Here is a 243,793-nt window from a genome sequence, read left to right as displayed (position 1 = left end):
TTGTCAAATTCGAGCGTACCTTTCTGCAAGACAGCAGCAAACCAGAGATTTCTTCTCACTGTTATAAAAGTATGAAGTTATTGACTAGGAAATGTTTCTGTCCAGCTATCTACCATTGTGATGTCTTGTCTTCCAAAAACTCTGAAGTTGCTTTGCCACCTGCCTTCAACAATCCTAAAAATATCAGCCTGGGAGAGGGCAGGGGTGGCTCTGCGGTGGGCTCTAGTATGTAAAGAACCAGCAGTAAGAAAAATACCTCTGGGTACAAGAGTGGAAGGAAGAAAATAAAACTCATTATGCATCTCCAAGTTTAAACATTTAATAGTGCACTTATTGAGTATATTCTGTACAGACATCTATAGCAAGTTAAACATTTTCCTTTCTCTTGCGTAGATCATACTCATGTAAAGCACATTTACAATAGAAAACATACTTGAGGTACAAAAACCCAAAAAGAATATCTGAGGTATAAATACAGGTATATTTTAAATAATCTTTATCATGCTTAATCTATGTTTAACAGTACACTGTGGGCAAGTATACATGTTTACAATAGAATGGTATGTACAACATACAATTTTACAAATTCAGAAGTGTTTGATGTAGAAGAATATACAAGATTTTCCTACTCATGAGGAACATTGTTACTGGAAGTACTACATTATTTGCCATTATAAAAAAAATCTTCATCAAAAAGCTTAAAATAATACTGACAATGGTAAAAAAGTCTCAGTCAAGATTCCATCTTGCAACGCATTCATACCCTAGCCACAAAATACATTTATCACTTAATACTGCACCTTGAAAGAAAATCTTTACCTTTACAGTAAAACCTACAGAAAGACACCTTTCCAGAGGACCTCAGGACTTCCTACAGTTCATACAAGTTGATTCTCAAGAAGGGGAAAATATCCTGAAGGGTTTAAAACACAACAAAACCCAAGACAAAACTGCACCCTCCTTTCTGCCCCCAAATATAACCCTCCAAACTGCTCACATGCAGGTTCTGTTCATGGTAACATGCAGCTTTTAGAAAAACAGGCAAAAGAGGGAGAGAAAGGGAAAGAACTTCTGTGACTCTCCCTAGCCAAGTCACCCCAGCTGCTACTGCAGGAGTCCTGCCACCTCCTGGCACCACAACTCCAGTGTTGACTTTTTCCTCTTGAGCTGTTAGAATACAATAAAATATATAAAAGCTTTTTATAACACCTACAGATAACACAGGTGGGAGTAAAAGCAATGGACATTTTTGGTTTTTTTAACAACTGATGTTATTGGGTCTCCCCACCATTGCATAGACATTTAATTTCTAAGCTGCTATGCTGCTCAAAAGTATATTTATTTAAATTTGCTATAGAATTGCTCATCACTCCTCAAAGATCATCTGAGTAAGGAGTGGACAGTGGCTGAAGCAAGCCTCTTGTAACATCTGCTTAGGGTTTTCAACAAGGTTAGAGCTGAGGAAAATGCAGAATGAGCACATTTGAAGGATGGCTACTCCTGGTCCGCAGGGGAGTCCCATTCTAGGTTGAACTGCATCCAGCATACTAAAATCCATTCTGGTTTCCTATCAGTGTACCAGACACATTTCAAATTCGACTTCTTCTATCCTTTCAACCATTAACACACTCATTCACACTTTAATCTCTGTGCAAACCTTTCTCTGCTTATCTCAGTGAGAACACATTGAAGAGTACCAACTATTCCAGTGGATACACCAGTCCCTCAATGCACTACAAATAAAATGAGTATGTACATAAAGCTAAGTATTTCACATGGGAATGATGAGCCTTCACCGTGTTTCATAATATATTTTGCATTTAAAGAAATTTGCTTCTCAGAAGCAATTCAAACCATCTAATAGTATTTTTTTTTTTAATTTTTTATTTTTGCACAGTTCTCCTATGTATTCCAGTCAAGGCCTACACTATAGACCTTACACAGACAGGAAGCAGCTTTAAAGTGTATGGTATGGCCACAGTCCTATAGTAATGCTCACAGTCAAGTTCTCACGCTGTCAACCCTTCACGACACGACTTGCAGATGGAACACAGGCCCGGTCTGCAGCGCGCCAGTCTCAGTTTTGGGTAATGTCTACGTTGCTGAGGTGTGGAGCACGTGGCTGTTCCTCTTCAGTAGTCACCTGGATTTCACCTCCTTGCCCTCAGGACTCTGCTGACTGAAAGAGTCTCGTATCTTAACAACTTCTGATGCACACAAGTGTCCGAAAGACTTGGTGTACCAGTCTGGCATGTGGCCCCTGTTGTGTGGAGGACAAAGCAATGACAAGAAAGGTATCAGTAACTTTGTTTTCTTAGTCACAGCCAAAGAGATATCTAGCTGATTAAATGCCTGATTAGGAAATCTCCTTAGTATGGCTTACTGCACAGTTCAACCTTACTAATGTATAGATTTGCTCAAAAACAAGTTTGCCGTAGTGCAGAAAAGTTACGAAAAGTTTTGTGACAACGTGGTCCTCTTTACTAGCCTTATATTAGAATTAACATATCCTTGCGTCCAAATATGACTGTCAGAGGAAGGGATGGGATTGCATACCAACAGTGATGGTGGAGCCCATACTGGAGGCTTCTAATGCAGCAAAGGACACCTGCTGCCAGATGTGCCCTGAAGCCAACTTTCTGTGACACCTCAGAGACCTGTGTGCTTGCCCTTGAGAAGGATATACTACTGACCAAGCTGAAGTCTGTTGAACTATCTAAGTTTTCCACTGGCCACACTGAAACTACACATGAAAATTTACCATCTCCAAAGGACAAAGTAGAATTTCCTACCTTAAATCAATTCGGCACATGTAGGTAAGCTTCGATTTTCCTGACCCGCAGGGCTCAATCAGATACCTCGAGAGGAGCACATTGACCCTCACACCTGCCACCGGAGCCCGGTCGTGATCCACTGAGGTTGCTAGAAGCACGCAAGCTCCTTTGGGGAAGTTTGTCCTCCACGTTCTAAGAAAAAAAAAGGAAACCAAAAACCTTTTATTTGACAAACACTAATTGAAACATCTAGTAAGAATTCAAATTAGGCACAAAAAGATATTTACCAACATAGCTGATGTTATAAAGAAATAGGCAAGGCTGCCATATGTATAGGTTATAAATATAATTGTGTATGAAAGTCTTACCTTAAGACTACGAAATCCCTGGCTGGATGAGGTGCCATGCTGTTCTGGACATACTGGTATATATCAGTCTGGCTATCCAAAGGCTCAATTACTTTTGACTCTATAAGATCTTCATCCCAAAGATGCTGCTCTTTAAGTAAACGATTTAAAACATCCTCTGGTGTAGCTGAGATTTCAATGGTAGTTTTCCATAATCGGAGTGGGGGACCTTCACACACCTGGGGAAAATTAGCAGAGCCTTCAGTTTTGCTCTTCCTTACACTTTCTTTTTCAAATTTATTTTTTAAAAATGATATTGAAACATCTCCATCTGCTAGTCCTGAGCTGTGCAAGATCAGGGCTGAAAAACTTCTTCCCTGCTGCCCGCATAGTGACTCAGCTTGTTAAGGCTTTGCATGCGTGAGTGAAGGCATGTAAATTCAATACAGTGAACATTCCTGGGCTGGATAAACAGAACAGAAATCAGTGCATGTTAGCAGACTACTGCTGAAAGACATGCTGTTTTTATATGGTGTGCAACTGCATCAAAGGATTAAGTGTTTTTTCTAATATCTATCTGCAAAGTAAAGATGTGTACTGAAGCTTCTGCAATATCCTATGTCACAAGTGGAGCTAAAAACCAGAGCTGTGGTGTGAGTGACAGAGTGCATACCTTCTTGTATGCCAGCTCTGCTTGCTCTGAGGTGGAGCAGCTGACCCAGCCTTTAAACTTCTCCTTCATCTCCTTGAGCAAGTCATCCACGCAGTCCTGGAGGTAGCAGTGGTAGTCAGAGGGCTCAGTGTTGCTGCTGCTGCCCCGGAGCTCCTCCAGGCTGAGGGGACGCAGGTCCTGCTCTGTGTACGAGTTCCGACCCCTGCTCATTTCTTCAGGTATCTGGGGGGTGACAAGGGTGAAATCATTCTTTTGCAGCTCTCTCCCTAGATCAATGAGTTAGTCTAACAGCTCAACAGCCACAGGGAGATGTGTATGTTAGTTTTGTAAGTGATGGGATGTGTATGTGTCAGGTTAAGCACTCAATATGAAGAAATGCCAAAATTAAGTTTGTGACTTTGATTTAACTCAAATTAAGTCTCTCTTTTATGGAATGTCTTTTATTCTGTGGAGTATCTATTGCCCTTTACTACACAACTAAATTCATTCCCACAGCACAGTTTATCCTGCAAACTGAAGGAAGAAGGGAACAGTTGTCAGCTGCAAGAAAAGAGACAGGCACGTCTTCAGTTGAGGGCTCTGAAAAGATTTGATGACAGTGAGGAAAACCAGGACTCGACTTGTCTGGTTCTCCATTGCAGGCCCTAGAGGGAGCATGCTTTAGTTCCTCCAGACCCTTCAACTTATGGTTTGACAGTGCTACATTCCAGGATGCTTTTGTGGCCTGTCTTGCTAACTCTCGGGAATTTAAATATAAAATGGACACTGAAATTCCTGGAAATAGCTTCTCGCTTTGTAATTAGAGCTGAGGTTCACAGACCCTTATGGCTGCACAATAGAAGTTAGAAAATGTATTTATTATGCAGCTTGGATGCAACAAAAATGTGCCAAACCCCACAACTGCCTGCTGACTTTAGAGCAAAGTGCCAACACAACAACTCTCTTTTCTGGCACCACTTCTAATTTGTGTATGCACACAGATCAGGATGCAAAGTTTTTTAAAAAGCTATTTATCATGTGTTAAACTTCATTAAAATAAAGAGACATTCCTAGCTTTCCATTATGAAGCAGATCTAAGACATATTGATCAATATTCCACCCATCAGTTTTGTAAACAGGTGTTTTACCTGAAAGAGTTTCTTGCATTCAGCAATCATATGAGCCAGTCCTTGGGTTGCAGCCAGATTTTCATTTAGGTCCTTTTGATCAGGTTTTCCCAGGCTTGGTTTTCTTTGCATCACCCTTCACAAGGGAAAAGAGCACACACATACACAAATCCAGTTATTTGTTGCAGAACAAGGGACATGTTTGGGAACAGAACAGCAGGATTCCCAAATCTGCTGCTGATTTAGAGCAGTGCTGCCTGGGACCAAATAGTGGCATGGTGTTGCCAGCTTCTTTTCCTACTCCTAAACCTTTTCTTCGGCATCCCCTCCCTCCACCCTCATTTTTTCCCTTCTTAGGAGCTTGTTTACATTTCAACAAATCTCCAGCAAAAGGTATGATCCCAAAACCGTTCTACAGCCAGTGCTCTCTGAGGTGTCTGAGGTGATCCCAGCCAGCAGGGTCAATCCTAAACCATGCCAGTCACACATTGCCACCAGCTGTGCTATGGGACCAGCAGCAGTGAGCCCTGCTCCCAGAAACGTACCTTGGGGAAGAATTCTCTCTTTTGAGAGTGTTCAAGTGGAAGAGGGAAGGTGCTAAGCAGACGGCCAGGTTTGTTGGTGTCATCTGGTTTTCCTTCACTGCAGCTGTGACATCACTCAGGAAATAGAGAAGAATCTGGAGGACCTCCCTGTTCTCATCAGGTAAAAGCATAATGGCAGCCTTGATAGCCTGGAGACGCTGATCCTTTGGCACATCTGCATAATATTAGTAATTCTCTCATCAGCCCATTGGTTTTCCACACACACAGCATGAATACATCCCAAAGCAAACTCCAGCTTCAAATATTTGACTCGAGTTTGAAGTGATTTCCTTCAGGATGCATACCATTTGTAGGAAACATGAAGGAATTTTTTTTTAACCCACTAGTTTAACTACCCTCAGCTATTTCCTGCCTCACAAGAAATGCAAGCAAGAAGCTGTGCCTAGGCCAGAGTTAATTTTAGATTTAGCTTTAACAGCTACATGCTCCCGCAGATGCACTAAAAGGACAGAAGCCTGGAGTCAGGCACAGAACAAGCAAACAGAGTCCAGCCAATTTAGAACTTCTTTGGCTTGCAAAGCAATATAAAACACGAATGCATTTTAGAATAGGTAAATTAATTAAATAAATTAGCTAGCAAACCTTTTCAACAGTGATAACTATTCATAAAACAGCCAAAAACTGCTTTGCTGAACACAGAGGGTTACTTTATTGAGCAGATCATTCAAAGTCATGCGGTGGAAAAAGAAAGTCAACGCTGTGAAGCCCCATACCATTAAACAGCTCCTTGGTTACGAACAACAAACAGCCATTGGAAAATTTTGATGTGTCTTTATATAAAGCTTTCTCCTCCAAACTAGAAAGGAACAAAAAATGAAATAACCCAGACCAGATCTGCTTCTTATAAAGGGATTTCCAATAAGCCACCTCTGAAGACAACATCAGAGTCTGAGTCCTGGAGCATTTATATCATCATTAGCAGCCCACCACCCTCACTGCATGTCTCATAATACACATGGTGCTACCCAGATATTTAACTGGTATTTGCTTTGGGCTTCAGCAACTCTGTAAGGCTAGCAGGTGAGTTTAGAAAGCAGTTTGATGCAAAAATCCACTGCTTTCCATGCTCTCCCCTCAGGCAGGTCAAAGCACATTTAAGCCACGTGCATTCCAGTGTGCAGCCTGGCACATAGCACCAAAGCAAAGGGAAATTTTGCCCTTTGCAGGGAAGCAAAATTTAGAGCTGCTTTAAGGCTCTTTGCTTTACAGAGAGATAATACTTCCCGACCAACTCTGGGGATTCCTCAGACCTACCGCCTGCAAAAAGAGAGGAACAGATACTCCTGCAATGCTCTGTCAAACCTTTTTGGCTCTAAACCCACAGAGATGCTGCTTAATATGCATAGAACTGGAGAGTCTGATTAATTTTCTCCATAAATGTGCCTGGGAATCCAAACACACATAAAAAACTGCATGCACTGAAGAAATGGTCTGTATGTTTTAATTTTAAAACATCATCTCCACCCATGGAGCTCTGAAGGGAATTCCTGTGACCTTTATGTAATTATTTCTTTTCACAGGCATTGATAAACTCCATTTTTATGTGATTACTTTAAACACTTATGTTTATGGTACTTATCTGTAAAGTAGCTACAAGTCAGTAACAGAAAAGCTTACCACTTAGAGGTTGTTTCTAAACAGTTGAGGTGAAGGATAGCAGAAAATTAATTATGAGGAAATAAAAATTTTTGGTAGCCTTGCCAATCCCCTCAAAATCCCCAAACTCTGTTCATGTAGTGTTTGCTTTGCTTGTCTACTTAGCCACATTAGATGCGGCTTGTTTTCAAACCATAATATCAAGTATGCTCAAAGAAGAGAGGAAAATTTACAGCAAGTGATGGAGGATTTATATTTGTTCCTGAACTAAAGAGAAAGGTGAAATGAAAAGAACTTGTACTATAATTTGTTATAGAACTACAATATGAAAAATCCATTCCTTATGAGGCAGCCTGAACTGTAACAGTTGCTGGAGAAAGGCAAAGACCAACATAGGAAACACGTGTAGTACCCAGAGCAGCATGGTTACCAACTTCCACCCTTGCTACACAAATGACCATTTGCTGTCTGCTGCAAAAATCTCACTGCTTACATTGGTATATCTGTAAGAAGGTCTCGGAGAGTTTGTTGGTCATGAGAGGCTCAGGGAGATCACGGAAGAATTGCTTTAACATGTCTGCTACATCATAGGCAGACTGGCCTTCGTAGTTGACACTGTCTGTGGAACTCTCATTCATTTGACGCAAAGCCTGAATTCTTGATTTGACTCCAGATTTCCTAAACAGTCCAACCTAAATAAATGCATAAAGGTCAATACATTTATAATGAATCCAGAAAATCGGAAATGTAAGCATGCTCTTTAGCTCCTTAAGTATGGGTTCTAATTTTGTGGAAAGCTTTCCATGCATTAATTATCTATTTTGTCCTGCTTTGAGCCTACTTTTGTCAGTCTGACCCAGGATCAATAAAAACTAGTGGGAAGCTGGGCTTTGGGTGCTGCATGCATGTGGAACAAGAGTAAAGCAAAATGCACCTGATCCAGGCAGTGGTTGCGGAGGTACCTCATGGCTTGCTGGATGCTCTGCGGAAGAGGCTGCCCTGTGCGCTGCACGTTCACTTGCAGTGGTACTCCAAAGACATTTCGGTCTTTATAATCTGGCACCTTTATTCTTTTCATAAATTTTGGTACTGCCCTAGTTAAGCAAAGGGAATGACACAATTAAATTAAACTACTGTTGACCATTTATCTTCTGTATTTCCAGTAATTCAGAAAGTGAGTGAAAATAAATGAAACACTTTTCGTAACATGAACAATAGTGACAGTATAAATTAGCTAATCCACTCAGGGCTGAAAAGGGTGAGAGGACAGAAAACAAGAGTTTCTCTAAGAGAAAGGCTTGACATTTGGGGCAGTATGCTGCCTCTAAGTATTAATGTGGTGCTACTCCATCAATATGAGCAGGACGAAAGCTACAGGGTAAAACTGCAGGGGCCAGATTGAATTGCAAAAGAGTCAAAACAAATCTTGCGGTCAGTGACCCCTTATAACACTGCTTCTTTAGGTTTCAGGGAAGATGGGCATTTGAACAATGAGCTTTTGTATGTCAACTACTTGTTCTGCAAAGTCCTCAAACTGGGTCCACCACCCACCAGTGTGCAGAACAGCAGGAAACTGATGTAATACATTTGAGTTTGTCAGCTAAAAACTTCAGCTCTATAAACAACCCCTTTGAGGGACCCCCCTCCTTGTCAGCCGGTGACTTTTGTTACCCCCACCTCCCACTCCAGTTTCATTGAGAGGCCTTTCCATCTGCTTATGACTCCAAGGAAAATGTTACTAAACACAAAAGCATGATTTACCCCTGGTTCCCCCAGAGTATTGGTTTCATAAAGGGGAAAAAAAAAGCACTAAAATGTGAAAATATTGAGGTCATTTTCCTAAACAGGGAGGCAAGCTAATGTCCAGTGTAATAACTAATAGGACACAGCAGCACTGAAAACAGGGAAACCTATTTAGCATTTCAACATACAATACAGCTATACAAACAGTGCATTGGATTTACAGCTGACTAATCTGTTACATAGTGAAACAGAACCAATTTGTATTGCTGTATAGTTAAGTTTAGGGCATTATTGATACATGTATGAATAATACTTGCTTTGTCAAAAAACATGCCAATGGAATGTGAAAAAACACATTGCGATCTCCACCGAGAATCTGAAGCATGCAGGGATAACTGGTCAATACTTATTTCTGTCTTTCAGAACAAACAACTTCTGTATTTAGAAAGACTGACATAATAACAGCCTTTGAACAGGAGGTACTTTGATGCTGAAGCTAAATACTCTCTATGACTCCTGGGGAAGGGAGGAGGCTGGCCTGTGGTAGGGACAAGAAAAATTTTATTTGCGTCCTTTGCATCCTGAAGGTTACACAGGCTGTACTGCAGATACAATAATAATTTCATTCTTCTGACAAAAAATATTCAACCGGGTCACAAACACCTGGCCACAGAAGAAATTGCTAAATACAAAAAACTCCATGGCTCTCCTGACCTTTCTTCTTCTATTTCTTTTGCAAGCTAACTGGTTTATAGTGCCTTAAAAAGGGAAAACAAAATTTTGGTTAGTGAGTTACTAGAATTAAGAAAAATTTACATTATTTAATTACATAATTACATAAAGGAAGCAATGGAAATATTTAAGAATAAGTGAAGAAAAGTGAGCCTATTAAGATTGCCTGCAATTCGTGCCACTGCTTGCTAACTGCCTCACTAAACAAGCGGTCCTTCTTTTGCTATAGATACTGGACATCTTCCTGTTCAGAAAGCTGGTGCGTACTTCGTAGCTTTTGTTCCCTCACACGGCCCCATAAACATATCTCTCAAGCGTAATAGGATTACACTGACGTAAAAGGTTAGTGATTTTAGCCCTGTCTTAGGAAACCACAAATCACTGTCGGCACGCGCTGGAGGAAGAAGTGCAAATATGGAAAAAGAGGGATTGCAGGGATTCATTGCATCTTTCCGAAAGTTGCTTGCGACAAGCAACTGTATGAGCATGACAGTTGGGCTCTCTGTCCACAGCGCTGTGTCCTTACCAGCTGAAACCATGCTTGTTGGAAGGCGTGTACTTCTCCAGGAGAGCAGTCAGCTTCAGGAGAGAATACTTCTGCAGCAAGTTCATCTGTGCCACGGACTGGCAGTTGATCTGCAGTGATGCCGAGCTGAGGCTGGGCCGGTGGGAGCTCTGGAAGCTGTGCCACCTTAGCTTGTGCCTGTGGAGATGGGAGGCAGAGCAAGGACAGGTTATTGAAATGTCTCTGCAAGACACATCCGGGAATTACCACAAATGTACTGCTGAGCTCCCTGCCCTTGGTGGCCACATTCTTCTGTGATTTCACAGGCATCAGCCAGCAGCATCTCTGCCTCACCCAGTGTGATGCACCATGGGCAGGTGCTTCAGATGGGAATGTGCACTCTGAGGTGACCCACAGCTCAGTGCTAGCTACACAGCCTTGCCCTATCAGATATCCTCCAAGGGCTCCAACACCCTTCTCCCAAAGTCCTTTCAGTATTATGGCAGTGGGAATCAAAAAATTCCATGATGACAAAATGTATGAAAAATGTATGAATTCAATGGATGAATTTTTAAGACACATCTAATAAGAACTGCACTTCTAAAAGTCCCGTTAAGTTTATACAAGCAGCAGTAGATGACTAAATAATTTTAAAAGGAAAACTGGAAACAAAGCTAGAAAGAATTAAAATGCTTGCTCTACTCACAATACAAAATACAGTCATCGTCCAATGGTAAAACTCCCATCACAATCTGGAGGTCATTGAAACTCCCCCAGTCTCCCACTGAGCTACAGTGATCAAGAGAAAGTAAACAAGCCTCATTTCCCCCACAGATTTAGTGCCCTAGCATGCTATTAGAAACAGCCTGCTACTGAAAAATGCAGTTTTTTGAAACAGTCTAAAAGTCAAGGCTTTACTGCACACTGACACAAACCAGACCATACTTATTCTTGGTTCTCCTAGCCAACTTAAAAAGTTATTAATCCTATTTGATGGCTCTCCCCTCCCATGCACCATTTTAATTTGAAGAAATATTGTGCCCCAAACTGCCTTAACATTGCATTTTCAGTGACGACTCAGGCTGAACATACAAACATACAGCTATGAAGTACAGCAACCAAAAAGTCTTGCACAAATTCTTCCCTTGCCCATAATTGTTTTGGGAAGCAATGGAACACCACCTGTGCTTGAATGGCTACAGCTTCCACTGCACCTTAACTGAGTGTGGTGCAACTACTATAGAGCTGCTCGGGCTGGAGGGGACATCCCCAGGCCACCCCAAGTCCCAGCGCTCGTGATCTCACCTGCTGGACCGTGTCAGTGATGCACCCACTCCAGAGTCTCTCCTGTCCTGGATCCCTGTGGGCTCTTCCGTTTCATTCAGCGAATTCCCTGTACTGTCAAGGTCACTTGGTGTTCTTCGATCATTATCTACATCAAGGTGAATCTGCTTTGGAGAGGAAGGACATGGGGAGATGGAGTCGAGGGCTGAGTCAGAGTCCCCTTCATCTGAGAACTTCTCTGACCACTGGTTCACTATTCTTTGCATCCCTTTGACATGGTATAGGATGTCATCTAGCTCTGGGAATATGTCTTCATTTTCGAGGTCGGCCAGGTCACTTGTGCTGGAATACAGGATGGAACCTGGCACATTGTCATAGATACTCAGGCGGCTGCTCACTGAACTGGAGGAGTTGCGCCTTTTTCCCATGCCAAGTTCTTTGGAGCTGTCACCACTGTTCTCCCTCCGGAGGGTGAGGTGGCCATGTCCATGGAAACTCCCTGTCCTCCAGTTCACAGAGGTGTTGCTTTCTGTCGGGGAGAAGTTGCCATTGGAGAGTGCTTTGGGAAAAGTGCCTGGCTTGTGATCCTCAGGGATAAAAAACACGGTGTCTTCTGCAAAACTGCCCCGGTTCTTGAAGTTCTGCTCCATCACATCACTGAACGTTGACTGGTTGAAGGGGTCAAAGCCTTCCAGGTACATGCCCACCCTTTTATTGTAGGCGCTGAGGCTCCGTGTTCGTGTGACAGGACTGGGTGTGCTGACAGCACTGCTTGTCTCAGACTGACTACTGCTGCTGCTGGTCTGGGTGGAATTGGAGACGCTCCTCTTTCGTACCATAGGGAAGTTGATGTGATTGCCATTGAGGGCAGAAATCTCCACACAGTTAAGTTGTTTCAGTTTATCTTCATCCATGCCCTCCTGCAGGATTGGCCCGCTAATAATCAGGCCAAGCTTTGAAGGAGCTTTGCTCTTGCCATGGTGAGAACTCTTGATTTTAAGACTCTCCATTCTCTTGAGCAGGCTCTTTGTTTTGGACTTGGCGTTCTTCTCATTGGCTTTTGTGTTGAAGCTGAAGCTATTCAGCTCCCTGGGTGAGGGCAGGCTGCTGAATGAGTCATCATTGGCTACAAAATTGCTCGAAGAACAAACACTCACTACCGAGTTTGTCCTGGTGGTAGAGGCCTCGCTCTGCAGGGTTGGTTGGTGGCTGCTGGTGCTGCTGATGCTCAGGATAGAAGCCACCTCCTGGCGCTCGCTGAGGTCGGTGAGCACGCTCTCCCGGCTTGCTGCGTTCGTAAGGTGAGGAGCTTCTGGGGAGGGGATAGTCAAGTCTGGTTTTGGAGGGAACACATCACATTCTTCAAGCCTTGACCACCTCTTGCTGTCCCTCTGAAAAGTCCATTTGCCACTTATTGCACAAGGTTCATCTTCATCTGAATCTTCACTCTGCAAAGAAGAACCATGAGAGTGATGCTTGCAAACTGCTCAGACAGCAAAGGCTGTTGCATTTAAGTACAATGTCCACTAAACTGCTTTAAGCATGACTTTGTTCTCACTGAATTTAAAGTGAAAACAGTCTTTTACTTCAGGGGAAGGAAGATTAGGTCATAAAGCCTATCACGGGAAAAGATAACATGGTACCCACAATATATTTTAACAGTTTTTAAATACAAAAGATACACCCTTCATAAAAAGAAACAAACAATACAATCTACTTTAAATTGTTCTTTTTAAAAACCCTAGTATCCATAGACTTTTAATTAATTTGTCACAGTGGATAGCCCTCACATCAGTGGAAATTCCTGGCATGCATAAAATTTTACACTGGAGTCAGTCAGGGGTTGGGGTCCCTCTGGACTCTCTCCAAAGCTACACTTTGTTGATAGTGGCTACATGTTTATACTCCTCTTTGCAATTACGAGATGTTTCTCATACATTCTGAATTTTAGTGGCTTAATTCCTTACCCATTTGGGAACTCTGAACAGCCTCCTCACTGTGACTAATGAGACAGCAAAAGAAGCCCTTGCACTGCAAGAGTGTGATGGCTCCAGGCTCTTACCTGGTCCACTCTTCCTCCCACAGGCTAGCAGCTAACATTTTAAGAATGTTCTGTGAATTCTCTACTTCAGTCTTGCTTCAGGCAAACTTTAACACTCGTAGATAGTGAGCAGCAGGAGCTCACTGACAGTGTAGCACGTAAGTAAATTGTAAATAACATGTTTGATGTATGAGTAATGCTTAGGGTACAATTACACATACATCAATTACGCCTACAATCTTTTCATCTAAATACTGAAATGGAATGATCCTGACATATTTGGTCTTCCAAATATATGGAAAGTTTCGTGTTGGAAGAATAAAACCAATGAAGATATTTGAATATGACACCATGAAACCACAAAATAACCTTCGGTGTTTAGAGTGAGAAACACTAATTACCACCCAGCTCCATGAATTTCACTTCATTTGTTTAATTTCCTTAAATTTAAAAACAAACACATAAGCATACCCCAAACTGTAACTATTTGTGTGCCAAGAAGACAGACATTTATTCTCTGAAAAACAAGTAAATTATTCATATTTCAAGTACATGTATGTTTACTTCAGATCCTGATCACCTTCTAGTTTTTGGTTTTACTTTTCTTTTTTAAACAGGACATTTCATCAGCTCAAGGAAATAAGAGAAATACTGTATTTATTTCTTATGACCAAATACACATGAGACACAGAGCAAGCATACATAATTTTCTTTGTTTCCCACCTACTGCAAACTACTTATGTACATGACTCAGATGAAAACCCAAGAATTCTGGCTTGCTTATTTAAAATTTTCAAGAGGACAAAAATAATTTGAAACTGCCAGTGGATAATAATGTTGGCTTGCTGGTGAATGAGATTTCATTGGGAAAAAAAAAGGAGCTGTAAAGTGATTTTAATTTCTAAAGAAGTCAGTGGAAACATAAAGAAACATATGTTTCAGTCTGCACAGTTTTTCCCCAGTGTTAAAAAGCTTTAAAGGTTTTTAAAAATATTGATTTTATTGATGGCAACAAGAAAAGGGAATAGGCTCCAAGTCCATCTGCCAGGACATGGATGGTGAATGAAATTCAGGAAGGACTGAAACAAAAGGTAACATCCATTCTGGAAGATCTGAGGTTTGGCCCTGAAGTCAGGCCTGGTCTGACCTCTAACACCAGCACTGATCATTCCAGTGTTAACAAGGTTCAGGAACAAGGATGAGAAATCTTCTGGTGGTCATAAATGGCAATCCAGCTGTCTACCCCTACTTTTAAGGACCTCCTACATATGCTGCCTCAGTGTTATCTTCTGGAGGTTGGATGCTCTTTCCAACATACCTCAAACAGATAGGGAAAGAGGGGATTAATTCCTGGTAAACAACCTCAGAGCATTTGTATGCATTCTTGTTAAGGGTAGGGCAGCATTGTATTGCCTTAACTCAGTCATCTTTATCTGCAGTTGTCATATCCCAGGGGACAGTATCAATTACTGATCCCTCCTAGGACACACACATAGTTTTAAGACAGCTATTGAGTGGTACCTTATTAGCAAGTCAGTACTAACTTACTGAAATTACAGTAGATGCTCTCTTATTTCTCACCACGCTCCACAGGGATCCTGAAGATTCAGGAAACCTTTTAATTCCTGCTGAGCTCCCTGGAAACATGCAAACTTTCTGAAAAGGTAGCTGTTGTATTCTGTAAATATATTGTAAAGGAAACAACAAGCCCAGTCCTTTCCTTTGCAGGGCAAGCACAATCTAACTGATCCTGTCTACATCATAATAAAATAGTAATTCTAACATGATGGCAGAGAACCAAAACTGAAGATAATGTCAAAGACGATATTCTGACATTGTCAGCTCACTGTGGCCATCAAGCCTACTCTATACAATCCAAACCAAGTGCAGGCAATAGACTACACCACCAACAACCCCACTGGCAGGCAGAGAAGTCCAGTGCCTTTCACACTGGAAGCAACATCCCGGGGAAAAGTTCGCTAGACAACCTTTACCCACTGCCAAGCCTTTCAGTTTTCTCTCAGTGAGAACACAAAAAGAAATGTAAGCAGATTTTTTACTGTGTGTCCTTGCCAGGTTCTATTCAGGTGTAATCCTAAACTGCAGCTAAACAATCTTCTAGATGGGGTATATTCAGTTTTATTAACACACAATGCTGTACCAGAAGACATTAAATGAACTTACCCTTTTCCTGTGGGGACTAATTTCTAGCTTCATCACTGCACATTTGTTTAAAGTATTTAAGCGCCTGCAAAGAGCAAAGGAAACCATGTTAAGAGAATACTCCAGTGTTTTGACACAGGCTATTCCAGTTCAAAGCTTTTGTGAAGGCTGTCCCCAAACTGCTCTGCATACAAATAGCCACAAGCTGAGTTTCAATTAGAGCCCTAATTATACTTAACTATTAACCCATTACATTTAGCTGTACTCTAACTTCAGAGGGAGGGATGGACAACTATTTGTCACAATTACCTGAACCAAAGTAAAGAGAAGTTAATGGAAACTTGGACTAAGTTGAGAAGTCACCTCCAATGAATTGTAATAACTATATTTGTTCTAAATAGCAGACATCTGAACCCTGAAACAATCAACCTTGACAGACTGAAAATAACAGAAGAGTCCCCCTATTTGACACTGTAAACATGTGACTATATTAAAAAAGCATGCTGATTTAAAATTGTACTTTATAAGCTGAAACTTCACAGAGAAAAACTTATTTTCCACTTATTAGATGACTATTTTGTGTTTGAACAATGATTATTTTCAATACAGTCCTGGGACAAGACAACTCATTAGTTAAAAAAAACAGAACAAACCAACCAGAACACAGACCCAATTTCTACTTCCTAAACTGAAAGTTTCTTTCATACATAAAACTATTTTTTCTGAAGGACTAAAATTTAAACAAAAGTAAATTTCTGCAGCAGCAATTGCTAAGCAGCCTCCTTGTGAAATGTGACAGCAGTCTGGATGTGTATCTTGAAATACTGTATGAATATATATGAGCATTGCTCTGTTCCTCAAAGAGCTAATGACCTGGTAGGTAGCCCTAAAACAATCAAAAATTATCTGCCTTTTTCCCTCTTCCCCAGACACTCAGTGTGCAGGGCTGAGCACATGCAGCTTAAAACATAACTAAACTCGGTGCTGTTCATGACACAGCTCCAAGGCAGGCTAAGCACAGCTAAATGCAGGCTGCCATGGTCCCCTGCCCTTCTCCATGTCCTTGCCCCCCCCAGAAAGTGCTCCAAGGACATGGTTCAGCTAAAATCTGTACTTCTAAAGTGTGGCTAGAGAACTGCTGGTGTTATGGCAAGGCAAAGGGAGGAAACAAGCTGGGCACGATGCAGAAGGCAGAAAAACAGAAGCAGCAGGTTCCTGGAAGTGATAATTTAGTCCTTTGCCAATACTTCCACTCATGAGGCTGTACTGTGGGTTGGATGAGAAGACTAACTGAGCCGAAAACGAATCTTTCAATATTTCTTGAATTTCCCCCAGGTCAGTTCCCTGAGCTGCGTGAAGAGTCCTGTGTGCAGTGAGGAAGCACAGGAGCAGGGCCACCCACCCCTTCCCTTCAGCTGGACCACAGCCCAAATTCAACAGAAGCAAAGCTGAGCTTGAAAAAGCCTAATTAATTCCAAAGGAAATTACGTAATTTTCACATAATTATTCATTTGATCAAAGTGCAAAGAAGAGCCTATATCTGCAGTTTTGAAAAACTAAAAAATAAAAGAAACGCTGACTTGCCCTATTGCTCCAAATGAATTTTCTCAGATTCATGAAACTTGTACTTGAATGTAGAAAATGTGTGCACAGGGAGAATTATTAGTTTCTTCTCTTTTCCCTTGCCTTTTATGCACAGGATTGGTTGCAGATGGTATTTACACAGGGCTTGATCCTGAAGCCATCAAAGAAAATGGGAAAGCTGCTAGTGATGCTTTTGCTGCAAGCCATGAAGTAAAAAAGAAAAGGCAGTTTGATCTATAATTAGACCCAGCCACAACACAGCAGAGAAGAAGAGAAACAGGAAGAATTGCCATGGGTCAAATAGTAGGGCAGTGGCAGGTTAGAAAAGTTATCCAGATCTCTCATTTTTATCCAGATTTCATTTTGCTCTGAATTTAGAAGGCAAAAGGCTCAGTCAGTCCTGCTGGCTGCAGCTGGTGGGTACATGCACAAGTCCAGTGAATTCAGAGGAATACTATTTACGGAGCGGGTGAAGGGTGAATGTCTCATCTACATGCTACACACAAAACTGTTTGGTTTTTTTTCAAGAGGCCACACAGGCATCAGAAAGCTGCCTCCCTCTCTTTGCTATAAACACATTATCCTCTCAAAGTCCTGGACCTCAAGACTAGGAAAGATTAAACTGGTTTCAGTTCTATATTGTGTAATAATTTACAAATTTCACAGTGTTGCAACCTTTGACTTATGCAGAGAGAAGTTACCACTGAATCCCTGGCTCAGGCTTTATCTAGCTCCAGCCTGTCTGACCACTAATAAAGACAATCTCTGACTTCACAAAGATTACATCCTCAGACTTCTACTCAACTAAAACCCCTGATATAGGTGGAAAAGTGTAGAGCAAAGACCTCTATTTTCACAGAGGGTATTTAAAAAAAAACCTCCTGGCACAAAGATCACAAAAATTAGTATGAAGGCAAGATAAGGTAACCCTCAATGAGTGAGGTTAAATACAATAGCACTGAGCAAAATAAAGTCTCTGTTACACATTTGACATAGATTCATCTCAAAACCAGTTTCCCTTTTAAAATCTAAATGCTCTGCAGCAATTGCCTCAGGTCTGCAACTTCCATTATATACATAACACATACTGATTCAACTTCCGCTCAAATTCAGGAGTGCTCAGGTCCTTGAACTACACATCACTGAAAACAGTGCAATATGCAAAGCTTCCTTCCAAACACATTAGCCAGTTGGCAAAGCTAAACGTACAAGGTTTAGGCTTTGTCGGGATGAGATTTACCTACACAACTGTCATTAACCTTCATATATGCTTTCCAATACTTTTTGGGCATATAAGCACACATTCATTTTCTACACATCTTCTCAACAAACTGATGCTTGTTTATGAATTGCAATTTTCTTTCTTGGGTCTGGACCTTCTCCTTTGTTAATTCCATTCCCAGGCATAAGTTCACTTATCATTTCTTACTGACAGCCAGCAGACCTGCCTCATTCTTTAGCTCTGTCTTATTCTGCCCAAACCTGTCTCAGTGACACCTTCCTGAAGAGAAGATGGGAGATGGAGGGACAGGGCAAGATTGCTGCAGACAGCAGTTACAGCCACTTCCACCGTCTGGCTGTCTCAGTCTCAATTTCGACTATGCCTCCTACCCTGGCCACTCTCTAGATGGCTGTCTGGATGACAAGATCATATTCTTTCCCATCATTGAGACAAATGTCTTTGAGTCAGACCTCTCCATACATCTTCACATCCAGATGGTATCTTACTTCCATGGAGCATTCTATCTCCAAGACATCACATTTCCTCACTCTCCAAGGATTCTGACCTCAGCTCTCACTGTCCTTGACCCTGGTTCTGCAAACCCCTTCCTCCTGAGGGTGACTGATGCAGCAGGACTTGCCTCTCTGTCTGAGACCCCAAGTCAGCCCATATCAGCCCCGACTGGAAATTACACTGAAAGCCTGAACCTGCTGCACCCAAAACATGAGGCACTGGAGCTTCTCTCAGAAATGAGCAAATGATGCATTTGCTCTAGTCTTCTCCTCGGAAATGGCCGGACTAGTTTAGCCTGAACTTCTTTTAAGAGAGGCAGCCTGAATGAGACATTCACTATGAAAAACAGTAGTGTGAACAGCTAACTTGTAAATTAAAATGTGGGTTCACGACATTAAGTCTTGTTTAAACTAGGTACTAGTCAGTTCTCTTTTGGGTATAACCCCAGGTAATTAATTTTGTTCTCATTAATGAAAGTTCTCACCGAATGCACCCAAATAAAGTGATAGCAATGCAGAATACTGGATTTATGCATTTTAAATTAAAATTCTGAATTTGAGGAACTGTGTGATCTAGCTTTAAACTGTAAAATATTTTCTTCATGGATTTAAATTCATGATTACACTTAGAGAGCAAATTCCAGCTCCATTATACCTGTAACTAACTGATCATACCAGGGCCCTCTTGCCTCAGTGAACAGCCTCTACTTTGGCTCCTGGGGTTCATCTGCATGTTCTATCCTGCAAAGGAGGCCAGCTCTCCACAAACCAAATGATACAAACAGTGAATACATTACAAGCAATTTCTTGGATGAGAAGTCTCGATGATAAAAGATTTAAGAAACCCCTTGCATATAGAGTGTAACTATTTTCTAGCTTTGCACAAGCAGATTTAAAAGGATTTCCATTATGGCTTGCTATGTATTTTGTACTTAGCAACAACCTCTAGGATAAGCATGTTTCAGTACTTAGTTTCATCAGCACGTGATGCAGCCAGTTATCCGCTGGAGATAAATTCCCAGTCATTAATCTACATAATGTCTTATGAAACTAAGGCCAGCACTGGTTTGCACAGTCACTACAGAAAGCATACAAGAAAATTAAAATAGGGTCATCACTTTTAGAGTTTTAACCCTACATTTCATGGTAAGATCAGTAAATGACATTTCTTAACCACCATCTGTTACTAAGAGCCATATGCTATCTCTGTTCAAGTCTCAACCCACTTTTCACTTGAAAACTTTCCATAAAAAAATGGGGTGGGTTAAATTTACCTTAATTTTCCTGCTTAAGACTATTAAATTATAATTAACAATACTGTTCAGATGTAAACTATAATTTAAAATGCTTCACACTTTAAAAAGAAATCCCTGTCACTGTGATCTCTACAGTCCTGTTCTAAAACAATTTTTTTGCATGCAGTTATGAGAACAAGGTAATTAGAACTGGGAAACACTGGCTGTTACACAGAAAAGCAGATTCCCAGCACAGACCACTTACTATTTTGTTACCATCCACTGTGTAGTGTTCACTTACCTCTGTGCTGGAAGTGCAAATAACTCCCTAAGTATTCTGATTTTTAGTCAAGAAACAGTGATAGACTAACAGTTGTGAAATTGTTGTAAGTCTTTTACTGAGTAAACCCCTTTACTGTTTACACACTGACAGTGGCATGAGTCAAAATAAACCCAGGCTGCAGGCAGAAAGGCAGCATTCCAAACTATGTGCTTCTCCACGGTTTTTAATAAGCTTTGCAAAAATAAACAAGGAGGTGTGGAAAAAAAATCTAAAGGTGGAAATGTTATGGTAATGTACTGCTTTTGTCTAACACACATGATAAAAGGCCAAATTCAGATATCTGAGATGGTTAACTGAATTACTTCAATTTTATTTTGAGGTGGGATCTGAATGTTTCTGGAGATACTTCAGTGTAAGTTTTAAAGTTATTTTGTAAAAGGTAACTCTCATATATAAGCCACAGGCTTCCAAATGATACAGTTCAACCATGAAAATCTTTGTCTCAAGCTACAGTAAGACCATTGGATTCTTACACAGAAATATCACACATGCATATTACACAGAAAATTTGAACATGAAAAGCTGTTATTTTACAATCAGCAGCATTATTAGAGGCTTCCTGTGTTCACAAAACAACTATATACATACATAATTTTGGTTTTCTCACCTTTATTAGAAAATTTACAATGCAGACTTCCATTGGAGAGACATCTTTTTCCTCTACTTGATGTTCAGAAAAAGTGCTGGTTTTATGGATCACACTAACAGCAAATCTCATAGAGACATGGAGGGCACATTGCTGTTCTCATCAGTGAGAAACAATCTGCTACCTTTTTTTCCCTGTATAATTTATTAATTCCAGGTTTTAAAGTATTCTTGGAGGCAAGCACAAAATACAAAATATGCTGGCTTGAGTGTATTTCGTTTTCCTGGCGAGGGAAGACCGTGCTTCTGGAAATCAGCATTTATTCACATTGCTGTACTTTCTGTTCAATGACTTCACAAGTTCCAGAGCACACAAAAAAGTAGACCAATGCATTGTATTTAAATGTCGATGGAATAGGTGTCCCACACTTGAGTAAGGCACATCTTGCACAAATTTAACATTAATGACATTTTTCCCTTCCTAATAACTGGACAAAAAATCTGTTTTCTTAGTTTGAAAATCTTGTAAATATTTCTGAAGAACTTTAAATTCCAATCCCTCTCTTTCCCTTCCAAGTATGGCAGTGATGGCATGAGAACACTATAAACTTAAAGTTGTTCTTAAAAGGGTTTTGTAATTCATTAGGATTACTGACATTTAAAGTTGCAGACACCATGCATACAGTATCCAAAAGCATTCATTTTGCAGGCAGTTTGGAAAGCTGCCATACTGAAGGACAGAACCATAAAACTACACTTATCTCTAGGTAATAGGAGATATGAAAAGTTAAAACTTTTTTCTTTTGCCATTTAAGATTGCAGACTCACACTAGAGGAGGTAACTGATGGATGGATTAATGTGTGATGATATCAGATGGGGCCATTGTGATTGCTTTTATGACCAAACTGGTAATGCTGAAGCTGTAGTTCTGTAAAAAACAATCTGCCACACACCAGCAAGTCTTGCTCCCTCTTTTTCTCTACTTATCCCTTCTCCTGCTTCTGCAGCTGGCTGTGGGGTCCTGCCCCATCCTTCACACCTAGTGTGAATTTCATTATGCTTTTTCACTGATTTAATTTACCAACTCGGAAAAGGATTATCATGACTCTTTTTGTGGGGTGAGCCAGTTGAACTGGTTTGTGGACGGAGCCCACAAACAACAAAGATTAGTTAATGGAGCACATGGCTGAAGGCAGGCCTGTCTTCAGAGGAGTGACAAACTATTGGATTCCCTTACTTTATCCCTTTCAGCCTTAACCACGTTGCGCAGGGTGATGCACTGAGGCCAGCATGAGGGTTGGTAAGCAGAGCACTTTGTATACACAGCAGTTTGTTTGTATACACAGCTGTTCACCAAGGTAAGAAAGGAGACTGATGGGAGTGCATCAGCATCTCTTTGCTAATACTGCTTCCAAAACCCAGTTCCTGTGTGGGAATTGGTGCTGCAGCTGTATACGTGGCTACAGCCAGCACAGTTCTGCTTCCACATGCCTAACTAATTTGGGAATTAGTAAAGAAAGCAAATGAAGAAGAATAAAAAATTTGCCTATGGCTTTTCACAAAGACTCCTGCCACTCTCCTCCCAACTTTCTTTAAATAAGACCCCCAAACATTACTTAGCCCAATATAGTATTCCAATGAAAACCACATACTTTTGCGTACATTTTTTTTTTTCTTTTTCCAGGCACTATTACACAGGAAAGGTTTTGTTTTAAAATGCATTGTGATTTTTATTCACCTACCTGCATAACGCCTCAATAGCATCTCTGTCCAGAAAGTCATGCTCTCGCTTGACTACAGCAATGTCAATTGGAAAAAGGAGATCTGTAGGAAAAGAAACAGATGGAATCAAAGCGATGCTTATTCCCAATGATGCGCTATTTCAAACATCCAGCTGCCTCCAGCTGAGCTTATCAAGATGCCATTGACTGGTACTTCTTACATGGTATCACCTCAAATGCCAGAGGTGATTCCTTCACATCTACAAATTTTTGATGTGTGGCTTTGGTAACTGAAAGTTCACACACAGAATAGAAGAAAAATTATTAAAGCAGAGATAAAAGAACAGGAGAGGGAAAAAGGCAAATGCAAGTTTCCCTATGAGACATCAGAAGTGTAAACTAATTCAGGCCAGCTTTATTTAAAATAAATATGCAATCTCCATCAAAGTACTAATATCTCCCATTAAAGAAAGAAGGTCAGTAAATGCCAGAACTCTGTGAAAAAAACAAAAAGAAAGCCCCGAATCTCCTTAGCTGTTAATCAAGCTATTTAGAAGCTTGACATTGTTACTTTAACAAGATATGGCTTGAAATGAAAGCAAGCCAAGCTGTGTGGAGACCATACTGCCTCCTTTTCTTAGGAGATTATTTAGGTAAACAGCTGGGAGAGTGAGGGGGAGGAAGCAATGTTGGCAGAGAGCTGAAAATTTACTACAGCTCTGAAGCAGCAAACACATATATATTATTTACTGTACTCCACAGATTCCTGACTGTCATACAGGTCCTGATCTGGCATTCCTTGCGCAACTAAAACTCCCACCCAAAGCTGCTGGTTGTTCAGGGCACATAGAAATACAAGGTCTATCTATGAATATAGTGCTGCAGTTGAACACAATTTTCCTGATCCAAGTAATTGTATATGAATTTTTTAATTTCTAGAGACTGAGGAGAATGAGATGAAATGATGAAAAGAATTAAGATGGTTATTCATTTCTAGAAACCTATTTTCTACACCAACAGGAAATGAACTCTATGAACTCCATGAAATTAATTAATTTTCTGTAACAACAGAAATGAACTCTATGTCCTCACTTTCATAGCATCATAGAATGGTTTGGGTTGGAAGGACTTTAAAGTTCATCTAGTTCCACTAGACCAGTTGCTCTAAGACCTATACAAGCTAGCCTTGAACAATTCCAGAGACGGAGTATCCACAGCTCCCACAATTGCCTCAGGAATAAATGAAGACATATTCTGCAAAATGCTAGGAATTCCCTATTTTCTACAGAAAACTGTGGTTTTAGCAAAGCAACTGGCAAAGGTTCACTGAATAGTCTCCCATATTAAATGTGCGCTGCGTTGGAACACTCCATATTATAGGCAATTTCTCAGAATTCTTGTACTATACCCAATTGATTCATAGGCCTCCCCTTCAGTATTTTAAGTGGAAAGTGCAAGTAAAGAGGGTGAGCACATTCAACTGGTATTTTTCAGCAGTGCTGATGTAAGTTTTTCCACTGAGAAAGTCAGTATCTTAGATTGCCCACAAGAGAACATGGGAGAACTTAAGTGAGAGAGGTGACTTGAAAGAAGCTCATAGTCTGCCTAAGTCCATTTTTAAATGCCTAATGTATGCTGTTGCTGGCTTTGTTGTTGCTGCTGCTGCCAGGAGGGCTTGCAAAGGGTGATGGTATATTGTTTTTCAATCAGGACAGCTGTCCTTTCAATGGGCATGGCTGGAAGCTTGCTTTCACTGCTTCTCTCTCACCTCTGTGGTCCTTTTGAAGTTAGACAGGACATGGTGTTACATGTTATAAACTTCATGTAAGTTTAGAATCTCGAGGTAGGGCAATGGTAACCACAGGTAAGACGTGTTTTCTGAATGCAACTAATTTGTTAGGGGATTTACAACTCAGCATAATAAGAAACCCACAAACCCACACATTAATCTGAGAGTTTTGTCTCAGTTGTAACAAAGACTGGAAGCACAGCTCCAGCTCCATATCCCAAGAAAATTTTTGCATCTCCATTATCACAAAAGAAAAAAAAAAGGAAAAAATATATAAGAGGAAATTTAATTTCTGAACAGGACAAAGAAAGTTTTGCCAAGTGCTGCTTTTGAAAGTGCTATTATCATCTCATATTGCCAATGCAGCTGCAAATCAAAGCTCAACAAGATCATTTTTCAAGAAGGTCAGCTCAGCATTTGCTGTAATTTTTAGCAGTTATTCACTGTAAATAATGAACTTTTTATGTTCGTTCTTACAAGCAGCAGCTGGAGTTTGCTTTGCAAAAATGAAGAGCCAGCTAAGAGTGCATAATAATTTCACTACAATGAAAGTAATTTTAGTGGTATGGGTGCAAATTCTGAACAATAATATAGATATATAGAAAGGATGTCACACTTTGAAACAAACTTCTGTATGCTACGCTGCATCAGAGTATAAGAACTGTATGTCAAACCCACAAGTTTCTAGTAGGCTGGAGAGGCAATGAAGACAACAGTTCTAATTGAGAAAAACCTTGTAAAAACAGACATGCAAAGTGAATTCATCCCACAGAAGAACAAGTGACTGCAGGAGGCAGCCACTCCTGAGGAACAACAGCTTGTATATTCTTTTTCCCTTCATAGTAAGCCTGTGTCTAACTCCAACCCAAACTGTTTTGAAAAAGCACAGAGGACTTGGGAATCATGAGGCATAGAGATGCACCCATGCATATGCAGAATTTCCTACTACTGTTCCATTAGGAGAGTTGGTCAGTGGAGCTGGACACAGCCTTTGTATTTCTCGAAGACTGGGCTTTAGCAGTGGATGACTATGTTCCTTTCTGTTTAAAAAAAAGGGAATGTATCACAGGGCTAACATTAACATTTGTTCTATGATAATGCTTGGAAGACTCAGACTAAAACAGAAACATGGAACAAATTTAAAACTCCTGAGTGCTTCAGAGTGTCATTGGGTTAGGTACACCTATGTGTGTGGTGGGTAGCAGAGGGCAGCCCAGTCCCTAAAAATCATCTTATTTACTAGAACTTCAGTTGTGCCCCTGAATGTCATTTATTGGTGAATATTCCATCTTATTGTCCAAAAGTTGCTGAGGGAGGATGGAGCTCAGGTGCCTACCTTCATAAAGCTGCGCATATTGCGGGAACCCAGCAGCTCGCAGCCAGTCACAAGCTTCCTTGGCCTCGATTTCTGAAAGAGGACAGAAACAAGTCACCCTCTGATTAGTGATCTGCAGAGAAAAAGCTTCTTCTCCACCACTTTTACCATCCTCATTGCAAAATAAGCACAAAGGTTTCCAGAAACTTTGAACTGAGACGCACGTTTGCTTATCCCAGTTTGCTTTCCTTCTCATGATCAAACATATCTTAGATTCTGGAAAGCCACTAGTGCTCAGCTGCTATTTATCAACAGCTCATCATTTTAATACTTAGGCACAAATGGAAGCTGCACAGGTTTTGTTAACACTAGGAAAGACAGCACTGCAATCAACATGAGCAGCGTTTATTCAGCAAGTCTTATGGTCCTCTTGGCACAACTGTTTTGTCTTGACAGAAAAGCCTAGCAGAGCTCGCATTACTGTGCACTTTAACACCTTGTAGATAGTACTGACAGACTCAAGCCCAAGAACAACTGACACACTGTACTGCAGCTCACTCCAGCACATATTTACTACCCAACAAGAGCCTAGTTTTACTGGAAGTCTACAAGGCATTTATGAGTTACTTGGTATATTACAGGATGCTTCCCCTCAGACTGCCCCAAACAGCATGCCACAGAATGAAATTATTCACACATGTATACATTACACTGCAAGAAAGGAATATTAGTCTCTGAATAAATTACATATAAATTCATTTGTTAATTAATAGAAATAAAAATAAAGAATATGTTATCCTATTAGCTCAAACTAGGAAAATGTAAAAGGTATTTAGGGGATTCTCCACGTGTTGAAGAAATAGATTGGGCTAATTATGTTCTTCAAAAAATTCAATAAAGTGCTTCAGAGAATTTAGCTCCCTGCTTAGAACTGATCAAACAAACAATGAGAAATCAGAAACTATTAAAGTTTGTCTGGCTTTGATTATATTCACTGTTCTTGATGGACCAGGAAACAAAAGCTCCATTATGCACAACTCAGTACACAATTTTGCCACCTACTTAGAGAGGATACTATGGTTACCTGCTGCAGAAACCATGCACAAAGGGGCTTGCTCAGAATTGCTCCAAATACAGGTTACTGCATACAGGGTATTGAAGAGCCAAACACAACAGTAGTAAAATATCACAAGATTTTTTCATGCTATGAAATATTCCCAGTGAGGTACAGGTACACAAAATTGGATTAAATGGCAGGCACCTTTTAGCATCTGCAAAATGACAGCAAGACCCCCCTCTAATTTTCCAAATTGCTACAATAGTGTTAAAATATTTGTGCTTTGCCAGACCACTTTGCTGAGACATATATCCAAACCAAGGGGTTAAGGTGAGCCAAAACACAACATTTTAGATAAACAAACATCTAAAAATCCACTCCTGTTGAAGTCAGGACAAGCAGGCATTTGTGCAATTTGTGTTTGCTTCACCTTTGGGTTATGGCACCACATGAGAACAAGCACGTACAGACATATTGACTTAGCTACTGATTAAGAAAAGGCATTCTTTAATTCCAATTGCAAGCTATTGCAAAGTTTTGCTTGAAGTAGTATTTTAATTTTGGTATGCTAAGGAAATATGTGGGAAATTTAATAAAGAAGAAAAAAAAGAATCTGAAATATATCTGAAACTTGTTCTGCTAAAGGAAGAACAAACAACATGATAGATTAATATTTCAGAAGCAATTAAAGTAGCAAAGCAAAAAAATCTGCAACTAATTTTTAAGAGTACTTAAAATAAAATGCAGCATCTTAGAGGTCATATTCTGCCAAAGTGTCTGGATTGAATAAGAATTTTACTTTATTTAAAACTAGAAAAAAAAATCATCCTAGAAAACAAACATTTACCAAAAAGTGCAGGGAGATGCTTGCAGTGCAATTGAAAAAAGTGTTAGATTCCTCATTACTACAGGCGCTCTTCAATGTGTTTAAATATTTGTTCACAGGTCCTTTACTGAGCACTCCAGATGTAAGACCTGTACATTATCTCTAGAGCTAGAAAATTATGAATATGCATTCATCAGATTTTTTTTACCATTCTCCATAAAGGCTTTGTGTATCTTTTCTGCAACTATATATGCCAGTTATGTGGAAGTTATATTTTAGGGGCACCCAGTTGCCTTTGGGATTTTCAGGGCATATTTGCTTTCAAAATACCTTTGAGAATCCCCCAAGAAGTCTACCTAGGCAATAAAACACCCAAGTTTTTTCTATTTGGTCACAAGAATTGCAGAGAATAATAAAACACAAGTGCACCTGTCCATCGATTAGGCTGTGTAAATGCTTAGGCTTGGGTACAAGACAATGCTAAGCATTTAAAAGCCATATTTGCCCCATTTTCATAGGGCAAGTTGCACGTCCCGTTGCAAGTCCTTGGAAGGGTGAAGGATTTGGAGTGCTGTCTTGAAGAAGGTGCCAGGGAGTGCCCTGAAGCCAGGGCTCTCTCCATGTCATCTCTACCCACATGAAGCATGCGTAACAGAGGGATGTGATGGGTTCAGGTGACAGAGTGGAGATGGGACCTAAAAGAGCAGCTCCTTTTGTTCAACTCCAGTTGGCCAAACTCAGGATTCCTCCTAGACTGTACCTATGTGCTGTGACCAGTCAAATGGAAAGGTAGTTTTTCAACCCAGCTTCCCTATCACAACCTTGTTGGCTACTGATGAGCCAGAGTATGAACAAAACTGTGTATGTACCTGAAATTCAGGCAGATCAAAATATAGCCAGAGGGAGAATCCAGCCCAAGGAGCACTGAATAAACTGCACAGAAAGTCCAGTACACTGAACAAGCTTCCTCACATAAGAGATATACAAATTTAAACAGCTGACAGCTTGTCTAGGTAAAAAGTTCATTACCACAGCTTGACTGGAATCTGTGAGAATAAAATACATTGGTTAAAGCTGAGGTTCTGGCCAAATCATTTAAACTACCCTAGAGGAAGAAGCTCATTCCCACAATTTCCACATTCTGGCTTCCATCTCAGCAGCATTAGCCCTGGGACTCTTGGTTTGCTAGCTGCCAGTTTCATACCCAAAGGGACATAAGAATATTTATATGCAAGTCCTTGTCATCCTGATCAGTGGCAATCAAGATAATAAGAGACAAAAGAGAGAACAGATCTTTCAAGATCAGATTTTTCCAACTACTTCTGAAAAGATTTAGAAGGGACAGAGCATTCAATAGCCTTTGTTCAGTATCCCAGGGGACATGGGTTACAGATAATTATCTGAGCTATGAACTCACGTCAAGCACAGCATTTGCTTGGCTGGGGCCAACTGATAGCCACAGGGAGGAGAGGAAGCTTGCAGAGGAACTCTATGCTGCTTTCCAACCTATTTTAGGAAAGCCCTACTTCAACCACAATTTGCAAAGCAATTTCTGATGAAGACCTGGCAGCTGAACTGATAAGTTGCTGAAGGCAAAGGGCTGGTTTCACTCCCTCCTTCCCACTCCATCCCTGCAGTGCCACTTCCTTTCTGAATCAAACATCCTTGCCAGTTAAAACCTTTACAATAAACTACCATTCAGCATACATTCCAAGCAAGAAATGTATGTGCAGCTTTTCAGACGTGCATCCTGTGCCCTCCCCCCGCAGCAGGAGGTTCTTGTACGAAAAACCGCTGGCAAGAGAGAAATTGTGCTATTATTTCTAAATGTCCTGGTACAAAAAAAACCCCCAAAACCCAAACCTCTTAGAAAGTAAAACAAAACAAATTTAAAACCCCCCACCCAAATCCCAAAAAACCCAAAAAGTACAATGAAGTCTTTATTCTTGGTGTCGTGTAAGCAAACAGCAGGCAAATGTGTTAAAGAGGAAACAGGAAATTTTTATTGGAAACAGCTTTATTTGTTAGTCTGTTTTACAAAGCAGGCCTCCATGCTCAAATCAAGGGTAGGAGTTCCTTTTGTATATAGTTGGGAACCATTAGTCCTTATTTACCCACTTCCAGGGGGATTAGGAGGACTCAATTCTTTCCCAGACTAGTAAATGAAAATGGGAACATCTAAATTACTTTTTGTTAAACTTTGGTTAATCTTGGCTCCTGGCCTTGTAAGTTCACAAATTTAGACCTTCAGTGCAAAAATATCTCAATTCACACCTTGTTTGATACTGCAGTTGTAGAAGGGAGAATTGTAAGATGTCTATAATCTTTTGCTTGATGATACCTTCTCTCACATGGAAAATAAAAACCATACAGTGATGCTGCAATAATGTTCTATCAGAAAAATATCATCATAGCAGTCCAGTTAAGACAACAAGATTATTTACTTTCATTCTTCTTTTTTTGCTTCTGTGAAATAACATGCAATTTAAGCACTAGCTCTATCAGGGTCTTCAGAACAAGGTGCAAAGCAGATGTATCTTTGTACAGTCATGCATTGACTCAATTTTCACCTAAGTGCTAAACATCTTATGAACAGTTTTTCCAAGCAGATGGTTTCCTCTTGCCTCAACTCAGACACCTTTACAATCATATTAGCACCTCCACACATCAGTTCTACTCATCTCACCTTTTGGCTCTGTTAAGAGAGCAGCTCGTAAAAATCTGTAGTGAGACTGGTAAAATCAGCACTGTCAAAATCAAATTAAAAAAAAAATGGGTTTCACTGCTGAAGGTTCACCTCAATGTCATACATAACATGGTTTTTGAGCTTCTTAATTTCATCTTGGTCTTAATTTTTAACTAAGTTATTCTAGTTGAAATTCACAATTTGACTTTCTTTCAGAAGAAAAAAAAACTTGTAGAAATTGAAAATACAAAAATTATCTTCCTGAATTAGCCTGCAGGAGAATCTCTCCCATGCAGTTGAGAGAATATGATTTCAGATTTTCATGAAAGCTGAAGATGAGCACACTAGCTCCTTACTTTAATGCCTAAAACTCCATAAACTATCTGCATGCTTTCTAAGGCACAGATGAGCACATGGAGCACATAGAGCACAAAGACTTCTCCATCCAGGACTGACAGTCCAGTTTAATGGCTACAAATGGCTTGCATGCTATTTTTCTGTCTATATCAGAAATTACCTCTCCCTACATGTCATGTCCCTCAGAAACTTCTGATGCTTTGCAAAATTTTTGTTCAACTCAAAAACACTGTCCTGAGTTATTAAGAAACTTGAGATCATCCGGGATCATATTTTTTAAGGTTACATGAAGAATATGTGAGAAATACTCTTCTTTGGATAGAATTCCACTGTCCACCTAGAAGCAATCATTATTCCTAGTGCTTTAATTGCATCCCTGACATCTAAATTGTGGTCCCAACATTTCTGATCACACTATCCAACCACACAGTCTACAGATACATGAACACAGATGTGAAATCTGAGACAAACCGGGGAAATAACTGCACTATGGCAGCTGTCTACAAATGAGCAGGCCAGGCACTGAAAATGATAAATCAGTTCTGTGTAATGTCATATGCCTGCAGCCCTTTAAAGTTGGGACAGTATGACTGACTTCCTAAGAGCAAGCCTGTTATGTGTCCATGGCCTCACATGGTTTTCACTTTGAAGATATGCGACTGTTGCTTGAAAATAATTAAATTCCTTTTCATAAGTCTGGTTTTTCTCAAACTTATATTGTTAAATATTCCTTGGGCAGTATCATTAACTTAGTGCTCCACACCTTTCAAGAAAGCAGCTCAAAGCAAGGACTAAAGAAAGCAAAAATGTAATTAGCGAAGCACAGCATTTTATAAAGATAATGCCTTCAAACACAAACATGGGAAGCTTGTCAATAAATGTTCAGCCACTAAAAACTAGAGAATTCTGAAAATACCATTAAAAGCTCTTGCCAAATTTCTAACACACTTGGAATTTCTTCTAATTCTAAGAGAACAATCTAATCTTATACGACTGTTCTAGAATAATAGTCTGACACATTCTAATCTTATACAACTGTTCTAGAATAATAGTCTGACACATTCAGCCCATGAAGGATGCATTTCTAGAAGAACCAGAGAGAAAAGAATATAAAGCATAGCTTTTGAACTGATTATGAGCTTGCAGGTTTTGAAGTGAAACCAAACGGCCTTACCCAAGAAGAGTCACTTTTCTCATTTCACCTTCAAAGTGAAATGTACATTTTGCAATAGCAGCTGCTTTTTTTTTTTTGGTGTGCTCCTGTATTTCACTGTGCTTTAATTTACCTTCTACAGCCAAATGATACATGCTGTACCTCCCCTTACTGCTGCCTGCCTCAACAATCAATTTCACGCAGTATGGATGCATGTGCAATCTTAAGAAAATATCTCTTTTTAAAAACTTTCAGAGGGGTGGGGAGAGGGGAACTCACAAATTCTTGAGGGAAACCATATATGACACCAAATACATTTACTGCTTTCTAGTCATAAAACCCCTAGAAATGGTGATGAATGTTACTCAGATATTCCACAACTATATGAGGATGACTAAAAAAATACTCTCGTTGTGTTCCTGCTGGCTTTGGGTTAAACATGGGACTGACTGGCTTTTTCAAGTTACAGAGCCTTGAAGCAAGACAGTAACTATGCAGCTGATGTTATGTATAAACCACAGGACACTGGGAGAAGAAACAGAGTATGTTTGGAATTTGTGTGGGAACAGATGAAGAAGTAAGGAAACAGATGTTTAAGATCATATATTGAAGTTTTCTCTGAAAAAAAAAAAGCAGGAAGCTTGAACACCCTTTTTTTTTTGGGTCAGCAGAACTTTTGAAAAAAAGCAAATGGTTTGCTCCCACTGATAGGATTTAAGTTTGTTTATTTCCTTATTGATGAAAGCTAAATAAAAATAAAAAATAAAATTAAAAAAAAAGAAAAAATATATCTACATAGGTGTATGTTGGCTGTATGTAATTTCCCTCCTTCCCAACTACACCAGATTACAGAATATAGGACTTTCAATTGCTCAGCAACACTCTTGCTAGCACAGCAAACACAATAAAGCTTTTGTGGACCAAAATCTAATTAATAAACTTGAACCTCCTTTCCACAGTCCTCAGCATATAAAAATCACTTCGAAAGTTTTTCAGTTCAAAACTTAAAAAGGGAAACAACATTTGTTGATAATATTTCAAACTTTTAGGGATTGAGCCAACACTTGTTAAAATCAATGGGAGCCTCCATAAGATTCAGAGGACTTAAGTAGGACTTTCCCAGTGTGGATCCATGGGTCTCTAAAATCCAACAAAACTCTTTTGCAGGAATAAATGGGGTCAGTCTCACAGTTCTCACTACTTTTAGCATGGGGAGAAACCCAGGTTTTCATCAGAGCACAAGGAAGGACAGTGCCTGATGGCAGGAGGGCAGAGAGGGCACAACCACCACTCTAGAGCATGCCCTGGCTGGCAAGAGGTCCTTCCCTCCGGCAAGAGGACCTGGCACAGCTGATGTGCTCTGAAAAGCACTAAATCAACACCACTTTGGGATCTAATAAAGGGCTACTGAAATAAAGGGTATCCCCCATGTATCTGTCAAGCCCTTTCCCTATACACTCTGTAGAAGATTGCAATCACTGCTTATTTTCACACCATTAAATATGTTTCTAACTTCCCAAAGTTAGCTGCATTACTTCCTAACTTGTTGAAGACTTTGGGAAAGCATGTTCTAGGACACCAAAGAATCATCACATCTCCTGGTTTACACAGTAAACCAAGTTAATAATTTATTCCTAAATAGTTTTTTTATTTTTCTTTTTGAGCATATACAGGAGAATTAGGGAAGAAATTTAAAAACCAGTGTGATCTGAAGGCAAAAACTAACTTTGCTTAATTAGAAAACTATAGCTTGATGTGACAGTTTTCCTGTCAAAAGCAACTCTTTTTATAGGTTAAAGATGGTCTTCTCCCATTTGTTTTTAAGAAGGTTCAGAGATGAAAAGGAACAAGATGTCAAGTGACTTAAAAAAACCTCAAGAAATAATTGGGCACGTGGGTTATTTATCTGGCCTGCTTAACAGAGGGTGGTCTTGGAGGAGGATTATTTGGGGCAGAGAAAGCAGTTAGTCAAATCCTCTGATGGAGGTCATGTTGACAGATTCCACAGTGAGAAACGAATCCTCCTCCAAAGAGTGGGAAACAGAAGATGACTTTAACCTTCTCTTCTCTCAGAAATTACTTGGTTAGCATGACCTTTGAGAGCATACTGAAGGGCAAACATTAACCATTGCTACTCCCAAGCCCAGCATTAATATCCTCCAATTCCCCCATCTGCAAGCTCGTGGTGTGCATGCTTGCACAGTGTGCAAAGCTCAACCCAAAGGCTCATTCAGCTCCAGAGGAAGGCAAAAGTGAGTGGAAGGCCCAGCATGACAGATACTTCATCTAAAACGGCACAAAATGTGCAGATCTAGGAAATAACAATGGTATAAGAACTGATCTGAAGTGGCCCAATGGTTCATACGAAAGAAAATAGATTTTCTGAACAATTACTTCTTTGAGCCTGTTAAACCTCAACCTCAAAACCATCCGTGGATGTAGGAAGAACTGTATGGAAGACTGACTGCCTCTTATCATAACCATTTCCAGCCAACCTCATTGATGACCCAGTCCCAAACTACATCCTGTGTGGATGATACAACACTAGATACAAAATACCAGTGGCAGTGAACAGCTCAGCATAGAACTAATTGTGTCACAGACAAATGCCTTCTTCCCTGATGCAGAATTAATGAAATAAACATGGATTTTTCCAAAGCAAACATTATTTTGAACTTCCTGTTTCCAGGTATTAGACACAGTTACAGTATTCTGTCTGTGATACTGTATATTTGAAAACGTTTCTCTCAGTACAAGGTCTAATGGTCACATCTTGCATGCATGGAAGAAGAGAAATTAGAACAGATCATGAAGCTTTACACTGGAAAGTTACTTGTATCTTATGTGCACAGGAAATCTGTTCTTAGAAACACTCATGGAGAACAGAGGGAAGGGTTGCCAGCAGAGCATCCAATTCTGTAGGTCCACAGGGTCACAGAGAGAACACCCCCAAAATGCAAAAACATGAGGAGGGGGGCATGTGTATTTCTCTTAATCCTGAAACTTCAGCAAATTACAAGAACAGGTCTGGGAAGGTCAAACTGTGCTCACCACTGGCTTCTGCAAATGTCTTTCATGCATCTCCTCAGGAATCATTCTTAGCGTTAAGCTACTGCATTTGAATAGAATGATTTAGAAAAATTTAAAAGAAATATATTTAAACCCAAATCTAAGGAACTCTGCACCCTTTCAGACTTTAAAAAATACCTCACCAGAAATAAGTGAGCCATCATATTGTGTCTTCATTAGAAGAGAGACTAGATAATACTTTTTCCTGATCCTGTCTCACCTAGCACAGTCCTTCCCAAGGGAAACAAATACTAGACAACATTTGAAAGAATATTCATCCTAAGAAACAAAAATGCTTATCATACCCTTCTAAGGACATTGAAATAGTTCAGAATGGTCTGTAATATTACTCATAACCTTCAGATAACCAAACTCAGTAAATTACAGCTAGCTGGTTAAGTCATTCTTGAATCTCTTTTGATTCTGCCAGTTTTGCCAGTGATATACTGTACTAGTACACCTACTGATTTCAAAGATATGCTGGGTGGGATAGGGTAGCACTGTCAGCAAGAATGGCAGAATAAGTGTCCAGTGAAAAGAACCAGAAAGCTCCAATCACAGCCCAGTCCTGCACCCCTTTCATGAAACAGAATTGAAGACAGAATTTGTTTTTTCCTTCAAACAGGAGAAGGGGGCAAAGTAGGAGAGAAAATGAGAAATAAAAAAAAAAAAAGAAAAAACTTGACAAAAATGCTTTGGAAATCAAAAACAGGCAAGACAATCCCGATGACCTGCACCATGTAGAATTACTGACTGATTAGGTACAAGCAAGAAATATGCCTGGAATTGCTGTATATGCACACTCACTACATTACTGGAGAGAATACAGCATTTTGTAATTAATTCACCTTGAAACACTGAGATTCAAACTGTAAGCAGAACAATATGATACCCAAAGAATACATATAAACTACACAGGGCATAACCTCTTTATTTAGTGCAGATCAAACCAGCAAATTTTCTGTGAACTGCAGATCATTTGATTGCTGTAATTCTATAGCATGCACAAGAAGGAAGGGGAAACATCTGAAGTTATTTTTATTTCCCCATGTCTTCTGGCTATACTGCATGAATGCTAGGGTGGGTCTGGCATTGTCTGAAATGTGTCAGGGTCCTTTTGCATAGCCTCATTTCCTTCTTCCTGTCGCTAGGAAGGATAGTTAAGCATGAAAAGTGCTTGTTTACAGTACAGGACCATCCTGTTAAGCACTGAGTTCTCTTCCTCTGTCTCCTTTTAACCAGCCAAGGGTGCATTGTGTTTATGCTCAAGCCAGTAGCACAACTCCAACCAGAGGAGAACTGGAAGAGAAGTTTGAATCTCTCAAACATAACATACTGTGGTATTCTGCCTAGAAAAAAACTTTGTAGTGCAAACTGCATCTCTAAATATTTGCGGAACTCATAAATTCACATGCCTCAAACAAACCACTGCCTAGAATGTAATGAATTAGAAGACCCAGAAAAGTAAAACCAAGCCACCTCATCTCCCTTTTCTAGGAATCTTAATATAAACATTCGAGATTAGTGCGTAAGTACAACTACAGCATCTTTCTCCTACCCCTACCAGAGGCACTGGGCACTCTTGAGTTTCCATGAGTAGCATCAATCTTCCTCTCTGGCCCAGCAAGGGCAGCTGCAGAAGTGGCTGGGAAGACTCAAGAATTAAAAATCCTAGACTGAATCTATGCTACTGAGAAATAAAATCCAAATAAAACCACCAGATACATTCTCGCTTTTAAACACCACTTAGAAACAAAATTTAATGACCCTTAAGCCCTATGGTGTTTAAAACAATGTATCAGCACTTCCTTTTGATTAAAATGAGTAACAATTAACAACCCAAGTTATTTTAAAAGAAGATGAGATCAAGAAGTCATAGAGGCCACGAAAGGTAGCTCCAATGCTCTGATTTTTATGAACTTGTAGATGAAAGGAATCTTGTCAAAACAATACTTAGATCTTCTCTTGCATATACTGTATTCTATAATCAAAGAGTCTCTGCCCTAATGATGATCCCACCAGCAAACTGAAGTAGTAACTCAAAACCATTTATTTGAGAGACATTTACCCCTCTTCCTGGCCATCACAGCCTTTCTCTTTTGTTTTTGTTGCTTCTACTGGAGATGCAGAGCAGGATGCCTAGAGGACAGCAGTAATAATACCTGGCAAGACAAAATAGCAGGCTACAGCTGTGGAATCAACAGACACACCTAATACCAACTCCATGTGCTGTCAGCCAGCAATGGCCTGGTTGGCAGGCAGATGCTGAATCAGTCTGGCATGGAGCTGTTGACAGATTCATACTCAGAGGCTCATAAGAAATCTGCTTATTATCTTCCTTAAGCTCACTACAAACAGCCTTAAAACATAACCTGACTCAGAGAATTGTTACTGAATTGCTGCTAGGATTTTCTTGATTAATGCAGGGCAACTCAAACAGATCACACTTACTCCTGAAATAAAAGATCTATAATTGATGGCTAAGATAAAATTCCATTCCTCAGTCTTCCAAATCAGATGTGTAAAGCACTATGCCATACCAGGCAGAACCTTCTGACTTAATTAAATACATTGTTTAAATGTAGTTATTTCTTCAAGTTTTCCTAAAGAGAATACGAGGGAGGAAAAAAATCTGAAAAAAAATTGTTGTACCAATAGTAAGTGCCTTGACTGGCAACAGAGCTCATTAGGTTGATGGCAACACACCGCTCAACAGCTTCACAGCTACGGTGGAACTAAGTCATTGCTGGGGCTGTGCAAAGAAAGGGAGGGTGACACGGAACGTAAAACTGACCGACTGGAAAACGGCATCGGCTTTCTGTTTTCCGCGAGGAGGGAAAAGGGAAGAGGGGGGTAGGGGTGAGCCCGTCTGGCAGGAGGTGCTGCTCCTCCACCGGGATCAAAGCCTCCGGGGGTGACATCAGGGCTGCCCACCGCCGCACGGGGGGAGCCACCGGGCTCCTGGAGGCCATCGGGCTAATTACGGAGAACTTCAAAAGAAACTCGACGGTTCCCGTCTCGCAAGGGCTCCCAGAAAAAAAAAAAAAAACAAAAAACAAAAAACAAACAAAAAAAAAAAACCCAAACGAAAACAAACAAAAAACAAAAAAGAAAAAAAAAAACAAAACCAAAAAATCCCCCAAACCACCCAAAACAGAGAGAGACAAAAATTATGGGGGAATAAAAAGGAAACGGAAAAAAACCCAAAAACCAAACCAACCCAAAACCCAAAGATGCGCCGCGGTGATCAGAGAGCGGCCGCATCCCGATCGCCGCTCCGCGCCCGCGGTACCGCCGCGCCTCAGTGCCGCGGTGTTAGCCCTTTCGGCCGCCCTGCCCGGCGCAGCCGCCGCGGGCGCTTCCCAGACGCAGAAGCAATGCCGGGCTCCCGCTGCGCTCCCGCAGCGCTCCCGCAGCGCTGCCGTCTCACCTGGGGCTGCTCCCGCCCCGCCGACACTCCTCACCGCCGCGCACCCGCCCGGGCCGGCGGGGCCGGGACACCGAGGCTGGGGACGCACCGCTCCGCGGGACGGGACGGGGCAGCCGCACCCCAGCCAGAGCCGCTTCCCGGGTGCTGCGGGATAACACAAGCGGGACCCCGACCCCCTCTGCTCCCCAAAACACTTTCCGGCAACGCCGGCCGCGATGCGCGGACCCTGCGCCCCCCGGCGCGCAGCCGCCACCCCCCAGAACCGGGGTGGGGATCCCCGAGCTTACGTGTGAGGATCATGGTCTCCGCCGGCCGCGGTGGCTCCGCGGGACTGCCTGCGGGGCCGGCTGGCTGCGTCCCTGCCTGCCTGCCCGCCTGCCTGCGCGGCGGCGGCTCGCGAGTGACACCGGCCGCGGAGCCGCGGAGCGCCCGCCCGGCCCCTTCACCGCCCCCGCCCCCGGGCCGCCCCGCCCCCGGCCCGCTCCGCGCCCCCGCCGCGCCCCGAGGGACCCCCGAGCGCGGGCACGCGGCACCAGCCAGCCGGACCCTGCCTGGGCACGGCCCCGGGCACGGCGGGACAGTGACACGCGTGGACGCACACGTGCGCACACATCGCACATGCACACGCACTCAGGCACATACGCATGCACACATGAACATTCACACACGCTCACCCTCTCCCCTGTCCCTCCATTGCACGTCTGGGGAGACCACGGTAATCACACAAACCAAAGGTAATGCGGTCAAAGACGACCTAAAGGCTTCTATGCCTTTTGTTTCTTGGTTTTTAAAGAGTGGCAGCTCTTGCGGTGGGCCCGGTTTATAAAAAGCAGTCAGCGAAGCTCTCAATACTTTTTCCCAGGAAATGTAGAGAAGAGAGTCAACTGAGAAGGCAGCATGGCTCCTTGGTGTTGTAAATTGGAGAGGTTTGGGTTGGCCTGAGCAGCCCAAGGCATGGGGGATGCTGAGCCTTCAGCCAGAAGCAAACTATGAAGGGTTGCCAGAGGATGCCAGTGCCTCCCTCTCCAGGCAGCTTGCTGAAGAGTGCTGTGAAATTTTAGAATTCTTGAGCACCATCAAAGTCTCAGTCTGAACCTGGATGGAACACAAACATTTTTCCTATGGGGACCACAATACAGCTGCAGACAAGTCTTGGAGATAGTGAAGCAAAGTTTGGCTTCACAGCTCTGTGTCTGAGAATTGCTCCCTACGCCACTTATTCCCCTTTACATTTTGCAAAGGTTTTTGGAATACATATTGCTTGGTTGACACCCACATTTGGGACACCCACATTGTGCTTCAAAACATCACAAAACAGGTACTTTTGAGCTGTTGCCAAACTATAAGCATGGAAAAAAGTATTGTAAAAATTTGAAAATATCTGGACCCTGTCAAAGATAATGATTGGTTCATTCTCTTCCAAGCCAACATCATATATTATACTCAATGATGTTATTCTAACGTTCCGTTTTCATTTTTGCACAATGAATACAGATATAAAGTATACATAACGTGATGCTTGAGCTGGCAATTTCCTGAAGAATAAACATTTCCCCCTTCTAGAGGCTGCAAACTGTGGCCAGTTGGCCATTGTAGTGTTGTTTCTGGAAACCCCTACACAGCTCTAGGTCATTAATTTACTTTAATAGCCCAGAAGAAGATGGAAATGCACTATATCTTCAAGCTTAACTTTACATAAGTTACCTGCTAATCAATTACCTCTTCATATCTAACGTAGCTCATGCTCTTTTTGGCACAGCCACATTTACCTTCGTTTTTGAATGTTTCTTGTAAGGTCAGGATATATGTTTACTAGATAGGTCAGGCCTGTAAACTGTTAATTCCTAACTCTAGCATGGGGAAGACAGACATGTGCTATGCCCCAGATGTTGAACAGCTAAAGTAATCCCAATCTAATTGTCTTTCTGTCTGTATTGTCTTTAGTTTTAGGCAGTTTTAGTGTCAGAGTAGTCCTGACAAGATGAAATATACTGGTTGCATAAGTATCCTCAAAAGGAAGGGGGAAAAAAAGAGAAAAAAAAACCAAAACAGCAAAACCCCCCACGCCCAGAACACGTAGGAAAACATGTTGGCCCGAAGGCATTTCTATCACAATAATAATGCTGCAACCAGAAGACCACCAAGTGTCAAGTTAATACCCTCTGTAAAAATCAGGGTTTGTTCCTGTACACACAGACTGCCCAGGCTGCTTCCTGGACCGAGCCTGCATCTTGTATAGGAAGCTTTTGTATAGAACTCACAGGAAGCTTTTGAAGGAGGAGAGAATGGACTTAGCAGAAAAAATGGGAAAGGTTTGGAGGACTTTGCATTGTGAAAGGGAACTCAAAAAATCTAAAAATGAGAGGAGACATGTAGAATAGTGAAGTAAAATCCAAACTGAGTGGATTGTGCAGTAGTTACAAAACAAGAATTTGAAGTCAGAGTTTTATTTGAGTATTCTGAGAGGGGTGAGTGATAAGATTGTTGAATACTTGAAAAATGTGTCCCAGACACAGAAGATGGGAAACTCTCAGTAATTAAATCAATGGTTATCATTCTCCCCTCTACCACTGTTAAACAGCAAATGAATGAGGATGTTGCTGATGTGACACTATGTTTGTGCTTTAGTTCAGCACTCCAGCTCAGCTTGCAAAGCTAATTAGCTTCTATAGTAAAGGAGGAATTGCCATCCTCATTCAGTCTCTGCAGCCATGTCAGAAAAAGTGACTTTTGTGATGGAGCAGTCTGTCTGTTGGGATCATTGCTAAACAGATGCCGGAGGATTATCACTGACCTGGATTAGATTCTTGCTGGTAATCTAAAAGAGAAAGGCTTTGATTCTAGTTTGTTATCAACCGCCAAAGACACACAGTCACTCTGGCTTGCATTTTAACTTGGAATTCTATAGAGCTGCTCAAGCAGGCGTATTTTTGGAGCTGAAGCAAGGCACCAGTCTCACATTCGCTGTAAAACGTGCTCAGAGGAGCATTCCACCTGAGGCATGGGTGTTTAACAGGCTACAACCGCCCTAATCAGTCATCCGGCTTTAAAGAGTGTTGTGAAATCAGTAGAGCTTTGGCCTTTAATATTTTTATTTCTTTATCTCTCTGGCTATTCAAAGAGCAGGCAGCTGCCTGACAGACACAGGATTTTGGAAGTAGCCTGCCTAAGAGGATTGTTTCTGTGGAGTACTGTTATCCTTAATGCAATCAATGAGCTCTCACTGGATGGTAAAGTAGTTGCAAAGGGTTGCCCGACAGGCACAATTACTCAGTTTAAAAGGTGAATTCTCCTTCTGTTGTAACTGCAAAAGGGAGTGATTCCGCAGGAAGGAATCTAATAATAAGGACTTGATTGTCCTCTGCTTTCCCTCCCAGGCCCAAATGCCTTAATGGTTAACTGTACCCCTGTCATCCTTTTTCTTCTAAATAGTGCAGTACACAGAGAAGTCCCAATTCGCAATTAGTCAACTGACCTGCTGGTACAAACACAGGATTGTCAGACACATTACTGCAATTCTAAATGCTAGTATTAATATCCTCTTACCAACAGCATGATAGATTATGGAGCAGTTTCAAACTGAGTTTCCAGGCCTCTGGTTCTGGGCTTGGATTCCTTGTCAGCTGGGGTATATTTGTATGTCCAGAGTCCAAAAGACTTTCATGTTCCAGAGTCCAAAAGATTTGCATGTTCCAGCCATTGTCAGTGAAATAATTAAGTCTGAATTTTCTAGTACTCAACTTTACTAAAAGTAATTACTGAAAGAAGTCTGTAATTGTTTAGGTCTCTTGACAAAGAGTGTTTGCACTATCACTTTGCAGAGATAAGTGATACTAACAGTGTCTTGCAGAGAAGGAAAGACGTGGTTTCACCTACTCAAGAATCACAAAATGGAAGAAAGCATCTTCCCAACATACTTTTTAAGAAAATAAAGTCACTATTTTGCACAAACATAGGTGCTGCTCTACAGCTTGTAATTTATGGGCTCTCTGCTCTAGAAATCTTATAGAAATGAACACTATCAGAACACTATCAGCTTGTCATGTATAATAGACTCTTGTAGCTGATCCCAGGCAACATTCATTTGGGCTCCTCCCCCCTTTTTTTAAACCATAAAATCTGTAAAGAAAATAACCTTGCCTTATTCTTTGCGGTCCATATAAGCTATTTTAAAACAGGAGGTAAGAGCTCTGTGCTTTTGCCCACTTTTGAATGCCATCAAGCAAACACTGTGAGTTCAACAGCTCAGGCTGGAAATGAAATCACCAAGTTCACACTATTTAGGAAAGACTCTGTTCTATGAATGCACAAAAGAATAAGAAATAAAAATAGATGAAATAGTTTGACAAAGATAGAATTTGCTAAAATATGAACAGGGATAAATGAAATAGGAGGAGGAGAGAAAATAAGTATTTTCATTCAGTTTTAAACACAGAGGATAAGCTCTCTAGCTTACATGAAATAGCATTGATTTATAGAAATTGGTGGAGATGTAGGGTATCTTTCCCATATTGTGGTTAAGATGCTGTCACAGTGGAAGTTTATTTTCTGAACATTGCAGAACTTTCTACTGTTAATGGGTCTGCCTTTCCTTCAATTAAAAGCTACATTTTTATCTTAAAAAAGGTGTTTCGCCTTTGGAAAAATAACAAGAAAGTAGGAAACCTAAACCTTATCTAGAAGTTCTTAGAGAAGCATAGTTAGAATTTCAAACCTGTGGTGAAAGCTCAGAGATGATCCAGAATAAGTGTATGCCTTGTGACACATAGAAGTCTTTCTTATATAAAAAAAAATAAAAATCTGAATAACTGTACTAGCACTGATAAAGACAACATTCAAAATTGATCACTGCTTCAAAAAAGGGAATCTGAACCTGAAATTATCAGGAATAAAACCTCTGCACATATGTGGTAAAAATGGTTGTGTGAGATCTAATGAATATGCAGGTTAAGCAGACTGACTCTACACTACATTAGAGAAAGCTGTAATGAAGGTTTGTCTCGGCCAAGGCACCATCCCTAGGTGTAGGGGTGGTAATTGCCTCGGTGGCTGTGTGGCAGCAGAGCTCCAGGGCACCAGGAGTCATCTCTGAGTCCTCTCCTTTTTTTGTGGGTCATTTAGAAGGCAATATCGATGCCCAAGTTCTCACCCCAGCTCTCTTCCTCTGTGCTTACAAATCCCAGTGTGCAATGAAGTGTGTGAGGAACACAGCACCTAGGATGCTTTTACTCAAAATATGTATTACAAAATCATCAAAAGAAGAGCAACTTGATGATGGTGCAAAATGGAGGCAGGAAATATAGCTCAACTTTTTATTGCCTGGGAATTTTTTTTTTTTCAGAACAATGCTCTTGCTTTCACTCTGTGTTCTTGTGACAGCAGCTATATCATTACTAAATCAGCCTGCTCTTCACTCTTCATTTTTAATGCAAATAGATTTTTACCTTCCACCTTTAAAACCACCGGTTTCCAAGGCATTATAATGGTAAGATGCATTTTTTTAGACCTCATTCTGTGTTCACACATGACCTCCAGTCTGATGAAGAAAAAAGGTCAGCTTTTACAGAGAGACAGCAGTAACCTTTCATTAAAACAAGATGTAAGATGTAAGTTGCCCACTAAAGTAGGTGAAAACTGAAAGACTGATGCCTTAAATATGTCAAAACAGTGGTTAAAATTTGGTTTGTGGAGCAGCTGTGTTGTTATATTACACATGAGATGCTAGATTTTCAGCATGAGACCTTGGGACAGACTATGTCAGCCATGCAGTGCCCAGCTGGAGTTAAAAGGAGTAAATGGGAAGGAAATAATGGTTTTGGGTTGTGGTTTTTTTTTTTTTTTTCTGCTTGATTGGGGGTATTTTTAATAATATTGGGTAAAAAAAATTATGAACAATGAAAAAATTATTTTCAAAAGCAAATACTTTCTTACTTCCATCTTGTGAGATCCAAGGCTTTTTAGTTAAATTAACTCTATATTCATTAAACTTATTTCCTTTCTCAAGAGAGGAAATAAGCACATGCATCCACCTGGACCAGTTGACCCATTATGTGAGAGACTGTTGCTGTTTTAGCCCTGGGGAAATCTCCAGGACTCAGGAAATAATTTTAAACCCATGACTCCATAAAGCACGATAACCATGGCAACTGGAACACATATATCATGATGGCTAATTTCACATCAGCATTCATCAGGGGAGGTACTAGCTTGGTTCTGCAGCATGGAGAGTAGCTATTGTGCATGGCTTGTCAAGCTACAGAGATAGGGAAAAAGGAAAACTCATGTTAATAAGCCCAGTGAGCAAAGCGAGGTCTGGTGTAAGTCATAACAGATTCACAGTCCTTGGTCATGTTCTTGACAGCACAGGAGACTGAGACCCAAAATACCTATCTGCAGTCTTGTTTTAACTCATCAGGCAGCCTTGGTCTGTTTATTCCCCTTCTCATATTTCATTTTTCCTTAGATAAATTAGGGAGAATAGTACATGCTTCTTTTGCAAAATGTTTGAGATGTACTGTGGAAAGTACAGTATGAGATTATTATTATTTATGTCTAATAAAAATACTCTTGCAGATTGCCAATTTGACAACTCCTTGCATTGTCCATGACCATGCTCTTGCTTATTGTAACTGAAAACCAGCTTATAGCAGCAATTACCTCACCTTTCACTGAGAGATGTGTACATGCAGACAGTTCCTTAAGAGCACCTTAAGTAACTTGCTAGAGTGTCAACACCCATAATGATGTCTGAGGAAAGACAAGAGAAGTGGAGGGGGAAGCTAGCTGTCGTGCCTGCAAGAACAAACTGAGTTGGAGAAGATTTATTAGGTGTATATTGCTCAGATAAATGTGATCCTGACTTGAATGAGAGCCAGCAATAGCAAGGGGAGGGGATCAGGCAGAAAGAAGTGGCTGTTTGGACTTTGTCAACAGATTCAAGACCTGATGGGGATTAGGAGGAGTAACAGAATTGTTGGGATGCTCATTCATCACTTTAAAATTTAGGATTATGAATTCTAAATGGATGGTCAGTTTAGCTGAAAAATTCTTCCTCCTCCTTCTTGCTACATTTCTCTTTTTATGCCAGTGTGCTACAGAGTGAAAGCATTTCATGGTATTACTTGTGAACATGATACAATGCGTAGAAGTGACTGACACATTAATAGGAGCTTGTGTGTTTTAAAAACAAAGTCTCATATTCTGTTACATGACCACAAGAAAAAGAAACATGGAAAGTAGTTAGTTTGCTTTCATATTTCAGCACTGTCGCATTAGGAAGGGCTACCTTTTTTACTCTCCTTGTTTCTGAGGTTTTACTTTTGTCTTCATATCATTTTACAAAGAGACATGGTAAATTAGTTAATTCTTGAGAGAGGTAAAGCTCTTATATCTAATCTTAGCCCAGAGCAATTTTTAAATATCTATGTTCTGAAATAAAAAACCCCAAACCCCTATTTCTTGCAAGTGGGAATATATGAAAAAGCCTTGTTTTTGCTAAAGAAAAAAAAACCCATCAGGGTTCTCTCATATTCTGAAATGTCTCTTTTTTTTTTTTTCATTTCTTTGCATTCAATTTCAAAATGCAAAGACAGATAGCTGTGATTGGAGAATGCTTTAATTGAAATCTCTTTCCCCAGTACACCTGATAAACTGAGTTTACCTGGCTGTTATATTAAACATTACAACAGTTCTGTCACTAGAGCAACAGAATAATCCCTATACTTGCTTTCTATTATTTTAAATCAAACATGCAATGAGACAGATTATAGTTATAACTCTCCTGTTACTGTTGGTCTTTTTTACAGTCTGTGGTTGCACAGTAATTTGCAAGAGCTAAGCATCTACTGGTGTTACTGCTAGATGCAAGAAATTGATAACAAAGTTTATCTTGTTTCCTTCTATAGCAAATGGTTCACATTTCTGCACGATACCTTCAGTATAGTTGCAAATGTACTCTGAAGAGCCCCTTTCTTTTCCCATCACCTCCCAGTGGCCAGCTGCACCAGTAATATGATGTGCTCTGTAGGCATCTAAAGTTACATACGTGGAACAAATACTCTGATGTTTTCAAAATATTTTTGCCATTGGATTCTTTGGGTCTTTTGTTTCTGGTGGTTTTACTGAAGATTCATTAGTATACATGGTGGGTGGTACTAAACAATAAGCCTTAAGTAGATAAAGAACCTGATTATTTCTTCATGGACCCCAGTTAAAACTCTGAACAACATTATTTATAGGATGCAGTGCTAACAAGGGTATGGAAAATTTCTTGTCTTGTACTTTAAAATGAGAAGGATCCATTTTGGCAAAAGTAATATGGGGAAAAAATTGATTGAACTAACCTGCAGTTTGTTTGATCACAACTTCAGAGAGTTCAAGGCAGCCAGGGACATACCTGTGCTAGGATCAATGGGGCAAGTGATTAACGGTGATGGGACATCCTGAACCTTTCATGCTCAAACCAGAACTTTCCCTCCTTTGAAACACGAGCCTTTACATCACTCAGTAGAATTGTATTTCTCATGAGCAGCACTAGAGTACAGAAATACTCTCAATTTTCTTTGCTGAGAAATCTTTACTTTTTCCAAATACAGATCTCAAGATGAACACTGCTCCTGGCCTCTGATTTCTAGTCAGGAAGTATAAACAATGACTTGAAAGGTGTATATGCAGAACTTTCCATCTGATTTACCAGTAGATTTTTAGAATTTGTCATGCATGTCATATTGACCTTACAAACTTAATTACCTAACTTCTAAAAAACTAAGCTTGCCTTTCTGCTCCTTAATGTAAATCAGTGATAGCACTAAGAAAAGTGTCTAAAAAATATCCTGAAAACTTAGATGCCAACAGGTTAGAACATGGAATTTCTGATCTGATGAAGTATTTGGGGAAATATTTGGAAATAAAAGCCACATATCACTCGGCCTAGGGTGCAAGAATGTCACATGTCAAAAAATTATGGGTCAGATATCCCAAAATCACATAGTGTTTTGAATGTGGTTTTATATCAAATACAAGAAGATTATGTGATTTCAAATATGTAGAAAATGAACCAAATCCCGAAATTGGTGTTCACCTCTATGTCAGACAGGTATCTGAAGCATTCAGTAACTTATTTCCTTTGCTATTTCTGTTGCATTTCACAAAGTTAGCTGATTTCATGATGAGATTTGAGCCATGAGGGAAACTTCCTGGCTAGCATACAGAATGAGAACAGGGACAGTTCATCCTTAGATTTCCTTCTGAGGTCATGAGTTAATGTGCACCAAGGCAACTGTTTAGCTAATCTTGGATTCCTGAGTGCTCCTTCTGTTTATAAAGGGCAAAATATCTTCCTGCATTGCCTTATGATAACACCCTTTCCCCCACTAAGCCATATAAAAAGCTTTGTACCTTGAATAAGAATTTCTCATCTTCATGTCTGTAGAACCTATACTGGGTATTTATTTCACCTACTGCTAGTTTTTCCACCTCTTCTTCCACCATTTTCTTTCCTTCCATTTCTGTCTTTGTCTTCTTTTCCCTTTTGTAGCTAGCTCCTACTAATAGTAATTGCAAAGGGTAGAAGTGCCTTTCTTAGATCTTTTCCTCATCTTCTCTTCCTTTGGCCAATGCAAGTAAAGAACAGCAGAACATTATATCCAGAGCTGTTGGACAGTGATCCCCAATGAGGGAAAAGCATACAGACCAAAAGAACGAACTAAGAGGTGAGTTTCTAGATCCTCTAATAGGAACTGAGAATCTAGAATTCAAAATTAAAATATTAGAAGACTGAGAGATGAGATGAGATCACTGCCATGAATTGTGACCAAGTAAGCTGTATCTGCAATTGTACAGCTAATAAATCTAGCAATTAATTTAGTGCTTCCATGGAGCCAGGTGATATCCAGTGCTCAGAACCTTGGATATGAACAAATGTATTAAATGAAACAGCAAAGAGAATGGTCTCCAAGTATCCTGATGAATTTCTGCTAGGATTGCTTTATACAGCAATTAGTTTTGTTAGGACAGACATCAGAGCACACAGATAATCTAATCTGAGAGCTACCTAACACTTTATACCCACTCTATAATATATTGCAGAGCATTATGGAAAGTCCAGACTACTGTGATGGGTTGCTGTGTTTGACATGAAATAGTATTTGTCAGCTTACAAGATCTCCTTCCTTGGCTAGACAGGACTTTGTTTATTTCAGGATGGAAAGGAATTTAAACCTCATTCATACAAATTCATGTATGCAATTCTATAAGGGTATATTGAAGCTGGAGTGCATAAATGCTTGCAGGATCATGTGCTTCGATTTTGGTGATGGATTTGCAGGCTGTTTCATGCACCATTTCTATGTTCTCAACCACACTTCATCTGAAACTCCTAAACTCATTCCATTAAGCATATCTCCTTAAGAATGAAAGGCTGATGCTTTATCCTCTGGCCACTTGTACCCACTATTTCTGATCTGGCTGATAATGCCAGAAATCAAAGTACAGATTATCAGAACAGCAAGGCTTTTCATAATGGTCTCTCTGCATGAAAAGTCCATGTGTCAGCTAAGAAAATGAATTTTTAATAATACTTGGCACTGAATGAGTGGTTTGTCTCAGCGGAGAGCATCAAGCACTGCTTATCTGATCTTTGTAACTCTGAAACTGCTTTCACCTATTTAAAGGATCTTTTTCTTAGCCATCTGTATATCAAGAAGCTTATTCAGGATATGATATCCTCAAAATCAACAAGGGATTTATTTTTTTTTAATAAGAAAATAAAAACACAGTAGGGATATTTACGCTGGTGTGTTCAACAGCATTTCTCTGTTGGACAGGGAACAAAATTTTCTGTGCCTGTTTAAAATTTTGGATAAAATTATGCTACTTTTTTAAGACAGGCAGGAATTATGAAGTTTATGCATGAGTTTAATTTATCTTTTAAAGATGCTGTCTATAAGCATGATGTCCTTTTCATTCTATACTTAATTGCTACGTATCATTTTGAGAACAGAGAACATGTTACAATGCAAACTCTATGTGATGTCACAGAATGTGGCTCTGCAATTTGCAGTCAGATTTCTCTGCAGCACTTTGACATAGATTGTGTATGCACACACTGTAAAATACCAAATATGCTTTCTAAGACTGATTTAGAGACAAATGCTTCTTCTTTGCTTTAGATTTGAAATAGTAATCTGAAAAACAAATATATACATAAAAAGGCAAGCTAGTTATTCGTGGTTCATACAGCAGCAGCTTTAAAAGACAAGCATTCCCTCATAGACTAAAGATGAATCAAAGTTCTCTGATTCCTGTAAAAATATGTGTATCTACAGTCATAGTTTGTTCTGGATCAATTCCAGTGCATTGTGATGATAGGAACTAGAAAGGAAAACTCAAGAGGGTATTTTTAATCACTTTTACCTCTATTAACAATGTGATGCTATTTCCATTGTTCCTGTTATAAAAATAAGAAGCTGACATGTTCCCCAGAATTGATTATTGTGTTTTAGACAACAGATCAGCCATCAAGACATTTCAGCCTATCAGGAAAGGGAGTGGGAAGGAGCTGACAGAGAAACCTCAAAGGAAGGACAAGACACTGTGTCTTTTGTCCTTTGTTCCAAGATGGAAATAAACTGTCTCCACTTTTGATAAGCTTTTCTTTTGATCTTTGTTTGTAATAATTAGTGTTAGACACTAAGTTATTTTATGAACCCTTTCAGGTTTAGCCCCCTCTTAGTTAATATGAATATGAGTTATTTGACCTCAGCAAACAACCACATTTATTAAGTTTTTATTATTTGCTTTAATTTCTGGAGATTTTGCCTAATGTGGAAAGGAACTAGATATTGATAGATTTGGGGAAGATGAAAAGCATTTTTTTCTGCAGATTTAGTTTTACTTCATATTTTATAAAGTGAGAATATAAAATACAAAAGATATAAAGATCTATTTTCTGTCTGTGTCTATTGTATAAATACATATATAATTATATATATATATATATATATATATATATATAGTATGCATATATATATATAACATATATATATATAATTTCTACAAATTTAAGAATATTTACCACACTGTGCTCCCCTGTGGTTTTGATGATTTGGAAAATCTGCACTCTATATAAAGCTGTAGATTCGTGCTCTCATTTCTGGGTATTGGTAAATATCATGTCAGGCTGCAGGGAGAAGCAGGTTTTTACTCTAATTCATCCTGAAACACAAATTGGATCCAGGCACCAAAGGAAATGTTGGGAAATAAGAATTTGGGATTCAGCTAGACTAAGAAGTGTAATTGGAGTGTTACCTGCTTCTGGTGCAAACATAACAAGAAATTGAGGTGTTGTTTTAAGAACAAATGTGGTTTTCTTTGTTTGCAAAGCTAAACTTTGTCCTAGGCAAAAAAACCCCAACAACCCAAACCCAGACCAACACAACCAACCAACCAACCAACCAACCAACCAAAACCAGCAAACTCCAAAACCAAAAACCATCCTCACAAGAAAGTAAAATAAATTAATCTGAGGAGTTAGATAGATTGTAAATCTAGGCAGTTTTCACATATATACCAGAATCCAGGATACTACAGAGTAAAACAAACATAATAGTCAAAGAATGTAGGCAGCATAATTTCAGAAAACAGTCCAGAATTAAAATGTGTGTATATTTTTACACCACTGATCATAGATATTAAAGATATTGTAACAACATGAACCACAAGTCTTGCTTAGGTTTCCTGCTCGAAGTTGAATCTCTGGCATTTTAAAATGCTTCCCTTAGGAATTCACCTTGATTTTAAGATTTCAAATGACAACTTCAAAGTTTAAAACATGATTAATTACTTCAGAATTTAAAACGTGTGTCTTACTCCAGATTTTTATTGTCTTAGAACCAGTATCTAGTCTTTCACCAGTATTCTTTTTTAGTGTCCTTGAGATCACAATCAAGCTGTAAGACTGCATTGAGAACTAAATGATGCAAAGATATAACATCCCTCCTACTGTCACGGACAAAAAAATATTATGTGTGCTTTGCTAAGACACATCATTGCATTAGTATACTGTTTCATATCTGCAGATTTAAAAAATGCAAAAATTTTCAATAGCTTCCTGAAATGTAGTATAGTCATTTACTGGAAAATACGGAGTGCTCCTTAAGGGATCTAAATTGCTGAATCTCTATCTCTCTAGTGGGATAGTCTACTCTTATCAGCTGAATAAGTGATACAGTCTAAACAAAGGGTAATAATGTTCTACTGGAATTCCAGGAAAGGAAGCTTAATGCGAACTTCCTGATTTAATCTTACAAAAATAGAAAGGTTGATAGGATAAATGAATCACTCAGAAGAGCAGATTTTGCTTCATTTAATTAAAACAGACCATAAAAATGTCAAAGTACTCCTTTGTAACATTAAACTGCAAAATGCACATGTAAAGCTATTTAGAGTATCATTTTCATGCATGAGACTGAGAAAAATCTCTTCAAAGAAACAGCTCAATTTTCTGAAAATTTCTTCTCATTTTCCAGCTTGGGAAACATGATGACAACTACACGGACATTTCTTATACCATTTCCTGTATCTTCTGCTTTTGGTGGGCCAGGAAGAGTCTTCTCAGAAGTAAATTTGGAACTTCTGCTTCTGGGAGATAATCAGCAAGTCAGAGATGCGTGGAAATTAGAGAAAAACAAAAGACCTATTCTGAGCCTTAAGAAGAGGTTTTCTTAGGTTCAGTTTGTGTTCACTTTGACTTCCTGACAATGCTAGTCAGTCAAATGTGGAATAAACTCACAAAAAAAGTGGAATGAATAGTTTTTGAACAAGATGCCTGGTAAATTGCTGGGAAATCAACAAGAGAGATGGTCCTGCATTGCTGGTAGAATGGAAATGCAATGTAGTAGGCCCTTTCAATCTCTAAATTTTGCAAATTTGTCACCGTTCAACACTTTTATGTGCAGGCAATATGAAAATATCTAAAATGTATGTCAGGCAAGTTACAAGTTGTGATTACAACTGTCTTCTTGCTCCCTACAAACCTGCAAGAAGATGTGTAAAGACTGTGTATGTACTGCCATGACCCTCTCAACAAAAACAAGCAGGATATCCATGGGACTGCCAGAGGCCATCCATATCAGAGGAACATTCAACCCATTTCCTCAGTCTTGCATATGTTCCACTCACAATCAATCCTTGCCTTGGGTGGAAAGTGTTTACTTCACACTTGGGCATGAAAATGTTGTCTTCTTAGAAATAGCTTTTTTTCCCAATAATTTGCAGTTTCTAGACTCTTCCAGAATGGAGTTCTGTTTAATGGCTAGCTGATGGATGGGAATCTCTTTGTGCTCTTAGGCAGAATCTTGCCACAGATGTTTTTTCCCCTGATGAGTGTTTGATCACAGGTTGGTTTCTTTTTTGTTTGTTTGTTACCAGTTTTTACTGCCTTCCAGTTTGTTACTTTCTTCTATTTTGTTTTGTGGTTGTAAGTTTTTTCCTTACTAACATACAAATTTGCTCAGAATGGAATATCAGAGAGACGCTTCATGTGAGAGTGCTGCTGTGTGCATTTATGGCTGAGTGCTGCCAGAAAGAAACAAGAACAGCCAGATGTGGTGAAACATCACATCTGTGCATGTAAAAGATCTTCAGAAACATGCTAAGGGTAGATATGGATGACTGATAGCATCTGCAGTTCGAAGAGGTGAAGCTCCAAGTCAATACTGAATTCTATTTTATTAGATGACACTGACATCTATTTTATTCATTTCTGATCCCTCAGACAATTCAAGGACAGGATTAACCAAATCTGATCTAACTTTGGTTTTTTGGTTGGATTTTTTTTTTTCAAGATTTAAAGAATATGAGGAAAAATTTCTACATAAAATCACAGGGCGAGAGGAAGAAGGAAGAGGCAAAAGAATGACACAAAAATCCTAAACCCCGCAGACTCCCTTGCCTAGAGACTGACTCCACAGTGAAAATTAGGGATTATCTCCTACTAGAGATTTAAAATGGGAAAATCCCAAACAGTGCTGGAAATCAGGTCAGTGTTATATGAAGGTGGAAAACAGATAACAAAAAAACCCCAAATTCATACTGACCAGCAAACAATGCAATCTCCTCACTCCCTGTTGTGCCTGAGCTATCTGGGTGTTTCAGGCACCCATCTGTGATGAGCTAAGGATGGGATGTGAGCCTTGGAGTCTACTTTTCACCAAAATATACTTTACAGGCGGGTGTGCTTTGACTGCCAACTATCTGTTTTCTTTTGGCACTGGAAATAACAATCTTGGATAACCTCCCTTTGGAGGTTTAGTTCCAGTTACTGATATTACAGAAGATTCCTCAGTTTCAGAGAAAAAAATAATGAAAATTAGAAGGAACATGCTCATCATTTGCCAGACTTGCAAGACATTTTTTTTCCTACATATTTAGTGGTTTGGGTAATTATTTTCTTAATTAGGAGACTTGTCAAAACACATTATGGTGACTGATTTTACATCACCACTCTTTTTCCTAGCAGTTTTTGATTACTGATTATATGTTACAGAAAAACATTAGTTTATAATTACTGCCAGTAACTTCTTAGAGATCATTAACCACCAAACTGCTATTGCCTACCCAAGTATTCTACAGATTCCTTAGGGAAAAGAAAATTAAAAACCAAATAGATTTTTTTTTGTTTTGTTTACAGTTAAAAATTGAGTTCAGAAAATGGATTTGTTCTGTGTTTAATTGTACATTAGGAACTTACAGGCAAAAGATGATGAAAATGTCCATGTCTATCTGTGCTATTCCTGGATGACAGTGCTGACAATACTAAATGAAAAAATACACATTTGCACTACTGTGACACTTTCAAATGAGGTTTGCAAAGCATGCTGCAAAAATATTTTAGTCTCAAAGTAATTTTAATGCATAAGCTCTTATTTTACAGTTAGAGAGACTGAAGCACACAAAAAGGTATGATTTTCCACAGTCGTATTCTGAACTGGCCGAGAAAGTTGTGAACAAAGTCTGCCAGTCTTTTCCCCTTTTCTGGACTTTACTTTTGGGCACCACTCACAGAATCCCATACACTCCAGGACATGACTGGCTTGTGTGGTAAGATAGGAAAAGGCTGTGGGCAGCCTAAACCTAAATAAGTTACAACTGTGCCCCTAAATAAGAGAGGTAAACACCTTTGTTAGAGAATGAAGCAGAGAATGCTGATGTGTAGGACTAATTAGAATAGGCACTTGTGGATAGTTTACTAACCAACGGTAATGTAATAAGTATCACCTGTTATGCATGTGCAGAAAGAGTATAAAAAGATGTAACTGGTCAATAAATTGCTGGTGCTTACCACCATTTCTCAGCTTCTAGCAATTCTGAGATGGGAAAAGAAGGGAACATCTTCTTTACCTCAGAGAGGAGAGCTCGCATGGATCACTGCACAGTGCTCCTAATGCAAGTCAGCGTCTTGAGGGTGCCATTAAATAGAATGGTTTTATAGAGGATGTTGTGAAAGAATTCAAGTTCTGTGTTGTTTTAGAGAAGGAGAAAATACAGACTGAATTTGATGTACGGACTGATATTTGGTGCAAGGTAAGTATTTAAGTATGCATCTCACCCTGTTTTCTTTTACCTTATCAATAACATTTATCATTTTCTTGTCTAGGAATAACCTTAGTGTTTACTTTGTTATTTGGAATCCTTGATGCAAGACAGAATCTTCTTGGTGTAGCTATTCTGTACCAGTTTACCAAAGTAACTTTAAATGTCCAAGGATATCTATTTCTTGGTCATTTTAATACCACAGTTATCTGCAGCTTCCATTCTCTGTTAACAGATGTTTGGTTACTAAGTGTTCAATATTATGCAATAAGACAGTGAGTCCCCAGAACTCCCTGTCAGGAACACAAAGTACTCTAAGATAGATCGCTTTCATATTTTCTGGCATTCAGTGGTGGGTAAATCTCCAAATGGTTTGTACATCCATTTAGTTTAAACCTAACATCCAGAACTTAGATTCCTAGAGCTAAGTTTCCTCAAACTCAAAACCAGACTAATGAGCTGCATCCTTTTTTGATACCTATATTCAGCCTCTGGTGCCAAGGACTGGTTTTGAAATAAAATAAGGATTGTCTGGGGCATTCAAATTTACCTTGATTACAATATTTGCCAGGAAGTTAACTGAACAGAATTAACTACATTTGAGGCATGGCTGAAGAAGACTTTAAAGTGTTGGAAACCTTCCTGTTATATACTAGTCACTCATTTCAACTGAGATGAGCACAGGCTGCAAAAGTAGATTTTTTAGTTACAACTTCAGTGATATCAAGTGTTGGGAAAACATGAATTGTACCATTTTGAAAGAGTAGGACAGCAAAACAATGTCATATGTTTTGATTGTTTTTATCTCATTTGCACACAGTATAGTATATTTTTCTAATGATTAAGCATAGATAAATCAGTTCTTCAGCATAGATCTAAAAATGTATAATTGACTTTTTGACACTTCCACAAAAAAATAAAAACCTTACTGAGGCAATCACATTTGAAATACTATGTAGCAGTTTTTTTTCTTCTAATGGAAGATAATTAAACATAATTCAATTACAATTTCTTCATGATTTTGCAATCATGACATTTAAAGTCTATGTCATTTGTTTTTTGCAGCTGTTATTTTGTTCAAGGAGTCAGTCAGTGTATGACTTGACTTTTCTGTAAGATTTCCAAGTGGAACCACTTTTACTTCCTTTAATATTACAGTATTTGGTTGGGTTGGTCTTAAGTGAATAAATGAGCGAAGAAATTGCAAAAAATTTCACTGAAGTGCAAATAATTAGCTTTTTCTCAGAGCTGAGCTTATTCAAAAAAGCATCAAGCACCATGGGGTAACAGATTCAATTAGCTTTTTGATACAGTACCAAAACAGACCAAACTGAGCTACTGCTGCAGAAACTGTAGGGTGCAAGAGGGGGTAACAAAAATGATGAAAACAAGAGAGAGAATTTTCGATGATGGCTTCAATGATGTGAGGAAGTACACTGAAAGCATTTCCCGTAGCACAAGCAGAGGAAAAGGCTTTCACAAGTCACTGCCTGTGGAGACTTTGTATGAGGGTCATCCATGGCAGCAGGCACACACATTGCCTGCATAACATTTTCTGGGGATGGACACGTGCACTGAGCAGATGTAGGAGGCACACAGAAGAAAAGACCAGTGGGGAGTTACCAAGGTTGTTTTCTCTTGTCACTGCTGTATGTACTCTAAACAAACCCTAGCACAATTTCAGGCAAACCAGAGTTTCCTGCTAACCCTTTCACCCTTTACCTTTGAATTATGCAGGGAACAACAAGCTCTACCATGGACTTCAGAACCTGGCTTTTGATTTGTACCAAACTCAAGTGGCTCTCCTCCAGGCCCTGCTTCCCAGCCATGTTTGCTGTCATGATTGCATAGAGTCTTCTCGCAGCCTAATTGCTGGAAAAATCTTCTCCGTTTCTGGACTTCTCTGTTGTCAGAAGGGAAGTGGCTTATTCATACTCTGCTTTGTTTTCCAAGTGGATTTTGTTGACAGCCTGCAATTCCCCCAGAGCCCCAGCGGGAGCCTGCAGTTTTGCCCAGGGTCCTCTGACCCACAGAACTGGCTGAGAGCTCTGGGCGCTACTTCAGCCAGAAGACTTGCATAGAAAGGAGGGAGGGAGGCATATTGCACAGCAGACTGATTTACTGATCTTGGACCTTGGATTTGTACCTCCAGCCTTCACTCTCCACCCTCCCAGATCTTGGATTGCAAGAGGAATGCCTTTCTCCCTTACTGTGTATGTGCTCAGGGTTATATTGGAGACACGCAATTTCCATGAAGTCAGCTCATGGCACCTAGCTAAATGTTTTTTAGAATGTTGCCTTCTGCGTGAGAAGAAAATTAGGAGTCTCTGCTGGGGCTGGTGCACAGCTAACACATAAAAATCAATGCAAATATGTCTGTTCCCCAGCTGGATGTAACAGCATAGGGCATATACATAAGAGTGGGAAAAAGCAGAGTAAATAAAATATATGCAGGTATTATTCTTCTGTTCAGGACAACATGCTGCTTTCAACACCTGAATCATCTATTCCACACCCAAAACAATTTGGATTAGCAGTGAGACTTTTTTAGGTACAGGACACAGTCATCAAACCCTTGCCACAGGCCACAGGTTAGAAACTGAATGGTAATAGGTCAGGGAAAGAGAAGAAATATGTTTTTTAAGTTCCTGAATCACAGTGATGTGATCACTCACAACAAAATAGTGAGTACGTGGGCTTACTAATAAATGTAATAATCTAATAAAGTCCAGAAGTAAGGAATTATTTATACTCCTTATTATGTCCCACTGGCTTGGGAGAGTATCTAACTTATGTTGTTTGTCACATCTCAAAAACAATGAACTGAATACACTTGCTAATAGGAAAGGTTGACTTAACATTATTCTCTAGCTTATGCTCAGTTTTTGCAAGGGCAAACCAAAATGTTCAGCAAGAACAGATGAATGAACAAAAAAAACCATTTCTCTGGAATAATGATCCTAGAAAAGCAACAAGGAAGCTGTTTAAATTAAATCTGAGATGCAAAATACTTCAGTATGAATCCTTTTTCCTCAGCTCTCTGCTCTTATCATATGAAAGAGACAGCTGGAAAAAGTGAACAGAAAATGACTTATTGAAGAGTTGTGCCAGCCCATTCCTTGCTGATAAATCAGTTAAGTGCTTTAGAGGAAGCAGAATCTGATTCTCCTACATTTCCAGAAAAGTCAGGAACTCACTCCTTTTAAATGTTGGCAAAAATATGGAGGCCATGAGTATTTTCTCTGACAAGCTTTAGTCATGAATGCATATAATTTAGAGAAGCTGAAAACAGTATATTTGCAAGCACATATGCAAGATGTCCGTATACCCTCTGGAAAATCTGCTGCAGCTGGCTGATAGTCTTACAATGTTATTAAATGTGGGGTTATTATTTCACCATGTTTAGGTCACTTTTGGATACAATATAAGGAGAGGGAAGTATTGGCCCTGTTGTATTAGACAATGAGCTTTCCATATGCTGGAAACAGCATCATGAAAAGAAGGTGCCCAGAGGAAAAACAACTTGGTATCAATGAGAGGGAGTACTCAGTACATCACCAATGATCCCATCCACCAGATATTCTCAGACTCTGCATGTAACCACGCTGTCTGATCTCAAAAAAGGAGAGGGATGTTATTTGTCTTAAAAAAAAAAGGAAAAATAGTTAAACCATCCATCAACTAAAACCAAGACAAGTGTTCTGTTCTCACTGTTGAAATGGGATATTATTATTCTCATGGGGATTAATAAGCCTAGCTGGAGGAGTCTGGCCCTTCAGGAGGTCAATAGAAGAATGCTTATGATTAATGTTTTGGTCCATGGTCTATCTCTATGCTAAGTTATTAAAGCTACGTTGTCTTTTACCATCCCCTATTAACACAACATTCAATTTCTGCTAGCATTGATGTTGCAGACTGCCCTTGGCTTCATGATGTAAAATAATACTTTGTGGAAAAGATTTTACTGTACAAATAAGCAGATTTAACATCCCAGTTTTTCCCAGCTCTCAGATGTCAGCATTGCCTGTAATTAGTTGTGAGCTGGAATGTGGGTTGCCATGCAGTAACTACACCAAGCATCTTCTCTCACATCTTGATTTCCCAATTCAAATATCCCTGTTGAGTCTGGAAAAAGAGTTGTGGAAGCAAAGGAGAGGAGACCCAGAATGAGCATTTGAGGTGAACCTAATGTAGAATCAGCCTATTAAACACTTTTTGGTTTGTTTCTCAATTTACTAATCTTCACAAAAGATATGAAATATTGTAGGAAAGCATTGCTTGAACAAGTAGAAGCCTTGAATAAAAGAATCACAGATATTCAGTCAAAAATATATTTCAAAGGGCAATTTCCACTATGAAGTTCAAAACTCTCAAAAAGAATGACTGGAGATAACAGTGACATATTTCCAGGTGCTTTTATTTTGTGTAATCAGATTAAGGGTGAAAGGTGAATGCTTGCAAGTTCTGCACAGTCTTGTTTCTTCACCTGACAGATCTGTGAAGGCCATTTAAATCTTCCCAGAAAACCTAGTCCTAATCAGTTGCTATCATGAGGCTGCTAGAAAAGCTTCTCCTATTTAAAGTAAATGCAGTTTTCAGGCTGCCCTCGTTCTTCTGGCTTTCACTGAAGTGCTCCATATTTGCAGTGCAACTCTAGAGCAGACCCAGCCTCCCTTGGGTGCTGTGAAACTGGCAACAGAAATGTCAGCTATGGCTGTCAGTGGAGGTGAGGGAGCTGCTGATTAATTTCCCAGTTTTATTCTGCCACTTGCCAAGACTAGGCAAATACATGCTTTTGTTGCCTACACACAAATGTAAACAACTTTGTGATATAGAGTTTTGTTACTTCATTACCTGTTTTTTTTTCCAAATATATTGCAGAATATACCACGAACTTCAGCTAGTCCAGGGAATGGCTCTCTGGCTTCCACCATAATTCTCTGTGCAGCTGGATGTACTGATTGAAGTCTTGAGGTTTTAATTGTAGTGACACTGGATATCCCAAACATTAGCACTTCTGATAGATACAACTGCTACTTTTAGAAATAATTAAGGCAGTGACACAAGTAGCAGTTGTATTTAACCATGAGGGATTTAGCTGTAGGAAAAGCTTTCTGTAAAGGCATCTTTTCTTTGATTACTGTTTGCTTTGAGGTGTCTTATAAGGCCTATGGGTTCTTCCAAACTTCATGAAGAAAGGGGGGAAGGGGACAGAAGGCAGATATTGTGTCTGAACTCTTTTTTTTGGCATACCAATGTGCTCCTCAGATTACTAAAAAGGCACATTTTTATTAAACAAAAATAATTTGTAAAGTAAAACCCTTACTATCTCTATGTCCTATAATACACATCATTTGGGTAAGAAAAGGTAAACCGGGAACTACCAGCAAGATGAAAAATGTGGTGATACTGACAATAAACAGGGTAACCGAGGCCATGTTAAATACTAAATTGAGCATGGACAACCTCCAGTAAAAATGGCAACAATGTTCAAAATGTGCTGGAAAAGGCATGTGTTTTCCAAACCCAGTTAAGAGTTGCAGGCCAAGCATTCAGCAACTTTCTCAGGAAAAATGGCCATCTGAGGGGCTGCTGCTTTTGCAATCACAATAAACCTCCCAACACACAGGCACTGTTAGCAGTGGAGTGACTAAACTCGGGATGTAAATCATTCTCCAGCTTTCGTACAGAGCATTGCTAATCTCTCTGGAATATCATGTTAAAGCCATATTTTGCATTTCCATGAAGATTGTGCTGTCTGACAGCAACGGCTTGTCCCAAAGCAGCGATGGAGCTGGGTTAGCCCTGTGTTAGGGGGTTGGAGTGAGGCCAGCATTTCTCCTCAGCTTCTCAGAGAATGAGTCAACACACCTGCTCTAAAAATCTGGATGCAGTCAGCAGCCAGCGATGTAATCTTTGGCACAGTCACCAGAACTCCATCTGAATTATGTTCTTTAATTCAGGTTTTAACGCTTTTAATACAAGACACTATTGGAACTTTTCAGGACCTCAAGTTTTTCCCTGAAAAACTTGCAACGAGAAAGTAAAACCACTGCTTGCTTTAGCTAAAACTTTAATATTTCTTGTAAAGACTATAAAAAAGTTTACTTTTGAAATACAAATAAACTCTTTGTTTTTTGGCAAGAAATAGTCTTTTTTTTTTTTAATTAGCCATATTTTCTCAACGGTAGTAGGACCGAATTCTGCAAAACAAGCATTCCTATGAGTAATTTCATAAAGTTAAGGAATTAACTCATATGAATAATGGCTTGCAGGGCTAGACCCACATTTTTGGATAATTCTTGAATATATGAAGCAGAAAGAGAATTTTAACTGAGGAATTTATTTTAACTCCGCAACAAAGAAGAATCAAGATGTCCATTAAATCATCTTGGTTATCTGGCCTTAAAATATTGTCTGCCAATCTCTACAGAAGCAAAATGGTGCAAATTATGGTGTAGTAACACAAGCCAAGTTAGCATCCAGGTAATGTAAATTCCACTGAAAACACTGCTAGGGTGTGTAGATTTGGTAGCATTATGTATGGTCAAATAAGCACAGCCCATTCCACTGCCCAGATCTGGCTATTGCCAGCAGATAGTTTCATTTTCAGTGAGATTTGAAAATGCTGAGCTACCTGTTCCTCCACAGCCAGCCGTGAATAGAAGCAGCCACTAAACTTTTCTTTGTTTATTGGCATATGGTTGCCAAGTTTTGCAACTTTCTCCTTGTGCAGGAGGAGGTGTTGCCAAATGAGCTCTGCCCAATGTATGGAGGAAACTGCTCAAGTAACCTCTGTATCTTCCCACTGTTTTGTCTTCCCATTTGATTTGTCACAGTGGGGATGAGACCAATATGCTGATGGAGCTCTCCATGTTTCAAAGTCAGTGGGGGATCTGGAGCTCTTAATGAATGTGTCCTATTATCTAATGTTGCAAAACAGAATTAAATAAAAAGCAGAGCAATTAATATCACAAGGGCAGAAAGGAATCCCCTACTTATTCAAAATAATTCAATGCTACTGCTTTGAAAATAAAAATTAAGCTTTAGTTTGTATTTTTTTAGAAAAACAAACAACAGCTTCTACAGGGTTTCCTTAGATGCAGAGTTTCCTTAGAGCCATGTTACTTGGATCCATGTCCTTAGATCTTCTGCAGGGTTTCCTGAGATCCATGTTACTTCCTAGGAAATATTTCAACCAAAGTGGTAGAGATATCTAATTCTCTAAGATTACTGTGAATGTTACCTACCCAATGTTCTCCCATAATCTTCAAAAGATTGTGCTGAAAAATTATACCCTTATGCTTCCATTGGCAACCAAAGCCTTCTGCCCAAACAATGTTGGTTAAATCTTACTGCTGCAGATGCTGCTATGACTATTGGACAATTCACATTCATTTCTATATCTGGCCAGACTAACTAGTTTCATTTAAGTATATTTTATAAAAGTAGCATGTAGGAGAAAGCTTGAAAACATTTCGTGATTGCTATTATTGGTGGAAAGGGAAGTTGTTTGGTATTTAAATCCATGTAATTGAGACAAAACCTTTAAAAATTTCTCGTCAGATTTTTAAGCCACACAATAAACTAGCCAATATATTGAACATAAAACCCAACCACCTGTCTTTTCTGTATTTAGTACATATTAGCAGCTTGCTTGGGCTTTTGTCATGACTGTGGGAATGAGTTAATATGTTTAAGACAAGCATTTCCACAGCTGACTTGCAGTTCAAGTTGTCTTCCATAATTCAACAGCCACACCAACAAAACAAATGCAAGGAAAACAGCATTAGAAAATGCATTGCTCTCAAGCTGCTGGAGCAGGGAGTCTTCAGGTCAAGGGTCCTATGAGAAAAGTGGGACAACTTAACAGTGCTTCCAAGTGGATCATTCCACAAGCCAACTGTGTGCATCACTGAACAGAAAATGAAGTTTTTCTGTGCAAAAGAAAGCCTCAAATATAGTACTTTCCTTGGTTCACAAAGAGTTGTATCATCATGGTTCAACAGGAGTTAAAACAGAAAGAAAAGAGTGTTAAATAAAATAAACTGAAGTTGTTTAAAAATTTCAAGCTTTCCTCCACACCTTCAAAATTCTGCCATCTACTCAGGTATCAAATTCTCAATTTCCTTAATTGATTTTTGATCAGTCATTTTAGCATTTGCTGTTTTGGATGGGACACAACATGACTTTTGCATCTAGGAGTAGCATGGAGATGTCAGCATTGTGCACTGTCATCAGCTGCTCATGCTGGCTGGGAGATTGATATAATGAGTGAGGGTTATGGCAGATTATGGATGATTAGAAACAGGAAAATGCACTCTTAAACTGGGGCAAACTGGAATGCAGAAAAGTTGACTCTGCTGCCAAGAGGCTTATGGAAATGCTGATGGGGCTATGAAAAAGAATTGAAATAGCCAAAAATATTCAATGTGTAATTAATTTGTGTTGTGTTTATTGCCTATGAAGATGAACTGAGAATGGTGCCAAATTTCTGTTTTATTTTTCTCTCAATAGATTTTTCTTCTTTTAAATAAAAAAAATTATTTTCTTCCTTTTTTCAGCCTGCATTTTGTTTTTTAGTTCTGGCACTTTTAGATTTTACTAATGACTGAACATACTAAATAGGAGTTGACCTTTTGCTAGAAAAACACTCACAACAAAGAATAAGCAAGCTGTAGTTATTTTTTTCCATTAAAAAGCAGTCTTACAGTCGTTACTAACTTGTGCCCCAGTGCTGGAACCCTTAGTCCTTCATCTAGTTGCACAATGTCTGCATACTCACCCCACTTTACTCTTTACCAAGGTAACTGCCCTTTTCAGACTTGAAGGTTTCATTCTTCCTGTCCTGACTGGACTTGGCAGCAAATCCACACTGAGTATCATGAGCAGCAACACTGGGATCAAGGAGAGTTTTGTATGGTTAAGACTGCTGGGTTGGGTACTAGCTCTTTCTCCCATTGTATGAACCCAACCTTTCAACAGCAAAAGCTCGTGGGGTTAGTCAATACACCAGCAAGAGAAGCAGATGGACAGTGCATCTAGCATTCAGACTTTGAGCAGTACATGACTCCAGGATGTCAAAATTCTGCAGCTTTGACTCATTTTGTACACTTTCCTTCTCTTTTTTTAATGCATAGTTGTAATGAAGAAGTTCCTACAGAAACTAACATGATGCAGAGCTCATTGCTGAATGACTGGTCTATTAATTAGTCATCTTTAGATAAAAGGCTGTTCTATGCTCAACAGTTTAAATGGAGCCCTTGAGATATTTGAAGTTTGTTTTGTCACTATCAGATAAACACAACAGAACATGCCAACCTGCAGAGGTTCATGACTAAACTGTTTGCAAGGTTAAAAAGAAAGGGAGAGGAAAAGCCTTGTTAATCTTCTCCATTTCTAATTTTAAAAAAAGTAAATATTTTTTTAAAAACATTTCAAAGGCTTCCACTTTCAGCTATGTGGCAGGTCGAGATTAGGGAAAACCCAAGCACCTCCTGAGGTTAAACACACTATTTGTCTCCGTCTTTCAAACTACATCTGAGTACATTTTATAGATAAGTTTGGAAAGGTTAAAGCTCAAAATTCTTTCCTTTGACTTTTTACCTAGAAATATATAGCTAAGTTCAGAGCAATATTTTCCTCTAGTTACAGATAGTCTACTGAGTTCCTAGAACTAATAAAAAAATTATTATATGAAAGATACAATGATTTGAAGCTGCTATTACATTACAGATGAATATGAGAAAAATAAAATTTCTGGTAAATGGCATTTTAGGTACCTGGAAAGCTTTTAGAGGGCTATTAGATATGCTTTGTTTACCACATGCAGTCACTCAGATTATTAACTTATTATGTCTCACAGAAGACTGGAATAGTTAATTTCTGGTAGATAATTTGCCTACTGCAGTTTTATAATGAGGTAGGCAAACTACTATGAAGATTTATAGAAATTAAGGAATTTACATTATATTATAGAAATTAAAGTTTGATTTTGAACATGAAATTGGATTGGAAGCAAATGCATTTTTAAAAAGACCAAAGTAACTGTTTTCATTTCACTAAGTCTTGTGCTTGGATGGTTCCCCCTGATGTGGGAGAAGTGGTAATGGAATTAAATTTAATTTTCATTAATTGCATTAAAGTTATCTATTGTGAAGGAAAAGTCCCAAACTCTACATAGAAAAGGTAGTATTTACAACTTTTACAGAGAAAGCTCTTCCAACCCACACAGGACAAATGCCCAGCAACTCCTTTCTCAGGCTCAGGCTTAATAATATATTAAAATATCCAGAATAATTTTATATTTTATTTATATTTGTTTCTATTTTAAAATTTTAGCTTGGGAATAGACTGTGTAAACATTTCTATCTGTCTTGAGTAGTAGGCACAGATCTTAGCTGCTGTGAAGTGGCAAAGTGCCAGCATCATAAAAGAAAGCACATTTATTTATAATGAGTGACTTTCTGAGCCAGGAAATCTCTTTGATTTCCTTCAGTGGCAAGAGAGACTTAAGTACAGGTGAGGGTAGACAGACAGGCAGATTGAAAAATATTCCTTACAGCAGTACTGAGGGATTTGCTGGGGGCAGGAGGACCCCAGAGAAGGCTTCTTCCGTGTAGTCACGGGGCTGATGCCCAGCTGCCTCCTCTTGCTGTGGGCCCTGAGAGCCACCCAGCCAGGGACACTGCCTGTGTGGTTACCCCTAAAACCACACCAAAGTGGGGTTCACACCACAAAAAGGAAAACAACAAAAGCTACAAAGGCCATATTTTCCCGTGGTGGGAAGGGTAGAATTAACTCATCCAACCTCCCAGCTAGAGGAAGCCCAGCAGCAGCAACAGCAGCAGCAGCAGCTGCAGCAGCAGCACTCCCTTCCTTCCACAAGGCACATCCCGTTCATGGACCTCAGGAGATGATCTGGCCATGTATCCTAGGAATGTGGGTAGCAGATGTTGGGGAGCCCAGTGCCCTACAGATGGCTCACACATGGTTTTCCCTTCCACGCCCCAGTGCTGTATTGTGGCTGTCTCAGCACTGCATTGTCTCAGCAAATTAAATGGGTGGGGGTTTAAAAGAAGAAACAAAGAAGGAAATTTGGCACTCTACAGGTGCAAACCCTCCAGCAAGGGCAAGATTTTAGGGGATTACTGTAGAAATCGTGTCAGTTAGTTCAGACACGGTATATGCTGCCACTGAGACCATTTTCTTCAAGGCTTGTTGGCTGGCCCTGCAATCAATCCATGGTTTGAGAAAGAAATTTTTTCCCTTGAACATTTATCCTGTGAAATGTTCCCACTGACAGTATCTTAGCCTGGAGTTTTCTTGTGAAGGAAATATTTGATTTTACTAGCTTCTGACTAAGACAGTTATGTCTTACTCCCAACCTTCCTGTAAATCTTCATTTTTATTCCTTTTTGCTTTATACTCATAGATGGAAATGTCACATAGATTTGGAAGATCAGTTGATCCCTGCTATAGAAGGAAGCAATGTCCACGGTCTGGTTTTAGGAAAGCCGTCCTTAAGAATAGCTCTTGTCTGAAGCATTTGGTAAAATGTTATGTTTAGTTACCTACAGATACCACACGTGGTTTATAACTCATAGGCTGTAGTTAGTTTTATCCTGCCACAGTGTGGTCAGGAAAGATGCCTGTTCCTTTCATCCAAAAGTTTAAAATTAAAAGCTATTTGTCACCAACATGACAGCTGCATTTCTTTCTGAATGGAAAATAAAAGTTGAGTCTGCATTTTTTTCAAGTTTCATATAAATCTATATGAACCCCTGGCAGGGAAAATAATCCTGTGTGTGTCAGCATTCCACAGCAGGGTTTTAACAAAGATCACATGTCACACATTCAAAAACCAAAGCATCGAATCACTGCAGTTAAAAACAAAACCCCTGCATATGTGAATAACCCAGCCTCAAAACTATTAATCTGAACAGCTGCCCTGTGCATGATAGGCAATAAAGGACTAATTCACTCAAACAAAGCACAAAAAAACCCCCCCAAACAGAAACCAAACCAAACCAAACCAAACTTCTACAAAATTATGCTTAAAAAAACCAATTTTTTTTTTTTTTTTTGCAAACAATATACTATTCTTTAATTACATTAACCATATTCTTCCATAACTTTTCCTATCTTGTTTTCTTATGGTCTGGCTGTAGAAAAATTTTAGCACAGTGCACACTTAATGCTCAACATAAGAATTAATTGGTAAAGAAAATGGGAAATAAAAAGCAAAATTAGCTGTTGTAATTGAGCTTTGAAGGATTTCAGCCTAGTCATTATTTGATTCAGATGCATGCTTTCCAGAGCATGTAGTTATGTGATATGCTCTCATATTACATGAGTAAGAAATTGTGTTATTGATTTGTGATCCTTAGAAAATTTCCTGTTGCAAAGACAGGACTATGTTTTATTGTGATGCACAGAGAGAAGTGGTTAAAATAATGGTTATTTGATTTGTTTTATCAGTTGTGAAATTTACTGAGAGCTTTAGTATTTGAGTTTCTGTATTTGTTGACAGGAGAGGAAAAGCAGAGGCAGTGGCTATACAAGTTTGTCCAAAATGCCCTCCAAATAGTCTTTTACCCTGTTTTGATGTGCTTTGGCAGTAATTCAATTTACGGATCCATACACTTCAGCCAATTAGTGCCTGTTCTAGCAGAAGGTAGATGTCGCAATGTGCATACTGAAGTGTTAGGATGGAAAATGACAGCACAGATATTAAGAAAGAGAAAATTTGCTGTTATGATCTAAATATAATTAATTCCATATTATTGTTTTTGATTATCACACGTTTGCTTGTAAAACACAGAAAGCTGAAAAATGGTGAAAATACTTATTCTCTGCCCTTTTCATGATGAGATACAAATTTGCTCATACACTGAATAGTCTGGCAAAACAAGTGACCCACATACTAGGATCTGGCACGTTTATCCCTTGCAGCAGCAAATTTCAAGTTAGTCAAAAGCTCTTGGCTTCAATTTCATGGCTTTTAGGAGATAGCTTATAGTTTGTGAATTTGCTGGTGCAATGCTATATGAAAGTATCAGATTAAAAAGCCTAATTAAAAATTATTCTTTTATGTACGGAGATGGTTAAATTCTGAAAGCTTTACTCATTGCTTAGCCTTGATTAATTAAGAGCAAGCTCTGACAATAGAATCTGTGTAAGGATTTTTGGATTTAGGTTCTGAGTGCTTTCCCACAAGTTTCTCTGAATATTTTTTATTCATGTTTGGATACTCAGTGAACATCTGTGTTTGGAGGTTTGTTTTGGTCAAAAGAAAAAGATTTTTTAAAGTACATTTAAACGTAAGTAATTTTGAGATAAATAGCTTCCTGCTCAGCTAAAATATTCTTCTATTACTTTGGTACGTGACTTGGCCCAGGGCTGATTATTATTCTCCCTGCATCACAGAAGTGTGTAGCACATATTTTATGGTTGCTTAGAACTGGGAAAAAAGGCAAAGGGTGGGGAAGGAAAGACAAAAACATCTTTTGGTGACTTGGCCCTTGAGGGTTTGTCCAGAGGATGAAGACAACTTGGAAGTCCTTTGAAGGGATCCACACACTTATGTTCATATGGTTAAACCCTCTGGTGGTTAATCATTTAGCAGAGTTATAGCCACCAATAATGTGTGGGCACTCAAAGGAACAGGGGCTTTGTTAGGAGCTAAATTTGGGATGAGACTTTCTTTAAACAGCTTTTGAAAAAGGGAAATAAATGAGTAGATGATCAAGCTCAGCTCAAAATTAGATAATACATTTGCCTGTTTTCAGTCTCAAATTGAACTTAGAGTTTGGTACTTGCCACTTGCCTGATACCCATTTTCAAAGGAAAAATAGTCAGCCTTAACATAGAATAGGAAAGTCAAGTCAGTCCCGCATGGAATTTTATTAGTTAGTCAGTGATATTAAATTGACATGCCAGGTATTACACCCATACTACAGCACACTGTTGCGGGCGCTGGAGGCCAGATGAAGTACATACTCCTCACACACAGCCCCAGACAGCCAAATTAAATACCATGTCTGCAGCTGCTGCAAATTCCCTGAATCCCTGCAGATTCAATGAAGTGCAGTTGGGAAGTGGTGCAGAGGTGTGAGCTGTGCTGTCCTGAGCCACTATGACAACACGGTGCAGTGCTAGAAGCTGTACACATGTCTTTATCATCTTAGATAAATACCCTAACTGCTGGGCTGATGATTAAAAGCACTCAGGAGTAATGTCACCACTGCCTCCTCTTCTGTTTCATTCTTGTGATTCATGCTTCATATGAAACTTTTACAAGCATGGTTAGAAACGTCTATGGTAGAAACAAACCATTTCCTGATTCAAAGGGAGGGAAGTCTTTCTGTTTTAGCATAAACCAGGCATTTCTCTCCAAATTGTTATTTTGTTTTATTCAAAATCCATCCTCCTGCTGCTTTGCTTTGATGGTTAAAATCCATACTAGTCCACAAGATTGTGGGAAAGCCTGAAAAGCATGGTGGGGGATGATTTTGGGCCAGGCATGAGAAGAGTGTTGTGGGGAGAAAGGCTTCACAATGGCTTATGCCACTGTTTAGAAAGAGTTAGCAGTTGTTTGGGGGTAGAAGTAAATATTTCAATGGAAACAGGATGAATTCCCCCTTGGTGTCATTTCCTTACTTGGAAGAAATTAAATTGAGAAATTAGGATTATAATATCTTTTCTATCCCTCTGAGTCAGAACTTAATTTCTAGCCAGAGAATGCAGCTGAAATTCTCATCTGAAATAAATTTATACTCCTGAACGTTAACTAGTAACCAGTGAGCAAAACCAAATGCTGACATTTTGTTTTAGCTAATCTTTTCAGGTGGCTCAGACCTCAGTGTAGCAGCACATATTATAACAGGATATTTGTTTAATTAAACTTCTCCTATTAAAGAAAAAAAAAGGAGTTTAAACATTTGTTATTGACTTCTCTTGGAAATACATGGAAATAAATGGGAAACAGCTGAAGCAAGTTTGTTAATAAAAAACCATGGTTCTGTTTTTAGGCAGCTAAAAGAGTCTTAAAGAATACAGGGACACTTCAAGCTAAATGCAACCAATTCCCCTTTTCCTGAAATAGGCAGTGCAGCCCTGTGGCTTGGTTGTATACTTTAGCCAAAAATATCTGGATAGAGTATCTATACATGGGGCAATAGGGTTATGAATACATATTCAACAGGCCTACAAAACCAGAAATTGTCATTAATGAGTCTTTTATACTTCAGCTTCTGCAATAAATCCTGTTTCTTAGTTTCATTATTTGCTTCATTGAGCTTTAAAGGATATATTCACCTTAAATGAGATCCTAAGTCATCCTCTTTATAGTAATTTTCCTACTTCATGCCTGACTATTACTTCCTAGCCACACAGTGAAGTGTGGCTGTGAAGTAATTTCTTCACAGAGAACAGAAGATATGAAGAAAAATTCTCTCCTGACTTCAAAGTATTCAGTGATGGTTTTGAAGGCTACAAACCTGGCCAGATTTTTTTTTCCTACCAAACTTGGATCTTGACTACATTTGCCTAAGATCTCTTCAGAGCAGGGAAACAAAGCAGGCATTCATGCCCAGAAAGCCTTTTGTCCGAGTCCCAGGAAAAGACAGACAACCCATACAGATGAATGATGGAGGAGAGATTTGAGCTTGCATGACAGTGGCAAAACAGCCAAAGTTTAGCAGGAAAACAGAAGCCTGCAGAAGGAAAATGGTTTGCACCAGTCTTAACAGTAATTAGTAGAAGTCCCTTGCTACTCCTCTTGTGAGGTCAGATGATTTCTCCTGGTACTTCTGTGCCCACCTAGTGCATCAAGGGAGCCATCAATTGCACAGAAGTTGAATTTGACCACAAAAATTCAAGCCATGGTTGCCAGGAGGGGAACACAAACACAAGCACACATTACTGTCTTTGGACCCTTTTTTCCCTGGCATGGAATCTGGCTTACAGCTTTCTCCAAACAGGACTTACTACCACTTCCAGTGACCCAATCATTTTAAGCTGAATCTGTCCCAGAGAAAATGCCTGTAGCACATTCATCTGCAGGAGATGAGGAGAATAAATTGTTTCAGAGGGAGCCTCTGTGGTCTTGGTGGAGGGGCTGATAAACAAATCCTGTTCCATTCAGCAGCCTGGTGTACAGACATACTTTGTGCATGCCTTGGGCTATGGGATGCATTGTTAATAATCACTTCAAAGTGCTCCATCGGCATTTAAAGTTGCTCTCTGTTTGCAGCAGTTTCTTTGGTCTTTTGGACACTTTTGAAGTTGTGGCCAGTGGTATGCCAGTGCTGCCAGCAATACAAACTGCGCTCTTGTTGCATGGTGCTGCCGCCTTGTCTCAAATACTCCAGGCCTCCTGTCTTGGCATATCAAGTGTGTTTTTGTGTGTGCATGTTTACTAAAATTGAAGAGCCTTGTACTATTTGGTGCACATTGGAAGAACTTTGGCAATATATTCTCTAATACAAGCACAATGTGCTTGTGTAGCACAGAACTGATTAACGACCACTTTTGGGAGCAGGAATTGCAATGATGAATATCTTATTTTATATCTGCTTACATCACCCTTTTTGCCTGGCAAATTATCTTAAAAATGGCTTATGAATAATCTCAAAAGAAAAGGAATTATTTGTTTTTTTATTTGATTTAGAACATTATAAACAGAGGTTATACAAAAAAGCCCCAGCCTTAGGCTCACATGTCAGGGGCTCACAGCTGCCTGATGGTAGGTCACATATATTGCATTACATCACAAAATCCATTTCAAGGATGTTTGCAACAGGACTAGCAACATCTACTTTAAATATTGTGGCTGCAAGGCAGGGTAACCCTGACTCCTCTTGCAGCATAGATTTTATCCTGTATAATGGTTGTTTTAAGTAATGCATCTATATGGATTACAGGAAGAATGAAGAGGATGACCTGGGGTACAGGGGATCCTGACTTTTGGTAACAAATGTTGCTACTGATCTTTTGGTAGTGGTGAGGCCAGGGGTGGGAGGGATTACTTATTTTGCACTTCTGACAAATGCAGCATTTCATCAGTGGTGCTCATGTCCTGGACCTTTTTTACCTCTGTAAAGGCCTTTGTGGTTTCACAGTCATTTAAAGCTGATAAAAATGAGAGCTAGAATTAAAATGTTGCCTCCTTCCTGTGGTTTCCATCCCCACCTATGCACTCCAATTCCTGCCTTTGTTCTACCGCAAAAGTTCACAAGGCCACACAATGACTTGGATCAGGAATTACCATGGCTAAAAACTAACCTGACAGCAAACAAACAAACAAAGAAAACAAATCAACTGCATCTCCAACCCCCCTCTCCTTATTTTGAACTAACTCAGTTTCCTACTTCAGCTCAGCACCTGACAACACTAACATTTGCAACAGTGCAAAGCCAGGGACAGGAAGGACTAAATTTCCAAGTCAATAGACTCTGAAGAAGCACAGCATACAAAGTCTGGGGTGAATTATAGGCCATTTCTTCATTTTTCTCCTCTGGCCAACATCAGCCAAGAAAGTACTTGACTTTGTAACACTGACAGCAGAATCACTCTATATTATATTTTTCAGTTAAACCCTTCTTTAATGTCTTCGACATATCTGTTACCTGGTAAGATGATCTATGTATCCCTCCACTGCTGTCTTAGATTTTAGGTTGTTTCAGAAATATATCTTTCCTAATTCAATTATTAAAGGCTCCTTTATAAGACCCTCCTTCTTTCTCTGTCCTTCCCCAAGCCAGGAATGACTAACATCTCTTCCTGTTGCAAAAGCTGCCCCCATATTTTCTGCAGTTGGACATTATGATATATCAAAAGATTATGTCATTCTGCTCCCTTTTTTCTTCATTAAACATTCTTGATTAATATTTTCAATTTATTTTTGTATGTTTCTGATTCCCTAGTTTCTTTTACACCCTCCCATAGAAGTGGTCATTAAACTGCATCATCTTTGTTATCTCAAAACCCTGTAATTTCAGCAAGATGGTGACTTTCCTTCACAAAAACATACGTTCACAAGTGTGCCATGTTCACCTGCCAGTTCTGGCCTCATCAGAACAGTTTGCTCAGCAGAAATAACAACTTACAATAGGAAGGTGGATACATACCCTGGTCACCTCTTAAAGAGAAGATTGAATAAACATTTGGCAAAACTGATCATTCTGACTAGTAGGTTGAAACGGTGTTTATTAAAGAAAATGTCTTAAAGGAAAAGACACAGTCTGGCTATGTTAAACAAAACAAAAGCAGCAATAATAATGCCAATAATAATCATATAGGTAAAATGCTCCATGAGAGACCCAGTCTGCTAGATTACACTTGAGGCACACATTTGACAACTTGATGGATTTTTTAGGACTCTTTGGGCTGAAATATCCTAATTCTCCCTGGAATTATGAGGTATAATTCAACTGACAATAATAGCATGATGGTAGAATATAGAAGGAGATATAAAGAAAAGAGTTATTTTCTTGATACCAGAAATTATGCAACACTGAGGAAAACATTTAAGCAAGATAGCCAGAGTTGTGATAAGAAAAGGTCTTGAAAAAGAAAGTAGGAGGAATAGGTGGGCCTGAGAAATGGCATTTGGTAAACCAGAGGTATTACCAGGATTAAAGAAACACTAGACTGAAAGTTTTGACCTCCTATTCCCTCTCTTTGTATGAAGATAATCGATCCATATACAGTTGTACAGTTGTACCTTAGCAATTTTTAGGCACTTACAAAATCAGAAAAAATATCTCAGTACTATTGCAAATAATTTTTTGAGGTTTCATATTTTTTCACCTCTTTTGCCCCATAATACTGATACATGAATGGCATCCTCATACTTTAAATAGGGTATGTGCAGTTCAGTATGAACATTGCATGCATGCATTCAGGACCAGCCTTTGATTGATTATATTACTGGCTTTCATGCACAGCACTATCTGCTAGTACTTCACAAGCAGATCATCAGGGCTGGGATGTGTGAGAAGGCAGCTGCTGACTGACAGGCAAGTGACTGCAAGGAAGGTGTGTTGGGAGTGTCAGCAAGAGGGAAACTGAGTGATGAAACACAGAAACAAGGAAAGGTGATAGCTGATTGCTATGTGAACCTAACAGAGAACTTTATATTGGGCTGGAAACATCACAGGGGAAAGTGTAGAGATTGTTTTTGTTTTTTTCTTTTTTCTGTTCTGCTTATGTAGCATTCTAACAGTAGAAGATATTTCAAAACAGGTTAAACTTTCAGTAGCCTCACTGTGGGGGACATAAAGAAGGTCCCTTAAAACAATGATGTCTAGAAAGACATTTGTTCTTGAAACATTTACTTTCAGTGATACATGTGATATGACTCAGAACTCCAGTTCCAGATACCTACATAGACTGGTACCTTGAGTCTCCATTCTGTTCTTTTAGAGCTATTAGTAAGTCACCATACAGAAATAATTTTATTATTTACATAAGAATCTAAAGTATTGAAAATTATGTGATACACTTGATAGTTTCAATATCAAATGTTGATACTGAATATTTACTAAATCTTTGATCCTCATTATGTAGACTATGGAAATTGTTTAACATTTCTGATTATTTCAGGCTGTTTCAGACTACATCTGTTCTTTATTATATAGTAAAACAGGGAGAAAATGGAAAGATTTCCTATTAAATGTTGAGACTGTCTAGAGAAACCAGCCCTGCTAAGTAGATGCTCTTCATACAGTGTAATCAAGACACAATTATCTTTTTTTTTTACTTTAAATTTCTATGATCTGATGAGGTATTGTTTTTGGAGAGGCTTTAGTTGGTGAGAGCTCTGAATTATTTGATGCATGAAAACTACTTTATGATTATGAAGTCATACCATCCAAAGAGTCCAAAGAAAAAAAAAATACTATCCAGAAATTAGGTCCACTAAAACGTAATTCTTACACAAATAAATTTTATAGAGTAGAGATAAAGAAGCTAGAAGAGTTTTTGACTTAGGAGATATGAAGCTAACTAAATAAATCAGTTTGTCTCCCCATGGTTGGGCTTTTGTATCTCAATCTACTTCTTGTGTTCAGAAAAAAAATCCATGAATGAGTCATTACAATTCTAAGTGTATGAAATATTTTTTTCTTGTTAGGGATTGTAACATTCTTTGCAAAGTAGGAACAAATGGTGCAGATACATCTGCTTAATAAGCGTTGGCAATCTGAAGAGTGTCGGAGAATGCCTTGAGTGCCAGTGCATTTTAGAAATATACTTTTGGGGCGATGTGAGGCATGATTGCCCTGTGTTTTGATGTGGAATATTGGTAGTACGATGGCAACATGATGTGGTCTAGGTTAGCACTGTACTTGGAATTTTTTCGTTTGCTTTCCGCATTCCCTTGCTTCCTTCCTCAGTGAAGCTATTTCCTTCCAAACTGTTTAAATTGGTATAGACTAGCCAGAGCAGAGTCTGGGCTGGTTATCAGCAGGCCTCACAACTGGAACGAGTGTCTCTAGATTTCCTTATCCACCTCCCCAGCAGTTACTGTCATCAAAGCAATTGGATGGGACACAGATGAATAGCTGCTCTTAGAATAGAAATCTGCAGCAAGGTCAATGGCGTTCAAAACAATCTGACCAGCAGCAGGAAATTCCCTCCAAGATTACTAAACCTTGTTTACAAAAGATGTCGTTCTGCAGGATACAGCCTACCCAGTGCTGTGCTGGGGATATCACGTGATGTAGCACATTTCCATGGGTAGCCTCAAAAAGCAGATAGGATGAAATCCTGGCAGGGTTCCCATTTCCTTCAATGCAACCGGGTTTAAAATGAAATGTTTCATTACAGAAAGAGTAGAAATTTTTGGCATCTAAAATCAGTGCTGTCAGGCAATGTCTAGACTGGTACATTTGTGGAAGTAGATGACATACGGAGGTTCCCTTGCTGAGAATTCGTTACAGCTAAACCACACTGATAGATAAAAAATAAATCCTGAATTAGGCTACCTTGGAATAATATTTCCTGGAGAAGACAGAGGACTGGGAGTCTGTTCTCTTAAGACCCTAAGAAAAAGAAAATCTCTAAGAGAGAACTACCCAAGTTGTGTTTTAAGTTCCACTCTGGGAACACAAGCTACTTTCTAGAAATATCCTAATGCTACACCAAAAAGCTTCATGTTTTCTTTCTCACTTGTTACTACATTGCTATCTAGGACAGATTTCGAATCTGTTATGGAGGTTAACCTAAACTGGGTAAAAACCAATTACATAAAAAGCCTCGTGAAAATAATGTCTTGCTATATGTTAGTCTGCTATAAGAATAACTATTCATTAGCACCATCACCTAGGTATAAATAAGAGTGGTCAGTTCTGAAAAGAAAAAGTAGATTACAAGGTCTTTATGGATTTAAATTAACACTCATGATATAGCTGAAAAGAAATGCTCTTTACTGGATAATACAGATTGTTAAATGTGCACTTTCAACACACCAATAATCAGTTTACTGACTCATACTTTTAGGTTCTGGCTTAATTCTGCTGACTAATTAAATGCACTCTTTGTGAGAAATTTGATACATGTAGGGCATATTTAAATTTTTTGTAGGGTAAGCTTTGTGCTTGTAAGACACTACCATCCATGTTTTTCACTTTTTAAACATCACCTCCTAAGGCACAGGAGCAGGCAATTCCCAAGTGTCTCAAGTGAAGCATACAAGTCAGAAAGCTGGCTTGGCTGAATAGGGATGTTTTCTTGGAAACAAGAATAAAAAGAAAGATGTACGCTCAGTGGAAACAAGGTCAGGTGACATGGGCAGAATAAGAGATGCTGCTTGCGACTGTAGAGAGAAAATTCATGTGGCCTAATCTCAATTGGAGGTGAAGCCAACCAGAAGTGTGGGTGACAATAAAGAGTTTTTATCAAATATATGAATGGCAAAAGGCCACACAGAAATACCATTGGTTCATTACGAGATGTGGATGGTCACCTCACAAACAGGGACAGGGACAAGGCAGAGGTGTTTAATGAATTTTTTGCCCTCTGTCTTCAACACGGATGAAGGACCAAGAGGGTCTCAGTGCCCTGAGCTGGAAGACCATGGCTGCAAGAATTATGAGCTTCTAGTTGACCCTTAACTTGTGCAAGCTGCTCCAGCTGGATCCTTATAAATCAGTGGGGCCTGATGGGATTCATCCAGGAATCCTCAAGGAGCTAGCTGATGTCATTGCAAAAGCTCTGCTGATGATTTTTGAGTGGTCTCGGGAATCTGGAGAGGCCCCAGCTGACTGGAAGGTGGTGAATGTTGCCCAAGCTTTCAAGAAGGGCAAGAAGGAGGATTCTGAAAACTAAAGGCCTGTCAGTCTCACTTCAGTGCCCAGTAATCATGGAAAAGATTATTCTGGGACCTATTGAACAACTGGAGGACAACACAGTATTCAATCACAACCAGCACAGCTTCATGAGGGGAAGGTCCTGCTTGTCCTACCTGATTTCCTTCTATGACAGGGTAACTGACCTAGGTGATCTAGGAAAGCCAGTAGATGTAACCTTTTCTGGACTTCAGTAAGGCTTTTAATACTGTCTCTCACAGGATCCTTCTAGACAAAATATCCAGCACTCAGCTGGATTAACACATCATGTGGTGGGTGAGCAAGAGGCTCACGGGTTGGGCACAAAGTTGTAATGAATGGGGTGACATCAGACTGGCATCTGGTCACTGGTGGGTCCCACAGGGCTCCATCTTCAGCCCTGTGCTCATCAACATCTTCATAAATGAGTTGGGCACAGGACTTGAAGGAATGCTAAGAATACTAAGTAAATTTGCTCATGGTGCTAAACTGGGAGCAGCTGTTGACTCCCTGGAGGGCAGAGAGGCCCTGCAGAGAGATCTTGGCAAATCAGAGAGATGGGCAGGGTAGATATCAGCAAAAGGTTCTTCACCCAGGAGGTGGCTGGGAGCTAGGACAGGCTCCCCAGAGAAGTGGTCACAGCACCAAGCCTGACAGAATTCAAGAAGTGTTTGGACAACGTTTTCAGGCATGTGGTGTGATTCTTGGGGTGTCCTGTGCAGGGCCAGGAGTTAGACTCAATTATCTTGATAGGTCCCTTCCAACGCAACATATTCTGTGATTCTACTCTAAATTCTATATTCAGATTCACACAGCCCAGAGACTGCTGGACACATTAAAATGAAGTGCAATTAGAATGACTACTTGCAAAATTTAAGATTACATGCCTGTTATCTTCACTACTTGGTTCATAGTGTGAAGAACAAATTTTGTAAGAGCTCAGTTTTCCATTAGGATAGTCCTTGGCTGTAATTTCCATCTTTAGGGGGGCATAATTCAGTTTTATATAAACACATTTATTCTGCTATCTAAGGTTAGTAAGAATCAAACCACTATATAGTTTTAAACAAATACCAAGTGATCTGGGAACAAAGGAAACCTAAATAAACAAACAAATAAATGTTCTTCATGCATCCATTTCCTTGAACCCTTTAATAAATGTTTCTGCTATTTCTAGTTTGTACTTAAGAGCATATGAAATGTAACACTTGCTATTGGTCTAAAACCCTGGTGAACTTGTCTTGTTGACTTTGTAAGTGAATTGGATGACCTACCCTTCATAAATAAGAATGAATAAGGATATCACTCAAAAAAGGATAGGGTGGAGAGCACTTTGGGGAGTGATATGAACAAGAGGAAACAAGGAGACCTATTTAAAGTCACTGCTTGTCTCCTTTTGCTGAAGAAATATGTTAGGTTACAAATAGAAACACTAGAATAAAAATTATCTGTTTTCCTTCCTGAGTAGAGAGAAGGGTTTCTGGACATATTTTACACAAGATTTGTTTTTTTCAAATTGTTCAGATTTTTCCTGGATTCTAACAAGTAAACAGGAGGGTTTGGTTTCTTTTGCTGTGGTGGCTTTTTTTTTTTTTTTTTGTGAGTACTGCAGTCACTCAGGAATAAATACCCTGGTCATGAAGTCCTGGACTGGATTAACTGAGTGATTGGCAGTATTCATCATCCTGTAAATACTGTTTCACCTATCTGCCAGAGCAGGCGGAAGAAGTCAACGTCACTCCAGTGGACATTGGGTCACATCAACACCAGGGACTGAGCACTGCCTTTAATCACACATGTGCAGTACCATGCAAAAATATGTGGCATTTTTCATTTTATTTGATCAATTTCTTCAACTTTGCATGCCAGATAGGAGGAGAGGGAACAATTTAAAGGACTCCTGTTACTATCCTCTCAGAGAAAATTTTGTAAAATACATTACTAGACTGGCTTTTCCTTCACTTCTGTTTTGTCCCTGTTCATTATAATTACTGTTCATCATAATTACTGTTCATCACAATCAGATTAATGTTTTAAAATTCCAGTGGGCTGCTTGGCCACATATATATATATGATCACTTTCAGTACTAAGACATTTGTCCACAAAGTGGCTTCCAGTACATTTTTCAATTACCAGTCTAGTACCATGTGGTAGTCTGTGCTTATGGAATATAGGTGCTATTCTACAAGAATGATCTACTGCAAAATCTTTTGTGGAAAAATATACAAAAGAGCATAAGGATGGTGTTGGGTAGACACTATGTTAATTTAATAGTGTTAAGTTTTTTCTTTACGATTTCTATCTCTTTTTCAAAAGCAAGAGCATGGCTACTGATAGAATAGCAGATCCAGTCCTGAGCTTGTTTGTAGCTGGATATAGATGCAAAAAATACCAGCAGTTGGTGTTATTTTGAAGGAAACTTAACTCCAGCAAAGTGCCATCTAATCTTTTTATTTACATGAGCCAGATGATGAGCATCACAGCTCTTCTAAGACCGTAGCTAAAGTTAGACAGAGCTTATATCAATCAGACCCATAACTTCATGTTAAAATGCTTAAGTATTTATAGAAAAAGATGGGCTGAAAACTGAAGTCAGCATATATTAGAAAAACAGTAATAGCAAAAAGCTTTGTTGTTGTCAACCAGCAAGCTTAACCACATATTTGATCTAACAGAAACAGATGTGCTGCCACTACTGAAGGAAGTGGGGCACCTTTGATCTGCTGGCTTCTGCTGCTCACTTACAAAGGACAGTTGATTCCATTAATGAGGCTTTTCTGGTTTATTGGGTTCACTGATTTTATGCACCCAGAGCAGAGGGGAAATTGCCCTACTCTCTAAGAAACCACTTTGATATCTTGTAAATACAGAGCTATAAAGCACTCGTGTCACTTACAGCCGTAAGTGGGATAACTTTGTAAACAGCTGCTATGAGTTCTTGATGATATTTAAAGAGTGTGAATGGTGAGGACAGAGGTAATGCCCTGTTAGATGAGCTGATATTTGCTTATCTGTAAGGAATGAACTCAGGTGGGAGAAGAAAGAAATAATTCTTCAAAATGAGTCAGAATTATTCAGAATAGTTTTTGCAGAAAACTAAAGCAAATGTAATTTCTGGCATACTAGGAAATACGTAATCAAATCAGAAGAGATGGCTGATTAAACCAATGATGCCTTATTTGCATTAGTCAAGGGGGTCGCATTTACTCCTATTACACTTATCAGTATAGTATATTGCATGTAGTTAGCTCACCTAGTTACAGGATTTAATGAGACCTGTAAGACCACACACAGTGTCTCAAATTTGTGACAGTCCTGACATACATAGAAAATACTTTTTGAAGACAGAGTCTGCTGATTTTAAAGTTCAGAATTTTAGAGTCTTGCAGAGCCTCAAAGGTCATTCTCTCAGGAGTGCTATTTACTGTAGCAGCTGCTAAGAAACTGTGAACAGTCAAGCCAAAGACAGATAAAATGAGATTCATCCATGTTGCTATTTGTCTAGTTTACTAGCTGTTGCTGAAATAGATGGATTATTTAGGTTCTTGGTTTTATTGCTGTTTCAGAAGGTTTTACTTAAAACAATAAGTCAAATAGTGAGCTCCTTTCATTCTCCTCCAGTGAATGTCAATGCTGGATAATTTTAGTTTGTGTCTTGTGCTCTTGTGCATGTCATTTTGAGCTTTGCTCTTGAATTTCTCCTTTCACCCTTAACTAACAAAACTGCCTAATAGGTATGTCTCAGCACATTTTATTCATTTTTTTTAACCTATACTGACATTCCAATTTACTACAATTTATTTAACAGTACAGTAATATTTAAAATATGTTTTGAGTTAAAATTAAGGCACAAGTGGAAAATGTACAGAAAATTTCAGAAAACAGACCCTGATTATTCTGGAAATCTATTTTGCTGCCATATAGTGAAATTATATTTTTACTATAAAATTTGATTTTGAATACTGATGTATTTTTTTAGAGCGAGACTACTTCCCACCTTTAAGTTCTCATACGCAGTGAAGTGTGGATGCATTCATTTGCTTCTGAGAAATTCAGTGGTAAACCCATCAGTTTACCCTGAGTTTGTGGGGGAAAAAGCAGAAACCCCACCTTCATGCTTGCCTGCTTGTAGGCCAAGAGATCAGCATTTCATTAGTCTGGCCCCACAGGGGGAAGACTAAGATAAGATTGAGGCATAGTCGCTGCCAGCTGAGCACGTCTGTGACTGGCTGTAAAAATTCAGCAGTTTTATTCTCTTCCTAAAAGGAGTGACTCTGCCTAAAAAGCTGCAGTTCCAGCCACTGCCACCACTACTCATCCTCACCTTGAGCAACGAGAAGGATGATTTCTAAAGCTGCATGGAGTTTCACTGCTACTTCTATCACCATGTTGAATTTAAAGGGTCTTCAAAGGAGCAGAGTATTAAGCACTGTTAAGAGGGCTCAAGTAAGTAAGAATATAGTTTGAATCCTTTTACCATCATGCACACAAAAATGCTTCTGAATTAATTTGTGTAACAGACAGTTACTAAAGGATGGAGCTGTAGAAAAGCATTACAAAATTTCCTCTGCCCCCATGTGAGAAGATGAGCTCTCTGGAACTGTGGCAGTACTCATAACCTGCACACCTCCACTGGGAGCTGACTGAGCCAGGGGAATTTTTATGGGATGATGCCACTACATGTGTATGTTGCAGGGAAAGCATTAAGAAAGGAGGTCCTACATGAACAGCAAGGAATTTGCAAGTAACACTCTTCTGGAAAGGGTGATCTTATGTTAGCTTTAGGAGGTCAAAACTGCTGAATGTGCAGATTTTTCTTCTTTGTCTTTCCTTGGATACCTGCCTTTCAACTGTGGCAGTACTCATAACCTGCACACCTCCACTGGGAGCTGACTGAGCCAGGGGAATTTTTATGGGATGATGCCACTACATGTGTATGTTGCAGGGAAAGCATTAAGAAAGGAGGTCCTACATGAACAGCAAGGAATTTGCAAGTAACACTCTTCTGGAAAGGGTGATCTTATGTTAGCTTTAGGAGGTCAAAACTGCTGAATGTGCAGATTTTTCTTCTTTGTCTTTCCTTGGATACCTGCCTTTCAAGATTGGAAGTGTTATTTCTGTGTATATATGTAGAGTACTGGAATGGCAGCAGAACTATACATGGGGCCTCCAGCATGAAAGGACTTTCTGTACTGATTCTGGACAAGAGATGAGGAAAACTTGCTTATGTATTGTGGGTCTCTTCTAGCTCTGTTGTCACTTTGCTATTGAATATTTGTTGTATTACCATTAAAATTAACAATCCTTGATAAGATAACCAGTTCAGTCACAGCAGGGTGCATAGCATACTTCACATTGAGTCTGTGAGAAAGGGAAAAATATTTTGGAGTAGGACTTCTCTGCAATATTGAACACAACATATCAGATCATTTGATTTTCCCAACCTCAGTTAAGCAGTGAATTATATTAACAATTACTTAATGGCGAAGAAAATTCAAAATGCTTGAAATGAATGTTTTGCTAATGAAAAGACAAAGGTTATTACTTGCTTAACGCAGTTCACCAGTTCCAAGTACTAATTATTCTGTAGCCATAAAATAAGTACTTTTATGTAATGTATTGGGCTTTTCAGTAGAAAAATTTCATCTAGTAAACAAATTAAAAATCAGGCGAGGGAGAAGTGTGATTTTTTTCTCATTATAAGTTAGTTCTGGTATACTGATTTATTTGCGCTAGTCCTAAGTACAAGAAGTGTTTTCAAGATGATGGCACAAATTCCTCTGAGACTAGTTTTTTGGACAGGCTGCAGATGTTTCATGAGAAATTTTTGAAAAGTGTTAGGCAAATGGGAGAGTATGTCTCAGGCAGATAAAATTCAGTCTCAGTATAGGAATTTAATTTTCATTTCTTTTTTTTTTAATGAGTTATCAGTCTTATGTTGTTCTAGCCTTCTTCAAAATGCTGTGCGTGGGCAGCTTTCTCCTAAAAGCACCATATTTTTTGCCACATTCCAGGAGGAGTCAGATGGCTGATGGCAATTAAGAACCTGAAGTCAAATCCAGGTTTATGGGATTACCCATTAGAGTGATGATGACCCTATTTGTTTTCTGCTTTAAGAACAAGTGCCTATTTTGGTCTTACCTTTAATTTCATTATATGCCAGCATTCACACAAATGTGAAGAAACAGAACAAAACCGTGTGGAGCCCTTAGTTTTGCTATATTACTATATGTGCAGGAAAAGGTGTTTTCGCCCCCACCGCTCTCATGGTGATTTAGAAACATGCAAATAGTTGAAACAAAAGATAAGAAGTCCACAGTTGGTGGGCATAAAATGCAGTCTGCTTTTTAAGAACAACTATAGATTAATTTTGGTCCCATGAAACTATTCCTGGTTTTTATATATTCCTTTTATACTTCTGAATAATATTTTACTATTTCCATGCTTTCTAGTAAGCAGTAATGGTAAAACAAGCAGGTGTGTAATCTAACCTTATCTGCTTTGAGAATACAGGAAAATATCAGTGGAGGTTTTGGTGTACTCCTGTGTATAGCTAAACATCTGTGCTGCTCCTCGTTTCCACTTATATCATTTTAATTTAATGAGTTATGACAAGCAAAACAAGTAACAACAAATTAATAAAGAAATATAAGATGTACAGAACAGCAGATTAGAGTAGTATTTTAAATTTGACACCATTTTTGTAATAAAGGTAATTGCATACATTTTTAAGCAATAAGACCCCATACTATGGTCATCTGTGTGGGGTTTTTTATGCCTTTTGTAGTACTGGACTTAACATTTTTTACTGAACTGTCTTTGAAATATAAAAAAATAATAGTTTCTAATGTTTTTAGTTAGATGATTCCTTGAAATACTCTTATTAAAAATAAATTTTCCTGGTGGTCTAATTCAGATCTCTTTCTTGCAACACATTATGCATTATGTATTTCTGCCATTCAGAAAAAAAAACCTCAGGTTTTCTCATTTCTGTGAATCCTCTGTTCTCAAGCAAAATTTCATCTACTGCACTGTCACTCTATGGAAAGATGTCTAAATTAGAGTGTGCCCAGCACCTGTTCCAGGCATTGCATGAACATATGGTGTTGTCTGTCCTTGTCACAAACAATTTTGTGCTTCATATTGTGAACTGGCCCCTGGCAGAAAACTGAAATGGTGGGAATTAAATGGTTTGATACACTGAAGACAAAGGAAGAACCAGAGTGAATAATCTTAAGTGGGCAGAGAAGAGTTAAATCCCTGTGAACATTTCCCCAGGTGGTAAATACTGAAACCTGATGTTTGAAATTACATCTTGCTGTGGTAGCTCCAAAGAAATAGAACCAGATGTGCTCATCATTACCCATCAGGCCACCATGGCAAGTTAATTTTGCCAAATAGCCCAAATATACACAGAGCTGTAATGACCTTTAATTCCTAACAGCTTCAGTAGATCTTATTAAAAGCAGTGGTGGGCTCAGGGATCAGAAACTACTGGTTTCAGCTTTCAAACAGGCTGTGTGAGGATGTTAACCCCAATGACATTACAATATAAGATGTCTTATGAGCAAAAGAAGGATTCTAAATAGTACTAATTAAAACATGGAAGAAGAAGATGAATTTTTGAAAGAAGTAAAACAAGTTTCTTAGCTATCATTTTTACTTTTTGCAGTCTGAGAAAAAAAAACAAAGAGAGGAGACTGTCATTATTTCTGTTCTTAAACACATAGATCTGTTGGATGATAGAGCAATATAGGAATTCAGATACTGGGATATTGGGAAAGGAGTTGGATTTTATTGTAAACTATAAATGTTGCAATGGCAGTAAAGTGTAAGGGTACAAGTTACAAGCATTTCTACTTAGGTTTGCTAAATAATTTCTATTTCTCATGGTAGTTGTAAAGATTGAGAAATGTGGACTATCTTTTTATTGATTTTTGACATCTCATCAAAATACATATCTTCAATTCACTCATCATCTTCTGTTGGACTACATTCTTTCTTCAGTGAAGTTATTTTTGCTTTCTCAACAGCAAAATTCATTACTCCTAGTAAAAAGCTATTTAAAATTCTCTGAAAGGAAAAGTATTTCAATTTGAGATCATGTAATTTTATTGCTTCACAGCCAAGAGCCCATGACAAGATACTTAAGGAAATTCTTGATTTAAGTTCATTAGCAATATCTAGCATTTGATCAACAAATCGAGATGTTTCATTTCTAATCCAATATCTCATTTTTCCCACTTTCACTGAGTGTCCATTGTTTTAACTGTTCTGCATATACAGTTAAAGTATAAAATCTCCAGAGGATTATACCTTAGATACACACTGGTCAGCTTCAGTAAGGTTAACATACCATGGAACATAACCTTGCATATACTTCACTGCACTACTACATTTCTAAGGGGTACAGAAGTAGGAATTTGTATAATTTCTTTTGAAACTATACAAAGTGAATTTATGTAATATTTTACTATGTCAGGTTGCAGGCCAAACCCTTAAAGCCTATAGATGACAATATATGCCCATTAGAAATGGAACAGATTCTATCAAATACTTTCAAAGAATTGTCTCAAAATGAAAAGTGGCTTCAAGTTATCTTAAAAGCTGCCATGGCTGGGAAATAGGCCAAGGAATCCGTGTTTCTATAATACGTGTGCTCATGCCAGTGATAAATATTTGTGCAGTCATTTTCCTTCCCACTTGAAGTATCTGAGTGCTTGTTTGAGGGTCCTAACAGATCACAGATAATTTTCATCTTCCAGTGAACAAAAGACTCAAAATAAAATTATGGTTACTACTAGAGTACAAAAATTAAGAAAATATATATCTGAACTCATAAAATTAAATATATAGAATTCTCAAATACTCTGCAAGTTACTGCGTGAGATTTTATGTGATTTATGATATAGAAAGGTAAAGCTGCTGATCATAATATTCTTTTTGGCCTCAGAAAAGGAGCTGTGGCTATTCTATATGATCTGAGATGCAAAAAGTTGAATTCACAGTCAACTAGCAAAAAGCTGTCAGGGAGCTCCGGATTGACCTCAAAATTAGATTTGAAGGCAAGTCACAATCTTAGTACAGAATCTTAAAAACTCTGAGTATGAAATTATTTTTGCTTGAGGATTCTTCCTATCTCATTGACTTCACTCTCTTGTACAAATTCAGAAGACTAATCGACATAGCAAGAAGCATATATATATATGCATGTATGTATACACTGTATGTATTAGTATCTAATAGATTGAAAAAATCACATGGAAACATCATATTCCTTTGTTGATACAACTGTGAAAAACACACTCTAATTCTGGCTGAAAGACTGAATGTCAGGATTTTATCAATACTGTAAGCATCCTTAGGTTCTCAGGCTTCTAAAATATGTGCAGAAGAATATGGTCAGCACTTTGGTATTAGAAGTTGGAGTTGTGAATATGTCCACTCAGCAAATTCTTGCAGCAGAAAAACAAACAAATTAATCAACATAAATGTCTGATTGCAATCCTGTTTGTCTTGGTTCTGCACAATGAGAGATTTTTAGGCAGCACCTTCTCATGTTAGGAAAAAGATAAGAGCTTTTCTTCTTCAGATGTCTTACATGAAATTCTGTCACCATGTCATCAGTTAAAAGCAGAAGGAAACAAAATCAGTGTTCTGCTTGATTTCTGCAACTGTCCCCATAATTAATACCCAAGGTTTGTTAACTTTTTGAAACCTACCAAACTTTCATTTTAATCTGTATTATTTTACAGCAAGATCACTCAAATTTATATATCCCCCAAATTATTGAGTGCTCTTTAACATAGTGATTAAAAATAAAGCAAACCCTCTCTTAATCATGTTGCTCAGTCAAGTTGCTTTCATATGCATTGAAAAACTTTATGTTTTTTGTCTCTGTGTGGGGTTCAAAAAATATTTGCTGAACTACTGGTCAGCAGAAACATCACAGCTCCCCTCAATTCTGAACACTGACTGCAAGGACTTGCAAATGATATTGCAAAGCACAAGATGTTATACAAAAATCATAGGTGGAAGTAAACTGCTTACTTAGCCTTTCGAAATCACACTTTCTTTTATAAATGTCACAGATAGTTGCCTGGAAGACTATCAGATAAATGAACAAAGTAAAAGCAAAAAAGAACATATTTTACATTAAATTTTATATAAAGTATACATGAGACAACACAAATGTCTATTTTCTTCAGCCTTATGGACCAATACCAGTTTAATGCCTTGAGATTTTTTGCTGTGACTGGCAGTGACAGGCAGTTACATGCCAAACCCTTCTTGTCCATGGCTAACCAGGGCAGGCCAGTTGTTCCTTCAGCTCACATGGCAGATACTCTGTTCCTGCAGGATGGCTGCTAAAATAGAGCTTCATCATCAAGTAGCTCTTGCAGAAACTCTGAAAGAGTGCTGTGAAATTTGAATATAATACTGATAGAGACTAAGAGACTTTTGGAGCATCAACAAAAAGATAATCTAAAGTTTAACAGCCTTGTATTGGTTCTGTTTATCTCTCTGCCAGATTAAATTATATTAGTACATAAGAGAGACCTCAAAATGTGAAAGAAGAGGAGAAAAGCAGAATGCAGATTTCTTTTGTCCTTATGCATTTTTAGCAGTTTCTATTAGTTCAGATCCCTCTGAAAAATGTGCCAAACTCTCATCCCTATTTGCAAGAAACTGCAAAACATAAACCCCTCTATATTATATTATAATCCAAAAACTACAGTCATGGATGAACTCTATTCTAATTTCACATAAGAGAACATGAGAAATTAAAGATACATCTAAAGTCAAATCACAAGAGAGATGGGTGTGAAGTAGGGTGAAGTAAAAAACCTCTTACTTTGTAACATCTTTGTGCATCTGGTCACAACTTTTTAATAGATTACGTTGCAAATTTCTCCTCAGATCTTATTGCCCACTGCGCTATTCTTGTATTTTTTTCTGCTGCCCAACTAACTGACTGACTGGCTAGCTGTTATCAATTCCTTTTGCTCATTCTTTTTTCTGTGTGTTTAATTTACCACTTGGAAGTAGAATCTGCCTAAACCTTCCTGTCCTATTATTTTTATTAGCTGCCTCTGTATATGCAATATGTGCACCCTCAGACCAACACATCCAGGACTCCACAAATAAACTATACTGCTAATTGACCTTCTCCCAGTCTGGAAATACTGGTATCAATGAGCAAAGTCCAGTACGGGGAGATACTTCCTGCACTGGGATAATTTGGCCCATTTTTTGTATTCCCACATTCCTGAAAGCTGGTAAACATGGCAGTGCAGGAAGCAGCCCAGTGGATTGATAAATTCTCTGCCTGTGCTCATCTGAGTGGGTGCTGTATTTTTTTGGGTACATAACATAAATTTATATGGATTCTGAATTTACCTCCTCCCACTGAGCACTGATAGTGATTGTTTAACAGATTATAATCTCCTCAAAACTGGATTTTCTTGATCTCAATTTCTTTCACGGTGCTAAGGATGTTGCAATATTTAGTGAATATGGGTATTGATCAGTCAGGCAATCAATGTGCTGTGATGTTTCTCTCTCTTTCATCCACCTCAAAAAATTTAATTGCATGGCTACATAAAATGCAAATGCAAGTTTGGTCAGTTTTTGAAAATTCACTTCGTCTTCTTCATGGGATGTACATTGCCAGGAAAGTTCTTCTGCCAGCACTAGTTCTATTTTCGGTGGGAAAAAGCTGAAGGAACAAGTCTTTGGAAATGGTTGAAATTCTTGTAAAAGCAATTCTATCATATAAAATTAACAAATATATAAGACATTTATTGCTACAGCTCCTTGGTTATGTTGGGGGTTTTCTTCTGGTTTTTTTCTTTCTTTTTTTTTTTTTTAACTCTTGCCAAAGAATTATTCAGTGAGTTCCTAATGTGGAGCCTACAATATAAATAGGCTCCATCCCATGTCTGCTCCAATAGTGGCATGCCCTCAGAGTAATAAATATTCTCTATATGGCAATTAGGTTTAGGCATGATTGTAAATGCAAAGTTCATGAGGTTGCCATTAATATTATCTTACATCCTCGTTTCCTGTTGTCTTCATAGCTTAACATATTTACTCTTAAATTAGAACATAATTAGTAAATCATATAGCTCATTTTTACTGAAAATAGCAGCTTGGTGAAATGGTTCTTATCATCTGGGGCTGACCTTTCCACAGACTGCATATCCTGGAACAGAGTATTGTAATAAGAGAAATCAGTTGTTTTGGATCTAGGCCAAAGACTAATATAATTTTTCTGGCTGCCCCCCTCTTTTCCAGCGTTTCTCCCTGCTCTCCCCGGTGACACTCACATATGTGAGTTGGAGTTAAGAAGTTGCAGTTGGTAAACAAAACAAAGACAAAACTGCTAAGAAGTTAATGAAAACATCAGTAAGTCATAGCATCTGGATCTCATCATCCACCTCTGACGTAAGGAAGATGTCCAGATGTTAGCAGAACTGTAGCAGTTGAAATATTTTGTGAGCAAGATTCCTTCCAAACAATCAGATGCAAAGCAGTTCAGCACTTTCAGCAGTTTTAAGGAATGTTTCAGTGGTCTTTTAGATGTGCAAAATGCCTGCTCAGTGCAGAAAGAATACGCAATCTGGGAGCTGGGTCTGGGGATTGTGAGCCCCTGCTTTTGGTAAGCGCACATGAATGTTCAAAGAGCAGGAGAAGAGGAGGCCTCCTGGTTGTCTCTCATTAGGATAGACTTCTAGCAGAGATACAATGCTGCTTATCTTGTGGTATCCAGTGCTTAAGACTAGAGTTTAAGAACATCCGCAATGATGAATTACAAAACTGGGCCTGGAGAGAGCAGACCATAATTTTCATCTTTCTCACTCATTTTTAATCCCCATTTGACAACGTGTACTTGCATACAAGCTTTGCATGCTGAAAAGTATAAATGATGAGGCTGGTTTCCTAACAGGTGGTTGCCAGGTGTATTGCATTTTTCCTTCCACTCCTGTCCAAGCTGCCTGATGGAACAGTGCTATTTTTCTCATTTGGGTACTCATTCTCCATTTGCAGAGTGACACAATTCCTCAGTTCTTCTTGGATATGATTTGTGGATGGCTCCGGGTGTGATCTCCCTCCTTGACCCTTGCTAATAAAGAATCAGTTTGGAGTCCCCATGAAACAGTGAAGTTATTTCTAAAAATTCCTAATTGCTGAAGTGTCCAGAGACTGGATTCTTCTTCTGCACATCCCTAAAATCTCAGGTAGGACAGGACATGGGCTTGCTGGCTGATTGCTGCACTCCTAGAATTGGCTACAATGACTGTGGAAAAACCAGAACACTGAAAAAAGGGTGTATTTCCATAATCCTCTCCAGCTGTTGTTATTTGAAAGCATGAGGATTTTGTAGTAACCAATTTTATAATATGCTTAGTATACTGTGCTCTTATCGTAAACTTGGACAAAACAGTGCCATTGTTGTAGCCTGATTAGAGACATGAGGGTGGAGCTCCATGAGATAAATGTTTAAAATTCCACTAATGGAGGAAAATGGGAAAGTCATACATAAAACTTGCCAACTGTCCAGTCCCCCAACACTGCAATTCAGCTCTGTTTTATGGAAATGTCTATTACAGAGAGGCAAGGTGACAGAGTATGCACACTTTCTCCTCTTTTTGAGAGCTCCAACCTCCGTTGGTAGCAGACTTCAAATTAGAAGCATGAGAGTGCTGGAAAGAAAACATTCCAGCAGATGAAAATAAATGACACCAGTTTCATACTACAGACACCTAAGATCTTTCTGGCACTTCTCTACATTTTCATGTGGAGAGTAAGAAATTCAGAAACAGAATATGGAATAAGAGCCCAATGATGCATTTAATTCCAAATGCCATTTTGAGTGAGTATTTTGACTGAAAGACTTTGCCTTAAATGAATTACAGTCATTCCATGATAAAAGCACCAGTGCTAAAAAAGGCGTGCAATGCTCTGTACAACTTATCGGAATTTAGTGCGGCAATACTTCCAATAATTAGACAGGCATATGCTATTTATGAAATGTATCATTTTTGATTGCATTTGATGTCTGAATTTGAAAGATGTGAAGAATAATAAACTGCAAGAATGAAACTGATATTTTCTTAAAAAAACATACTTACCCTATAAGCTTGTTTAGTAATTACATGGATAACAGCAAAGCTCATGAGCACTCTCAAAGGGAGAAAGCTTTATCTGATAATGATATTGAACCATTCTATCAAAATAAATTATTCATTTGTTTTGCACTGGATATGCTACACTTGCTTTGTTATACATACAGCTCCTTTAGTTATCAGAAAACTGTTCACTGTTTTTCCATTTATTTTCCATAAATTACAGTCTATTTCCAAATATGTATCAAATCAATACCTGATCATGCTCTACATCATGGCAGGTGGCTATTTTTAATAGTTGTATAATAGCCTGAGTAAAGCACCAAACCTGTGGGAGATTGTCTCCAGATTGGGAGTCAGTAACTTCCTAAAAATGCTGATAGGGCCAAACAGTGATTTGTCTGAAGCTATGTATCAAGTGGTCTTGGGTTCTGCAACATATCCATTTTCTAAGACTTTATTTCATCTAAATACACTGTAAATCTTTCTCCAATCTCAGAACAAAGAAAACACTTAAAGAAGTAATTTCTATTCTTCATGAGCATAAATTTTGGGGACAGCCGAAATGTAATGCAAAATTCTTCACCTTAGCTTGGGGCTTAAAAACATTTCAAAGGATAAAAATTTCTTTCCTTCCTTCACTTGCCATAGATAGTTATAGATGTGCTTTGAAGTACAAGCAATATCTGGAAAATGTTTAAGTATGAGTAAATATGTATATATATACACACACAGATTTCACAATCTGTAAATGGGCATGTTTTAAGGCATCAGAGGTAAGAGGAAAGTATAAGAGCAAACAGCAATTATAAATCCACTGGAGGTACAGGGATGTTGATAATAGAGAACAAATTAGGCATCAACAAGAACAGAGAGTGTGTCACAGATGCTCACAGAGTTCCTAGACAAGTCCTGCAAATTGATAATGGCCAGTAGACATAAAACCTTAAATAATGGTATAATTCTAGCTAATCATCAGAAATTAAAGAATAAAAGGTCCCAAAGGGTCCTGCAAAGAAACTTTTCATAAGAAGACTCAAAAATAACCCAGCCTGTACTAAAACCATGAAAACTAGATGAAAGTTGACTGATAGTCTTCTAAAAGGAATCTAAATGGAAATGAATTTTTTGATGGAATTACTTTTACTGCAACCCCAGAGTTCCCTCTCTGGCTACATCTTTAAAAATAACTTGCAAGGACATATAGAATCTTTTCAGATTATTCAAGTACTAGCAAAGTAGGCATAATGAGAATTGGTCTGTAACAGATCTCAGCAATTGAGTAATTTGCATTTCTTTTGCAATTTACAGAAAACAAAACCAAGAAAAACAAGGGTGACAAAAGCCCACTTTATTTTTAGTAGGATAAAAGGTACAATTAAATTTATTTCTGGGGTAAATAAAATATTGAGATGTTTTAGTGAACTTTAAATTAGAAAAAAATTACAATTGAAAATGAGAAATGGCAAGTAGGTAAATAAACAATATAATCTGGAATAAAATAACTGGAAGTTTATTTTTAAAATACCAGATAAGTAATGCTTTACCTCAGACATTCAATGACTAAGCTACTGCAACAAAAATGTCAGTAATTCACCAACCTCAGACTACCTACACATTCTTTTATTTTTGTCTATAATACCAGAAGACAATTTAAGTTTTGTACCATAAAAAAAACCCTTAACTTAAAAGACAGGCAAATCAATAGTCAGTTGTACTCAGTATCTGATCATGCATTCAAAAAAATGCTGGTGAAAATGAAAAACCCAGGCTCTTTAGTTATGTTGTATGGTGCACATAAAGCACAATGCAGATGAATGCTACATTGGATCATGTAAATTCAGAAAACAATGAAGGCACTAGGAGAAATCTGTCTACAATGTTTTGAGGGTTCTTCCCTCAATGCTCTTCCTTTCCCATCTGAGGGTGTGGTCTGACATCAGTAAGGAGAATTAACTTGGAACTCCAAAGGAAATATATATATTTTTTGTGAATGTAGTAACAGGAAAAGTTACAGTTTTCATACTGCCTTTTTAGGAGCTCTGTCAATTTAAGTCTTATTCTCTTCTTTGTTCTTATTTTTTGCTGCTCATTCTATTGGTTCTCACCTCTACTGGGCATTTTAGATGCCTCAGAAATTGAAAATGTTTAATGATTTATCTAGTGAATAATTTCCCACATTTTAAGATCACCAGATATGACTATAAACATGCATTTAGATTTTCTTTTTATACCAATTGGAAACCAAGAAGGAGGAAAAAAGGCAGAGCGGAAAACCATGATGTGTGCTGCCATGAAGTGACTATGCTGAGCAGCAGCTCATATATATATACCACATTTTATGCAATACCAAATTTTTACAACGGTAACCATATACCATAATACGGTATAACAACATACCATATTTATACAAGTGTGCTCCACTGCAGCAGGCTGAACCACAGGCTGTTCTGCCACACGATCAGACAGCACAGGCAGTAACTCAGGCCTGGTGTTGGGGTTTGAAAGGAATGTGAGGATGCTGCTCTGTGGTGCCCAGTGCAGGAGAGCACACAGAGGGGATCTGAGAGGGCTGCCCACATTCATTGACATCCCTTTACTGCACCCACCCAAAATCAAAGCGTTTTTAGCTACAGTCGTTTAATTCTATACAATTTTAACAGCAGCTCAAATACTTTTGATACCTATTGTACAGGACTATTGCTCCCTTTCTTTGGTGCCAGTATGACTACATGATCATAAAGTCCTAGAATGATAGAGTGCTAGCTTGGAAGGGACCTTAAAGATCATATAGTTCCAACCCCACTGCCATGGGCAGGGACACCTTGGCCTAGACCAGGCTGCTCAAAGCCCCATCCAGCCCTGTCTCAAACACCTTCAGGGATGGGGAGTCCACAGCCTCTCTGGGCAACCTCTGCCAGTGTCTCAGTACCCTTATAGTACAGAATTTCCTTCTAATATCTAGTGTAAAGCTATTGTCTTTCAGCTTAAGTCCATAATCCCTTGTCCTTTCACTACATGCCCTTAAGAAAATTTCCGCTCCAGCTTTCTTTTAAGCCCCATTAGGTACTGGAAGGTCTCCTCAAAGTCTTCTCCAGCCATTCTTATCCAATAGAAAAGATGTTTTCCATGGTCTATTACCTACCTAGGAAGTAGATAGTACTCTCTGTTTGATGATTTGATCAAATTTTATTTCATGAAGTGCTATTTCTGTGTGCAGGCTAGAAGGTTTTTTAAAGGCTAAATATTTTTTTGTTTACTTTGTTTTGAATATGCCATGAAGAATGCATATTTCATATTTTCTTCTTTCTTTTGCAAATAATGTGTTTTTTAAAAGGCGTGTCCTGATAACACAAGTTGCTGATCTAACAGGATTCCTTCTTTCAGTGTCATGACCCTTCTTGACCATTTTCAGGTAGTCAGCAGTTTAAACTGCTGATATCCCAGAGAATAAACAGAACAGCAACACAACTTGCTGTTTTATTTCTCTTCCTGACTCTCTGTTAATAATGAAGTATTTTCTGGAATACACTCTGATATCTCCTCCAATTATCTACAAACCCTATGGGGGGTTCAGCCTGATGATTTTTAGACTTTCTGAATAACAGTGGCCCAAATATACTAGTGGACTGACAAGTCTACATCACCAGCAGAGCCTGGAAAATGGAACTGTCACTGTTTTCAAGGGTCCTCTAACATCTAAGCCTTGTATTGATAAAAACTGTGATGGCTCATAACTAGCTGCCAAGTAGAATAAAAACATGCCGACTCTTATCAGTGCAGCTAAAGGGGCTAAAGGGTTCACATTCACTCCTTGTTTCTAGGAATGTGACAGAGTCTCTAGAAATATAATTAGAAGTTGTTTAGCCTCCAAATATTTGATAATCATATGCAAGGTTAAATATATACATTTATCAAGGTCTCTTTGTATCCTGATAAAATCTGCATACTTTCATACGTAGGTCACATTCTGAAGGTATAAGTTACATATTATTGTATGCTTTCTTATGTCAGCTGATGAGAGGAAAACAATTTTATAGAAGACAGTTGGTAGCAGTTGCACATGGACACAGGCCAGAGGTACGTGGAGTCTGTTGGTGTAAATGCCATTCTGAACTTAATGATAAATTAAAAAGCTTACTTCAAAGTATTCACATAAACATCTCTAGCAGGTAGAATGCCAGGGTAAGCATGTGTCCAGCTGAGCAGGCAACACGCAGATTAAGCAAAGGCTGACTTGGACCCACTAGCTTCCCTTTTATAGATTTGTGTAACATCCATGACTTTTCACTCAGAATTTCTTTCCTCTCAGTGCTTCTTCCAGTGGAGTTTCAGCAATATCCTGAACATCAGGACCTGTGTTATGACTGCTGCCCCATGCCCTGCAGCAGTAAAGGCTTCCAAAGAAGCCCAGTTTTACAACACACTTTTGAGAGATGAAGTGGACTGTCTGCCCAGTTCAGCTTGCTGTGGAGAGAGGTTAATGTCCAGTGCTTTTATGACACTGCCATATTTGTGACCATCTACTAAGCACTAAAGTAAATGTGATGCCCCCATCTCCTGTGACCATGAGGTTTTTCTGTAAAAGAGAGGTAAAGCTGAGCTCCTTTGCCTAGGAAACTCACTGTCCTTTGCCATCTATGGGAACAGAGAATTAATTCAGTCATTAACACAAGTCAGCAGAACAAGGTTTCAATAAGTAGGTCTAATTCAGAGAAGGTTTTTGTGCATCTGTTTCTCTACAGGCCATGGCCATTCACTGCCTGATTACCCAATGTAATCAGTTTTGGAATCAGTGCTCAACCAAATGTCTGTTATGCACTTAGCTACTCTTATTTCTCCAAAACATAAATGCAGGAGAGTGATGTAAAAGTTCAGTTTACATTAGCGAGCCATACAGTCTGCCTCTTGGTCATCTCATCCTTGATGTTATCATTATTCCCATTTCTCCTCCCTCCTTCCCTCCCCCTGGGATAAACCACCCCCACTATAAGTGTACAAACAAACCAAAATGATCCCTCTGGCAGTCACACCCATTGTGCATTTCTGCTGCCTTTTTTGAAACCTCTAAATGCTGCAAAATAAAAGTAACAACCCCAGCAGTGTGAATGAGAAACATTTATCCAACAGACAATAACAGAAGAGAAAAATAAAGTGAGTTAAATTATCTTATTCTCCAGCCCGCTCTTATGGTTTGCCTGGAGTTTTTGAGCATTTGCAAGTCAAAAAAAAAAAGTGGACTGAAACTATATAGTTGGCAGGTAATTTATATCTCAGAAGCCTAGCTCTGGCATACCTGACACTCACTTGGAGCTCACAGCACTGAAATCCTTGCCAGAGGAAATACCAGTAATTGCTCAGTGCACAGCCCAAATATTCCAACTGACACACTCCCTGGCTACAAAACTCCCTGTAACGCAGCTCACTGAAGCACATCACAGCAGTAAAGCACAGGGTCTGACCTAACAGCAAAATAAAATGCTTCAGCAATCTTCAGTCTGAGGAGTTTCTGCCATAATACTGGACCAAAATTCACTGCTGCTTCTCTTTTAAGCGAAGTTTGTCTCATCTAGTTAGAGGAGCATGCAGCGTTCCACCCTAGGCATAGCACAGACGTCGCTGACACACAAACAAAAGGCTGGAGAAATACTTAGAGGCGACATCGATACATATGCAAATGACACCACTAACTACTGTTATTGATTTTGATGCCTTATGAATTTTAAAATACATTTATGTAATGTCCTTCTCACCTGCCAGTCGTCTGTCTCTCGTGTTTTTCCAGATAACATCCAAGGCTCTAGCAGTGGAATCCCTGATATGATCACTAAATGATCTTCTCAGAGGGGCTTTCACCGGGTGATGCATAATGCAGATCGATCACACATCCAGGTCAAACGGCTGTAGCTTAGCCCCAGGAAAAAGGGCATTCTCTGCCCGGGGATCTGTGGATTTCTCTTTGCCAGGCAGGCAGGTTGTTACTTTATATAATTTGTCATCAGCCTTGTGGAGCTTTTCCTTGAAGAGTCAGGCATTGCAGTTCTCACTGCGGATGCAGGAAAGCTCAGACTGCAGCCAGCCTACTGGAAAGCTGCCAAAATCTTACATCTGGAACAGTTTACAAATGAGCTAACGATACAGTCATTTAGATTTGGGGCTTTATTTGTGGATATCTATAGGATTCTAGCTTCCTGTTTAATCAAATAACTTACCAGACACATACTTGCATGCTCATTTATTAGGATAATATTTCCCTGTTTAGCTGATATTTCAGGTAATCTTTCATGCTTAGATATGAAAAAGGTAAGAAATAGAGGACAGATAAAGTAATTTTAAGTATCTAGAGTTAAGGTACTTTATTTTGTTACCATTTTTTTTTCATTTTACCCTAAGGCACAGAGTAGAGCCCCATTCTGAGTTCCCTATATTTAGTACTTCATGACAATGCACTAATGGAAGGATGAAAATACAAAAATGAGATGAAGAGGGGAGATAAAAAGGAGAGGGAACTAAGCCTCCACATCTTTTCTGAGTGGAAAGATAAGTTCCCATATGAAAAATGTTTAGGAATGTAACTGAGATTAATAGTCACAGTAAATGAAGCCATTTGACCTTGCTTATTTTGACCTTTTTAATTGATTACTATGTCCTGTGGCTTCCCTGAGGGAGAAAGGAAGGAATAAAGGATGCTGGAGGCTCTCTTTCCCTTTTTAATATTATGTATGGTAATGTGTGAGGAGATGAAAGATGCCAGTTTAAAAACCCAATCCCCATTGTTTTCTGGGAAACCAAAAAGAGTCAAATAAAGTTGTCTTCATGTTCATTCTAGGGATAATCCTTTTTTTTTTTTTTTCTTACAGCAACTGCAGCTGTTAATATTAGATATTATTATTTTCTTTACAAGTATTATCACTAAAATTGATTGATTAAGTTCTCACAAGGTTAGCATACAGAGAACAACAGAATGGTGGGTTTTAACCTGTGGATTTTTGCTCCCTTTGAATTCCTTCCTAGAACAAAATAGTTTTTCCTTTCAATTATTACATAATTTCTTTCACTCATTCTTATTTTTACTTTTTTTTTCTGGTGCCTTCTCAGTTTCCTTCATTTTCACTGGTCCTCATTTCCTTTAAGACAAATCATTATCTCATTCTGACAATGAAATTTATGAGATTTGCAATAGTGTAACTGAGGGAATAACTGTCTCACCATCTATTTAATGCAGATCATAATTTCTTCCCATCTAAGACTTAGTCTTTTATCTTTATAGAGCATCTGCAAACATTAATGTCCTGTGTATGTCTTTGAACAAAACAGCAGCGAGGGATCACTATAGTTCCCAGTTGCTTTCCTGATTACACCCCTCCTTCTTTTTGAGACTGGATGGAGAAAGAAGCAGCCAACTCTTTAGAAAAATTCAATATGATTTCACACTCTTGCATGGTTGTGGTTTTTTCTGTTTTGTTTTCTTTTGTTTTGTGGTTTGTTTTTTTTTTAAACTATTATTCTCGCAAAACTTCCTGGCAGAGCAAGTGACAAAGCTTGCATAGGCAAATACTGACGTAGGCTTACATAGGCAAATGCTGACACGATGACCAGAGCACAGAATATCAGTTTTGAAACATGTACACTCTGTTCAGATGAGATCTGCTGTTGTTTCTATTAGTGAACAGCTCAGAAGAGCATTATTCATTTTTAAAAGAGGATGAAGTAAGGGATAACTTAATCAGGGGCTGAATTTCCCTATTTTAGAAGGCAAGGGAGAAGACAGTCTCAGCAGAGTTTTAATTACAGTGGCTCTGTCTACATTACCAACAACATGGCCCAGAAAGAATGGATTTATACAGCAAAATAAATGGTACCCAAGTTTTGACGCATCTCAAGCTGAAAATAGTTTGAACGAGGTCTACCCGCACCTTGTGAACTGAATGAATCCTCAGGGTTTCATGAACTGGTTGGAGATCACTGGCACACTCCCAGGGAGAATCTTTTGGCTTAGTTTCATCTGAAAACCATCCAGTTCACATGCTCCAAGATTGCTTGGAGAGATGAACCAAAGAGTGGTGTTGGGGGAACCTTTGTGAAAGCAAGTGCCTAGTCCAGGCTACAATGCCAATAAAAACATGCAGACCATTATGCCTTTTAGAAGCTAAAACAACTTTTAAGAATTTAAAAATAAAACCAGCAACATATATATATTTCTGGTAAGGGCTTGATTCTTTGAGAGTTACTGCAAAATGTTAAACCACCAACCAGTGCCTAGGTAAAATTTATGATGCAGCTCTATCTCTTAGCTTCACTGTGTCTGGAAACTTAAGAATGACCACCATCAGACACAGGTTTTTGTATTTGAATAATTTTGGTGTTGATCAAGTCATAGTGCAGTCAATACTCCAGCTATCTTCCAGAATTATTTCATTTTATTCAGTTTTTTCTGTTTACTGGCTGAGATGAAAAAAATCTTAAACAAGTAAATTCTTAAAAACTGTATGGGTCAACAAAGATGTGTGCTGAACCAAAAAAAATGTGAGGGGAATCTGAAGGAGAGGTGTCTGTTGCTGACAAGAGGGGAATGCAGTAGCTGGTGTTTGGGGAGTGAAGTGACAGTACACCCTCAGGAGAGAGGCAGCTGCCCACTCTATGCATGAGGAGCAGCATGCATGCTCAGGAAGAGTCTTTGTGTAATTCCAGAAGCAAATATTTATAGGGAGCAGACCCTACCTTCCCTGCCCTGCCAACCCTCCCACCCGCTGAGAGCAGCTCCACCATTGCCCCTCCTAGGGATGAACATTTCCTGTCCCCCAGGCCTGGCCTGCCTCAGGACTGCAACCACTGACTTCTCCCACTTCTTGTTTTGGAAATATTTTTAGAAACCTCTTGTTAACATAAGCAAAGCTGTGCCTCTCCAATCTTCCTGTCAAGGCTGAATCTACTTGTGAAGAGCTGCTCATCATTCTTAAACACATAATTCTCAAACCAGCCAAGGGCAGGAGGCAGAGGCTAATTCCCTATAACCTTACCCTTGCTCAACACTTCCAGCTAAAGGACCTACACTTGCCAAACCTGTCTGTTTTCTGTCCTTCAGTGGTTCCATCCATGCTTTGGTCTGCAAAGATAATACCAAAAATCCTTTTTGCTCTTTAAGACAAAGAGCAGACAAAATGCATTGGGTACTAGGATAGACAGGAATGGTGATGTTTTTAGTTCTGGTGACTAAGTCCAACTCCCAGGAAGTAAACAAACAGTTGTGCAAGCCTCATGCTCCTCAAGCTTGCTTAAAAGACATCAACTTCCCCTCTGAGTGTTCATGAATGTGTAAATTCTTATGTGTATCCCTGGGTCATCTGTGTAATTCTGGCCCCTTGGGTCTGGAAGGATGTATGCATCCAAAATATGCACATGCAGTCAGAGATACATAATTTTTTAAACATGATGCCAGCTTGAGCTTTGCTGTGACTTGTCTACAGGCTGCAAGAAATGGTGTGACAAATCCAGAGCATCTCTGCTGAGTGGTCTATGCAGCCTGCCTGATCTGATGAATGCAGCCATCTCTCCCCTTCATAGGGAAGCAAAAAAAGCAATGCCATAATTCTCCAAAAGTATCTAAAAACAAAAGAATGATTCAGAATCTGAGTTTTATATTTAATTAAAAAAGGCTGCTGGCCAAATGGCATGTGTCATTTTTTCATGTCTCAGCAGGTGTCTCCAAATACTATCTAGGAGACCAGGCTGGGAAAGAAACATTTTGAATTTTGAATTTGACATGCTGCTTTCCAAAAGAAAATCTGGAACTGCAATATGTGCATTATCTGAGAAATCTGACATGTATCAGGTCTTTAGACAAGAAGTAGCCACCAATCAGAGCAGACTGGAAAGATTTAGAGAAATTCCTATGGAAAGCCAGGGAAACAAAGCTTATTTTGTTGAAACATAAAAGTTTCAATGGAAGCTTGACAAATCTTAACGAAATTCTTGCTATTACAAAGCCACATTTTGATTCATTTGGATTTGTTTAACAAAAATCTCTGTTTTGCAGTCAGGTACAGTAAAAATATTCAGAAGTTTCATCAAGCACATAGGTGTCCTTTTGTAGCTGTGCAGATATCTGGACAATTTGTCTGTCCATGGACTCCACCCTCTGTGTCCTACCATATTTTGCCTTCAGAAAAGTGCCCATTTGGCATGTGTCAACATCCTGGAGTTAACCTTTGAACAGCCTAGGGTTTAAATGGATGTAGTCTGGAGAAGAGATAGTAGACCAAGAGAGAGTAAACCAACAGAGAAATTTTTCTGAGTTTTCTCCATGATGGGAAGGGTGCTCTGTGTGGCATTTCTGCACTCTCTGCTTCCCCATAGTAGGAGAGGTGTGGAGAAGCCCCAGTCAGAAGTCATCCTCTCTTCAGGTGACTGCAATTGCCTCTGTACACACTGCTTCTGCAAGATGTGAAGGCTTTTTACCCTCATGCCATGGCCCAGACCTGTACTTTCAAACAAAAAGTGTGTACAATTTTAAGAAAGAAAATGCACAAAATCCACACACACTAGCAGCAGTCTGTGATGCAAATTACATCTGTTGTTTCTTTCATGAACTTTTCAATGTCAAAACTGAAGCCTTCTGGTGGAACGCTGAGAAGCGCTTGTCAAAATATCTACCTTAATTACCTTTTATTGTGAGATAAATATATACTGATGGGTTTATATAAATCGAGTCGAGTAGCTTTCTAATATACATTTACGAGTCTCAAATTGAACATGACCTCAAATAAATATTAACAATCTTCATGGTGTGATTATGGCTCTGCTTTGTAAACAGCCCCATAGCTTAATTAGAGTTCTGTGCACTTCAAAGTGCAAGCTTATCTGGCTGTTTCTGAACTGCTGTCTCACTATCACTGTGTGCTCCAAGAATAATAAATAAACCAACACAGGAACGCAGAAAGCATTTCTAATCACAGCCATAAATACAAAATAATAAGTAACTGAATAACATGAAAGAAGATGTGCTTCCAGTTTCAGATGCACATTGTTCCATTTTAACCTGTTTTTGATGTAACCAGTTATAAACCATTCTTACAATATTAAAAAAACCACACAAGTCTTGCCCCTGCTGCCAAATGTTTTCTGAAATACTGCACAGTAAAGAAAAAAAAAAGAGACATTAGTGCTGGTGCAATAGTTTAAAATTCAAATGAGAAAGGAAGTGTTAAAGCTTCATTCTGTTTAGCCATATGGGAGGCACCTGCTTAGAAAAGTTTATGGGAGTATTAATCTATGGGAGTGTCCAAACACTTCCAAATATCTAAACTTGAGCCACAGAATTTTCTTGGCTATATATCTTTCATATAAAATAGTTGATGGCAATAAGCTGTAAACTGAGATTAATTTTGAGCATTAGCCATGGGTTCTGCTTCACCACAGCAAAAGAGTATTAAACAGTATTGTTTCTCCTTCTTTCAGTGGCAGGCAAATTGCCCATACATAGCTTTTTGTCAGCTGAGTAAAACATTACAACTTGACTGGTCCCATCACTGGAATTAGGGCAGGATAATTAAAATTTCATAGAATAACAGGCATGGCAGCAGGTACTTCTTTCTTTCAAGTAGAAATGCAAATCAGGCTGTATTTGAAATTTTAGTAGTAGAAAAGTGCAGAACACACAAGAAAACCCCCAAAACCCAAAGCAAAACAAACAGCTCAACACTTTCAAAAAACTCCCCAACTTCTTATTGTTACTCCCTATTCAAAATCTTCTCTACAATCTTCTTTCATAACTGGAAATTTCCCTTCCCTCTGTTTTTTTCTCTTTTCCATGCTCTCTGTCCCTCTCTCCTGGTCATACTAAGGTGGTGTTCACCCAGTCATATACCAAGATGGGGAGTTCCTTGAATTACAGGTCTTCCTTTTCAGACATCCCTCATACAAAATGGTACAATATTAATAAGATATTAAAGAAACAAAGCCTTTGAGCTTGTCTGCAGGGACCAACATGAGCAGTGATTGTGATTGAAACATATTAGATTCAATGAGTTAAATATAATCTGCTGGTGGCAGGCTAGTGTCTGTGTACAGAGCAGTGAGCAGAATGGGAGCAAGGGGAGTGTTTTGTGACCTGGATTCATCGAAGTCAGGGGGTGAGGCAGGGAGGCAATTCTGAGATCATTCTGCCCAGACAGATCAAAGAGAGGCAAGAAATTTTAAATCAAAGAAAAAGGTCCCAGTGCTTCTAGGGAAAGATAGAAAATGCTTATTCCTGAGAAGATTTAGTGAGATTTAGGGGGTCTCATGTAAGTAATCTTCAATTAGCTCTGCCCTATGTAATGTGTGTTTTATTAAGTGATGCAAAGAGGCAGAGCTGTCTTCATCCCTTCTCATCCCTGCTGCTGCCACTGCAGCACTGTGAAACACAATCTCTGCAGAAGGTCTGTTACAGTGAAGACTAGTAGGATGTAATAACCACCCCTGAATTGCTCGTTTGTGGCCTCATTGGCAGAGAAAACAGCAGAAAAACTGGAATTTTCATGGGGACCAACATCATCAAAAGTAGGATCCAAACTGAATTGAGACTTTTGAATAGGTGCTGGAAAAAACCTTCAACAGATTTTAAGATTTCACTAATTAAGGCACTACTGGACAGTTTGTGAATGGTAACTTGTGTCATTTTTGTGCAAATGTTCATTTGCATAGTTAAACTGGGGATTTATTTTTAACGCTGCCTAACTTCCTCAGACTCAGGAAGTTTCAGGTATTTCTGTTTCAGGTATTCACCATGCTTTAACTCTTTGTCCTGGAGCTGTCTGTGACATAACTTTGAGGTGCTTTATTTGTGTATTCATTTTAAAACCAGTTCTTTGGGAAATGAGTGAAAGGATATGTAATTTTCCTGATATTGACAAATTCTAGGAAGTTATACCTACATACTTAATAGTGACTTGGTAAGGCAATTTGCTCTTTTGTGGATATATTGAAGTTTCATCTTTCTGAAAGTTCATTTGTTATAGCCATTGGAAAGCCTCCAAAAATTCTATTTCACAGCAGTTCTGCAGCATTGGATATTAGCGACCAAGAGCTCAGAAGATATTTCCTCACCTAGGTTATGTACAGCCTGGGAAGTATTTGCAAGTACAGCTCCAGGCTGCTGCCAGCCCTGCGAGATGAACGGGAGAATCTGTCTCTCCTGGGCTTTTTCTGACCCCACCTTCATTTCACAGAAGGGTGGAAAAGGGTTGGTCCCTCATGAAATGTTAATACAGAATGAGAAAGTTGTGCTGCTGTCAAGAGGGAGATGGTTATACACTGCTTTGTGAAGTAGAGAAAAGAAGAGAGGGAAAGAGAGGGGAGGAAAGTTCAAGTGTATCTGTCATTTACTGTAGTTTTAATTGCATGCTTTCATTTGGGGATTAAAATTCAGCCACTACATAGCTAGTGAGAACTTTCCTTGAGTTCTGGTCTGATGGAACTGAATAAACACAATTTCAAACAATTGTCTTCTCTGCACTTAACAGATTTTTTTTTCAGAACATTGGCCACAATTAGATTACTTTTTCTAAAAAACAAAAAACTGAAAAGCAAACCCATGATTTTTTCAAGTGTTGCATGCAATTTTGTAGGATGTCTTTCTGCTGGGGGTTGTTATTTGAACTGAAATTTTGCTTATTACAAGTTCTAATGCCTAATCTTTAAAAGATAAAGAATCTAATATTTTGCTTTACGTTTTGTAAGTTTAATGTATCACAGATGCAAGTTGAAGCTTTATGGGGACTATGTCAAATATAATTATCTGGAAGACTAAAGCAGTCATCACCTCAACTAAAATATACATTCTGTTACCCTAGTAAATTCTTTGTGAATAATGAATGTGCACAGCATACCTTAAACACTTACAAAAGAAATCTAAAGCTCTAGCTAAAGTTATTATTAGATATTAATGTTTCATATTTACTCCATGAAGTTAGCAACACCATTAAATGAGGTTTTAATAAGACACTCTGGTTTGCTATTCTAGGAATTTGATTTCTCCATATCTTCACGTAATTTATTTCACAGCTTATCATCCAAAATTGCTTCTGCATGACATTTGCTGTTCCTGCTGGCATGTGATTTCAGCCGTGACAGATCTGCCCTCTGGAGTCCCACTACAGTGTGTGGAAAATCTTCACTTAGACTTCAGGTTATGACACTTGTACTGAGGGCTGGCTGTGGAAAAATAGTGAGCTTGGATTAAATGGTTTAGGGACCAGGAGGCTGATATGATACAGCAGTATTTAGCCCAAATTTTATGTCCCGAGACTAGTTACTGGCTGTCAAGTTCCCCTAAATTATTTTAGTAGGTAATTTTAGTAGTATTTGCTTAGCAATACTAAACTGTACACTTTACAGTCTCAAAAGCAAGGTGAAAATGTAAACCTTGTGTTTGTAGGGCTGGCAACCTGATCTGTATTTTGCTATAGCTCTATATCTGACCTAATATTTTTCTACTGTCAAGTAATTCTGAAAATAGACATATATAGTGGCATCCTCATATGAGTGGGGTCTGAAATTAAAATTATCTGCTCTGCTCTTCTTCTGTCCAAAAATACTGTTGTCATTTGTTGTTGAAAAGATACTTAGATGAGGTGGGTTACATAAGAGAACCTAAGATTCTATTTATTTTTCTGCGAACCTAAAGTTTTCAGAGACATCATTACAATAGTGAATTTATACAGTTCTTAAATAAAATATGAAATATGAGTCTTGTACTCAGGTTCAATGCAAGATATTAATGGCTCTGAAATTATCCAAATTAGGCCTTGGAAAAATGTGAATATCTAAAATAGCAGCTGCAACACATACATGGAAAAGCTACTTACAAATCTTGATGTGCACTAGAATCAAGTAAGTACAAGTGTTTCTTTAAGTGGTTCATAGCAGGAGGGGTGAGGGAAGCAATTAAAGAGCTGGTGAAATACAGAAGAAGTTATTTCATATTTATGAGTAGATGATGTAGAAATTCCTTGGAAAATGTGATACTTGGAAGAAGGGAATAAAACACTCCCAAAGAAGTTGAGGAAGAAAACAAAAAAGAAAACAAAGAAGAAAACAAAGCTCACACCTGAGACTGATAGGTTAAAGTAATATTTTAAAGGCATATTTATTAAAAATAAAGTATTGCAGTAATGGTAAAAGGATAATGTCAAATGTTTGACTGAGAAGTGCGGTTAAATATATGTAATTTCTTCTTTATTATTTCTGAAGTTTTCATCACAATTTTTTTTGTGCATCTATATTATAAAAAGTAACTATTATTTACTTTCTCAGTATTTTCATAAAAAACAACTAGACATATTCTGTTTGGCACAAAGAATCCCTTCTCAAATGCAGCATGTAGTTTTTACCTCTCCAGTACCAGGAAGACATCAACAAGTTTTGAAGAGATTCAGATAACAGCAACAAAAATTATTAAGGGGCTATAGAGTTTGATTTACAAGAAGAGATGAAAACCTCTTCTGCTGAGCCAAATGACAGCTAATAATGCAAAGGAAGAGCAATGATAAGAGCCTACAAGTATTTAAAACATGAGCACATCAAGAGAAATGTGGGAATGCTTTAAGGGGGTACAAGGTTTCAAAACGCTGATTGGTGTTGGGGAGAGTATTGTGTTTGTGTATGTTTTTTCCTCCAAACTAGGGCTAATTAATCTGTGGAGCTTATGTAAGGACAAAATAAAATATGTGTGCACAAAACCAAGGAAAAAACCTGTGCAAATGTAAAACAGGACACATATATCAGCTGTGGTGCGAGCCCTCGATACAGTATATATTTAAGCATAAGAGTTAGCAAGATCAAAATTGAAAAAGCAAAATCTATTATGAAAAAGTAGCAGAATATAATATTAGAAGAATCATATATCAGCACCACAGTACATAACTTCTTTAGAAAGGACCTCTCCTTATAGTGCGTTTGCTTTGCTCAGAAAGATTTTTAGTACCTTGATAACCTGCCACCCTTCCCCATGAAAAAGACCTGCTATTCAGACATAAAATTTGCTGTATAAAAACTTCACTCATACTGAAAGTTTAATTGAAGAATCTTTGGATGCTTTTTTAATGGTTTAAATCAGTTGAGCCCTGTTTGCTGATACTGACAGCTTTCTGAAGGCATATAGAATAAGTGTACCTTTAGGAGATATTTGAAAGATATCCAGGAGATTTTTTTTAATGCCACTGGTGGTCTATAACACTTTATGCATAAGGAGGCAAAATGAGGAGAAACATTAAAATTTGTTAGAATATGCAATGAAAGAATGGCAAGTGTAAATGTCAAAACGTAGATGTTGCTAAATTTTTTTCAATCTAAATCTACTACCCTTTAGTCAAGTACTAGAAAAGATTACATATGGGGGTGTAAAATATTTCTCTACATTCAATGACTACTTCCACAATATGTTGTAGGAGAAAATGTACTCTTGTACAACAAGCAAGTATACCCTTCTTAATCTTGGTGTACTTTTCTTAAAAGATTGGTTCTAGACTGTTTGAAATTTGGAGTGAGCAGCTGTCAGTGTACTGATAACAAATTTGAGCTTGGCTAACTGGCTATGAAAGTCAGGAATAAAACAGAAATATATTTCAAAAGGTCAAAACTTAAAGCTAAACTGTATATGAAATTGTATAAGAAAACCAGTGTGGCAACTAAACCCCAGGTTTTAATAGAAGTCCTTCAATATTAAACAAACTTTGAAAAGTTCTGTCCCCATCAAGTCATGACAGCTCTGAATTTCGATTAATAGGATTAGATTCAGTAACTAATTAACCTCATTCCAACCTAATTAACCTAGTTATTTGATGCTGAAAACCTCCTCCTCTCTGTTCTATCTAAGAACTGTAAGATTTCAGCATCTGGATGATAAAATTGCTAGAAAATAAATGCTAGCAGCTAGGAGTAAGAATAATGTGTCATTTTAAACACTTTTTCAAAAAAGCTCTCAAATTCATCCTTGACAGATCTTGAAAATTATATTAGATTAAAGATACATTAGATCCTGGATTTTCTCCTTCAAAGTTTAAAGATCTTTTATTAGTCTTCATCTATGGGAATGATGCCATTTTAAAGCTTACCATGTCTTGGAGAGGAGAAGACTGCAGAAAAAGTGTTTTCATTCTAATTTCAACTGAAGACCTTCCTATGTGCCTTACCCATCTGTGCTCATGCTTTTTGTACAAGGTTTTCAGGAAAGTACTACTGATCATAAGCTATTGATCCTCAGTATATAGTTGTCATAGCTACCCATGAAGTATTAAACATGTATATCTGATCAAAACCCACTGCATACTTTGGTCCTCAGTAAGATACGCTTTTTCTCTTTAAGAGGCAATACAAAGTAAATGTTAATATATCCAAATGAAATAATTTCTATTTTATCAAGGAAGTCTAGACTATATAATTTTTTAAAATATTGTAATTTCTTCCATAAATGCCCTGTTCACTTGTCAAGTCTAACTTCTTGCTAGTTGCAAAACTTCATAATCTGTTGAAGGTTAGATGTTTCCATACACTTTAATGGAAAAACGGACTTTTCCACACTGTTGTGCATGGTTTGTACAGACATGAATGAATGTGTGGAACTCAAAAAAGGTCATGCAAACCTTTGCAATGAGTATATTTATTTTATCAATGACAACTCCATGAAAGGAGCTCTCAGAAAAATAAGGGGAGACTAGCTGCCAAGTCCTAACATCTACCAAGCAAGGAAGCTCAAAAAAAGGCTGGGTCAGTGTGGGGCTGAAGGTTGAAACAAAGAACTGAACTGTGCATTAACAGCAAGCACATGCTGACCTTAGGTCCACTCTGCAGCTCATGGCCTGAGAACAAATGTGTTGGATTCCTGTTGGGCAAAAAGTGCTGACTTATTCTGAAAGAGTGTCTAATGTTACTGCAAACACACACTGCTTTTACAGTTCCCAGCAGAGCACTCTCTGCAGTGAGGTTACATGATCTTTATACTCCTGGCAGGAATTAAAAGATATTAATGATGGGGATCTCTGTTAGGAACAGTAGCCCTTAGCAAGGAGAGGAAGGACTAGAGCATGGTGATATATCAACAGTTGATGTAAAGACATGGTTTGATCATGAATGTGTGATATAATTTTGGAAATGCTAAAAGATTGACAGAAAAATCAATGCAGCCAGAACAGATGAGGGGACCAGTGCAATGGGCACTGCAGAGCTTGGAGACTCACAAAAGGTGGTGGAACAGAGGCAAGTTGCATGTACTGAGAGTCCAGATGAGGATGGTTGTGCAGCTCATACATGCCAGCACAGCAAACACAAGGGTAGAAGGAATGATATTTAGTCTGCAAAAGACAGTCTGTAACAAATTTCTAAAAATTCTCAAATTTCTGAAGGGACTTCATAGTTTCTATTAATAACAGAGTCTGTTGTAGTATCATCTGAGTGGCTGTGTAGCCACATAGTCCTAATTCTTGATCATTTAGAACTGCATATTTTAGTATTTAAGTACATTTTCTATGCCAAATTCTTTATGACCCTCTAAGTCTTGTGCAGCCTCTTTAAGGCATTTTTTTCCTAGGACACTAGCAGCAGAAGGCTGCTACAAGAAATATTTCATTCTTCAAAGTCTTTGCCTGCATCCCTTATTGCACCAAACTGTCCTCTCATTTGGTACTGGGGCAACTGTTTGCACTATATGCTGAAACTCAGCTCATTAAAACAACATAGGGTAAAAAATAGACCGAATATGAATAATTTCAATGATCCAGTTTACAGCAAATGGTTGAATTCTTGAACTTAGAAGGCAGTTAAGTAAAGTTGGGGATGCAACATTGTGACTCACCTTCAAAACAAAGCTCTCTTTCAGGCAGTTATAACTTTCAATCTATTTGTGCTGAGGTGAATCACAGTCTGGCCCACTGACTACCTGAAGAAGGATATATATTTTGCAAACATAGCAGATTCATTCATAATGAAACCCAGGAATTATTGCCTGAACTGTAAGCCAGACTAAAAATTACATTTAAAAATTGACAGCATGTATTTGAACACAAATCGACATTGAGACACATAGCGAAACAATTAGTACAACTTTTAGGGATTCACATGCCTCTCTCAATATTTCAGATTGATAGACTTCCTAGAAGTGACTGAACATACTACAGCTGATTGCTGTAACACCAAGAGATGAAAAATGAAGTGTAGACACAGTAAGAATTCGGTGAAAATTATTCAGCTCCCATTGAAGATCTGCATATTCTCCAATTGGTAAGCCATTCCTATGAAATATGAGATATTTAATCATGCTCACCTGATTACATGTTGAATGAACACTTTAAAAGAATGAAAATAGGTAGACAAGGGATACAAGACATACACTTTGTGAGAATCAGTAGACTCTATTGGCTGCTATGTGTGCCAACAGAGGAATGTGCTTGTGAGACTTTGTAGGTGCTACTGGATGAGGAAGTTTCATTCCAGGCTCTGGTTCAGACTCTAAGTATGCTTCCTGGTCAGCTCTTGCTGGATAAAGAGTTTATGACATTTAGCCCCAGGGGAACTAGATTTCTTTCCCAGTTCTGAGGAAAAGGCTTGAAGGAATGGAAACTTATCAAAGAGAAACTATGAATGAAATGAATTGTTGAATAGGTGTCAAGAAAACTTTAGCAGATCGTAGAGACAAACTTAGTTTGACAGTTTATCATAGACTGAGTCATTGCTTTCTGATGATTGTGCTAGTGAGTATGAAAATGCTCTGAAAAATGAGCTGGAAAGACTACCCTATTCAAGTGACACAACATGACCTACAGTAAGATCCTAAGCTATTCAAGATGACTGGAGTTAAGCCAGAAGTATATATGACAAAAACAAGGAAACTTATTCAAGAAAAAGTATTCTGGGTTTGTTATTTTTGTTTCTGTGGAAGTTAGCTAAAAAGAATGTTATTAAAAAATACCTGATGCACTATGCAAAACTGGCTGGTTCACTCAAAAACTTTATCTACCCTAGAAGAATTAACTGGTCCTTAGAATGAAGACATGAGTTCACAGTCAGAGGTCTGACAAGCCAGTTGGGGTCAGTTCTGGAGGTCTGAAAAAACACAGGCCTTCTTTGGGAAAACTCATCAGGAGATGTTTGGGAGACAGAATGGCTTGGATAGGAGCATAGATTTGAAGGGCCAGGGGACTGGAGTCCAGCTCAATACTGATGGTTGAAAGTGGGAATGAAGCCCCTATTTTTAAAGAAATTTGTATGGGTATTAAATCCAAAATGTCCCAAAATTTCCAGTATAAATTAGAAGGATGCATAAGAAATGTAACCAAGTCTCAATAAAAATAAGTGACCTATGAGGTTTAGCATGTTCCCTCATGAATTAATACTGCTCTCAACATGAAGCACTACAGCTTAAGCTATAGAAGAGTGTGTGTCCTTTCAGGGTTAGATGTGGAGGGATTTACTGATTTTTGGCACTGTGTTTCTCTCAATAGATCCAGAGCGGGCAAACTAGGAAAGAAAAAATATTGTATTGCACTTTTAAAATCAGTTAACTATAATCAGATATTACAGAAATTATGATAGTTTAATCATAATGGTATACCTATTTGCTAACACCACTGAAGAGCAGAAATATGCTCCTTTGATTTTCTTGCCCTAATCTATTTGGATAGTCTTCAGGAATAACCCTTTATTTAAATTTTGGCAGCTTTAAATTTCGGTATGGTGATAAGCACTCCTCTGAAATTATTTTATCTCTCAGTTACAGGTATATAGGGTCAGCTGACATATGTTCTCTGTGTTAATGTAAGGATATTTTTTAATGTCTGGGAATATGAATTAGCCCTTTCTTGATCAAGGAAACTTGCTCCAAATTTTTTACTATTTATAGCACAAACCAGGGAACACAGCACACTTTTCTTGTTTCAATAGGGACTATTCTATCAATGGGCGAGTGTCTAATTGCTGCAGGCTCAGGAAAGTAATATGCTTTTGAGTTCACTTGACAGTCACTTGACTGAATCAATGAAATCTCCTGCTTCTTATCAGTGAGATCTGCTGATCAAAGGTCCATTAGGAATAAAAGCCAACTCCATCCTGACTCCTGCTGTGTGAGGATATTGGTAAGGCCATGCTTGCTCAGTGTTGATAGGGTTGGGATGTTAAAAGGGGGCTGGTTTTCTACTGAATTAATGTCCCTGAGCTTCTTTATTCTCTGTCACACACATGTAAGGCTTTCTCAAGTTTCATCAATTTGTTGTTAGGTTGCTGATAGAGTGAGCATTCATGCAGATAACAATTTGCATGCAGGCTATAATTATGGCTACAGTGACTTCCACTTACCCCTACTAATAACTCAGCATGGCTTGGGAGTGATAGATGAGTAGCAAGTGCTGAGCACGGCTCAGCATGACTCTGCCCAATCCACAGGTTTGTCTCAGGGGAGGGGGAGTGTTGGAGCAGCAATCTCTGGTACAAAAAGCTGCTCTACAGGGAGCATAAACTAATGCTGGGCAGCACACTGCCAGCCACTCCTTTCTCTAAGGTTATGCCAGGGATTACCTTGCCCTGCCATTTAGGGAAGCAGCTGGAAGTCATTTGTGCCCCACTTTGCATGTACTTGTGACAACAGCAGTGCAACCAATTTTCTGGCTCACTGTTTTTTCTTTTTTCCCCTCCTGAAGTAGTACCTGTTGCATTATAGGTACTAAATTAAAAGGCAAAAGTGCAGTCATTAGATCCACTTTTCTGTAAATAAAAAAATTAATTTCCAAAGTCTCCTTTGCAGTAAAAGTTCAAATATAGAAGCCTTGAAGACAGTTTGTTGGAGGAAGGAAAGTGAAGAGGTAGGTGAAAGCAATGGTTCAAATTCTAATGCTAGAATCTCACTGATGTGTATTTTCCATGTATTAAAAGAAATATTGCCCTTCCTGACCCTTATCTGGGAAGCAAGAGGCTAAAGATCTTTCCACTGAGAGAAGGATTCACTCATAAATTCTTATTTGAATCCTCTAAGCAAGGACTAAACCTGGAGAAGTCTGTGGTAGACAAAGGATGTCAGAATGAATTGATCTCTTTGATCTTTTTGACCAAGACCACTCAATGGCAGTAAGTGTGAATCTCCTACTGCTGCTGGTTTCAAACATTTCCTGGCCCCTCTTGTCTTCCAAGCATTCATGGGTCTTTTCTAGAAAACTACCAGATGACATGGGCCGAAATAGAGCAGGAAGCATAATAACTAAAGAACTGGGATAACTCTATGCCAGTACTGGAGCCCTTGTCCTGTTTAATTCATTTTTCAGATGCTGTTGTGTGACTGCTCTTGAAATAGGTGCCCTTTAAACCTTGGCAACTGATTGCTGGATGTGTGCACTCCAAATTTCTTTGCTATTTAGCCCATACCTTTTTCTGACAATACATATGAAACAAACTTTTGTGACTCAGCCCACAGCTCCTTTAAGAGAGAAAAATCCTAGTTTTAGAAGTACTTTGATTGTGCTACTTCATTTCATTCTTGCGTGAACGTCACCTATATGTCATTATACATCATCATTACATTTCTAAATGTATCTCCTGGATTCCTAAATAGAGAGGAAGAGTACTTGTAAGCAATTGTGTAGCACTCTGTAGGAAACAACCAGAAGAGAATATAGGAGCCAATTATTTTCTGTTTGTCTGCACTGTGTGCTTTTGTCCAACACTTATTTCAGATTATTAGCAGTGCTGCTTGTTAATGGTTCATGGCAGATGGGCGATTTTGGTGCTGGAGTGCATCTAAACTTGCCTCTATTTGCTAAAGAGAGCTAGAAGTCTACAATAACAAAACATTTACTTCTCTGTTATCTTTGAAAATTACAACTTTTGATCTCACTTCAATCAATTAAAATAATTGTCCCTGCTGCATCATGCTACAAAGATGCTTGGTCTTCTTTTTTATTTTTTTTTAAGGTGCTTTATTTTTGAGGATTTATTTTACTTTGTTTAAGGAAAACAGGTAAGGAAGCTTAAATAACATATTTCAGGAAATAAAATTATCACTATATCTTTAGATGAATTGAAACGCACTTAAGAAAACAAGGGAGAGGTTTAAGTTAGAGTCATGGGAACTGGTGAACAAAGCACCAAAAAGCATGAAACCCCAACACAAATGCAGCAAAGATTTTCCAGATGTGGAATTTTTTTCTATGGATCAGTAGAGTTAGCTTAACTTACTTAGACTATAATGATTATTTTGAGGGGGAAAAAAAAAGTATTGCTCATTTCTTATCTCTCAGTCTTTTAATATAAATAAATGCAATTTACTTTGCTGAAGATTTTTATCTAGATTTGCTTTATGAAAAGATGTCTGTTTCTTATTCCTCTTAGCTTGTCTAGTGTGGCACACCTTGCCTCTCTGGAAATGCCTTTCAAATACACTGCAATAATTAATATATGTAGCAACTTCTTAGATTGGAACCTTTCTTTGTTAGCTTTCCAATTTCCATTTCCTCATTAAAGACAAAATGATGCCAAATTTTGATTATAACTGTAATATGTGTATCTCTTCACAGTTTTTAGTATGTTCTTTGGTTATGTTTGTGTTTTTGTGTTCTTACAAGATATGCTTGTATTTTTTCTCTTTGCTATTTGTTAAGATGAAGAATTGCATTGACTTACTGTATTCTGATCATTGATTGGTTTTCTGCAAATTTTAAGATCCTTCTAACTTTTGATAGAATGTTTCCTAACATATAGATGTCTTTTGCTGTTGTAAGTTATATAGGATTCTTAATTTGATGGTGGATAGTTGGTACTGTTTCCTGGGGGAAAACCATGCCTCTTACAAAACAAAAGAAACACCCATGTAATAAAAGTATATTCAGTGTACATTTAAGTACTGAATATTCAGTATACTTTTACTACAAAATATCATTTTTGACCCATTAAAATCAAGCTCAATATTTAGATGATGTATTGAATTACTAATTTGACATTGTAGGCAAGTTTTGATTCGTGTATAGAGGGTTATGATTTGGGTAAGTCCTACAAATGTCAGTGGTAAGAACTGTTATTAATTTTATTGATGAAAGGGTTATAAGAACCAATTCCTCCGTTACTAGTTTGTCTAGTCTTTTTCTAAAGTTGTATACAACTTTAGCATCTGCAATCTACTGAAGTGAGGAGCTCCATATCTCAGTTCTAGATTGCCTCCCCTTGTTTGCTTTGAATCTGACACCTCTATTTGATGTCCTCTCTTTTCTTTTACAGGAACACACAAGCAATTGCACATAAAAGTCAAATGTTCATCAACACAGAGTGTTCAAACATGGACAGCTATTTCACTGGGAGGCAAAAAAAGATGAGGGGCAAAAACTTTAACTGATGAAAGGAATGGCATTAAGTCTGTGACTGGAAAAGCCAGTACCACTTCCAAACTAGGAGATGAAAATCCTACTCTAACTAGTTTGCCAGAAACAGTGTCTTCTGCATCATCCATTGTTATTGTCTAATCCTGCAACAGCTCATTGAATGGCTGCTAAAACACATTTTTCCTATAAATGCTAGGCTGGAGCCGTGGTTCAAAAGACAGGGTCAGACTTAAATTCTAAGGGCAATCTGCATAAAAAACACTAGTTTGAGATCTTCTAAAAGGGGGAAAAATTTTTAGGAAAACTGTATCATTTTCATTTTCCAGTCACAGATTTACCATCAATGATGAATTTATACCTGGTAAAATTCATTGACCTGATACATATGTTAAAGCTGTACCAGACCAGATATATCAGTTATGAATGTGCAACAGAGCCTTGCTGAAGGTACATTTGTGCTGACACAAAAAATGTTGTTCCACTTGAAGAGTTAGTGGGAGCTATACCACCAAAACAAAGCCTTGGCATTCTCTGAGCAGTCTGGGGTTTCTTCCTTGTTTTGACAGCCTCCCATAATAACCACATGAGAAAAATCTTTCTAGTGTACAGATGGGCTGTTTTGTAAATGGTGTTCTAGGTTAGTCAATTGATAGATAAATTCTTGACAAAAGTCTCAATCTTTTTCTTCCTTGCAATATGAAAACACATTCCAGGTTGACATGGTGAATTAGACACCTGCCTGGATGGAGTAATGGTTTATTTTATTCCTTTCCTTGCCTTTAAAAAGATATTTCAACTGCTCTTCTCTAATTTCAAGCCTGTGCTTTGATATGTATTAAAATCCATTATTTTCTCTTTGCCTTGCAATTCTGCTCATAGGCAGTTACTGAGATATGATGTTCCTGGCTAACACTCTGAAATTGGTTACCAAATATTTCCTCTTCTTTTAGGCCAAGTACAGCAGCAGGTGCAATTCAATCCAGTGCAGACTGGGATTTAAATTAACGATCTACCAATTGAATTAAAGAGAATATTCACAAAGAGAAACTTTCAGAGAAATCATTTCAGGCTGGGATTTAGCAAATTTCTGCTTCTAAGCTTAGACCAAACTCATGGGACTAGATCTGATGTGATCTGATAATCTGAATCTTCACCACAGATCCTTCACAAATCCTTGCAGCTTTATAGTCTATAGACAATTTGGCAGTTTTATTTATCAATAAACTTTCTTTTTTCAGTTATTTCTCTATTTGTAATACTTATAAACTAAACAACCATTTCATGCAGTTATCTGATTCTTTCCTAAAATGTCATTGAGGGGAAATTCACTAATAGTCAAAATTAACACAAAGGTAGATTGATAAAGGTGATAGAGCATGAGGCAGGTGACTGACTTTGCATATAAGAATTGTATACTGGTGCATTTTTAAGACCAATGGCATCTACCACACATAAGAGAATCAGCATTTGATTTGATTGCCATTTCCTGATATGTGTAAAAGCAATCTAATTTTACGAGAGTAGTTGCAGAGAAGATCTGAGAAAGTGGTTAAACCTGACCACAGGCTGTTTAAAATCTTCAGAATAATGAAAACCACTTTTTGATACTTGGTAGATTTCTGTATATGGACAATAAAATGCCTAGTTGCTCAGGCTGAACATGCTATAGCAGAAGATGGTCACAGCACTGGTTAACAATTCCAACAAGGAAAAAAAACCCTGGTCTGAGCAACCTGTGACACTGCAGTTACATCCAGCCCTATCATTGTGCTTTCAAGGATGGTTCCACATCAGGAAGACACTTTGCCTCCACCTGTGTCTAATCCAAAGTATGCTTTTGGGTGTCTCTCACCTGGGTTTTCAGCCTGTTCCTAGAGAAATGTAAATAATCATGTCTTCTCATCAAAGACCCCTCTCTTTTCCCTAAGAATTTTTGAATAGCAACTTTTTATTCTAGTAAAGTGAGCATGTAAGTACCTCAAGTGTATAAGCAACAAAAAACAAGCTCTTGATCCAGTGATTTGCAACTGAAACCATTTCTTACCCTTCTGTTTTAACAGATGCAAAAAGAGAAGTCTTCTCATGCTTCTTTAAGTGCTCTAAGCTCTTGATATGAAACAGATTTAAAAATTGTTCAGGTGTTTTTTGGTTCATCTTCCACAACCCTGAAACAACTTAGCAGTTCAAGTCCTATTTTCAAATATGAACACAGGAGCATAATGTATTATAGATGTTTTGACTGTTGTCTAGGAACCCAAAGAAGTAAAAAAGAGCATATTAAATTTTTCAGAAATGACTAGATATCATCATAATTTTGTGCCATGTGCAGGCTCCAGAAGTAACCTTGACTGAGAACTGGTGCACAATTAGCAGGTGTCATGACAGAGAGCTTGTTTTTCATCTTCAGGTACCTAAACAACTATGAAAATGTAGTCAAAAGTTAATTTTAAAATTTGGCTCTAGCTTTTCAGAAGCTGCCTGTACTTCTGAACACTGAAAAAGAAAGACCATCTCCTGACTTCCAAATCAACAATCACATCACTGCTTTGGAAACCATGACCTAATGACTGCCTGTCAGTATCAATTAGGACCGAGTGAATTAGTTTCTATTTCATTTGAATCAGCACAGGTTTTTGCCATGAACAAAATTAGCCTAGAAATAACTTGATTAATTGTTTATCACCATTTTCTGTTACTCTTGTCATAGCCAAAAGAGGAAAGGAAGAACAACTTCATCATGTTTACTTGATTTAAAACTATTTTTGGTCAGGGATTACCTCTTTCAGAATGTTTCTAGTGTCCAATTCAAAAAGAGATCACAATGTAGGCTGGGTAATATAAATGCTACTGAGTCACAGAGTAACTGATATGTAACTTTATACTGAGAAGCAACTTGATTAATGATATAATACTAGTCAGAATATACTGAATACCAGTTTACAGTCTGTTTGTTGGTGTTCTAAAATCTGAACACATTATAATTACTTATAATGTAATACAAAATTGAATTGGCTGAAAAGTAACGAATTCTTGGATCTCCTGCTGTATTTTCTGTTTTGACAGCAAAGAGCACAATTTCCACAATATTTTTGTTCGTAAATTGGAATTTTACAGTCAGTTAGGGTGGATAAATAAATGATAAAAAACTGGCTGGAGTAGCTCTATGGAAAGGCCCTGGGGTGCTGGCAGACTGAGCTGCACATGAGCCAGCAACGTGCCCTGGCAATCAAATGAGCTGGCAGCAGCCTGGGATGTATCAATGAAAGCATGGCCTGTAGATGGAGGGAAGGGATTATCTCTCTCTAGGCAGTGCTTGTGGGACCACATCTGCAGCAGTGAGTCCAGTTTCAGGATCCTCCTGGTACAAGAAAGACACTGATAAAAGGGAAAAAGCGCCGTGGATGGTTACTAAGCTGGTTGGGGTCTGGGTCACTTGGCCTGTGAGCAGAGGCTGCTGGACCTGTTCAGCCTGCAGAGAGGGCTTTTGGGGTCCTAGCAGCAGCTCCCCAGGATTTCACAGTAGGGCAACAAGCAGATGGAGCTGGGCTCTTTGTATTGTGCATGTGGGGATGACAACAGAAGGGACAACAGGCATAAGCTGAAACCAGAAAGGATCAGGTTGGGTATATGGAAAGTGTCCCCTCCACTGAAAAGCAGTGGAGCACGTTGCCTAAAGAGCTTACACAGGCTGTTTTTGGAAGTTTTCAAGACTGGACTGGACAAACACTTGAGCAACCTTGTCTGAACTCAGGGCTTGTGTGCTTGAACAAAAGCTCAGAGAAAGAACCTCCAAAGGCCTCCTTGAGGAGAGTTGTTCTTTAACTGTATTTCATTAATAGGTGATGAAGTCTGTTATAAACTACATTCTTACAATTTATCAATCTGTGATGAAATATTTAATAATAACATAATTTCTGTGATAAAACCAACTTGCCTTAAATAGGAAAGCGCTTGTTGCCTTAAAAACACATTAGATTGAAAGATTTAGCATGATGGCTAGCAGCAGTAATCACTCAGCTGGTATTATATAACACTTTATTCCTATCAGGGAAATATCTTGATTTTAGTAAGATAATTCTATGACTTAAGAAAAGACATTAAGCCAGCAGAGAAATCAGAATTTGATTTCTCACCGCAGGAATATAAGGCACTGAGGCACAGCCTGTCTGCTCTAAAATGACAAATGACATTTGAATATCTGCCAAAGGAATATTTAAAGTTGTTTGCACAATTGACAAAATCATCAAAGAGTCTAGAAAGATGTGATAGCTAAAAAAACTTAAAGTGTATGATGAAGTATATCTACGTATACTACAATGTAAAAATAATGGCCTATCCTTGTTATTAACCTGAAATAATTCAGTTAAGCTTCTTTATCTAAGCATTTAAGGATGTGAATAAATGAAATTGTATTAAAGATATGAACAAAATTAAATGTCTTTGAAGTTAACAACAGCATATTTTGATTTTAGAAGCTCTTCTGAAAAATATAAAAGCAGGTCCTTACTGATGGCCCATACTAATGCAGGTGGAGAAAGAAAAGAGAAGCTGGATAAGGAATTTTATACAAAACAGGTTCTGCTAGTTCCCAGATACTGCAGATGTACTTAATAATTATAAAAAATTTAACAGAAATTGTTTTAGCTTTCCACAAAACACCTGCTTTCCTGTCCAGGCTTTTGTACTTTTTGAACTTTTGTATCCTTCTGCCATGATACACAACCTGCTTGACTGCTGGCTCCCTTCAGAGCTCATTCATGCTAGCTGGCCCTGCCCTTCACTCTTTAACAAAAGTAATACACTAGAGGCATCTGTGAGGAGTTTTAGGCATCATCCTGCTTCTAGTGCATCTAGCATGGTTTAAAGGGGACTTTCATAGGAAAGCTGCAGTCCCAGGACCTACTCTTTCCTCAAAAACGTAAAGAAAATGGCCACAACACCTTTGGCTTCACACAGTGCTATGTGGATTTTAAAGTTTATGTGTTTATGTTTGCATGCATACAGTGAATATGGCGTGACTTTTAAAAGTGAAGTAATTTATTCAGAAGAACAGCTACACTAGTGTGTGGTTAAGAAGCCACTAAAAATCAAATAACAAAAATCCTGACATCAGCTATTTTACTGCATTTAGAAAAAAAAAAGAAAACTAAACAACTAAAAATGTATAGGAATCTTAGCATGAAACTCCAGCTTTCGGTATCTATTGGCATCATCATTTTTTCTAATAATGAAATAAATAACAGTGGAATAAAAAGATATCTATTAGCATCTATTAGTGTTTGGCAGCCATCCATGCATTTTCTGGCAGAGCTTCTAAAACTGCTTTTCAGTACGACAGATTGAAGTGTGAGTGCTCACCTGACATTTCTGTTTAGAAAGCAAACATCAAATTTTATAACTGTTGCAATATTAACAGTAAAAGAAGGATTACCTAACTAGAAACTGGTACTTCATACTAAGGTCTCACAAAAAGCCTAGTTAGATTGCTCCACTAAAACCAAACATTTGCTAAATGGAACAATTAATAATTCATTTTGCCTCACTTATTCTACTGTACTGGCTAGAGTAATTGTAAGGCAGCCAGAAAACTAGTACCAGTGCCAATTACCTTGTATTTCTCTCCAGTGGAAACTGATATCCTGTAGCAAGTCAAATTGAATTTTTTAATGTTTTCTCTTGGCTCAAAACAACTTATATATGGATGAGCCCTTAATGACTTTATGAAAACAGAACATCTAGGGAACACTTTTCATAGAAAGAATTGATTTCTCTGGATCTAGAATATGTTTGTAAAATCTAGTGAAGATTTTTCTTTCTCCTTTTAGAGTAGAGCTGCAGTTAAATTCAATGAAATAAAAAGACCTCTACCTAATGTACCAAGAAGTTGGTCTTTTATGTGCCTTTTTATATCACAGTGAACCTGTCACTACTGGATTATCCAGGTCCCCCTGCTGTGAGTTCTCGCAGACAGACTGACCTGCCTTGTCCTCACTCCATCACCTCCTGCTCTGCTGCTCATCTCACCATGGGGCTGAGCACCAAGTGTCCCCTGCTGCCTGACACTGACAACTAGAGCCTGTGGGAGGAAAAACCCTGCCATTAAGGTCCCTTTAATCATCTGTGTATTTGACTGCCTTCTAAATCAAAAGACAAACATGAAAATTGACATCAAAGGAGGATAGAACATCTACTTTATTAAATAGCATCTTTACCAGAAATCTAGATTAGAAAAAAAAATTTGTTCACTGCCAGGCCCATATTGTAATACTAACACTGGGGAGCTTTCAAACACTGTCCTCTAGCCAGAGATCCAATGAGGCTGTTATTTTTTACTGGGCTTCATGTTTTGTCCTCTTGTTGGCTTGCTGAGCATCCAAACACAGATTAGAAATGGGCTATCAAATCTCTTCTCCTACATATGAAGGTCTGGCACTTTTATTTATACTGAAGTAGATCTCTCTAAAATACTAGTTAGAGACAATACTGAGATTTACCCAAAGAAGTTGTGCACTTTTCCACAGTATATTTTTAAAGCAAGAGGCAGTATTTTGGTAGAATCATGAAAACTCAAAAGTCCAATTGCTATTCTCACTTAAAAGAACTTTTATAACTTTTAGAGCAGCAGCTATTCTAAATGTGCACTGAACAAAAAAATACCACAGGGCAGTTTTATGTGCAGGAAAAAAATATTTATTATAATGCTGAACATTATGGACCAACGGTGTTAATATGTATTTAATATTTGTTTAGGGCTAGACTAAACCTCCTGCCCTGTTTATTGACAGCACATAGTTCCATCACCTCAAGAGAAATAAGCTGTGCTAGTCTGTGACCAGATGTGGATATTTGCCTTACATCTCCCACTGGCTCTGTTGTAGCAATGTTTCTAAGTCACAGAGTTCACTATTCCCTACAAATATTTGAAGATAAATTGGGAAAGCATGAAGAGAGACTTAGGCAATACTTCTAATATTGGCTTAAAGTCATGTCACCTTTGTTTTGGGTACACTGCTCCAGAAACAGAAGTTAGCCCTGAATTAGGAAGCTCACAGTGGATTCATTGTAGTGAATATCTGTATCAGGTATCTGTGTTAGGAGCTGTCCTGAGTCCACAGTTAGTGGGGAGTTAACCAGCACCATTCATGAAGTCTCATGTGTGATTCACATCAGTAAAACAGATGCTGATATGCAGCCATGTTCACATGCTGATTATTTTTAGACTATAAATGAAGTCAACACTACTAACCCTGACACAGACACCTCCATTATTGACAGGTGTGATAAATTCTTCATCCCTCAAATTTCTGCATAGTTTTTAGCTAGAATTTGAGAATATAAATCACAACAGTCAGAGAGGTAAGTAAAGGCATGCAAATACGTAATTTACTCAAAAGAAAAACAGATGAATATGAAAAAATAGTGTTTTGAATCTGGCTTCTGGCTTGCATTGTTAATTTAGGTGCCAACATTACTAGTCCTGAGTCATCTCTTGGATTGAGCCATCATTTTCTCTGACTGTGCATACTGCTTGATCTTAACTTCTACCTCAAAATGTTATTTTGAAAGATTTATTTTTTTCAACATTGCCAGAAATGTCAACAATATTGACACTTCTTAAAAAAACATTACTCAGAAATAGCTGATGCCACAGAGCATCATTTGCAATGCCCTAATTCACACAAGTAGAAGCAATCATGCACATGTCTAGGCATGACCAATGCTCTGCCCAATGTACTGATCATTTATAGATTTTTGCCAAAGGAACTTTGCAATTGCATGTTTTACTGCACTTTCCACTGCGAAAAAAAATTAATTTGTTATGCAACTCCTGAGTTATTAATTCACAAAAGCAACAATGTTTTCAGATGTTTGGCTTTGTTCCAAATTTAAAAATAGTATGTGTGTGTTTTGTTTTTTTCTTTTTTTTTTAATAAGTACTCCATCTTACTGATTTTGTATTTGATGTCAAAATTTACTGAATGTTGGAAAATATATAAAATTGAGAAAATATTTAATTTCAAGGATTAAAAAATGCTATAAACATAATCAGTAATGTGTGAACTTCAAAGCTGCTTAGGCAGCTTAATCCATTTAAGAATCTACATGTTTGGTTGCCTATGGGAGAAATACTTGAAAATATCAAAGTATCTGGAGTCTACAGAATAAAAAGTCTTGTAAAAACAGGGTTTTATGTCTGCATACAAAATTTGTAAACCAGAAACATTGGAATAACAGCCTTTCTACTTTCTTGTATTTCTTATTCCAGTCACAGATGGAACCAAATAGGAGTAAGTAGAAAAGAGTGACTTACAAGAGAATGTTAGTTCAGATTCTCAAAATGAGAAAAGATGTTTCACTAGAATTTTGAGTACATTTTAATCCAGTTGTAATACAATGCCATTCAGTTTCTTTACCTACGATGTTATTAACTTTGCCAGTAATAAAATAAACAACTACTTCTTTTTGTTCTGTAATATTTTGCGATATATTTTAGGTTACTCATAATAATATAAACTAGAAAGAGTTAGATTGTTGATATTTCCAAATAAATATTAATATTAATATTAACATTAACATTAACATTAACATTAACATTAACATTAATTTCTTTTGTTCTCTTACAGCAGACAAAAAAATATGTTATATTCTTTTTTGAAGGCTTTCCCACCTTACTGATGGTTTTTTCATTCATGATTATCGGTAATGTCATTCTGGTGAAGTGAAAGCAGCGATGATTAAACACCAACAAGTTACATTGTAAAGCATGGGACCTGAATGTCTGAATCAAGATCCAATTGCATTTTACTAAAATAGCACTTACTACCCCTAGAACCAAGTGACAAGGCCTGATATTAACAATCACCTTCCTCACACATGCTTAATATTGCAAATAACGCATCCTAATCTCACCAGCTCCTTAGCTGTAGAGTTAAACAAAAGCCAAAACCAATTAAAAAGGCAAGCACATACTCATTCTCAGTCTAGCTTGTGCTCATCTGCATGAAAATGTCAGCAAACTGACTTCATGTGGCATGAAGTTCCACTTAATATTTGTAATAGTAAATATAATACTGTCCACAAAAAAAACATAGCACAGAAGTCTGACTAGAAAGAAGAAAAAGAGAGAGAGAGTCATATGCATCTGTACAGGTTATAAAGTGTATGTTAAAAATACATTCTTTTATATCATTACCAACACTGACATGATAGGTAGCTTTGACACCAAATAATTAAGCATAGATCTTTGAGTTTTATTTGAAATTAGCTGTAAATAGTAAGGCCAGTTGTAACCAATTTGCACGTTTTGACATAATTTAGAAGATGTGGCCAAATATGAACTGCCCCAGAAAAAGAAACACCAAATAATTCTGCCTGTGAAATCTATTAAGAAAAATCTTATTAAATATGGGTCACAGTTTGGGAATTATTTCTGAACTTCAACAGCTAAAGTAGCAACATCCTGAGCAGACAGCTCCACAGCTTTTACAGTACCGATTGTTACTGTGGATTTTCCCCTCAAACACTTTTTTTACCTATCCCTCTCCTTTAATAAGCAAAAGAAAAGAAATAATCTGGACCAGGATAACGCAAGAAAACATCACTAATAAAAATCAGACATAAATCTGAATGCCAGGTAGCATTTGGATATTTTGAGGTATTTTTCAAACTGTATTCAAAGTACAGTAGCAAACAATCAATTAAAATAAATGACAAGCAACCAACAGAGATTCTCAAGAGCCTTAGCACCATGATGAGTTTTCCCTAGTGTTTATCACAAGAATACACCCATTTGACAGTGTCTGGCAAGTAATCAGTAGTGGATTTCACATACCAACACCAAAGCGTATATAGTGTTCAGGGGACACACGGAACAGAATGAAAAAACAATCTTTCAATATTCTAGAAGTACTCAGCCAAAACAAATATTATTATCTCCAGTGAAACACTCCAGGTAACTGAAATTTCTTGCCAGATTTAAAGACAGACAGTAAAATTTACACTAAGTCAAAAGTCAAGACGTTCTAACTTGAGAAAGCCCATTTGCACCCATGTTAATTGAGACATCTAATAAATCATAATAGGTGTTAACACCAAACAACAAATTAGTAACTACAGGAATACTGACATGTAAGGAGCAGCTGCAATTCAAATTTGTAGGACAATTTCAAACATCCTTATTAACATGACACAGAAAACTGGATTTCTTTTTAGAAAGAGAAATTATCCTATTCAGGAAACAACGTATAACCTTTATACAGACCTTGGCCAGATCTGTAATTCTACACGTTTGAAAGCCCACAGTTGAAGCCTGTCTTTTATCACTTAGTTAAGTAACAGGGTATTCCAAAAACAAATACAACAAGGAAATGAAGAAATGAGTAAATATTTACTCACCAGCCTTCTCCTTCTCTGAAATAACTGGCATAGCCTGAAAGACAAAAAAAAAAAAAAAATACCACTATTAAAAAAACAGTAATATTAGAGAAACATTATGAAATCTTGAGGTAAATCTTGCGAGTGTCTAGAAGGTCTAAAAAGAACTGAGGTCTCACCATGTTAAGCACTCTGAAGAGAAACATACAGTTCCCATTTGAGTGTCTTCTAATCTATTGTGAAACTAATTACTGTTAGAAAGGACTAGGAGAGAAGGGAGGAGATGGAGTTAATAAGATATGATCACATTTTGAAATAATCATCTAGAGTACATGATCCCAAAATTCCACTGGGAAATTACTTAATAATTTTGAGGGAGGAAGACAAAATCTGTGTGGCTGAAGATTAGCCTGAAATGCCTAATCTTTCTTCTGCAGTCTCAAATAAATGTTGTTCTGTAATATACCAGTTTCTTACTTTTTATATAAATTCTCAGACATAAATAATAGATTTGTTTTCAAAACAGCTGTAATTGTTTCTTGACTTGGGAAATTGTGTGAGAGATTTTTTTTTTTCAATGGATGTAAAATTTTTTTCATATTATGCTTTTCTTTCAGACTAACTTACAAGAATTTTCTGAGAGTATTTTTCCTAATAAAATGAGGTTATAGATTGAATGAACACTAAAGTGAAATTTATATGTCACACATATAAAAAGAACTTTAAAAAGTGCATATATGATCAAGGCAAGAAAGGCTGGATGAGAAATCAGATTGGGTAGGCAATGTATGCAGAACTGTCATATAAGTTAAGGTACCAATTTTACATCCTTTTCACTTATATTAGTCTAGCCTTTATTCAGCAGATTTTTCTATTGCAGATTCAAGGAAAAAGGGGAGAGATAGACAAATATAACAAACCAACCAGCTTCAGATTTGCTGTAGAACTCCCAAAACAAACTTTGAAAATTTAATTTCAGGATTTGATTTGTCCTGCTATATACAATAGGGTTTCATAGCATTTTCTGGATAAAATTTCAACAAAATTTCAATTAGAAAATGCCTTAGATGATATACATTGATATATGCCTTTTGTGATTCTTATTGTTTCACCTGTACTATGATTGGCTAGATTTGTGTTGTTTGATTTTGGCATTCAAAATATTATACAATCATACTAATACTATTCAAACCAACAATAGCTTCTTGCTTGAAAAGCAAGTTCCTTGCATTTTATAAACATATATTTGTTCAGAAGAATGACCAGTAATGCAACAAAGTCATTAACTTCCACAGACTGAAGAAAATTAACACACCAAAGAAACAATGAAATCAGAGAGTAAATCAAGGTCTCAGTTTCAAAGAAAGAAAAAGTGTATAATGTATAAATTTTTATAAAAAGTTGATAAAATTTTGAAAATTACTATGTATTTTTCTTCTCTTTCCCAGACTTAAATGCTTACACTGGCTAAGATAAGTAAGAAAATAAGAAAGAAAACCCCAGATGCACTATTCACATTGCTCCAAGAAGGAATTTTGTAAAGACAGAATTTTTTGAAGAGGAGAAGGTGAGAAAGAAGCAAACAAACAGGGAAAAAAAACCCTTAATGGTACAAGAAAGAATGAAGGAACATTAATATGAATAAAATGGGAGGATCAGGACAAAAGAAGGAAGGATGGGGACAGGTTAATATCCCACTTTAATGGTGAGATTTGTTAGCTAGAGAAGATATGATTCTTCCTTTAAGGAAAGCTTAGAGGACAACATTGAGATGGATAAAGGTGTGACAACCAAGAGTGTCTGCACTGAAATCATAAGCTGTGCCATGGAAAAGAGATGACAGTTTGATGGGGACAGCCTTCGGAAGGTCTAAAATGCAAAGCCAAGATGAACAGCTTGGGGTAAAGAGTTACAAGAATCAATGGGAATATAACTACAACAAGTAGAGAAGATAATTTTCTGGTGGCTTTCTGACAGGCTTAAATGGGCTTTGATCATGTTTATAATTGCACTGCTAGTCACTGGCAGTGCCTTTAGCTTGAATGAACTCTTCTGAAACAGCTATCATCATCATTCACGTCAACACGTAGATTTTAGTTCATGTTGGCATATCAGATTTAAATATTGTTAATAATGCCATTGGTCACATCAGTTTATTTCCTGGAAGTATAAAATATTTCTAATTGATGATCACTAAAATATGTTGATTTACAATGAAACATATATTTTAGTGAATTTGTTAGATGGCAGTCTTAAAGGTTGCCAGGGTTTAGTGGGTTTAACCCAGGTAAAAAGCTGTGGTTCGAGATGCATAAAATGATCAAGCCTCAGGGAAGATGTGAAAGTCACAACATTTCTACTTCTGTTAAGGAGGATGAAGAAGCAATTTAAGTTCCAGAAAATTTAAAGGTACAGTGAGGTAGAGTGCTTTCAAGTATCTGTTTTCTAAACAGAGTGCAGTGCTTCTGAGTTAAGATATCAAATAAGCTAAAAGTTCCATCAGAACTTTTGCTGCTCAAAAGCTACAAAAAAGAAGGCTAAATGGATATAGCATCTCTTGAAAATTTAACATAAAGTAAACCATGAGCAAATCCTGTTCAACAAGATCTCAGACAGTCCTCCTATTGTTTAGATTTTTGTTAATACAGCTACACATGCTGCTTACATGCTACCCAGTGGGAAAACATGATTGTTACTTATGAGAAATTCTCTCATCTTCAGTACAGTTTTGAATTCACTGGAGACCTTCCAATGAGTTCCATATGTTCCAAATGAATTGCATTCCCAGGAAGTGATTTAACATTTCTGGCAATGGAGCAATTAAACCGGATTTTCCTGCTTGACCAGATGGGTTCACTGTAACTTCACATTATTTCTCACTCTCCTCAAAGAATTGCAAAACTAGACAAACAATTTCTGCATGATCAGATCATATGTGTTTTAGAAAAAAGCAGACAACATGCCCTTCAAAGTTTTCAACAAACATCTCCCAATGCCAGGCTCCTCTCTATATTTCTAATAGTATGTGGTCTCAGCAGCACCAAGAACAAAATGGAAATAAAAAAGGAGAGAAAAAGAGGAAGAAAAACCTATCAGACCACTGCTGAAATATATTCAGCTTTTTCTTTCAAATTAGAGGATGGAATTTTTAAATTGTGAAAATCTTATTTGAAATGTTACATTGCAATTTTTTGTGTGCGTCCTTGCTGTATTGCAACTGTGTCACTGGAAATATTGTGTATGCAAATATGACTGTAAAGTATATGTAAAACGCTATGCAATTATAGAATCATAGAATAGTTTGGGCTAGGAGGGGCTTAGAGGTCACCTCTCTGCAATGAGCAGGGTTATTTTCAACTAGATCAGGTAGCTTAGAGCCAGTCCAGCCTGACCTTGAATGTTTCCAGGGATGAGATATCCACCACCTCTCTGGCCAACCTGCTCCAGTGTTTCACCATCCTCATTGTAAAAAAATTCTTCCTCATATCTCATCTAAACCAACTCTTTTTTCAGTTTAATACCATTGCCCTGCCAAAAAGTATGCTCTTATCCTTTTTATAAGCCCCCTTTAGGTACTGGAAGCCCCCAGTATTTAATCTCCAATCTTGGATAAAAAAAGATTTCCTTTTTTTCCCATAGCTTTCCAGATTAGAAGCAGTGTAGTGAATAAATGTGTGCAGTGTCCTGGTGGTGAAAGCAAGAGGCATCATCTGCAAAGAAGACAAATCATGTTTGGGAGCACTGGTGAGGGTATGCTGAGCTGCAAGATAGCCACTGTAAAAGGCTGAGCATGACCTGAACACAGCTTGTCTGTCCCTTAACTGTAGGCAAAGCTACATTATTTGTATACTGACTCCAAACCTACAGAGAAAGCCATTATGAATAAAATTAAACAAACTTTTTTTTTGGTGCCTTGCACTCACGTAACATAAACAGCTCTATCATGACTGACTCGTCTGCAAAGGGCTGCACTAGATGGCCAATATTTGTATAAACTGGCAAGTTATTGAAGAGGAGCATGTATCACACTATTTCTGAAATAACTATCTGGTTACATCTATTTATTGTTATAGTATCTCATAAATACATTGGAATGTCTCTATATTTCAATTTTACAAGAAAGGATAGAGCATCTCTGTTTAAAAGTTAATAAATTCACTTTTTGTTTTTTTTATTACAGAAGATTAAGTGCATTTGGCATTATGTGAAACACATTTTTAACAGTGCCATCCAACCAACAATGGATATTCTTAGATGTCCTTCCATCATAAAGATCTGTCAGCTATTCAGCTTTTTTTCAGGTGTTTGAGTAAAAATGCTGGGAACTTCCCTTGCTAATGATTCAATATATCTCAATTTTCAAGCATTTCTCTGCAATTTTGCATGTGGAGATAATATCTGTTACTGTCCAGGGTGAAGGGAAAACTCCAGGGCAAAGATTAACATATGGAGATTTGACTAGAAAGGGAATATCCAGACTTCACAGGTGACTCACAATTGCTGAGCTCAAGCTGTTATAAATCCCCTATCCTATTTTTTTAATCACTTTTATGTTATTCACCTCTTATTCCTGCAATAAAAATATCATGGTCTAAATTCTCACCTTAGTGGATGTTTCTGTTATGAAAAATATAGTAAAAACTGTGGATTTCACTGAAATTATTTGCTTCAAGACAAAATCCATCTTCTTATTCTGTAAAACTAGGAGCTTTATATTGCAACAGAAGCAGAAAAGAGACCAACATCCAATGATTGCAAACACTGAAAATAATGTTATATTTATATTTTAGAGAAGATCTTTGACTTTAAGACCAGAAACAATTATATAGATTTAAATATACCTCTGTTGTCTTCTTTCTATTAAACTGATCAAAACAAAAATCTAAAATCCTCTAAATATGGGTGATATATGGGTGATGTATGGGTGATGAGATTCTTAACAAGAAAGAAAGGAGGTAATATCAACACCACATACAATTACCAAGGAAGGATAATGAACCAAATGACAGAGAACTCTCTTCCAGTAAACAAGAGGAAGTTTGTACCTGAAAACTGGGGTCAACAATGCTCAAACATATAACAAATTTTAAGCATTATTAAGTTTATCATTAAACAGCATATGTCCTGTATAACCTGGAGTCCTTAAATAGACTTTTTGTTTTTTTTTATTTAGAAGGCATGATGCAGTTTTCTTAATTTGGATAAGTAGTGGTTAAAAATTAACTAGGCTGTTTTACAAAATTAAAAAATCCATAATCATTCAGATGGTTTGAAATTAGGGAAATACTGCAGTCCACAAGCAGATTTTTCCTCAGTAATATCCCCATTACACTAAAATACTGAACAAGTATCTCTACTGGAAAATTCTAACCTTTTGAAACCAAAGTCCTTCATGCTAATAATCAGATTAAAACAATAAGCATGTAGAAGACCCTTTCTAAAATTCTAATTAATTTAAAGTGTCATAATATTTCCATATTTGCATTGAATAGAAAACATAACAATAATATAGAAGAAAACCCAAGAACGATTAGTTTCTCATTCATATTTAATTACAAACATTATTTTATTAAATGTGCAGTTTTTAAAATTCTGTTTTCAGTTTCCCACAATCTGGATGAGGAAAGACAAAAAATAGAACCATCAACTTTCAGGACAGACCAGCTTTAGACAGGGAATTTAGCAAAGTCTTTCTTCTTTGTGGTCTTTAATTTTACTGAAGAGTAGAATGGAAGGCAATTAAAATCCACCCAACAATAAAGCTGCATCAATTATCTCATTTTTAAAAAGAAATTATTGTCACATTCAGATGTTTCTGGCTAAGGTTATGACAACACTATGAATTTAATTCTAGTGGAAGTACAAAGCTGTATGCTTGCCTGCATGTGCTCTCCTCCAGTCAGTTGCATGCCTCTCCACACTTTGTTTTCTGACTAGATATTCTGTTTGCTTGAGCCTCTTTATGCCACTCAGGTCATGCACAAAGAGCTCTTCTAGTTAGTGCTGGATAGTTGGCAGCTCTCCTTCAATGAGGCAATTGCCAAGAGGCTGCATTTGGGGTGGTCTGATAATTTCCTCTGTCTTCATCATTCGGCTGGCAGAGTGTGACCCTTGTTATAATGGAAGTACAAAACAAAGATGCAGGATAACTGTCTTGTGCTCTGCCTGCTGTTATCATGGACTGTCCATAGATCAGGATAAGCTCCCAATGCTCTGAAATCTGTGAGGATCACATGAAGCTGGTTCATATGACAGATAGTACAAAAGCCTGTCTGCAGCTTGTCCAGACCATTAAGCAGAGTTTGGCCATAATAACAAACTAATTTCTTTCTCTACAGGGATACTAAAGTCTTCACAGCAGCATCTGCTGGTTCCTAAATACCCCAAGAGTTACTGTCACACATTTTGTGAAAAATAATTATGATTTTTTTTCAATATAGCTATTGCTAGACCTCATCTTATTTGTATATAAGGATTCAGCTTGAAATAAAAGCAAATGTTTAAACTTATTTTTGATACTTCCCAGGATTTCATGAAATAAGGAATTTGATTTCCACTTAAACTGCCTTCTAATTTCTGGGATGGAGATACAGTACTTGAAAATGGGGTCAGTTAAATTTTAGCTCAATGTTGAGGGACATTTATATGGCTTCTTGGTAATAACAAAAATCTGTGCTTCCTCCTATTCCCCCAAACACATGTATCTCTTCCCTAAAGAAAACATAACTTGAATGTTAACACCAAAGCTGAGATGTGACACACTACATCTAGAACTGGAGCAGCCCCAAGAGTGCTCATGCTTTTCATCAATCACCAGCTGTTTGATCAGGATTCATTTACACAGAGAGCTTTTTCCCAAGCTCACAAGTAATTTTTTTGGCTAATATTTATCTTATAAAACCTTTTACAATAACAAACATATCAATAAACCCTGCAACACTGGCAAAACGGAACTATTTGGGAACCAGAAGGCACGCAGCTCTATAAGGCAACAGTAAATATAATTAGAATCTCATGTTTTGCATTTGTTCCAATATCATGTAATGTCTACAAATGTGATTTTGCCTTAAAGCTCTGAAGTCTGAGGAATGTTTCTACGTGGCTGACAGGGATCCCAGGTGATTTCAGTTTTTACTCATCTCTTTTTATATAAAATTTACAACCTTAAAACATGTTTCATGTAAATAAAAAATTCATTGTATCGTGATGATAGAAACTAAAATCTGTTACATGATGAGTCCAAGTTACAAAGCTCCTGTGAGAGCCTACTTGCAAAATAAAAAGGAAATTTAAACCCAAGAAAATCATGCCATGCTTGTCTCTCCTTAGCCACCTCAAAGAAAACAAAGGAGTTCTTTGCCCTTCATCCTGAGAAAAGCAAGTCACTCTTACTAATTTTGAAGGGTGGGGATATGAAAGTGAGGAAGCTCACTTCATGGCTGCAAGTGCCAGAAACTATCATAACACCAATGCTGCATCTTCATGAGCTAAATGAAAGTAACTTAGCTATAGAAATCATCAGATATGTAAGTGAGCAATCTGATTGTAATGATCTTTCTGATACTCAGCCCAAATCCAGAGGTTGATTGTTATCTACATATTTGTATCCCACTAGTGTTATTCTCCTGGATTCAGATATCACTGAGGTTAGCAGCTATAACTCTGCAATAGTTTCTGGAATATTATAAATGAGGGATCAGTATTTATGCTAGTCAAAGAGACCTCACTGTGTTCAGCTTTATGTTCTGCAAAAGAAAGTCAGGTGTAGAGCATTGCAGCAACTAACACCTACTGGGAGAGTAGCAGCTATTGACACTTACTAAAACTAATCCTGTGTGAGTTTGCTCTCTTGAATCTCTGCAGATAATCCCAGCTGCAGAGCCTCTTCCCACTGTTAGCTACAGCAGGCTGTTACAACTGTTCCGAGTTCTCTAACTAAATAAATAAAATAGTAAACCCCAAGAAGCTAGTTTTTAAAACATGGTTTGCATGTTTTGGAATGAATATTTATGCTTACAGTCTCATGTGAATTCAGTCACTGTGATATTACTTTTGTTAGACCAGCTGGGAAAGGATCTAAAGCAGATTCTCCAGGAGGTTCTTGATTTTGAGCTTTATTACAGGCATAAAAGAATAAATTACTACAAAAGTTACATTTCTTTTATGATGATGAAACCTTTACTTTCTGCAGAACCTCATAGTTCTTTGCTCAGGAAGCTGCAGAGTCACAAAATAGTGATGCTAATCATGAGATGATGGAGACAGGAGAGGAGTAGCATGCCAGACAGAAACAGTGATGGATTTGGGAGCATCAGGGGGATGTTTGATTGTGCAAAAAAAGTACATCTAACTTTTCAAGGTAGCAGGGCTGAGCATAAGAGAGTAAGTGTCAAACTAATGCATTTCAATAAGTTATCACCAACCCTGATAAGTTGACAATTATAATATTTCTTTTTGGTTTACTTAAAGATGGAGAAACATAGATTAACATAAACCACCCTATTTTCTTTCACAATGAAAAGAAAAATGGCAAGCTGTAGAAGCACAAAAGGTGACAGTGGTTTTATCTCAGGCAGGAGGTGGAGGTAAAAAGAAGAAGAGTAAAAATTAAAATATGCTACCTGGATCATATTTGCTTATTTGACCATATTCTTAGAATCTCAGTTTGCTCATGCTTCAACATGCACATGTAGTGACCATGAGCTTAAAAACCACCACACACAAGACTGTGTCTTTACTGAGTCAGTACCTCTCTAGGTCTTTCAAGAGAAAAAGAGATGAAATGAAATGAGTTCTTTTGCTCTCTGCATACCTAGTGTGTTAACCTTTAAACATTTCTCAAAGTTATGGGTGACAGATGCAATACATCAAAACCACAGTTTGTGGGTGAAAAAGTAGAAAATAGGCATTTTAGTTAATTCAGTAATTTCTGTTTCTTTCAATAGATTTAAGTTCCAGAAAATTTGAAAAGATATTGCATGTCTGAAAACAACCCAAAGACAGAGAAAAGAAAAAAAAATGTATTAAGGAAAAGTGAGAACTTTCCTTTTCTGAAAAGGAATGGGATGTTTGACTCCTAAAAGGGCCTACGGAAATGATGCAAAACAGGTTTTGTAATCCAGCTACAACAATGAAAGCTCTAAAAACCATCCCAAGCTCTTGAAAAACCTCTTTGGAAAACAAAAGATTTATCTGCACAGCTGTTGTATGCTAAATGCCTGTAACCTAATCTCCTTTCTTTAGTTTGAGAAAAAAAAAATCCAATTATAGCCATTTCTATTTTAATATCTAAACTCTGGTCAAACTGAGTATCAAATTTCCTCTGCTCAAAACCTCCAAAACCTGGTTCTTCTGGTACAGTTAATAAACCAGAGAAATATATGTTTCGTCTGCCATACAATTTCCTCAGCTGGAAGTACTAGCAATAAGATCACTGCTCAAGGTCTGTGATATGATCAACTCCTATTACATGTCTTCAGGGTTTTTAACACCTTGTTTAACTGAGTAATGCCTGAACTGACATTTCTTAGTCTATGCCTTCATGGAGACACACCAGCACAGACAACACACTCGTTACAGGTCTTCCATCTCACCAGTAATTCCATTTAATTCTCAGGTACTATCTGCCAAGCTGGGATCTCTATGCCATAAAACCCCAGAAACCAAGAGAAATACATTTGTGAAGTTTTGCTCATGCTGCTGACATATTTAAAAGCCTGGGAGGAAGGAGGAGTGTTCTGCAGTTGACTGCAGGGGATTCTGGGTTCCATTCAACACCTTAATAACCAGCTATGTAGGTTGCAGGTTAAAGTTAGTATGAGTTTACTCATGGGTAAGATGGCAGACTAGTTGTTCCTTTTCTTAGAGTAAGACTGCTGGGGATAGTCATGGTCTGCTGCTAAAATATTAATAGTAGTCAGACAATCTTTTTACTACTTACAAATCTTACAAACATCTGTTTTTTCTCATATTTAAAATGCAAATAATAATGCTATTCCATTGAAAGGAATGTTTGGGGGCTTTCAAGTGCCTAAAAAAATTTCTGCAAATATTCTGATTGTCGTGATAGACTTTTCTATGCATCATGCATAAAAGTGTAGTGTTTTGCAAGAATAACACATTAAAAAAAATATTACTTTTGAACACATACACTTTTTTTCTTATAATTACTAAATGCTTTTCTACTCTAAATGATCGAGCATGCTGTGTATTTCTGTACCTTTCATTCTGATACCAAAACGTTTTCCAGTAAGAAGTTCCATATTTTAGTTCAGTTGTTTATAAGATTTTGATTGTTAGAATCAGTGAGAATTAGAGTAGACATAGAGTAGACATACATCACAAAAATGATAACACAATTTTTATCTTTATTAACAGGTATAATAATTTTGAATTCAAACACTAGCCAACCACAGCTGATGAAGGATATACTCTGAAAAATCTCCATTTTGTAAACTCTTTTTATGGGGCACTTAAAAGTTGGAGATATTCAAAACTGCCATTCATTTATCTAACATAAATTCCAAATATTTTTGTTTTCTATGGATGATACATTTCTAATTCATGAGAAAAAAGAAATTGTTACTGATACAGAATCCAATTCAGAGCTGTAGTAAGATCTTTGCCAATTACTTTAGTAAATGAAGCCTCAAGCTGAGGCTACTTGGCTCGTAATCTTCCTGTCTGTGTTGCATCCATTTCTCTTTTAAAGACACAGTTCTGTGTAGGCATCTATGGATAGGCACAAGAGGTAATAAAATCTACTTTTAAAACACAGGATTTCTATCAAACCTTTTATTAATTGCTACACTTACCATGAAGAGAGCCCTTTTAAATCCTTCCATTTTCAAAAGTTCTAAAATTGTTCTTCTTTCAGGATCACTTTATTTATTTTGTTCTGAATTTTATTTTTGGTTTCTGAGCAAAGAAGTATCTCATCGATGTCTGTGTTCCCACGCTATTCCCATGAAAATCTCACTCAGGCTTGCAGACAGATGCACTGCAGATCCTGAGAGTGCTAAGAGGGTCCAATCCTGTGAAGTGCTGAGCATTTCCTGTATTTCCCCAGGATCATGTCTTACTAGTACATTTTCATCCTGAATTGTTCCAACTTTCCCAAACTTTGTGTGGCATATTGCAAAAATATAGTTCACAGTTTCTAAGCTTTCAAAACTTTCCAGAGGGAACAGCACACAAGAGTCCAAGTCACATTTTGGCTTTCATACCAATACCAGTTCCCTGAGGAGAGTTTGAATAATTCTGTATTTTAGTTAAGAGGGACTATTACAAGTATGAAACATTTTTTGCAAATGCCTTTTTGACTGAATCTTATGTTCACACTCAACTCTTCTACAAGCAACTTCTCGCAAGCATTAAAAAATATTTCTGACCACTGCAATGGTGCAAAAACCTCTAAAAGGCCACAAATCCTGTGTCATCAAATGAAAAGAAGAGGTTCTTTTTAAAAAGCAGTTAGTCTGCTGACTGGAACAGTAGATTTATGACAAAATATCTGTATTTCATATGAAAAAGATTTTGTGAAAAGGTTTATATGAGTAAGCTAAATATAAAATTTTCCACCCACCAATGTGAATCCCTAGTTTTGTATGTAAATTAAAATTATGGGCTGGCCACAGGAAGGGTAGATGTCTCTTTTTAAAAAAACTATTTCTTTCTTGTGTCTTGGCACCAAAGTAAGCAGAAATAAGGCTCAATGAAAATAAACCAGCCAACCAACAAACAAAACAACACCACTGTACTAATCCTTGTATCAGTGGCTGTTTTTCATTGGAAAGAGGAGGAGAATGCAATATCCTTAACCACCCATGTACTTTAGACCTTCAAACTCAGTGTTTGCATTCTGAACTTAGTTCAGGAAAGAATGGGTTGTACATGTAGAAAGTTGCAAAACAGCAGTCTCTCAAAACAGCAGTATAGGATGAAGTTTTATTTATATTTGCCTCTTTTTTAAGTGATGCGGTGACAGCAGTGAGAAGCTAACCTACGGATAAATTAAATCAAGATTTTTCAGTCTGCCTTTTTAATGCCTTTTTCTCCATTGTTTTGTATTTCTAGTCTAGTCAGAATTTTCTTGATAACTCTGATCACTTTTAATGGCCAAATCCTACTCCCTGACATCTGGGCTTAACATGATTTAGAAAGAGGAACATCCAGATGTGAGGACCCAACAGGCTAGGGACTGTTTAGAAAAACTGAATGTATTCTAACCTGTGAGACTAAAGGAAATCTACCCAGGCATGCTGAAAGAAAATGATGTGATTTCAGAGCCACTTACATCAGTGAAAATCATGACAGCTGTGGGGTGTTCCTGATGGCTTTGAAAGATTTACACCTGTATTCAAAGGAGGCAAAGAAGTGATGAGCTCTAAGCTTGTGAGCTCATCCCAGACCAGGGAAAGATCATGGGGGAGACTTTGGAATCCATTACCAAAGACATGAGTGACAGGAAGGCAATTGGGAGCAATCAACATCAATTTACTAAGAACAAATAATTCTTGATCAAACTGATTTTTCTTTCAAGATGTAATCACTGGCTATGTGGCCAAGAGGAGAACAGAGAATATCATATACCTTAACTTGCATAAGATTTTCTAGAGTGTCTCTTTCTGCAGTCTCATTTGAAAGCTGGAAGTATAAGCTGGAAGAGCAGACAGTGAAATGGGTTGAAAACTGTCTGGCCTGACATACTTTAAAATTGCCAAGCCATTAAAACAGATCTCTGTAGCTGAAGCATCTAGTTCAAAACCTGCTTCTCTCTTAAGGTTTTGAGAATAAGAAGAACAAGACTGAACTAATTTGTTCTGAGTTCCTAATGGCATCTGGATGCCCCTTACAGATGCAGAACAAAAAGGCTGAGAAGATAATGCCAAACACTGCTGAACACAGAAGAGCAGTTCTGCACTCAGTCTGAAGAAAAGATGAAATTCCTTGAAAACTAGAATCAGTGAGATTTCAGTGAGTTCCCGAAAAAGCAAAGGATTGGGAACTTTTGGAAACCGATATATCTCCTTTTGTGTGCACTGAGTACTACAAAGTGTAAGAATTTATTGTGAAGATATCAAAGAAATGCATAAATGCAAGCTTGAAGTCCAAGGAGGAAAAAGATGTTGGCTCAAAGTACACCCTTACAGTTGCTGCAAATGTGACAGATTGTCTTGGAGTTTTTTCCACAGACATCAACAAAACAAATAATGGCAGCAGAAGGAGATGGTGTTGCCATAAGTAGTAACAAGAAATTTCCATGGGTTTCCAAGTGGTCTGAGGAAACTCAATTTATGTTTGTGAGAATGTGACAGCATTTACAAGTGTACATATGTTCATTGTCTGTCTTTCTTTTCTCTCTTCTCTCTTCTCTCTTCTCTCTTCTCTCTTTTTCCCTTTCCCTTTCCCTTCCCTTCCCTTCCCTTTCCCTTTCCCTTTCCCTTTCCCTTTCCCTTCCCTTCCCTTTCCCTTTCCCTTTCCCTTTCCCTTTCCCTTTCCCTTTCCCTTTCCCTTTCCCTTTCCCTTTCCCTTTCCCTTTCCCTTCCCTTCCCTTCCCTCTCCATTTTCTTTTTTTCTTTTCTTTTCTCAATTTTACATCTGAATATCTTAAGTTTTATGAGCCTGATTACAATATCACAAAAATTGTATGAAACAAAGCAGAGGAGAGCAGCTAGTCTGATCTCCATATCTTATAGGCATTTATCTACCACCCATTTCAAAGAAGTAGTCTTCAGGAGACTAAAATGTTCAGGACATATTCAGGTTATAGGTCACAAGTGTTTGGCAGTAAATTAATTTAGTAAATTAATTTAAATAAGCCAGACATTAAAAAAAAGAAAGAAATTTTTTTTGGTAGGACATTAAGATGAAGGGAAAGAAAAATAAATCAGTATTTTTACTAGTTGTGTCTAGAGAGTCCTCTTGAAGATTTTTTTAATAATGAGATTAGATGCTAAACAGAAGAGAGCCTTAATACTATTCCTGGGCTTCTCTGGCCTGTATCTTCTTTCTATTTGTGAAGAATGCTTCAGAGAAAAGTATAGCCAGTCTTTTGTCCCTTGAAAACCCCAACTAGCCAGGGATAATCATTCTGTTCCAATGCCTAGAGGTGTTGAAATATAGTTGAGCTTTTATTAGTTCTTATTTTGCTGAAAAACTAAAGCAAGGAAGTTGCAGACATACTGATTCACAAACAAATCTTGATATTTTCATAATCTAAGAAAGAAATTACTGTGGATGGCAACAGCTGGAACAAGAGAGACTTCTGAAACCATGTCACATCTTTCCAAAGACAAGCAAGAAGGATGGATCCAATCTTGTTTCCTAGGAAGTAACCTAACTTGTTTTAAAGAGATGATTCCAATCTGCAACTTTCCTTTGTAAGTGGTTCAATGATTAATTGTCCTTTTGCCATGAAAGTAATACAAGGCTTAACTTTTAATTGCATTCTGTAGCAAATGAATCAATCTTCTTACACCTTTGCTGGCAAGACTTAAAAGCCAGGCACACTTTTCCACATTCCCACATACAGTTATCAAACACTTGCTGTACTTTGGGCTGGTTCCCAAGTGCTTGCCAGGAATTAAAGATATGATATACTATAAAAGTATTTATTTCTGAAGTGACAAAATTGACTTCCATTCAATCTCTGAGTGTTTATCTAATTTGAATTACCTGCAGATGAATGCACTTTTCCAGTAGTAATCACTGGGCATGATCCCATGTAAAACCCTGATGACAGCTCTACCACAGTAATTTTCTTAATTAAACTTAAGAGAAAGCAGTAGAAAGCCTTCCTTGACTTTGGCAAGCACTGAATAATTTCCTAGATCACTGAAGACTATCTTCCCTGATCTTTTCTGGCTTCAAATGCTAAGGAAGTTCATGTTTCTTTGGTCAATTCAATCTCACTTTCATCAGGTGCTTTATTTGAACTGTCAGATTTACAAGCTGCTACTGAAATAAAGTTTGACAACCAACTTTGGTGCCTGGGAACCAATTGCATGTACCCCATCAAAAAAGGGTCATGACATGTCTCTGTGATGTTGTACCTCATGTGGGAAGGATGAGAACTGTTGAGCTGCCTTATGCTCAGAAAGCCTTCTGTCACCTAAGTCACAAATCCAACAAGACAAAGTCCATTTCCTACCACCAGCCAGAAGTCATAAAACAATTAATTAGCCTTTATAGTGCTTAGATAGAGGAGCCAAGTAAAAAACAATCTAGAACCTCTTTTTAAAATGCCTAGTAACATAATACAGCTCCTGATAGTAAAACTACCTGAAAGGAGACTGTAGCAAGGTGGGGACAAACCTCTTCTCCCATCTCCAAGCAACGGGATGGGAGGAAATGGCCTCAAGTTGCACCAGGGGAGGTTTAGATTGAATATTAAGAAAAATCTTCCACACTTAAAGTGTGGTGAAGTATTGGAACAGGATGCTCAGGGAAGTGGTGGAGTCACCACTCCTGTTGGTGTTCAGAAAACATATAGATGTGGTGTTCAGGGACCTGGTTTAGTGGGGGAACTTGCAGTATTTGGTTCATGGTTGGATCTTAGATCAGCCTTAATGATTCTATTATTCTACTCAAAATTAATTTTCTCAAAGTAATTTAAGATCCTATTACATGGAATTATTTTGTATGTGTTATATAAACTTTGGTATGAATAACTTACCAATTACCTATAAATGAAATCACCAAAACCTTTTAAAATTTAGTCTAAAATAAAGTAGGCAGTGGAGCAGGAATCCTAAAATGTCTTTCTCATTTGGATGGATTCCTCCTGCAGGTGAGGAACCCAGCTCTCTAGCACAATGGGATCAGTATGGTTTTAATGAACAGCTAATGGGGCCAAGATCTGGGAGAGTCACAGGCAGAACTGGTAAAATTTTCCTCATGTGCTGCCTTTAGTGGAAGGACAGCAGCACTATTTGGGAAAAATCTTGTTTAGCTGAGGGAGAGTCAATTCCAGTATCTAGAAACTGACAGAGCAGATCTGTTTGATGAAGAGGTGGAAATGAAATGCTTGGTAAACACCAGAGCTTCTAGAGCTGAACTTTACAGCCAACCTGCAGCAATGCTTGCAGGAGTGGGAACCTCGTACATGCACACACACAGCCCACGAGACAAAAACCCAGCAACTGCACAATTACTGCTTTGATTCTAGCTGTTAGAATTCAGTGAAAATGGTAAGGAGAGATTTAATAGCTCGTACAGCTTCTGTGGGAACCTCAGATAGCCACACAGACCTCAACAGGAATTAAGAAAGAATTTCCCATGCATTTTATGGAACTTGCATGTTCCATGTGGATTCACACAGGAAGGTGATTTACTGGTTGGAAGAACTGAGTCAATCTCTCATTTTAAAAGGTGGGAGTTATGGCATTTTTGGGGTAAAATTTGTTGATAATACTGTAAGATCACCAGACAGCAGGAAATGCAAAGTTGTGCCCTTTTTTTTTTACCAGTCTTAAAGACTATCTGCTAGAAGATGGCAGTGATGTGATCTCAGAGGATAAGAAGGTACAAAGGTATAATTTATTCACATAGATTAATGATAAAATCTACTCTCTAATAACTAGGAGAAAAAAATCTTGAAGAATCCCATCCAAACTAGGAGAAATTGTGTGCATTATGTGCAAAAAGTATGGTTTTTTTTCTTTTTCATTAATTCCTCAATCCATTCTGTATCAAAAAAAATAGTCTTGCATTTAAACTTTCTACTTAATTCTTCATATACACTGTCCCATCACAGTCACATATTGCATGTTTCTCAAATGATACTTTTACATATAATTTATTTATGCCATTTCCATAATGTTAAATATAAATTATTTATTGTATTTGCTGTCTAAAACTGTTTTGATTTTCATTTGTACAGATAGTCAACACTCATCAACTTGAGATGGAAATTATTAGTCATCATCTTCATATTTCACCTAACACAGTCAAAATCAGTACCTTCATTGAGGTTCTTTCATTCCTTGTTTCTGATCTGCACTCTCACAAAGATTGTGATCCTGCTGGTTTGTTTTTTTCTCACAGTATGCCCTCTTTCCTGGATCAAAAGCATACTCATACATGCCTTGTTGAGTGGGTTATTCATGCCAAATACAGTCAATTATTGCATTCAGCTATTATTTCCCAGAAGATTTGTAAATGTCCCTTCTCATATCAGATGTAACCCCTAGCCCACTCTTATTTGAAGACAAGGTAATGAGTGCTTTTAAAAATGTTTTACTCATTAATTTACTAATTAATTTACTCATTAATAATTCTGTGCTATTTTTTGTCTGTCTCCTAATGTGAACTGCCTTACCTTGGTCTTTAGATTGAAATCTTCTTGAAATAGGACTGTTGCTGAAGTTAAACAGCATACTTGCAAAAATTGAAAAAAATAAGAATGATGTTGATATCCGTAGCCTGCTAGTATTTTTGCTTTAGTTCTCATCAAGATCAGATATGCTTATGCTTCACAAACCTATTTTAAATAGTGACAACATTATTTGTATTGCTGAAGCAGTCAAAAGCCGCAGACTTGGACCACAACCTCATTGTGCAAGATCCTGTACAAACAGGGCAGAAGAATTACCCATACACCAGAAGGAATGTAACCAGTATAAAGCCACAATCCTCATGCAGACTGATGTGGGAGTACGAGGAAAATGATAATTTTTGTCATATAAATAACGTTCTAATTAGTCTGGGAACATTGGGATCTTGACTGATGTCAAACAATTTCAGATACCCCAGCAAAAGAGTACAGTACTGAAAGCACTTGGAAGAGTTAATGAGACAGCTTTGCTGATGTGTGTGGGGATGGTCCTTATGAGGAAAAGTGTGAAGATTCCGGCCTCCTATGTTTTGGCTTTTCCCACAATTGTGAATCTTACCCACAAGTATTTTTCTGAAGCATCTCAGCTCTCATAATTCTAAACATGAAAAAATATAGAATGCTTTTGATCTAGAATATTTTGGTTTTTTGTCTTCGTGAACTTTCATATTTTCATTTTTAGTGAAATGTGAACTGTTGTTATCCTTTCCTTTTCCCCATTTCCACTTTCCTCTCAAAGAGGATCATCCATTTCTGAAGTTTCCCAAACACTCAGCCCTTTCAGCACACTGCTTCTCCAGGCGTCAATATGCCCTTATGACTCTCTTCTCTTTTCCTGCTTTCATATGTAAAAGGATTATAAGAAACACTCACAATTCTGGAGTTCTGGAGCTCTTGAAGAATTCTCAAAACTTTTTTATGTTCTGGATGGACTATACTGAAATGTCTTTAACTTGCAGGAATGAGATATTTTCTAAAGTTCTATCACTGTCATAAAGATTATATTTGTAAAAATTTGTGAACTGTCCAAATGTATATTACAGCTCATAAAAACATGCATTAAAGATTTTACTATATCATGAATGGTGTCATTGCTACATAAATTAATACTCATTAGTAGCTACTACTCAGTATCTTGTTACAGCCCAAGAGACTGAAGCATATTTTTGGTCAGTGCATATTTACATGCTGAATTTGTTGCAAGATTAGGGTGTGAAGTGCCAGTTGTTTCTCTACAATCTTTCACAAAATTATGCAGCAGTCTAACACACTCATTGTAACGCAGTTATTGAAGGTAATACTAATAATCAAAAGAGACCTAACAGGAAAAGGGCATTTCTCAACAATGTTATCACTATGACTTAACAGAAAACGATTTAAAACTTAAACTGTATATGTACATGCTTACATTAATATCAATCCATGACAAAACACAGTACCAAAAGCATACAAGGTATGCTAACTGGAAGGAATCTTTTGCCTGTGTTGTGACTAACTCCACCTACACCATTTGCAAGAGATTAAGGAAGTTTAGAATTAGAAAACACATGTGTTACGGAAGGATGGTGGCCCAAAAAAGCATTCTCACAGGCAGACACCAATGAAATGCTGCCCTGGAATTCGTGCATCCCAGCTTTCACTCCACCCTACCGGTAGCCTGGGAGGAGCAGCGGGAGATCTGATGGAGCTCACGTTCTGCAGAGCCCTGCAGCAGAACCACTGATGACCCCCAGTGATTAAGGGTCAACAAACTTTAGCCTGAAGCAACTGTTCTATGAACTTTGGCACATTCTGAGTTGGCTCCTGCTGGGTTGTTGGCTTTGGCCCTTATCTTGCAGTTTAGCAAGGATTGTGAAATTCTGAATAAAGTTACAAGACATATCGGTCCTGTGTCAGAGACTCAAGGTCTTGCTCTTCAAATATTCTTGGTCTTCAAAATTCCTTTGGCAAATAATCTCATCTATCAGCTAAACATTTTCCAATAGGTGTGTCAAAGGACCCGTCAGAAAAAAAAAAGAAGAAAAGGAAAAAAAGAGAAAAATTTGTACAAATATATTAAAAGCAGGTATGAATATTGTGGGGGACAGGGAAACATTATCAGAGATTCTCTGTGGTAGCACTCTGAAAGAACTAACTGTATTCTATGTATGCACAAACTTCAACCCATAACCTAAAAAAATTATGTTTGGAATTTAGTATTGTGTGTTGTGTTCAGATGGATTAAGGGAACAACTACTTCAGAAAAGTGAAAATATCTTTGAAACATGAAAAGGAAAAGAGAAAAAGAGCAACATACATTTGGAAGTACTTATAAGTGTAATCCCATTGACTCCCAGATATTTATGTTGCTTACAGAAGAGAAATTTTAACATAAATCAACTAGACTTTTGCAAATTTTGTTATGCTTTCAAGGCATAACTCCTTGGAAGAAATTATAAATTTTTCCTTATTAACAGTGCAAGGAAGAGAACATATAAATCCCCAGACTCCTTTTTTTCTTGACAATATTTGACAGTAATTGACAATCACATGTCTTCCTGAAGTACAAAATGGCTTCTAGGTAGATTGAAATTAGGAAAAAAAAGTAGAATTAGAAAAAAAATTTCTCTCTTAATATAGAATCCACACGCTCTGATTTTCCTCTGCAATTTCTGTATTTCCAAGACATTATCCACAGGATGTGCTAAACTATGTGAGAAACCTGTTAAAGATTTTTTCCTTTCCTAAGAATACAGAGGTTTTAAAATACCCTGAAATCCCTAAGCATGTTGAAACATCACTCAGTCCTGGCAACAGCAAAACTAGATCTTGGATTGCTTTTTTATTGGCAAAGCAGCAAAAGAAGAATTAGACAAATTGCATGTGACTGTATAACAAAGCTCCACAATGAGCCAACACGTTCATTTTTAAAAGCTTTGGTTTGAAAGCTAGATATTAAATTGGCTCTGTCACTTTCTGTCATCTTTTCTGCCTTCTACCTTAAAACTATAACCCCATGGATTCTCCAATGAGATACTGAATTGTTAAACTTAATAGCAGCAAATTCAGAATTTTAAATATAAATATTTTAAATGTTAAGTATTTTAAATTTAAAATATTTCTATCTGAAAATTCCATCAGGCTTCCAAGGACACCAGTCTCAGTCAATATTTTGAGGTGTTTTGAAACTCATTGCATTTCAAAAAAACAGTATATTTAATCCCACATAATCTTGCATTTACTCATTGATAACTGTAAGCTGTGTTGCATACTCCTAGGGCTATAGCACTGCAGTTAAAATATGCTGGACTGAGAGTGATGGCTTTGTAAAGAAAGTGCATTCGGAAGGATCACAGACCTCTGAGTGATTAATTTAATTATCTACTCCTCTCACTTCTATGAAATTAAACCCTACTTTGTTTTCACATTGCAGTCTTCAGACTCAATGGCCTATAATTCCTCACCAGATGCCTCCCATTTGAAGTTTTTTTGTCACTTGTGAAACTACAGTGGGAGCATAAACTTCCCAGTCTAGTGCCATTCACATACAGACAGTATTGTCTTCTCAGAGTGGGAACCCAAAACTTCAGAATAACTTGGGAAGGTCAAAGGATCTCCTAATTTTCCATCTCATGCAGTACCCTGTTTGCCTTTCTGTATTCCTCATGTCAGTACATTACTATTATTTTCTATGTAATGTGTGCAGTGTTATTGAAAATACAGTAATCATATTTCACTATTTATTGGGTGGTAGGATATGGGGAATATCAAGTACCATTATAGGTTTTTGGATATTACTTCTCTTTTAAAATAGGGATAAGTACAAAAATATTGTAAAGACAGTTTGGTAAGAAAGGGTAAATAGAACAAAATTTCAGAGTACAAGTTATGTGTTAGGGAATAAAACCAGACAAACTAAAACCTTTGCTAATCTCTATGTAACACAGAAAGGTTCTTTAGTTAGTTTGAAGAAAATAAAAAGTGGCAACACACTGGAATGTACAGTTTCTATTTATAGAAAGCCCCACTAACTAGAAGCCCATGCCATTCAATTAACAATTTACAACACCTTCATTGTATAGTGCAGTGCAGAATGTGGAAGGTTGTTTGATTTCTGTATTTCCAGACGCGTGTCATTTCCAACCCCATATTTAATAGTGTGTAACTGCCTGAAGGGGAGAGATCAGAATGTGTGGCATGTCTCACTGAGAGGAATTTTGTGCATTAAAAAACCCCAAACCACGCTCTTTCAACTATTAAACAGAGAGCTAACCAAATTCCTTGCTTCCACCCTTTTTGACTTTGAAGTCCAAAAAAAAAAAAAAAGGGGAAAGAGAAGAAAAGGAAAAAAAGAAAAGGGAAATAAGAAAGCAAGCAAGTAAGCAAGGAAGCAAGAAGTGAGACATGGAAGAGAGTGAGAGACAGAGAGACAGAAAGTGCGAGAGCTCAGGAGGAATAAAATTCCTTACAAGAGAGGTACATGTAAAGGACAAAAAGAAATGGTTTTCCATGATGTCACTCACAGCATGTCTGTGTCTGGAAAAGTACTTGAAGAGGCAGACATGGATTTATTCCATTTCAGCAATGCAAACTATTCATGCCACGTTTTCAAGCCATGTTCCAGGAGTAAAGCATACTGTGTACAAGGCATAAAAGAAGATAATTATTTTTTCACTGCCAACAAACTGATTTGACCAAGCTGATAATTTAGGAATTGTCATTTCCTCTTTGCTTTTCAGAATCCATTTTTTTTACAATTTCCTCCTGGTTTACAATCTGTTCCCTCCTCCACCCAACTTCTTGCTTTTTTATTCTTTCATCTCTCCCTCCCTTAAAAAAGCTGATGCAAGGTTTTTCCTTCTTTCTTTATGTGCATGCTTCTACTTTCCTGTGCTCTCCATCTACTGGCAGAAAGATTGAACTGTTGTCACTGTTTTTCTAACTCAAATTCTGTCTTAAGTCTCTTGTTCTGTGCTCCTTTATTTGTCTTGGACTCAAGCCTGAAATTCTTTCTTAGATAAAACACAGGAAATTCTCACCAAAAGGCATATTTACATATTACATTGTTTCTTTCCTTTTTAATACAGTTTTTCTTTCTTGAGCTAAATATTCTTTCTTCAGCTAAATGCACGTTATTCCCCTCCCCCTCTCCTCCCCTCAAATCACACTTAAAATAACCATGACTGCAAGCAGAGACTTGAATTTATGGAGTCTGAATTCAATACTAGCAAGACTGACAGCATAAACAATTATTAGTGATGTACTCATCCCCCAGGGGCACTGGTCTTCAGTTCATGGCTGGGAAAACATCAAATACCTACGTTTGCCCTAAGTGCCAATATTCTACCTTGTTCAATTCACAGGTAGGCTTGCCATCCAGCTGCCTATTAGAAGAGAAGAAATTAAAATCTTGTAGAAATGAGCAAGACTGTGGCTGCACAATCATTCCAGTGATCCAACTGAGACTGATCTGGTGAAAGACAGCCATGGAATATGCAGAAGGCAAAGTGTACATTGGAGCAGGGTGGGTACAGTTTGGTGTAAGTAACTATAGTGACTTTAGGCAAGTTGCAGAGCCAAAGTCAGAAAGGTGGAAAATGCAAAGAAAATAGAAGGGAAAGAGGAGAAAAATAAAAAAAATAAAAAGAGAAAGAAGAAGAAAAAATTAAAAAAAAAGAAAAACAAACAAGAAGAAACAGGGAAAAGGACCATGTGAATGATTCAAGAACACAGTTAAGTTTATGTAAATAATAATTTAAAATTAATTCTGATCTTTCCTGTTTTGATATATACAATTATGCCAAAAGGGGTTTAAATTTCATAACATCTCATCACGGGCCAAAGTCCCATCAAGCACCAAACTTTTTGGATACAAATAATAGAAGATTACTTGAAAACAGTTTTACAGTAACATTACTTTATAATAAATAGAACAATTCGGATCTTGTCTAGCCAATTTTTTAAATATTAGTTTAAATGGTCACTAATAGTTATTACCACTTTGGAGATTAGCACAGCAGATACTCAAAGCAGTTGGTTTCTCAGTTATTTTATGGCAGCTCAGATATGATTGCTGTACCTGCAATCGTTGTGCATCTCACCTGCTTTACATGGCACTACTGCATGGGAGAGCTGGGTGGTTTGAATCCCCTCCTTGAATCACACACAGGAGGAGACAGAAAGCAACTTCACCCCTAAACCTAAGCATTACCTTACAAATGAACTCCTGAAATGACACTATTTTTTCCATCTTCAAAACTCTCTGATCTTTCTCTTCTCCTGAATTGCTGAGGGATAAGGTAAGGGCTCTCAGTCACAAGATGATCTTCAATCTGTGCTATTTAGTTTGTTTGCTTCACTCCCAGTGATCTAAGTCCTCAGAGATGTAATAAGCACTAGCAGAATCTGATAGAGATACAATGGATTTCTTCGTAGAGCTATCCAAAACTAAAAATGAAGGTGTCCTTGGCAAATTACGAGTTAACGAACAATTCCGCTTCTAACAGTTTGTCCTAGCTGAAAGTCTTGTGCAACACTGTTGGGCTGTATAAAGTTGCAGCCTTTTGTCACCTATTGGTATACTAGCAAAATGTTCAAGTTTTTTTAAGCTTTAAAGCCCTTTATCCCCAGTTCCCATTAAATCTGCAATCTCGTTTTCTGCAGCAAGTCTCTAAGCTGTCTTCCTTTCCATCCCTTCGTACTGTCCAGCAAGGTGACCTACTGACCCTTTCCAAAAGTCTGCTCCCGGTGACTTCGAAAGTATCTTGAATTATTACTGAACAGGATGGAAACACTCACAAATGTATGGATACTTCTTTTTCTATGATTTTTTTTAAAGGCTTTCACACAGAATTTTTTTTCTCATTTCAGCACAGATCTTCAACACTCTTTTAAGGAATTACACCATTAAAATCCTTATGCTAGTTTGCATGTGGTGTAATTAATCCCCCACCATATCTTCCCATTCTTTTCTTTCAAAGAGTGAGGCAGAATTCCAAAATTGGTGAGATGTACAGATGCAATAACTGATGCAATATATCTCAGTACAATCTTAACAGGAAAATTCAGATTCCTTCTATTCAACAGTTTCCCAGAAATGTTTGGCATTTATTACATGCTATGAGAGGCTCTTTGAGGCATGAAACACAGAAGACATATGCACTAGGAGAACTTATATTGAGATAAAATTCAGTGCAAGAGAAACAGCTTCCATGTAAGAGAAATAGCCCATGTAAGGGCTTCCATGTGCAGCTGTCAGTGGTCCAGAGCATGTCTGTAGCCTGATTAGGTCCATCTAGACTGCTTCCCTCTCCCCAGACCTGCAGTAGATTAGAAGATGTGTATAAAAATGTGGAAATCCCAATGACAAACTGTGATTCATGAGTAACATGCAGATCCTGCATTGGGACAGCATTGCATGACTGACAGTAAGACTGTGATGATAACATGCTCAAACTTCCATCTGCTGTTTTGATGGGTTATAAACATTTTCCCAGAAAAATGCCTAAGCATTTTGTTGCCTAAGTTTTGAGACCAATTTACTTTATACTTCCAAAATATCAGTAATTTTCACAGATTTAATCTTTAAAAAAGATTGTACCTTGCTTTTAGGAAGTAGTGATTACTTCCTGTGTACCTCACCTTTCCAGTCACCATCTCCTGCAGTGATCACTTTTGCAAGTGTTGGCTGATACCAAAAATGATGCAATTTCTTTCAGATATCTACCCCTCTGAATTGTAGCAATTTAATCAAAACCAAAAATTATTAATAAAACTTTCCAGTGCTTAGTGGTTTTGTTTTTCTTCAGAGAAATAAATTCTTAATGTCATTGACATTAAGAAGGAGTTTACATATGTTGCAGCAATTTTATACTCACAGGCTTCTAATTGAAAATGATTTAACAATTTTGCCCATTTTTGCACACGCATGCAACAAGAATACTATACTCCATCTCAGAACTGAAATTCTTCAATGCAGAGCTGCACTATATAGATTACATTCTAACAGGGAAAATTTGCAAAGTATTTTTTTGAAAAAACCTCAGTGATATAAATGTCATGTAAGTTTTTCTTGGCAGGTGCTGAAAAATAGTTAAAATTTCATACTGACATACAGTTAAACATATTTAAACAACTTCAGGAAAAGAAGGGAAACTTGGTAGGGATTCAACTCAATCCATATGGAAGAGCACAGAAGACAGGCTTGAACTAAACTTATCAGGCAGTACAACTGGACAACAAATGGGAACGTTTCATGTAGCGTCTGACATTCAGAACACATTGTCATGGAAAATAAAGTCCAGAAAACTCTCAAAAATTTAGACATGACCAACTTGTTATCAGAGTTGTTTAACTAAAAAAATGCTGATATCCTGACATTCTATCAAACCTACCATGTCTAGAGAAACTGAGCCTTCTACTGTTGATGTCACAGGAGAAGATTTATTGATGAATAATAATATTTAAATTTTTTTTAAAGTGCAAATACACCTGAGTTTACACACTGTAAAATTTTGCTTTCTTCCTTCCCAGGTTTATATCTAATATAGTAGGCTGAATTCCTGTCCTCAACACTGCTAGTCTGCAAGATCAGACTATATATGATAAAACAGAGTATTCAACAGAGTGTTAATGCAGGCCCATCTAAAATTTGCTATTTGTTATGCTTTTAAAGTTCTTTAGGCCCTTTGTCTTAAACTAAGGGAATATCAATGTCCACCCACTGTTAACATCACCATAATATTTAAGCTAACCTTTTAACCTAACGGTTGCAAATAACTTTTAGAAGTCATTTGCTTATAATTTTCACCTGAGCGACTCCAGTAAATGAGACAGTATAGGCATATCCACAAATCCATGGAAGGAGAAAAAGCTGCCAAGAGACTGATCTGGCAGTAAGTGTGTCATCATGTAAAGTATCTACTTGCTTGAAAGGGGTGCAAATAAATAAACAGGTTATTTTATCCATACATAGTAGATAAAACAACCTTTTTCCCCGCTTGCAAATGGATGTCTGCATATTTATTTCCTTTTCCAATATAAACATTGCTTTGGGAACAACTTCTAAGTCAATAAGTGACTTAGAAATTTTCCCTTACAGTTTTTTCTTCAGTCAAAACATTTTGTTATCAGAGTTACAATGTGTCATTTCTAAATATAAACTAAAAATAGACTATAAACTAATTAAAATTGATTTGTTTGTGCATATAAATGTTTTTATTAGATATTATATAGATCAGTCAAACACAAGTTAGTAATCTCTCACATACATCTTCATTAATATCAGTTTTCAAATAAAAAGGAGTGAACTATGTTATTTAGAATAAGGAAGAGTGGTCACAACTTCTTTTTGCAATATTTAAATAATATTATTGATTTAATTTTTTACATCAAAAGGTATATTTCTTGTTAAAAATAGTGGTAAGTTCACCTCAAAGTAATAATTAAACTTTAGAATTTTACCTAAAAGTTTATACTATTTTCTAGCTTGTTCCTAAAACAAGCTTCAGCTATTCCCTAGGTGATCCTGGGATGCATAGCAGTAAATCAGAGGAAGAATTAGAAATTGCTGAGGTGAGGTTTTTCAGCTTTAAAAGTCATTAGTTTTAAAAAACTACTGAAATCCAAAAGAATAGTTCTAAGTAATTAATTCTGTACTATGTATGTGTTTTTCCAGAACATCTCTATTCCTAAGCTAAATACAAAATGTGCTTTTATTCCTCCCAGATTCACAATAATTTAGAGCATGAGCCTGAACTCTTGCATTTTACATTCTAGCTATTATGATGCTCCTGTGTACCAGAGACCTTTGCTGAAATTCAACCCATGATCATTTTAATGCAGACACTTGGCATGCTTTTTTAGACCACAGTACCTGGCAGGACTAAAGTTAGGATGCTATCTCACTGGGACATTGTGGCAGTCAAATAACTAACAGACAGAATGGATACTCTTGACTTTTTAAAGATGAAGCCCTTGCAATTTGTCTGAGCATCACACAGTTATTTCAAACTGTGACTCTGCTAACATCATGAACCTGAATGCAAACTTGGATACCCTGTGGTGAGTGCCCAGAATAGAATCATAGAGACATTTGGTTTGGAAAAATTCTCTCAGACCACTGAGTCAAACTGTGAACCCAGCACTGCCAAGTCCTCCACTAAAACGTGTCCCTAAGTGCCACATCCACACAAATATCTCCAGGGATAGTGACTCAGCCACTTCACTGGCAGCCTGTTCCAATGCTTGACAGCCCTTTCAGTGAAGAAGTTTTTTCTAATATCCAGTCTAAACCATTACTTATTAATCGATGGCACATGATATAAAATCCTTTTAATATAATCATAATAGGGATAATGGAAATTTCGCTGTGGTTGGGAAAGGTCACTTAAGATTTCTCTGTATGGTTTTGGTATTTGGTATTCTGTAGGTATTTACTAGCCACTGGCCTAGAGGAAGATGTCCCTGACCATGTCAGGGTGTTGGAACTACATGATCCTCAAAGTCCCTTCCAAATCCAACCATTCCGTGATTCTTTTAAGATACCAGGCACACAGCATTTGGAGGAGCTTTCTTTGCCTTTATGGTAATTCATTCTGATCATCAAACCTTTTAACTGCAGCATAATGCCCTAATTCTGCAAAAACATATCTGCCTATGTCCAAGTGCTTGATGTCCCCTGATCTTAAAGAGCCCCTCATCTTAAAGAGCAAGACACCAGGTGGCAGCAAACAGTGAAAAATGTACTTGACATTGCCAAGAGCACAATTAGTGATGTTACTGCTGAAGAAGTCATACATTTTCTTCAGTTTATAAAAAATAATTATCGTACACAACCAGATGGATACAGTGTTGAAGACAGTATCAGCAAATCTACAGAAGGAGGAAAACATGAGAAAAAAAACATTATATAAGCATGGCTGCTATAAGCAAGTTCAAGAAGAGACAGAAATGTAAATCTACAACTTGGCATCTTGGAAAGTCTCAGAAATCGTCTTGGTTAGCACTTCAGAAGCTAGGTATTTATTTAGGTTCTTACTATTTTGTTGGGATTGAACTTGGAACTGAAAGCAGACAGCCTAACACATGTATTTTCTGGGTCATGCTGTGGCTGTATAGAATTACAAACTCTTCATCTGTGATTTTGCATTGGTCACTCAGGATTCAATATTAAGGGACAGAAAAAGTGAGAGAAAGAGACTGTCCCTGACCAAAGCAAAGGTAACACCTGTCAAAAATGTCATACCTGGATTCAGTGGTTTTGGTTCAAATTGTAGGAGTAATTTAAAAAAGAAAAAAAAAAAAAAAAAGGCCTTTAAGATTTTTGGTGCTTAAAAGATTCCGCAGAACAAAAAGCTCCGCCACTTCATTTGAGAAAAACTAAGTACACTTAGGGTTAACATAGGAAGAGATACTTAGAATTGTATAGATACTTCACTTAGTATCTTAGTATTACTTAGATACTTGGGGAACAAGACAGAGTAAAAGGAAATTTTTGAGAAGTTCATGTAACAAATACAGTGTAATCCTGCTGTTTTCTTATATGTGATTGGCAAATGTCACTTCATGGTGATTTACTTTTTGTAGGGTAAATAAAAATTCGATTGTGTGAAAAATTATTTTTATAATAAACTCCCGTTCCTTGTCTTCTATAACACTTTATTTTGAACATGGATATGAAAGACAGTACTAAATTAATCAACTTGATCAGGTCCTGAGAAGTCTTATCTCATCTTGTATTCCTTACCAAGATTTAAAGGAAAAATATTTGAATTAATGTTGCAGAGTAAGACTCTTTCTCCCTGATGCTTACCAGAATAACTTTCAGTTTTGCCTGAATGAGTAAAATAAGAATCCAAGGAATACTATAATGGCAGCACAATTTAGAAAAGTTATATTAGGACTTTGATAAATAAGCAAATATAACATAAAAGTATGATTCAGAGACCAAAATCTATCACCTTTTGAATTGCATGACCCACAGTTAAAGATTTGTCAGTACAAACACACTGACTTATTTTGTATGTGTTTGCATACCTCATAGGTTGTTGACTTCATTATAAAACATAATGCAGTAGAAAATGTAAACATTTCAAACCCTTGAAATAATTCTGATAATTCTCATTCATTAATATTTAATTCTGAAATCAGGGCTTCCTTGTACTTACAATAAATTTAACTTCTTTCAAAAGTAAGAAACAGTGTAGTTAAATAGCAAGATACTTGAACTCTTTCTTAATCTATAAATCTCAGACTTGCTTTTCCCAAAATGATCTGGCTTTCTTTAAAAAGATCAAATTTTAGAATGTAATATGAATGGATAGTGTATGTGAGAGGCTAAATTAATTTAGTGCATATACATGAAAAGTTTGCAAATCTGTAATCTAGAGAATACAAGCTTTTGTTCCAGTCCAGTAACGAGATTTCTGAAAATGGACTCCTGAGCCCATCCAAGTGATACCAGCAGCCATGCCTGAAGCCCATTCCAGTGCTCAGACAGACTAGGTAATTTTATACTTGCAGACATAACTGGTGTCTTAAATCACTTTGAGAATTGAATGCGTCTTAAATGAGCCATTATAGCTAATCTGAAGAACAATCTGCTCCCAGGTACCAGCCATTCTGGTGATAATAGATGCCTGATTACCTTTGTACAGTGTGATTAAGGTTAACTTGGACACTGTTGAAGCAGGAGGGATAAGACTGCCAAGACAAGGGGTAGAAAATAATCATGGATGGATTTTTTTCACCTGAACAGAAAATAAACAGGCTTTGCAGAGCAGATGTTCAAGGACAAAATTTTGGCCACAACTTTTAGGCCTTAGTTGCTGTTGTCCTTTAGCCAATTTTTTGTACAGAGAAAGTAAAAAATCCTAAAACCCAATATGAATTGATTCAAGTTTTCCTTAATTGGTTGACTTTTTACTGGGCATTGGAGAAGGATATGGTAACTTACCTCTAGTTATTAAAATACATTTTAAATACTCTGGTCACATATTGTTTCTATAATGATTAACCCAAATTTAAAAATAAATAATTTCTGCTTTTTATATAAGTGTCCAGATGTATAGCATTGGTTTGTAGAAGGAAACGACATGTAGAATATTTACATTCCTTTCTCTCCAAATCCAGACAAGACACCCTTTTTCCAGTGTTTCTCATGGCCGCTGGGGCAAAAGACTGTTGATTTCTTATTTTTTTAAGCTCATTTCAACTCTCATGTGATTAAATGCTAGCCAAGTGTATATCCTCAAGTGTTAACATACAAAAATCCTTTTCTATTTTGGAGACTGGTTATTAAAACCCCAGCACATAAAGATGTGCTAATTCTAGAAGCACAATTTTTTTTTACTCTGTGGACATGAGTAATATAAAGATGTCAAAACCATTTCTTTCTATCCTATTCTAAATTATGTGGGAAATGAATCTCTTCAGTCACATGAATCCTTATTTTGGCATGGATTGTTCGTATATGCACCTTTCCAAACTTGCACAATTTAAGGTTCAAACACCCTATTGATCACATTATGCTATTTCACCCTGACCATGAGATAAAACGGTGGGATCTTAAATTTAGGATAAAGGTTATTCAGCCGTATGCTTCTCATAAATCCAAAGTACCAAGTACATCTGCATATGAAAGGCCTTCATAGTGCACCCTGCGGAATCATAGAAAAGCCTTTCTATAATGCTCTTTGGAGAATCCTGTTCTTCCTTGTCATGCTTGTATTCAGTAAGGAATTCTCTGTGTGTGTGTGCATGCATGTGTATGCTTATATATACATGGATATTCACACGAATTCACACTGATAAGAATGGATTTGACTGTCCAGAAGTGAAATTTCATGAAATATTAAATAACTTGTGCATGAAAATACACACACATAACCTTAATTTTATTTAAAATAATATCTGTTATTAATTTGCAGAGAAAATTCTAATTGATACTGAATTTTAAATACAATTCTTTTTTAACATTTCATAAAATCTGCTAATGAAAATTTAAAATGTCCTGCTTTACATAAACCAAGGAGTGAATCATTTCCACTAGGATTATCAAACCAAATTATGTTTATGGATATACACATCGTGACACTGTTTGAAATTGTTTGGTTTAAATCCATGTAAGACTGAATGAACAAATGAACATGAATGGGCATAGTTTGTCTGTACACCAATTTCATACCTATGAGAAATATCCTGTGCAGTTAATACTTTTTACAAGTTCTTTATCAGGAACTGGATCTGCACTCATGTCTCCCTGACCTGCCTTAGTATGCCCACTCCCCAGGTCTGCACATGATGTGGCATTTTAGCTTTACACTCTGTTTTTGATGCGGTCAACGGTTGGCTACAGTTTGTTTAAAAATACCACATATCATTCCATATTATAACTAATCGCTCTTGCACTCCTGTTTACATACTATTAATAAACACAACAAAAGAAGTTGTCCTTGGAGACTAAGCATCTGGAATCCTTGAAGATCTGCAGTTGCAAAAAGGGAGTAAGGTCTTTGAAACAGTCCAGTACCATTAAAAAGTAGCTCACTTTTTTGTGACTTGCAGTGAGTAGCCGATGGATTGCTATAGGGTGTGAGGAGTTGCAGCCTGCAAAACTTTAGAAGAGAGTTGTGTTTGGAGAAAATTTAACTTCCGAAAAATTATAAAATTATATAATAAAATAACATTTGCATATATGTTCAACATGATATATTCATCTCAGCAAATATCAAATAAATACTTGCTGAAACCGAATTAACGCATAAAATCTTACTCATAGGAAGTGACCCATACTTCTGAAAAGTCAGGTGTTAAGAGTTCCCCAAATATTAGAAGAGAAACCTAAATTTAAAAGGGATGGTTAATACCTTAAAAAGTGAAAAAGTGTCTGTGTGCTTTTCAGGATCTGGTAAAATGGGATATCACCTTCTAGCACAACACATGTACTTATTTGAGAATTTGTGCTGCTATGTATGCAGTGACAGAGTGCAGAGCTCTCTGTTTGCTATAGTTATGCACTGATGATAAATTACAAGTGAATTTATTTTTGTACAAGTGAACAATCCCAAATGTAAATGTTTATTAGAACTTCTGTTAGCCACAATCAAAGGCATTAGTTAACTTGCTATTATTGCAGTGCAGTAAATGACAGGTGGCCTCTATTTTACTTTTTATAGACTTGTTCTAAACATATATTTATGCTAACTACACTTTTTATTTTAATATTTTATCCCAGATTTTCTGCTGGTCTGGTTACCAGAAGCATTTCATATGTGAACAGATGGAACAGGACTTACACTAAGACTTTTCAGCATAGGCAAAGCTTAGAGAAGTCTAGATTTCTGTGCCTCTTGAGGCAGTGGAAACAGCAAGTTCAAGAGTGAACAGGTAGTATGTCATAAACATACGTTCCTAAATAGCATAGCTCCTTTCAACTATTTTCTCATATAAAAACTCAGCTTATTGCAATCATCAGCTATTAATAGTGTATTTTTAAACATGAAACTTCTAGTATTGTTTGCCACTCAAAGAGTCCTTTGAGACAACTTGCATTTTTTTTCCTCAGTGTCACACACATTGTGCTGTACAATCCAAGTAATGAATAGCATAATATTTCTTTATTTTACTTCCAACCTGGAATCACGAGAGAAGTTTAAAAAAAATATAACCTTTGTACTCACCCCAGCCTTTGGTTTAGCTCCAGAGCTGGCCACTGAAGAGGGAGATGCTAGGTCAGGAGCATGGATATTAGAAGACAAGTTTGTTTGTGAGGGATTTACTGGAGTAACATCCACTCCACTTTCAGAACCAGATTCAACATCCTGTAGAAAAATATTGCAAGTCTCTTCAGTAAATGTGAAATAAAAATATAGCTTTGCTAAATAATGGAAATATTTAGGCAAGCTCATTTAAATACATATGCTTGCTGTCCTTCTCAATGTGGTGATTTGTATTAGCTGCTCTTCTGAAATTATAAATCACTATTAACATCAAATGGTAGAATGCAAGGTAAGAAAAAACAGTTTGGGGCTGCAGAAGTTTGACATTTTTCTCTGATATTCAGTATTTCCTGTGTGCTCCCACCTTCTGTCTCTGCAGCACTGCAAGCTAGTGAACATCTGTAAACCATTACACAGATGAAATGACATCACCATCCAGCAGTTTATACAATTCGGAGGTAGAGCTCCTTAGTTTTTTTGAATCAGCAGACACTTACCAGCCAAACACTATTTCTGGTTAAAATGCCCTTACTTTTAATGACACTGATCACATTTCTCTCTCTGAGAATAAAAAGAAGACATATAGTATGTTTTATTGTTGAGGAAGTAAAAATTGAACGCATGCTTGATTTACTGCATAGAACGAGGACAGGGGATTATATTGTTCACAGATAAATTGTGACACACGTCTGGCAAAGACCTGCCTATGTGTAGAACCAGCCATATACTGTCACAATTATTAGCTGAGGTGCAGCCTGCATGAATACAGCTACGCAGTATGAAAAAGAACCCCTGAACTATTAATCTCAGAAAACTCTGTGCAGGCAAAGCCTCAGTTTCCTAATGCCAGGTTCCTAGAATAGGGGAAATATGGGGCAGAGGCATCTCAGGGGTTCTGTTCCTGAGCTGAAAAGATACCGTTCATTAATTCCAGTTAAGTCTCTGCTCTGCCAAGCCAAAGCTGCCATTTAGACAGGTGCCTGTACACCGTGTGCTTGTGTGGTGTTCTGAAAAGGGTTAGAAATCAGGGACAAAGCTGCAAAGTACATGGTCTAGGCAGGACCATGTACTTGAGTCAGATATTTCCTGCCAGTGAGTCCTCTGCAATGTTCCCAGTCCAATGCACTGGGAAATGCAGCAGAGCCATGGAGCAGCCTCTGTGGCAGTCAGTTTGGCTATAGCTGCTCTCAGAAGTTTCTGGTTAGCAGAGCTATGCTGCCACAGTGCAGCGCCATGCTCCCTGCCTTATTAGCCAGGTTTTTAGGTTCCATTCAAATGATTTCTTGCTATAAAAGAAATACGAGCCTGAACTCAATACCTATATATCTCGAAAACCAGATTTTTTAATCTTCTGGTCCATAATAATCAAAGGTTCAAAAATTCCTAGGAAATCAGTGTTCACAGATAGCACATATACCATGTTTGATGCAAGTTGTCTTTCTGCAGGGCTGCTTTGCAGCATGGAAACAGATACCACCTCTGATTATCAAGCAGGCTTGCTTATACACATTGCCTCTTGCTGTAAGAAATTAGCTGAAACGCTGGCATGGATTGGTGAGATATAGAGAACAGATGCTAACATTGTATTTCCGGTTTCCTGTGTCATCAGTGTTAAACGAAATACTATGAGAGTATTGATATCCAGGGGGAAAATGTTTAACTATTAAAAGTGAAATTATGTGAAATGCTTTAAAAATGATTAATTATATAATTTTCAGCTGATCAAACCCCTTAAAGTTAAATACAGCTTTTCTCACCTATAGACCATTCATTTAGCAATAATGAAGTCTGGCTTTTAAAGGAAAGCTCCTCATTATTTAGAAGGAAATATTATTGACAAAAACAAATGACTCAAATGTTAGTCTAGAGATCTTGGGGCAGTACTTTTCAGGTTTCTTGAATTGAAAAGCAGCTGCAGCACATGTGGATGAAATTAACAGGAAGCCTGCACAGGAATACCTTGGATCAGCCATTTCACTTCTTCAAAGTTACATGTGTAAATACTTTACAGACAAAAAGGAATGCATCAGTCATGTTTGTGAGCTGTCCCATCTCCTTTTGGGTTACTCTCAGCAAGCAGTGATCAATTTAGGTAAATTAAAAAAATCCCCTAAATTAAATAATTCAAGTTCTACCCAGAATTTTATGTTGAATTACATAGGATTTCGTGTCTCCCACTGGCAGAAAAAAAAAATACTTACTTTCAGTTCTATGTAATGTCAAATGACACATACTCATGTTCTGAGACTGGTGTGATCCTGAGTCTGTGCTGACTCTGCATTTGCAGTAAGTGATAATTAAAGTGCCAGATATTTTCTGAATCTTGTTATGTCCCTTTGTTTCATCTGGGAGTTCTGAAGCTCCCATTTATGAAATTATGCCAAGAGGAAATAACAGATGCCAATATTTTTGCCTTCAAAACATGTGCATATACAAACAAAAATACAAGTAAAATTCTTCACAAAAAGTGTTTTACTTCTAAACAAAGGAACTGAAAAATGAGAGGACTGAAAGAAAAAAGTGAAACAAAGAACCGATTCTACTTATAATAAGAAGAAAAATTGAGCAAACTGGCTTACAGGTATATGCCTCCGTTTGTATGTCGGGGTGCTGGATGGGGAAGAGCCTGCACTGAGAGCATTTTCAATATCCTGGTCAAGCTGGTCCAGTTTCATAATTAACAGCACCATTGAATCCAGTCGCGAACGGTCCCGATCTTCTGTTATTTCCTATGGAACAGAAAATACAACTGATAAATCTGAAATTGTATTAGTTAGAAAAAATTTTATTATGAAATCCTTGTTACTAAATTTGCCATGAAAGCATACAGAATAATCAGCAGATTTTTTTTTTTAATACTGCTTTGTGTAACCAGTTTACTGAGTATTGATTTACTCTGGGAAAATATTTTATACTAATATGTAATTTACATCCATTATAGCAATTAAATTTTTTTAAAAGAACAACTCTTCGGAACAAATGCATCATTGCTTTGAAATACATACTTTTAAAACAGCTACTGATTCTAAACATTTCTCAAAATATTCACCGAAGTTCATTAATTTGATTGTAGAAATACAAACTAGGAAGGTAAATCTGTGATGGAAATGGGAGAGAAATTCAAAGGGGTCATTTTCCAGCTGAGGATATCCACAACTACTTTTCTTCATGAAACTCATTAGTGTAACTATGTTTTGTCAATTTGTAGCAGAGATTTCTGTCTTGGTTGGAAATTCTTGATACACATGAGGCACATCAGGGTAATAGTGAACACAACATCATAGCTCCTCTGATTGGAAAGAGAAGGATGAGGGTTATTCATACCACAGCCTCAAACACTGAGTTTATGCAGTTAATTTCCCTATACTTTGTAGAAAACGGAGACAGAGCAGGTGCTGAAAAGTTCAACTCAAAGCAAGATCTTCAGTTAGATGGACTAAATAATGCTCTCAAGGAGTTCCTCCCTTTCCCTTTTATATAGAGACTTAAAACAAAAGTTATCTATCTAGCCTGCCTTGAAGTTCAGGAACATGAAAACTCCTACTGGCTCCTATATGTATTTTCACAATAGGAAGTTAGAAAATAGGAAGCTCCATTAACTGTATTGAACCAATATTTTCACAAATCCTTCTCAAGAAATGGATGCAAAGATGTTACAATCACATCATTGTGCCCAAGAAGTAGGCAATATAAGTGTCCAAATTAGCCTTTTACTTTATAGTCACTAAACTGTTTTTCAGGCTATACAGAGACTTCTCTTGTTAGGGTTCCATTAGCAGGAGTTTCATGGATTGCTTCAAAGATATTGCAAAAGTGAATTAAATGATTCCTGCTAGAATTAAAGGAAATGTATAGATGAAATAGTCATACAGACCACAGTCTACATGATTTTTAGGTGAAGACAGAGGTGAAGGTTACTTAACTAAATCCTGGAAAAGCACAAATACAAATCTGTCAGTCCACAGCAGAGTTATGAACAGTGTAAAATGCAAAGGTAATACCCAGGGTAACTGTGTATTTCATTTTGTGTTACAACTTGATATTTTGCCTTGGGTTGCTGAAACCTGATGAATTTTCAGGATCCCCTGATGAATCTGAACTGAGTTTAGAGTGATTATGAGAGAATATCACCTCAAAATACTTTAGAAATCAATGAAATTATTAAGTTTCCCTTTCTTTCAAATGAAAACACAATGTCCCAAAAGATTCATCGCCACTCCGTGGATCTTCATTTTAACTGATTTTAAATTTATAACTGAGAATTACAAATGTCAGAACAGTTATTTAATCTAATCTGCATGGGTACAGAAAGCCCAGTGGAGCAGCTGAGTGTCTGCTACCAGAGTAGACATGACCTCCTTTGTGGCAGGGGTCATGTTCACCATGGTGAGGATGATTTTTGCCACTTTACACATCCAGAGGTTGCCAGTGCTGTTACCAAACCAGCTTCCCACATAGTACCCCAGCTGTGCTTTTATTTCGGTATGTTTTTCTTGGAAACACACCACTGTAAAGGTTAATCAACCTAAAATTTACACTTGACTTAAAAATCAAAAATTCATTGCTGCACCACAGCAACAGAAGTTGTGGTGGCTGGGTGGGGTGCTTTAGTTACCTTGTTTTGCGATTTTTTGTTGGGGTTTTTTGTGTTTGTTTTTTTTGTGGGGTTTTTTCCCCTTTTTTCTTTTTCTCACACACTAAAAAGATATCAGGCATTTTACTCAAAGGAAAAAAAATCTGAAATTTTCCCCAAGCAAATTGTTTGATTCATCCTGCCAAAACAGTAAAAACTTGCTTTGCATGTAGCAGATTGAGAATGTTGGAGAAGAACCTGCTGAAATGAAGAGGTGGCAAAATATTGCTCAAAGTGATACTTAGGTTTGGCAAAATGTGCTGGGTTTGCAGGGAAACACTGCTTTCAGAAAACAATATTATCATTATGGAATTTAGCTATTCTGTTTAGAAGTTCTGACTTTGTGGTTTTGGATGCAGTTCACATAAATATGAGAAATTTAACATTTTAGCAATAATTTCTGTTTTTACAACTTACTAAACACCTGTTTTGTCAGGGCACTACCAATTTGTATACACGAAAGTCTAAGCATTATACAAAAAAATTAATACATGCAAATTAAAAAAGTCTAATATTGAGTTGGAGGTTCATCACAACATGCAGAACTAATATTATTATAAGATTATCTTTGGACAGTTTTAGCCTTCATATTCTCCAATGAATTTCCAAGAGCTTTATAACCTTGATATCTTTTTAATCTCTTCCTTTTGGGTATATTCTGGGATTTTATTACTGAAGTGTGATACCATCTATAGCCAGCAAGGTATTAGCTGTTTTCTTTTGAAAAAACAGTGTTTCCTTTGCTTCCTTTCTTTCATGTTATTTCCTACTGATAGCTACTTACCTTCCAAATTAGAACCCCAAAATACCAATCACATTCATAGAATTACACAGAAACCCTACCTTTACCATTAAGAAGTCAAAACTTGGGCATTAGGTGGTGTGTGGTCAACGAAAACTCTTACAACCCTTATTTCTGCCTTAAGACATTTACATAGGGCAATTCAGGCATGCATCACAAACATAAACAGTAGGTCAAACTTGAGATGTTATTTGTCTGGAAATTTTATTTTTAACGCCTCCACACAAGGAGGAAATAGTTTAGGTCATGAACTGGAAAAAAAATATTTCTTTTAATTTTTATCCTCACTGGTGTGATAAAGAAGCTAGTTAAATCTGAATATATCCATATGTTTAGAACAGAAAACATTGTAACTGTTCCTAGAATGAAGGATGCTTGAATTAACTCCTAAATTATTAAAACTCCAAATGTTTTTACAAGGAAAACAGTCTACAAGTCCTGTTGCTATCATCAGCAAACAATGCTAATAGAATGAAATTTGAGAACATGCCTGCAAATGAGATTTAACTACTTTTTTGAGTCACTTTTGTAATTTTGGAGCTTATATCACTATTGACAAGAATAACAGTACATTTTCCGCCTATGTACTCCCATGTCTTCTAGTGCTAGTGTGTCTTTTTACTGCCAAGTTGCAGAATTTTTTTTTTGCAACATTTGTGAGAACACCTGGCAATTTCTGAATATAATGTTCTCTGCACACAATGTTATAATTTTACTTTGAACAGTTGATGGATAAAAACCCTGTATGAAAGCAGCATTAATCAGAGTATTTCTAGGAAGTACTTACTCCCTCCTTTTTATTTAAGGTTTTGAGTTTTATACCCATATTATCAATACATTACAGTTACTTTAACCAACTCAAAAAAAATAAACCAATTAAAGAGTCTGACACTAAGTTTGGATTTAATGCATCCATTCTGTCTTATCCAGGCATGGCAAAATGGAAGTGGATGGGTTTCACTTCCTTGCCCTTTTAAACCCTGTATTTCTCCAAGTGTGTTTTCACCTTTCACCTGTAGCCACTGTTTTTACATCACACACAGAGTCCCTACTGCAGTCCCTTTTCCCACATACATCTTTTGGCTGAGTAGAGCTGAAGCAAAGGGAACCTTTTGAAAAGGGTGTAGATGGTTAAGCATAAAACCTATATTAATTTTCACAGCGAAGATTTTGTACAGAAGCAGATAGTACTCAAAACTAACTTTGTGCTCTCTCTTAATGCCCTCAGGGGGATGGAGTCACTCCCCCTTCCCTGTATGTGTTCCTTTTGAAAGCATCTGCTGATTTCCAGAACGAGCAGTTCCCCATCAGTGCCATTTCGGTCTCCTGTGGCTAAGGAGGGGACAGAATATCCCACTCCAAACATCCTCCTGCTGGGGCCATGAGGGCACAACCTCCTTCCTGCCACTCTTGTGCCAAGATGCTCATAATCTCTTTGAGAGGGAAAACTTGGATTTTAGAGGCAAGACTTTCACACAATTGACAAGACAAGCTGGCATACCCACAAAAGAAAGGGATCAATTATAGAAAGACATGGCTGAGTTTTGCCTGGTACTCTTGATCTGCAGCCAGCTGGACTGAGTTAAAATCTTATATTAATGCTATACACTTCAGATAGCATTACATTACTCATTCTTGTCTTTCCTTGCTAAAAAGTACCCTTTTTGAAAAAAGAAAAAGTTATTATATACCACTGATTTAATACTATAGAGGTTTCCACTTGAAGAAACAAATGAAGAATGCAAAAGATGCAGTCTTGAAATTAGTCAGATGATTTTTTACTATAAGATATGCAAATAAGTTAAAATTTCCATCCTCCTACACAGCACTGTGGAGTTCACAAACTTTGAAAAATACCTGAGAATTTTATCTCTCTCCAAATTTTACACCGTACTGTACCATATACCTGCCCATCACAGGGGTTTTGGAACTAGAGGATGTCTAAGGTCCTTTCCAACTCAAAACCCTTCTATGGTTCTATGATTAGAGTCTTATTCATTATTTAGAGGGATTGCAGGCAGAGAACACTAAAACAAAATTACTAAGTAAAGCACTCCATTCCATTTTGACATAAGACACAAGGCCTGGACACCAGAAAAATCACAGTAAAATTACTATTATAAACAATACTTGATCTAATATGTAGAATGGACTGAAAATAGAATGAATAACATAAGCCTACACTGGTGTACAAATCACAGGTGAGGAGACACACTCATATATTCTTGCAGCTATTCACTCAACACATTCACACATGCTGTTGGGAGAATAGCTTTTCTTCTCATTTTCCTTACAAGAGCTTTAGATGACTAACTCAGTTTTTCCAAATATAGAGTATTCAGTAACACTAGTTTACACATCCTTTTTAACTCCTGTTAAACACAGAAATAAGTTATGTTTGTAAAAGTGAAGTCTTCAGAGGCCCTTGATTTCTATATTATATTGTAATTGTGATTTTCAATACTGTATCCTCAGAGAAATGTAAAAAATACAACTAGATTAGAAAACCAATCTCTGAATAACTTATGGTCTTAACAAAAACAATGCTTTTACACTTCCAGGCAAAAAATATGTCTCCTTCCGTAGAGCAGAGTGCTTTCAGGGATAGTGCTGCATTCTGGGGAAAATAATGAAATGTGCTTAAAAATGACAGAGAACATAAAATCCAAGTATATCCAACTGAAAGTTAAGGAACAAGAGGATTTCAGCACTAGAAATGAGGTGCAGCTTCTCAATTTGCCTGACTTTTCCCCAGATCTTTCAAACTCTTGTGGTGTTCACAGATATGGTCTCCTGAACTGAACTCGATTTCCATTGCAAAAATTTGACATCTTTCACGTTCAAAGCTAATTTAATCCAAACAAAAGCATTCCTTTGTAGTAATTTCCTTTCTACAGCTGTTTTTTCGCCTAAACACATACTCAACCCATAGACTATTTAGTATTTTTAGGGGTTTTTTTAGCATTCTAGTTTTGCATGTTTCATGTCAGCTGAGTAAACTGTCTAGCAGAGATGTTGTTTTACTAATGGAATTTAGCAATTCACTTTTGATGAAATGGAAAATCACTGAAAAACCTTGGTGCAAAACAATCTGAGAAATTATTGTTGCACAGCTATGTTAACTATTAATGGAAAACACAGACTTCTCAGACTGCTATTACTACATTATAATTATACCAATTTTCCTTCAATATTAATGCAAATAAGTGGTGGCACTAATTCCAGTAACTAAGACAAGCAAAATCAAATGTACAGTTAACCAACTTGAAATGGTACATTTTATCCACTGTAGAAGATAATAATCTTAAATTTCTCTACAATTTCATAAAGTATAGATAATGTATGAAATCCAGATCTCTGTCTTTGGAGTTACACTTGATTGCAGTAGCCAGTCTAATGACACCAAACTCCCAGCAGGCATTCCCGACTTAGCATCATATCAGGATTATGACTACAAAAATTTGCCAAAATCAAATTCCACAGAGACACAGAGCACAATATGAATGTAATCTCTGTTCACTGGGTGGAAAAAGGTATAGTTAAACGTAACATAATTCATCATGCTCTTTCCAGCATAAATAGTATTCTGTTACTTTACAGCTTTGTTCTTCATATTTTGTAAATTAGCATTGTAATTACTCTAAAATCACCTTTTATGACTACACTTTAATGATTATGTCTTACAAAGTAAGAAAAAAGCATATTTTTACCTTTATTGTACCTCATTTCTCTTTGCTGTGAGTGAAAAGACTTCTGCCTTGTGGAGAACATTATGACAGTAATCTGAATACTAATTATCCAACCGGAAAAATACTGTAATTAAATAGAACTGTGATGTGAATGTGAGTGATAGACAGTTGATGTTACATTTTTACATTATTAAAAGACTACCTCAGATCTAGCAATTTTGTGCAAAATCAATAATAAAATACTTCAGTGATCTTGTTGCTTTTCTATTATACTATAAATCAAAGACTGCAACAAGGAAAAATAGAGACCGTTTTATTAATCAGAAAATAAATCACCATCACTGACATGAAATTTAGCTTTGAAATGTGTTTGTTGGAGTGTTTTACAAATACACCAATAAGTGAATGTCTTTGTGTATTTACAGTTTATATGTCTACATCATTTAATGCATTTAAAACCTGGAAGCAAGGAATTGTTTACAAATGGAAAGCAAACCAAATATTTTCTGTTCTACACTGCACTGAAGACAGTGCAAAGGGAATGCTGGAAGAAGAATGAGTATAAAGGCTACTTTGTCCTCTAGTTTACCAGTGAAAACATAGAATCTAGGTAATTCCTAGTACCTATGAAAAGTCCATTACTGACACTCTACCCTGGAATACCTGATGATAGAGGAATAATACTACAGAGTAGCCTCCTGAAATTAGTGCAACTCTTCCCACAATTGCCATGGATTTGAATCAGGCCTAAGACAGACATGAGAATTGAAACCCACAAACTACTGCACACTCTAAATTCTCGGTGAGAAGTAGGAGTTCTTGTCATAAATAGTTTTCATGCTACCCTAGTAAATGAAGGGCTTTGAGAATACAGGTTGCAATGTCAGCTCAGTTTTTTAGGTAAGATATATGTTCAGTCGTATGATTGTGACGTCAATAAATGGAAAAAACAGCCTATTAAAAATAAACAACACAATGCCCTTACTAATCATACCTTAACCAATTTGCATATTATTCAAGTGTGGGAGTGTGTGGGGGTGAGGTCGTAGTCAAGATTCATCACTGAGTAAACACACTTTACAGAAAATTTCTTGTATTCACTTTTCTTTGTTCTACAAAAATCATTAAAAAATCTACATACAAGAGGAATGGGTTTAGGTGGTTGCTTCACCTTGTAACTCTTCCGTGGGACTTTCCATGAGACTTAACAACTTGAAGACTTCCAAGTTATCATTCATCTGCAGGTATTTTTGATTTTTTTTTTTTTTTGTTAAAAATAAATGTTTAACTGCTTCTGCCTTTTCCTTTAGTTTTAGATTACTCTTTTGAGTTCTGTGGGGTTATTTATATATTTATGTATTTACAAGCAACATAAGCAGACACAGTTGATGACACATGCATGAACTCTGATTTGTACTGTGAAGAGACTTTGTACATTGGTTTAAATTTGGCATTTTCTGAATGCACAAGCATTACAAGTTTATCTGGAGAGACTAATTAATTAAAAAAAAAATAGAGATTGGTTGGCTCATTATCAAGAGTTGCATGAGTGCCACATCTACACTTCCTTTGAATATGTCCAGGGGTGGTGACTGAAACACATACCTGAGTAAGCATACAGCATATTGAGTGGAAAGACAAGAATCTGACAAAAATACATCCCTTCTCCATAATATAAATGTGTCACTAGAACTAATATGGATGAGAAAACAAAAAGGAAAATAAACCCCAAACATATAGAAGTAAGTGAGGTATCTTGAATCCCACAGCTACTTCAGACTGTTCAGCTGATTCTCTGAAATGCCAAATATTAGGCAAAGAAAATATTTAGGTAAGCAAGATGTTATTCTGCATTCTTATCAGAATATTCAGAGTTTCCTAGTCTTAGGTTATAAGCATCCTGGGTATATGAGATTACAGAGCTATAAATTATTACTAAGAAGGCACTGAAAATCCACTCTCTTGTTGTCAGAAAAACTTTAATGGATGTTCGCTGCTGATCTACTATAAAACCTTACAGTAGACAATGACTAAAAATATACTTTCACCTCACATTATATTAATAACAGTTTAATATTTCAAGAATCAATGGTGATCAGAAAACAATTGTTTAGTAACTTTATACATTGTTCTGTTTATAGCTGTACTCCAAACTTAGTTTTAAAAAATAGACATCTAAATCATTATCTGATACAGGTCATAATTCCATGGTTACTTTAACATTTCCCAAATTCCTGGTTCTAACAAGTTCCTGTTCTCTCATCTGCTTGCTCAGGCCACCCCTCAGCTCTCCTTATACCAGCACTGGTTTCCAGTAAGTTCCAGAAAGCCATTGGGGTCCAGCTGAACACAGTCCTGGGAAAGGTGTAGTGCTTATTAGGGTCTTATGTGCAACCCTACAAATGTCAGTGTTGGCCAGGTAAGATGAAAAAAGGGAGGACAAATAGTGCACTGATTTTTATTTTTTCTTGCAAAGGCTTGCATTTTTGTTGCAAAGTGCAAAGTGACAACTTAACTGTAACCTTGTTTTTTACAGGTGTGCTTAAGCTGATTTTACAGACATTGTAGGGTACTGAGAGCTTCTCAAATGTATTTCTTCAGGACACCATTACAAAGAACTTAGGGGGTGTGTACATTTGTAATTTGCTTAGGGTCTCAAAGAGAGGTGTCTTGTCAAAAAGGAGCAGTAAACTGATGTCCTCTGTCTCTTAATTCACCAAAGCTTCTTTAGCTTTGCCAATCTATGCAGCTGAAGAAATGCCAGAAATACTTTTTAATGTCAGAAGTTTGTAAGAGAACATGATAGCATGAGAAAACCCCTTGCTAACCTTTTATATTCAGAGAAAGAAGTTTAAGTGCTTTGTTTTCTTGGGAAAGAGCTCACTCTTTCCCATGTGAAAATTGGATTGTCCCAATGACAATTACCTTCCTATTAAATTACTTCTGCATGGTGAGATTTAAACTAAGGTTACTTTTCTATCACAATTCACAGCACACTGATATTTATGAGAACTGTTATTGGTGACTGAGGAAGTGGCAGTAAAACTCTTGATCTTGAATGGAGATAAAATTTTTGTTTGTGAATAAAACCAATGTAAAAGCTCAGGTTTGGGTTAATGACCAATATGAATTTTCAGAACTTGCCTCAAGAAAACAGTTTCAACAAAAGGGTTACAAAATTAGGTGTTCGTATCAGACTTCTTAGTTAAACCACATGGAAGCTGAGTCAAGCAAAACAAGCCCTCCAAGCTGGAATTGAGACCAAACATATTGGGAGTGGAAATGTTGATCAAGGAAACTCTTATTCCTTTTCAGCCGCATTTAGAAACATTCTTGATAGCACAAAAAAAAAAAAATCTTCAAAATGCACATTTTCCTTTTCCCTTTGAATTTTTAGCAAATAGTAATGAAAGACAATTAGAGGTTTTGAGAGAATACAGAATCAAAGGAAGCTGGATCACCCTTTATATGTCACACACCATATTTTTCAGCTAAGATATTTCCTGAAATAAATAACAAAGATGCTGCAGTCACGCAAGCTTCTCTAAAACTCTGCAACAATTACTGCACCATCTCTGCAGAGATGACTTCTGAAAAGCTGATAATACCCCAAATTTGGTAAAAAAATATCAACTCTCCCTTGTTTACCTCAGACACCCCATAATAGCATCTGTCTTCTGCATATTGTTGTCTGAAATGCATCAAAGCTAAGTGCCTGACCATGTGGTAAGTGGTTGACTGGAATTTTGGAGAAGTCTGTGGTTCAGACAAGGAATTCCACTTTTCTTTATAATATATTCAGCTATTTCATGTATGCCTTTGAAATATGTTTATGCACACTGGAATTATTTTAGCTATTAAATGTTACTTAAGGGGACAGATCTGTGCACAGTGCCCAGCATTGAGGGCTTGCTCAGACACACTCTGGCCTGTAGATGAGCCTTTAGGGTTCACTCTCCATTCACATCAAAGGACAGAACCCATGTCACATAGAACCAAGAGACAAAGTTAGTCTGAAAGCCTCATTCTTCTGCAACTACCCTTTTGAATCCTTGAATTCGTTCTCCCCTAAAAGTGCTCTGCTTATATGTTTCTGTCATTTATTTTAATACTCATATTCTTTTTGCATTTCTATCTTAAATCCTTAGGAGGCCCAAAGTTGCACCACATAATTACTATTTAAGCAGTTTTTTCATAGACATTTAAATAAATAAATTTTGTATAATCGTTTTTAACATTCGCTGGTTTTTCAGCCGTAAGTTCAGCTTCTCAAGTCTAGTGACTATTTTAATCTGAAACCATCAACAACAACTGCTTGAAATCTGACACAGTATTAAATATTACACATTTATATTCATTAATGTGAGCTAATTGAAAGTCATAGAATGATAAAAAATACAACTGGAAGTGATCTTGAAATGTCATGTAATCTGTCTCTCAATGACAAGACTGTCGTACTTGATGTATAGTTCTCCAGCTCCTCTTACAAACCACCAAAACTGCCCCAAGCTAAAAGAGTCTTATTCCAGTGTTACCTTCCTTAGTACTAAAAATGTAATACTGACACAGAATCACAATTTTTCTCTAGGTTGAACTCATTAATTCTTATTTTTACCAATTTTTGTTCTGCATGGCAGACTTTTCTGCTCTTTGGAAATGATGTTGTATTCCCTCCATCCCCATATTCATATTTGTTCCTTCCTCTCCACAATGCAATGGCAGGGATGGGTTTCTTCCATCTCTGGCCATTCTCACATCAATTCTTTAGTTTCTCTTGTACTCTCCCCTTGAAGAGCCACTTTCAAAACCCTCTGCCTTAATTGCAGGTGGAGCTGATGGAAAAAGTACATCTCTAGGAATGGAAAAGCATTGTATTCTCAGGGCGTTTTTCTGTTGTGACAGCAAACAAATGACAGCTGAAGCCATTTCACCTCCCAGCATTTGTGAGGTCAAAACCACTGGCAACTGACTGAGACATGCAGGTAGTAAGTAGTCAGTCAGCAAGGTAGCAACAAGCAGGTGAGATGAATGATTTATTGCCAGGAACAGTTCAGGTACAGCCAAACCTTTCTTGCAGAGAAGTTCTACAGGCTCCATCCTTGGAGACCTTCAAGACCCAACTGGATAAAGTTCTGAGAAACCTGCTCAGATCTCAGATCTGGCCCTGCTTCAGTAGAGTCCTCCTGAGGTGCTTTCCAACCAATTACTATGGTTGTCCTTAATTTTTCCATTGCTGGATGGAAACTAATTATTAGCTACAAATTTACTGGTAAAGTCAGATTGGGTAGAAAGTCTTGTTACTGTTACTGAGCACAGCTAAGCATTCTGCTCAACGATTTACCTCTTCACTGTATTCCACTTAGAGTTTGTACTGCTGTGGGAAAGGCATTGCTGCTTTTGCATATAGCCTTCACACACAGGGTATACTTGCCTGTCACACCCTGGAGCCTTGCTAACCAGCAAATGAATTATACTACATTGTATGATAAATGATCTTCTTTGGAAGGTAAGAAAAATACCTTCAAAACCGAACAGTATGGCATATTCTTTTTAAAAGCACCCATAATTTATTGCAACTAAAGTGAAAATTCAACACCCATAACATTCCATGGAGTTATCACCTTATTATTTTCTTTCACATCATAGCTCAGACATGATAAGTATTGTGTGACCTCTACAAGGACTATTTGAGGATTTTCACTTTCTCTATCAGCAATAACCAAAATATATTACTCTAAATTGTATGCATCAGTATTAGAAGGAAATTTCAGATTTTCTTACTATAAAATCTGAAACTATCTCTCCTCGATATATTGATGTGAGGAAAAATTATTAAGAGAAACAAAACATATAAAAGTAATATTGATGCGACAGATTATTGTATACCGCACCCAAGTTCTTAACCTTTATCTAAAAACACAGGCTGTGTTTACACTGTCAATCAAGAGAGAAATAAGGAGTAACTAAGCAGTAAATGACAGCCTGAGCTGAAACCTGAGCTGCTATCCCCAGGGGCTAGGATAACTAACTATCGATGCCCTAACTGGACTTGAGTCCAGCTGAGACTTGTCTGTGGCCACAGCATTTTCCTTTTTCTTCTTGTCTCTGAAAGTTTCATTGCTGCAGCAGGTAATGGCATTAATGCTCAGCTCTGACAGCCTGGATCAGGAGGAAGGAAAAGTATGCCCTGCGCTGGTCCCAGCTGGGAGGTGAGTTCCTGCCTCCCAGCTCAGCCCACAGCACCTCTACGTGCCTGCACATCTCTCTTCTGTTTTGGGGAGCTGATGACTGACAGCTTCCTTTCACAGCTGCTGTCTCCCAGGAATAGAGCAGCAGCAGTGCCTGCAGCTCAGGAAGGACATGCTGCTCAAATTGGGTTCAGTCGGTCAGTCTGTGTCAGTGTGTCTGTCCACAAAGGACCCAGTAGACTATGATTAGGAGCTGATCAGTTTGAATGGGAGGTGAGGTTGGTTACAAGTTCTAGTTTTGACTAACACCCAACATATTTACATTGTAAATATGCCCACAGTGCTGCAGGAGATACACACACACACACGCACACACAAAAAAACATTTCTTATATAGGTATATAAAAGATGGGAAAATAGATTCAGAAGTCAATGTTATTTCCAAGTGTGGCTTTACCAAATCAAATAGGAGGTTTGAGTTCAAGAGTTATCACAAAGAGGTGATAGAATAAAAAAGACAAACATATCTGAGCCAGGATTAAATCACATATTTTAACTATTGTTCAACAAATTTGGATGCCATTCCAAATTCTTCTCCAAAACGGGTATTGGGATAAACACAATTTTATAAGGCCTAATAGGAAAAAGCATTTAAGAAAGGAAGATAAAAAAGAATATGAAATTAATAATTTTGGGATTTCTGTTATTCTTCATAAATTGCCTGAATTTTCCTGTGATCAAAGAAGTGTTAAAATGTTCAGCTATGAACAGCAAATACTGAGGGATCTTTTAAAAATAGGGAACAATACCATTTTGAGTAGTTATCCAGTAAGACTGTTAGCTTGGATATGCTGCAGGGAAAATTCATTCATCTGGATTTAATTGCTTCTGTTTGGGAAACTCAGCATGGTGCGATTGCCTTTTCTTAATGTCATGAAAGCCATATCAACAGTTCAGCTCAAGAGAAGTAAATAAATAAAAGTACATATTTTTCCAAGGATTTTCAGAAATGCTAGCTGGCCCATTGTGCAAGTCATCCATGCTTCAGGACAGTGGAAAAAAGCTTAACCACCCCCTAATGAAATGAGCCCACCTGACTAAACAAATCCTTAATGATCCACATGGTCTGGCTGAAGGGCCAATTGGGCTAGGAGTAAAAGATTTCAGAAGCTCTAAGGCTAACTGACAATGATAAAAAATCGTGGCTTCCTAATTCATCCAACCTTTCTACCCTCAATTGAACTCCACAACAATGTTCTTGCTCTTAGGAATTGATCCCAAATGTAAGGAGAATAGCACAATGAATTTCCTTTCAGTTGTTCAGTTTGAAATACAAAAGTGAGTTTGTGTAAAATAAATGTTTCTCCTGAAGCATATTACTCTCTCTCAAAAGTTTGAGAGCATGGTTTTTCAAGAATGATGAAGGAAAATCTCATTTCTATTTTGAATTTGCCTCCTTGACTCTCTGAGTTATGTGCTATTGTAACAGTCTGTATTGTGTCATTGAGTATGACTGATATTTGTGGTTTATTAATGATTTCATGATTCATGATTTAATGGCAGAAAGATTCAAGCAGAAAAATTGAGGTGTTCTGAGAAGAGCAGCCAGTTTGCAAAGGCAACCACAGGGTGAGTCAGCTTCACTGGGTATAAACATGAGCACTGTGGGCACATGAGGAAAACTCTTGCCTGGTCCAATGGGCAAGATGGACCTACTGAGTGAGTTGTATCTCTTGTGTTCTGAAGTTAGTGTCTGATTTAAACCTCAACTGATTAAAAACAGTGGAAAATCAGTGAGTAAAGCAGTAGTAAGGCATATGATCAGTTAGGTCAGTGACCAGGATATTTTGTGAGAAACTTAGGCCACTGAAGTATTACTTAAGTTTCAGACAAGATGCAAAGGTTACTGTAATCTGTAACTACAAAAGGATGGGACAGATTACAGATGATGTTAGAACTGATAGATGGTAAAGGACGTAAAAATATTTTCTCTACCATTAATGAGCATCATGGGAGGACCCTACCATCTCTTTGAAATCCAAATATATAGGTTCCAAGAATTCATAATGTTGTAGTTTTGGATAATTAGTGGGCCTACATGGTGCTACCATTAAATAAAAACGACGGTGCCATGGAAATTCAATGCATTTAGAGACTGGTGTTAAGTAAAAGTGGTGAAACTATTGTAGTTCTGGGCTTACCAATAACATTAAGGATTATGCCTCTTGGCTCTTGATTATTCAAGTCATGAGTATGATACCCTAATTGATCTTATAAGATTAAAGTGTAAGAAACTGCAGAAGATAAGAATGATCAAACTTTTTGCTGTAACTATGAAATGAGATTTAAAAGCCCTGATCTGATTTTCACAAATCTTCAGCTTTTGTTTGATTTGCATTTTCAGTAGTTCAACCCTACAAGTTAACAGAATAAAATAATTTGCGTGCCATTTCTACCCAATTAGTACTACTGAAATCAGTGAGACTAGTCTCTGAATATGATCTAGTGAACTAAATTCAGGTTGGTGGAATCTAGGTATTGACAATGGAGATACTATCATGATCAGATGCATACAACAGCTATTTGTAGAACTGATTCAAAGTGCTGGTAAACTGAATTACCAAAGAATAATGAAGAATTACCATAGGGTAGGAATCAGCCTGGAGACCTTAGAGTTTCAAGTCTGCGTATCTGAATATTCCAGATTGCAGTAAAAACCACTTTAAATATTAAATATTTTAAGCAACGTTTTGTACTCATATATCCATAAATGTCAAATCCTGGATCGTATTTTGCATTTATAATTATATTTGTATGGAAATATCTGATCATTCTGCGTTTTTCAGTATCTTAACATGCACAAGCACATGCCATTACAATTATTAAGCTCTTTTTAATAGCAAAGCAAAAGTGAAGTTTGCACACTTCTTTTTCAGCTGGATTTTTCCAGGTGACTCTTTCCCTTTTGCAGCTATTTAATAGGCAGCCTAGAATATATCACTGTCTGCTTCCATATACAGAAAAGAAGCCATGATGCAGTAACAACAGCATGTCCTCAACAAAAGTTATAAAGCCACCATAGAATGAAGTATACATGCTTGTTTAAAGTCTGCCCTAAATGGAAGTAGTTACAATTTTTTTTAACCTTATTTTCCTTTATCAAAAAACAGTGTTTCGTTGATAACGAGCTGAAATGCCATTCTTAATCTTACACTTAATACCTTGCTTTTCTGGATTAAAATCTGACTGAGTTTACTATTATTTAAATTTCAGAAACATGAATATTAGAAGACTCCCAGTGTGACACAGTGCCTTTTGGTAATGGGATATTTCTTGAACAGATGTTTTTATATTTTTTAAACATATATGTACATATATCTCCTACTCTGTACTTAAAAGTGCAAAGGTAGCACTGTACATTTTTGTGAAAAGAATAATTATTGGTTGGATCTTTGAAAATTGGATAAGTCAGCAGAACAATACTGTTTCTATACCTATTATTTCTAGGTGTATCTATAAGGTAAACAATAGTCATCATCTCCAGTAAACCTGGTGAGGAATTAAAGAAGTGGAAACATTCTTCATTGAAAATTTACTAAATTCTTTTAAAATAATACTAATTTTCTGTGTGATGAAACACCAACACTACTGTCTTAATACTTCCCTTATATTCCCCTATATACAATAACCATAGAGCTGTATGGTTATTTACCCTTCATAAAGATAAAACAACTAGACATTTTCTACTCTTTTAAAAAACATTTTTAGATGTGAGGTTTCCTAATATTAAAAGGAATAAGCACTGTCACCATATTTTGTGGCAAAAACATAAAACATCTTTAAAGGTCAGCATAGCTTTTGCATGAAATATGTCTGTAGAGAAAAAAAATATTGCTTGAGAAGGGAGAATGAGACTTTCAGAATAGTTAACTACAGAACAGCTGGCACAGATTAGCCTATGTCCTCATACAATCAAAATGTTTCTATTAGAGAACTTGAGATAACCAGCTTGAGAGTGTTTAAGTATACTCCAGTATTTTTTTTCTGAATTTAATCAAGCATTATCTCATGAGGTATGACTGCATTATCCCAGTAGAATTGAAGAATTACCAACCCTACACTGTTTTATATAAATATATATATATATATATATATATATATATATGTATTTAATATCAGGTTATTTGGCTTGATACTTATCTGTGGTGTATGCTAACTTTTACTGACTTAACACAAGACACACCATGACAAAATCAGCTCAGGGGAAGAAGGAAACATTGCATGAAAACTCTGGCTACTGATTCACTAGGGAGGCCAAGAGAGTTAAAATACAGTCTCAGAAACACATAGCAGAAATATGTGTGGAGAAATGACCTGACTCAGGCCACAGCCAGGGCTGAGAATTTCTAGATCCCCCCAGCTTGCCTCGCCAAGGAAGAAAAGCACTAAGAACACTGCAGACTTCAAGTGTGTTCAAAGCATCTTATGGTGAGTGGTGCTGGACTGGTGATTGCTCAATTTGAAGAATAGGACATTTTTAATCTAAAAGTATTTCTTCCTGTACAGAAATTTAATGTTGAAATGAGTGTTAGTATTATCAAACACGTCCTTCTGCATAGGGGAGAAGGAAAAAAGCATGATGCATTAGAATTTCCAACAAAATATAAACTTCCGTCATTACTTGAGTTAAACGCTGCTTCCTCTGACTCATAGCAATGTGAGACAGAATGGCATTTTTCACTAAGTCAGTGAGTTTATTAACATGAGCAAAATATCATTTGGCTCTTCTTTGTTTAAAAAAATGAGATAATAGATTTTATTATCAGGCTTAGGCAACTTGATGACTTTAGGTAAAGTCTGAAGTCCTATGAAATAACCCAGGGTTTGCTAGCAAAAAAATTAGGATTTCACCAATCTGATTTGCATCTTTCTGCTATATGTGTCATCCAGGGCAAACAGGAGAAGCCTTTTCATTCTGAGAGGTCATTTTTCTCATGTCCAGGACACAGTTGCTCAGCAGACTTTTATGCTTAAGATAAATATCTCTAAATATGCAAATAAGTTGAATCGTCATATTGATACACCCTCAAATGAGGCTGAGTATTTATATTATTCCTGAAAAGAAGAGAGACAAACACAGAGCTGAAAGGAACAGCTGCTTACAGAGAAGAATGACAGAAAATGGCATTGGGAAATGCAGTTTCCTCAAGCTACCGTATGAAGACCTCAGAGAGACAGAAAGCACAACCAAATGAGTAAGGGCACATCTATAAGATATTTTACATGGAACTGCTTAAGTTCACTTAAATCTGATTTTAAAGCACAGGTAGTGTAAAAACAGGAGATGTGGGAATAAGCCATGAGGTTTAATACAGAATAGAAGGAATTGTAACAAGCAGGAGCAATATTGCATCCCTAAAATATTTTAAGGCTTGTGGGGAAATTCCACTTATGTATCTCAGGTAATTGAAATTTTTTATCACAACATTTCAGTGCATCTTTAATAAAAGAGCTAAATTCACACATGACAAGGGAAAATATTAACTCCATTTTAAAGATGTGAAAATGACAGGCAAGATAAGTATTTTCCTAAGACTAAAGCAGAACCTGACCTAAGCAACAGTGCTGAGTAACCCCTCTGTTTTGAACCCTGCATCTCTGATCCACTCCTGGAGTGGTAACATTTGAAAGTGCATTTAATGCTCTGATTAGTGGGGTAATGATTATGTTTGCTATGATTTTGTCTGATGGGGATGTTTCATTACTGGTTTTCGTGTTTCAGGCTCAGTTCTGACCGTGTAATCAAATTGGAAAAAATGTAAATGAGAAGGGTTTTTTAATGTATTTATTGAATGCATGTATTGTCTTGCTACATTTAACAAGAGAAGTTTTTTTAAAAAATGTTTTCCCCTGCTCCCTTTATCTCTAGAGATTTCCAAAGCGGCTCTGTGTAGCTTTATGTTTATCAGATTTTTTTTCTCCTTTTCCTCTCTGAGACAGGAAGCTGAGGGTTTTGACCTCATCTGGATCCTTCCCAGTGTCAGGAGGTGGTCTGTTCAAAAAGATTCCATGACACTGATCTCTTTCTGATTTATCAGATAGCTAGGTCAATAAATAGGTCTCTACTGTTTTTTCCACAGCTGTAAAATAACCAGTGGAGTCCTCTGAGAGCTAATTATCAAATCTTTTGAGTTTTTCTTTCAAGGAACAAGCATTATCTTTCCGGTTAGTAAATTCCACTGCGGTGTACTTCAGCAAAGACTGCCTAATTGTAGGAGCTCTGGCTCACATGAGGCAGTTCATTTAAACAAAATGTTAAGATTAATTCTTAATAAATTTTTGGTGTCCTTTTATCAATATATATTGTCATAGACATGAAACTGTTTTGCTTGCAAACACAGAGACCTGCTCCTTCTTAATAAATTTTCTGTCATTCTATCAGTACATGTTGTCATAGTCATGAAACGCTTTTACTGTTTATAAAAGGATTGTACAGCAATTGTCATACCCAATGAATCCATGCAGTTACAAAGAGTAGGATTCTTCTTGTGACTAAAGTGAATGGTCAGGGTACGGTAGTACAAACAAATGGGCACCATTCCGGATTTGGAATTTTTCTGTCTGTATCCTTCTTGCCAAAACACCCAGTTTTTGTGCTGTTGCTATGTATAGCCATATCCTGTCTCAGGTGAGGTAGTTCATTTGATATTAGATACAACCTATCTGAAATATCTCCATCACTACTTAGAAAGCATATTTTCTGACTCTCTGAGAAAGAAAGGAAATGTGGAAGGCTCCAGCAATTGCCAGGACCACTCTTTAAATATCTGGCAAAAGTGAAAGTAATCAGAGCCCTCCTAAAAGATCATATCATAGAATAATAGAATGCTTTGGGTTGGAAGAGACCTTAAGGATCATCTAGTTCCAACTCCCTTGCCATGGGCAGGGACAGCTTCCACTAGACCAGGCTGCTCAAAGCCCCATCCAGCCTGACCGTGACCACCTCCAGGGACAGGTAGTTCACAGCCTCTGTGGGCAACTATTCCGGTATCTCATCACCCTTATATTAAAGAATTTCTTCCTAATATCCAATCTAAACCTACCTCTTTCAATTTAAATCGGATTCCCTTGTGCTATCACTATGTGTTCTTGTGCAATGTCCCTCTCCATCTTCCCTGTATGTCCATTTCAAGTACTGGAAGTGTGCTACAAGGTCTTCATGGAGCTTTCTCTTCTTCAGGCTGAAAAACCACAGCTCTCTTGGCCTGTCCTCAGAGGTGTTTCAGCCTAATGAGAATTTTCCTGGCTTTCTCTGGAGATGCTCTAGTGGGTCCATGTCTTTCTTAGGTAGGGGAGTAACATCGCGACAAGAGGGAACTCACGGCAGTCTCAATATGAGATATAGAGTAAGCTCCATTTTATTTCACCAAACGAGAAACTTATATACTGTTACAGAAGTTACTATTCATAGCTACACACACACCTGCAGTCTGTTCTCACACATTCAGGGATCCTCCTGTTAACTCCCTTATTCTTTTCTCATAACACTTCTGACTCCCTAATCTTTCTCATGACATTCTTCCCACAGCTCAGAAACACAGCTGTGGTTCCCAGGTATCAGCTTCTCACAACAGCTTGTCAGGATTTTCACTGAGGCCTGGCTATGCTGAAGCTTTGTTCAGGCCTGTTTAGTTAGCATAAGTTTTGCTGGAAAACTGCGTTTTCCAACAGGGGAGTACAGGAAGTATTTATGTTGCATTCAGAGCTGGATGCAGTACTCCAGGTAGACATCTCATGGGCGTGGAGCGGAGTAGAGGGGGAGAATCTCCTCCCTTGGCCTGCTGGTCACACTTCTTCTGATGCATCCCAGGACACAGCTGGCTTTCTGGACTGCAAGCTGCTGGCTCATGTGGAGCTTCTTATCCACCAAGACCCTCAAGTTCATCTCCTCAGGGCTGCTTTTGATCCATTCTCTGTCCAGCTTGTATTTGTGCTTGTAATTGTCCTGACCCAGGTTCAGGACCCAAGTTTCTGGCTACAAAAGGCCAATCAACAGGCTTGAGGTCACAAAAAAATCTCCAGAACACATCCAAACTATTCTTCTGCTGTCCTTTTGTTAGTTTCTGTACATTGTATTATTTTCAACTGAGATATTCCTTTTATGAGTTACGAATTTAATATTATTCTACTGACTATTGAACATATGCATAATAAAAAAATAATAATTTTGCCTAAATGCTACGTTCTCAAGGTTTATTGGATATTGGAATTCGAGAAGCTGCCAAGTCCTAACACCAGCTCTGCCTTTGACTGAGAATATGTAATTTATCTGTTTTTATTTATTCATGCTTGCACTGATATTGTTATGAGGAACTCCTCCCAGACTGCTAAATTTTGGTTATATTCCCTAAACAACAACTAAAAAATTCAGGGTGTTTACTGGAACTTAGGTGTTAATATTATATACTGTTTTTAACAAAAAGCTTCTACAAAGATTATTTCTTCCAATTCTTATGCTGCCTTTTAAAACACAAGCAATACACAGATGGAGATCATTTATACAGGACTGAATGAACTAGAACAAATGAGCACTTCTCTTATTTCCCTACAGATCATGTGAAGTCATATAACCACAAAACAACGGTCCCACATACTGCCAGAAATGATCAAAAAATCACTGCCACATAATACATGTGCATACAACATGGGGACTCACAGAGCAAGGTAAAATTTTATGCTTTGGTCATGGTAGAAAAGAAAAATCTTAGTATTTGTCATGGAGTAATGGGAACCCCTCAAGCAGACAATGAACAAAAATGTTATCAAGAAGATGCCATAAATTCCTCTTGACACAGAGCCTCCTCACACATTACTGGGTTAAGTCACAGTCCACATTTTCTCTGCCAGTTGAAACTGTGACCTGGGTGTAAATCTCAGTTGATACTAAATAAGAGAGAGCAATACAAATTAGACAAATGGCCCAAATCCAAAATACCCACTATAAACTCCACTATACTATTACAGAGTCCTATGCAGAGCAGCTTTTCCTTGTCTGTACAGAATTAAATTTCAAATTGAATCCAAGCGCTGTATACCAATGAATGAGATGTTAGGCTTCACAATAAACACAGATTCCTAATATACATTGTAAACAAACATTTCCTTTGCATTTTTGATTAACACAGCCCCACACAACCCACCCCCACCTGCCTTGGGATGACCAGAGATTACAATGATTTCTAGCTGCTAAATTTCTCTTTTGTCTGGAGGAACCAGGGACAGCATAAGGGACAAAAACATCCCTATTTTCAGCTCTCTTAACACTTGGTCTTTAATAATCCCACAAGGCATTTTTGGTGAAGAACATATTCCAAGAGGGAACAAATCAGCTCTTTCTGTTTTAGTCTGATTGTACACTTTCTACTCTGCCTGTACAGACAAACTTTACCTTTGAGGCTCACAACTCTGTCCTTACCAAAGACTGAAGTCAATATCAAAGACAAAGGAGGGGGATATTTGCTTTACTATTGGGCGCTACTACCAAGGCCCTAGAGAAGAGGACCAAAGAGTTGCCTTGTACTACAGGCAGTAAGATCAAAATAAAGCCAAATTTGTCAGCGAAAAAAAACCAACCCAAACACCAAAAGTAAACCAGCCAACCAAACAAAAAAACCAAGGAAAAACAAACAACCCAAAACTATAGTACAAAAGACAGTCTTCTCTCTACTTCTATTTCAAACACATTAAAAGCATTTTAGTGCTTATATTGTGTAATATCTATTTCTTCACTCCTCACTGAGTTTGATTATGTTTACATTAGATTTCCTGTCTAGATCCCCAGTGGTACATAGTTTTGCTTTCAAAAAAAGTTTTATATTGAAGTGGAAAAGGACACTGACATGTAAAATGCTGGGAAATGCACACCAGGAGGATGCATTCATGGAGAGCTGAACAGCTGGCCAACAGAATGAACACATTACCACAAGACTACTGGGAATTAGGGAGAGAACTAGAAAGCACAAGAACAGGGAGAAAATATTCTTTACTAGTTTTACATTGGATCTGATATATTTCAGACAGAAGAAGCAAAATCTATAAAAATCTCAAGAGGCTGCCTAGTTTGTATAGGGAGTAAATCTATATTCTATAAATAGAAATCTATATTCTTCTAGCAGGGAATATTTATCAAATTCACCTAAAAGGAAACTGTGATGTACTAATCTATTTTAAAAATCAGAAGTCTTCAGAAGATTTTTTTTGCAGTCATTGTTCTTGAAGTTATAACAACTATATATCTTGCAGCCAGTTCGTTTGGGGTGGAGGACAGGGTTGGACATTTTTACATTGCAAGTGATGGGAGTGTAAAATACTATGACTATGTCTTTCAGTTCATACTTCTTGCACTGTGCAGATATGAATCTGCTACCCTCCAGATCCATTTATTTCCTAATGTCTGACAAATTTTCCCTGACTATTGATAATTCCAAGATACATTTTTAGTTTGTGAAGAAATGCATTAGATCTATCAAATCCTCCCTGCAGCTATCAAGTCAGAGAGCACACACTGAATCTCACCATCTAATATTGTTTACCTATAACGCTTTATATCACATCACTGAGCCAAGTCCCTTCAAAAGAATGCTCCTGGCCCACAAAAATACATGACAATGCATATGTACCTTAACTGCCTGGCACAAACCTAACTAAAATATTCTGTTTTCCTGGGAACTGCAACTCACATTTTAAAGTTGTTGAATAACATTCAGTTGAATGCTCAGAATATAAATTGCAATTTCCTTATTTTGGGATTGTAGGTGATTTAACAGCAACAAGAAAGAATATAGAACTGCTTAAAACTTATACCCATTCATTTTCACAATTATACAATTTTGCTGAAACAATATCTTACCTTACCATATGCAGTCAAATAGAAAAGTTATACAGACATCCAAAAATAGATAGAATAAGTTTAAAATACAGATTTGAATTGTCAGATTAAAGGACTTTTAGTTTAAAAAAAAAAACGTTCATAGTTCAAATACAATTTTGATAGTGCAAAGATCCAGAATTATGAAAGCAAAAGCAGCTCTGATAGTCCTGTTTAGGATTAAGCCCTTTCAGTCAAATACCCTGAACATGATGGCAGGTAAAAATAGATAAACCAGAACCTCTTAAGGTTTTTTTGAATTTTTTTCCACAAATCAGACCTCTCAATTAAGAGGAAACTTTTGACAACTGCCTTGTACACCCTTGCTAATCACAGAAATATTATTTTGGTAGATGGGATCTAAAAAACCATCTAAGCATCAAATACGGATCAGTCACCATAGTTCTTGAGGATTCTTGATGTGCATAAAAACAAAAGTAAAATGTACCCACAGAATACATGAAAGAAAAAAAAATCAGTGCAGAAGCAACAAACAAAAGTTAAGCTTGTGTACTCTGACATCTATTCCTGAACCCTTTTCCCTTTCTCTCTTTCCCAGGAATTGTTTGTGTTGGTTTCTGGCCTCTGTATTCATATGAATACTCAGAAGTTATAATCAGATTTACAGACAGGTTGCTTCATATTTTAAAGGACTAGAGTTTCTTCAAGAATCAGTGGGGATATTTTTGGTGGTGGGACCTTTTTTATAAACTTTTTTCTCCCCCTGCAGTTGCAGAGCTTTGAAATTAAGGAAGTACATCTGTTCTCAAAGCAAATAAATTTCTCAAGGGACCACTTTTTAATTTAAGTCAGTACTGTAATATTAAGTAAAAATGGAACTATAATTTAAAAACCCAATATATTTTCAGCTATTAGGTCTGTGAATTCCACCTTACCTACCCTCAAGTGACATGCTTTAGCAACAGTGAGGTGACATTATTAGAGGTCACAACCAGAACACAAAATTTGACAGATGGTCTCTTAATTGAGCTACCCCTCTTTGGAGAATACAAAAATTTCATAAGTTTTTACAACACTCCCTTAAAAGAGAGGTCGGTGGAAACCATAGGGATGGAAAATCTGTTGCTATTTCAGTTGTGTATCTGGTAAGATGGAAAATTTTTCAAGTCTACACAGATGGTAAATAAATTTCTGCTACATGAGGCAGTTCCTGGAATAAAGAAATTTTCTCAAATGACAAGTGCCAATTTTTTTTCAGCAAGACTTATTTTTAACTTTCCCAAGGACTTGTTGAGAGAGCTGGAGAAGTGTCCTTTCACCTTCAGAATCCTGGTCTAACTCCAGAAATAGCTTCTAATGTTGTTCTCAGCACAGATGAGTTTTCTTTACACTCAAAAGGCATTTCAAAGCAAAGATCAAAGCTCCACAATTATATGTTGTTGCTGGTAAACATTCCCTCTGAACAGAGTGGCTAAAAAGTAAGAAATTTCTATTTAAACCCTAGGACAATCATCGATGACTAACAGTACTGACATTTAAACTGTCATTATTATGCCTCATGAGGCAATGCTGTTGACACAGGAGGGCTTGGTCCTCCATGAACTAAGCGTAATGGAAAGGACTGAGAGAGAGAGACCAGAATCAGTGACAAAGTCACTGCAGAGCCTACCCACTAAGGAAGCTGTGAAAAAAACCACATAACAGCTAGTTTGAATGGACATTTTAGGCAACTGTTAGAAATGAATGCTGGATAGGAGGTCCAGGAACCTCTACCACTACTACAGAACTAGTGCTCGAGACTGTTCAGTACAACTCTCCCTTCATACCAAAGTGGAGCAGAGTCATGGAAGTCGCTCACCCTTTTCACCAACAGCTTCATATTCCCTTCCTAATCTCTTCATGTGACTGCACAGCTCTGCTTGGCTGCTGCCTTGAAATCAAGCCCTGTGAAATGATGATACTTGCAAGAAAAAAAGTACACACGCTTCTCATGTCACCAAGGAATCTTTCCCTTATATGCACATAAGCTCCAAAAGGCCAAAATTCTTAATATTGCCCTCAGCTTAGTACATGAAGTGGGAAAAAACTCCAAACAACAAAGCATTTATGAAAAGGAGTAGAAGGAAGAATCAAAGTTCTTAACACCCTGACTAGAAGACTCCTGATGTAAAATGATTTTTTTGTGTCTGACAGAGACTATGGATGACCTAGAAAAAAAAAATTATAGGCATTCTACTTTAAGGGTACTGTTACTATTCCCAAGAGAGAAAATTCAGGAATATACATATTTCTTCTGAATCTGATTAAAGCTTGTTTCTCCACAGTCATAACTATTCACAGGCTTCAGTCTGCAAAGTGCAATCCATTTATCTAAAACATACCTTGCAAAACAACCTACAATAAAAATTAAAATACAACACTTACAAAAGCTTAATAAAATGCTCGTGAAATGGGATAAATTATGAGTCCGGCAGAAGATTTACCCACTTGCATAATATTCAAGGTACAAATATAGAAGAACTTCTCCCCAGGTTATCTTTGAGACTAGCAATACTGTGAAAGACCTGGAATTGCACAGACTGGTTGACTGGGAGTTATTTTCATGAGCTGAGAAATCTTCGTGCCATTAAGAGTTGAATAATCACTTTACATGGAAAATCAATTGATTTTCAACTATTTCTTTTCTAGTCTTATCTCATGTCTAAGATAGTGGAAAAAGTCTTGAGAGATTATCTTTTATTTACTCTCTGGCAATTTTGCTTCCCTTAAAAAACCTAAACAGTACAGTGTTCATTTACCACATCATCTTATGATCATCTACCAAGCAATAGAGAATATTTGTAAAGAGGTGAGCTTAATATGCTAGAATAAATTCAGCAGAAGTATTGAGGTGTAATATGCACATAGAATCACTACTAAAACTGTGTGAGATAAATACAATTTGTCATTTCTCAGAATGAAAGTGTTTCTCAGGGAATCTGGATGTAGGAAAGTAGTTTGAATTAGTTTACCAAACTTTTGCTTGTGGCCATGCTTTTTCATTTTCAATGTAATAAACGCATCAATTTTTAAAATATTTTGAAGCTAAAATTACATGCGACACAAGACATGAGCTTAAGCACTGCTGAATTTTTTCACGCTTTCATATCAAACAGCCACAAATCTCATAATAATGATTAGTATGGCATGCAAACCATCTTTTATTAAGAAGGTTGAGGATACTATCCAAGAGATTAAAACATGTAGAGAAAGAATAGAATCAGCTCTTTAAAGATTTTTTTTTATGGGTATATGAGATAATACATTATCAAAACATACGGGATACTCAAATAGAAACCTTTGGATCTGCTGTGTGCAAAAAAGCTTTAAGAAGGAGGCAACTTACGGAAAAGGATAAATAAGCTTTCATTTAATATAAATACTCTATGTATTGTGTTTGCTATTCTAAGTCTTATGTAAGGTGAGACTGCAAAGACAGTGCGAAACTTAAGATATGAAAGTTATTGCTGTAATATGACATTATATTGAAGGACATCCTCATGTTACAGTGAGCCAATTTCTCATTAACCTCATGTGCATAAGCCAAGTTCTTACATTCCATTGTTGTAAAAGCATTAGACATCAGCTGTGACAGACTTATGAAAAGCAGCAAGGATCTGGTGTACATTTGCCATACATTTACCTCAACACACACAGATGCTCATGCATGTATTGCTGCCTAGATTTTTTTCTATGGAGGAAGAGTATCCCCCTAAATTTGAATTCATAACCATTTTTGGCCATATCCTCTGGAGCTTAGAATAGTTTCTGGCAGCAGAAGCAGTATTGTTTCATCTTGTAAAGCCATATTCAATACACCCTGTGCATTATCTGTGGTGTAAATCAACTTGCCTTTACAAACATCTTATGTTGCCTTTGAGAGAAAGAAGTAAAAGAAGATAAACAAGAGCCACACATTTTTAGATGTTTCAATTGCATGTACCATAGTGATGGGAAGCAAAAAAAACCCACCAAAAAACCTTAAATAAAACACCACAGAAAAACACCACAATAAACACTTTGCAGATGGCTCCCCCTTTGCTGCAGTTCAGCTCACAAGGGTGGTTCTCTTTGCTTGTTTGCTTTTAACTATTGCATGGGAATTGGTCAGATACATGTGGATTCATCAACCACCACATTTCTATGGCCCAGTACTCCTTGATATCAGTGACAAAGACTACATGGCTGTAAAGCCTCAGCTCTTGGAGCTGACCGGGCTAGGCTGTTCTTTGTCTCCTTCTTTGACAAAGCACTACTATAAAAAATCTTTTGCTTTTAGCACAGGTCGTGTCTGCAGTAGACAGTTCGAAAAAGCTGCTCTGCCATAGCTATGGCTTCAAAGGCTCTTTAATATCAGCAGCAGCACTCTGATACTGACTTTTCTGATTACTGCTGAATGTACTGTTTTTCGATGGAAGCTGTATCTCAGTGCCTCTTGGATCTCTCTGTTTTCACTTCATCGTTAATCAAAGGGAACATTATGCTTGTGAAAGTGCCAGAGGAACAGCTCTAGGAAGCAAATTCCTTTTAAAATTTTTTTACTTTAACCAACAGAAAAGTATGTTGTGGACAGTGATGTCATGTAATCCAGGGTGTTCAAGTTTCCTAAATCCACTTCCCATTTTTTAAAGGTTTTACATACTATTCATTCCTTCCAAGACCGCTTCCCTCAAAAGTTTGATGTTAATTAAATCTCTGGTGTCATTTTAGCAAGTGCTCATTGGTCCATTTAGCATGACCTACCATTGAGAATTTATAGTCTGCAAACAGTAAATAATAGGCCCTAACCAGTAAGCACTTTTAAAGATTCGTTGTAAAAACAAAACCAAAAATTCTTTAGAAGTTTTCTTGCAATCAGTATTGCAGATCTGGACAAAATTAGAAATCTCTGAGCATACACTGCACGAAACTACAGCTCTCTAGATTGGTCCCTAGAAGCATATATGTGATTTTGGTGTAGCAGTAATGTGTGACTACAAACTGCATATAAATACAAGTACTTTCATGACCATTTTAGGTAGCTCAGCTCCAGGCATAACTTGATGTGCAACAGTCTCTTGGTTTGCAGTCTAGACAACACTGTCAGCCTTGAAAATTTATTGCTGAACACTGTCACAAAAATGTGCCAAAGTAAAATTTGCATAAAGGTTATACTGTAATGGCTTGGCAATCATCCCATCCTGTTCTGAGCTTGTTTTAAATACTTTTCACATTGTTTGAAATACATCATACTTCAGTCCAAACATAAAGGAAGTCTGTGGGAAAGCATTCTTTAGCTTCCCAGATGGAGATAATATTTATGATACATATTTTTTGAGAGCAATAGAGAAAATTCGTGGTCATGTAACCACAATAATAGGGTTGCATTATGACCACCACTTTCTACTAATTACCAGAGATAATATACATGATTTAAAAAAATGTAAATCCAACTGTTTCAGTCCATTTATATTTTTGAACCACATTTTCATTATTAAATGGTAAATTTAGAAAGCAATTTTTCAGGGCAGGAAAGAGAAACAAATATTCATGACAGCCAAGAAGGTTTCTTTCTTCTTTTTTCAAAGAAATCATGCTATTTGTTTTGCTTCACTTGCATCTCTTGCCAGATTCTTCCCGATGCCTTCAAAACCATGACCATTTAATAGCTATGCGCAAATGCAGCAAATTCCTTGTGGTGAAGCAACTGTGGATTTAAGTAATAATTGCCCACTGTACCAATACTACAGACTGTAGCTCTGAGTTGTGGATAGGTGTTAACCTTTCAAAAAGTTGTTTTGGCTTATGATCTCTCATCAATTTTTGATGGTGTTCATATTCACATTATGAGTTTGGAAAAACAGATCCACACCCTTCTCCAAAACCTTTAGAAAGCTTGAGAATTTTTAAAAAATCCTATAGAAAGTTTGAAAATTATAAGAGATGCAGAAATGGAACAAAAACAAATCTAAATTTCACACCTGATAAAATAGATTTCCAGTGTTTGAAAGACCATCTTTAAAAAGAGATTATCATATTTGCAATATTTGCATTTGCCATTGTCCTTTACAAACCTAAGAAAATAATATCCTAGGTGTCAAGATTATATTATTCATCTCTGTATACGAAAATGAAGCTACTCTGGCATAAGTGCAGGTCTGAATTGTACAGGAAATATAGTTAGAGAACCATGTGATTTGAAAGTAATTTTATTGTGATAATAACTCTATACTATCTAGCTTCTGTAGTCTCTAAAGTTACAAATGATTATAACACCCAAGTTCAGCAAGGCACTTAAGTACATTCTAAGAACACAGTGGATACACTGACATCCACTAATGCTTTTTTAATGTCTAGATTTAAGCAGCTGGGAATTGGTCTTCAATGGCCATAATGAAGCACAGAAGCCTTGGTCTTCTACAGCCATCCAAACAACATTAATTACTGGTCACATTTTCAGAATTTCTAATGATCATTGTAATCTTAGAGGGCAGATTTCTTTCCTGTTGTTGGATTACACAATAGAATGTTTGCAAGCTAACTATCTTTCAAAATACTCAGTGGGAAAACAAGTGTGAGAAATTACTGCATTTATATACCGTATTTTGCAAAGGAATAATTAAAGATAATTGACTTTTAAAGTCAACTTTTAAAGTTGTCATCTTCCTCTGACTTACACGTTTGCAGACTATGTCTTAGAAAAAGGTAAATTTAATTCTCTATTGCAAAATCAGAATACAACAAAATGCATATTTCCGTTTTTAACTTATTGCCTGCATATTGCTCTTATTTTTATTTGTGCTTTTATCTTCTATGCTTTTTTTTCTGTGCTGACCAGTCTGAATTGTTGCTATGCAACACTAACAAGCCTACATCCTACTGCTTATGTAGCAATAGTTCAGACAGGATCTTTATGAAACCAGCTTCTATAAAATAGAAACAACAAAACCACTGTAAGTGTCTTTAAAGCCAAATCTAAAACAGCTATTTAAAAAAGAATTATTCATTAAATTACCAAAATTAAAATAAGACAGAATTGAGGTCAAGGGAGATTAAGTCTTCAGAAAGATGTACTAGTGATAGGGCTGGAAACTCCAGTATACTAACTGCAATAAAATAAGAAAAAAACTACAATATTTTATATTATTGTTCACAACAAGCTCACATTACTTTTAAGTGCTCGGTTGAAAATGCTAATGCAATATGAATAGAAGAGATGGCACAGAAAAAGTTGCAAAGAAACAGTTTCACTACAACAGGTATTTCTTAGAGTGTTTTGGTAAAGCTTTCCTCCTACCTCTCCCAGGTACCATGGCATGAGCCAGCAAGCAAAGCTCCGTAAGTTTCCTGTGAAATTAATTTGCATGGTGATACAAACAGAAGCTCCTGGAAGAGCCTAACTTTCTAACTTGCCCTAAAAGTCATAGTCTTTTAGTGTTGTGAAACAAAATTTAATTCTGATCATAATGCAAAAGAGTCAGCCTTCACATTGCATGGATGAGCATAATACTCAAGAAGCAAATATGCATGGAAAGGTCTGAATTCAAGTAAATTTTTTGCTTTATCACACTACTATAATTGTTGAAATAAAGAAATAAAGAAATAAACTTTATTGACGCAGGAAATGTAAAGCCACACTTTAAAAACTCACAGCTTTTCTGTAAGGAAAAGATGCTGTTCCAAAGACCTGTGTCACCCTACGTAACATTCTACCCAGGTTTCTTTTGACATTTCTGCCAGTGTTCTGATAATCCTATTCTTAAGTTAATTTTCATCTTATTGACACTAAGAACTGACGTTGTGCTGACACTAGCCAAGTCCTTAAGCATCCTTCACAAATCACACAGTATTTGATCTAGAAATCTGGATTAAAGTAGTACCAATAACAATGAGCATTTGGAATAGCCCTGACTGTTATTTTTTTGTCTTGCAGGAATGACTTTGAGAGAACATCAACTGTTTGAAACTGTACAGCTTCTAAGCAGACTACCATGGGGAATTAAAAGTAGTAAATATAAAAAGCAAAAGTCTCATAAAAGAGAAATAAGGAATTTCTACACCAAAAAGGGCTGATTTCAGAGCAAGAATTTTTTTTCTTATGTCTTTACAATCTGAAATATAAAACATAGGAGATTATAAAAAAATAATTATTGACATGAATGACAGATTTTCAGTAAAGTTGTTTATGAGCAAGTGTAAAGGCATGCAAGTGTATATACCTGATCAAAACTAAGAGAACAATTGGTCAGGTACCTAACAATTTTGCCATGCAATTGTTCATTTCTGAATTAAATTATTTTTCTTCTGAGATTAAGATATTGAACTACATTCTATCAAAGCAGCCCAAATACATGTGAGAAATGTTTCCTGCATGTACTCTGGATCAAACCAGAATATACTTCTAGGTTTGTGTATATTGAGTCAAAAATCTGTTTATCTTTTCACAACTTTTCCCCTTTTCAAACTTTTAGTACTATCTTCCTATGATACAACTTCATAAGCCTCATTGAAAGGTCTGTTAATTGTAATTTTATCTTTTTGGATGCAGAATGATTTTCTATCCTCTATTTCCACCTCCCCTAAACTGCAGGTACATTATAATTGCTATGACTTGAAACCCAATGCTACTTCCTTTTATATATGGTGGTTTTATTGCTTCTTTTTTTCCCCCACAGTCATGGTCACTTTGCATTTTATTAAAAGTATTAGGTGATATCCTACAAGACAGAATGAACAGTCACAGTTTGTTCTGTAGCTGTTTTCTTCCCATTTATGTTGAATGTTCTCTAGGAATAAGACCTAAGGGGGAGGGATGGTGGAAGAACAATGAAATACAGGGAACAAGCCAAAATTTATTTTGTAAGTGGAGTTTGTTGATATTTTCCTTGTTTTTTAAGCTTCATGGATTTTTACTCAAACTATTTGGAACCATACTTCACAGTGTTGACTTTCTACTCCTTTACTGATTCATCATTTAAAGGAGATGTCTTAGCCTTGTTTTAAAAACTGCATTTACAAAATGCTGTTTATAATTGGCTACAACAGCACAGCTGTGATAGTATTTGGGAAGTGAATGGGGAGAACTTACTGGGAAACTATATGCCTCAACCCACCTTTTTATGCTGTTGCTGAATAAAGTAGTTTGGTTTTGTGTTGAAAAAGAACTGAAATTTATTTGTTAGAGTTCTACTGCAGTTGTGTACCTTCTTAATATGCCCCAGCAGGGATTTTCCTGCCTTTGCCTAAGCTTGATGAGATGAGCAGCTTGGAGAAAGCATAAAATGGAGCACATGCAAAAATTTTACAGATTCTTTATGAGATAATGGCCATTTTCTTTCATTTAAAAATCAAGGGATATTAATTAAATAATCTCCTTTTTTTGGTATTCTCTCAATCGCTGGTTCTCTTCTAGTTTTGTATAATACTGTTCTCTAAAAGCTGTTACTTTATACATATGAACACACATGTGAGGTCTTTTGACACTCCAAGCATTACAGTTTGCTCTTTAGTTCCAAAGATTATTCCATGTACAATTTTCAAGTGAAGTGACTATTTTAAAATCTAAATTTATTTAACCCAGGGAAGCACACAGAAGGGTCTAGCTGGTGCATCCACATTTAGTTAATCCATTTATGCTTCTCCTCCTGAAACATTAAAAACCATAAACTTAATGTTGTAGATGAATGGAATTGAATATCAGTCAACACAAAACCAGGAAAGTTTGATTATTGTGTATCTTTCAATTAGACCTAATATCATTAGCTTCTCACAATTAAATTCAGGTCCTTCCTATTTCCGAGGCTTAGGAAATCTTTCTGAGAAAGCCAAGGAAAAGAGGGTGCTGTGTATTGACCACTTGAACCCTGGTGACTTGAGGGAGCAAAGAACGCTGCAACAGCTGGACGTGTTTGCAAAAAGCATCTTCAGTGTCAGTACATCCATCATGACTAAAGCAATTTACTGCAATGGAGTTAGTGCTGGTCAAAGATGCTAAACTTTAAGCCCTTAAGCCCTGGAACCTGCATTTGTCTGGAGAGCAAGCATGTCACATTCACACTGTATCTCACCTCAGCTCCGGTCTGAAGAGAGCTGATCTACAGATAAGAGAGGAGGTCATGCTGCAATTAAAAACAGTTTAAAATATGCTAATGAGGAACAGATTTGCAGAAGAATTTAGTATCAGCAGGAGCAGAATGGTGAATACTCAAAGGTCCTAAGTTTTAACTGTCATGAAAGTGCCTGATGATCAGCACCGTTTTATAATCACCCAAGGTGCTACCTCCAAGATTTGGGGGCCCAAAAACCTTTAGCAATTCATCTCCATGTGCCTTTTCCCATATTCTGACCTTCATGGGCACGTGATTTTGTGCAACTATAATTGACACTGAGCATTTATCAGACAGTGGTGTGTTTCAGGCTTTAACTGCTCTGTTTAAACTGCTGACCTTGAGAGAAAAGGTTTTATATACCATTCCCAATCCCTTAAGTCTTCCTGTCACTGCAAAGCAAATACTTGGCTTTTATGGATGGATTCAGTTTCAAGTCTGCAGTTTTTCTAATGTTTTCTTAAAATTACAGAAGTGGCTTTCAGGGGAAGTTTGTAAACAAAGGCACATTTTTCATTGCACACTATTACCAACACAGACAGGCTTTTGTAAAATAGTGTGTGGCTAGATATGAGTGATAAAATCCCTTATGCAGAAATGTTGTTTATAGAAATGTCCTGTGAACTTAGAGATAAATAATACCACAAACAATAGCAGGTCATATCTTTTTCCTTTTGCCATGCGTTACAGTGGTTGGCAAAGACTTCTTTAACCAAAGTAGTATGAGGTCTCCTTCAGATTTACAGACTCCAACCCCTTTTATATTACACACGTCTTTGCAGTTCCTGCAGCCGTGTAATGCTCAAACTACCTTGAAGAAACTCTTTGTTTTGCTCCTTTTTATGCTCATCTCCTTTCTTAGTTTTTATCACCATTACTCTCAGTGGAATTTTTATAGTCTGTCTTTTAAAATATTTAATGGCACAAACACAAATTGTACATACATTCTCAAATATTTTTCTCATGAGTGTACGTTTAAGATATGAGTATGTGATCTCAAAACAAGGAGATACATGGAAACTAGCATCAAATAAATGCTATTAAAAATATATCACATTGCATCTTACTAATAGTGCAAAATGTACAGATCAATATAAATAACTTTGCTTAAAAAAAAAGGAAAATTTTACACCAAAGTAAAGCAGCTGAGAAATGGTTATAATAGTCAATTAGTTCTCAACTATGATGTTAATTTGGTTAATTTTCTTTTATTAAACTTTTTCATTAGCATTTCATTAATATTAAACTTTTTCATTAGCATTTCTGGTACTGGGAGTCAGGTTTTTGTTTCTTAATTGTAACTCTGAGATATTCTTCCTGCAAGATACTTGAATGGTTACAGCATTAACTGTGATTGCATGAACTACCAAAGGAAGACTGGCTTTGAGGGCTTCTGAAACCTTTGGCAAAAGTTGCTTACAGCTTCTAACCATGTCAATCTAGTGTTACTATTACCGAAGGGTCTACACTAGGAAGCAATGTCCAGCAGCTCAGGATGTGTTGGTACAGAGCACTTCAGATATGTGAATTTGTGCTTTAGTGAAACTGCTACTGAGGCAAGGCACTGCAGCTGACATGAAACCCACACAATTAAAAGAAACCAGATGTCTAAAAAAAACCCAGACAAAAGAAGCTGGATGATGTCAAATAAAAAAAGGCAGAGAGAAGTAAACAATTACAAATTGGTTATTAGCTAGAATAAGGAGCATAGCTGGGAAAGCCAGAGTTTAAGATGAATTCCATGGTGCCACAATCAGCACATCTCCTTCCATTAAAGCCAATGGGAATTTTATGGCCAAGGAATCTCTCCATTAAAATTTTGTAATGATACCCTTCCTCACCCTGTGAAGACAGTGAAACTCTCTTCTTGCTTTAAAATTACAAAACATTGTTTCAGACTCAGCAGTACTTGTTTTTGCAAAAACATATGCTCATGTGGCTGAGCTAAAAACCAAAGAACTACTGCAAAATGTTTCCACTCCTTTTTTCCTCTTTTCAAATCTTGTTGCACTTTTTCCCTGTACTCCTTTTTCACTAAGGCTTCCAAACCCCTGGACACAATCTGTTTTCCTAAGAGGAAACAGATAATGACACTTGACAGCAGCAGAAGCCAGAAAATAAAGCCAAACCCACAGAAGACATGTACTCATTTATCCTTGAACACTTTATATGAAATAGATAAAATAATATATGTAAAGTGAATATAAGGCACCATCCAAATTCACAGCTCAGCCATTTTCAGACCTTAAAAAAAGCTCCTGAAATTTAGTTGTTATATTTGTCTTGAAACTCTTTGAACCTGATAAATTAATGAAACAATCATTTTTTCCTGTGAATTAGGCACAGTATCACCATAATCTGAAATTGGGGGAAGATATTTGAAAAAATCTCTACAGTCTACAAGCATCCTACCTTTCTTTTGCGCAGTTTCACTTGATTGTCTGAATATTCGTGTGTGGTCAAATTATTCCTTACATGTAAACACTGAATGTCTTCTGCTGAACTGACATTTGAAAGGCATTTGTTTTCAGGGGCCATTTGAGGTTCTGTGAAACCACTTTCATCCAGACCATTTTCCACTGCAGGGATGCAAGAGCAAGGAGAAGATTGCATAAGGGAGTCGCTGGGTTCCACTGCTGAACAGAGCTGTCTGTCACTACTGGTGTATGATTCAGAAGAAATCCCACTCTCTACCACATTGCCCTCAGAGTTTCCAAGCTCGTCTTTGAAAGCATCAGATTTCCGGTGCTGTTGTGCAATTACAGCAGCATGAAGCAGCTGCTTCCCAGGCATAATAACTTCTTTCACATTTGGAGAATTGATACAATTTTCTTTCTCTGCATCTACTACTTTATTTAAGCCTTCATCATTACAAAGCTCCAGACTTTGGCTGATACTGCCACAAACATCTTCTTTTTTCATCTCCTCTTTGGGAACTGTGTCATAGTCACATTCCTCACTTGTATCTCCAATTATTCCAGATAATTCAGCTGCCTTGTTACCCTCTGTTATTGGTACCATCTGTGTTAAGGAGCCTGCTCCATTTAAACTGTGCCCTTCTTTGGGTTCACTTCCTACAGCAGTGATGTGGTAATTAACACTATCCAGGCTGAGTGCAGAATAGTCATCATCATCATCAGACACATGGACTAGTGTTTCTGTGCTGGCCTCCAGAAAATATTCCTTCTCCTCATGGTTATCATTTTCATCCACCTCCTTTGAAACATTTCCCAGCTGCTTTTCAGGGAAGCCAGTCACCTCTCCACTATAGCAGCACTCTGGAAATGGAGCACATTCTTCTTTCTGCTCCACGCTCAAAACCTCATCTTTCTCCATACTTGTCTGCAAGTTATCAGCTACAAGTCCGTGACGACATGCTGTATTATACTCCACAGACTCCGAAGCCAATCCCATCCACTGGGTCACATGCTCTTCCCAGCTTTTCTTTCTGATTGCTAGAGACATGTCATAACAGTTCAGCAGCAGACTGCAATGTACCTTCCACAGAGGACCAGAGGAGATGTCATGGCTGCTGTGCACTGCTCCAGAGGGAGAGAGGGTTTCATCATTTTAACATCTGCAAGAAATAAAAAAAAGACTGTGTTATTGAATCAAATCCAAATTAAAAAAAATAAAGGGAAGGAACAGTTTAAACAAAAGTGTAAAACAAGATAAGACTGTGGGACCAGAAGGACAGGAATTGAAAAGACTGTTTTGTTTAAAGTTTTAATACTTTTCATACAAAACTTGATAGTACTCATAATTCAGTATAACATTTTTTCTGATTACTTTCCAATATCAAATAAATAAAAATGATATAAACAGGCACATGGACAAACAAGTAGCTCCAGAGCCAAAATTTTACAACAACCTTCTCTTAACCATCCCTCATAAGACAATTTCAATGTGTATAAATGACATTATATCCCACAGTTGCTTATCACAGAGTTTCTTTCTTTCTCATCCACAGATACCTGTGGAGTGCAGAATTCTGTCTATTTCCCAAAGAGGTAAAGCACAGCTTGAGAGTTTTTCCAAATTTACCAAATGTATAAACTACTTGTCTTCTGAGTATCTTTGTCCTGTTCAGTGGCTCTCATCTTTATTGTTACTATTCATTCTCTTCAGGACAAGTTGTAATTACGTGTATCACATGAAGTGTTACATGAAACTGCGGAATAAATCAGTTGTTGTGTAGTATTAAAAAAAAACAACCCAGAAACCATAAAATTATAGGTAAGCTTGGGTTTGAAGTGCCATGTAGTCCTATCCCCTAAAATAAACCACTAGGAAAATTAATTTAGGCTTCTGGTGTATTTCCTCATTCAAACACATTATAAAACCTGCCCCCAGCCCCCCCTTGCTGAATATACTCATGATCTTCTAGTGTAAGGCATAGAGGAAACTCTTATTTAGGATGGGGCTCTCCAGAAGGGTTGCTTGTGAGCCAGCATGGTTGGCTGTAGCTTTGCTCCTCACCTGGACTGCCTGGCTCTGCCAGAGGCCACTCTCCCTGCTTGGGTTTCCATGTGGGTATTTTCACTGACTGCTGCATTAAGCATTCTGGATTGTGGCATTTGAGATACATTAATCTTGTGTCATCGCATGTGTATATTAGCACAAAGAAAATACCTCGTATTAATTTATGAATTACAAAATAAAATTAACAAGTTTGTTGTCAAAGAAGAAAACAAAGCTTCTGGCTCATAGAATGTTAGAAGTTCAAGGAGCAGACACTTCTACTTTTCACTCCCTACATAAGAACTGTCAGCACTTAGCATGGATCTGGTTATTGATTTCAGCAATAAAGAAGATTAAGTAGTGAGTTTGTTCTGGGTCATTTCAGTCCACTAAGGCAAATTCTGATTTCCCACCAGGCCACAAAGCTGCCTTGACAAATCACATGCCTGAAGGTATGAAAGTATTAATCTTGAGAGAAATGCAGAATTATGCCTGTGCAACTGAAGTTCCATAAATTACGTCTTGACAAACTGACTTTCAGGATAGACTTGTACACAGTCCTAGATCTTTAACCTTCTTTTAGGAAGGCAAGCTTCATTTCACATTCACATTTTCCACCTCTGTGGAGACTCTGCTTAAAAAGAACATATATTCACAGAGTAAGAGAATTCCATGCACAAGTCATTAGTGTGTGGGAGGCTGAGCAAAATGGAAAATAACACACAGAGCCAGGCCAAAAAACCTATCTGCTTTCAGAGGCCAAATTTAGTAGTAAAAAGCTAATAAAATTTTATAATTCTCTCTTCTTTTCTAGTCAAATATGAGAGCAAGCCTAAATATTAAAATCTAAAGTCACTTTATTGTATAAATTTGCAGCACATTCTTGTTGTGATTTAATCTTTATGTACTCTTGCTATTTCTAAGTGTGTGTTCCAAAATTACCAGAGTGAAAAATCAATAGTGATAGCACTTTTAACATCTGCTGCACCTTTTCTTGATGGACACTAAAGCTCTTCAAATTAATTAAACTACTTTCACAGCCGCCATTGTGTTGTGTTTTGATCTTTGAGAAGATGCATATTTACTAAAAGGGACTCAATAATTTCTACTGTCCTCCATGAGCAATATTTGAAGTTGAACCTGGATGGGACTCATTTGCAGCTTCCCTCTCTCTCCCCCTACTAGAACTCTACCCTCATCTACTTTACAGAGAAATAAACATGGTTGCTACAGCCATATAGGGAAATTTCTGTCATCAAAAAAGACACTAGAAAAGTTAAGGGTAAAAAGCTAAAAAGTGCAACTTCCTGGTGACATACATGCATCCATCTACTAATATTTAGGCCATTCTTAATATGCAGAAGGCAGGCTCTCAGAGAGTTAATGGGTGTGTGTTAATCTTGCTGCTGCTAAATGGAGTTACACATGTGCAAAAAGGAGAGAACAGATCTGTTACTGTTTTTCATTTTTTGGATGCGGTTACATTTCATGGGGGATGAAAAACAAATAAATTTTACTTTAGGAACCTTTCTGTTATACTTGCATTATCACTAGTTTTGGCTGCCTCATAGACTGCAGAAAATTATTAAACAGAAGAATATAAAAAACTTTGCTTGAAATGCAAGACGGATATGACACAAGCACATTTACTGTTCTCTAATAAATCAGTGTAGGTTAGCACTAAATATTAAAATCTACAGTACATATGCCCCCTTCCTAGGCAGCTTCACCAGCAGTTCCCAAAATCCCTCTTTCCTATGGTGCATGAAGGAGTCCACAGTTTGGTGACGACTTACTTTTCTTTTGCTCCCTGTCCACTCCTCAAAGACTGTTAAACAATTCATCTTAGAAATTATTTTCCTGCTCTAATTGTTTGACACTTAAGGGCTGACAAGAGACTTTCTTTCTTTTCTACCTCTTTATTCAGGACAACCTATTTCCTTTTGCTCACATGCAAGCACATAAGCTGTGCCTTGGAGGGTTCACTGCTCCAGACCTCTGAAAGAGATTCTCTGCCAGACAACAAAGTACATCACCACTTTGCAGAAGAAAGCGCTCCTGCCTTGATCACTCCTTTTCTTCTATTGCTGTTCACTCTTTTTCTTGACATGCAGCATCTTTTGTCCTCTGAGAAATGTTCCTCTCAAGTCCATTTGTACTTTTTCCCTAGGGCAGGAGCATCGCCCTTTCTCACTTTCTATTCTTTCCTTGCCACAACTAGAAACCTTTATATCTGATTTCTCCAGAATTTTAGGACAGTCAGATGAACCAATATCAGTCTGTTGAAATGTTTTGCAGATTGAAAAGACCTTTTCTTCTAATCAAAATATCAAACCAAAACAATGATATTGTCCACTCAGCTGTTGCCATAATTTGGACATATATTTTTCTTTTACTTTTCAATAGCAAAGTATGGTACTGCTTATTGCTATTAACTTTCTGAAGAATAAAAGTTTGAAACAAAAATACAAAGGACAAGACTTATCCTGGGCAAAATTTCTTGATCCTGGGTTTGAATTAAGGAATATTCCCAACATTGACCCCACAGAAAATTTTTGACCTATAGAAAATGAAACTGAGCAGTGGGTTTATCACACTGCAGCAGAAACCCATTCCAGAATGGGTGCTTCATGTTGTTTACAAAACTAGATGTCATTTTAGATGGATTTTGTAATAATTTACTGCCTATCTCCTTTCACTGTAAAATATAATATTGATGAAAATTAGGGCAAACTTTGATGTTAGTTTATTTTTGGAAACTTTGTGTCTAGTCTCACAGAACTGACTTTACAATTGATAAAGCACAAAATGATGATAAACTGGTAGGTTCTCCTATAATTAGATTGCTTAATATTTTCCTTCAATTAGGATTCCTGTGAGTTTTTTTTCTGAAAAAGTCCTGTTAAACTGTTTGCAGCAGGGTTTCAAAGTTCAGCTAGAAAAGTGTCTTTTATCTCATGAAATTCAATTTATTTCCTTATCTCATGAAATTCCATTCAGATTTGTCTGTGCTGCACATTTTTTCAAGACAAATTTCCCCTTTTCTTGCTTCCCTCCTCAGGGAAAAATTACAGCCTACAAGAACTATCTTTACACAGACTCAATACCTATGACTGACACCTGTTAAAGCTGTGAAAGTTCCAGCAGGAAGAGCTAAGTCTTGGAGCTAGAGTGAGAATGGAAATGGAAGCAAGGAGACTTGCTTGAGTATCTGGATCTATGACTTCCCAGACCTGTCAGAGCAGCTTCTCTTCTGGGGCTTAGGACAGGACACATAAACATCCCTGTTACAAGAGTGGGGAGCCAGAAGCACACAACCAGGGCTCTCTGGTCCTACACCTCATCCCTCAGCCTTCCAGGACACAGGAGTGGATCCCAGTTTTTCCCAGAGTGGAAGAAAGGTAAGGAGAGAAACATGCTAATATTTCAACGGAGAGGGGCCATGCAGCAATAGCAGGCACCACGCAAGCTGAGGCAGTGAATCCCGAGCCATTGAGAGGGAAGGGCTATGCCAAAAGAAAGGCACTGCTGTGCAGGACACCTCAGTGACATTCCTGTATGGCCAGAAGAAGCACTGCCACTGACCCAGGTGTGACATCCCTGCTGCCTCCACCAATTCCCCCATACTGACAATCCATTACACTATACACAACATTCACGTTGTAATAAAAATGCAGAAAGTGCAGAAAAGCTTTGGAAGGGAGAAAGTTGTAGAGAGCACAGGATGGTTTTTGAAGTCTGTGTCAGGAAAGTTTCTGAGAGGGCAACCCGGGCAGTACAGCCCCACTATCATGCCAGTGGAATTAAGTTTTTGCTAATGTTTTACATGGGATGCAAATCTTCTCTGGAAAAAAAAGTAGACAAAGCATTGGCTTATGAACATAAACGAAGATGAAAGACTCTTTCATTACATTTTTTACATAGCAGGAATATGTAAGCAATGGAGATCAAGCAGAAATATTTATTTTGTTATCATTATTTTATCTTCATTGGTCTGTGACCCCAGTCAGCAAACTTTGTTTAAGGAAGTCTAAGTGAACAGGGTCTGTTTCCTATAAACTCATCTCACACATCTTCCTGATCTGGCTTGCATACAGCTCTTTCAGTAACTCCATACCAATCTTTGAGACAGAATGCTGTTTACAAATAATTTGAGATAAAACATAAGCCTCCAGGTCTTCACTCAGCTATTTATTTTAAAAGATCTGCTTTTCAAAATGCAATCCTTCATTTTCTTATCTCCCAGACATAGACCACCTTTTGGATTTCACTGAAGTGGAGGCTCACCTTGTCTGCAGTTTCTATATAAGCAGCATTCATAGTGCAGGATTATGGACCTTGTGTCATGCTAAACCCTGCTGTCCTAGAGTAGCAATATGAGGATGTGGGGTATTAATGGGGGTATTAATCTAGTGAATATCAGATGAATTTTTCCTAATTTATTTAATTCAAAAAAGATAATAATGTAGAATCAAATACCAAACCTATTTGAATAAGTAACTATTTAAAAATATTTACAATTTTACTCTAAAAATCAGAAAAAGCATAGTACTCTTAAGACAAGTATGTCTTCAGAAAGAAATAATAAAACAATTGAAATCTTTTATATAACTGTTAATGGTCAGGTTTGCATGTGTATGCATGTGATGCACTTATAAATGTGAACACAGACTAGTAATATAGGTGTTGCAGATTTGTGTCCAGATTAACACAAACATATCCCAATAGTGTCCTTTCACAGGATACTTGTCCTTTTCTTTGATGAAATTGTACTGGTGGTTTTCAGCCATGAACAGTGGACAGATGTCCTAGGTTGCAATATAGATGCATTTATTCTATTACCACCTCCAGAAGCTGTTAAAGCAGGTGGGGCACTGGTTGTTATCTCCTGCTGTGACTCACCCCTGATAACTGTTAATTGGCCATCAAGAACCAAATGCATGCCTCATGGAATTATCTCATCCTACTGTGAGATGCTCCACCTAGGAGGGAGGAGCCAAGCATTCCCACCTGGATATAACCTGGGCTTTGAACTCCTGGGTTCCCAGAGGATGAGAGCTACCACTGGACCTTCAGGTGGAGACCAGACCTTCCACAGGATCATTGCTGCAACCTAACTACTTCACTTGGACTGCTACCACCACCCTAACAGGGTGTCAGGTTGTATCTGATTTTGTCAGTGTTTTTTTCTTGTATTATTGAATTTATTTTAAATTTTTCTATTAAATTATAACTCTGGCTTGTGATCTCCCACTGGTTTGTTTTCAAAGTACTATAACTGAAATAGAGGCAAATAGTACTAAGGGCAACATACAAGCATTCCTTCCAGCATACCCCACCATACAGGATTTTAGAAATTGTTGGCCAGCGACAGATCAAACAACTGTTAACACCCCCCCAGTTATGATGAACTGGCTCATATTGAAGCATCTATTAGAAGAGATTCCATGACAAGAAAATAAAGTGATAAGAAACCAAATGTTAGAATTGTATACCAATATGCAAACAAGTTATTACTGAACTTGTAACTCTGAAAGGTAGCCAAGTTACACTCTTTGCAAACAGGAACAAAAGGAAGATAAATGTGGAGCTGGAAAATCTGGGGAATTGCAAGAGGGACACTCTTCTGAGCTAATAGCAAATGGTCTTGTGGTGCGAGATGAGCTTTACTTGAGGGAGAGCCACAGAGCCAGAAGGGATCTTGAGCAGGGACTGGAGCAGGTGTGGGAAATACAGCCTTTCTAAGATAACAGGTAGACTTGTTCCAGTCTTTTTCTCTCTGATTGTTAAAAGGAAGAGGCAGTGGAAGAATTTCTGGCCCTCAAATCCCCATTTCCCTACTAGGCCAAATGAATGGTGTCTCCACAGAGTGAGATGGTAGGAGAAACAGGGAATTTCTCTGCACTCTTAGCCTTGGGGTGCTGTGAAGAGTGACTGGATACAACAAAAGCTGGTCCAAAATCAAATCAAATAAAGACCACTTGGTCGTGAGCAACATACCTGCAAATCTCATTTCCATATGTGGTTAATTGGCTAAAAAATCTAATTAATAATGAAAATAAAAAATTTAAAAATACCCAGAAACTAAACAGGAAATCAGAAGTAAGGATATGTGATTGATTTAATTTTTTAATATAAAGAGGGAAATTATTAATAGATTTTTGAAGGCAGCTATTAGAACCTCTGTTTGTTGGATTATTCAGAACAAGAAAAGTAGTGAAATGATTAAATTGGCCAATTTCACTGAATTGCAGTGCAGAACTAGGAGATAAAATTGCATATGAAACTCTCTGTTACTGAATAAAATATCATGTGGTGTTAAAAAAAAAATACTTCTAATTATAAATGCATATTAAAAGTCTCTATTTTATCTTCTACTAGTCAGGAAAGCAAATCCAAAACTAAGTCAGTGTGGCTACAAATCTGCAACTGAATTTTAAGCTCAGTGAAAATTAGAAAATAATGTAGCACAATAGGCAAAAGTGAGGCTGAACATACATTGGCATGATAAAATAGTATTTTATAAATTCTCATTATGCAATGAACTGAAAACTATACGTAATCATGGTAATTCCATTTCAGAAGGAGAAATAGAGTAGGAAAACATACAGCAAAAAACAACAGAAAGAATTAAAAGTATGGTATAGCTTCTGTCTGAAGATCCATGAAATATGTGAACATCTACTGTCTGGGGAAGAGAGGATTTAGAGCCATATAGAAGTCAAGAGTATCATGAAGGAGAATATTTATTTATGTGCCTCATACTACAGGAATTTGCAGAAGACCAAAGTAGAAACAGAAAACAAAAATATTAAAAAAGAACCAAGAATTTTTTTTGGCTTATGCAGGTAAGTGAATAGAAGCTATAATGTAGTAAATATAAATAATTTACCGCAAAACTTGTTATTTCTGATATAAGAAATACCACAAAAGAAGTTAATCAAGCCATGTACCTGAAATAATTCTGCTGACTTGATAAGGATTTCCTCTTTCCTTCAGGGATCAGTTTCATTGTCCTTTTAGCAAACTATTTTCTTTCTTTCTTTAATGAGCAAATATGACATATGTCAGAATCTGTATAGTTTACTGTCAGTGGAAATTCCAAATACATTTAAAGTTGTTGATATCCTTCCTTTATAAGATATTTAATGTTACAAAACTGTGATACTGTCCAGCAGTATTATAAGATCTCAATGCATTAGACACCACAAACTATGAAGTCAAGTTGGCAAGTTGTTCATTCTGAGACATCAAAAGTCTTGCTTGTTTTGTGAAAATATTATTGGCTCCTAAGATATGAGCCAAAACTTTGTCAATATGCCTTAATATATTGCTGGAAAACATAAACCATCTTGGAGGTCTTTTCTATTCTTCAAAAAGCAGTAGCATTACCAGTGCTCATCATCATACAATGAACAGCTTTACTGGTAGCCAACATGTGATTACAGTGGGTTTTATCTTGGTTGGATTTGTATTTGGTTCATTTCCAGTGCTGAGCCTCAGATTAGCCAAGCCTCATCCTGAAGGATGAGAAAGGGGAAATTACTGGATCCAAACTGATCCACAGTTATCCAAGGTTACTAAAGATCTATATTATTTACACCCAATTTAATTATCAAATCAAATCCAATTAAACCCAATATTGAAAATACCCAACGTAATGTTTTTGTCCTATTTTGAATAATCAATAAAACAGGGAAATACTATTTTCTCAAGTATTTATAGCAAAATGATACCACTTTAATTTTGTTAGTGACATTTTAATACATTAATAAACAGCATTAAAGCATTTTTGCTGTTATAAAAATCCATCCCCTTCACCACAGTATCGTTCAAAAGTGACAACATTCATCAACTGCCCACCAGAAGGTAAAAAGGTTTTAAGCCAAAAAAGAATTTTTAGCATAGGCTTTTTAAGAAGAAAATTGAAGCCATCTAGCAATTCTGATCTGTGAATCTGCTGGTCTTCAGAATTTAGTAGTGTGAAAGTTATCATAGATACAGTCTTGATTTCATAATATAAATTTCTTGTTTCTTTGTAGTAAAAGTAATCTAAGGTGTAAATATTTAAAGCCTACTTTTTCCATAGGTCTTCTATATGGAAAGTTCATCATTCTTCCAGTCCTTCCCCTAATAATTTTTGCTCTTCATTCCCAGAGAAGAAAAAAGATAACATAATTGATAGATTCCTTACCCCTCTTTTCACTCCGTGGTGTAAGTGAAATCATCTTGAAAAGACATGAAATCAGAAAAGGTCATCACATGGGATATGGCAACCCAGAAAACTGTAGCTATTAGTTTTGGTCCTAAATTAGGCATTTTTTTTCTCACAAATATTTTCCCCCTTCCCCCAAAAAGAAGACATTTCATTTTCTAGCTCCAGTGAAAAACTAATTTTTTGACTACAGGGGGTCTTTTTGAAAACAATATAAATTAAGCAGATTGCATTCCTGTTGCATTTTAGATTTAAGGTTCTTATATGGTGTTTCTATTTAAAAAAAAAAAAATTGCTGGTGCTCATTATAGCCATGAGCTATCAAATCTCTGTAGTATGAGGCACTATGGACGATGACTTTGGCATCCAGCCTCCTCACTGAATATTAGGGGGCCTGTTTTCTTTCCTGGTGTAGGCATGACTAAAAATATTTTTTACATTCTTGTGCCTATACTTCGTACATAAAAAGCTGAATATTATTTTCTCCCATTGAGGAAGACAAATATTTTATCACTGAGAGTCTACAGAGAATGTCTACTGAGGTGACTATGCTTTTTGGTGGGAACAAACCATTAGCAGAATCACTTGGAATCCCATTTTGCTGCACCTGTAAAAAAGTACTCAGCAAGTATTTCTGGAATGTAGCTGAAGATGTGAAAAGCAAAAAATTATTCAAAATGACAGCTGTACCACTATTTCTTTGAAACTAGAGGGAGAAATAACATATAATGAACGCTGAGTGTTTTGTAAATGCACTGGAGGACCTAATTAAGTCCACTTTCTCCAAGGAAGGGAATGTAAAAATTTAATTTATTCTCCAAGTTGATGAAATTGGGAGGAAAAAAGTTCCCATTCCAACCTAACCTTGAAATTTACTATTTTTCATTATAGTGTTCTTGTTTTAGAATTCAGGAAACCTGTCTGTCAAAGGACTTTTAAAGAGTGTGTGTATCTCACCTCTCTGCCTCTCATAGGCCTAATGGGAATATGACTGCTTTAGTCAATAGACATTCTCTGCAGTATTTTCCAGAGTGTCTCAATTCCAAACTCATCAGCTGGTCTCCTGATTTGGTAATGATGCTCTCCCTACTCAGCATCTGAAGCCTGCCTGGAAAGATATGGTCATGCCTGGAAATTACTGTTTCTGAGTACATAACTACAGGAAAAATAAAACAGATGACTTGTGAGCTCACATGGAGATTTTCCCTTGATTTTAATACTAACTCAGATCTGTTTCCTTTACCAGCTACCAATCCTCTCACAATATGCAAAAGCTTTTTTAAAATCTTTATATCCAATATGGATTTTATATCCAGTTAAGCTGACAGTGACTCAATGTTAGGAAGTTGTCAGTGACATCGAACATAGGTATTTGATGGAACTAGAATGTAAAATTGTTTCTGAATATAGAATCCTCAAAGCCCAGGTTTTGCGGTGGAGTATACAACTCTTAGAGACCACCCTTTCAGCTAAAAGTTCTCATTTTAGTTATTATTAAAGCTGTCAACTCTCTCTGATAAAACTGAGAAACAACCTGAAGACAAACAATTCAAGCAAAATGAAAAGCAATATCTCCATTTAGCTGCAGACAAAAAAATGTATAATGAATTCAACAGTGTAACTTCAGTGCACTGAGCCTCTCAGGACTGCTCAGAAGTGGATGGTCAAATGCTCCAGACTGAGAAAGTGAATCCAAAATAAGTCTTCCTTGCCCATTACATGTCTGTGTCATGCATCAGAAAATTCATGAGGAGTTGAAAAAATATTCATGTTTTGTGACAGTCTTAGCAAAGATGTTAATACAATATTAAGGTTGTGAGTGCTCCTTAATGAAGTGCAGTTATATAGCTTTAATAATGTAACCCCAACTGCTTTGGCTTAGCAAATTTCTTACTGGTTCCTCTTGCCTCTTCTATTTTCTCTTAGCTCCCCTAGTAGAACAATACTTTGCAACAATCCTCCATTCTGCTCCAGATTTTCATTGCCTCTTAGTTTAACGATGTTTATTCGAAACTCACAACCGACTCCATCTTATCCCAAAATTTTTGATTATGAGCCAAACTTTCCACAAGTACTATGATGTACAACTTGGAACATTTATTTATTCTAGCATTAAAGATATTTGTTGTGGTTTAGTCCTATTGTGAAACTCTCACCAAAAAGCCTACCTACTCTGGAAACTCTAGGCTAGATAAAGAGTGAGCGAGAGGGTGGGAGGAACAGTAGAGATTCAGAGATAAGAAAATTGTTTGTAAAATTTCCTAAAGTTCAAGGGCATTTCATCTAAACCTACTAGATTTTGACACAAAGTACAATGGACTAATGAAGAGGGAGTATCACAAATCACTTTAAGGAAAAGAACCTAGATGAAAGTGAAGGCTAGAAAAAACGAATGCATTGTATGAGTGATATTGGTTTTAATGATACATATAGCCTGAGGTAAACCTCTGCACTTGTGTTCAGTGGCTGATGTGCAATATGCCAGAGATAAAACTCGGGCCATTGCTAATTTCAACATGAATGATTTTTCTCATTAAAGAGAAACAAGCAACAAGGGTATGGGTGGATCTGAAATTATCTACCAACAGACTGCTCTTATATAAGTAGTGCCTGAAAGCATTAGCAAATATCAGTGGTAAAATATCATCACATTTTAAAAACATATTGAAATTCAACAGTAGCAGTTCTTACAATACAATAATATTCACATATAGCATACATATGATTTACATGTGAAAATTCTGTATAATTTTGGTTTGGGGTATAATTTATTCATACATACACATACACATATGTATACATGTACATATACATATCTATACCTACATATCTTAAAAGTGCACTGAGGTATCCAGCCAGTCTTAAAGCCCTCACTAAGTATTCACAGTGATATCATCTTTGGATGAGGTATTTAAAGCCCTAGTGGATAAAGACCTGAGCAACTTGCTCTAGTTGACTCCACTTTGAATGACATGTTGGATCAGAGACCTCCAGAGGCTCTCTCCTAATAGGAAGGAAATCAAGACACAACCCTTCTGGATATGCTATTTCAATCGTTCAGACCCTTATTTACTCTGTTTTTTGTCTTTTTCTGTTGTAAAAAGAACATAACACCAACAAGCCTCCCATACATTTTTGTTTTTTCCTCCAGGCAAACAAACAGCAGAAAATGGAACCAGATTAATAAAAGAGGAAAAGGATAATACTCTAAAGTGTATCTTCTTTTGAAGAAAAGAGAAAATCATTTGTAAATTCTCTTCCACCTTCTGCTACTGCCCTCCTCAGGGAAGCTTTATAACAAAGAAGATACATTCCAGCAACAAAATTCATGTCAAAAATAACAGAAAACTATCATACAAAATATGGGTCACCACTTATAAAAATTAAGAAAAAGTTAAGTAACTTTTGAAACTTATGAAAAAGACAAAAGGGGGGTCCTTCGATTGTTCCATCACCTAAAGAATAATTTTAAAATTGATTTTAAGATCAGCAATTTAAAATAATTATTATAAGCCTTGCTTGTTTAAAATCTTCACACCCAAGCTGTTGTCTTCAGTTTTAATTTTCTTTTAGGAAGGATTGTTTTTTGTTATAGAGGTCTTTGTAAATTAGGCTCAAATATACAAACCCTTTTTTCCAATGCTTGGATTATGGAATTTAACATGAAAGTCAACAGGTATGAGCCTTCAAAAGAAAATAAGTTTGCAGGCACATAAATTTATGATGAAGGAAAGCTATTTGAATAATTTCTATTACATGGATGTGACCATTTGCATTAATTGTTCTCAAGGCTGCAGACATAAATTCATGACTTCCTTCAAGGGAGCCATTTGATACAACTACTTAGGCTATTTTCTTTTTTTAAATAAAGAACATTGACATTCCTGAAGGAACAGAGCAAGGTCAAAAACTCTAGATGCTCATTACTTATATATATATATTTATATATAATAATTTTCAGAGGTTTTTTAGGCTGTAAGTTTTGTTGTGAATCCCTTTTCTTGAACAACCCTATCTTAAAAAGCCAAAACAAGGTTAGCATAACAGAGAAGTTACTCTAAGAAGTTGAACAGTGATTTGTCTCCAGGACTTTCATTTAAACGTTCTAAATCAAAAAGGCAGGCATCTGTCTGTGTTATATTTTCTTACAATTGACAAGAAACACAGAGTTTAATGAGAACATACTTTCTGGGTTCTATTCTGCTGTCCACCCTGTAGTTCAACTGCCTCAGGTGTCAAGTATTTTCATGTGCAAGTGAGGTCAGACGAGGTCATAATATGCTTCAAAACCCAGAGGTGGTGCTGCAGAAGAGAACTGCTTGATAGGGAATATTTTCTTCTATTTAACTGGAGTATTAGCTAATACTGAATACGTGCACATATACTTGCAGAGCAAGTATGGGAACACAGTGCACTAAAAGCCACTAAGGCAAAATCCTTTGGGACATCAACGTTCCAGCACAAATTTCATGTGAGTGACAGAGACTCAGCCATTCAAATTCCTCTCAGCTTCAGTCCCACCACATACATATCACAGCTCTCCCAGACCAGACATCTAACTGGAGAAGACTTGTCCATAAGCAAATGAGTGATTGTGATTTTAAAATTTTCTGCAGAATATACTCAGGGACAATTTTCTGCCTATTGGTTGTTCCCTGTCCCATTCAGATGCATTCTCTTCACAACCTAGAGCCAACTCTGACCACCCAGAACAACTTTCTTTCCCCAAATGGCAGTAAAGTGTACAATTCCCAGTCTATTGCAGAGAAGATATTTGACCCTATTCTGGAGTCTGCTCCTTCACATCCTTTCACACCACAAAGTCATTTCCTTACCCACCAATCATTTTGAAAAATATTCAGTAAAAGCACATTTAAAGATTCTTGAAATACACGAACAGATGACTTCTCTTTAGTTACCAATCTGGCTAATAACTATATGGAGCCTTAACAATGCACATAAGAAAGAAAGAATCTTTCAGATTACTGATAAGCAACAATTTTCGGGAAGACAAAGAATACTATACAGATTGACATGAAAAATGCTTCTCATATCCATAACAATTTAATAGTTGAATCACAACTTTACATAAAATATTCTTGCATTCACATATCAGTGAAAGATAATATCCTGATTTTCTCCCTAAAATCCTTAACAGCAGATTCTTATTATTTTTATTAGTTATGTATTTGCTAGGTTAAGAAGACAAAAAGAATAAATCCATACATTGTCCTGAAAATTATAGTCAGCTGGCATTTACTGAACCTTACTTTATTTCTTCTAAATGCTAGTACGGCACACAGCAATCTGTATATCTAAAAAAACATTACTAAAAATAACCTAATTTAGCTAAAGCCAACAAATAAACCTTGGAATTTCAGATTCAGAGTGTACACCTTTAAGACTGGATTGTCACTTCTACTAAAAATTTCCTCTAGGACTGAGAAGAGGCTAGAGACCAAGCCCAGCAGAGGAATAACTGATATATCTACCTAAAACACTCCTCATCATCATTACTGCTGGAGTGGAGGGAAGGGAAGGTGGGGAGAGAGAAAAAAAACATAGCCCTGAATGCCCTCCCTGTTGTTAAAGGAGGTGAAAAACAAATGGCTCACACATTTGACTTTCCTATTTAATGTACATTAAAAAATATGCAAGCAAGACCATACAGCTCTATTTATATAAGAATGCAAATAAAGTTTAACATTTCAAGCATATTTTTAAAAGACGAATAAAAATGGATGTGAATTTTTTTTATAGGTCTGGCATATTTTGATAAACAGAATTCTCACAGTTTACAACTAAATGTATATTTTAAAAGATTATAAATTTTTTACCTCTAGTTCTAGTGCAGAGATCCTGAATGCAGAACACTCCAGTGCTGGGTACTGCTTGTTTCTTTGCTGAGTTTTTTCCTTCTTTTTTTTTTTCCTATTTTTTCCTTTTTTTTTTCTTCTTTCAAAAAAATTTTTGATAGTCTAAAGTACAGAAAAATTCCACTACAGTCTTACCTAGATGAAGAGAATCAGGAATTCAGACATGACCTCCCTAAAATCTTTGGTCAACAGGAGAAGAAAAAAAGCCCAAACAACAAGACGAAGAAGCAAACAAACAAACAAAAGAGCCCAGTCCCAGCTAGCTCCTGCTAGCATAAAAGTTCAGATTTCGCTACTGAGATCATTGCTCTATTCTAAGCAGTTTTGCTCAATGTGTGATTCTAACAAAAACACCCTCTGCAGCTGGAGGGAGCCTTAGCTAAGCACGAGCCTGTCAAGCTTTTCCCAGTGACTTCTGTCTACTAAATTCAGACTGATGTTTTGTGAAAGGGGCCTCAACAACCAGGCCCAGATTGCCTGAAAAGTATTTCCTGCCTTTGAGAGAGAGAGAGGGAGAGAGAGACAGCGAGCCTGCCTGCCTGCGCCAGGGAGAGAGCGCAGAAATGGAGGGAAAAGAAAAAGACAAGACCAAGTGTTTCAAGGCAGTTAGCTTAATACACTGCTGGGCTATTTCTGCCAAAGAGAAAAAGCTGTACTACAGCTACATAATGTAAAAATATTTTTAAACCTCTCCCCCCTGGTTTTTTTTCCTTTAAAAAAATACTTTATGCATCTCCAATGCTCAGGCAAAGGTAACAGCTATCCAGAACAACACGAGAACATTTCTGGACCACCGGGTCTTTGACATCAGGTATGAGAAACATGGTCTAAACTCAATTAAAACATCACACTGACAAAAGGTCTAGTACTGTTCTGTTGAGCAAATATACACAGTTAGATAAATTCCATTTAAACACGTATGCTAAAATTGAGTTCCTACTCAAGAGAATACGCTGGATCTGAAAAAACGAATGCTACAGTTTAAACACAGTCATTTTGCAGGCAGTGGAATATGTTGCTTTACCTCTTTTGAGAATCCTCCAGAGTCACACAAATCCAGCTCTGCAAAAGCAAAAGGACAGACTCCATCTTGATCATATTAGTATTTTGCTGACATAAAACACTTGTAACTACTTCATTCCAGTTTGACAGGGTGCCTGAATCATGTCTCCAGAGTAACCCACAGCATCTACATCCTTTGCTCTATACAAGTTTAGTGAATATCGTCTGTTTATCTTTTCTGCTTTCTTCTGCCTTCTCTGAATGACTTCCTCTTAGCTGTTTCAGCCTGAGAACTTGGATTACCATTTGGTTTTGATTAAAACCAGACGGACAGCTCCGTAGAAGTTTGAGGGTAAGCTAATGGAAATTACTAGTATGGCTTTAATTAGAGAATTTATTAGTAATAAATATTAGCTATTCATACAGCGAATTCTACTAATAAACACACGTAAAACCCCATCTTCGCCCACTGGTTTCATATTTAGGTGAAATAACATACTCAGTATTTATTTTATTGAAGTCAGTGTGACTCATAGTAGTAATCAACATGTATATATATATATGTATATACTTTTTTTTTTTTTTAATTCAAGACAAAAAGTAGTGATGTTGCTAAGTTTATTCGTCTTACCGGGTGGGTCAGTCATACACCATTTACCCTCTGATGACCCCTTCAGCTGGTGTAAACCCTCTTTATTAATTACAGGTCTGAGTAAATGATTTTACAGTTACTGATCATGGCATTGATTGGAAACTTTGGCCTTTGGCTAGCTGTCAGAGCAACAGAGATGCAGAGGTAAGACACTGCAGATGTTCTTACACACAAATATTGTCTGGGCATTTACTGAGCAGAAAGTCTCCAGTCAGGAAGCCTGCCACAACTGGGACAGGATATTTATTCTGAAAGGAGATAGAAGAGCTTCTTAATTACTAACTGCTGATACATGAGATTCTACCAGCTTCCAACAACTGCTTTTAACTGTTTATATAATGCCTTCATTAGCTCAATTGAGCCTTCTCAAGGGCATTTCTTAAGTCAAAGAAAAGCCAGCTATGTAGGGCTGTCTCCAGCTCCCACTAATATGGCCATATCTGGAGCTAATTTGTCAAGCTTTAGTTCCTCAGCATGTGGAACTTTGTGCTAAAATCTGCTAAATTTGCCAAATGTGCTCTTCATTGTCATACATGCAGTTTCATATAGGCAGTTTTCAGCTTTAAAATACAGTATTAACTTTTAAACTTAGTTGCAAAATTATGCAGGACCAAATGGAAGTGGGTTTGAAATTATTCCCAGTAGCTTTCCTGTGCATGGATAGTGGAGGTAGACAACCTTAAGTGGAATGACTTACCAGCCTAACCTCTGCATCTTCAAAGACAGAGGTCTTTGAAGCCCATAAAAGGAAACAGCACATGTGCTGGTAAACTCAGAACAGCCAGAAGCACAGCCCCAGAGGTAAATAACTTTTCAGGATTATTTTTAACTACATTTGGCTACTCTCAGTTCTGAATCCATAACTTTTACTCTACTGTGAAGTGTGATTTATATTATTTCCCTGAAAGATTTCAGTTTGGAATTCAGTGAATAAGTTACAAGCTGTGAAGGGACACATTTTATTCGCAATTATGCAATTGCACAAATTGCACAATTTTAAAATTTATGTTTATGGGAATAAAAATAAAACAAAAAGCCTCTAGTTTCCTTGCAGTTAAAATTTACCAAAACTGTTTGGTTTTATAATACCAAAAAAACAGTAATGAAAATTTGAACCACTGTTCTGAAAAAAAAAAAATCTTTCAGAGAGAATTTAAGTTATATTTTAAGTATTATTTTTTTCAGCTAAATTTCACTTAAAGTTCCATCATAAAGCTTTTACTTTCATTAAATAAAATGTTCTCTTTTTTTTTTTTGCAGAAGCCAGTCACAAGGAATAAGTCAGATTAAAAAATTTCCAAGTGGGAACATATTTAAAATGTATGAAATTATTAGAACATTGTCTGCTATGTAAAACTATGAAACAGTTTCAAAATCACAACTTATTTCAAATATTGTAGTGCTTGATGAATAGCTGAAAAAAAGACCATCATAGATAATGTCTGTGCATTTCCTGTCAAAGAAAATGGAGAGCAGACTGTCTCCTAAATATCTTTTCCTGCTATCACATCTGCAGAAAGGAGGGAAATAACTTGAGTTTGAATACTTATTCAAAGCTACTTTAATAAAACTTCACAATGGTAGAATAGAAAAAACATGTGAAATCAGAACATTTAAGTCTGAAATCTTGATAATTTGGTTTGATCTTGAAGAATAAATAGAATTGAAAAAATAAGTAGAGGAATGGAGTACTAATGAGAAACGAGGTAATGAACTAATAAGACCAGTTAATAGCACTGCTGGGCTCTGTATGTGGTGATAAAATACAGTTCCATTGTGGTCAGACTGACTATACTAAAATGATAGAATTTATCTCCTTGCTATTTCTAAACCTAAATCAAAGACAAAGGTGGTATTTTTTCTTGACACCTCTGTGACTCAGAAAACCATATGTCTCAAAGCTTGGCTATATAAATCAGGTATTCAAACAACTCTAATTTTAGTTGAGGTAAAGTTATTTGAAGAATTATAATAATCTATTCTTATTATGATTGTATTATATTTCTAATATAATTATAAAATAAGAAAAATGCATTAAAAATCACACATATAATATTGTTTATCCTCAATCATAAAATATTTTGGTCATACTAATGTAAGTTCCATCACATATCATGGACAGAGAAACTAATCTGCTCTTTACATGATCCTATATAAAATGAACTACCAAAACAATTAAAAAGCCAAGAGGAATTCAAAGTAGTCAAGCAATTTCTGTTGTAACAGTACACAGACATTAATACAATGCAGATGTGGCTATTTTCAGGCACTCTTTATTTGTCTGAAGATGTGATGGTCTTTTCTAAACCTAGAACTACACATGTTGGTAGGCTCCTCCATAATTTAGTTCTTTCTCGGTCAAATCCTTACATAAAGCAATGAGAATTTATCCAAATCTTATGGTTTATAGGAAATTATTAACATAATATAGCTATGGTTTACTGAATGCAAAATTCAAGTAACTTCCGTGAAACAGTACCATCAGGGTTTGCAGACAGACCTAATCTGTTTTCATGCTTAAAAACCAATCCTGCTGAGAAAGCAATATGTAAGAAAAAAAAAAAAAAAGAGCACCTGAAGTCTTACTCTTATTTGTCTTAAGCAACAGAAGTTGCCATATGCCTTAGGGAAAAACATGAAAGCTTTCACTAACATCTTCCTTTTTTCCTAAAGTGTATTTTTAAACCTGATATATTTCCCCTAATCACTGAAGAATAGGAAAATAAACCCCTTATTTTGTTGAAATACACCTGGAACTGCTGAAAGTACTGGAAGACAGAGACAAACAGCTCTATTTAAATAAATATTTTCAAAGTTTCAATTTTTGCTTTTGTTTCACAGTGGAATTAGCTGATTTCATGAGGTATTCCATACTTTCATGTTTCATAGGTATCAAATACATGATTTTGTTCATGCCAAGAGGTTTTATGAAGAAGTTTTGGATTTGATGAAATCATTATAAAACACAAGAGGGAGCAACTGAAGGGAAAGAGAAGCATCCATTAGGCACACACAGACTGGCATAACAGAATGGCTGAGGACCAGGCATGGGAGAATCACAGATTTCATGTACAGACCCTGTTCAGGGATATGACCATGTTTCTTATATCCTTGCTAGGTCCCAGTGCATTAGATTGCAGTATAAATGTGTGGCATGGAAAAGGCTCTTTATAATTCCCCAGCTGAAATAAATTTGCATGTCATCATTTCAGCAAAATGAAATAATTTGAATATTTTAAGACTACGTCTATATGCACAATTCTTCAATGCCAAGATGTTATGAACAAAATATAATTGGAACAGCTTGAAAAACATCCTCATCAAAATCACTGGGAGAAGCAATAATATCTATGTGTATCACTATGAGAAATAATGTTTGGGGTTTTTTATAAAAACCATACCAAATAAAATAAATATCACTTCTAAATAAAAAATTCATTTGGAATTTTCTAATTATGTGCATGCAATCTGTAATATTGAATTCTAATTGTCAAGAACTTTACTCAATAATTTAGACAGAAACATTAAGATTTTTTTTAAACAAGCCCTTAGTCTGGTGTGTGTTTCTGTATCTCCTTGCTCTCAGTGATGTGTTAATCAAGAATATCGTTAAGCACTTTAAAGGTAAAAGGAAAGTTGAGTCCCTTTTGGTTTTTTTCAAAGATTCTAATATTTTCACAGAAGATAAACTCTCAAATCTGAGGTTGTTGCTGAGGTTCAGGCTGAGGCAGGCACAAGCACCAAAATTATATGCCAAATGAAGATTAACAGCATTTAATGGATTAAAAGAATGCAGTAACTTCCCAAATGAGTAGATGATAATACTCAGGCAGATTATCTATTTTTAGAACAGTTTGTTCTATTTCCTGTTTAGGGGTTTTTGATCATTAACATTCAGGTTTGAATGATCAAAAGAAGGATTTTGTTTACAATATACTAGGCTATTTTAAGTGGGTTTGTCAGAGTTGGTTACATTTTCCCTAATATGTATTGCTAGCCACTGCTCCAAACGAATCTCACTTCTTTTCAAGTTTCAAACACTGGTAGAAATTTATGTGTTAGTATTTAAAAAAACTTTTTTTCATTAATATGCATATGGAATCCTTTCAGTTGACTCAATTTTAGTAGAGGGAAATATTTTAGAAACACCAAAGATAGAAGCAATTAAATGTTCTAGGGGCAATCCAACTTTCCTCAAATTAGGTAGGTCTTAATTGTAGCTATTAGTACATGCTGGTTGATGAACACATCTTTTCTTGTGTTGGCAAACCAATGAGAAAACCTGTAAAAGTACAATTACCACAGCCCCTATGGAAATAAAACCTGTTGCAATCTACTAGTTCAAGTTTCTAGACAGCTAACACCAAAGTTCAGCAAGACATTGCAAAGCTATTTCGTTGACAGCGTTACACAATGATATAAACTAAAGTTAAAGCATGGTTTCAAGAGCTAATCAAAGAGCAAGTATCCAGCTTTTGGCCTTGCTTCTACCTTTTAGTAATAGATCCGTATATCTGTCATAACTTGGCAAGAATCTCAGAAAGCTGTGTATTGCTGAATTGTATATTATTAATTTCCTGTTGTGAAGAATGTATATTCTATTTTGGGGATGTCTTTCAAGCAATCATTAGTTTTTAAATCAAGCCCCTCTGAAGACAATTTTTCTTTTAGAGACCACAAATTTCAAGCAAGAGCATGAGGGTACATTTAACTGCCCTCCATTTTCAAGTAGTATACAAAGATATGGTAATTACAAGATGAATTAAAAATTATCTCATGGGTGCAGGTGGTACATTTTATTTCCATAGAATTGAGAGGCCCTGATAAAGCAGAATACATGTTTACATATGGTAAATATTAAGGATAGTGCCATTAAATATTGAGTATGAGTAGGCAAAATGCAGTCAGGTTCTTCAACATTCTTCATCTCTTAGAGAAGACAATTCTTTCCTTAAATCTCATATATATGAATGTTCTTGTAAGGATGTTGGATTACATTTACTTGAAAAGTCACATTTCATTGCTGTTAATGTTCTTGTGATAGGATCAAAATAGTTGCACTAAATTCAGGGAAGATACTTCAACTTAAAGTAGTTGAGGACACAGTCCCTTTGTTCCAGACTTGTGCAAGCTATTTGGATTCATTCTGTCTAATTGCTTTCAGACCTGTGGAATGACAGTCTCTCAATGGCTGCGTCTTCTCAGCGTAACCTACGTGAAACTTTTCAGACCTAGAACCTTGGAATCATTAAGGCTGGAAAAGTCCTCTAATATCATCAATGTCTACCATTAACCCAGCCCCTCTGTGTTCCCCCACTAAACCATATCCCCAAGTGCCACACCCAAGTACCTTTTGAACAGTTCCAGGAATGGTGACTCCACCACTTCCCTGAGTAGCCACTTCCATTGGTTGACAAATCTTTCAGATAGGAAATTTTCCCTAATATTCAATTTACCTCCCCTGGACAAACTTGAGGCTCTCTCCTCTCTCCCTGTTATTGGTTTTGTCATGTCTCTGTATTTATATTTACTATCAATTATTTTATATTTGTCCACCTATCTAAAATAGAATCTAAGAATATAAAAGCTGTTGATCCACTTCCTAACCATCCACTTGTGTACCTAGACGCATAAGAGCATTCAATAACATCCAGGAGCTTATCATTCTTTCTCATTGTAATAACATGTATTTTGCAGTTGGTGAAACACAGTGCTGGAGAAAACCAGTGCTCTGTTTTTTCTATTTGGATATGCACATGCTGTTTAACATTCCTACAGAATCTATAAAGTTTATGCCAATTCTGCCTTTATTTTCTCTTTTGCAAAATACCCTAAAAATTTACCCTTCCTGTACCAATTTTCATTCCATTAGAAACTTGTTTCATCTTCAGAGTCAATAAGAAAATATCTATAGTAGTAATGTGTTTGTTCTTAAAACAAACCAAGAAAGGCTGTTTGTCTGTTTCCTGAGAAGATACTTGGGATACAAATATAATTAGCACTGTTTACTTGTAGAAACCACCAGTTACTCAAAATATATTCAGACTTGCCAAACAATAGGGAATTACTGGCTTACTTCAGACAGATTCCTTTGTGGTATCATTTTATTTAGTATCATTAACCTTAGCTGTGCTGACTTAAAGCAGTTTACATGAACATTAGAAGAAAGAACTTTGTCTTTAGACGTTCTAAGGGTACAGATAGTAACCATAAAGATAAATGAGACTTTGGAGAAGAAAACTCCAGAGCATAACATTTTAGTAATATTACAGATATAAAATTAGTAAAAATTTACTATTCTTAATATGGGAATTAATATGTAACTAACACATTACTAGTATATTTTACCAACACTCTCAAAAATTATTAACACTTTAATAATATCACAGATGTTAAAAGCTTCCAGGGTGCAAACATACACATTAAACACAATTTAAATATTTGTAAAAAATGTATATATGAAATTGTATGTTGGCCTTTAATCTTACTATATTTTATTCAGAATTCTGATAAGTTAAGGAAGGTCCTAACTTGTGATTCATATTAGCTAAGGCAGCACAATGAGAACGACCTTTCCTCTATCTGTAATTAAACATACCAAGGGCTATTAAACAAAGATACAATCACTGGCTTGAGTTTCTGATCTAAACTGAAGACTTTTGAGGAAACTGGGGGACTGAATATAAGAACTATCAGGGAGATCCTCCCAGTGAGATGGTCTTGTTCTTATAATCTTTCATGACTACTAGAAATTTGCTTCTGGCCACTATATGACACAGAATATTGGGTCTGACCTTGTTGTACAGTACCATAATTCTTATGTCATGTTTTCTTATGAGTCTTCTTGTACAGAATATCTAATTACAAATTCAAGAAAACCCAACACTTCTGAAAAGCTTATGCCTGTTTTTATTTCCCCCCTTGGAGACACAGAAGTAAAAGCTGAAATTTACGATTTTTGTTAGCATTTCTGTTGAGTGTCTATTTTGTCTACTTCCTAACTTACTAAAAATCTAGAACACTTAACTTTTCAGGCACAACTTTTTTTCCTAATTGATCTTTCTGAAAAGTTGAACACTGCAAAGCTTGGATCTGCTGGAACTTGAAGAGATGAGCTTCCTTATTTTATCAGGCAAACGTGCACACTGTATAATGAGCTATAGATGAGGTTGCAGTGGCAGGAATGTGTTTGATCACTTCAGCATCTGGACTGGTGTTGAGAAGTCTGACTGTTGCTCTCTCCCAGATGAGATGGCTTGACGCTCTGCAGATGCATGGTGAAGGTAACTCCTCTTGTGTCTTTCTCCAGGGGGAGTAAAATTGTTCATCCCCTCCAGGGAATTCATTACACTTTCCAGGGGAAAACTTCCTCCAGTTTCTTCTCCTGTATGAAGGGCAGCATCTGATCCACAGAGCACAGAACTGGATAATGCTGGGAGAAAACCACCTGGCTTATCATCCTTCTCCCTCTCTATTCTCTATTTCTAGCAAGTATTAAAATTGCAATGGTAATTAGAAGGATGTTGTGATGAGAATAAGGAGTGCTGCAGCAGGCATTTCAAAGGTGGTTTCCATCTAGGAATGGGACAGGACTTTATAGGGACAGTGCATAACTTAATTTTGTTAGGGGATAAGGGCATATGGTAATTTCTTTTATAAATATGAACAAAGACATATCTGCAACATGAACACCAATTGGGTTGGAACGCAACCATACGTTATGTACCAGTGCAACCATGCTGTATACAGTTCAGCTTATGCTGAGCTATATACTTCTAACTTTTTCTTTTTAAATTCAACAAAACTCAAAACCCTCCAACATTTAGATTAAAACCAGAGGATTTGGTGGTTTCTACATCAATCTTACCCCAGAATGCATAAGGAAAATGAAATGCAAGTAATGTTTCCATGACATGAAATGAAATATCTGATAATGCAACTGCTGATGACTAAAATTTCACATTTCTGCACACCATTTAGCTAGTTCAGTATTTCACTCTGAACAGTAGCAATAATTGTGATTTCTTCCGGTATTGTCTCTTACACTTAGTTTCTCAGTGCCTAAAAGGCTTTGAGCTCTCACAGAATATTCATTCTCAGTAGCTTTCACTCTCCTTCAACTCTGCAAGACTAGTATTCCTAAACTGGCAGCAACCCAAAAGCCAAAAGTTAAAGACAAGACAGATGTATACAACTCTTAGTACACATCAATAATCTGAGAAATTAACCTTAAAGGAAAAGGAATTTGAAGAAAGACCTGGGCCTAAACAATTCTGAAAAGGAAAGAAGACTAAGCAACTAAAATGCATTGAGACTGTTAGGGGAAAAAAATAGGAAAAACAAATTGAAAGACCACAGTTTTCATCCACACTTTTCTAAAATGGAAATTTAAGTTGTTTCACCCCAATAATTTTATTTTTAAAGCTTCCTTACTAGCTGTTTTTAACAGCTAATACCATGAAAAAAACTAGAGAGACATGCTTTGATTCTGTTCCTATAAAATTTTGTGTCCTGGCAAGACATTTTCTATTTTTTCAAAAAAGCCAGTAAGCCAAGACTATCAGTTATTCATGGAGCCTTTCATGCAGCACTTGCTGTACCAGTGTCTACATGATCTTGTGGTCTATTTAGTCTGGTCTTGGGCCACAGTGGTTATGTCTACATTGCTAAGTAGTGTCCAGTGAAAGGAAACCTGTAGAGGGAAACATGAGGAAGTGAGCTCTACATTATATGCATTTCACATATTTCACATGTGTTTCTTTGAACTAGTTGGGTGCCCTGGGCTGGATGTATTAAGTGTACTCCACGTGATGTAGTTTAGTTTCATCTACATGCTCCTTGAGCCTGTCATGACAACATAGTAAATAGGAATAGCTAGGAGATCTGCCTCAAAAAATGTCTGGATTTGTAGTAACCTGCTGATGTAAATATATTAGGAATATGAAAAAAGAAGAAACCTCAGTAAGGGAGCTCTGAAACAACCCTTCTCAAGGGAAGTTTTGGGTGGTTGTGTCAGGGGCAGGTGGGAGTTTAGCCTTTATTGATCTAGATTAGACATTGGAGTGGTTTTGTAATCTTTAAAGACTAGCATTAAAGATTTTATTGAATTCATCATAACTACCACTATGATATTTTTCACTAAAAGGGTATGGCTGATTTTGAGTAGAGAACAAGATCACATACAGCTTTCATCTTGAAGGGTTTCCGCTTCCCTTTTTGCAGAATAAATATTCTATTCATCCTTTGCTGATGCTTTCTTCCTCTTTCCATTCTTGATATTTTCGTTGGCAGTATTTGGTTCTTGCATGGTATGTTAAAATAGAGAACATTTCTCCAAATTTAGCTTAGTAAGACATTTTTTTCCTCTCTCTCACATTCTCTACTTTTCTTAGTCTGACTACCATGATTGTTCAGAGCTTCCCAGCTGCTAGTTCTTCTAGAAGTAGCAAAACTGACAGGTAAAGATTGTTTTCACAGATTTTTTTAAGACCGTATGTTTAACTTGAGCAAAACCATGATAGGCACAAGAGTAGGCTTTGAGTGCGTGTAATATTTGAGAAACAATGATTTTTCCTCAGAGAAGTGATCTCAAATTACAAGGCACAAAAGAAATAAAACATACCAGGGTAAAGAATAGTATTATATACAGATTTTTTCTCATTATACGAGTGAGACTAAAGGCAATGGAAACTTAAGATAAATACAAACAACTACATTTTATTCCCATGCTCCATCATTTATAAAAGCAACTCCAATTAGAGTTTCTGTATAAACAAATTTTAAAGTTGTAAGGAACCTCCCCACTGAACTAATTAGATAACTGTGGAATTTGGTTTTGGAACAAAAGTTGATGCTGATAAAGCAATCCAGATTCCACACAAAATGAGCATCAACATACAGTGTAATGCAGCATTGCTTGTAAAATCCTTTTTTTAATCATTACCTGATTTACTAAGTAGATTTTTAAAAATGTCAAAGGAAAAGGAAACTGCATTTTTTTATGAAAGTAGGTAAAAATGTAAAAAGTATATTTTTCAAGTCCCTTGAGAGAAGATGATAATGAAAAGATACCTGACAAAGAGTGGCAAACTATACACAGCAAATATTTGTGGGGAAGATCAAAAAGTAGTAACATGTAAGGGAAAAATTTATAGCTATGTGTTTTCAAAAAGATGTGAGGACTTGGTAAAAATGAAAGGATGGAGAAAAGGAGTATATTCTCTGTTAAGATCTGAGGACTCCAGTAGTTGTGCTCACCTAAAAATAGTCTGAATCAGATCTGAAGATTCAGCAGATAACATATTCAAAGTAAAAAAAAAATGAACTGTTTTATTCTACCTCCTATGACAAACTGAGGTTTAAGGTAACATAAGGTAAATGAGATTTACACAACCAAGAGAAGAATTTTGGATAACCTTAGTTTTTCATCTGATTAGTAAAAGAAGAGCAATACAAAATTATCAATATTTCATATGAGTCTAACTTCCATGTCCTCTACCCATGTCCTCTAACCCTCTAAATTAGTAAGATTAGTTTACAGATGTGGAAATAGAGAGATCAAACCAGCTTTTCTGAGAGAGAGGCAGGCATCTGGAATGCTTTCCAGATATCACAGAAATTGTTCAAACAAAACTTCTAGGTATTCAAATTGATAAATATGTCAAGGACATGTATTGTACTCTTTTGCATGGAGTTTTCATTTCAAGTTGTTTCCTCTATTCATGTTTAGTCACATAGACATACAAATATATATCAAGATAAGGTGTATCAATCACTTTTATATCCACTGATTTCCACAATGCTTTTTTTGTACTTGTTTTTGTCTTTATTGTATCAAATTTTGCATTAAAAACATACAGTATTAGTATAGTAGACATGAACTCTTGTTTGTTTAACCAAGATCAATGTTTTAATTGTCTTGGCTAGGCTCATAGGCAAACTTTTTTCAGTGAACTCAGCCTTTCTATTTTGTGCCAGCTTAGTTTAAAAGAAGATATTATGGTAAATTCTCAGTGACTTGGTTTCCTTTGTGTGTTAAGGAGAGATATTTCTTTTCCTTCCTTACAATTCAAGATAGTAAGTATTGATTCAGCACTGACTGTCATAATTACCTAGAAGACACCTAAAAGCAAAAGTTATGAACTTAACAGGGCTAGCACAAAGTTAATATGCTAAACTAACGGGAATTCAAAGCAGAGCACAAATGGAAACACCGGAATATGCTGTTCTGCATATCTGGGTAACCCACAAAGTCCATTGAGTTTAATTTCTAAAGATCAATTTTTAAAATCTTTTTCCCATCTTGCAGTTAGAAAGAACTAGCCTTGTCACAAAACTCTGGAGAGAAGTTGTTCCTGGTGGCCCTTGTGATTAAAAGGCTCTGAGTAAACTGTGCATTTTATTAGCCTGAAAAGGTGAAGATAAAGATGTGTTCAGTTTAGTCAGTACTGCCTTCTTGGGTATACTTCCCATTTTCCCATGCTTCCTAGATGAACTTCAAGGAACAAGGGAAGAAAATCCTAATTCTAAAGGACTAAAGGGAATATCTCCAAATCATTATGGCCAAATCTGACACAGAGTTCTGTTACTGGGCAGGGTTCTTAATGGAGACCAACTAGAAAAAGTTCCTAAGACTGCATATGAAGACAAGTTCCTTCTGAAAAGGAGCGACAGTGAAGCAAAACAAGTTTTTCTCCAACCAAAGTTCACCTGTACCGTTTGAAATATTCCAGTATCTCATTAACAGACAATGTTAAATACCAGCTATCCTTAATGTTTTACATTTATTTTTGTCAGTGACTCCAACTTTATAATCAAAATCTCATCTCCTTCAATAATTGTAATAAATAGGGCGTTAGTTAGGTTAGGTCATTCAGAGAAAATTGACAAATATGTAACACTAATTTTTTTGAGAACTAAGCATCTCAAGTAACACAAATCTTAAGACTTGTGAATTTCAGGACTTTGAGCTACTTTTCTTAGTGAGAGAGAAACCCTCATACAAGTCACAGCAACTGTCACAAAGGACTCTGATGCCTAGATGACTCTGCTCAGAAAGGTGTCATTCCATTGGCATTTCTGAGGACATGACAAATATTATTAAAACATAAAAAGAGGAATGTGGCTGTATACTGTAATTTATTTATGTCACAGTTAGAAATTAATACCCTAAGTGATTTACAGTGACTACACTTGAGAAAATACAAGTTTTACCAAAACATTTTTCTCTTTTAGGCAGACCTATTCAGCTAGCAGCATGCATAACTGAATTTCTCCTTCCACACTTACAGTTCAGAAATTTAACCTCATAAACAGATGGAAGCAATCATATATCACATGGGGTCTGAGAGAACTAGAAAAATGAGCTGGTCTGCAAGATGAAAAATCTTGAGAACAACTGAGTTACAAGCTCAGTGTTCAGGTCCAGTTTCTCAGTTCATGAGATTTTGCTCACATTGCAGTAAAATTCCAGCATAGTTCAAATTGGAATCAGCATATTTAAAGCCTATTCATGATAAGAAACTTCAGGAAGATTTGGAGATTAATCCTGACAGACATAACTAAAGAAACTCCCAAAACCATCTTTTGAAAGATGACAATTTTTTGGGGGAGAGGTTGAATCCTGAAAGTTTTCTTTCCCACCTCATTTTTTTTTGTTGGTTCTAAGTACCAGTATTTATAATTCATAAGATTTAGTCTCTACTTATTCATGGAATTAGTTTATTAATTAAATACCCCACAACTTGCTTCCTTTATCCAGTTCAAATAAACCATTAAGCTCTCCTACCTATCTGAAAGGTTATTGAAAGATCCTGTGTGGGTTCTCTCTTTGCTGTCCAATGTACATACCCAGATCATGTGAGTCCAGAGTAGATGGCAATCTTCACTCTCCATCAATGACTTGACTTTTTCTGCCTGACTAAAAGCCAGAAGCTGAGTCAGTGTAAAGATTAAACAGAACAAGGGAACACTGTGGGAACAGCAAAGAAGGTTCTCAAATCTTCACAATTAATGATGAGGGAGTAGGGAGAAAAGCTTTGCTTTTTGCACATTCCCTAAAGATTTATGAAATACACTGTAGAGCACAGGGCACAGGGTCAATCATCTATCAGATGAACCTGAGATTATAGTTTCTTCTAATCACTACTTTCTACCACTTACTTTATTCCTCAAATTTAGATGGGAGAAAGGGAAGACAAGCAAAATCTAAACATGTCAGATCATAATCAGCAGCAACAGATACCAGACTTACTTCACCTCTCCATAATTTTCACCAATCCAGTCCAGCCATACTTTTCAATTACTGATTTATTTCAAGCTCCAAAATTCATATTGGTATACAGTCTGTGACACTCACACATCCTGAAGACTGGGTCCTGTAAGAACCCAACAAACTCCACAGATGATTATAGAACTTGTTGAGCTATGTTGGATTATACCCAATAGCACATTTAGATTCCCATGCTGTGAATCATACTATGATTCAAGGCCTAGTTTGGTGTAGCACAGCTAGCTTAGTTTTACTGAAGAAATTACTGTTAATGCACAAGAAAGTACATAATAGGAACTGTACAGAGGAACATTTGGTTTCTAAACAGAAGCATGAACACCACACATGAGGACATAGCACCTACTACCTGCTATCTTTGGAAGAAAATGTCATTCCTTTGCACTCTTAATTCATAAATATCCTTCTTATAAGACCACTTGTGCATGGCAAAATAAGCTCTAATGTAAAATGATTCCATGACATAAATCACAGACTGCCAATGAGGTTATAAATTGTTCTGGTGATCATATGCCAGTTTGGTGCATGATGCACTTGAAGTTAATGCACAACATTCAATACAAATAAAGCTACAGATTTTTTGAAAGGCATTTAGTAAGAAACATACAAATAAACAATGGAAGTGTAATACATATTATGTACTTTAACACATAGTTTGCCTGTGTCATCTCCTAAAATGTACTTTCAAGACATCTGGAGAAAGCCTTCAGTATTGTTCAAAATACAAGGTTAGGAATGCAATTTAGTTTAGGGAGTAAGGTACTATTAGCAGTTTGGAAGATAAAAAAGATGTAGAGAGCTCTGTGAGAGCACAGTATTCAGTGTCATGTCTAGCTACATAGTTTGTTGTGTTACTGGATCTTTTAGAAAGGTAAAAACAATAAGCCTTTAGCCTCCTATGCTATTAGCAATGATTCAGCTCTAATAAAGTAATTTCAAAGGAAACTTTCCCCTATTATTAAGTTTTACAACACCAAAGATATATTAGAGAAGTTTCATGTATTTTCATTATTTAACTGCAATTGTCAGCAGGCACTGTGTTCCTGAGCCACTCAGGGATTTAGAATAGTTATTAGTGGAAATATAAAATTACATGCGCAGTCAAATTAATTCCAGATTTATGTCTTTACAGACTTACTTCCATGACCTAGGTTTTTCATGACACAAAAACAAGATATATAGCAAATTAGCATAATGCACAGAATAAATTTCTCTATCTCTGCCTCCTGAGTTTATTGTTTGATGAGTTTTGTGTCAAAGAAAATAAGTTTTGATAAGATCAGCAGGAGTCTATGACTCTGATTCTAAGAGAACACTTGGATCGTGTCAATAGATACAGCTGTATTTTAAGAATCATGAGAGTCTGACAAGGAAATTATTTGATGAGTGTGAGGGTGCCAGAAGACAGCAGCAGAAATGACACAAGAAGCTGTCACAAGAATGAAAGTGGTAAATCATGCACAAGTAAAACTAAGTAAACTGTTGCTAGCAGCGTTTGTTCCTGAGGTCAAAGCAAGACTTTACAGAAAACACTGCTGGGTAGTAAGGTCTCTTTTACTAAATAGAAGCTTCTCCTCTCTCTTGGATTTTCCTGTTAAGCAAGGACGCTTCACTCAAGAAACAGGAGCCAAACACACAAATTTCAATTCAACACCAGCCTAATGAAGAAATATTTTGTTCCGTGCATGTTTCTTCAATGAAGCAACCTCTGAGGAAACTACAAATACAGATTAAGACTGGTACCAATTAGTATTAACTGAGTAGCAGTAATGTAGGTTACTGGTATTGAATTTGATTTTTTTCCACACTGTTCATAAAAATTCAATATGAACAATACTCACATCAAATCTTTTTGCAAATAAACACAGAATTGTATATTTTAATATTTTTTGGCATTAAGTTCCTATGTTGAATGAGAAAATATTTTGATGCATTTTCATGTTCAGAGCCATCACAAACTTAGGTGGCCATTTTGTAATTTTGTCCATTGTAATTGAACCCCTAAGTTACAGTGTCACCAATGATAGGATTTTAATGTTGAAAAGAAGTTGCTAGTGGGCATGCACAGTTGCAGGGAAAAAACCCAAAACATACAAACCAAAAAAGCACATACAAAACCACGCCCCTGTCCCTCCTCAACATCTATTCCAAGTAGAGCATAATGTTAAATATCCACCCTTTAACTATGCCAGTGTGGTTTTGTGGTTTAATATACTATAGCATGTGGAAGGTGAAATAGAGCTATAGCAAATATTTGTCTGCACACCCACAAAAAGTTAAATATGCCTAAATATAACTGCCTCACTAAATCATTCCAAAGCCCATCATCAAAAAATACTGGCTGATGAGCTCACTCACAAGTGAACTTTTATATATACATCTGTGTCAGTGTGTCTTCTCTCCCTCCCCCTTTGGACTGTGGAAGTCCAGAAAGCTCACACAACATCTGGGCAATACCCATACTCCCTATGAAGTAGTACAGACATCTGTGACTAATATCCAGATCATTCCATTTCTTGGACTCAAGACAATAAAAACAGCGGATGAAGTTTAAAGAAGTTTTTTAGGATTTGTTGGTGGCCAGTCAGTATGACTAAGACACAGGCACTTTCTAACTACTTCAAACAGACTGGTCATACAGTCAGACCAGTCTGACTGGTCACAGTCCCACGTGGTCAGTATGGAAAAAGTGGAAATCAGTAAAAAAACACCCCATCCCACTGGATTTTAAGCATTTTCCTGCACAGCTTACTCTTGATAACCCTTCCTCTCAAAGTCATACGCCCAAAATAGTGGAGTCAGGAACACTTTGGTGCATTGTTCTCACAAGATTGTCAGCAAATTAAAGGGAATTCAGAGAAAAAAAAAGTCAAGAGTTGCAAAGGAGACTGAAAATGTTGAGAGAAGGATAGAGATAAGTATGTATTTTTGTCATCTGAGAAATGTATAAATAATTTAGAGTTCAAAACATATTAGCTATGAAAACTAAGAAAGCATAACATGAAGGCCTGATTGCAAAATGGTTTAATTATAACGTACCCTCAATAAAAGGTCATTTAGGGAAAAAAAAATCTCAATTTCCATCAACCTGACTGGCAAAATAATCTTCAGTACCATTCTCTTGCAAAGTGATTTACAAAACTGTGTTATATGCGTGAATAAGTTCTTTCTCCTGACTGCAAAAATCCCAGAGATGTAGTACAGTCAAATAGCAGGATGAGGGAAGGTGCTACCTGTAAGGGTGGTGAGACAATGGAACAGAATGTCCCGAGAAGCTGTGGATGCCCCACCCCTGGAAATGTTCAAAGCCAGGTTGGATAGGGCATTGAGCAACCTGGTCTAGTGGGAGGTGTCCTGTCCATGGTGAGAGCTTTGGAACTAGATAGTCTTTAAGGTCCCTCTCAACCCAAGCCATTCTATGATTAATAAGGCATCAGAACTCATTAATTTATTAAGGAGGATGAGGATCTCAAGAAAGATAGAATCCAGGAATACAAAGAAAGACACCTAAAATATATAGCTAAAAACCTCAAACCAACAAAATACTAAAGAATCATGCTGAACCTGATCCAGCCCCCCTGTATGATGTGTCTCACTCAACAGTGTTGTAATGATGCAGTTGGCATTTGAAGCTGAGTTATTTTGAGATTACCAGTAAATTTAAACTGATTCTCCATGTGTACTGTGCTGCTCTGCCTCTACATCCCGCAGGAAAACCAGTGTAAATATATTTCAGTTATTTGAAAATGACATGAGGACATGAATAGTCAGGTATGTGCAACCCAGATTACTCTCAGTTCAGATATCACACATACTATTATCAATTAACAGGTTTATTCTGTGTTTGAAAGTGCAGGAAGACCACAGCATATGAAATTGGTGGGTTTTGATGTTTGTGCATCCTCCAGCTCTTATCCAATAATTCTCAATCCCTGCAGAGTAGATTAATCTATTACAAGCGTAGTCTCTGCTCTTTGGAAGCCAATATTGGATGCCCCCTGCCTCTTTACATATTAATTTACAGCCAAGATTAGACTGTGAGTGGTACCTGCTCTAAAAGCAAACATTAGATTACATTTTGACATTTGGATCATTTGTATTATGCTGACGCTGGCATTTTTAAATTTAACTGCAGATAAATTTCAACAAAATCTAAGGACATTCAGATTCAGTAAGTTCCTGAAATGAAACAGAACCAAAATAGAATTGAGAGAGCTGCTAAAAGGATGGGGTCATAACTAGGATATAATTTATTGCCAAATCAAAAGCATTGATTTCAAAAAGAATGAGAAACTGGCCATAAAATATTCCCACAATCCACCCACATTAAGAAGATTTTGCTGTGAGACACACTGCAGGTTGAGGTTTGGGCAGATATGACCAATTTAGGCAAAGGAAGAAAAAATGAAGACAGCTTCTGCTGACTCTGAAAAAGAAATATGGACTAAGAGCCAAGACTTCCCTGCTATGCAACAAGCTGTACCATAGAGCCCAAAGTGGACATCATTACCCACTTCCCAAGATGTGTCAGCTGGTAGCTATTTATCTTTTGATTTAACAGATTTTATTATAAGTATGTGGTAATAAGTACTAAGTTAATACCTTTAATTTATTTTTCCAGATTATACTCTGAAAATTACCACAGCAGATTCCACTTGGTATAAGTGGTAAAAAGAGCAGATAAGTTGTAGGATTTATATAGAATCACATTCTCCTTCTGTGTTCTGAGAAGTTCTCTGCCTGAACCTAAGCAATAGCTTCATAAAGTGCTCTTATCTGTCCTTACCTACTTTCCTGTTTTTCCTTCCACAGTGACTCTTTGCTGCTCTCCTGCTTTCAAACTGACCAGCTTTGCAGTAATAATTTCCTACCACATGGTACATCCTATGCAGCCTTTTGTTGTTATCAGTAAGCAGATCAATTTCTTGGCACTATCTTTTTGTTTCATCTACTCAAACTTGAAACAATAATATGCTCTTTGGGCAGAGTAAAAACCAATTTTATGAAGTGGGGTTGTGGATTAATTCTTATAATACATGAAAAGTGTGTCATAGAATCTCTCTAGATAGTATTTTCTCTGCAGGTTTTAATTGCAACATTTCAGCAGCAAGATATCCTCCACAAGCACAGAACTGCAAGTCAGTTAGTATGACATCTATGCCTGGCAAGACCATGGATCAGATCCTCCAGAAAATTATTATAAGGCACATGGAAAATAAAGATGTGATGGGTGATAGCATACATGGCTTCTTTAAGGGCAAATTCTTTCTGAAAAATTTGGTGGCCTTCTATGATGGATATAGAGTTAGTGGATGAGGGAAGAGTGACTGACATCTACCTGTACTTGTGCATAGCATTTTACACTGTCCCACATGACATCCTTGTGTCTGCACTGGAGAGATATGGATTTGATGGACAGACCACTCCATGGATAAAGAAGAGTCTGGCTGGTTGCACTCAGAGCTAAGGTCAGCAGCACAATGTGCAAGTGGAGAGCAATACAGATAGGTATTGGGACTGGCAGCATTTAATGTCTTTGTTGGTGACATGGACAGTGGGACTCAGTGCACCCTCAGCAGGTTTGATCAAGACACCAAGCTGTATTAACACTATTACCTCATGTTGCCACAACTTCTTGTATTCCTAAAGTGGGAAAAAAACCCCACAACTGTGTGGATAACACACAAATATTTTGGCAGTGGCTGAACAGTGCTTACACAGCATTGAGGTTTTCTTCCCCCTGACTCTGCCTCCCTCATAGAGCAGGGCTGGAGGTTACAAGAATCTGGGAGGAGACAGCTGACTCAATCTGGCCAAAGGGATATTCCACACCACATGACATCATGCTCAAAAGTAAAAACTCAGGGAAAGAAGGAGGAAGGGGACACATGGTTATGGTAGACATCTTCAAAGCAGCTGTTATATTTGCTGAAGCCCTGCTTTATAGAAAGTGACTAAACATGTGCTTGGTGACGGGAAGAAATGAATAAATTCCTTATTTTCCTTCAGTGTGTTGTCCTGGAAGACTGCCTACTGCCATCCTAAACAAGGAGGACTCACAGTACTATTCAAGCTCCAGAAGTTTTCATGTCTTGTTTTTTCTCTGTTAAAAGTAGCCCAGGTTGCTAAAACTGGGCTGGGGATTGATAAATTATGTGATGGCACCATGATCTTGAAATTAAGCCACGTATCTACTGCACTGTCTGCACTAAATATTTTGGCATTTTGCCATCAGACTGAGTGACCTTTCATACATGAAGGTTTGTGTGCTTCTGAACTGCTTGGGGAGATTTCATGTTGCTCTGAAATTCTGAGGTGAGCTCTGTGCAAATCTTCACCGGAGTACATTTGGTTATCCTGAATTTTTGCTGCTGGTCACCTCAGCAATGGGGCATGGCAGCTGTCAACCCATCAGTTTATCTCATGGGCTCAGAAAAAAGGATCGTAAAGCATGAAAAAAGAGTCCACTCAATGCAAATGGTCTACATCATTAGTCTCTTCTCCAATGGTAGATTAATTGCCCGAAATACTGACTGAACTGATGTGAAATTCCCTAGCAGGGATTTAGTTCAGAGAGCTGATGCCAGAGTGTAGTAAACTGTCAAATACATCTTCTAAAGCAGTGCAATTTATGGTCACCAAACTAAAATGATTTCTTTACCCCATTAAAAATGGTGTGAGGGCTTTCATGGGAAAGATGACTAATGGGATGGTGAGAGAGGAACCTTGGAAGTTTCAGAGTGACTGCAGAGGCTGTAGGCTGCAGTCAGGTTCTCTTATGCTGTATCCCAAAGTGCAGCAATATCAGAACCCTAGTCATGCAGTAGAACAAATAAACATCAGATTACTCAAAAGGTGCTGTGCACTTTATATGAAGGATGTGTCATGAGGACACAATTGTGAAAACACAGCAAAAAGACATAAGTGTGTGGACAATGTCTAATAAAAAGCCTTTATCTCATTGCTAATTTGATCACCCCCACTGTCCTGTTGTATCTGTCCAGTCCTGCCCTGTAGGATGGCTTTTAGCCCAGCAGAGGTATATGGGAGGAATAGGCCTTTCAGCACACCAGGAACAGAAGATAAGATCCTCAAAACCAAGGGTGGCAGGGGGGACAGGGGGGAATAGGTCCTCAACCAGTAGCTCTTGTAAGGTTTAGGATATACATATAAAATCATTCTGGTATAATATGTTTCATGCTTTTTTAGGGGAACTTCGAATGAGAGAAATTAATAATACAAGATGTAAAATATCTTTAAATAATATTTCCTTGGATTTTCAAGTTGGCCTCCAAGTTCCATCCAAATAGAAAAGCAGTAATAAAGTAAGAAATGTATTCCTTATTTCAATATGTATTATGTGCTAATGCTTAAGTGTCTCAGTTCAGCCACACCTTCTCTCCCAGGATGTATGCAGGTACATTCAGAACACCAGCATGTCAGACGTTCCATAGAAGGATGCAGCCCACGCAGAGAAAACACAGAAAATTATACACAGAACACTGTTTAAAAGGCTCTGCTGTATTTTGCATTATTTCCTGAAGCTTATTATACCATTCACCTGGAGCATAAATCTGTCTTCAGCATCTGTTCTTTTCTTTTAAAGCAGCTCCCCGTTGCCCTTGACTGTTGCTTTTGTACACAATTCTTTATCAAACCTAATTGGACAAAGCATTGAAACCACCACGTACCATCTCTCTCTGCTGCTTAACCCCTCTGCATCCAGAACAGCACTGAACGTTGCCCATGAGGATGTAATCCTTTGAAAAGCAAAGGATTCTCTCCAGTGCTGAAGCATACAAGCCTTCCTCATCACTGGGACTTCAGGGTAATCTACATGTCCCATGAAAACAAGCTTAGAAGATCAGGATTTCAAGACTGCCAGTTATGAACAGAGACAGAAACATCCTGCTGGATGAGTCTTATGGAGCTGACAAGAAAAAATAAAGTTTGGTCACTTAGAATCCCCCACATGTATCACAGTCATGTGTATAGGCTTGGGGATTATGGTAAGAATTACAGATATACATCAAAAGTGAAATAGGTTCAGTCCAGGCACGGAGAATCTCCTCCCATTTTAGTTCTAGTATTAGCATTAGTTATGGTAGTGTTGCAGAGAAAACAAAGTGTGTTTTTGCTGTTTTAGTTTAAAACAAACAAAAAGAAAGTAAGAGTATATATTTTATAAAAAAAATAATCTTAGGTTAATGCTTGGAAAATGAATGATTCACAGGGTGCACTGCAGGTCACAGAGGAAGCATAAAGCCTTTCATTTCCAGGCATCACTGGTTTGCTTTCATACATACTCCATGATTATATACCTAAATCTTTAAAAGCTTTGGATTTTGATCAGCTGAAGCATAAATACGATTTTAAAGCACATTTTTCATGGGAGAAGTAGAATAAAGAATAAGGTATGTATCTGCACAAAACATTTGCATCTTTGTAAATGAAGTAACACAAACCTTTTAATTCGTTAACTGGTTTATTGGTGTGACTGTATATCAACATTATGTCCTGCTTCATTTGGAGAGTGCTTAAGTATCACATATATAGAAATTCAATGCTTCTAATATTATAATTTCAAATGGATGTTTTGGGGCTACATATTATATCATCTGTAATAAATAACTTATTTGCTAAAGAAAAGAGAGGAATTGGTAAAAATCAAATTCACTGTCACATGAAGTGACTCATAGAAACCAACTGGCTTTACAAAGTCAACATGAGATGTATTCCTAAACCACAAGTGTGGATTAGTCTATGACAATATCCTCCAGCAATTTATAATTTCCCTCAACTATTGCATTACATCAACTCCAAGATATTCCTATATGAGCTTAAAATTTACCTAATGACCAGAAAACTTTATTCCCTTTCTCCAAATCACATATTTTTCCTCAAAACCCAAATGTCAGATATTCTGAATTACAATTTTTTTATCCAGTCAAAGCAAATATAGTAAAAGTAGAGTTACTGTGGGTCCAGCTTCCCACAGTACTTTCAGCTCAGACCCCTTCCTTTTTGATGGAAATATGAACTTTCAGGTTATAAGGTTGAGGTTAAACCTTCAGTAGTGTTCCTGATCAATAGAAACCCCAACCATGCAATTTATGAAAAAAAATAGAAGTACTGAGGGGTACTAAAAGCTATTGTTGTTGTAAATAATATTCCTTTGCCTGAAATGAGACAAAGAACAGAAACAATATCCAATTCCCTATTTTACTGCTCTAATCATTGGATTATTCTTTAAGAAAGAAAACTATAGAATTCCTTTTTCTCTCTCTACCTATACATATATATAAAATACCTGCAGGTTGCCTTTTTTTTTTCTCTACTTGTATATATATATATATTCATATGTAGAGCCATATAACATCAAATATGGATAAGTACTTAGTCAGACTATTCTTCCACATAATGGTTTTGACACATTTACACAGCTAGCTTGCTCTTCACCTGATATAAAAAAGATACCTGATGCAACAGCTCCAGTGGTAATCATGCACTTTTAGTTGAATACTCAAATAGGTAACTTTTAAAATTTAAAAATTCATGAAGAAACTTATGCAAAATTTTAAATTTCTGAATACAGCAATGTCTCTATCTCAAACTGTCACTTACCTGACTGGGCCCAGTTTTCTGCCCTGTTCTCAGAAGGCAGCTGTCTCCCTTTCCACAGGATAGTCACATTATATTCATGGGAGTGTAAGTCACATGCTTGTTTCCTTGTCTTTTCCTGACTATTATACTGAGGTCTCAGATTAAACGTGCACCAAAACACTCCCAACAGAGTTTTCAGGGATTCTCTCCCTAGTCCAATGCCCTTGTAAAAGCTTGTAATCCCCTTTAACATTTTGTATACTTTGTCCTTTCACCCAATCCAAATATCCTTCTTGAAATCAAAGTTTTAAATTTTCTTTTTGTTATGAACATAATTTCATGTATATTATCAAAATATGTATGCTATTTAGCAAATAGCATAGAGTAACTAATAGATTTGGATTAGTGATTTACATTTATCAGTTAGAGCATCTTAGAACCATTTCGATTGGAAAAGATCCTTAATATCATAGAGTCAGCCATCAACCCAGCACTACCAAGTTCACCACCAAATCATGTCTTTCATGTCTACATGGCTTTTAAATATATTCTGGGATGGTGACTCCACCTCTTCCTTGGGCAGCCTGTTTCAATGCTTGAGAGCTCTTTCTGTGAAGGATTTTTCCCCCAGTAATCAATCTGTACTTGAGGCCCTTTTGAGTACTTGAGTAGTTGTACAACTTGAGGCCCTTTCCTCTTGTCCTATTGCTTGTTAACTGGAAGAAGAGACTGACCCACACCTCAGTACAACCTCCCTTCAAGAAATTGTAGAGAGAGAGAAAATCACACCTAAGCCTCCTTTTCTCCACTGTAAATGACTCTCTCAGCCACTCCACACAGGACTTCTGTTCCTGACCCTTCACCAGATTCTCTGGACATGCTCTAGCACCTCAATGTATTTCTTGAACTTTCCAACTTCTTTTTTTAATTGAAGTGTATAGAAATTTAGTTTTGTTCTTAAAATTTAAAGAAACAGATGGTTATACAGAAAGAAAAAAAAAAACAAACAGCATGTCCCTAGTAATTTTAAATAAAAATTTTCACATTTCTTCTTCAGTGTGTGAACTGTTCAGGTTAAAAACACTTTTTGGACAACAGTTTTTCTGTTACCTAGTTAAACTTCCTATAACACTTTTTCAACTTGATAAATAATGCATAGCAAAGCAAGATTATGGTGGGTGAATATTAATGACAGGAATTAGAGCACAGAAACTAATCTATAGTCAGAGAACACTAAAGTACAGAGTACTAAGTGACATAAGTAGGCTAATTGGATGCTTCTTACAGGAACTGCTTTTCTGCAAACATTAGATTCACCTGACAGAAATTTACTTGATGACTCTTGGAGAGGAAAGGAAGAAAATTCTTCTGTGTCAAAGTAACAGATCTGTGTCTTGACATCAAGGGAAAAAACAAACAAACAAAAAGAAGTGATACACCTAGTATCTTAGTGGTATATTATTTTTCCTCCTCCTTTATTTCAAGAATCAAAATAATTCTTTTTACTCTTCTCACAATCCTTTTCCTACCATTGACAAAGACTCAGATTGTTAGAATAAGATGGCATTTGAAAAAATAACTATTTTTCAGTACAGCATATTGATCAATACTTGCACATGCTCTAGATGACCTAATTTAAGAATAATATTGTTGTCCTTCTACTCGCAAAGACTGGAATCAACTCATGAATTGTGGATTTTTTGGTTTTTATGACATTATTTTTAAAAAAAAAAGTTAATAGCCCTATGCCTTCCCCTGCCCAATGAACTACAGAAAAATAGATAATTGCTGGTCAGTAGCCCAATTTAGAAATACCTATCCCAGTTTTTGTGTCTCTGTGAGTGGTAACCTGGATAGAGTGATCAAAACCCACACAGGAAGTGAGAGACAGAGGGAAAAATAAGAGCAGCAAGAGCTGACAGTCTGCCCAGAGCATTTCCTAAGTAAAGGTGGTAAATGCCTTAATCACTTTTGACAGCAACCTGTCCAAAGGCTCACCTGCTCAGCCAGATCAAAGTCCAGAACCAAGGGGAGCCAGTAGAATAACTTTGAAGGAAAACTTGAGTAATGACATGTCACCATAAGGAACTGCAAGGAGTTAGCCCATACTGTGCTATAGCTCTATCAGACTGAATCTACTGTGTGTTTGATAGAACTCAACATGACTGGCAACTGTATAAAATCTGGTATGAAACCCAGAAAATTACAGCATCATATTTAATATCATCAAACAACCAAATCTTAATTTTACACATAGCTAAATACACTATTGCATTCAAAGCTGCTCTCTTGTCAACAGCTGTTACAGAGAGGATGGAGAGTGTATACCATGTTTTCATTACTTGTATTTGTGAAGGCTTCCCTTTTAAAAGCTCAAATTAAACTAGGAAAGTGAGGTTCAGGCACGAAGCCACCTCAGATTAAAGTTATGAACAAAGCAGCTGTTCTGGCAAGTGTGTTAATTTATGGAAAATCTCTGGATAGAGAAATTCTAGATTCAGTTACCTACACCTAGGCTTCTACTAATCTATTGTATGCCAAATGGTTTCTGAAACTCTCCAGAAAATTACTTTTGTCCCTTCTGATCAGGCAGGATACCCGTGGTACATTACTGAAATCAAGCCAAGGCACAAACTCTGAGTATCCAGAGCTGGCTGAAAAAATATCACCCTACATTATACCAGTTTCTAGAAAGATATACACAATTACACTTGTGATTTTTGCTGATTCAATACCACTCTCAATTAAGTGAATATAAGGTCAAATAAAGCTGGATAACTTTCAGTATCACTAGTGAAATCTAAATAGAGTTAACACTGTACATAAATTATCTAGACCACTTCTGTAAAACTGATTGCTAAACCAGTTAGAAGCTTTTTGACAGGACTTTACCACAGGGAAGCTGAAAGTCAAGTAAATAAAACCATGGCAGACCTACAAGTACATTAAATTAATTATTATATAGATAATTAATAGCAACTTCATTGCTTCTTATGCATCAATATAGATTGTTATACACTGTCTAGCCATCTTTTCAAAAGTACATCTTTCTTAAGTGGCTCATGAACAGTATTGCATTTCAAAGATATATTTGCATTTCAAAAGACTCAAGGATGAGTCTCACCTTTGTACAAATACACATCAGAATTGTCATATATATATAACAGAAGTTAATTCCAGAACTGTCAATAGAAATTTACCATTGCCTCCTTCCCTGGTAAGCCTCTACGTGCAGTATTCAAACACAGGAACACCTCACTTCTATTTTATTCCAAATTTCTTATTCAAAAGAGGATTACCCAAAATATTCTTTAGCTATATGCTATACTACTATTCCATTTTCTTCTACATAGCTACTAGATTTTGGTGTTATGGGATGATTACCATTGTGAGAACAGCCACTGCCTTTCAAAGACTGCCTCTTTCAAATGCTTGGGAGGCAACTAGGCATGGGAAAAAAATACCCCAGAGACAAGTAATACCAGGGGTAGCTTGTGCACATGCACTTGCCATAAGCTACTGAATGGCTGGAGATTTCCAGACCAATTGCTACATTAACAAGTAATTTTTTCTCTAACATTTGCAATTGTGTTATTTTCTCCCTAAAGATAAATCAAGCGAAGAATATAAATAATATGGGGAAAACAAGGTAGAGCGAATGGATACTCCAAAAAGGTTTCTTTGTACTGTGTACCTTAATTTCTGTATGATTCACTCCTGGGAAAAGACCACATTGTAAATGTGTAAATAAATACTGAAGTCAGAATATTCAGCATAACAAAAGGATTTTTTTGTGGCAGTCTGCAATAAGCATTTTTAAGGCCAGTTCTAAGCACGAGAAGTCCCCCTGTCATTCAGAGGTGTATTTATCAGATCCAGCAAGTTAGCAGCCTTGTTAGCTACCAGCCACTAGCCATTTCTGTATGAGCACTACAGGGGAGTTATTAGGAAGACACTGTCAATTTACTCTGTGATGACTTCTTGTCCTCAAGGCTCTGCATGAGATTACCAGGAAAAACTCTATTCCTGTAAATATTTTTCCCACTTCTCACTAGTTCTCAGCAGAGACAGAAGTGGAGAAAAAAAAAATCACTCAATCATGCTCCAAGCCTTGCCTCTGTGGCAGTTTTATCACAGTCAACATGGACTTATTTGAGAAACTCAGCAAGAAGGAATTTTAAGAGCTCAGACCTTCTTCTCTAATGAAAAAGTGGTTGAGATGCTTAGGAAGATAATATTACAACAGTGTGTCAAAATTTCTGCTATTAATTTTCCTCTTAACTTCTAAAAACATAACTGAAGCAGCTTTTTCCTGGACTGCGGATTTAAACAAAAAGCAAAAAAACAAAAAAACCCTTGCATATTAAAAAACAAAACAAAAATTAAAAAAACCCTCAAACCAACCAAACTCCCCCTCCCAAAAATCCTTCTTCATTCTGCCTTCCAAAATGCATTTTATAGTGCCCTCTGTTTTTAAATTACTATTACATAGTGTTAAAAATGCAGTAGAAGGGATTGCAGAGGGCGATTTCATCATGAAGTCACTTTTAGCCAAGTTACTTTTATCCTACTGTGAAACTTGTGTAGTAGGGACAGGATAGCAGTTCATTCTGCAGTAAACAGAAGTAGTAACACAGGTTTTCTCCTTGCCAGGCAGTCAAGGGTTTCTCCCTTCCTCTCTTCCCACACAATATGTTTGTTTTGCATCCCCCCTAAGTTTCAAAGATATGGAACTTAAATTCACACCATGCAGTGAGATTGCACTTTAGTCAGAGTGACGGTTACAGAAAGATGTATGAGTTCCTTTTCTTTGTACTTTACAAACTACAAAAACATGATTTATAACATGATTTTATTTATTGTTTATTACAGATCTGTAGTATAAGAAACTTTCAGTACATGCTGAATTAACTGCTGTTTCCTGGACTTAGCATAACTGACTCTCCAAAACCAAAACCAAACAAAAACAGTCTGCCTGGCAGGCTACATGACTCGTGTCCATGTGCCTCTGTACTCACTGAACCACAATGGGTTTAGGTCAGTCCAGAGGTCCCAGGTCTGAAGGGTGAAACTAGGGCTGCCAAGCTGCTGTAGTATATGGTTATCACTGAGACATCCTCTCCTTCCACAC

At 37.3% G+C, this 243,793-nt stretch overlaps 1 protein-coding gene and 1 long non-coding RNA gene across 2 annotated transcripts; one reads left to right on the top strand and one right to left on the bottom strand.

Moving 5' to 3' along the window:
* Window positions 1–303: 303 nt before the first annotated feature.
* DLC1 (DLC1 Rho GTPase activating protein) lies at window positions 304–214,493 on the bottom strand. The gene is made up of 18 exons (XM_085058882.1): window positions 214,079–214,493; window positions 197,978–199,142; window positions 161,821–161,970; window positions 159,203–159,343; window positions 126,230–126,263; window positions 25,898–25,969; window positions 22,794–22,875; window positions 15,591–15,654; window positions 11,387–12,813; window positions 10,103–10,279; window positions 8,036–8,195; window positions 7,595–7,793; window positions 5,446–5,659; window positions 4,922–5,036; window positions 3,795–4,016; window positions 3,143–3,360; window positions 2,793–2,966; window positions 304–2,260 (listed from the first exon to the last, which is right to left on the bottom strand). Exons 2-18 carry the CDS (start codon window positions 199,028–199,030, stop codon window positions 2,140–2,142), a joined length of 4,623 nt encoding a protein of 1,540 aa, XP_084915008.1. The 5' UTR covers window positions 199,031–199,142; window positions 214,079–214,493; the 3' UTR covers window positions 304–2,139.
* LOC146438345 (uncharacterized) lies at window positions 174,490–179,080 on the top strand. The gene is made up of 4 exons (XR_014852066.1): window positions 174,490–174,574; window positions 176,117–176,182; window positions 177,827–177,871; window positions 178,863–179,080. It is a non-coding gene; the product is annotated as an uncharacterized LOC146438345 (long non-coding RNA).
* Window positions 214,494–243,793: the final 29,300 nt, after the last annotated feature.

The sequence above is a fragment of the Lichenostomus cassidix genome, chromosome 4, assembly GCF_008360975.1.
Source record: "Lichenostomus cassidix isolate B80296 chromosome 4, HeHo_3.0, whole genome shotgun sequence".
NCBI lineage: Eukaryota > Metazoa > Chordata > Aves > Passeriformes > Meliphagidae > Lichenostomus > Lichenostomus cassidix.
Note: the sequence above shows the minus strand (reverse complement) of the source record. Positions and strands in the feature narration are given on the sequence as shown.

Excerpts from the sequence above, each read along its gene's own strand:
- DLC1 (XM_085058882.1), bottom strand. The coding sequence starts at position 199,030 with ATGTCTCTAGCAATCAGAAAGAAAAGCTGGGAAGAGCATGTGACCCAG. Across the intron at positions 7,794-8,035 it reads GCAACCACTGCCTGGATCAG|GTTGGACTGTTTAGGAAATC; the intron begins GTGCATTTTGCT and ends GCATTTATTTAG. Across the intron at positions 5,037-5,445 it reads AGAGAGAATTCTTCCCCAAG|GGTGATGCAAAGAAAACCAA; the intron begins GTACGTTTCTGG and ends TCCCTTGTGAAG.